The 288,033-nt window shown below is 37.5% G+C and overlaps 10 protein-coding genes across 16 annotated transcripts in view; 3 read left to right on the forward strand and 7 right to left on the reverse strand.

Annotated features, from left to right (window-relative positions):
* Window positions 1-22,188: 22,188 nt before the first annotated feature.
* Window positions 22,189-49,447, forward strand: st3gal2 (ST3 beta-galactoside alpha-2,3-sialyltransferase 2; the record flags this gene model as incomplete). The annotated part of the gene is made up of 7 exons (XM_028448314.1): window positions 22,189-22,586; window positions 37,515-37,575; window positions 37,800-37,933; window positions 44,778-44,957; window positions 46,701-46,746; window positions 47,389-47,508; window positions 47,971-49,447. Coding segments are annotated over 7 exons (1,113 nt in total), but the record flags the coding sequence as incomplete, so codon positions are not given.
* A 5,807-nt stretch (window positions 49,448-55,254) lies between these two features.
* aars1 (alanyl-tRNA synthetase 1) lies at window positions 55,255-77,652 on the reverse strand. The gene is made up of 21 exons (XM_028449788.1): window positions 77,502-77,652; window positions 73,335-73,492; window positions 73,064-73,252; window positions 72,170-72,315; window positions 71,775-71,966; window positions 71,402-71,546; window positions 70,516-70,661; window positions 70,243-70,351; window positions 68,364-68,514; window positions 67,156-67,280; window positions 66,205-66,349; window positions 65,950-66,128; window positions 64,500-64,613; window positions 64,213-64,419; window positions 63,535-63,719; window positions 62,107-62,215; window positions 60,846-60,959; window positions 59,837-60,043; window positions 58,386-58,499; window positions 58,112-58,299; window positions 55,255-55,932 (listed from the first exon to the last, which is right to left on the reverse strand). The coding sequence occupies exons 2-20, from the start codon at window positions 73,476-73,478 to the stop codon at window positions 58,120-58,122; spliced, it is 2,901 nt and encodes a 966-aa protein (XP_028305589.1). The 5' UTR covers window positions 73,479-73,492; window positions 77,502-77,652; the 3' UTR covers window positions 55,255-55,932; window positions 58,112-58,119.
* A 25-nt stretch (window positions 77,653-77,677) lies between these two features.
* Window positions 77,678-80,801, forward strand: exosc6 (exosome component 6). The gene is made up of 2 exons (XM_028449789.1): window positions 77,678-78,804; window positions 80,162-80,801. The coding sequence occupies exons 1-2, from the start codon at window positions 78,527-78,529 to the stop codon at window positions 80,706-80,708; spliced, it is 825 nt and encodes a 274-aa protein (XP_028305590.1). The 5' UTR covers window positions 77,678-78,526; the 3' UTR covers window positions 80,709-80,801.
* Window positions 80,802-85,125: 4,324 nt separating this feature from the next.
* psme3ip1 (proteasome activator subunit 3 interacting protein 1) lies at window positions 85,126-96,279 on the reverse strand. Of its 4 annotated transcripts, XM_028451788.1 has the most exons (8): window positions 96,162-96,279; window positions 92,641-92,768; window positions 92,441-92,539; window positions 89,845-89,966; window positions 89,023-89,162; window positions 88,320-88,399; window positions 86,746-86,955; window positions 85,126-85,528 (listed from the first exon to the last, which is right to left on the reverse strand). In XM_028451788.1, the coding sequence occupies exons 2-8, from the start codon at window positions 92,756-92,758 to the stop codon at window positions 85,524-85,526; spliced, it is 774 nt and encodes a 257-aa protein (XP_028307589.1). In that variant the 5' UTR covers window positions 92,759-92,768; window positions 96,162-96,279; the 3' UTR covers window positions 85,126-85,523. The 4 variants fall into 4 exon arrangements, with proteins under 4 accessions (XP_028307589.1, XP_028307587.1, XP_028307588.1 ...); XM_028451786.1 differs by lacking the exon at window positions 85,126-85,528 and having other exon boundaries at window positions 86,466-86,955; window positions 92,641-92,763; window positions 96,162-96,268; XM_028451787.1 differs by lacking the exons at window positions 85,126-85,528; window positions 96,162-96,279 and adding an exon at window positions 95,261-95,321 and having other exon boundaries at window positions 86,466-86,955.
* Window positions 96,280-102,314: 6,035 nt separating this feature from the next.
* On the reverse strand, window positions 102,315-173,654 carry cpne2 (copine II). 2 transcript variants are annotated; one of them, XM_028449574.1, is made up of 16 exons: window positions 173,269-173,654; window positions 163,402-163,603; window positions 149,453-149,632; window positions 148,292-148,366; window positions 147,019-147,090; window positions 144,610-144,693; window positions 144,360-144,449; window positions 144,033-144,131; window positions 139,631-139,717; window positions 131,124-131,183; window positions 119,000-119,133; window positions 117,753-117,807; window positions 117,251-117,302; window positions 113,783-113,916; window positions 107,005-107,241; window positions 102,315-103,487 (listed from the first exon to the last, which is right to left on the reverse strand). In XM_028449574.1, exons 2-16 carry the CDS (start codon window positions 163,576-163,578, stop codon window positions 103,380-103,382), a joined length of 1,644 nt encoding a protein of 547 aa, XP_028305375.1. In that variant the 5' UTR covers window positions 163,579-163,603; window positions 173,269-173,654; the 3' UTR covers window positions 102,315-103,379. The 2 variants fall into 2 exon arrangements, with proteins under 2 accessions (XP_028305375.1, XP_028305376.1); XM_028449575.1 differs by lacking the exon at window positions 139,631-139,717.
* Window positions 173,655-176,957: 3,303 nt separating this feature from the next.
* Window positions 176,958-225,926, reverse strand: nlrc5 (NLR family, CARD domain containing 5). 3 transcript variants are annotated; one of them, XM_028449187.1, is made up of 54 exons: window positions 225,802-225,926; window positions 221,085-221,434; window positions 220,254-220,343; window positions 218,909-219,094; window positions 218,596-218,750; window positions 217,799-217,930; window positions 216,025-216,340; window positions 214,485-214,896; window positions 214,158-214,320; window positions 212,239-212,369; window positions 206,134-206,365; window positions 205,797-206,038; window positions 203,698-203,781; window positions 203,492-203,575; window positions 202,104-202,187; window positions 201,858-201,947; window positions 200,329-200,373; window positions 200,219-200,245; window positions 199,817-199,900; window positions 199,294-199,377; window positions 199,051-199,140; window positions 198,329-198,403; window positions 198,161-198,244; window positions 197,058-197,141; window positions 196,772-196,864; window positions 195,499-195,546; window positions 195,380-195,409; window positions 195,201-195,284; window positions 195,036-195,119; window positions 194,864-194,953; window positions 194,672-194,731; window positions 193,062-193,145; window positions 192,878-192,961; window positions 192,167-192,256; window positions 191,970-192,035; window positions 191,223-191,306; window positions 190,769-190,852; window positions 189,870-189,956; window positions 189,706-189,765; window positions 189,525-189,566; window positions 188,316-188,399; window positions 187,344-187,427; window positions 187,171-187,254; window positions 187,012-187,086; window positions 186,842-186,925; window positions 186,678-186,761; window positions 183,618-183,701; window positions 180,483-180,566; window positions 180,289-180,372; window positions 180,107-180,190; window positions 179,939-180,016; window positions 178,294-178,377; window positions 178,124-178,207; window positions 176,958-177,467 (listed from the first exon to the last, which is right to left on the reverse strand). In XM_028449187.1, the coding sequence occupies exons 2-54, from the start codon at window positions 221,416-221,418 to the stop codon at window positions 177,386-177,388; spliced, it is 5,637 nt and encodes a 1,878-aa protein (XP_028304988.1). In that variant the 5' UTR covers window positions 221,419-221,434; window positions 225,802-225,926; the 3' UTR covers window positions 176,958-177,385. The 3 variants fall into 3 exon arrangements, with proteins under 3 accessions (XP_028304988.1, XP_028304987.1, XP_028304989.1); XM_028449186.1 differs by having other exon boundaries at window positions 214,485-214,899; XM_028449188.1 differs by lacking the exons at window positions 176,958-177,467; window positions 178,124-178,207; window positions 178,294-178,377; window positions 179,939-180,016; window positions 180,107-180,190 and adding an exon at window positions 180,019-180,076 and having other exon boundaries at window positions 214,485-214,899.
* A 7,415-nt stretch (window positions 225,927-233,341) lies between these two features.
* LOC114464706 (myosin heavy chain, fast skeletal muscle-like) lies at window positions 233,342-243,457 on the forward strand. Its single transcript, XM_028449189.1, has 41 exons — window positions 233,342-233,386; window positions 233,784-233,825; window positions 234,049-234,270; window positions 234,351-234,494; window positions 234,577-234,733; window positions 234,832-234,859; window positions 234,943-235,048; window positions 235,129-235,221; window positions 235,305-235,368; window positions 235,456-235,554; window positions 235,642-235,745; window positions 235,835-235,973; window positions 236,078-236,196; window positions 236,307-236,456; window positions 236,545-236,715; window positions 236,813-237,113; window positions 237,189-237,259; window positions 237,349-237,436; window positions 237,513-237,630; window positions 237,710-237,833; window positions 237,997-238,133; window positions 238,219-238,474; window positions 238,559-238,801; window positions 238,885-239,061; window positions 239,147-239,292; window positions 239,382-239,472; window positions 239,563-239,952; window positions 240,031-240,157; window positions 240,243-240,361; window positions 240,448-240,644; window positions 240,782-240,965; window positions 241,047-241,212; window positions 241,305-241,429; window positions 241,565-241,873; window positions 241,944-242,147; window positions 242,250-242,375; window positions 242,457-242,627; window positions 242,726-242,830; window positions 242,929-243,024; window positions 243,112-243,243; window positions 243,349-243,457. Exons 3-41 carry the CDS (start codon window positions 234,064-234,066, stop codon window positions 243,367-243,369), a joined length of 5,805 nt encoding a protein of 1,934 aa, XP_028304990.1. The 5' UTR covers window positions 233,342-233,386; window positions 233,784-233,825; window positions 234,049-234,063; the 3' UTR covers window positions 243,370-243,457.
* Window positions 243,458-247,502: 4,045 nt separating this feature from the next.
* Window positions 247,503-255,460, reverse strand: syt19 (synaptotagmin XIX). Its single transcript, XM_028449190.1, has 9 exons — window positions 255,203-255,460; window positions 253,682-253,908; window positions 253,495-253,568; window positions 251,106-251,198; window positions 249,875-250,051; window positions 249,646-249,786; window positions 248,445-248,564; window positions 248,227-248,338; window positions 247,503-248,151 (listed from the first exon to the last, which is right to left on the reverse strand). Exons 2-9 carry the CDS (start codon window positions 253,872-253,874, stop codon window positions 247,844-247,846), a joined length of 1,218 nt encoding a protein of 405 aa, XP_028304991.1. The 5' UTR covers window positions 253,875-253,908; window positions 255,203-255,460; the 3' UTR covers window positions 247,503-247,843.
* A 2,820-nt stretch (window positions 255,461-258,280) lies between these two features.
* si:dkey-12e7.4 (C-factor) lies at window positions 258,281-264,492 on the reverse strand. The gene is made up of 6 exons (XM_028450190.1): window positions 264,029-264,492; window positions 263,753-263,804; window positions 262,184-262,371; window positions 259,455-259,607; window positions 259,255-259,365; window positions 258,281-258,552 (listed from the first exon to the last, which is right to left on the reverse strand). The coding sequence occupies exons 1-6, from the start codon at window positions 264,179-264,181 to the stop codon at window positions 258,439-258,441; spliced, it is 771 nt and encodes a 256-aa protein (XP_028305991.1). The 5' UTR covers window positions 264,182-264,492; the 3' UTR covers window positions 258,281-258,438.
* Window positions 264,493-271,308: 6,816 nt separating this feature from the next.
* calb2a (calbindin 2a) overlaps window positions 271,309-288,033 on the reverse strand; it is a 32,205-nt gene continuing 15,480 nt past the window's right edge. The window contains exons 6-11 of the mRNA XM_028449852.1: window positions 285,313-285,390; window positions 277,492-277,547; window positions 277,328-277,367; window positions 277,116-277,169; window positions 272,825-272,896; window positions 271,309-272,084 (exon numbers count right to left, since the gene is read on the reverse strand). Coding sequence (XP_028305653.1) covers window positions 271,968-272,084; window positions 272,825-272,896; window positions 277,116-277,169; window positions 277,328-277,367; window positions 277,492-277,547; window positions 285,313-285,390 — 417 coding nt within the window. The 3' untranslated portion in view covers window positions 271,309-271,967. The remainder of the gene's footprint in view (window positions 272,085-272,824; window positions 272,897-277,115; window positions 277,170-277,327; window positions 277,368-277,491; window positions 277,548-285,312; window positions 285,391-288,033) is intronic.

Genomic DNA, 288,033 nt, shown 5'->3' on the forward strand with positions numbered 1-288,033 from the left:
AAGATTTACCTTACTGACTGACATATCATTAGATAAATAGTTCTTTTGGCCCAATAAAGTAAAATGAGTTCAGTCAGGATCATTTTAGTCAAAATAAATGATTCGATAACAATAATAATGCATTGGATTTTATATAGTGCCTTCAAGCTCTTTACATTGACGCATGTAATCTTATATTTGGTGGTATGGGTCTGTTCCGGGACCTCCTTACCTTTTCCGCGTGCTTACTTAGAAAGCCGGAGGCTGGGAGCGCACTCATCCCTGACCTTCCATGAGCCCTAGCTAAAGGCTAAAGCAAGGAGAGCGGTTAGAAGAAACCCCCTGGAACAGATCAGAGCATATGTTAATGACAAAAATGACACCCAGTTAGTTGGATACATAGTGACCTGGATGAGTTGGGGTGGAGGTGGGTTGCGAGATGGTTACTGAGGAGGTATGAGGCAGCTGTCACGGATTAAGTAGTGCATCCTGTGGCCAATGGGGAGCCAATCTGGGCTGTTGGTTGATTGAAGGTGTGGCTGGTTTGACGTCCGCAGCCTCCCTGAACTAATTCTATGCTCAATTTAAATTACTGTGCCTCGCTGCTTGACGAGGCTATAATTGCTCTCAGCCTCTCTCCGGGGGACAAGCCTTTGAAAGCCATCCATTTGTTAGGCTTGTGCACCCGTCCCCACACTGTGGCATTAAAACACTCCTTTACTGGTCCCACAGCTGCTGTCTCACAGATCTTATCATTTATCCATTTTGTGCCTGTAGGCTAAAACTGCTTCTCTCCATTTGCACTGGCCTTTTAGTTCTAACCAGACTGAGGATGGAGGTTTTATTCTGTTTAAAAGCCCAACTTTTATTTTGTATTTGGTGTTTGAATGATTTAATAACAGCTTTGAAAAAAGGCTGGACTGCAGTCTGCAGCATTATTTCATGGTCATTTGGACAGGGACTGTACGTATTAGACATTATTATTATGCACACAGCATGGGCGTTATATCACATTTTATTGATTCTGACACAAGCAACAGATGTGCTGCTTACTCAAGTTGATCAAGTCTTTAGCTGAATGACAGGAATTCCTCACACTTTGTGTCCTGCTGTTCAAAGAATCTTATCGCACAGCTACTGACACAAAGACGTGCTGGCATCACAGCAGAAGCGTTTTATATTGTGGAGAAATCTTGAGTAAAAAAAGTCAGGATGTTTCAGTTCCTACATTTGTTGCTTTTATTTTGTGCAATTTGTTTTATGTTTTAGGCTTCCTGAGATTTGTGCTTTACGAGTTTGAAATTCAGAACTTTGGTTCATAAACGTGTCATTGTACTTAGAAGAAATCAACTATATTACAGCAATTGGTGATATCATGCCATATTTTATAAACACGTTGTATTTCTTCATCTTTATATCTTAGATCTGTCAAAAGTCCATTTAACCAGATGGCTATTGAGTAAAACAGAGAATGTCAGCCTGATTGGTCATGGTCACAGACAACTCCACAATTTTTTAAAATAAATTAGATTCTAAGGAGTCACAACAATATTGTGGAAAAATAATTAAATAAATAAAATCCTAAAGCTCGTAGATGACCAGCTGCCAGATTTGATCAGTTGACTTTGTATTCAGTGAAGCACCATATTGTAATAGAGTTTACAAGTGTAAGTTGTAAAATGAAATTAATTAGAACTAATTAATTTGCACATTTGCAATTTCGAGAGAAATACAATTATGATATTATGCTGCATAAATTAGGATACTGGGACATTACTTTCACTACACTTGTCATTTTAATTACAACTTTACATTGATGAAGTGTATTTTCAACTGTATCAACAATGTTGGTCCGTATTGCAATGGTCTGAGTATTCCTAGTATCATATTTTGAAGTCGTTTTTATATAAATACATACATACACATATATATATCTACTTTGTAAATCTAATGCTCTATACCTTTTACTTTCCTGGGAGACATCTACACTCGATAGTCAATGTCAAATGCCACACAGTTGCATTGGAAGGTAATGTTTTGCTGAAAACATGATGTATTATCATACCTTTTGGTACTTTATTGTTGTGTCTTGTATGATACTCTTAGAGCAGTGTTTCTCAAATGGGGGTACATGGATAGGGGTACACAATGGTACTACAGGGGGTACTTGAGAGAGAGAGAGAGAGAGAGTTTCAACCTTGAGGTTGGGACCCCATGTGGGGTTGCCTAGAGTTTAAATGGAGTCTTCTAATTTCTGACAAATTAGAGGTTTTAGAATTTTAAAAATGATTATTCCTTTTTTTTCCAAATTAAAACAACACAGTCTTTAACAACTGTATTTCTTAGGGGTGTCCCGATCCGATGATGATATCGGCTATCGGTCCAATATTAGCCAGAAAACGAATATCGGATTTTATCAGACTACATCTAAAATCTCCGATATATATTATGTTAAGCCTGATTTAAGGTTCAGCGTCAGGACCTACGCATGGGGCATGCGTAGGATCCCGACCCCGCCGTAGAGCGGAGAGGGAACAGCGAGGTAACCTTGTCAACGCGGTCCCGGGAGGCTGGGAGTTGGAGCGGGACAGCGCTGTAAAGATCACTTTAAACATAACGTCATGTCTGCTCCTTTGGCAGCCTCCACAGCATGTTGGTCATTGTTTACTGTTAATGAAACACACACACTGTAGGTATAGAGATGAGGCAGTGTAGTGATGATAACAGTAAACACACAGCTTTTGTCTGCGATTGACTCGATTTGGCGGTGTTTCGCATCTGCAGCTACGAAAGGAAATAATAAAACTCTGGCACTTTTAGTCTGTCTCTCTTTGACCCATTCCACTGTCGAAACAACTCTCATATCGCTCCGCAAAAAGCTGAAACATGGCGGTGTGACTGGAAAAGGAAGAGACCGGTTACGGGGGAGGGGGTCTACGTCTACGTGTGCCTACGTGCGTTTACAGTGGGGGATTTTACGCAGAACCTTAAATCAGGCTTTAGATTACCCAGTCTGCTCTGTTGTCCACTGAGACAAAGTTATTCAGAATTTGCATCAAAAGTTGCATTCTAAATCAGGGACACCTCCATCTGCCAGCGCTTGGATGCAGAGTCACTGCAGCAGTAGCAGCTGGCACTGGGCCTCAGGACGGAGGACATTCCCCCTGCCTTTTATTATTCCTCTCGCCTCCTTTAAGAGTCTTGGTGAAGGGAGGTGAAAATACAAGATTTCCATAGGGATGTCAGAACAAAGAGGATGGAGAGACAAAAGTCTTAAGTTCTGATGATGTGTGACGTTTCGATACAAATTCTGCTTTTTAAACACTGTATGGGCCTGATTTACTAAGATCCTGAAATTCTGAACCAAAGACGTATATAAATATAAGATCTCTTTTCTGTGATGTATCATTCTTTACAGATCTCCTCTTATTTTCCTGCTTCAGCAAACATCCTAAATAAAGAGCGCTACATTTGGTGCTCAAACCAATAGATTGCATTTTTGTCTATTGTGTGTGATTTACTAAGATGCCAACGCATTTCATAACAAGTGAGACTTCCCTATTTAAATGAAGGATTTGCACTCCCAAGCTCGAGTGGCAGAGGAGGGTGATTACCGTACATGTGCAATATGAAATTATGGAAATGTTAGTGGAAGAGGCAAATTGACACAATCTTTAATTACAGCAAATGTTGCAACCTGGAGATATTTCACAGTTTAGAGTTCATCTTACTTTTCTGACACAAATGAAAGAGGGCTTGGGAAAAAAATATGCCCTTTTGATTATATTTCTATTTAAAAAAAAAAAAAAAAAAGTTATTTTTATGCTGATTGAGACAAAGGTCACAGTACATTTTGAAATGTATTACCCTCTGACGGACACATTTTGTGAAGTAAAGGTGAAGTTTTTAAATCTTTGTTACTGCCTCACTTTGAAACCAAAAGTTACTTGTGGAATTGGTGAAGGATCATGATGGATGGTGTTAGAGAGTTACTCATGCTTAGAATCAGCTTTAAACTCACAGAGTTGGTCCCACTGGGAGAGTTTAGGGTCCTTTTACTGCACCTGGAAACCAAAACATCACCTTGTTCTTGTTTTGGCTAATTCATTTTTAACTATTTGATGGCTTTTATAGTTTTATTTTTCATAAGCTCGTGACTGTACTTTTTATTTTTTTTCATGTACTTGTCTTCTGTGCTATTTATTTCTTTTAAGAACATTTTAGTATTATTTTGAAACTGTAAACTTGTTTTATGTACTGCTGCCAGGACACGCTTGTAAAAGAGATTATTCATCTAAATGTGGTTCTCCTGACTAAATAAAGTCTAATGAAATGAAATTAATGGGACACGTCCTCATAAATAGTCAGGGACACTGTATAGACAATAAATAACATTTTATTCAAAAGACTAATTCCAAGACTGGCTTTTTTTATATTTTAAATGAGGTATTATGTGGGACCTGCAGTAATATTGGGACTGTTATGGACATGCCCCTCCCCCAACACACAATATCATTAACTTTGAGATTGTGAAGCACATTGTTTATAGAAAGTGTCTATTTGTACAGTTGCCGTACGGACAACCCCCGGTGCTATTGGTACGGTTACCGAAGTACAAGTACGTAGCGTCTTAGGGTTAGGGTTAGGTTATAACCCAGTATTGCAACAATTTTTAGGGTTAGGTTTAGGGTAAGGTTTAGTTCTAGTCCTGTGACCTAAACTGGCCAAATAGAGGCGCTGCGTACAGATAGAACGTCGGTATATTGATTCGGCAACCTTACGGATAGCCACTGCCTTGTTTCTATTGGACGGTGATTATGGGTTACAAAGTGGAGGATGCACACAGGAGCAATAAACATCTAATTTAATTATTTTTCAGACAGTGTTTGTCAGCCATACCGGAAGTCTCTTGATCTTGCAGATTTTTTTACAGAATTTTTTTCTGCCGAATCTCTGGGTTCATGTGTCACCAGTTACAATGATATCACTAAACGTTTCCTTGCACGCTTGTAATGTTAAATTACAAGGAAAGATTATAAAGATGATTCTCCATGAATTTCCTCACATTATAAATATATCATAATAATGTGTGAGAGACGCGAGGAAGCAGAGACTTCAATGTATACCAGTGTGCCGTCTTCAACAAGAGAGCGTCTGTGTGAGACAAAGTGTTGGCGTGAGACACACGTGTGACGCAGTGATAGTGGAGCGTGAATGTGAGCAGTGTTATAAGTAGGAACCAGAGGAAGTCTGGTGTCAGACGGGGAAACAGGAAAGAGCAGGCAGAAAATTCAGCTTTAACTGATTATACAACTAAAGTAAAAGCACTGTTTCAATGAAAAAGGAGCGAAAAAAAAAAGCATCAACATTTACTTGCTTTAAATGGATTGGATGTTTTCCCAAACAATTTCAAACCACCCATGATTTTTTATAATATACATACAGGTTAAGGGCAGATAAAAGGTTTCCATTCAGACTAAATTAGAATAAAAACATCATTTAAATTCAATCAAAAACTATGGATAGTGAGAAACAAAGCGTGAGACAGTCGAGAAGAGTATTTCGCATGTGAAACAAAGTGAAGATGTTGATTACATCTAAGACCGGATTTCCACTGGATCTGTAACTGCTCCAGTCCATCAATCCCCCACCACCTCCGTCTGTGCTGCATATCTGGGTTGAAATTCTCTCCGGGGCGGATCAAAAAACGTGTGCCGCTGTGTGTACAAATGTTTCTGTAGACTGGCAGTATTTCCTCCCTCTGATTAAATATTCACTTGTTTAGTGTGGCAAGTTGCCCTGTTGTCGATCTTTCTCGTGAAATGTTAAGGTTTAAGGTTAGGTTTAAGTTATAGGCTCAAAACATTCCTCTTTGGTAAAGCATTTAGTTAGGAACCAGCTCATAGCTCATAGTTAATATGCAATAGGCATAGACTGCCGGTGGGGGGGTCTGGCATGCTCGGTTGGAGAGAGGTTGGAGAGGGCGTTAAGAGAGAGGTCATTTAGGCTAGAGAGGGACCGGAGAGGGTCCCATTCCTCTCTCTAACAGTCCCTCTATGTCTGCTTCTTCCCTTGTGTGGTTGCTCCTGTACTCCTTCTGGCTTTTGTCTTGCAGGTCCGTGGGATCCTCAGTGTGGAGTTACAGAGTCTCAACAACTCTGTCTCCACCCTTTCCTCTGCACACACCCAACACAGCATAACGTGGATGGCTGTTCATCATAGGAATGGGATCCACACAAGGTTCCTGCTGCTTAACAGAAGGTTTTCCTTGCCGCCATGATGAATTCATGTTGGGTGTGGGATACATATGTATGTGTATATACGTATATATGCATATGTGTGTATCCATAAAATGAAGAGTCCGTCCTTAAGACTGCTCTACTGTAAAGTGTCTTGAGATACCATTGGTTATGATTTGGCGCTATACAAATAAAAGATTGATTGAGATTGAAATGTAACCAAACCTTTGAGCGTTTGCGCCACTGCCCTCATTTATCAACCTTGTGTGAAAATGGGCGCAGATCTGAGTGCACATTCTGTTGTACGACTGGACCAACGTGGGAGTTATGAAACATTCGTATTTGACCAATCCCGGTGTATAAATGATCAGGTGTTGATAAATGCGGCGGCTGAATTTGATTGTCAAATATTCCAGGCCCCGCCCACTGAGGTCAAACAAACACTGGCACGGAAATAAACGTTTCTGAGATGAAAATCAGCATCCTCCAAGCTGAGGTGAAGAAAAACAAAGATGTGCTTTTAGATAGAATTTAAGGAGTTCATTTTAAACGCTATGTGAAAGAGAATCATGTAGGCACTGAACAGTGTTTCTGTACTGGAGTGGACTTAGGCTAGGCTGAGGTTTGAATTAAATTCTTAATAACGGCAAATTATGGTTTAAATGAAATGTTACTCATCCACAGTCGAAAAGCGTAAATCCCTGCTATTTAATCAAGACAATTCTTCACATTTAAATGAGTGCACCCCACTCTATTGCTGTTGGTATGACACAAAGCATCACACTGTCACTGCTGCTTTGTCTTATTCCCATAATGCATTGTGGTTCTTCAATAACAAAACTTCAACTTTGAAATAAAATGGGACTCATCAGACTACACCACCTTCCTCAGTGTCCCCAGTTTCTATGTGCCAGTTGTTGGCACTTTCTGCATTAAAACAAACAGGTGCACACGTCCTATCTGATCCTGTAAAATATAAAACAATCTGTACAAAAACCAGCTTTTGCTCCCCATGTAATTCAGTGAATGTTTTGTATGGCCAGTATTTGAATGAAGCTGGTTTTTAAGATTCTTTTCAAGATAACAGGGGATTAAGCTGGTTTCAGAAGCCCTAGCAGAATTAACAATGGCTAAAAGTGGAATTAAATTTGGTTAAATTATACAGCTGTGTGCTATTAGTAATATATTCAGCACAGACGGGCTTAACATTTGTGCAGTTAAAATATTTGGTTTATTATAATTTGAAAAATGAAACTCAAATACAGTGTTAGACAACTGAGCAAATATTGAGTAAGTGTGTCACATCTTGTGTGTATGTTTTTCTGCACCTGAAACTAAAACACTAAAATACCAAAGCATTTCTACTTCAAAAAGAATTATTGATCTCTTTGTGTTGCAGTGCTGTTTTACCCGTTTTAGCACTTTGGTCAACGATTGCTGCATTTAATTAATCAATCAATCTTTATTTATATAGCGCAGATTACAACAAAGGTCATCTCATAGCACTATCAAAATATAAAATTCATAATAATAAGGAAAAAACCCAACAAAATCCTCATGACCTGTTTAGCGACAGTGGGAAGAAAAAACTTCCTTTTAACAGAACCAGGTTCTGAATAGAACTTTACTTACCGGCGGGTGGTTCCTACTGCATATTCACAAGTTTATAAATATAATTTTATTATTCTGCAGTAATAAAATAATAAAAGTCCAATAAAACTCTGTAAAACAATAACCAGGAATAACGATTTGCTCCATAGTAAAGTAATAGTAGCTTTAACAACCGGAGCAGAATTTACACCGTCTCCGTTAAGCGTCTGAAATGTTTCCGGATGTTTCCAGGTTTTAGTATCTCCCTGCATGTGGGTATAGTGGGCCAATCTCTTCCTAACCTCAAGAAGCCATAGGGTTCGCTTTCTAGCCTGAACATCTTTGACCTTTCTGTGTGGAGTTTGCATGTTTCCTCTCTTTTATATTGGGTTCCGTAGCTTTCTACCACAGTCAAAAAAAAACGTGTTGTTTTAAAAAAGTGTACTTGCCGCTAACTTGGGTTTCGCTAACGTGGGTTCGAGTCCCTCATTTGACATAATATTTTTAACACGGCAAATTCCACCTTTACAAATACATTTCCGACTAAAATAAACATTTTAGGGTTAGAGCTAAAATAAGAGGGTTAGCAGGGTAGCTAAAAATAAATATGAGCTAAAATACAAATTACAGTGGTGCACCTATCACATATCCATAGAGTGGCAGTCTATGGATACATTTAACGTACCCGTAGCCACGGCCTTGTTTTAATAGGTGTCTTTTGCATCTGGTGTGAGCTGGGATAGTCATTGGTTGACTCATGGAACTCTGTACAAGACAATGTGGGCACAGAAGATGAATGAATGACTACTACAATGGCAGTCAATCGAACTTGGTCACTTTCGGTAAGCAAGTGACCAGTTTGAAAGCCTTTGCAACAACTGTTCAAAACAAGGAGAACATGCAACCTCCTCACAGATCAGACCTTTTAGCAAGGCAGTGCCCAACATTAACATGCCTCCTCTCTATCTTGTTGCCCTTTAATGCTTTTCTTGGAAAATCACAGGCCGGCACACATTATTTGTTCCCATTACTCATTTTAATTCTTTTTTGGGATGTCTGAGGACTCTTTACTGTTTCATCTGTCTCCATCTTTGTTTCATTATTGTCTCAGCAGCTTCACCCATCACCTGACAAGTTATCAGGATCCCTTTGTTCTGTGTGCCTCTACGAGTGCAAAAAAACCCCTTCTGACTATTTATAAAGCTCACTCATTATACTAACATTTTGTTGGTGTCACAATCATTTAAATAAGAAATATTTCTTCAAACTAAACAGCAGTTGCTTTTAAATACTTCATTTAGTGCTATATTAGGGTAAACAAATTAGACACCAGAGGATGTGCACAGGAATGAAACAATAAAAAGTGTCATCTATTTATGAATTGCACTTAGATACAATCTGACTCCCTTTGAAAAGGGTTTCTATAATCTTAGGGGAACTCTTCCTGATTAAATACAGTTATAAATAACAAAAATAAACGACACATTTTAAAAGACTCTTGTCTTGCAAACATTATTTATTATTCACATGAAGGTAAATTTTTTTTTAAATCATGTGCAGCCACAAAAGCAAAGTAACGTACGTCAGTATTTTGATAAACATGCACGTGTCATTAACTTTGCAAAACAAATCAAAGCGAAAACTCCTTTGACCCCTGTTAAAAGATGTCAGTTTGAAGACAAACCACGATGACAATGCCTTTGCAGTTTGCCCGCAGCCTGTTTTAGTTTGCAAAGCTTGTAAAATGTTTCATATGTGTCACTTTTTTTTTTGTTGTTGTCCCAGAAAATGCAAATCTCCATCTGGTGGGAATATTTCTGTGCTTATTTTTCAGTTTCTGAATCCTCCAAGGAGTCAGAAAACTCCTGCCCTAAGTTTTTAGTGACTTAATTTACAAACGCGTCTTCTTAACAAATGCTAATTGTGTCATGGTGTGTTACTCTTAGATTCATTATAGGTCGTTAAAAAATAAATAAATAAATGGAGTTGACATCAAATGTTTTTTGTCAGACAGATGTTCATGAAGTTTGCAGAGCATTAAAAGTGGGAACGTTTATTGCCAGCGTCACACTTTATGTAACGATGATGGATTTGATTCTTTTAAAACATAAAACTGGGAACAATGCTACCCACAGATCACTGAAGTGTTTATTTATCAATGCCACCTGATAAAATCATTTCTATTGTGAATATACATTTTGAAAAGTGACGTTTTACTTCTAAATATGCAAGTCTGACATGACACATTTATTTTTTTGAGTGTGAATAAATATTACAGTTTGAGGAAACTTTAGGATGATCATTATAAAACACATTGATAGGCTTTAACAATAGGATTTAAAATTAGTCAAACTTTTTGGTAACACTTTACTAGAAGTTTTATACATAAGGCTCATATTACGCTAAATTATGATACCTTTAGAGCTATGTTGGCATTTTTTGAGTTAGGTGGAGGGATCAATTATAATTGTATTTTTTTTAAATCTGTTGCCGTCGCAATCATAATTAGATTGTAATTCAGTTTACATAATTGACTTTACAATTGTAATTGCCATGAAAATTCTATAAAAATAGTCAATGATAATTTAACACTAAACTGGAGAACCATGTTACAGTTCCACCGACTGTAACCTATGACAACGCCCCAAAGCATTATGGGACTTGTAGTTTACTCTAAAACGTTACGCTACAACCAACACAAAACTTTAATTTTAAGCACAGCGGCTCATTATTTTATAACGTGACATTACCATGACGATATTGAGGGACTTGTGATACAGCGGTATCGCGATACCTAGTGTCATGTCATGATAATGACAGCGTATTGTCAGCCTTTATGTATAAAACTTCTCATAAAGCGTTAGCAACTTTTTTTTAACTTCCGAAAAATGTCTCCATAATGACATCCACCTCTGCCGTGCGAATACAAACCAGGAATGGGATGAATAATGAGAATGTTGTTGTGTATAGTGAGTAATGTGTGATAGGTGACGCACGCCCTTAATCTTTCGTCGTTATGAAGATTTTCACACTTCAGCTGTAATTTGAACAGAATGGGAATACATGAGTGGGCTGAAAAATGCATGGTAATAAGAAACAAATGGTTCCAGAAAAGGAGAAAGAATTGTACTTAGGTGGGAGCCATTGTGATAGAATGCCAATGCTATGAAAACAGATGTTTAATGCAGAGTACTTCACCTCTGCATTAGAACTGGAGAGAAAGTGGACGAAGAGGAAGATGTTGCACATCGACTGAGGAAAGATTTTTCAGGCAGATTATTGGAGAGCTACCAACAACAGGCTTAGTGTCAGTTAAGTCAGGGAAAGTAATTAAATATGATAATAAAGCTGGAAAAGATGTCAGACTTATTTTTTTCACATATCCTCGCATATCTTATTTTATAAAATCCTGATTATATCAAGAAAGAAGCATCGGTCAAAAATGACACTGTGACTTTTCATAAATAAAGTAGCGGGAGTATTTTTACTGAAAAAATATTAAGTTGACTGTTATGGATGTAGGGGTATGAGTTGTCAATCAAAGCAAAAACGAATAAAAAAAAACAGCAGTTTATGAAACTGAATTGTTGACCATTTAGTTAGGGTGACCCTATTTTGGTTTCCAAAAAAAAGTACACTTTGGACGACCTCGACATACTCAAATTACTCTGTTTTTTTTTTTTTAGTCGACCTTGAAATGGCAAAATACAACATAGTAGATAAATAAATTGCTATTGTCCATAAGGTTTAAAAATTAATTTCTCTCTTTAAAACAAGACTTGACTGAAGTTAATCATCTTAATTTTTGTCCCCTGCCACAAAATGTAGAAAATAGGTTTGAGCTTCGTCTATCTGTCCGTACGAGTTAAAAGGGACAGCTTTTCTCAGAAACCGTTTAAGATAGAATAACCGAATTCGGTGTGTTGCTTCAGGGTATCAATACCTCGATGGAGCTCGAAAATGAGAAGTGCACAATTATTTTTTCCAGAGTTATTGCCCTTGTTCTTTTACTCTGAGGTTTCTTCAAAGGAGACAACTTTTCTTAGAAACCATTTAAGATAGAATAACCGAATTTGGTGTGTGGCTTCATGGTATCAATACCTTGGAGTTCAGAAATGAGAACTGTACAATTTTTCCTTCCGGAGTTATTGCCCTTGTGCCGTTTTTTTTTTTTTTTTTTTTAACTCTGTTCGGGGTATCTTCAAAGAGGACAGCTTTTCTTAGAAACCATTTAAGATAGTTAGTGTCAGGATTGTGTGTAGGTTTGGACCCAAATCAAGGAGAGATGGAGGCAGAATGTAGGCATAGCATTCCTTGAACCAGTCCATATTTATTTATCCAACAAAACCAAAATCCAAAAAGCCAGCACGAAGAAATCAGGGAGTAGGGAACAAAACGCAGCAGGACATGAGGAGGGTAGACATTGACATTAACAATGATCCAGCAAGCACACTGTGTCCAAGCACTCGACTAAATAGTGGAGGAGGCCTGATTGGGAATGGGCCACACCTGGGTGGAAACATGAGGGAGCTAATCAGTGACCAACCAAGCACACAGACGTCACTGGGGGGTGGAGCCACAAGCAGGAATAACTGAAACACAGACAAGAGTTGAACACAGGAGGCCAGACTCAAACAGAATAAACAAAGACACAGACTAACTTAAAAGGACCCCAAGGGCTAAATAACAAAACTGAACCTGACAGTTAATATTTTTATATTCTGATGTGATCATATTTTCTTATATATACATCTAAGTTAGATTTAGGACATTTAGGAAAAGGTTGCGAGTTATGACAACTCAATCTGGTGGGGGATGTTGATGACTGTCTTCTTGTTATGCATTATAACAATCTGTCCTTTAAAAAGTATGTGTAGCTTCTTAAAATCTCTCAATCACTGAAATGAGAAACATTTCCTCCTAGAAAAAAAAAAAACAACACCCACAAGGCTTACATAACATTAAATATACACTTCAATAAATAACTGTGAAAGTTTGCAGCAACATCATCCAAATAATTCCTCCAGTATTTGGTCTCTTTAAATTCATCTTGGACTTTAGTCTCTTTTCCTTGTGTGAGACGATTTTGTCAAAGCAAAGCGGTATCTTTAATGATTCCGTTATGTGTGAGTAAAACTCGATAGCTTTCAGAAACTGCTGGAATTTAGCGGAGTTACGGTGATTTAAATTACAGTGTTCACCTAGATGCGTTCAGGGCCCCTGGGAAACCCAGACATTTTGATGAGTTCGTAAAATCCGGCCGGACGGTCCAGACAAAACGTGAAAAGAGGACGTGTCTCCGGCGAAATCCGGACATATAGTAGTCATCCAAATTTAGTTTCATGGAAAGTTCAACACAGACCTAATTGCAGTGCCAGGGGGAAATAAACAGATTAATCTCAATTTTGGGTGGGGCAATAAAGACCAACTATCATGTCTCAATGTTTTTACTCAAAACAATGATATATGATATACAATCTTGATTAATTTTCGCATCAAAGTTGTCTGAAGGACGATGTCGGGGTAAAATGCCACACAGGCATTTTTCTTTTATAACAGCTAGCTCGAATGGTTCTGTCCTCGATATTACAACACTTTAGCAGGAAATATCCACATTAAACATGGGCAGAATGTGCAGGAAGCTGCAATTAGACAAATGTTACACAGAGTTCTGGATAGAGAAGAGTAATAGTGCATGCTGTAGTTTCTACCTGGAGAAATGTGATGTTGAAATGTCAAAATGAAATGAAGATAATGTTTTGAGCATGACGATTACAGATGTGCACGCGCGCTGTCAGTAGTGAAAGATGAAGGCTTCCTGTCAGAATGATCTGTTTCCTTCTAAAACCCACTTGATAAAACTGATATACAGGGAGATCAAGGACAAGTTGACAATTGAGAGTTGTATGTTTATTTGCTTTGTGCAAAAACAAAAAAAAAAAAAAGAGCTCAAAGGAAATTATTTTGTCCCATAATTCTTTTAGTTGCGGAATAAAATCAAGAAGTTTAAAACTGCAAACAGTGCAATTTCTGTTACCCGATTAATCGAAAATAATTTTAAATTAAAGGATTAGTTAATCAAGTTTACTAAAAATAATCCTACTATTGCAGCCCTAAAATAAGTATTATCTGTAAGTTTGTTCTTTAATGAAAGTACAGTGTGTTTCCCTTCTTTAGGATTGTGTAACTTTGATGAAGAAATATCATGCATTCAAATGACAGTTCTTTTTCAGATTGAATCTTATTATATTGCAGACAGTCTGATTTAGTGTTGTGGTTTTGAACTGATTGAAGTGTTTTTGTGTGCACTGGAGGGCAGGGGGATGGGGATCAAGACTAAAAGACGTAAAACAGTACTTGTATCATAGTTTATTCATCATCACTGCATCATGAATTTATGCATGCTGCAATCTATTCAAATAAAGATGAAAAGAAGTGTGTCTGAACACATTTGGACTCAGTTATTGCTTCTGAAATGTGCACAAACACCTAGTTCAGGACTCCAAGGGCAGGTTGTCTGCAACAATAATAACACAAAGGAATTCAAGTGCTTCTGCAGTGCATATGTTGAGACTTACTTCAGCAATACCATGAGAACAATCTGTAAAGGTTCCATCACAGCCTCTATGCATTAAATCAACTGAGTAAAGCATGTTGGGGCTTAGTCAGTCATACTTGTTCTTACATTCCAATTCACCTGAATGAGGTTGAAATGAGACCGAGGATGTCAAAGACCGAGGCACTCAACAGCATGCACGTCATGGGAAAATACTAAAATATTTCAGACAGCCATTGTTAGAAGAAAGGCTCTGGCAGGAATTTCAAAGTGATAATTGCTAGCTCGAAAAATTGATGACATTAAATTTGCAGTGATTCGACAGAACAATGGGCGTTCCTGAAGCAGGAAGTAGAGGAAAGTATAAAGTTGGTGAATATTTTTCCAGTGATTGACAGCACAAAGTGCAGCTCATTTTAACTAAAATGGATGCAGCAGGAATGTTAGAAAGAGCCCTGTATGAATGAAACGCTGAAGGGGATAAGTGAGCGTTAAGAAAAAACATGCATACTGTATGTGCCTAAACCAGGGATGGGCGACTCCATCACAGCGGGGGCCACAAACATGTATCTGATCTGAGGGCCAGATTATCTACATTCATGTCAGCATTCAGAATAATGTCCAAGGCAAGGCAAATTTATTTATATAGCGCATTTCATACTCAAGGCAACTCAATGTGCTTTACATGATAAAACATTCAATTGTTTAAAATCAATAAGAACATTTAAAATCATCAGTAAAATCAATTAAAATCATCAGTAAAATCATCATTACATCAACAACATGACAAAAAATCTCTCTCTCAATCATATGCAGTAGAGAAAAAAAGTGCCTTTAACAATCTGAGCATTAACACGGAGAAAGAACGGTTTTGTCTTTTTTTGGTTGTTTGTCATTATGTGTGAATAATGTTCAGTGGACGCATTTCTTAACACTAAAGGACCAAATCCTTTTTTTTTTTTCCTCAAATTGATCGTACATCATTGCTTCACTGGTAAACGCTAATGCTTCAAACTCCTAATTCTTAGAAAATATGAAAAAGGGAAGGAGAGCAGGTTAAAAAGACGTAAACTGCTGCTTTACAATGTTTTGAGTATTTTTCTGTGAATCCAAGAATTTAATGGCGCCACTCACACACACCTGTTTGTCTCACTAATCAACGGAATTTAATATTACTTACGTGATAAACAATGATTGTGTGGCTTTGTGAAAATCTTTGTTCACGCTGCGCTAGTTGAGCAACCATTTTATTCTTTGTTTTTGTCAGCGCTCAGTGGTAATAAAAAATGTAAACATGATTGGAAGCTTGGATATCATGGGTGGACTGTAGCACCTTTCACGCACAAGCTGAATTTACAGTACGAGTACAGTGCCCATCGGAAGTATGTATTCATGTGGGAGCTTAAGTACAGTTGCCAATTATGGCCAAATGAGTGTGTTTGAAGGTTGGATGTACAAAAAGGTGTACATACTGTACTCTGTAGTGTTATAAAGGGGTTTATTTGTGGGTGCAAAGTAAAATAGCCTGTGTGATTTCCCTAGTTTAATTCTATGGGACATGCGCACGATACATTGAGAAAGTTTACACCAATGCTGCAGTTTTGGTAGAATCTGATAACAGACACATACATTCGTACAAATAAAACTATTTATTTAGCATTTAACATTTCTTAGTGCAGGGGTGCTTATCAATCAAGGTTAGTAATTACTATACAAACAGATGCAACTTAGCGAACAGACTGAGAATAACTTTCTCTATAAATCATGGTGTGTGTGTGTCTCGCTACTTTTCCGTGGGCTCACACACTCGCACGCGCTTCAGCCGGGCACATGCACTCACTCAGTGACACACATCAGGTTGAAATGCGTGAGACTTGAGAGCTTTGCTAGTATATCAGTGTGAGTGTGGCTGCTCAGACAGCCCTCCCCCCCTCTCCGGTCTAACCCTCTGTCAGGTGCAACTTGCGTTGATTCCGTGGTCATTTTAAAATAAAAATGAAAATAAACGTTTTTGAAACGTAATCACCAAATAATGAACAGTCAAAAAGTGTTTCCTCAAAAGAGAAGTCCAGAGGAGCTCAAAACTTGTGAAAGAGCCTTATGCTGCGTTCACACCGAATCCATCACGAAATGTTCGTGCAACCAGATTACATACAAAGTCAATGGATAGATGTGTCCCAGATGCGAAATCCTTCCTGTGCGGCGGTGCGGACCGATCCGTGCGTCAAGTCCATTGGCTGTACGAGCGCGCTCCTGATTTTTCGTCATATTCGCACATTTGCCAGAGTTGAAAATATTGAACTCCTGCGACTGTTTCGCATGACGAAAGCCAATCAGAGTCTTTGTTGACAGTGACGTCAGGCCGTCAACACAGACACCGGTCTGTTCACCCATTCAACCATGGAGTAGAAGCTGTGTGTGACCACCTGGAGCTGTATGACACGGCCTTTATAACCGGGACCAGACAAGGAAGGATTTGGCGTGGAGGAGAATCAGCGAGGAGGTGGTAGTAGCAGGTTAAAGTTCTCTCTGTAGTTTTCATCTATGAAAGTCAGCACTGAGCTAGGATAGCATTAGCCGCTAATCACACTGCCTTTTTTCAGTTGTGGTTTATGTGAGGAGAAAAAGGAGCACTGCTCCTCGCTTCAGCAGGCAGTGAAACTCACCGAGATGGATGTGTCGCTGGTGGGCGGGGCTTTGCTTCAAACGCACATATGAAGCGAATAGGGACGTTTCTTGATCCTGCAAAACATGCAGAACTTTTCGTGCAGCAGTCCGGTGCCACAGAAGACGCAAACGGTGTCTGCGGTCCGTGTCTGCTTGGCTGTGTGTTCGCACGTCTGGTGCATGCTCACGTAGTTACTCAAGCTCTTCAGCGATTGGCTCTGCTTTGCTCGCGGTACACATTGTTATGAAATTATTCATTAACTGTAGCATTACAGTACAAACAAATGCAACGTCGGACAGCTTTGAACCAAGCTGCAGCTTTGTAGCAAGTATGAGCTAGATTATTATATATTTGTAAAGTTATATAATACATTTATACTATTTCGGTTTGTTTTTTATACCTTTAATCAACTATGATAATCAATTATTTCTAACATTTTCAAATGTTTGATTTGGCTTTGCAGTAAAGCAGTTGGCTAATAACTTTACAGGTTATTTTGAACCAACAATACAAACACTAATAAAATTGTATTTTTTATTTTACATCGGTCCAACATCGAAAACTTGCTGAGCTCATTTACTCTTTATACTGTATTCACCTTTGCAACAGTATTTTCCAGTATTTCTGTTATAAAACTAAGTTGTTCTGCGTGTTATCTGGCCCAGTCTGAGACACTGATTAAATGGGTCAAGGTTGTGGACTCGATGGTGTGTGTTGCTGTAACAACCCAGCATCCCTTTGCTGGCTGCCATGGCAATGCATCAAAAATAGAGTGGTGGAAAACATTTGCTCGTCGCTGGGTGGGTGTGTTGGTAAGTCAATAGCAAGAGGAACTGCAAAGTCATCGCAATAATGAACGGTGTATTACCTAAATAATAATATATTATTACCTGCTATCATACTATTTAGGTAGTTAAGGGCTCAATTCAGGTGTTTTTCTCTCCTACTTTTAACACAAGATACATGACACACATACAGACAAGGACTGATGTTAAAAAAAGATGGTAATAACCGCTCTAAAGATTTTATGACATTATTTACTCCCTTTGGTTTATATCCTCATACAACAAATTGCCACAACACTTATGGCTGGTTTTACTTTTTTGCTGCTTTACTTTTTCAAGTGTAAAAATGCAAATTTTTCTCATTACGTTCATTTTTAATGACACCATTTTTGGTGGGTTTTTTTTCTCCCCAGATTTTACAATTGATGTAAAGTCACACAGGGTATATAACATTTTATAACCTTTCAGCTATTATAAGAGCCATTATGCTTGTGCTGTGAAATTGTAATTTCTTTAAGGGCTTAACAGGGTACGAATATGAATTTCTCAAACTACTTACTGGTCTCATGATATTAAAAGGTCTTTTGCAATAATGTGATTTTATAATAATGGAAAAAAAATAATAAACTATGGAGAATATGTGCATGAAACTTTTAAAGTATTGAAGTGAAACCATGCTCAACATGTTGCACTGTGTGATGTCCGTTATTTTATTTTTTTAGGAACCTGAATTCTTAAAACAAAAACAGTTTAAACCAAATTGTGATGAGAAAAACACTGTTTTGTGTCCTGCTGAATTTCAAACAATGTCTCTTTTGCTCTTCATTCCTTCTCATTTTAAGCTGCTTTTGTCAGGTTGGAGGTTGAAAATGTCAGCTTGAAGGGCCAGTCCGTCTTACAAAAAAGCTTTTTCCATCGCAGCAGCCATTAGGTGTTTTTATAGTGATCTGCTTATTTGAACATCTACTCCTTTGTGTCTTTAACCTTGTAGTTTGTTTGTTTTTTCAGAGAACTTCTTCTCTTCTAGATTCTTGTGTTGAATTCTGTTGCTGCTAAGGGCATGTATAATTGGTGGATGATAATTAAAAACAATGATTTAAAAAGCAGAACAAACATTTAATTTTCATGTTACAAAGACCAGTGCTTTTTTGAAACCCTCGAGGGTAAATGTTCAATCTGTAATTATTTTGTTGAAGTGATGAAATTCTAAAAATAGGTGTTATGAGAACCAGCTTTACACAATAAAACTGGACGGTGTATATTTAGCTGCAATCAGGAAACACAGCAGTCCTTCACATCCCAATGAGGAGGATGTAATTAGTGTCCCTCCAGTTTGTACTGACACATCATTTTGCATCGTAACAGCGTATCATTATGAGCAGAGGCTTTTAAAAAAAAAAAAATAGTTTTGAGACATGTGACAGAGTAGAACAAGAGACAAACAGTGCAGATAGCAGCCATTACAGCAGTTCATGATCCTCTGTCTAATATTCTGCTCTGATGTTTTCATTCCGAATGTTGTCAGACAACTTCAGCGTCTCCAGTTCAACATAACGACATTTTGAAATGTATTAAAGGGGGAAACCAGCATGAGGGTAGAAGCTTTGCTTTCTGTCCTATTCAAAGTACACTTTGGTAGTTTTAAGATAGATGAGACAATACAAGAAAGCATGAAACAGGAAGCTATTGTATTGGAAACCACCTGGAACCAATGCAGGGTCTCAGATTTTCAGTGATCGCAGAAAACAAACCAAAAAGAAAAAGCAATCTGACCCATTTCTTTTAACTTATTATTTGAAATTCAATCACATCTCGGCACAGAAATGACTTACTTCCATGTTTTGGAACAATATCCTGTATTTAAACGCATTTACAAGTGACCGTGCCTCAGGTGGTAGAGCGGTCATCTTCTGATCTGAGAGGTTGGGAGTTCGATCCTAGTCTGTCTGTGTGTCGAAGTGTCCTTGTGCAAGACAGAACCTTAAGTTGCTCCCAGTGGTTGACTAGCACCTGCATGTCAATTCTGTCCCATTGGTGTCTGAATGTGTGTGTGAATGGGCTGATATTGTAAAGTAGGGGTGGGGGGGAGGAAAAAATAAATAAATAGATTCACATAAGAATCACAATTCTAATCCTCCACAATTCTGAATATTCATAAATTTCAAATATCGATTTTTTTTTTTAACTCAGGAAACACTGTAAACTGAACATACAAATACATATTAGTGTTCTTTTAAATAGAAAATACCACTATACAAAAAGTCCGCTAGCTTCATGCTAACGTCTATTCTAAACAAAACAGAAACAAAACTGAAAACTTGTAAAGTGAAGCAAAAACAGGTAAAGTCAGAAACAGAATTTGGAAAAATTGTGTAAAAAAGTGGCAGTCTGAGGCCCTCCCAATGATCCCAGCTGTCACTCATGTTAATGCTAGTAACTGAAACTATCTCTCGTCTTTTCCACAGAGCTGAGAGCCAAAGTTTTTCCTGGGCTTCAAAATCCAACATCGTAGAAAGACTGAAACTCACCACATGGATTGATGAATATTCATAAAGTCAACTCTTCCTTCCACTTCCTGGCAACATTATCATGAGCTCTTAGGATCCAGAGGAATAGACACATAAAACTGGTTTGCACTGGTGTAAAAACACGGACGTCTCACTGTTTATGGGGTATCAGATTACATAGGCCGGGCACACAGCTGGCATCATGTCAGCATCAAATGGGTCCTACCCGAGAATTACAATTTAGCAGATAAGAGCTAAGCAGCAATCACCTCAAGATCACCAGCCTTATGAAACATAAGCTGGCAGCCAAAAAGGAACACACACACACACACAAGGCTGGCACAGCTGCAGTACACAGTCAAACGAGTGCCTCTGGGAGACAGTGTGCAAACCTAGCCTGACACCATACACACATTAATTCCTCACATATCCAGTCACAGGCACACACACACATGGTTTCTTCAGGCCAGAGGACAGATGCTACCCCACCCGTTCCTTTTCATCCTCTCAAAGCCAGCTGGAAAGAAGATGAGTTCTGAGACTGATTGGTTTTATCTTTTTTGTCTGACTCACGCCATCCTGTGCATTCATCCATCTCTGGTGCACCCTTGTGGCTGGATGAACTATAAGCATGAAAGTTGTCAAAGGACAAATATCAACAGTTCTACGCAGGTGGCTTTAGCATGAAATGTTAACTTATCCATCATTGTTTTACCGCCACAATCAGTGGGAACACAACACAGGAAGAGGACTTGATAGCTGCTATAGACCACAACTGTGACACTCAATGATAAATATGATGAAAACTCCATCCTCAGTCTGAGATATGTAATGAAATTGAGGTTTCATCCTTACCCAAAAGGAATTAAAACTTTTGTTTTCAACTTTTCAAACTCTTGACGAAGAAACGGCATCACAAGTGTGCTTTAAAATCTGCCTCTTTACATCATTGTGAAATAGGCAGACAAAGACAATGGAGTGAAAAGATTGGCAAAGCAAATGGAATGCCTTTTAGCAGAGAGCTAAACCTCTAGAGAGACATAAAAGGGACATTTAAACCAGAAACAAAATAAAAGGAAAGCCAGCACGACGGAAAGAACAAGATGATTTTTTTTGTTCCATAATGATTGGAGCAACAATGAAATACCCTTCAGGCCAGACCTCCTCCTTTCTTGGGCTCCTCCTACCTTCCTCCCTCACTCGCTCTGCTGCTCTCCTCTAGTTCTCTTTCTTTAGCTACGCTGCCTCAGTGCAAAGACAGAACGCTGAGCTCAAGGTTTGCACAGATGGCTAAGGAAATGGATGAGACCTGCTGCATCTGTCCACAGGATTTTCCTGAAGATGTTCTTTGAAGTTAGAGAGGAAAGGAGTAGGGGAAACAGCCAAGGCTAAAGAGAAGTTATCAGAGGAATAAAAAAAGTGATATCTTTTAAAGCTGGAGAGAAATGTTCTCACTATTAAAGTGACTGGACTTCCGAAGCACTGTGGACGCATCATTGTAGAGAGGACAGGCATCCTGCTGGAGGAGGGAGTATAAGAGCATCATAGACTGTTAGGAAACAATGACACATTGACTTTAGTCTGTGTGGGGGAATCTTTTCTTTGCTGCTCAGAGAATTTCACTTGCATTCGGGCATTTGGGTTCTTTCCCGTCACGCTGCCCCGGCCTTTGTGGTTGTTGCCAGGAGGAGCTGGGCTGGGGACAGTGGCAGGCCCAGGAGTGGGGACATGGCCATGGGGGGGCCGCATTCTGTCCTCCAACCTGCAAAGGGATAGGCGGTGGGGCTGGGGGTCCTGGAGCGGGGGTCCGTTCAGGGGGGCACTCAGACCCTCAGAGCTCAGGCCCTGCTTGAATGGAGCAGCGACAGAGGGCGGAGGTAGTCCAGGAGGAGGGGCGGGGGTTGGGGAGAAAGGGGGCAGGGTGAGGTGCTCCTGTAAGGCCTGGGTTCTCCTCGGCTCACTGGTTCTAGTGTTCCTCACCTCCTTCTTCTTGTCCGTGTCCTTCCGCGGGGGCGTCGGCTTCAACTACCTGGATCCTCCGGGGTGGGAGGAGTCGAGGCGAGTGAAGCTGGTGCCCAACTATGCCGGGGCCCACCGACTGACACCCCCTGATGCCCCGCAGCAGAAGACGTGTGCCTGTCCACGCTGTGTGGGAGACCCTGGGGTTTCTGACTGGTTTGATGAGAACTATGACCCGGATATCTCTCCTGTTTGGACCAAGGAAAACATTCAGCTGCCTTCTGATGTCTACTACTGGTGGGTGGTAAGTAACCATTTCAGTTTGTTTTTCAAAAATGTCTGTTACAGAAATGCAACATTTGTGATAATTCATATTATTACACTGCAGTAACTCATAATTATAATATAATTACATGGCTGCAATTTGTTTAGTAAAATTTGACTTTCAGTTGGACTTCCTGCTAGGTTTCTTTCAAGCTTTTATAATTTGCCAAAGTGACAATGTTTCACAATTATCTGATATATTAGGTATTTTTCATAGTATCTGCTTTCTGTTCAAAAATCCAGCTTAGTTTAAATAAGCTAATAGGGCATGGCTACTCAATTACATTTTAAGTTGAGCCACAGTTCAATATCATCCATTTAAAATAGACTGAACCAAATGTCAAACAAACGCTAATATCCATAATGACAAACATGATTATATGTACTGTAATTCCTGGTCTATAAGCTGCTACTTTCTTCTCACGCTTTGAACTCTGCGACTTAAACAATGATGCGGCTGATTTGTGGATTTTTCCCAGTTTTCAAGCTTAGTGGAACAATGAAACTGTTAACATGAAATCGTTCGTGCTCCCACTGAATCATTCTGATCAGTCATTTTGTCACGATGCACACTCCCTCATCATGGCAACAACAACAAGAAACATTGTCAGAGAGAGAGAAAACTGGCTGTTCTGATCTCTGCTCCATCTACAGTAAAAGTCAGCTCGTTTGTATGAAGCATAAGTTGTTCAGAACTGATCATGTCCATATTCTAACTCAGAGTCCGACTCAGTAGTTCACGGTAAGAAGAGCGGACAAAGCAGTCTATCAGTCTGGATCTGGTAAAAAGTGAGCACTAAAAATATGTAAATGGACTGATATATAAACATGGGTCAGTGAGACAGAGACTTCATGTAGTAAAGGAAACTTACCAGTTGAAACCAAGGAAATCTCAGTGAAACCTAACTTGAGTACAGCAGCCAGCCCATTCTGATTGTGCCACGTGTAGGTGGAGGGACGAAGGCATGTTCAGGTAAGCAGGGATTCAGCACAGAGGTGGTCAGTCCAGGGAGGCAGAGGTATCCAAAAAAAACAAGAAGAACAATGTCCAAATGCAGAAACACTTGTTGTAGAAACCAATAATTACTGGCATGAGAACATAGTATTGTCCCAGCACCGAACTGAACTGAGGCAAAGCCTCCCATTTATACACAGAGCAGTTAGTTCATCGATTGCAGCTGGTGACCAATCACCAGCAGCTGGTGCCCAGCAGGAGAAAGCTGCTGGGAGGGAGGCCATGAGTTCCTGTCTGCCCTACAAAATAAAACCCCATCCTGACAGATTGGCTGAGTTGTCTGAAGGGCACCAATAGAGTGTGGCTTATGTTAGGCCGCGGCCTTTGTGTGCATTTTTATTACAAAATTACTAAATTATTGGAATGCGGCCAATATAACAGTGCGCTTTACGGTAATCGCAAATACTGCAGTAGAACAAAAATGAGCTGCTTTATTAGATAAGAACCCCCTGTCTACGGTTTTTCCATTTGAGAGGAGTTTATTAAAAGATGCCTTAAAGATTTGGAAAAAAAATATTTGAAATTCAAATTACGAGAATCCTATTTGCCAAAATAATGCAAGAAAGAATTTGGTCTTATCTTTTCCAGACGCTTCCATGTGTTCACGCGTATATAATCCATTGTATTTGTCTTTTTTAATCGTATCACTCTAAGATGAAAGATAAAATAATGTCCAGATTTATCTTAAGCAATGTGTTGGGAAGGTATGGGAGCAGGAATTACTGCTCTGATCCTAATCTTTGCTGCAGTTGTTTCAGGTCATTGTGGGATTTGTAGTATGAGCGATGTTTGAGGCTTTATCATCAATAACAGATACGTGAAGCTGTCAGCCAGGTGTTGAACCGGACATCTCTGCACTTCACTAGGAAATCTTACGTTAGTTGTGCTGAAACGTATTTGTATTTTCTTAGTTTTCAAGTATATTTCATAATCTCGATTAATTTAAATTGAGCAAATAATTCCCCCAATATTTGAATTGAAAAGAGCTGACAGAGTTATGTGTCCGCCCGTTTACGTGAAGCTGTAACCAGCAGCTGGTGAGCTTTGCACAGAGCAGGAAGCAGGTGAAGCGCCGAGCAAGACTCTGTCCAAAGATACCAAAATCTTCTTACCATTATCCCTAAATCCGACTGATTAGCAAGACTTTAGCTTGTTTGTTTGCTCCCTGCGACGCAGTGGCGCCTAATCCCATGTAAAACCATTACGGGCTAAACATGGAAATGTACAAAGTGCTAATTAGCGAGCCGCTAAAACATCATTTGGTGTAATTGTGAAACTGCCGATTCAAACAAAGGGTTTGCTTCTAGTCTTTCCTCCACAGCCTCAGCTTTACATCATTGTTTAGCACACAGGCGTTAAAAGTGCTTTTTCCTGCAGAAGGTTAGTGAATATTTCATCTGCTCCTGTGTAAGGCTGTGCAATTAATCGAAATTCCATAACGATTTTTATTGTTACACTCAACGATTACAAAAATAACATAATCGAGAAAAATTGATTATTTAAAAAAAGATATCGACAAAGAATAAAGCTTGGCACACACAAGATAAAAAACTATTATTAATATTAACTTGAGTTGTTTGACGTTCGTGTATGCAAGCCCCGCCCCGCCCCTCGCAAAGCTAAAGCTAGCTTAACCTGCAAAGCAATTCAAATTCTCTTATGTGGGAACACTTAGGGTTTGATGATGATGACACATCACGTGCAACAAGTGTTGTTTCTTGCAAAAGTGAACATACTTGATTTTAGTGTTTGAAGGATTTTATTCATGTATAAAGAATATTTTATTTAGGTGTTTATATTGGTCCGATATCAGCCAGAAAATGAATATGGGATTTTATCGGACTGCATCTAAAATCACCGATATAAGCTCTCCGATAAAATGTTCCGCTCCAGCACTTCTATCCATAGGTGACTGCGGTTCACACTCCAACACAGTAACCTACTGTTGTTGACTATTGTTCTCTGTTTGAATAACATCACTTGATGAAGCCTTTTCTAACATTCCACACTAAAAAAACAAGTAATAAAAGTATGTATGATTCGTGCTGATATTGCATTGAATCAATATTGGTATCGACCGATACGAAAGGCTGCAATATTGGTATCATATCAGAAGTGAAAAAATTGTATTGGGACATCCCTAGTATTTTACATTGTTTTGTACAAAAAAACTACTTTTTGCTTAACAAATAATCGTTTGAATAGTCGTGAGTATTGTTTTTTATTTCTATAATCGAGCAGGCCTGCTCCTGTGTCCACAACTCCAACTTTTTCAAGTCTTTCCATTTGTAATTTTAGTGAAAACTAATGTGTGCTCTATGAGTACAAAGCCTTTTGATTTCTGCTTTGGGGACGGAGGTCGTGGTTGTTGCTGAATGTCTTGCAATTAATTGGTTCTTTTTTGATGATAAAAATAAAATGTGTCCTTAAATTTGTTTTCATCCCTTGATTTGAATGAAATTCAAACATCATTTTAAGCTTTTTAATAAGCAAATGTAAAGAATGTTTCTTTTTTGACATCTACAATAAAATATGCTGTTTCAGGAGCTATGCATTCCCTTTGAATTATATTGATGTGGGAAAGGAGACGACGTTCATTTAGATCAATGACATCTACAGTAAGATAACAGCATAGTGGGAGTAATGCTTCATAATCGCATTCTCCTTATCCGTCCTCATCCCTCAGCCAGCCAATCCTCTTTTACCGGCATGTGTTAGGAGTAGTAAAGAGTTTAAACAGAAATAAAACTGTATTCTGAGCTTGTGGGGGAAAGAGAATAGGAGCATTAGCCCTCTTCTTCTTCTTCTTCTTCTTCTTCTTTGCATCAGTTCCCATTGGTTCCCTGCCTTAAACAGTTAATAGGTTTGTGCCTGCTGTAGGATGTCCTGTAATGACTGTCCTTAAGTTTATTTCCATATTATGTTCTCACTCCAACACCAAGAGTGCAGAAAAGTGCAACAAAAAAAAAACAGGCCAGCTTCCAAGACATTAGGTCACACTGCAACAGAGGAAAGGGACAGAGTAGGGATGTATAAACACTAGGGAGTAAAAGCAGGTGAAGGCGGAGCAAAAGATAAAAAGACTCACAGGTGATGAAAAAAAGTGGGCGGGGCCAGTCAAAAAGAAAGAAGGAAAATGCGACATTTTTTGACTTCATAAAAACTAGTTGCAGAGGAAGCACAAACCATTTATGTATATATATATACTATATATATATATTTTTTTTTAATTTAGTCTTTGATACATTTAGTTTTTACAATGAGCTAGAGAAACATGATGTGCTCCTTTATCCACTGGTCGTCCACCAGTTACCATGGACACCAGGATACTGACAAAGCAGGATTGAAATGTGCTTTTAAAAGCAGCTTTTTGTTTTCTGTCAACGTTGGATATTTGTGCTGCTTCATGATATAGTTCAGGGTTGCCAGGTTGAGAAATCTAGTCTATTTACCTATTAGTCTATTTTACAATTTACATGGGAACATGGGAGCTCATAAGGCCATGAACCTAAATGATAGAAGCTTTATATAAAATTATATAAATATATCAGTCACTGACTCATGCAGCTAGAGTTCTAGTGCTCAATGATGTTTCTGCTTTTCCAGTTTTGCAATTAAATGACAAAACATCAGGGTTGCCATCAATTATATTTGTAATCACGTAATTGGTAATTCATTACAATTATGATGTAATTTTAATTGAAATCGTAATTGAAAAAATATGTTGCCCTTCGAATTGTAATTGAGTTCAGATAATTTACTTTGTAATTGTAAATGGCATGAACATTTTATAAGAACTGTCATTTACAATGTAATTAAATGCAAAACTGGGGAAGCGTGTTATAGTTCTATGGTTCACACCCAGGCCTTTGTAGTAAACTATTATTAAAATATGTTTCATATCAAGTTTACCCATTAGTTCACTTGAGGATTATTGTACCGTTTAAAAACTGACATAAAAAACTCTCAGACGCCCACATCAAAAATATTAATATCAATATTTTCATGGATAAGGAAGCCTAACAAGGTAACAAAAAATTAAAAACAAATTGGATGATAGACAATGTTTTTTAGTTAATTTTACAGCTGATTTAAGACTTGGTTCAAAACTGACCCGTTATCATAAGAGATGCTTTTTTTTTTTTTAATTAAAGGCTCAATAATTGTGATTCATTGTAATTCAACCTTAGTAATTGGGAACAGAATTGTAGTTGATTTGATATGATAATTGAAGACGTAATTGTAATTTTAAAATGTAAATGACCCCAACCCTGTAAACCACTATATTCCACCTTATCTAGTGTGATCCACTCTTTGTCCACATTAGCCCTGAATATGTTTGTATTTTCCTACTCTGCAAGTTAAGATTTCATGCAGGCGACACTTGCTTTTACCCATAGGCTGCGTAAAAGACATTCACAACTTGGCAGAAAATGTAGAGCCTTTATAATGCACTATATGTCTTTTAGATTTTTGCATGCAAACTGGGGTTTTGCTTAGTATGCTGCACAGCAGACGTCACAAAGCTCTTAGCTCTTTTCTAAGTGCTAGGTTGGTGATCACAGAAATGTTCTGCAGGCAAACTTGTCTGAAAACACTCAGGATGGATTTTTGTTTTGGAGCCTGTAGTGATAAACACAGCAGCCGTAGACCTCTGGTGCCGCTCGGTGTCTGTGGGCTTTGAAAGCAATAAGTATGATGTAAATTATTTTCTCAGTCGGGCCTCTTTAGAAAAGATTTCCCTGCTCAACAATAAATTCAAACATGATATTTTACCTGATGGAGTAATAAATTCAGGATGGAGCCCATTTGCACAGCCCAGAATTGAACTGAATACTTTCACTAGAATTCATACAATAAAGTATCAGCACATTGAACGTCTGCTTTTGATAGTGAAGCTTTTATTATGGAGCAAACTCAATCATTATTAAAGTATTCTAACAGAAGTCATTCAATTCAATTTATTCATTTATATAGCGCAAATTACAACAAAGTCATTTAAAAAATAACAATTTGGAGAATTACACTACACAATTTACACACTGAGAAAAATAATCTTCTATATTTACTGAAATAAAAGTTAAGGCAACTTTTTGCATAATTGATTTATGTTAAGCAAGCAAGATTGTTCTTTGTTTGAGCTACTAACATAATTATTTGCATGAAAAAAAAATTCTAAGTAAACGGAACCTAATTTATTCAACTAGACTAAACATGACTAAGCTTTTTATGTGTTATACAAAGTTTTGTTTTATTAAGTAGATCAAACCAAACTAATCACTGTATGAATTACTTAATTTGTTGACCTATATAATGACATTTTCAAGTAAAATCAACAAATTTATATTATGTGCATTAAGCATTACTATTTGTTAGGATGTAACGATTAATCGTAAGGCAGTTAAAAATCGATTCATAGGTATCACGGTTGATATCGATTTTCTGACAATTGAATCGCAGTACTTTTTTAACCAGCAGAGGGCGCTATCTGGAAGTGTTCACGGCGGGCGGAGCCTGCTAATACTTTCTTTCTGGCTGCCTTCTACTCTTAAATATGTTAATAAATGATTCATTGCCCCTTTAGCACCGAAAGAATATCTGTAATATTACTTGAATATCTGTAAAAGTCACGTTATTCTATTAGCTCTGTCTGCTAGCATAGCTTCTCTTCTTCGACGTTTTGTTTTTTTTAAAGTCCAATTGTTAAGGCACAAAATACATTTTCAGTTGCACTTTTAAAAGAAAAACTATTATGCAGTTTTGCATTGTTTATTATAGAACCAGAATTTAAATTAATAGGCTTCATTTTCATTTGTATTATACCTTTATTTAATTCAAGATTAATTTTTAGTTAAATTGCATTGTTTTGAATAGTTTATCAAGGAATTCTTTTGACAATGAAAAATAAAAGGAAAATAATACAGTATTTTCTAATTTTTTCCCAAAAAAAAAATTTGTCTACAGTCCCATTTTGTAAATGAAAAAATCGTGAGAGAATCGTATCGTGAACCCAGTATCGTGAATCAAATCGTATCGGGAGTTGAGTGAATCGTTACATCCCTACTATTTGTTGTATTGATACAGGTTTTAGATATTAAAAAGTAACATTTATAAAACACATGAATGGTATTTATTCGTTTATTTAACAGGGACAGTGTACATTAATACCAATAATGAAAATATACCAGATTTAGACATTAGGCTATTTTTCATCTGCAGTCTCTGGACAGAATGTTCTTTTGTATGCATGATAATAACGATCAAACTTGATAAGGCATAACCTTAATGCTCCCTATAGTGCAGCTAATAGTGATATTGTGAGGGGAGAAAAACAAAAACATGGTCAGATTATTATTATTTAAAGCTCCTAATTTTATTAGATTTAATAATGACATTTTTTCTTTTTTCAATTCTTTATTTTTCTGTTTTTTTGTTTGAACAATCACACACAGTTTACAAAGGGTGGCATACAGCACACATTGAAAGATAAAATGATAAAGTAAGTAGATGTCTGTGAACTTTACAAGTGCTCTTTCTTAAAGCAAAACTCAGAGAAATAAAAACAATTAAATTAAATTAAATAAACCTGAGGGATATTTAATCAAACCCAGCTCAGGGTTAAGTCCAGGTTTAACCTGATAGTCCGGCTCCGTTAAGACGTTATTGGAACGGCAGTTTCATCAAAAAGAAAACACCTTCGTTACCATAGTAACACAGTCAGTCTGTGGCGCAGACCTGCTCCCGACCAGGTTTAAGCAGCAGGCTTGGCTTAAGCTGCAGACGCCATTTAGTGATTTTTTTTTTTTTAAATACCGCTTTAATATGGTATTTTAAAAGGAAATTAAACAGAATATCATGGTAATTGTTTAAATATTATTTTAAATCGAAATGACTATAAAGTCATTGTTATGTGTTTAATGTGTACTGTATTTTTAATTAGATGATCACAGTCTATGTGTTTAAATCATCAGTAATAATATATAAGGATATGTGCGTATCCATCGCCTGTGTTTACCACACGGTATAAATGTGTCCATTCATTGATCAGAGATTAATAATGAGAAATCTGTAAATACAGAGAGAAGGGGGCTGTTCAGGGACAGTTACAGGGCAGAGCACTATGGCTCCAAAATAACTAAAATACATTATTGCTTTATGGGATGTGCGTGCACAGCTGCTCAGTGCTCACCTGCACCTGAAGCGTCTGCAGTGTTGGACGTGACACCCAGCGGCGCACACAGCTCTGCTGAGCTGCTCCCTCTCTTCATTTGAGTTAGTGCTGAGTTTAACAGACACTATAGTCTCATGAATTACATATTATTTAATTGTAATTATTAAATGCTGACGGGTGTTAAAAACTTACCACATGATCAGTGTGACAACTTTTAAAATGTTCAAACCACAGAAACTTTTTTTTATTTTTACACGTGTTCGACCTTTTTTCTCACTGCTCAGTAACAGATGATGTCACGTCCTGTTGGTCTCAGTATTGGTTTCTATTGGCTGCTTATTCAGTGAAAGCTGCAGCGCATGCGCCCTCACTCGCTAATCATTAAATCTGTGATCGATCTCATGGGTCTTATGAAGACGAGCACTTAAGCTAAACACCGACCGCTGGCTTGGCTCAGCTGGGGAGCTCCAAATTAAACATAGATGGACTTACATTAGACAAGTGTTTCTCAAACGGGGGTACGTGTATCCCTAGGGGTGCACGATGGCACTACAGGGGGTACTTAAGAGAGACAGAGGGGGGGAAATGAATAAATGAAAGCATTAAAAATATTTATACCAGCAACTCGCAAAACGACAACAAAAACACACAAAATAAGAGAAAAATAAACTAAATAATAAAAAGAACAGACAAACAACAACAAAATGACACCAAAAACACACGCGCTAAGAGAGAAAAAATACTATTACCAGCAACATACAAAATGACAACAAAGACACACTAAATGAGAGAAAAACACACAAGATCACTACAAAATACACAAAAATAACGGAGAAACATGTAAAATGACATGGGAAACAACCAAAGGGCAGCAAAAACACACACACAGCGATAATAATTCAAATAATACCAACAACACACAAAACTAGAACAAAAACACATGCACAAAATAAGAGAAAAATATACTGAAAATTTAAAAGATAAGAAAAACAACAGCAAAATACACAAAATGACACCAAAAATACACAAAATGACACCAAAAACACACAAAATGAGGATAGAAATAATTTTGATTAGAACATGAACTGAAAATACAAGGGTCAGTCTTGGTCCCACATCAGGAGGGAGATGACCGGAAATGAAAGGAACTTTAGAAATAAATCTATTCAGATCATATATCTACTAATCATGATGCTCTACAGTTGTTTTTTCACAGAATTCTGAGCAAAATGTAATAGTCGGACATAAGGGGGTACCAGGATTCAAAAGTAAGAGAAAGAGGGTACTTGAGCCTCAAAACTTTGAGAGCCACTGCCTTAGACAACCTGAGCATCTTTTTTCTGCTTCTTTGCCATTAAAATTATTAATGACAATTTCATGTGTGAGAAGATGTTGGTCGACTGTGTGACCTGTGTTAACCACACCTCTACACCATCATTCTCTTCCTGCTTCATGGCGCCTGATGGGTTTCATTTTTTTTTTTACCAGAATTTATAGGAAATGATTTCCGAAAAAAAGCAACCCCGGTGTACACTTCCCAACGATTTGACATTGCATTCAGCAGATCTGGACCTCTCCAATCAATAAAGTCCATTTGATGTTAACATGAGGTAATGGCCGTCTGCCTGCAGGGTAACAGAGAACGTAGAGAGGACCAGCCAAAGGCCTCCAGAGGAAAAACAAATTGGCTTCTGGCTCGTCTTTCCGTTCTAAGATGAGTTGCAGCTTCTGCTTTGAAGAATGAGAGGACGTTATATGAGGTTGTTCTGTGGAAGAGAGGTTTAAGAGGCAGACAGACGGTGATTCACAAAGTAAAGTGTTTGTCCTCTAAAATGCTCCCCGGCCTGCTACCATTGGTTTAATTTGGAAAAAAATCAATTGGACCAAACCAAACATTGGAGGGAAGAGGAATTTAATATCAGACGGATCTTTTAGCCAAGATCTGATGTCAAGAAATGACAATAACAACGTGCTACCATAACTTGTATGCAGTCGAACCTTTAAACGTCTTTGGCTCTGCAGTTTCATCCTAGAAACACAACACAGACAAAAAGCAGCAAAAGATTGCAACCTTGACAGGTTGCCAGCATCTCAGATATAACTCAGATATACACAGACAATAACAAGGACACATATTTTCACACTCTAAGGCTCCAACGAACACAACAGAAAAGTTCCAAAATATTTTTTTTTCCAAAACTTTTGGTAAAGGCAGCCGAAGGTCAATGATTACAGTAAAAGTAAACGTAAAAAACTTTCATTGGAAAATAGTTTGTAGCAATAAAAGTAGATGTAGCCCAGTGGTTGTCAAACCCTAGGAGAGACTTGAGAATGTGCAAAAAAAAAAAAAAAAAAAAACACATAACTTTATTATTACTGTTCCAAATTATGTTTAAACATTTTGTGGTATTTTAATGAGTTTTACTCTTCAAAGGGGGGCGCAACAGAAAAAGAGAGAACCACTTGTGTAGCCAATAAATCACGTACAGTATGCCGCATACATCGAAAAAAAATAAATAAAAAGCGTAGATTTGAAAAAAAAATCTTTCGAAAGCAAAAAATTGGTAGAAAATAGTTTGTATTTGTTCTCATGTTAAAAATGATTGGCTCTACTCAGACATTTTTTAGAGCTTAAAGTCAGACAAAACTTAGCAAACAAATCAAAAGCTAAAGATTTAAACAATTGGAAACTGACAAAGAGACGCCCCGGATGAATCTTCATCTCTTTTCTTATATTGACTTCTATGTTTTATTAAAATAAGTCTCATTGTTCCGCTGAACCTGCATTCTATCCAGTACTATCACAATTCACTTTAATGTCAAGAAACTTCTGTTGGCTTCAGGAAAACGATCAACTATATTATACAATGGTGTTGGATCAATCTAATGTAAATGGAGAAATGGAGTGACATTTTACTGTGCCGAGTTTAGTGCTGTGTAATGTTTGTAAAGTTGGTGCCAGGAAGCCTTATGTTAGAAAAGAACAAGGATGGCTGAGATTAAAGAAGCATGAAAGCATTTTCCACAGCAAGCACATCATTAACCTAAACTGACTCATTGGACTCCTGCACAACAGTGGAGCCGGTATGCTGTTGTTTTTTCAGGCATCAGACGGTTGATCAGAGATAGGAAGGTAGTGGATGCAGGACTAATGATTAGCGAGAAAGGGAAAAACTAAAGGACGATTAGTGTGCTGTGATCAGCATGGATGAGCAGTGTGGGACATAGGAATAGCAGCAGTGAGGCCAAGAGATGGGAAAAAAAGATGACGACGAGGAGTAACAAAGCAAAGAGGGAGTGAGGGAAATGCGTGAAAGAAATGATCAGACACAAGGGCAAAGAGACCGTTTGAGATGAAGCGTGAAAAAAAAATGTCAGCGAATCAGATCTGTGTTGTTGGGTGAAGGGAATCAAGGCTGAGGACAAGAGTGTGAAAATGAAGATTGGTGTGAGTGAGAGAAAGTACGAGACGGTGTGTGCAGTGTCTGTCAGGGTTGGGGTCATTTCTAATTGTAATCATGTAATTGATAATTAATTACAATTATGGCATAATTATAAATGTACAGGGTTTCCGCGGATCCTTAAAATGTCTAAAAAGGCATTAAATTCATGAATTTAAGAAAGAGGCCTTAAAGGGGACATATTATGAAAAATCCACTTTTGCAGTGTTTTTGAACACATACAGTATGAGGTAACGAGTGTCCACCGGCACACAAAATGTGAAATAAACCCATTCAGTCCTTTGTTTGTGGTCTGTGTAAGTCTTACAACACAGAGAAAAGTGCTCCGTTTCAAGATCTCTCAGTTTGTGATGTCACAAGTTGAATCCCCTCCGCTGGTAACTCCACCCATGGACCCCATCCCCAACCTGATCAAAACTTTTGTGAAAGTCCGCCATTGTTGTGTGTGCCACCCCGCGGAAGAGAGGGGTGGGGGAAGGGGGAGGTCTTTGCAACTCCAGGGACACCGCTCCCCTAAAACGAAGTGCTCTGAAAGAGTTGTTTTATACAGGGTCATAAACCTCCCCTGTTGCTTGATTCATGTTATGTTTTGACCAAATCCCAGCACAGATATGTCATTTAGACCACAGGGAACTGTTTTAAAAGGTGAAAAATGGGTATAATATGTCCCCTTTAATTGTCATTAGAATGCCATCAATCAATGTTTCAATATATGTTTTTAGTGTATTTTACAGCTGATTTAGGACCTGTTATCAAAAGAGACGTTAACAGAAAGCTAACAGGCTCAATAATTCAACTTTAGTAATTGAGAACGTAATTGACTTCCTGAGGATACAAAATAATTGTAATTGAATTGTAATTGGAAAAAATGCTGGTAACTGTAATTATAATTGAATTGTAATTGAAAACGTAAATGTAACTGAGAAATGTAATTGACTCCAACTCTGGTGTATGTTCATAACCTGATTGAACTTTAGTGTTTTCACTGAGAGGATATCAGTGTTTTATACGTGCGTGGTGGGTTCTTGTAAATAAATGTGTGAAAACGTCTTTGTCGGCAGATTTTATTGCGCGCTATCATCATCCCACAATGATGTCGCTTCAATCAACAACAAAGTGGACTGGGACAGTGCACTGAGCTGAAAGTACTATAGTATATTTACAAATGGTCTGCAGAGGACTGCTTCATTTCCTCTGAACTGAAAAGTAAATCTGTGAAATGAATTGTGGCTCGAGCAGCGTTGAGATTTATCTGGGAACGAAAAAAGCCAGTCGTCCAAAATCTAATCCTAGTCAATACTGATGTGTGAGAATGCATACAAATCACTGCAAGTGTCCTAAATGATCACACCTACATGGTTAAGATGCAGACTTGTAAATTAAGGGTTGCAGGTTTGAATCCCACCCTGATCTCCTCCATGAGCAATGCCCTTAACCCTAAATATTAAGGCTGAACCATGAATTGCATTTGCAATATTATCGCGATATCGTAAAATGCAATTTTCAAATCGCAAAGGCTGCAATTTTTTTCTTTTTCTTTTTTTTCTTTGTCTGCACATTCTGTCAAAGGTTGTTGGGAGTTAGTTCTCCATTAGTAAGCTTTATTTTTTTATATAAATAAATATATATATATATATATATATATACAGTATATCTGTTTATTTTATTTATTTAAGTTCAGAGTGTGTTTAAGAAGTGCAGTCCACATGAAACGTGAAGTTAGTTAGATATGTTGAAGAGGTAAAGACACAGATTTGTTTGCTTTATTGTTGTAATCTGTGCTTTAAAATTTATATTATATACTTATTTAAAGTTTAAATAAATCTGACATTGTTTATTATGAAACAGATTGATGAAGCATTTCTTCAAGAGGCCCTTGAAGAAATGATGGCATATTAAATCGCAATTGCAATATTGAGGGAAAAAAAATCGCAATTAGATTTTCTTCCAAAATCGTTCAGCTCTACTAAATATGCATCTGTTCCCTGCATAAGATCGACTCTTATTGGTCGCACAGTGGAAACATATACAGTATAAAGGACAGTAGCACTTCACACAGTGTAACGTGAATAACAAAGGTTGATATATATAAACAATAACAGGGGTAAATATATATACAATATAAACATATCTGCAGAATATATTTTGTATTTGCAGAATATTTTGTATTAATATTACTATTGCCACAACACATCATCAGTAGGGTAAATCTAACCCAACACCAGCTCACATTATTATGCAATATAATTATAGACGCACAGAAAAAAAATAATGTACTTATATGGCATTTAAAAATTAAATAAATGAAAGATTCAGAACCGCCAATCGTTTTACTTTCGTAGTGTAATTTAATTTGAAAAATCAATCAACTAAAATGCTTGATCCATGAAGGTAAACATCTGCTTAAACACTTTTCTTTTTTTTTTTTGTTCTTCATGCTCTGTGTTGCATATATCTCTCACTATATTTTACTTTATGAATAGTCATCCCCTTTCTTTATGTGAGCCTATTTAACCTTAACAAAGTCAAAATCAGCTTTATTGTCAATTCTACTATAATGTACAAGTCGTGTAGAGAACTGAAATGACTTTTCTCTCAGCCCACAGCCTGGTAGATATATTGGCAACATATTCTCCTTCATTTTGACATCAAAGCATCGCTTTAACTTCCCAATATTATTATATATTCCCGTGTACCCCCTTTCCTAAATGTGTCTGGAACATTGATTCCCTAAGGCTTAATCTATAAATTCAAAACAATGAGTGGAATTAAAAAAAAAATACCAATGCATCTTTTACGTGATTATTTCAATAGTGAGTAAATACAATTTGGTGAAATGTAGCTAATTGTTGTTTCTTATTGAGAGGAGTGTGACAAAATTGGCCTCCACAGCATTAAATAATCCGGTTTCGATAAATTACAAAAAAATATAGGATTTATTGAGCAAGAATACTGTTAGTTTGTGGTGATTTTGTCAAAAAAATAGCCTAAAAAGGAACTGGGATTAAATATTCTTAAATGCATGCTTAAATCTTTCCGAGTACCCCTGCAGTGTGCTCCTGTACCCCAGTTTGGGAACCACTGCTTTAACTGAACTGCTGCTTATCCTTTGTGAGAGTACCATGTTTTACCGACCTCATAGTATTGTCAGTACAGGCTTCTACAAAATAAAAGCTCAGTATGAATTATGTCGGAGAAACTGCTTGTTCTAACCTCTCTCTCTCTCTCTCTCTCTCTCTCTCTCTCTCTCTCTCTCTCCCGATGTTGCAGCCACAGTTTAAACCCCACAGCATTCAACAGGTGCTGCTGAGGTTGTTCCAGGTATTTAATTCCATTCTTGTTCTTTGATAATGTGTCTCTCTGCAATATTATCCAACTCTCACAGGAGTTTGCCCATACAGCTCAGCCCTGTGTATATATAATACATAATGAACCCTGTGTAAAGCAGAGGTGGTCTGTGTCGCTCATAGAGAGTTACTTATTGTAGAGGAAGCAGGAAATGAGCCTAAAAGAGTGGGAATCTACTCTCTTCCTGTTTGTTTCAGGTGATTCCTGGAAGGTCCCCCTACGGCTCCTGGGATTCTGGGCGCTGCCTACGCTGCGCTGTCGTTGGAAACTCCGGTAACCTCAGAGGAGCCGGATACGGGGCCACCATAGATGGACACAGCTACATCATGAGGTCAGTTTAGATAAAGCACATGTGTCAAACTCAAGGCCCGAGGGCCAAATCCAGCCCTTTAGAGCAGGGTGTTTCTCAAATGGGGGTACGTATATCCCTAGGGGTACGCGATGGCATTGCAGGGGGGTATAAGAGACAGAGAGGGAGAGAGAGAGAAGGAGAGAGGAAAATTGACAAATGAAAGCATTAAAAACATGGAGTTTTATAAAGTTTGTTTTTAGTTAAAAATGATAATCACATTAAATATTACCAGCAATTCACAAAACAATAAGAAAACCACACAAAATAAGACAAAAATATACAATATATACATTATAAATATATAAAAAAAGACAAATGACAACAAAATACATACAATGACACCAAAAACACAGAATGACACAAAAGAACACAGACACAAAATAATGATCTTGATTAGAACATGAACTGAAAATACAGCCATGGTCCACAGTCACACCAGGAGGGAAATGAGCATAAATGATGAAAACGATAGAAATAAATCTATTCAGGAGGCACTAAATACCGTTTTATTCCAATCATTTACAAAATGAGATTCTTTAAAATGTGTGTTATCACTCATTCATTCCATCATTATGCTCTAATTATTTTTTCCACAGAATTATAGAAAGAGGGTACTAGGGCCAAAAAAGTTTGAGAACCACTGCTTTAGAGCATCCAATTCAGTCCACAGCAGAAAGCAAAAGAGTCCTTGTCATTGTGTAAAATTAACAACTAATTCAGTTGTAAATATTTCCAAAATAATGGACAAATTCAATGAAACTCCAAAATATTAGCAGGGCTCACATTTTCACCCATGCTTACATCACATGATGGAAGTTATTTTTAATCTGAAATCGTTAAAAGAACTTTTTTCCAAAATCCTGAAATTTGCTTCAAATTATTTCACAAAATTTCCCCCAAGTTACATAAATAAAAATCAAATAAATCCAAAGTAAAGTTCCTGTAGGGACAAAAATATGTCACTTATTGCTTTGATATAATAATAATAATAATGATGCATTGGATTTGTATAGCACCTTATTTGGGTGACTCAAAGCACTTTACATGGCATTATTCTTTCACTCCACACTTAGTGGTGGTAAGCTACTGTTGTAGCTAGGGATGTAACGATTAATCGTAAGGCAGTTAAAAATCGATTCATAGGTATCACGGTTGATATCGATTTTCTGACAATTGAATCGCAGTACTTTTTTAACCAGCAGAGGGCGCTATCCGGAAGTGTTGGCGGTGGGCGGAGTCTGCTAATACTTTCTTTCTGGCTGCCTTCTACTCTTAAACATGTTAATAAATGATTCATTACCCCTTTAGCACCGAAAGAATATCTGTAATATTACTTGAATATCTGTAAAAGTCACGTTTTTCTATTAGCTCTGTCTGCTAGCGTAGCTTCTCTTCTTCACTGCAAGATATCTGCATGCCAACCGACCACTGTGTTACCAGCGCCCTCTGCTGGTCCAAACAAATATGACGTAAATCAGTGCAATGACGTTTTTTTGTTTTTTTTTAAAGTCCAATTGTTAAGGCACAAAATACATTTTCAGTTGCACTTTTAAAAGAAAAACTATTATGCAGTTTTGCATTGTTTATTATAGAACCAGAATTTAAATTAATAGGCTTCATTTTCATTTGTATTATTCCTTTATTTAATTCAAGATTAATTTTTAGTTAAATTGCATTGTTTTGAATAGTTTATCAAGGAATTCTTTTGACAATGAAAAATAAAAGGAAAATAATACAGTATTTTCTAATTTTTTCCCAAAAAAAAAATTTGTCTACAGTCCCATTTTGTAAATGAAAAAATCGTGAGAGAATCGTATCGTGAACCCAGTATCGTGAATCAAATCGTATCAGGAGTTGAGTGAATCGTTACATCCCTAGTTGTAGCCACAGCTGCCCTGGGGCAGACTGACAGAAGCGAGGCTGCCATAGTGCACCATCGGTCCCTCCGACCACCACCAACACTCACTACATTTATACTAGGCAATGTGGGTGAAGGACACAATGACAGATACCACTGGGGTGACTGTCCCCCCTGTCTCCCATTCAACTACTAACCAGGCCCAGACCTGCTTAGCTTCTGAGGTCTAACGAGATCAGGCAATGACAGGCAGGAATGGCCATTATCTTATTTATTTATACGTGGAAGTGCAAACTAGAGCACAATAATGATTAAATTACTCATTTTACTACCTAAAATCTATGGCCCACTGCTCCGTATTCGGCCCCTGAACTAAAATGAGTTTGACACCCCTGAGATGAAGAAACAATGGACTGAAAGTTAGGAAGGACTAAGTTTGAGAAAGAAAAACCTGCAGAAGGGAGGTGATGTAAGGATTCCTGCTGCATGTGCTGTTTTAGCAATATCATCATCTAGTGTGCATCCGTGCACGTGTGTGTGTGTGTGTGTGTGTGCACATTGAAGGCAGAATAGCAGATAGCAGATGTGTGCGGGTGGTAGCAAATGGAATTGAACAAAGAGGTCACTAAGATGTCATCTCGTGCATGTACAGAGTGTATGTGTCACACGCACGGACACACACAGCCCCTCCTCTCTCTAGTAGTTGTGCTGCTGCAGTGATGGATTGCAGAGCCTTACTGTTGTCACCTGGCTTTAGCGCTAGATATACGTGGTGTTCCTCCTGTTTTTATTCTTTGTGTGTGTCCATCAGCAGACCTGTGTGTGGGTAGCCTCTCCTGTTTGTCTTTGCTGCGGTGCCTCATCCATCTGTTTTTATATAAATTGGCGTAGTCCAACGCCGCCGCCGCCGCCGCCGCCCACTCTGTCTGAATAGGTTTTCTCTCAAGTCATCAAAACAAGCATCTGTGTTGTTTAACAGCGTATACTGTTGTTAATGCATGCTCATGCATTTTCCGACTGTTTGCATACACACGATCACAAATAGATCTAACAGGCATAAACCACAGGTCATACAGAATTAAAGGGTACCTGTACTAGTCATTTCTGTATCAACAGTATTTTATGTATTTAAAATAAACTAAAGATGTGGAGATTTATTAGAAAAATATGTAAAAAAAAAAAAAAACACAACTTAAAATACTTTTCTGAACATTTTTATTCCTAGAAATACAACTCGGGAAATTTTTGACCGAATGTGACGAAACAAGGTATCTGACCTAGGGATGCACGATTATGGCCAAAATGATAATCACAATTATTTTGACCAATTATTTTGATCAATTTTTTAATCACGATTATTATGACAATCATGTATCATGCTTGGTATGTGTTTTTATTACTTTTGAACAAACAATGTGTACAGTTTACAGTGCAAAAGTATGCTTTAAAATGGAATACTAAACAAAACAAAATTGATAAAGAATTGAAAATCTACCCTGCACCTACCTATACACTATTACATACAGAGTGCTGAGCACCTATTTTAAATATAAATATTGCAGATGATCAGGTTAATTTCACCGTGGCAACCAAAATCGTGATCAGGATTAAAATTTGATTAATTGTGCTGCCCTAATCTGACCCAGTGTGAGTATTAGCTTTATTCAGGTTTTAGTAGTGCTTTTTTTTGTCTGGCCTAAAAGCTTTTAAACGTACTTTGATCTGTGCTTAAGAAGGTCCAGTATGATGCTATTGTTCACCCATCTCCATTTATTCTAAGAACCTCAACAACATACAGTAGTATTTGAGGTTTATTTTCCCAAAGTCATCTGATTTCTAGAGTAGCCTCTGAAAAGCCACTTTCAGGGCAATTCTCAAAATGGGCTGATTTGCGGCCTACTTATGCATATTCATGAGTAGCCATGTCTGTAGACGCTGACTCCACAGACACATCAATAAGCCTTTTCACACTCTCACTCTGGTTCATTTCTTCCTCATTAGGTCAAAGGTGGATGACGGTGTAGGAAGCGAGTCTGACAGAGATTTTGATAATTTTTTGTCGTTGATTCCTTAAAAGATTTTTTGCGCAAACGTGGCATCAGTTTTCAAGTTTTCGGAATCACGGAATCGACCAATGAAAACACAATCCACCCACGGTGACATCGTTTCATGCTCATTCTGTCCATTTCCTCGTTCAACAGTGGATTCTTTCTTCATTGGTCGATTCCGTCCACGATTCCGTTATTTATAATGTCCTAAATAATCATTCATGGTTGTCACAAAATCCCACCTGACACCTTGGACAAAGAGGATTATCATTTGGAGCTGCATAGCAACAGCTCTGGGTTTCACACCATGCACGTTTACATACTGACATCTAAGAAAACAAGTTTATAAAAGCAAGGAATCTCTGTCTGTTTGTTTGTGTGTGTGTGTGTGTGTGGCTCGGAATTCCGGCTTTTACCCAGACTCTGAGTTAGCTGCTAAAGCTAATGCTGCACACGAGCCGAAAATTCCGTTTTTCCCTGACGTTTCAACAGTGACCCAGGTTATAGTCAAATTTTACTATATTCAATATCTTATTTTGAAAAATCTGTGACAGGCGACAAAGATATTTCAATGGATTCTTGTTTCTCATGTCAATGGCTATTAAAATTCTTATAGTATAAGTCAGGGCCATGGGAAACAAGACACGCCCATTTTTTCGCAAAAAATTGCGATAAAATGCGCAATCCAGATCCGATCCGGATGAAACCAGGTTGGGTAATTGAGTAACCAACACGACATAATTGAGTCAAATTTCATAAAGATCAGTCAATGACATTTTAAAAACTGATCCAGAATCAGCGTATTGCTTGGACAAATACTACCAGACTAAACCTCTAGTATTATACAATATATTTTTAGAGATCATGTAGTTAAAGTTCACTACAGGTAACCATCATTTATTAAACAAACAAACAAATAAATAAATACAAAATGATGTTTCACATACAGATTTTTTGTACATTAAGAATCATAAAATGTAACTGAAAACAATTTCAGTCTTTTTGGCCAGATTTAAGAACCGTATTGCTGAGCACTTTTTTTTTTTGCACGAGATGATTTTTTTGTGTATAATAGGAGGAATCGAATAACATTGATTTTAAAACTTGGCAGCCAACTTTGTCACTTAACTTCTGCTTATCCGCACTTTCTGGGGTTTTCTTGCATACCTGTCAAGTATCCCGTTTTGGCCGGGAAACTCCCGTATTTTACCCCTCTATCCCGCCATCTTCCCGTATTAGTGTTTTCCCGTAAATATCCCGTATTTTAATGTAATAATAATTCAAAGATGACTTACTGAACTGAACGCCGTCACTAGCCTCGCGAGAACTGCAAATTGAAGACGTTCCGGTGAAAAAACAAAGACCTGGTGTAAATACGTTGTAAAATGAGACACAGAGTTTATCTTCCTATAGAGCAGCAGGATTGGACACAGTTACACGTTCTGTAAGATTAATAACTGAGATTTTAGCGTTTACCACGGGGGAAGGAACACGTAAGTCACCATGAAAAATCAGCCAATCACAAGCGCCACAAATATACACTGCTTTATAAAGTGTTAAAGAACGTAAAGTCTGTAATAAATGTGTCTAATAAGTCATTAGTGAAAACCAGAGAACCACATGAGTGAGCATGAGAAATTAAAAGAAAATATATAATGAAAATAAAATGTTAATGTCAAGCAATGTGAAATTAACAGTAAATATTCAATGTGTTGACTTGTATATTAAATAAACACATGTGCTTCATATACACATTTATATTTTTATTTAGGCTGTTTTATAATTTAGGAATTAGAGCTGGGCGATATATTGAGATTCAAGATATATCGAGTTTTCTATTTTGGCGATAAAGAAAACTATAATATTTCATATATATCTATATGTACTGTATAATAGCTTATTATGTATCAAAATACGAGTTTTAGGAGTCGCTGCTTTTACTTCTCAGAACAACATGTAAAGCTCAGTTAGATGGATTAATGAGTGGCACATATTGATCAGCTGTTTGTTAATAAATGTCCCTGTGTAGCATTTTGCATCAGCAAATTTAACCCAGAATTGTTTTTCTGGTCAGACTTTATTTGATAAAATTATCTAGATTTATATCGTATATCACCATTTTGAGAAAAAAATATTGAGATATGAGTTTTGGTCTATTTCCCAGCCCTAGTAGGAATGTTCACAGCATTTCAATGTTAATAAAGGTCGACCTACCAGATTCCAATCACATAATTGTATTTAGTAAGTGGGTATTTTAGATTTCTTGTACACTTGTCTTAAAATATAAGGGATACTGGATCTTGGTTGGGGGGGTGGGACGGCTCGTAGTGGACGGCAGAAAATTTCCCTTATTTTCAAATCCAAAACTTGACAGGTATGTTTTCTTGTCAAATGAAAATATTGATAGTACGGTAACTGTTGCAACGTTAAACTAGTGACAAAGCTCTATGTGTGACAGAAGATGTTTTTTTTTTTTGGTTTTTTTTGGGAGAAAGATGGATTAATGGGGAAGGGGTAATTGCAGGATCTGCAGCTTTACTCATTTGCTGATTAATTGTTTCAAACGTCCCTAAAAGTCAGAAATGTCACTAATAATTGATTATAGAATCACGCCTGCCCGTAGCTTTCTAGGTGCACTGGTGGAACAGTTCCCCACAGCGTTCCTTTGTTTTCTTCTACGACTTGTTTTTATTCTTGCATAGTTGAACGATAGCATTGTGAAATAATGTTTTTGGTGTTGATTTTTGTTATTTTTCCTGTAGCCGTGTCAAAATTGTATTTTGTAAGACTTAACTTAAATCCAAATCCCTAAAGCTATTTTTTGGTGTTTATTTTCTAAACTCCACCAATCACGCCCACAGCGAGACTTTAGGATGTACTTTTCTCACGCTGCTGCTTCCATCTGGTTCCTTCCCAGGATAAATCTGGCTCCCACAGTGGGCTACGAGGAGGACGCAGGCAGCCACACCACTCACCACTTCATGTACCCGGAGAGTGCCAAGAACCTGGCAGCCAATGTGAGCTTTGTGCTCGTTCCATTCAAAACGCTGGATCTGGTGTGGATCACCAGCGCTCTGTCCACCGGCCAGATTCGATTGTAAGACAACGCACACAGATATATTTATACATTAGCAGGGTTCTCACCAGGGCCCCGACGCTGTTGTTCTTTCCTTTTTTATTTGGTAATGTCTTAGTAATTGTTGCACACTTGGACACAAAAGGGACTCCCAGGTGTGCATGAGTTGTTTTAACTCTCAGAATAACAACATGAAGCACATTTAAAAGACATATTGTCACATACTATGATCTGTTTATAACTTCCACAGTTTTACTGCTAAAAAATAAGTTGTTGTTTATGGTATTAACTGCGTGTCAGTATACGCCTCACTTGTTTATATTTTAATAACATAATGAAGCGATGTTGAGCGTAGGGGCCCCCAACGTTGTAATTTTGATCCCCTACGATGTGATATCGGCGCCTACGGTGTGTTCTCACTAGCGTAGACGGGATTTTCTGTTGCTTTTTTAATTGGTACCGTTAGTTCTCCTTCGATCAGAATGCAGTTTAGCATGAATACTCTATGAATTAATATGATGAGACCCTCGGAGCCCTTTTTTTTTTTTAAATGGGGCCCATCCCAAATTACAGAGAAAAGGGCGTGGGCCCCCAGGCCCCTAATTTAATTGTGTGAGGCATATTCATAATCTACGTTGAATTACCTTTGAAACGATATATCACATGACTATGTTCTCAGAAATTTGTAAATGACCAGAAAGGGCCATTAAAGTCGTTTTCTCATTTAGTTGTGAGTCAAATATTGTGACAGCTGGTGGTACCGAATCATTGACACATATCAATTTATGAATGGGGCCCATTACTCCGTATGTGCCACGGAGCGCCAAGCCCCATTTTTTAAATGACTACTCCTCTGTTAATGCTCTTTGAATCGGGCTGTAATTTCACATTGATATTCTTTGAGCTAATCTCAACACCCTCTAGGAGATCTTTTTAAAAGGGGGTGGATGGGGGCCCGAGGGCCAACCCCCTTTTCTGGTCATTTCTAAATTTATTGGAACATAGTCGTGTGATATATCGTTTCAAAGGCAATTCATCATAGATTATGATTTAACATTGCACAAATGAATTTGTTTTACTCGGTGGAGCCGAGTCATTTCTCTGAATTCTCGGGAATGTGGTACGTGCTTGTTTTTACTCTGTTCGAGGTATCTTCGAAGGGGACAGCTTTTCTTAGAAACCGTTTAAGATAGTTAATAATTTTATATTTTGATGTATTTTCTTATGTATACATTTAAGTTCTTAGATTTAGGACATTTAGGAAAAGGTTGTGAGTTATAATGAGATACAATCTGGCGGGGGATGTTGATGAATATGTCTTGAATAAAAATGTCGATACAGTGTCTCTGAGTATTTATTAGTGAAGGACAAATACCAAACATGAGTAACTCTCATTCAAAAATAACTTTTGGCTTTAAAGTGAGGCAGTAACAACAACAACTTTAGCTTTACTTCACAAAATCTGGCCGTGAGAGGGTTAGACATTTAAACATTTTCAAGGGACGGGGATGGGGGGGGGGGCTCGGACCCCCTACAAGACCTGCGCCGCTTACGTACCTCGCGATCCCCCTTCGCTATGAAAAATTCCTGGTGAGAACCCTGTATAAGCATTACTTAATGATTTTGTCACATATTGAAAACTGTGAAGTTGTGGATGGTTTAGAGTTAATGTGTGAGATGTCAATCATTTAAGATGTAAAGCTGCAGTAATTAAATAAAGTGCTGATGGTTTTTAATTAATGTCTCTCTCTCTCTCTCTCTCAGTACTTACGCTCCAGTCAAGCAGTTCTTACGTGTTGATAAAGACAAGGTGTGTATTTTTTTTCCCATCATTCGTTGCATGTAATCTTTCACATTACACACACACTCCTGCAGCCACGCAGACTGTGACCTCGCTCTGCTGAAATTATCCCACCTCTTCCTCCCCATTGTTGATGAGGGATTACAGTTGGATTATAAACCCTCCCTTTGTTTCCAATAATCTTCTACTGTCTCTGTAATCCATAAAAAATGAATAAACTGCCACTAATCCCTGACACGTGAAGACTTTCAGATTGTCTTTGGGCGGTCAAAAGCGTAGTGTTTGAGAGGATGGATTGTCAGACTCTAAACCTGTATCACCTGATGGATCATTTAGAAAGTCATTACATGTTTTATTTTTACTTCAGTGAAAACGCTTTCTTTTCCATAGAACCAAGAGAATATGCAAAGGATATGATTTACATGACAAGTCTAGTCCTGGATAAAAGCTTTTATCCTAAAACCAGAGGGATTTAGTTTTTCAAGCTAAGAATATTTGAGAAATTAAAGCCAAATATGGCTGTGACGCAGAGATAAATCAAGTAATGCCTTTTTATTTGTAAAGCTAAGATGGAAAATGCATTTTTCACGCAGGTTGCTGGGTGTACAGCGCACAAGTTGAAGTTGTTCCCCATTTTTGTCCATCACACAGGTGCAGATTTTCAACCCAGCCTTCTTTAAATACATCCACGATCACTGGACCAGACACCATGGCCGCTACCCATCCACAGGCATGCTGGTCCTGTTCTTTGCCCTGCACGTCTGTGATGAGGTCAGTGTGTGTTTCACTGTTTGTCAGCGCAGAGGATATATCCTGTGAGCGTAAATACATATTATTTTTATGTGAATGATTATGAGTAAGGATGCAAGAGGCTTCCTCACGATTGTTATCTGTTTTTTCTTTCGTCGTCGTTAACTCCTCCTACACCGTTTGTCCGATTTTGACAGTTAAGCTATCAAAAAATTCAATTTCCAGAGATTTGTGCTTGTACTTTTAAAATGTGTGACTTTTAAACTATTAAAAGTGTATTCTTTCAGTGACAAACTTAACAAAACACTTTATACTTATTTTGTAGGAATAAACCACAGAATGTGTCACGGCTTTTGCAGTAATTATAAAATATGTAAATATTACATCGTTATAATAGATTAATAAGCCTTCAAAATATAAGAGAAGGTTGTGATTGTGTAGAATAGCAGGAAACGCTTTTATCACATGCCTTCTGTCCTTCAGGTGAACGTGTTTGGATTCGGAGCAGACAGTCGAGGAAATTGGCATCATTACTGGGAGCAAAACCGCTACTCGGGAGAGTTTAGGAAGACGGGCGTCCACGATGCAGACTTTGAGGCTAAGATCATTGAGCGGCTCGCCAAAGACGGAAAAATCACAGTTTTCCCAGGGAAATAACCCACAGATCGCTTTAATGCTTGAATGAATCATTTTTTTCCCCCGGCGGTCAAACTGGTCATGGCTGCTTCCTGGATTTTTGCAGAGCAGCACCAGGTTGTGGACGAATTACAACGTTGGAACAGAAATGCAAAAACAGATCACAGATGTGTGTGAGGACGTAGTGTTTGATGCGTCTGTCGGAAAAGAAGAAGAAGAAGAAGAAGAAGAAGAAGAAGAAGAAGAAGTCTCATCACTGATGAGGCGCGTTTAACAGGAAAGATTCTGATGTTCCAGACGAGAAAAATAAACTCAGAAACTAATATTTCTCCTTTTGGTTTATGTTGAGAGACGAGTTTAAATTCCTCCTGAAACACTAATATTTTCATTCATTTGCTGCTGCACTGACTGTAAAAACTCCAGAATGAGTCCGTCTCTGATTCTGAAGAGTTTTTATTGTCATTCTGGTGATTTCCAAGGTTTTGGCGCACATGGCTCGAGCTGCAGTGTCTTCTTAAAGCTACAGGACTGCATTACGAGAGGTGTTTCCCATCACTACAGTAGGCAGACAAACTGTGGGAGGCTAATGATGCCTAGACATTTCTATGCGTTCAGTCAGGGGCTCATATTGTAGAGGGAGAGCAAAGGCAATTTATTTAACGCACTTTTGCACAGTTTTTGGTTGCGCAGCTGCTTTCTTTCTGTTTCTGTGTCCGTCTCTCTGAGTAAAGCTTCCCACATCAGATTAAAGGCATGTGATGAGTTGGAAGACAATTCCAGGGAATCCAGGGATGAATTAACTCATTGGGAGATCAGCTCCATTAAGCACCAACCTTAGTCCCTGCTCAGCCAATTAAAACTCAAGCATGGACCGGAGGAGGTAAAGCCCCGCCTTACACTCAACATCTGTCCCTTTGGTTCTATAGAGCAGTGGTTCTCAACCTTCTCAGCCCGCGACCCCCAAAATGAAGGCGACAGAGACCGGGCCCCCCACTGTAGCTGAAGGTGGTTGAACACAGACATGAACATTAAAGAACAGTCATGTGGAGACAGGGCCATCTATAAGGGGGGATGAAGGGGGGAGATTTTTGGGGTCAGCAAAATGATGATTCATTGTTCTATGAATCTGTGAAAACCACATTATTTATTTATCTGAATAATATGCACTGTCATCCAAGAACTTTATTATGATTTGGGCCATAGAATGTAGTCATCTTAAAGATGTCAATCCTTGTTTTAATCAGAAATAAAATAGGTTAAAAGTGACCAAAAAATGGTAGTAAAATGGGATTTTAAAAACCACAGAAATTGGTTCAAAGTTCCAAATGAAATTGGCCAAAAACAGACAGAAAAGGTTCAATTTGTCAATATTGGAACAATTAGTTTAAACTGGCAAATAATGGGCGTGACAAATTGTGAATGTGGTTAAATTGGCAAAAAAAAAAAAAATAAGCATGAATGATGGTGAAAAGAGGTTAAAAGTGACGATAATGGCTCAACATACGTGACATTAGATGGGAAAAGTGGTGGAAAGGGTTTATAAGTGCAGAAAATGTGTTTAAAGTGGAAAAAAATTGCAGTAAATTTGATGGAGAAGTGTCAGAAATGGGGGTAATGTAGAAAAATACATTAAAAGGAGCAAAAAATGGCAAGAAAAAGTGATTAAACGGTGTAAGTTTGGTGTAGTTGCAGAAAAAAAAAATTGTTCTAAAAATATTGTTAGTTTCTTGAAGGCATCTGATGACGCCCTCCTCGTGTCCCCTGACCCCAAGGTTGAGAACCCCTGCTATAGATGACTACAGACAGATTTGATATTTGTGTGAGTTTTATTCATGGCTGAATTTACAGCATGGGTCCAGATGAAATCCTCTCCCACAGATGGAACGATAAGTGTCTCTTATCCTCAACTGAAAAACACACACAGACACTAAACTAATAAGAGCCATTGTGGAATAAAACACACGGACAGATGGCTGCTTTTATGAAAGGATTTTCACAATAAAGGTCCTTGGGGAGGTTTTTGCGCATTGAAGAGACACTTCTACAAGTTTATGAAGAAGTATGTTGCATTTCCTTTGACAAATACTGAAAAATAAAGAAAAATGTTTTTTTTTTTTTTTTGTTATTCAGGAAAATGTTAATAATTCTGAAAAAATTGATGGAAATTTGACAATGTAAATGTCTGTTAGCTCAAGTGAATAACTAATATTTTTAAGATGAAACATGAGCACAAACCTCCACCAACGTCCAAATCTCCTCAATCAGATATTAACATACAGTATTATAACATTCACACTTTAAAGGCTATTGAGTTAAAAAAGTCAATAAAATGTGTTTTCTGGAGTCAAACTTCATAAAGATCAGTCGACTGTGAACAAATTTTTACATTTTTAAATCCTCAAAATCTAATCACTTGTTCCTCTTCCCATTCCAGTTTTTCCAAAATCAATCTGTTCGTTTTCATGTCAGAATTTTCACGAACAAAAACATAAACCCTGGTAAGAACATGACGTCCATGGCAGAGATAATGACTGTGATGAATATAATAATTGTAATAAACGGTAAAGAAAGTATTTGCTCATTAATGATCTGACATAAACACAGTGTTTGATTTGAACTGTATTACAATAATTAATGCATAATAAACACCAGGTTTGGGGTCAATTACAGTTACGTTTTCAATTACCCATATTCAATTACAGTTGGATTATGATGACAGTTACCAGCATTTTTTCCAAATTACAATAAAATTACAATTGTTTTCATCCTCAGAAAGTCAATTAAACAATTACGTTCTCAATTACTCAAATTCAATTACAATTAATCTCTTCTGTGATGATAACGGGTCCTAAATCAGCTGTAAAATATACTAAAAATAAACATTTATCATCTAATTTCTCTCCTATCTATTGGTCACCTTGTAAGTCTTCCTAATCAATGAAAATATTAGTATTAATATTTTTGGTGTGGGCCTTTTTTGTGTCACTATACGCCACAATTAATTTTTTTTAATTTTAATAATTGGTAACTACATATGTGTAGAACTGTAACATGGTTCCACAGCTTTACGTTCAATTATAATTGACCATTTTTATAGAATTTGTATGGCAATTACAATTACAAAGTCAATTATCTAAACTCAAATACAATTTAATTACGATTACGACAGCTACAGCTACAGGTTTTTTAGATTACAATTACAATGATAATGATGCCATAATTGTAATTAATTATCAATTATGTGATTACAATTATAATTGACCCCAACCCTGATAAGCACACACGCACGCACACACACACACACACACACACACACACACACACACACACACACACACACACACACACACACACACACACACACACACACACACAGTTGTAAACTGCTGAGGCAGCATGTGTAGTGTGATGCATTCCTTTCGCTGACTGAGTGGCAGGTAGTGATAAATAGAGCATGTGAAGGTTTACACCACAGGTGTACAACTCATGGTCCGGGGGCCAATTCCGGCCCTTTGGAGCATCCGAATTTGGCCCACAGGAGAAAGTCAAAATGAAAGAAAAAACCTGAGTCAATGTGTAAGTGAAACTCAACAATATTTGCAGGGGGCTCACAGTTTTTCCCGGTGGTCATATCTCATGATTACAGTCATTTTTAGATTTTTTTGACCAATTTCTATTAAAAGAAGATAAATGTTATGTAATAATTTTGAGTTTTTCCAACTGTTTAATTGGAAAAACTCAAAAGTCTTACAAAGTACTTAAATTTTTCTCAAATTCTTACATAATATTTACCTTATTTTAATAGAAATTGGTCAAAAAAATCTAGGAAATTTAAAGTGGAGATCCTGTTGGGACTGATGTATGTCACTTATTGCTTGGATGTTGTCGGTTTCTGACATATTTTGTATTTTATGTATACGTAGGAGTGCAAACTTGGGCACAATATCATCGTAATGACTCATTTTCCTGCATTAAATCTGCGTCCGACTTAAGACTTGAGTTTGACGCCCCTGGTTTCTTCATATCACTGTAACTCTGCTGCAGACTCAGACATTTTGTCCTCATGTAGACGGAAATAACTCTTTCATTTGCCTGCGTGTGCGATCAGTGTCCACACGTTGTCATTGTTATAGACCAGAACATTGTGATCAGACTGAATGGATGAGTAGGTTGTCCTTTCTCTGCGTGTGTGCCCTGTAGCATTTCCAGCATAAAGCTGCTGATGACCCACTTTAAACGTTTTACAAATGATCCCTAAAATAACCTGTGAAACATCCTGGTACTGGTGTCTGAGAAATGCCAAAGTAAAAATAAATGTTTCACGGCAAGAGGATTTATGAGTAAAAACGTCCTGAAATATTCCAGCTTTGTTCATCACTTCCATGTCTGGTTCATATTCTAATTCTGTCCCAGACAATAAAACCCATTTACTGTCTGTAAGTGAGATATCAAGCTTAGCACTAACCGCTGCAGTAAAATGAACATAAAATAGAGACGCATTAAATTCACTGGGGTGTGAATTTTTTAGTGGATATTTAACGGAGCAGTGAGGAAATGAAACTCATTTGTTCCAAAAGAGGTTGAACACATTACATGATTCAATGTACTGTATCCTATAACATCATGATCTGAGGGTGAAAAGTCACTGTACTTTTAATTGACATTCTGGTAGATATATTTTAATCTTTATAGTTGAACTCCTCCATCCGTGAAATGGTTTTGTGCAGCGTTGGTGTATTTCAAAGCACAATCCTTATTGTATTTAAGAACAATCCTTATGGTACAGTATTTACACACGGAAACAGCTTTTATTGTGGTAAATCCCACCAGCCTCGGTCCCTTTGCCAGAGAATGACTGTGGCTAAGCTTTTATTAGGATGTGACTGAAACAATAAAGAAAATAAAAAAATAAAAATGATGCCAAATCAGACATGGGCAACTGGTGGCCCGGGGGCCACATGCGGCCGTGGGTCAAATTTTGTGCGTCACTCAAAGCAAACACACAAAATGACACAAACATGCAAAACTACACAAATGTACTGTAAAAACATTTAAAAAAAAATAAATAAAGAAAAATAGTAAATACTGAAAAGCACAATGATAAAAGGGAAACACAAAGGATGACTACAGATAATCAAAAGGACAAAAAAAAACTACAAAGAAAATGACAGAAAAATACACATTACAGAAAAAACTACAAGTCCAAAAAACGATAACAAAAAAATCACGTGAAAACCTGTGTTTTTTTCCTTTACTGATGATCAGATCAGTCATTTATTCTAAATACTGGCATAAATATGGACAATGTGGCCCTCGGATCAGACAATCACACTCATGTGGCCCCCGCTGTGATCAAAGTTGCTTATATCTGTGATGAATAATGCAAAAGTAATCCTTGTTTGGTTGCTTTACATATTGTTTTTCTTGTGCTGCAGTTTTTTTTTTTTATTACATTACTTATTTAAAAAACTGGGTCAGGAAAGGAAATAAGTTCTATAAATCAGGGGTGAAAAAAAAAACAACATATGTTCTTCTCCCTTATGTGTACAATTGTTATTTTCAGTTGCCCAGAAGTGCTTTGTAAGGACATAGAGTTTATCTAAAAAGTAAAAAGATCTGTTCATGCCAGGATTGGGGTCAATTATAATTGTAATCACGTAATTGATTATTAATTACAATTATGGCGTAGTTATAGTTGTAATTGTAGTTTTTTTAAAAAAATCTGTTGCTGTCATAATCGTAATTAAATTGTAATTGAGTTCAGATAATTTACTTTGTAATTGTAGTTGCCTTGAAAATTTTATAAAAATGGTCAATTAACTGAGGAGCCATATTACATGTAATTAACAATTATCTAAATATGTTTCATATCAAGTTTTCCCACATTTTGCCATTTAAAATAATATTAAAACCAATATTTTAATTGATTATGAAGCCTAAAAAGGAAACCAATAGATAATAAAGAAATCAGATGATAGATATTTGTTTGTAGTGTATTTTACGGCTGATTTAGGACTCGTTAGCATAAGAGATGCTAACAGACAGCTAACACAAGAGGAAGGTTAACTTTTATTAGTTTATTTATTTCAGGCTCAGTAATTGTGATTAATTGTAATTTAACTTCAGTAATTGAAAACTGTAGAACTGTAACACGGTTCCGCAGTTTTGCGTTAAATTATAATTCACAATTTTTATAGAATTTTCCTGGCAAATACAATTACAAAGTCAATTATCTGAACTCAATTACAATTTAATAACTTTATTTTGTAAAGCATTTTACATTTAGTCATCTCAAAGTGCTACAGAGACAATAGCAGAGGAAAAAATAATAATTCAACAGATAAAAGCAAAAAATAAAAGTGATTAAAATCAATAGAACATAATTTAGCAGAAAGCTTTTGTAAAAACATGACTAGTCTGTGGGCAGGGAGGGTGTACGACGACGATTACGACAGCCACAGATTTTTAAAATTACACCGTAATTGTAATTAATTATCAATTACAATTGACCGCAACCCCGGTTAGCACACATCAGTGCCAACATCTCTGTAGATTGTAATCAGAGTACTGCTATCAGCTGTTAAACCCTACAGTGATCAGGATGATATTTTGCTCATCCAGTAGAAATATAGGCAGTAGGTAAATAAACACTACATGTTTAATGTCTATACATTTATAATACACACCAGGCTTTACGTCTAACTATTCAGTGGTTTTTTTTTTATAAATGGCAGTTAATGAATGAAAACATCTGTACGGAATGTGATCACACCATGTGTATCTTATGCTATTGTACAAAATAAAAGCTTCATAACGCTAAAGCTTCAAAGCTCGTCTTTCATTGTGAGTCAGACTGTGTCCCAATAGTCCTTCCTATCTCCTTTCCTATCCACTTTTCCTTAACCCCGTGAAAGGTGATAGGAAAAGGTGATCACGTTTGTTTTGACAATCAGACGAACTTCCACTAGGTGATGTAATAATCCTACGGCCATGACTCCTTTTCACAGAAAATTCAGAAGCTCTTTTATCATGGCCACCACTTAAACACTTCCAGTAGTTAAAGAACAGTGGATAGGAAAGGAGATAGGAGGGACTATTCAGACGCAGGGTTAGTTTAATGATGACGGAGACTTTTGTCATTTATCAGTTTTATTTATTCCATATTTATAATATTTCATTTATTCTGACACAAAAGCAGCTTTGATGACAAAACATTCAACATTCAATCAATGTAAAATGTCAGCGATGTGAAGTTTGCTACAGAACACCTCCGTGATTATTCTATACAGTGAGATCAGTGATTAGTTCCTACATTAACCCATTCAAACTATTAGAGAACTGCTTGTTACAGGAGTAGTGGAGACTTGAATACAGCCCACAGCCAACCAATCACAGAGGAGAACCACAAGCTTTCCTGACACTGATCAGCAACCAATTACACACAACATATTACCTGGAGGTCCACTTTTAGAAAATCAGGTTAAGGTTGGGCCACAGTGGAAGACAATGACTAAGGAGCCTGTTCGTGTTTCTCAGGAGGCGGAGCTACACATGAATAACAGACTGCTGGGGTAAAAATGTGCTTGTACCAGATGAAACCACCATAAACAGCTTGTCCTTGTGTTTCTCTCTGTACACACACGTAAAACAAAGTGTTGGATCTTGTCTCAGTTCAAGTTCCCAGGATATTGAGTTTTTCGTGGTAGATTCTAGAATATTTCAGAGATTTATTTGTCTTGAAGCAACTCAATGAATAGACGTGGCTCATTTAATGCAGGCTGTCAACGTGGAGGGATGATGGTGGTGGATCTAAAACAACAAATCACAGCTGGATTTAGGAACATCTACAAATCATTTCATGTTTTCAGCCTCACCTTTGTACACTAACACACACTCAAGTCAATTACATTTTTTAGTTTCAATTATGTTTTCAATTACCCATGTTCAGTTACAATTACAGTGACCAGTATTTTTTTTCCCCAATTACAATTATTTTTATCCTCAGAAAGTCAATTACAATGACTGAGCCTGAAATAACCTAAATATTGTCTCTGTAGTACTTTGAGATGACTAAATGTAAAATGCTTTACAAATTAAAGTTATCATTATTAAATTGTAATCGAGTTCAGATAATTGACTTTGTAATTGTATTTGCCAGGAAAATCCTATAAAAATTGTGAATTATAATTTAACGCAAAACTGCGGAACCATGTTACAGTTTTCAATTACTAAAGTTAAATTACAATTACTGAGCCTGAAATAAATAACCTAATAAAAGTTAACCTTCCTCTTGTATTAGCTTTCTGTTAGCATCTCTTATGATAACGGGTGCTAAATCAGCTGTAAAATACACTAAAAACAAATATATATCATCTAATTTATCTTATTAAGCTTCCTAATCAATAAAAATATTGGTAATATTTTTGGTGTGGGTGTCTGAGCCTTTTTTGTGTCAGTTTACCCCTAGATTTATATATTTTTTAATGATAAAATGTGGGAAAGCTTGATATGAAACACATTTTAATAATTGGTAAATACATATGTGTAGAACTGCACAAAGACCTGTAACATTGTTCCTCAGTATTGTGTTAAAATGTAAAATTGACCATTTTTATAGAATTTTCACAGAAATTACAATTATAAAGTCAATTATCTGAACTCAATTACAATCAAATTAAGAATACTACAGCAATAGATTTTTTAAATTACAATACATAGTTGTAATTAGTTATCATTTACAATTATAATTGACTTCAACCATTATATATAATTAATTGATAATGAATTACAATTATGGCTGAATTATAAAATCTGTTGAAAATTCTATAAAAATTGTCAATTATAATTTGACGCACAATTGGTGAACCATGTTACAATTCTATGTACAGTTCTACACATGTAGTTACAATTATTTAAATGTTTAATATCAAACTTTTTCACATTTTACCATTTAAAAAAAATTATTTGAAGGTTATACTAACACAAAAAAGGCTCAGATATACACAAATTAGATGATAGATAATTGTTTTTAGTTTATTTCACAGCTGATTTAGGACCCGTTATCATAAGAGATGCTAACAGAAAGCTAACACGAGGAGAGCAAGAAAAAAGTTAACTTTTATTGGGTTATTTATTTCAGACTCCGTAATTGTAATTGAACTTTAGTAATTGAGAATGTAAATGTAATTGACTTTGAGGATAAAAAAAAAAAAAAAATTGTAATTTAACTCATTCAGTGCCAGCCATTTTAGAGCATTTTGACTGATTTTTAAAGACCCACAGAATATTGTGTACTACAACAATATGAAATCTGATTCTGAAAGATTAAAGTCTCTACTTTCATCAAAAATAAATTTGTTTGTAGCTTGTTTCATTTTTCTGTATTCAGCAGTTGAATAGAGCAGGTTTTACACAAATCGCCAGTTTCAGAGCAAAAAGCTGAGAAAACATCTTAAAAAAACAACACAAACAAGGCTTTTGATAGTAAAATATTATTTTTTTGCTATCTGGGTCACAGTTGAATGTTTTGCTGACTGTATTTTGTATCTGCCCCTCCCATCAATCACACAGACATAACTTCCTCTTCTTCCCGACACGCAGCGATGACCTGTTTAGCTCAGTTAGTTGATGGTTTTATCTCACGATCGCAACATGATCAATAATCCACTCAGGTCCACACATGTTCTGTGTTAGTATGTGGTGCTGTGAACTGCTGGATAATTCACAATATCACTTCATAGCGCCATATTCTCCCTCGTTCCTGCTTCTCCCTCCTTAGCTAATGGTAGCACCAGTGGCTAATCTCACATCTAAAGATGCACGTAATATGACGTCAATGGCACTGAGCGTTAGATTTTGAAATGACAAAATATGTCATCAATGGGACTGAGTGAAAAAAATGGCGGTCACTGTAATCGTAATTGGAAACGGATAACTGAAAACGTAATTGTAACTGAAAAATGTAATTAACCCCAACTCCGACACACACCTTTCCCTTTAATTATCTCCCAGTTTGAGTTGTGCAAACTGGTTGGCCATCTGTAGCGCCTCCTGAAGGCAGTGTGTGTTCTTTCCAGTGGCCTGTGCAGACACGTCTTTTCCGCCTCCTTTGGCGTCCATCAGCGAGCACAGCTCATTCACCCACTCGTTGGCCTTCAGGCCTCGGGTAGCCACGTCCTGGATGGAGGGAAGAGGGACAACGATCAGCTCCTCTCACTGAAAGGTAGCGTCTACAGGCTGGGGGAGGGGCGGAGACGCCTCACCTGGGGGACTTGACACAGGCAGGTGATCTTTCCAGCTTCAGGATCTACAGTGAAGAGCATGGCAGCAGTCTGAGGAGACTGAGACTTCAGCAGCTTTAACGACTCGTTCAGAGCCTGAGGAAAACCAAAGGGAAAGAGACTGAATGAATGAAAACAATTCCATATTAGAAGCAGGGATGGGGGGTCAATTACATTTTTTAATTACAATTACATCTTGAATTATCCATGCTAAATTACAACTCAATTATGATTACGGTGACTGGCATTTTTTCCAATTACAATTAATTTTTTTTATTATTTTTCTGCTGAAAGTCAATTACAATTACATTCTCAATTACTAAAATTAAATTAAACTAATCACAATTACTGAGTCTTTATAAAATAAGCCCATAAAACTTAACCTTCCTCATTTATTAGCATCACTACTGATAACGCAGGGGTGTCAAACTAATTTTACCTCAGGGCCACATGCAGCGCAATTTGAAGTCAGGCAGGACGCACCGTAAAAAAAAAAAAAATTAAAAAAACTCTAAATTTATATCCATTTTACTGCAGACATATTTATGCATTAAGTAAATTATATTTATTCATTTTAAAACATCTTATAAAAAACAATATTAAGCTTCAGTTCATTCACACATGTACATTCCAACCATTACAGAACCTGTTCACTGGTGATAACTTACAATGTTACACGCCTTTGATCAAAGCTGCTTAAAACTTATTTACCATAATTTGTTCGCAGTGATTTTTCAGGTTTTTTTCCCCCACAATTATTCAAGTTCTCACCTAGAAAATATGTGAAAACTTTTAAAAGTTAAGCTCATTTGATCATTAACTTTAAGCTTCAATCAGCAGTTAAAATGGTCACCACTTCAGCTAATACACCACTACAATGTTCCACTGTTACGAATCTGGTAAAATAATTAAACAGATTATGTTATGTTAACAAGTAAACATTGTAGTTCATTTCATTGATTTCTCAAATTCTCCTGATGGGCCGGATTTGGCTCTTTGGCGGGTCGGATGTGGCCTGCGGTCCATGAGTTTGACACGTGATAACAGGTTAGTTTTGACCCATGTCTTAAATCAGCTGTAAAATATGCTAAAAAATATTATATATCATCCAATTTGCTTCTCATCTCTGTTACCTTGTTAGGTGTCTTTATCCATGAAAATATTGATATTAATATTTTTGGTGTGGGCGTCTGAGCCTTTTTTCTGTCAGTATATCCTTAGATTGAATTATTTTTAAATGTTAAAATGATTTTTGAGAGAACTGACAGGCAGTGGGAAAAGTTGATATGAAACATATTTAAACAATTGTTAACTACGTATGTGTACGCCCTAGAACTGTAACATGGTTCCACAGTTTTGTGTTTAACTTGTAATTGACATTTCTTATATATTATATATGTTTGGGAGCTGATTATTGATTATTGTGATGCTACCTTTGCTGAGGCTCCCGCCTCCATCTCCATGACCAGCAGTGGTTGGTTGGGGCTGCTTTCGATCACTTCCTTAGTTTTCTCCAAAACTCTTTTCTGGATGTTGGCTTTATAGTTGCGGTCGAGGTCGTCCATGGTCTTCTTCAGACCCTTCAGTGTTTCCCTCATCTCATCCTTCTGCCACTGAGAGGTTAAGGCAGTGCCTATGGACTGTAGAAATATATATATTTTGAATAACTGTTTATTACTGGTACAGCATCTTAAAACTGCATTTGGGGGACTGAGCAGGGAGCCCTCAACGGGATTCAAACCATTGACTCTCAAGATAGAAGTCTACCTCTCTAACCATTCAATCTGATATTGAAACTCATACAAGCTGCCAAACTATAGAAAACCAAAAATAATAAAGTAACAAGTTTACAAATTGCCTTCACAGTGGATCTACGCTACAAACATGTTCTTTCTTTTATTTCTAAACTTTTAATTTTTCTGTATTTTTGCTTAAACAATCACAAAGTTTACAAAGGGTGGCATACAACACCATTGACAGATAAAATATAAGGTAAATAGATGTCTGTGCTGTGGTCTTTACGAGTCCTCTTTCTTAAAACATAACTAAAAAAGAAAAAACCTGGAAAAAAAGAGAATAAATATTTTTTCCGTTCAAAGGTTCAAATCACCCGATTTTCCATGTAGGTTTTAAAATTAAATACAAGAAAATATTTTTTAAAATGTACTATTATATATTATACTTAACACAATTACAAATTAAAATTAGATGACTTACAGAAATTCGTTAGACAAAATGAGCATCAGTTTTCTGCTTTATTTGCCAATAAAACCTTTTATCTTCATAATCAAAAGTTAAAAAAAATAAACAATTTGTCCCTTATCATAATAACAGTAACTATATAGAAAAAAAAACAAGGAGTCTGCTGAGGGGGGTGGGGTGTGTGTGGGGCAAAAATGTTCAAACCACATTACAGCATTGTGGTGTTTAGTTTAAGATTACCTCAGTCATGTCTGCGATCTCTTTCTGTACGTCCTTGTTTGGGGCGCTCTGCTGCTTCACTGTGTCTCCCAGCACCGACAGAGCCTGGCGCAGAGCATCAGCTTTCCTCTGGGCCTGGAGAAGAAGACACAATGGCATCATCATTGGGACAGGAGCGAGAAGAAGGTGGGACGGAGAGACGTGGGAAGGAAGAGAAAGATTGCAGAGGGATGGAGGGGGAGGATCAAACAGCAAAGCTCTAAAAATAAGAGATTGTCGTTTTGTTCCTCTGGGCCTGGAGAGAAGAGCTTAACTTGTTCTTTGGCTCCAGGCTCACCTGCAGCTTCATTAAATTTTCATAACTGAGGACCAGTGAGACATGTTGTCCTGTCTGAGACACTGCCTCATTAGCATTTGGTTTTTCAAAGTGTTCACAGAAGTATTGTGAAATAGAAATAGAGGTAAAATGTTATTCTCTTCAGCCCCAATGAGCGCATGGCACTCTTCGTAAAATAGCAGGTCCCTCTTTGATTCAGCTCTGATTGGCCAGGGATAAAGCCCGGTGCCATAGTATTTTATATCACCAATTTTTACAGACTGAGCTTTACAACGCTGTGTCAAGCATTGTGATTGGTCAAAGCATTGCTAAATAACACCAATGTGTAACGGCATCAAAAAGCGAAACAAAAAATAGCTTCACGCATGTCACAGCAGAAACCTGAATGAAAATTAATGTGTTTATTTCAAGCCAAATGTCAACACCTAGGGATCAAACATAAGACTAATAATGATTGGAATCAAATTGACTGAAAGATTACAGTTACACACTTGTCTTCCTGAATTTTTTTGTACAAAAACGTGTATCTTTTGCCTAATTTTTTATTATCACCACCAAACTTGCTGCAGTTGATGTCCATACATTAGTTATTATTATTAGTAATTATTTCTGCTTTTATAGCCTTCCCTATAGAGAATTGGCTTTATAATTGATTAAATCTCTAGGTTTTACTACAGATTTCTGTATTTAAAACATGATTTATTGTCACTCAGTATCATATATTTCCAAATTTTCACATTATCTGCCACCACTAAGGGTCCTAATTTAATCTGAACAAAAATGAGCCCTGTAGGTCATGTAGAAGCTTAGAAAAATTATGAAAAGTTATGTATGTTATGGTTATGTGATTTTTGGAGAAAAGTGGCTGGGGCTTAAGAGGTTAAAGTTAAAGGAGTGTTCCTTTGGCTGGAAACAACAGGTCGAGTATGTTGTGCGTTTCCGAACCTTATGGGCCTCTGTACCCGTCACAGCGACGATACGGCGGATGCCCTTAGCAATGGCCTCCTCTGAGACGATGACAAACGGTGCTGCGTGGCTGGAGTTCTGCAGATGGCTGTGGGTAACAGAGACCAACAGAGTTACACAACCACCAGGAGCAGATAAGGAGAAGAGACGTCAGGAGGTAAGTGTGAAAACAACAGCAGCTAAAAGAAAGAATCAATTGAACAAGATGCAGATAATAAAAAACTATGGAAAAAAAAACAGATTGAGGTCACGTTACAGTAAATAGATTTTAATTAAATAGTGTTGTTGGAACTAAAACAAAATACAGGCAGTGGAGCCAAGGAGGGGAAATGCCGTGAAGTCTATGAGCAGAAAGATCAGTCATTTGTTTTTAGTTTTCATTGGCCTGCCTCAGGAAATAAACTCATTTTTCTCTGAATCCATTATTTACAGACCATCGCTGCTGCTTCTTTAAACTGACACAGTCGGAAGTAACTGATCACAGTGTTCTGGGATATTGCCTTGCAGTAACAACGTGCGTATGTCTAACACGCCCCAGATGAACCAAAGAAGCCTTTTTCTTTTAGGGCAAACAAAGCTCAACAACTTGGGAAATATCTGCAATAAAAAGTGAACAGAAAATCGATGATAACTTAGAGGCTGACAGCAGGTGGACATATTTATGTCAGGTATACATAGCTCAGTCAGCTATAACTTTGAACCACCATGGTAGATGAACACTGACTTTTGCAGTGCAGCTAATGTGTTCATCGTGTGTTTAATCAGCCGACAACTCTCTGAATTTGCAACTAATGATGTGGGCACCGACAGATCCAAGTGGAACGTAAGATCAACAAGGTTGGATATTAGCTCTGTGACTTCACTGAGAATACTGGCTGAAAATACACAAAGACATTAAATATAATGCGATATTATGCTTCATGTATCTGATTGTATACGACAGGGATGGGCAACTGTTATCACAGAGGGGCCACAAAAATGTGATTGTCTGATACGAGGGCCACATTATCAACATTCATGCCAGTATTAAGAATAATGATCAATCTGAGCATTAACAGGAAAAAACAAAGGGTTTTTTGTCTTTTGTGTATTTATCTGTCATTTGGGGAATTTCTGCTGGTATTTTGTGTATTTTATGAGTCATGTGTTTTTGTTATTTCTTGTGTCATATTTGCATTTAGTGGATTGTCAAGATGTGCCTTTTTTAATTTTTTCAGTATTTTCGTCATTTTGGGAATTTTTTCTGTTATTTTGTGTAATTGTTGCTTTTCTGTTTTTGTGGCTCATACAAAGCAAAGAACTGGCTTGATTTGGCCTCTTTACTTCATCCGACGTCCACCTCATGGTAACTCTAGTCTGTTATAAGCAAGAACAACAAGGTGATGGGGAAGGAAAGCTTTTACTCACGTTCCTCCACAAAACTCGATGGAGGTGAGAGACCCTGCGATGCTGCTGGGGTCAACCAGCAAGTCTTCTACGGGGACACCAATGGACACGACTCGCACAGGGTCAGGGTAGGTCTCATCAAACACAGCACGCAGACCTTGGATGGCTTTGGCTGCTGCCAGAGGAGTCTCCATTGCGTACACTTCCTGAATTAGAGAGGAAATTATCTATCAGATTAACACCGGTTAAAACACTTCTCACACAAACTTTTTTTTTCTTCTATTTTTTTATACTTTAATGCATTAATTAACAAACAAAATACCATTTTTACAGACAACTGTCATCAAAAGTACACTGCACCAAAACAGAACAGAACAAAGAAAACAAAAGACATACACAATAAAAAGTTTAAGTATTTGTCACATCTTTTGTTGAAATTATGTAATTGTGTAGTCTACTTAATCTATGATGAGTACATTTTATTTATTTTTTTTGCAAGTTATGTCTACACTTTAATGTTATTTTTTCATCAGCTAAAGTTTGCTCTACCGTGCTCAACCAAAGATTTATTTTGGGTGAGATTTGTTGTTTCCATGTCCTTGTCACCTGCTTCATGGCAGGCTATTTTGTTTCTAGTCGAGCTTTGCTGATTCATTTCTTCTCATAATATTTGTCAATTTTCATGTCTTGACAACTGACCTTGGCATCTCTTATCATGGCGCAGGTGATTTCTTCTGTCCGGCGCACTTCCCCTGTGCTCAGCGCGCCTTTAGCGGTGAAGTCAAAACGAAGTCGGTCGGGAGCAACCAGGGATCCCCTCTGATCCGCTTCTCCCAACACTCCCCTCAGGGCAAAGTTTAACATGTGTGTAGCGGTGTGGTTGCTCATGATGGGCCGTCGCCGAGCCTAGACCACGAGTTGAATATATTGAATCAGACCTTTTATGAACTTTAATAAACTTTCAACAATCCTCTTCATTTGCTTACCTCATCTATGTGGAGTGTAACACGGTCCCCGACCTTCAGACTTCCATAGACGGTCCCAACGTGGAGCACATAGCCTCCTCGTACCTGTGTGTTCTTCACTGTGAACTCCATTCGCTGCAGAAGAGAAACAATAGTTGTTCTAATGAGGCAGGGAAAAGTTTGCAATGCGCTTTCATTTCTTTTTAATTACACTGAAAAGCTGACTCATCTTTGTGTGTTTCTCTTTCTTGTATTGGTAAAGATATAGAATGAATAAACTGATTTTTGATTAAGCAACAAAGACAAAAACATTTCTCCCTGCACACTTAGGGGCAGATTCATTAAAGGTTTAGTGGTATTACAGCATTACAGATGTACAAACCCCAGGGAATCAAGACTGCGCGTCACAATGCGCCCACAATCTATTTAGTGCGTATCCCTCTGATGAATATGTAAAGTAAGCGGATCTCATAAGGAGCGAAAAAAATGGGAGGGGGAAATGCAAATGAATTAATGCAGTAAGAGCAATGCAATTCATCAAATCTGGAACTGTTTGCGGTGATTGTTTTAGCACCAGAAAAATAGTACGACTGACAAGCAGGTGCAAACACACGCGCAGAGATCAGCTGCAGTAAATGTTGACACAAAACACAGCGGAGATGGAAAAAAAGACTCCAGTTAACCTTTCTAGTATAAGGAAATAATTTAAATAAAACAATAGTCAATATTAACAGCCACTGAATAAGACAAGGCAGAGTAAAGTGTTGAGTCTGGTGTGGCTGCAGTGAAGAATCTCTCCATGTCAGGGGCCTCCATGCATTGCTACAAATTACACATTAGCTGATGTAAGACTACCCATGGTCACAGATAATTATTATTTTTTTTAATTATTAGATATTATTCCTCAACAAGATACGTAAAATTCAGAGACTAATTGCACTGTAGTGTTGGTTCCCAACTTTTTTGGGTCGTGACCCCATTTTAATATTACAAATTTTTGGCGTCCCCATAGATTTTTTCTTTCTTTCTAGAATTAATTTTGTTTGTTGTTGCCAGGATCAGTGCACAAAGAGACAAGATGTGCCAGATCGGGAATTTTTATACTGCATTTTATTTGAACTACATTCATATTTGAGAAAGTGAAAGTATAAAATACAGTTGTTTAGGATTGTGTGTGTGGTGTTATAATTTAAAAGTATAATAACTGAAACTTTTTTAATCATTATTTTTTTATTATTATAAATTATTAGATATTTTAGGCGACCTCACATTGGATCACGACCCCATGGTTGAAAAACACGCATTACATGAATATGTTTGTTAAGTGTGCAGCGGTAGGGGTACGGGACTGTGAAAGGTTTGGGAACCACTGCCTTACACAAAGCATTGCAGTTACTTCTTCAGCTTAAAAATGTAATGAAAGACACTGTGTACAAGGGCAAACATTTCCTCATGTTTTTGTTGCACTCACATCCTCCCCACTGTCATCCTCTCGAAGCATGTACCCCTCGTCAAACGTCTGCCCGCCCTGCTCGGCGTAGAAGGAGGTCTGATCCAGCAGCACGCCGCACTCCTGACCAGTGGTCACTTCCTCACAAAAGGTGCGGTCCCGGCGCAGGGCCAGCACCTTGGCTGATACCGGCTCAAACTCTGCAGAAATCAGTAAGGGGAGCACTAAACATCTGTGCTCTAAATAAAGTCAGACGTTTTTGTGGCCAACACTGACCATAATTCCCGCTTTCACTGGATGTGTATTTGTATTTAGGAGAGTCATCTGTGGCTGGGACCTGCTTGTTTCTCAGTTCATCGATGGCGTAGATGTCCAACATGATGTGGTCCACATCTCCAGCACCTTTACCTTGGGACTTTAACTGAACAAAGGAGCAGACCAGCATTACAGATGTACTTATAGATATAAAAGTTAGAAACACATGCACTATAATAACCAGTCACAAGATATAAGCTTTTTAAGTACTAAGGAATAGGGATGTCCGGATACAACTTTTTCATTTCCGATACGATACCGACATTGCAGCCTTGCGTATCGGCCGATACCGATATTGATCCAATATCAGCATGAATCATACATACTATTATTCTATTCTCTCTCCCTTTTCTTTTGTTAAAAAGTAATGATGACTTATTTTGTAGTGTGGAATGTTAGAAAAGGCTTGATCAAATGATGTTACTCAAACAGAAAACAATAGTCAGCAACAGTAGGTATGAGGAAAAACTGAATTATTTATTATTAACCAATTGGTTACATCATTTTTAACCTTTAACATAATATCTACAATTGGAAAAAAAAAGAAAATTAATTAAGCGGGAAAAAAAATTAAAAAAAATAAAAAAAAAGGGAAAATTTGAATCCGACCGATATTGGATTGGGACACCCCTAGAAAGGAATCTGAATTCGAAGATAAACTTCCACATTAAACAAATAAGCCATGTAAAATGGATTCAATTATAGCCTGACATTTCAATACTGAACTTTGTTGCTGATGCAAGAGAATTATTTTGTGAGGCTGAAGAATTATAAATTAAACAATAACTAAACATTGACTTCTCGGTCGTTTACATAACTAAAAACAAAAGCCTTAAGCAGTTTGTTTAGACACGGGGTGTGCTCCTCCTGATTCAAACTAAAAGAACTTAACTTTCTGTCCAATCACCTCACCTGTGCTGCCTTCTTCTCCTCTTCGAAGGCGGCCATGTCCACCCCCATGCCTTTCTCCTCTGCGATGAGGGAGGTCAGGTCCAGAGGGAAGCCATATGTGTCATACAAAAGCCATGCTGTGTCACCTGGATGCAGAAAAGTAGAAGGATGAGGGGGAAAAAAATAAACTTGATATGCAGGAGAAGCATTTGTATGATGCAGTGAACACTTTTGTTCTCAAATGGGGGTACGTGATGGCACGACAGGGGGTATTTGAGGGAGAGAGAGAGAGAGAGAGAGGAAAATTAACAAATTAATTGTCTTGGGCCCACCCAGGCGTGAGATGACCAGAAATGATAAAATAAATAGATATAAATCTATTCAGGAGCCACTAAAAGTGTTTTTTTTCCAACCTTGGGGTCATAACCCCATCCCATGTGGGGCTGCCTGGAGTGTAAATGGGGTCACCTGAAATTTCTGAAAAATGAAAAGGTTTTTGAAATTTTGTAATTATTATTAAAAAAAAAAAAAAAAAAAGAATTAAAACACAATCTTAAACAACTGTATTGCTAGACTTTCACTTTGAAATATAAATATAGTTCAAATAAAATGCAGTAGGAAAAATAAAATCATAGCTCTCAAACACGATCAAAAACTAATTCTAGAAAAAAAAAGTTATTATAATTATATTAAGTTCTAAAAAAGGTTGTGAACCACTGCATTAAATACCGCTTCTTTCCACTTATTTACAAAATGAGGTTCTTTAAAATGTGTCCACTCGTCCATTACATCATTATACTCTTTAGTTGTTTTTAAATAGTTTTCTGGGCAAAAGGTTGTAATTCAGAAACAAGAGAACGTTTTTTATTTTAGAACAAATCATTATGGAACAAATAGGTAAAATGGGAAAAGTACTGTCAGAAAAACCAACACCAACAAATATTGAACGATCTTGCTAGTTTTAACCTGAGCCTTTTGTATAGCATCTCTACATTCATTAGAAGACATTTGCAGCAGTTAAAATAATAATTATTGAAAACCAAATGGAAGAAGCTGATCATTTGTGCAGAGGGAGTTTTAAACAAATAAAGGAAAAAAGCAAAGAAACACAGCAGCTGTCAGAAGGAGTAAAAGAGAAAGCAGTCCAGAGGGGAAACAACAGGGAGGATCAAAGGAAAAGAGAAATACAGGAAGTAGAAAAAGAAAGAACATTATGTTATGTCCCTGACCTGGGATAATCCTGCATTCTCCCAGACTGACTATCTTCCTATCAAGGATGCGGCGCCCCCTGCTGAGTGTTTTGAGGAACTGTGTCTCCTCCTCATTGATTATGTCCTTCACCATCTCCGGGTCTTTCTTTAACTCTGGGAAAGCTTCTCCCTGGAAAGATAAGGTTATTAAATTACAACAAACAAGACCTGAATGTACACATTTCTGAGATTAAGGGCAATGACACACAGTGAGAGCCAAGGCTAATGAGAATTAGATCATCTTATTTTGAAAGACATTTTATTCTTGTGTACAGCTGCTGGTCATATAATTAGAATGTCATGAAGAAGTTGATTTATTTTAGTAATTCCATTCAAAAAGTCAAACTTGAAATATGTCAGTCTGTGTGAAATGAATGTATACATTATTCAAGTGTTTATTTCTTTTAATGTTGTTGATTATAACTGACAACTAATGAAAACCCCAAATTGAGTATCTCAGAAAATTAGAATATTGTGGAGAGGTTCAATATTGAAGACACCTGGTGTCCTGCAAAGGCCTTTAAATGGTCTCCAGTCTAGTTCTGTAGGCTACACAATCATGGGGAAACTGCTGACCTGAAGAGGAAGATGTGAGATGCCAGATCCAACAATGCAGAAGAGCTGAAGGCCACTATCAGAACCTGGGCTCTCATAACACCTGAGCAGTGCCACAGACATATTGACTCCATGCCACGCTGCATTGCTGCAGTAATTCAGGCAGAAGGAGCCCAACTAAGTATTGAGTGATGTACATGCTCATACTTTTCATGTTCATACTTTTCAGTTGGTCAACATTTCTAGAAATCTTTTTTTTGTATCGGTCTTTAGTAATATTCTAATTTTCTGAGATAATGAATTTGGGATTTTCATTAGTTGTCAGTTATAATCATTAAAATTAAAAGAAATAAACATTTAAAATATATCAGTCTGTGTGTAATGAATGAATAAAATATACAAGTTTCATTTTTTGAATGGAATTACTGAAATAAATCAACTTTTTCATAATATTCTAATTATATGACCAGCACCTGTAAGCATTACAAACATTTAATTTAAACAAAAATATTAAATAATTAGTCTGCCAAGTTTACACTAACTGAGACAATATTACATTATTAAAAAAAATTTCAAGGACTTGCACACAGGCCTACTCTCAGCACCAAAATAAATAAAGAAAACAAATAACACTAATCACCATTTTCATATCCACTTATGAGTCTCTTTTTGTACGTTCTCTTAAACTAAAAAACATTCAAACAGCTCTTTATGTCACTATGTAAAGAATTCCACATTTTGGATTTTTTGGAATGTAAAATGGAAGCCTTCATGTGCTGCATGCTGCTGCTTACTAACAAAGGAACATTCTAAAAGCACTGAAATTAATAAGACAAAATAATGTTTTGATTGATAAAGATCTTTTTGATTATTTATGTGAAATTAAGTTGTGTTTAAGGGCAGAAATGATGTGGCCGAACATCTCTCATGGCATTAAAAGATTCTTCTAAACAAGGATGAAGTAAAACCTCAGGCTGCAGTGAAATACTCTTCCTCGCCTCAAATGTCAGTGAATAAGAACCAATAAGCATCATCGTCCTGTGACTATAACATTGCACCAAAGGTCTAAATCGTACAACATATTTGTTTAAATACCTTCCCCACTCAACAATTTTTACTTCACGTGTAGGAACATTGTTAATGTAGATTACAGTTGGACACTATATTAAATTCTAAAAACCAACCACTAACATTTTAGTTAAACACAAATGTCAAATTAATTGATACCAACAGTCAACACATTTTTCAATATTGTGCAACACCAGAGCCAAAAACAAAGTCAAAGAAGGCTGAAGAACCTCACCAGAGAATCCACCACCACATCCACCAGAGAGGCAAAGAAGCCCCTCTGAGCTCCAAGCTTCTCATGGGAATAACGGACGGCACGACGCAGGATCCTCCTCAGCACGTAGCTGTGGATAGATGAGAGAACCAAGCCTGTAATTCTATCGTTCCTGTATTAACCAGAGCTAAATAAATAAGTGTAGGTATGGCGGTAGTGGCTGTTCAATGACATGACATCACCAAGATCAAGTGTCATAATTATTTTCCCTGCTTTGTAACATCCATGTCTCACCCTCGTCCCGTGTTATCTGGTCGGCCTCCGTCAGACAAGGCAATGGTGATGGTTCGAGCATGATCAGCAAGTACACGATAGGCCATGTCGATACCGTCCACATCCTCAGCACCAACTTTTCCAGTATACTGTCGTGCACCTGTGCCCTAAAACAAAAACAGAACTATTTATATTTGCAATGCTAAACTAGCCCCCACTTAAGTATTATCCATAAATGAGTAAATCATTTCATTTTTCCTCCTGCACGCGCATCACAGTCTTGCATATTTCATTCATTTATCCGGTAAAACTCCTTGTTTTTAACACGACTTGTTTTTAACTTGTCAAGAACATAAATCAAAAATTTCAAGTGGAAATTATGAACACTAGGAAGAATTTGCTATAAAAGATGAGTGGCTTGGCCAAAAATTGAGAAAAAAGTGCCAATTGTATCCTGCTGACATCCTGTTGAATTTAGGTTATAGGTCCAAATTACAATTTTTCTAGTCATGGTCCAATTCATATACCTACTGAATGCGATCCAGCTAGTTCAAACATGCTAGATGGCGCTAACGAGTCCCAAAATTGCAACAATGTTACATTTTTCACCAAACTAGAAGAAGAATCTGTACAGAAACAAAAGTGCCTTCCCACTGCCCTTTGGTGTCATTTGTTAATAAATGTGCATATGTGGCATTTTGCAACAGCAAATTTAACCCAAACTTATCTTTCTGGTAAGACTTTGAGTTAAAAATATTGACATTTATATCATATATCGGTATTTTAACAACAAAAAAAAATTGAGATATGAGTTTTGGTGTATATCACCTAGCCCTATTCTATACACCATTGTACTGATTGAACTGAAGGCTAATATTAATTGCACACTTCTATTTGGCTACTTTACCCTTTGAATGGCCTCAAAATAAGGGATGAAGAGATCGGTGTCATAGTTGGACATCTTATTCTGCAGGACAGAGACCAGACGTTCCAGACCCATCCCAGTGTCGATGCTCTTCTTAGGCAGAGGCTTTAGCTCCGTCTCCGACTCTCTGAACACAGTGAGAAACGGCAGAAAACACTGCTGAAGAAACAAACTCAGCATCTTTCCCTCAGACTCATCAGCAGTAAATATTTATTCATAATAATTTAAAACAGATATAGTTTTAGCTAAAAGCACAATGTAATGCACTGCTTTTCAACAAAGTGCACTTTTGATAATGTGATTTCTGCTTTGTCATGTTTAAATCCACCAAATAGGGCCTTTATGAGGAAATCACCTGTTGAACTGGATGAACACAAGGTTCCAGATCTCCAGCACGTTTGGATCGTCCATGTTTACCAGGTGGGATGCGTCCCTTCCCCCGATGCGATCAAAGTGGATCTCACTGCAGGGACCGCAAGGACCAGTGTCTCCCATTTCCCAGAAGTTGTCCTTCATACTGCCAGGAAGAATGCGAGCTTCTTGCACCCTGAGGCACACACGGAGGACAGGTTTCACACATGTTACATTTATATTACAATCATTTACAAAAGGGTGGGAATTGATTGTTTATTAATTCACAAATAACTTATTGTTAAACCAAAAATTAAGCTGTAGAATCAGAACTCACAGTGAGAAGTGACTGATGGTGGTTTAGGATATTATACTGGTATCATAAGTACTCAGACTCACCCTAAATCCATCCAGATCTGTTTGCACTCCAGGTCGGGTTCGAGGCCTGCATCTTCATTGCCTCCAAAGTAAGTGACATACAGCCGATCAATGGCAATGCCAAACTCCTCAGTCAGCAGTTCTAGAGCCATCTTACAGGCCAGTTGCTGCAAATTGAGAGAAATAAAAGAACATGAGAAGAAAACATCCACAGGTAATAAAATATGTATACATATTAATATTATAGACAAAATGCAGTCTTTGGCAGGGTTAGGGTCAATTATAATTGTAATTGAAAAAACGTTTTGCTTTTGTAATTATGATTGAATTGTCATGAGCATTCTTTTAAAAATTGTCATTTACAATGAAATTAAATGCAAAACTGGGGAACTATGTTACAGTCCTATGGCTTACACATACGTAGTTAACAATTATCAAAATACGTTTTCATTTTAAGTCCCTTAGTTCTCTTGAGGATCATTTTACCATTTAAAGAAAGAAGTAAATTGAGGGGCATACAGACACAAAAAAGGCTCAGACACACACACCAAAAAAGACTAACTAGGTAAACAAGAGATTAAAAAGAAATTGGATGAAATATTGTTTTTTTGTGTATTTTAGATGGGTTTGATGATTTAAGACATGGGTTATAACCAACCCATTATCATATGACAGGGAGGAAGGTTTGATATTATGTGCTTATTTATAAAAGGCTCAGTAATTGTGATTAATTTTAATTGAATTTTAGCAATTGATTTCAGTCAGAAATAAGAATAGTAATTTAAATTGTATTCGGAAAAAACGCTGGTCAACATAATCGTAATTGAGTTGTAATTGAAGATGTAATTGTAATTTTAAAATGTAATTGACCCCAACCCTGCTCTTTGGATTCAACAAATGTAAAAATGAAAATACCTTAAAATAGTCCCCAAATGACCAGGACCCCAGCATCTCAAAGAAGGTGTGGTGGTACACATCTTTCCCTACATCATCCAGGTCGTTGTGTTTGCCTCCAGCACGAATGCACTTCTGAGTGTTGGCAGCACGACTCAGCTTGGCCATAGGGTGGGAGGGGTCGATGGTGTTGAGGAAGATGGGCTTAAACTACCGAAAATGCAAAGAAAAAATGTTACATATGCAGTGGAGTGTGAAAATATTAGTCTAGATATTTAGGAAAGATGTACACCTGGTTCATGCCAGCGTTGGCAAACAGCAGCGTGGGGTCGTCCAGTGGAATGGTGGCTGAGGAGTGGACATACTGGTGCTCATAGCGGCGAAAAAAGTCAATGAACTTCTCCCGGATTTGAGCTGCACTCAAGGAGGAGTCCATTCTGGATCAGCACTCTGAATCAAAACACAAACAAAACAATACTTGAAAAAAACAATTTAAGAGTGATGTCACTGTGACAAGAGCACAAAACCAATTAAATTAACTTTCCAACTGTGTGCTTTTGTAAAGCACTTTACCCACAGAGCTCAGAAGCAACCGGTCAAATCAGTTGATTGACCAGACAGGTACAAATTAAAACCACAGTTTAAAGTAGGGCTGGGCGATTTTGCCTTAAAAAGAAAATCTCCAATTTTTTAAAAATTCGATATATTGTCAAAAGTGCAACTTTATTGCTGTGATTGTCCTCTAGAGTTAAAATGCATAGAACAATCCCAAAATAAAAAGTAAATTAGGCTCTGTCATTCAACAATTTCAAGCTTTAAAAAGGTTTAAGCAAAAGTGCAACAATAACTTCACAGTAGCTTAAACTTTCTGATTAAGAAATCAGATAACTACATATTCTACAACGTTATAATAAAAAAATAGACTCTTCCCTTTGCATCTCAGCATAGTGTGAATAAAACATTAAACATGCCTGTGGCACACATATAGCCTACTCAAAGAGTAAACACATGTAAACAAAGCAGGGGCTGGCTCACATCGCGCTACGGTAACCCACAAGGACGGAACGCGGAAAAGTCCGAAAAAACTGTGGTGGAAAAAAAATAAAAAAATTTTTTTTTTTTTTTTTTAAACTCGGATTTGCAAAATAAAAATCGTTTTTATCTACAAATTTGATAAATCGATTTTGTAGATCAATTTTTGCCCAGCCCTAGTTCGAAGTGTATCATTCAGCAGCAGCCATGTCACTGAAGAGATGAACATCCTGCATTTATATTCCACTTCTACAAACTAAAGCTGCACTCACTTGGATGCCTTAAAACAAGTCCAGAGGCGAAGGGTTGAGACGTGACACCGTCTAACCAGTCATGCTTAACAAACAATAGATAAAACAGTGTACAAACTATAGTTAAACTCGTTATATTGATAAAGACAGCGTTAGAGAGGAAAAAAAACCCATTTCCTCCACGATTCATTTGGTCAGGGCTAAAGGAAACCTTACTTTAAAATAATAAATGGTTAATGTCTGCTTTTTCAATAAATCAGGAGGGAAATGAAAGTTCAAGAAGGCCATTCTTCACTTATTTGCATTTAAGCATAGGCAATACATATTTAGTGGAGGACAACAAATAGCTGCTTAGTTGTTTTTTTTTGACAAGTCGTGGACAAGCTTTGTCAACAACAACAAAAAAAACTAATCTATAAATGAATTTGCACTACTGTGTGTATAACCTGGCATCTGGCGATACGATTCGTATCTCGATACAATACAATATATCCCAATATTAAAGTATAAGGCGATTATTGCAATTTTCTTTTAAATATATGACATAATTAACCTGTAAGTTGTACACCTTCATGAGAACATTATGTACGAAATATATTTTATTGGCATATTTTACAATCAAAACATTGGCTTTAACATGCCATGTGCCAACAACTTAAAATAAAAAAAATAACGTGGCTTTTAAAATCAACTTTGACTTTAGTGCAACTTAACTGAGGTATATGCCTAGAACAACAAATACATGCAGAAAGTTACTATTTTCTTTTTAGATTTTATTGAAAAAACACAAGCTGGTCAACATGCCCAGGTTTCAGCACTTCTTTGTGTAGTTACAATGTCTCCTGCAGTGGAAAATACTTTCCTGGTTCAATAAAGGTTAAAAAAAAAAATTGATATGGATGCATTTTGAATTGAACCGAGAATCGCGCAACGTAACATTACGATATATCGCTGATCATTACATTAGAAATATATATTCTAACAAAAACGTAATTATCGTCAAAGAGAAATAAGCTGTCATACATGAGTGAATTTAATTCACCAAGCCATAATAGCGTCAGTTTACCTTGTGGTTTTGCAAAGTGTTATGAACATGGAGAGAGACCAATGTTAAAATGATCCAGTGCAATTAGATTTGATGATTTTTTTTTTTTTTTAAATGTATTATTCAGATTGAAAATGAATGGCCATCATCTTACAAATCAAATATACTGAATAAATTAGAAAACTGAGTGTTTCACGTTTGGGATGTAAGCACAGTCACATTTATTAAACAGCTGAACAAAATGTGCCACTTTTAGCTTATTCTCACAGCATATGTGAGTGAGTTCTGTAGTGAGGCTTGTTTAGGGGAAGGTCTAGGTTAAGACACACTCAGAAATCCATCTAACTGTGCTTTTCATGCTGTATTTTAATACAAAATAAGCTATAAAATATATATTTTAATGTAGGGCTGGGCAATATATCGAGATTCAAGAGATAAAGATTATTAATATAGAAAGTTACAATATAACAGTGAGAGAGAGAGAGCTTATTTTGTTATAGGAGTTGCTGCTTTCGCTACTTCTCAGAACAGCATACAAAAATTATTTTGAGTGGATCCTAACTCAGACCTTCCCATAAACATCCACCCTAAAGGACTCACTCACACGTGCTGTCTCTTATAGGATAAAAAAGCCAAATGTGCCACATTTTGTGCAACTGTTTGTTAATACATGTTCCAGTGTGGGATTTTGCATCAGTGAATTTAATCCTGAATTGTGTTTCTGGTCAGACTTCATTTGAATTAAAATCATCGAGATCTATATCATATATCACCATTTTGAGGAAGAATATCAAGATATGAGTTTTGGTCCATATCACCCAGCCCTATATATTAATCAGTGTTGGGTAAGTTACTCTAAACTTGTAATATATTTATATTACTAGTTACTGGGATAAAAAGCATATATTTGTATTACAATATTAAATGTAACTGAGTTACACTACTTTGAGTTACTATAAGTCCAGAACACTAATTATATCACACTGATAGTGTTCGAATAACATCGGTTTAAGTTTTATTTCAAATACTTCTGCTGTTTCAGGAGCAGAAAACTCTTTTTTTTTTGTTCCCCATAAGTTATATTTAACTATATTGATCATCTTTTTTTCCTCAAAAAATTGCAAACAGTGAGAAAACAAAGCAAATATGCACTTAAATTAAATATGCATGTAACTCGAGTTACTTTAATTGTAACTAGTAATATATTACCACATTTCACTTTTGTAATGAGTTACACTACACTCAAAAAGGAATATATTACTGTAATAACTGGTTACTCCCAACACTGATATTAATGTAGGGAATAATGTAATTTTCTATATCGCCAAAGTAGAAAACTCAATATATGTTGAGTCTCGATATATTGCCCAGCACTAACCACGTTATTAAAATAATGATTGTCCTGCTAAAAGGCATTAGAGTTGAACTCCCATTAGTGGGCCCAGATATGAAGGAGTTAGTTAAGAGAACCACAGCTGGTGCCTACAGATCTCTGGGGTTAGCAGGCGGACGGTAAACAGCATCTGTCCCCATCCTGGCTACGGAACCACTGAGCTGGCAACAGCAGAAAGTGGAAACACAGGGGGTGATAGGATGGAAACTTCACCCCAGTGTGTGGAGCAAAACAGCAGAAAGACATCACAAAGCACAAGAGTGAAGCCAAACAGAGAAATGCAACAACTAGCAACACCTGCAAGAGGAAAAACATTACAATTATAAACGTCAATTCAACGTTTTATTGTAAATATAAACTGTAAAAGGTTCAAAAGTCCAAATTCATCTGACACTTGGACATTTTCCTAAATCTGCTGTGATCAAGCATATGTAAATATGTCAAATAAAGCATCAACAGTCAAAACACGGAGAATTGTCTCCTAAAAGCCTTTGTAATCCGGGCTCGAGCATTGTTGAGATGACTTTGTTGTAAATTGCGATATACAAATAAAGTTGTATTGAATTGAATCTTGATCTGATTGTGAACTGTCTACCGGGTAGCTAACGTTAGCTCGAAAGCTAACCTGTCAAGTTGTCTCTCCGTGTTCTATCCGAAGAATAACTTTTACCACACACCTCTGATAATAGACCTTAACAGCTGAATGAACTAACCACTGGGTTTAATGGTAATACTCACAGAAGTCGCTGTTGTTGTAGAAGAATGAATGGTCTACTGCTTCCAGACGCAGCGCTTTAGTCCACGCTGTCCAACCTAATGAAAGGCGCAGGAGCTGCAGACACGCCCATGCTAGAAGGCCATTGGTCAGTGACGACACTGATTTAGAATTTCTGTGTTCTATTGGACCGTTTTACCGTCAATCTTTTTGTAAACCCGACAGAAGACGAAGGAACTTCGCCGCCCCGGCTGATGCAATTGAAAAGACAGTGGTGTCACATTTTCTTCAGTTTAACAATAAAAAAAATAGGAATAAAATAAAGATACTTTGACAGAACCCAAGCAAACACAGAGAACATGCAAACTAAAAAGCACCAGATCCAGTAAATTCCAGGACCTTTCTGTAGTGAGGCAGAATTGATCAGATGATAATAATTACTATCTATCATCTTAAGGTTAAAAATCTATTTTTAACATTCATTTTAATAGTAAAACTTGCTGATTATAACGGGCAGACATGAATACTTAATTTGATCTTTAAACACACACACGCACGCACGCACACACATATAGTTTTTTTCTACAGCAATGTGTGCACTTGTATTTCATCCTTATTTTTTGAACAGTCGTTTACTTAATTGTATACGTTTTCTTTTTTTTCTTCTTCTTTTTTTTTGTAATATTTCTCGAGCCTCTGTAACACAATTATTCTCCCCTGGAATAAGTAAAGTATTTGTGATTCTGATATTTTTATGGCTGATCATTGTTTTATTGCTTTTATTTAGTAGATTTCCTCGATAAAGTACCAATAGGTATTTATGTCTTATAAAATAATTTACATTATAGAAAACTAAAAAATGCATGTATGCTGGCGATTTTTTAATTTCTATTTACTCGTTTTTTGGGGGGGGGGATCAGGTGTTTCCCACCATAGACATGAATACCACCGCATCGACGGAATCATTTTGTTAGACTAGTTGGTTTCCAGGGAACAATATATCCTGTAACACCGCCTCACATGGCGCTTCACCTCACTTGACTTCAACATGCCGACTGACAACAAGCGTGTTCGCGGCCCTGAGCTGTCCCAGAGTCCGGCTTTGTTTGCGTGTAAAGCGGCTCCAGTAGCTCCGCAGCAGGGGCCCAGAGCGGACGGTCGCCAGCGGGATCAGGTGGACGTTCGGCCGGTGTTTGTCCGCTGCGGCCTCGTCAGTCAGGCTAAAGGCTCTGCTTACATCGAGGCTGGAGACACCAAGTTAATGTGCTGCGTTTACGGACCCAAAGAGACGGAGCGGAAAGACGAGACAGACATGAAGTGTGGAAGGTAAACTATACACATTCTGACACTTTTATTTCTACTTATTGATTTGGGTAACCATATTTAATTTCAAAATAAGAGGAAATTTAGCCCGACTTCGGTATACTGTACTAAAAAAGTACTTGAATTTTACGTTAATATACCTTGTAATTCAAATACACAATATCGGAGGTAAATAAGAACCTATTTTTCACTAAATAACATTTTTTAAACATTTTTTTTTTTTTTTTTTAACAACCGCAAACAAATCTGAATTGGATCAAATCAGCCTGCATCTAATATTTTTTTTATATATTATATTATATTGAGAGTGAGGAGTCACGTGGTGAGTTGGGTTGTTTTTTTTTTTGTTTTTTTTTTTGGGGGGGGGGGGGGAGATCACTTTTTAGGGTGTTTGAATTTATTGCATTTTATTTTAGAATATTCTAATGTTTAAGGTTAAAATGCATGTAAAATCATTGGTTATTAATCAATGGATCAGGTTTTGTCATACCTGTTGCTAACTATTGTTCTCTGAGTAACATCATTTAGTCAGGCTTTTTGTAATAATTCACACTACAAAATGAGTATTAAAAGTATGTATGGTAGGTGCTGATATCGGAAGTAAAAAAAAAATTGTATCAGAATTAGAATAGTCTTAAAATTGTCATTGATCATAAATGAACAACGGAATTATGATGGACTACTTAAGCCTTTTCTAACATTCCACACTACAAAATAAGTCACAAAACGTGGGTATGATTTGTGCTGATATCGGATCGATATTGGTATCAGCCAATACGCAAGGCTGCAATATCTGTACCGTATCAGAAGTGAAAAAGTTGTATCAGGACATCCCTAGTTAGCATCTCTTCTAAGAACGAGTCCTAAATCAGCTGTAAAATACAATAAAATCAAGTATCTAACATTTAATTTTTTTCCCATCTGTCGGTTATCTTGTTAGGTTTCCTAATCAATTAATATATAGGTTTTAAATTTTTTTCTGTGGGCGTCTGAGCCTTTTTTGTGTCGGTATACCCTTAGATTTATATTTTTTTAAATGGTAAAAAGTGGAAAACCTTGTCTTGGAACATATTTTAATAATTGTTAAATACATATGTGTAGAACTGTAACGTGGTTACCCAGTTTTGTGTTAGATTGTAATTGACAATTTTTAGTAAAATTTTGATGGCAATTACAATACAGTCAATTGTCTAAACTCAATTACAGTTTAATTACAATAGCTACAGATTTTGTAATTGTAGATAATTATCAATTACGCAAGTATAGTAATTGACCCTAACCCTGGTCTAAAGCTGACAGAACAATGTCTTTGTTACAACAGTGTTTAACTTAAAGCTTTTCTCTGTTTGTGTGTGACCAGGTTGACCACAGACATGCGTTTCGCTCCATTCTCGTGCCCAGAGAGAGGCTCCTGGGTACAGGGGAGCCAGGACAAAGACTTCTCCTTGATGCTGCACGAGAGTCTACAACCAGCTTTGTGCCTCCACAAGTACCCTCGCTCCCAGATCGACGTCAACGTGGTGGTCCTGGAGAACAGCGGCTCGGTGCTGGCCCACGCCGTCACGTGCGCCTCTCTCGCGCTCGCAGACGCAGGGATTGAGATGTACGACCTGGTGCTGGGTTGTTCCATCCGTCAGGACGGCGGCTCTTATGTAGCCGACCCTTCTTACGCTGAGGAAACCTACTGCAGCTCTGATGGAGCCAGTGATCAGGGACGTCTGACTGTGGCGTTCCTGCCCAGCTTGAACCAGATTTCTGGGCTGCAGTCGGATGGAGAGATGAGTGCAGAGACTCTGACCGCAGGGGTCCGAACTTGTATTGAAGGATGCTACAAACTGTACCCTGTTCTCCAACAAGCTCTGATCAAGGCCGTGCGCAAAGCAGGTCCACCGCCTTCAGAAAGCTGAAAGGCCCTTCAAACAGTAGCTGTCCTCTCCAATAATTCAACAATTTATCGATAAAACACATTTTTTACTTCTAATAAAGTAATGGTTACCAAATTGTGTTGTAATGTGCCTTAATAACAAGGGTGTCCCAATACAACTTTTTCACTTCTGATACAATATAATCATGATCTTGCAGCCTTGGGTGTTGGCAGAGGTGTAAAGAGTACTGATATATTCTACTCAAGTAGAAGTAAATAGTAGCTCAATTAAATAGTACTCAACGTAAAAGTGACGAATTATTTTCATCCCCCAAGTTTATTTTTGGTAATAAATCTTGCCACGGTTCCCTTTCATACAGTAAACATCTCATGCATAAATTTAAAAAGGAAAAAAAAAATTCCACAAAGGCATCTGTATAAAATAAAGTTTGTCAAAATGTACAATTATTTTTTTAAATAAAATAACACCAATGAATTCAATTACAAATTAAAAAAAAATAATGATCAGGCTCTACTTATAGCCACATTTATGAACTCTAAAACTGAGAAAATAACCTCCATTCAATGCTGTTTTAGTGCATTACGTTTAATCTGATTGGTCAGCTATGATTTTTTTTAATGTGAATGTTATAAAATACTTGAAGTGATATTAGTCAACACTATTTGGCAACATTAAATATGAGAAAAACTGACCAATGGTTTACATTATTTTAACCTGAAATATAAGAATATTCAACAATTGAATAAAATACATGTTTTGAAGACCCTGAAAATTTAACTCAGTTTATACAATAAAAAAAAAACGATATATATTATACCTGAGATGGAATTTATGGATATTGGAATAATATCATACTGAGATATCCTTACTTAATATTATTGTAACCAGTCTTTGATGCGATGTCCCCAATATAAGCTGCAATAAGCACCACCAGAACCCCATTATACAAAATACGTATGTAGGACTGGGCGATACGGACCAAAATTCATATTCCCATTTTTTTTCTCAAAATAAATAAACCAGAGAGAACATTCAGGGTTAATTTTGCTGATGCAAAATGACACGCGGGCTAAAATAACATCATGGTGCTATAGAACTAGCGTCCCCAAAAGTAAATGCATAAACTGACAGCAAAAAATACCCAAAGTGACTACAAAAACACAAATGGACAGAGAAATACACAAAAGAACAACACGAATACTTCATAGGACAACAAAATACACAAAAGGAGGAAAAAAATGCACAAAGGGACAACAACAAATGAATACAAATTTACAAATAACAGAGAATTACACAAGAACAACAAAATTACAAAAAATGACAAAAAGTGAAAAAAATGCACAAGAACATAAATAATCTCAAAAACATCCAAAATGTCCAAAAACTACACAAACACAGGACAACAAAATGAGGGTAAAAAAATACACAATGGGACTGGGACATTTATCAACAAACAACTGCACAATATCTACCACTTTTGCCTTTTTTTCTCCTGTAAGGGACAGCACATGTGAGTGAGTTCTGTAGTGTAGCTTGTTTAGGGGAACATCTGGGTTAGGACCCACTTAGTGATCATCTAACTGAGCTTTTCATGCTGTTCTGAGAAGTAGAGAGAACAGCACCACCTAAAACAAGTATTTTAATACAAAATAAGCTATAAAATAAAGATATATTGATATAGGCAATGTTGTAGTTTTCTCTATCTCCAAAATAGAAAACTTGATATATCTTAAATCTTGATAAGTTGCCCAAGCCTAAGTGTATGTATAGAATCAAGCAAGTATAAAATAAATACAAATAAATCCTAAATAAAGTATCAGTTGTTTCATAGCATAGATCAAGGCTCACCAACCTTTCTGAAACGAAGCGAGCTACTTTAAAGGTACTGAATAATCCAATGGGCTACAGGTTTGATATCCACTTCTTAAATACTCAATTTTTACGGTAAGATAATCAGGAAAAATAACAGTAACTGAAAAAGGTAAGACATTTTTCAATGTTCAACACTTTTTTTCTTAATGGATGCAATTGTTTCATTTTAATTAAGTTTAATAGGAAATCTTTATGTTCCTATTAATTAGCCACTAACTCACAACTTTTTGACTAACCGTAAAACATGTGAAATGTAATAATTTTGAAAATTTTTTGAAACATTCACAAAATCCTATCTGCAACACACAGTGAAAATAAACATTTAAAAATGGTTATTTTTATACAAAAACGTATCAAGTGCAGCATGTTTGAAGCCTAACAAGTAAATCAGATTTTAGACAAAGCTAATTGATTAATAGTGCTCTTGTTAGAAGATGCCTGAGGGCATGGATGTGCATCTACTCAGAAACTTCTACGCTGCGTAACTGCAGCGCAATCTTCAGTCCGTCAATCACCACCTCCTCCGGTTTTGCTCCGCATCTGTTGCACCAAGGACTCAGAAGATCCCGCTAATCCACGTGTCGTCACGCAATATACAGTATATATGTGATTCAACTATGGATGAATGCAATATTTATATGTGAAATACAATTTTAAAAGTGCTCAGATCAATCATCGTATCAGCGGTAAGGTCTGGTCCCCCCTGAGTCCAAAAATGTGCTTGGTTTTTGGCTAGAGTCCGTATTGGGGTCAACGATGGAATTACGATCCGCCTTAAACACAAATAATCTGCATACTTTATTCCAGGGGTCACCAACATGGTGCCCGCGGGCATTAGGTAGCCCGCATGGACCATAAAAGGGGCCCTCAGGCCTCTTCTAACAGGAGCACTATTAAAGGTATTAAACGATGTTTAAAAAAGAAACGCCCTCTCCACATTTTGAAAAAAAAACACGCATGCGCAACACGCCTACGTGTGCGGGAGAGCGTGCACGAGCCCCGTTTTCCTCGTGCACAGCTCTGTTTACAAGTTGGTGTGGACATCGGTCATACAAGCTTACCTTACAAAAGAAGATTTGCACTTTTCCCACTATGTCAGACTCGCCACCGGCAAGTGAAAATCCATTTTCAAAGGACCCGGTGCGCACCGGGCACGAGCACGTACGACGGCCTTTCGTAAACATGATTGACAATTAGGAGGACCAATAGTCTTGATGATCCATTCGGAAGCTAAACATCGTCTACAATACCTTTAATTTTATTTATTTATTTGATAGGGACATTGCACATTAATGAACGTCAGTGTAAAACAAATGTAAATATGCCGGATTATAGCTACAAAGCTAGTTTTCATGCGTAGTCCCTAGGCAGGCAAATACATAAGAAATGACAACATACTATAGAATACAATACAATACAACATAACACAACACAACACAATACAATACAGGCAGCACAGGGAAATGTTCAGAGTCTAGTGGTCACATGACTCGTTTCTTTTCAGCCGTAGTTTGATATGGGTTTTAAAGCTGACCACTGTAGGACTCTCCCGTATGTGCAGAGGGAGACTGTTCCAGATGTTAGTGGCCCTCACAGAGAGAGAGTTCTGTCCATGGGTAGTTCTTCTGAAGGGGACCTCACAGTCTCCTCTGGAGGAGGCCTTAGTTCTCAGACCACTTGAAGTCTTAGGTTTGAAAAAGGCAGACACAGGAGGTGGGGCTAGCGCTTTGTAAATGAAGCATACATACTTAAAGTTGATAAAACGTTCAAGTTACCAATGAGCTTTGTCTAAAATCTAAAATGATTTCCTTGCCAGACTTCAAACTCACAAAGATAAAAACAGGTGACAGAATACACACTGCACTTGATCATTTTTTTGTATTAAATTAACCATATTTAAATGTTTATTTAAGCGTTGCATATGGGATCTTATTAAAGAACTAGATTGTGGATTTTTGTAAAATGGTGCAAAATTGAAAATTAGTTTAAACAGTTGCTAGTTAGTGGCTACTAAAGTAGGAACACAAATGTAATGAAAATGAAACAATTGCATGAACTAAGACAAAAAAGTGTTGCATGTTGAAAGATTTTTTTATATTTTTAAACTGCTAGTTTTCCTTATGATCGTACCCTATAATTAAAGTGAAATTGTGAAAATGTGTAAATCAAACTAGTAGCCCTTCAGATTATTCAGTCCCTTTGAAGTAGCTCACTGTTTCAGAAAGGTTGGTGACCACTGCTTTATTCTGTGTCGATGCACTACTTCCTGTCCCGCACAGGCTTATTTTTGTTAAATTGCTGCAACTCAGCTCCGGCGTCCAACAAAAAAAGAAAGGCTGCGTATTTGCTGCAGAGGGCTCCAGCATGACTCAGCAGGAGTCGTGCTGGAGCAGATTCAGATGCAGTGGAAATTGACACATTGACTTTAATGGAAACCTATCAGCTGTGTTGCTGTTTCAGAGCAATTACGGATGTGGCAGAACTTGGGGGTCATGGTCCATGTGGGCTACCTGCCGCCCGTGGGCACCATGTTGGTGACCACTGGCATAGAGACAAGCAAACAAACGACAGAAGAAATGTTTTATTGCTTACTGCTTAAGATCACAACCAAACCCTCCCTCAGAGGAGACAGCAGCAAACAGTGCAGCTTCGTTCCATGAATGAGAAGTAGAAACAAACAATCACACCACCAATATTATCAATCCAAACAATCAGTCTCAGCAAATTTTCTCAGCAGAGAGCGGGAGGGCGACACCAGGAGTGCCCTGCTCTCCCTCCTCTGCTGCCGAGTGTTAAAGATCTGTGTCATGTGACCGTCTAGCCCAGTCTCTTCTTTGCTCCACAGCTGTCAATCACTCACTGTTCCCCCAGCCTAAAGCACAGCTTGCACTTGCTGTGGCTTGTGTAGGGAGGGGAGTAAAAGGGGAGGGGTGCGTGATGTCGTCGGGGCAGTAGGTGCTCTGCTTAAACTGCATGGGAACCAATGGTGGGAGGGAGGAAGGGAGGGAGGGGTGGAGGTGTGGTGTTTGAGTGCACCAATAGCAAAAAAAAAAAAAAAAAAAAAAAAAAAGGTACATTTAGTTTATGGAGAGTTTCAGAGAAATTCAGCTGTTGATTAGGAGAATAGAAGTGGACAGTAGAACTCACAGCTGTGAAGAAATGGTCAAATGTGTGATTCAAGTAAATATGACCAATACGACATGAAGTCAGCAGAGTTAGGGTCAATTATAACAGTGTAATTGTTCATTAATTACAATAATAGTGTAATTACAATTGAAATTGTAATTGGAAAAATGTATTGCCGTTGTAATCGTAACTGAATTTGGTTCAGATAATTTTAATTGGCATAGAAATTCAATAAAAACTATCATTACAATTTAATTTAACGCAAACCCCGGGAACCATGTTACAGTTCTGAGGCTTACGTGTACGTAATTATTAAAGTATGTTTTCTCACTACCTGTCACTTCTCTTGAGGATCATTTTACTATTTTTGACAGAAAACATACACCAAACATATTAATACCAATATTTTCATTTAATAAGAAGCATAACAAGGTAACCAATAGATGAAAAACAAATTGGATGATAGATATTTTTTAATGTATTTTACAACAGAAAGAGGAAGAGGAAGATTACAATTTATGAGGTTATTTATTTCAGGTTCAGTAATTGTGATTCATATTTAATTGAACTTTAATAATTGAGAATATAATTGTAATTGACTTTTAGGGGGAAAAGATCATTGTAATTTTAATTGTAATTGTCCTTTACCCTCTTTTTATCCTTTATCCTTGATTTTTATCATTATTATTTTTATTGTTTCATTTTTATTTATTTTTTGTTCTTTGCACCAACTACCAAGTCAAATTCCTTCTACTGTTTTAAACTGTACTTGGCAAATAAAAAGCTTTCTGATTCTGATTCTGATTTGGAAAAAATGTTGGTCACCATTATTGTAATTGAAGATAATTGAAGACGTAATTGTAACTGAAAAATGTAATTGACCCCAACCCTGGAAGTCAGTTAACGTCAGTATGACCTTACTTTCTTTATGAGTTTTGTCCCTTTGCTGAGGCATGGCTAACCTAAACTAGCGTCTATATGTCACTGTGCTGTAGTGGTGTTATTTATCTGTAGGCTCTGTTGTGCCGCGGGTATGGCAACAAAATAGCATCCACGCTACCTTCGCTGTCCGAACTGCTTTCAGAATCGCTGCTGCCGGAATACTCGCAGAGTCCCGGTAAGACGCCCACGCAGACGGCGGCTGATGGCAGGTGCACCAAGCCTTGACCGGAGCTTATTGGAGCAGTGGTGGTCTTTGATGTCAGGCTGGGGGGTCTCTGTTGAGCTTCAGCTCCCACTGCCCCTCCTCCTTCTGCCGCACCCTTCTGTTCTGAACAGCACAACACACTGTGAGCTTCACAAACTGTACAAGAAGCTTATTTTAACAGCCATGAACATTAGAGGTTGACCGATAAGGGATTTTCAACACCACTGTTTAACTCAATAACTGTAACAACCACATTCCTTCAGTTGTCATTTGCACCTTGTTAGGTTTTTTTATGCCGTTGTTTTGTTTTACATTTTATTTAATTTTAAAAAAAAATTATCTTTTTTTCTAATTTATGTCCATTCCACAGTTGTATATTTGCACTATTATCCTATGTTGGTATTTATTTTTGTTCTTACTGTTTACTTTTGCTATTCTATGGTGTTGCTGCAAAATGTGAATTTCCCCCTATGGGAATCAATAAAGATTTATTCTATTCTATTCTAAGAATGGAGCCAGAAAAGTTCCTACCAGTGCAGATAAATATAGGATCCACAAATACTTAATTATAACAATCTTATCAAAGGGAATATATAAAGATATAGAATACCCAGGTGGTTTTTAAAAGCAAAACATAATTAGGTGTGGATGTTATTCACATATACTGTATATCACCAATCAATCCACTTACAAATTAACTTGCTTTGTTTTAGTATTCACTTTTGCGGCCATGCCAAAAATATTTTTGGTTTAATCACTAGACTTAAAAAGCATTGTTTATTATTTCATACAAACGCTTATCTTGCTCCCTTTATATATAGAGTGGGGATTCTTCCTTCCTTGCAACGTTAGAACTAAGGGTGTCTCGATTCAATATTGATATTGGCCCAATATTAGTTAAAAAACTAAACGAGTCTCGGATTATATCGGCCTGCATCTAAAATCTCAGAAACAAGCACTCTGTTTCTTTTTTTTATTTATTCTATTAAATTGTAGAACATGCTTATGTTTAAGTTAAACTAGTGCTTACTTCACACTTAAAGACAAAACCAAAAAATTTTTTTCTATTGGATTTATTGAGGTTATTTTTTAAGGTATTCTAATTACACATATATTTTTATTTTGTTGTATTCAATTGTTGAATATTCTCATGTTTATGACTAAATTTTAGTTCAGTTTTCCTCATACCTACTGTTGCTGATTATTGTTCTCTAAGTTATGTCACTTAATCAACGCTTTTCTAACATTCAACACCACAAAAAAGGTCATAAAATCATGTATGATTCCTGCTGACATCGTATTGGATCGATACTAGTATTGGCCAATACTCAAGGAGACAACTAAACTAGTTGAAACTAACTATTGATATTCTTGTCAATATCATAAAAGCACTTTAACAAAATAAAACTGTAATGTGGAGCCCTGCATGAGCCCTGCATGAGTGAAAAAAGAGTCATTGGTTGAAAAGGCGTCAGACTGCAGCCCACCTGTATGTCTCTCTCCATTCCCTGTTGCTTCTGTGAGTTCCACCTTTAGTTTTTTACTGTTGTCTGATGACTGTGAGGAGCTGCACCACAGAACACACACACACATTTAAATCTGTTAGAAAGAGCATGAGTGAGAACTTGTGTGTGTCAGTAGCGGCTGGCCAATAGAGGGCGCTATGGCGCCGCCCCGCCACTCACCACGTTAGTTTGAGTAAAAAAATAAATTAATAATGAATTAAAAATACTACAAAACAAAAGTTTATCTGTATTTAAATAATCAGAATCAAAATTATACAGATAATGATGATGAGTAAAGTTGTTTGGTTCATCTGTGTTGTCTGATTGAAATTAGTGAAAGGAAAAATAAATTCTTAAAAAGTGTATTCCAACATGTGCTTTATTTTTATCCAAACACAATACATGTAATAATAAAAAACTGCATAGAATAAATTATAAAACATATATATTATACAAACAATGCTTTGACATTGAATTTTTAATCCCAGCATGGTGGAAGTAGCAAAACTCACAGCGCAACTAGCAAAAATTCATTTTCCGGTAGTGCGCATGCTCATAATCAATCTTAGTATGAGGTAAACTCAGACCGTGACACCGGTTTGGTGTTTGTCTATTTTAAAGTTGTAGCGAGAAAAATGCACCAGCCGCCACTGGTGTGTGTGTGTGTGTGTGTGTGCGTGTGTACCTGCGTCGCTTGACGGCTCCAGCTAATAGATGGGCCTGAGACAGAAGGCTGGTCCTTTGCTGTGACCCTGGCAGCTTAGGCCCCGCCTTCTTCTCGACTTCTCGTTGGCTCTCTTCAGATACCGTCTTTGCTAGAGCGCTGTGATGTTCCAGTTAAGGTGGAAAAGCAAAGAGGAAAAAGCAGGCCTAATGTAGACCCAGCGTTGTTGACTTTTATCCAGTTATTATCTCTTCTACTGACAAAATGTAACAAACACTTTGACTCCTCTAGTCTAGACTCCTTTAGTCAAATGAGATGCAAGACTTTAATATGTTTTAGTGCCATTTTAAATACAATTTAAGACCAACTTTACGGTAAACATAATTGGGGGGAAAAAACGTCAATTACATAAGGTTAGGGTCCCAAAGTAAACACACAAAAATACACAAAATGACAGTAAAATACGCAAAACCAAACAGATTAAAATAATCAAAATCACTCCAAAAAATGCAAAATGACCACACAAATAACCAGAAACCTATAAAACAAACAACAAAAATACAAAAAATAAAAACCATTAAGAAAAGTCTTTGTTGGACAGGCAATTTTGTTAAATATACATTGTTCCATGTTGTTTAGAATTGTTTTTTCAAAACGAATGTTACCATTTAGTAAAATCATACTTATGTGTTAAAACGTAAGACTTTTGAAACATCAATTTAGGACATTTTAATGACAATTAAGCCCACGTTTTTAGATCCATGAATTTAATGCCATTTAAGACTTTTTAAGGATCCGTGGGAACCCTGGTAAAAGAAACACGATCCTCATTTTAAAGGATATCCTGTACTCCAAGAGTTCCTGGTTCTCCTCGTCTCTGCGCTGCTTCTCCACTAGACTCTGTTGCCGAGAAACCTCCGCCAGGAAGGTGCTCTCGTCCTCGTCCAATCCCCTCACCATGTTTCCTGTCACCATGGAGATATCTTCTCAACAAATAACACTAGACTGACTGCTCCAGAGAAAAAAAAGCCCAGTGAGTCAGCGGAAAACTCAGCTTCTTCTGTAGTGTTGAACACTAACACAACAGAATAGAACAAGCAGCCACTGTAAATGAAAGCTTTAGCGTTCAGAGACAAAAAGAAGTCTGTCACTATATTCACAACGTCTATATTATTTACCAGGGTTGGGGTCAATTATAATTGTAATCAGGGGTGGACTGGGACCAGTACCACTACATAATCAGCATTTTACATATTTCCTTTTGCAATTTTGCCCCTTTTCAAAAAGTTCTGACACTTTTTTCTGACTTTATCTATCTTTTGCCAATAAATATCCCTTTTGTCCATTTTTGCGAGTTCTTTTTAACACTTTAATCTAATTTTTGTCCTTTCTTTCATTTTTTGGCCACTTTTCATCACAATAAGCTAACTTTGGCCTAATAAATATCACTCGTTTCCTTTTTCCCTATATTTTGCCTTTTTTGTTCCACATTTTTGTTCTTTTTCACAATTGTTTGCCACATTTTGCCCATTTAAGCTACCTTTAGCATTATATACCACCTGGTTCCTCTTTATTTGCCCCTTTTTGGCCACTCTTGACTACTTTTCGCACATTTTAGTCCCTTTTCACTCTTTTCTTGCCACTTTTGGACCATATTTGACCACCTGTTACCATGTCTGTCTCCACTCGATCTTCAAAAAAAGAAGCACATAGTGGACCAGACCGGCCCACTTCTGGTCGACGGCCCACCGGGACGATTATTAGTCCACTCCAGATTGTATTTGCGTAATTGGTAATTAATGACAATTATAATTGTAATCAAAATTTTAAGAAAAACTGTTGCTGTTGTAATCACAAATGAATTGTCATTGAATTCAGACGACTTTGTAATTGTTATAAAAATTCTAAAAAAAATTAATTTAAACACAAACCTAGAGAACCATGTTACAGTTCTATGGCTTATACATATGAAGGTAATAATGATTAAAATATGTTTCATATAAAATTTACCTGTCAGTTCTCTTGAGGATCATTGTACCGTTTAAAAAAATAAATATAAATCTAGGGATATACTGACAGAAAAAACAATATTTTCATGGATAAGGAAGCCTAACAAGGTAACAAAGAGATGAAAAACAAATAAGACGACACATAATATTTTTTAGTGTATTTTACAGCTGATTTAGGACATCAAAACTGACCCGTTATCATAATGGCTCAAACATACTCAGGCGGACACCTGCAAAACGGAGTCTGCGAGGCCAAATAAATGCAAAGCTCAGTTTTTACAATCGCGCTGACATCCACGCGTAGTTGGTGTCACACAAATCACTGCTCTGCATTGTATCGACCTGCAATAAATGTAACACCGACCTGTATTTCACCCTACTGGTGAAACAGAATCAGAATCAGAAACAGAGCAGGAGAGATGAACACGAGCTTAGAGGAGAGACTAACAGACGAGCTACAACATTAGCAACACCTTTAAAACACGTGCCAGGAGTACAAGGACTACAGAGAACCATTAAGAATCATAAGATGTGTAGGATTTTAATGGAAACTACTGTGCGGTGGTGCGCCCAAGTATGTTTGAGCCTTAAGAAATGCTGACAGGAAGCTAACAAGAGGAGAGTTAGGATTTATTGGGGTTTTTTTTAATTAAAGGCTCAGTAATTGTGATTAATTGTAACTGAACTTTAGTAATTGAGAGTGTAATTATAATTGAATTTCAGGGGAAAATGATGATTGTAATTGGAAAAAACGTTGGTCACCTTAATCAAAATTGAGTTGTAGCTGAACATGGATAATTGAAGGCGCAATTGTAATTGAAAAATGTAATTGACCCCAACCCTGCTATTTACTTTTACTTAAAAAATCATAATTTCTTTCATTATTATTTCAATTATGTTCCTATTTGTAGGTGACGTGTTTAGTGTTTATAATAAAATGCAGACTACTTAAATACAGCTCATGTCAGTAGGTGGCAGTATGTGAGAAAAGCTTATCACCACTGTGTGTGGAGTGAATGAATAATGCACATCAATGTAAAGCGCTTTGAGTGTCTATGAAAAGGCGCTATATAGAATCCTATGCATTATTAAAATAAGGCTGCTTAGTGCCACTTTGTAAATGTGTGTGATGGTGTGGAGCCTTGCCACACAAACAGCTGAACAACACTACACTCACTATTTCATTTTACATTTTTTCCCCAATATCTTACATTGAATTGAAAATTTACCTAAAATATCAGTGAAACTTAACCCTGGGTTTACATCAGCAGGAGCATTTTGTTAGTCTGATTGTGGCATTTATTACAGGTTAATGAAATGATTAACCTGGTTAATTAAATCATCCAATGCTTCATCTATCTTCAAAGCATAGATGATGAGTCATAACTGACTCGCTGACAAAATAAAGGAAAAGAAAAAGCAAAACCCACTGAATTTAAGCTGCTCCTCAAATTCCTCTTGTTTCTTGTCCTTCTGCTCCTTCAGTCGCTCAAAGAGAGAACGTGGGTCATACTCTTCCTCAGGAGCCTCTGAGTCATGAACAAACACACAATATGAACACAGATAGAAACGCATGGCTTGGTAGAATTAAGGGGTCAGGATTAGGGTTAGGTGAAGAGTTTGGTTTTACCCTCTGGATCCTCAGGTTTTCTGACTTTCTCCCATTCCTCCTGTCTCTTCTTTCTCCTCTCATCAAGCTGTGCTTCCGAAACAAACTTCCTGCTGAGGTCAGGCTCTCCCGCTGCCATGACGACTGTTCTGTACACAAACACACAAAACCTAATTTTTCACTAAAAGTCATTGATAGGGGTGCGACGATATAATACGATAGATAATAACGGGCTTGCAATATCAATACAACATTTTTGGAAAAAATACATCAAAAATCAAATTGCAGGTGGGAAAATCACCACTTTTATTTGACTGTAATTGTGGCATTACTTACTCTAAAAAAATCACAAACAATAACAATTTGGTATGTAGTAATTTGATTTTTTTTAAATCTGAGCCCACCCCCACGATACCACTTGTACCCTCAACAACATATCTTATGACATTTTAATAATGCAGCACCTCATTTGTTTGATCTGGTTAGTTACAGTTACACAGTAAAAATCACTGCAATTTGAATAATAATAATAATAATAATAATAATAATAATAATAATAATAATGGCTTCAATTTACATAGTACTTTTTTCACGGAGACTCAAAGCGCATACAGAAACCATTATTAATTTACACTGGTGGTGGTTGGCTACAATGTAGCCACAGCTGCCCTGGGGCATACCGACTGAAACGTGGCTGCTATTTCGTGCCTACGGCCCCTCTGACCACCACCAACATTCATGCACAATTCATACGAGGCAATGCAGGTAAAGTGCCTTGCCCAAGGACACAACGACAATGACTTGGATAGAGTGGGATTCGAACCACCAACCCAATGACACTATAATCATGTGTCACGGCAAATTTACGGTTGACCTCATTTAGAGACATGATTTATTGCTCTGGTTGAATGATGGAGTCCAGGAGAAGCATTGATGGTTTTATAAAAAGGTTTATTCTAAGGCTAAGTAAAAAAGGTACAAGATGGAACAAAGTGAAACAAAATTAGCGTCCGTCCAGGCGGACGTCCGAAGGAAGTGCCGCGCCCTCTAACAGTTTCAGCTCAAGGTTTTATACAGATAACAGCAGAGTTCCACTCTGGGGTAAGGAGGAGGGGAGAGTCAGATGCCCAATAGTGGAAAGATTTGAGGATGATGAAGACGTATATGTTATGAGGAAGATGTGGCGCCACTCTTATCTCCTTGAGTGTGTGTGTGTATCTGCATGTGAGCAGAGACTCTGGCCTTGGCTGTGCACTGAGTACGCTCTGTACTGTTTAATCATGATTCAGCTGTTCAAAAGTGTAAAGAGTAATGGAGTCGTCATGTATTAAAACATGACAAATTGTACACATGAACATACATTTGACGATATGATGATGAATATAAAAATGACCATAACACATGTAAATAAAAATACTACACACTTGTTTTTCATTTACTAGATTAAATGTGACAGAATAATTGTGTAGATGACATTCTGATAGATGTGATCGTGGTCCTGTTTATTTACATGGACAGAAGCTTTTTGCTATGTGTATTTAGTCCTGCCACAGTGGCAAAATATATATATACTGTATATACCAGTTATAAAATCAGTACCTAGCCCTGTTATCTGAAAGAGACTAAAATTAAAAGAAGAGGTGAAGATCAGTGAACAGCCATTCTGCTTCGTGCCCAAAAACAACACTACAGATGCAATATTTGCTTTGAGAATGCTAATATAGAAGTACACAGACGGTAAGACTGTATTTGTAAATTTTGGAGAGAGAAAAAAACAACATGAAAGAAAGTGTAAAGTCAGGGCTTTAGTTGGAAAAACAATGCTAAAGAATGAGGGGCCACTGGCAGGTGAGCTAGTCAGGAGAATTATGGACGCAGTGAAAGAGGACATGCAGTTAATGATGTGAGGACGTAGGGTAGGACGCAGGAGACAGAAGGAATTAAAGCAAGATGATCCACTGCGGCAACGCTAACAAGGAAAATGCAGGAAGAGAATGTAAAGAAACCTTTTGAATTTCCTAAAGCATTTAGTCATTTTTAAACTGGACGAGTCAAGTCTTCATACTGAAAACATCACGCTTGCTTATGGGTATTGTTTAAATACATCATTAATGAATAATAATCTAACATAGCTTTATTTAAATTACAGAACTATCAAAAGGATTAAATAAAACATAGCACCAACATAAACCACTTTAAAAAACATTTTTAAGACAAGTATAAGAAAGAAGAGCAACAATTTTACCTATGACAGCAATAATATATAATAGAGGTGTCCCGATCTGATATTGATATCGGTCCGATATCAGCCAGAAAATGATTATCGGATTTTATCTGACAGCATCTAAAATCTCCGATTCAAGCGCTCCAATAAGATTTTGTTGTTTTTGTCCCCGCCCTCAGTTGTTCCCACCATATAAGGACAGTAATTGTTCTCTGTTTGAGTAACATCACTTGATCAAGCCTTTTCTAACACTCCACATTCCACAAAATAAGTAATAAAAGTGTGTATGATTTGTGCTGGTATCGTATCAATATCAGTATTGACCAATAGGCTGCAATACCGGTATCGTATTGGAAGTGAAAAAGTTGCATCGGGACATCCCTAATATACAATTGTATACAATATATTAATACCGACCATGGCTCAGGTGGTAGTGGGTCGTCTTCTGATCGAGAGGTTGGGGGTTCGATCCCAGTACCTGACTATGTGTCGAAGTGTCCTTGGGCAAGACACTGAACCCTAAGTTGCTCCCAGTGGTCGACTAGCGCCTTGCATGGCAGTCCTGTCCCACTGGTGTGTGAATGTGAGAGTGATTGGGTGAATGAGCTGATATGTAAAGCGCTTTGAGACTGCTTCAGTGTGGTGATAAAGCGCTATATAAATCAAGTCCATTCTATTTACTTAATAAACACAATACAATGTATATACTGTGATAGAGAATATTATTAATTTATATACAGCCACACTAAATTGTATTGATGAAATGTGTGTTGTAGCTATGAAAAAGTATATTAATATTATGTACATGTCATGTACATTCATTTGTATGTATGTGTAAACTGTATTTATAAAACTTGTGCACAATATATATTGAGTGTGTGTTGTAAAATTAGTAATACAATTTATTTTATTTTTTTTTAAATTGTGTGTGTGATTTAAGCGTTTTTTGTTCTGTTTTTGTTTTTTTTTTAAACTGCCGAAATAAATGCATAGTCCATATAAATGACTGTATTGGCATGCAACACACTTAGTTACCTGACTGTGTATCTTTAAGGATTATATCACTGGGTCCAGACGCCCTTTGGAGTAGCAGACAAGCTGGTGATCTATTTTAAATTATTAACTAATATTCTCATGCATTTTATGTTGCAGTGGACGAGCTGCAGCTTGTTAGCATTAGCATCGCCGTTTACGATACAAGCCATTGCTTGTCTGTGCAACACGGCTAGGTGTCACGTCAGAAACGAAATAAATGTGCAACCAAACGCACACTAACTGCACTACACATCAGATTATGTTCAAAGACTTGTTTACTTACACAACCTACTGAGCTACAGGCGGTGAGCTGTAGTTTACAGCAGCGAATCAACGATACTTGGTGTTACTGTAAATATGGCTCGTCATAATGCAAAATGTCATGATAACAGTTCCGGTTTGTTGTGCTACAGCGGGGACGGGTACAACGGAACAACCAATCACGTGTGAGAACACTACACCGCGCAGGGCCGTCTGACCAATGAGGTGCTTCTGAAGGTGCTACCATTGTTTTGACTTCCGGTCAGTGCAAAACATTTACTCAGGCTGTTGCTGTAAGCAAGACCTGCTACGTTTTTTTCTTCCTTCCTTCATCCTCCACCGTTTGTCCGATTTTGACAAATAGGCTATCAAAAAATTCAGAAAGTTCCCGAGATTTATGCTATTGCTTTTATCATTTGTAACCTTTAAACTTTTTTGACTTAATAATTTATTTTCTTTCCCATTCCTTTCTATTGGAAATTTCAACCACTTCATCCCCAGCCATTCATAATAGCGATTTTGGCCATTTAACCTTTAACATGTTCAGCTAGTGTCTTCAACCCATTTCAACCTTTTCCGAGTTATTAGCTCTAATAGATTCACATCAATTACTGCAACAAGTCTGTTTTTTCTGTGTTGCTAGGAACGCTGGATACATAACATTGATGGTTCTGTCGGCGTTTATATATCACTATAGCTATAACAACCTGCTAACAATTTATTATTGCTTACATATCCATGCACCGCTGCCTCCACCAGCACTGTTCCAAGATGGCGGCACTGTAGACGCATCCCTCCAGTTGATGCGGCGTCTACGTATATAATTTCTGTGCTAATGATAGGTTGGTGTTAATGCTAGATTAATGCCAATGCTAGGCTAATGCTAAGGCTAGGTTAATGCTAGCATTAACGTTACCTTAATGCTCATGCTAGGTTAATGCTAATGATAGGTAAATGCCAACACTAAGTTAATGTCATTGCTAGGTTAGTGCTAATGCTATCTTAATGCTAATGCTAGGTTAATGCTATTGTTAGGCTATGCTAATGCTAATCAATGCTAATGTTCATGCTAGCTGATGCTAATGCTAATACAAATTTATGCTAATGCTAATGATAAGCTATTGTAGTGCGACACGGGTCATCACCTGCATCCTCACTTGCATTTTCTTCAGGGAATGCAAATTCTGTAGTTAATATTGTCGTTTGATTATATTATGGATGATGAAACTACGATTTACTTGCTATGCGGTTGGTTGCATGAATAGAGGCAGCAGTGTCACTACTCAATCCTTTCACGGACTGGATCCTTTCCGATCCTTTCAATGCATGCACGCAACGCGTCTACACTCGGGCCCGATCGTTTCGGATCCTTCCAACGCATGTGCGAAATGCTTCTCGATCCGGTCGGCTTATTTTACGGCAGTTTGTGTACTATTTAAAAGGTTGAAATCCTGCTATTTAAAAATTATTAGAAATGTATGTTTTGAGGGAATTCCAATTTATTTTGGTTTTTCTCTTATTTTCTGTTTGGTTTTTGATTGTCAATGTTGTGTATTGTGTTTTTATCCATTTGTTTTTTTTTTTTAAATAAATAACTAAAAATGCAATAAAACAATCACATATTTAAATATGCACTATTAAAATATTTAACAAACGTTGTATGGTCGGGTTCATGGGATCAGGTGGTCGTGGGTCGTCTTCTGATCGAGAGGTTGGGGGTTCGATCCCAGTACCTGACTATGTGTCGAAGTGTCCTTGGGCAAGACACTGAGCCCTAAGTTGCTCCCAGTGGTCGACTAGCGCCTTGTATGGCAGTCCTGTCCCATTGGTGTGTGAATGTGAGAGTGAATGAGCTGATGTTGTAAAGTGCTTTGAGACTGCTTCAGTGTGGTGATCAAGCGCTATATAAATCAAGTTCATTTATTATTTATTTATGATTTTTTTTATTACTTTATCGCTCTAGAAATATTTATGTTGTTTTATATTACTTTACTGTAATATTAATGATCCATTTACCTCCAATGTTTTTGTTGATTTTGAAGTAGTTTGTTCTGCCACTAGATGGCAGCATCTCTACAGAAACAATGATACTGAGTTACTTTACACACAGCTGTGGTGACCAGGGGAGATATTCTAACACATGCAGGAAAGGAGCTCAGACCTGATCATAATAAGTGTCATCATAATAATGTGATAACAATAACAGCAATATTATATATAATAATACTGATAATGATTAATAAATTATAATGATAAATGCAATGTGATAATACCTAATTTAACATGTTTTCTGGGTTATTTTTATTTTATTTCTTGATGTCTATCCGTCTATCATGTCTGACGTATGTAACAAATAACCCATTGACCACTGAGCAAGTTTATAATCACTTAGATAGTTCAAACACATCATTCCTAATGCGCTGTATTAGCAGGTGGGACTGTACCAAGATGGCTGCCACGCAGGCACAGTAGCAGTCGAGGAAGCGTCTACAACCAAGACTATAGAATAGAATAGAACGTAGAAGTACGCTATTAATCTCCAAAGGGGGAAGTCACTTTTGCAGCAACACAATAAAGACAGTTTGAAGAAGAAAAAAAAACATAATAGTGCAAATGGAAGAACTGTAGGTCAGACATGAATAAGAAAAAAGAACAAAATAAAACAAACAAAACCAAAAAATAATTTTTAAAAATTTTTTTTAATGTACTTTTAAAGGCTCAGGTTGCAGCACTTTTAACTATAAGTTAAATATAAACTGGAAGAATAATCGTACATATTGTACCTGACACTTTTAGTCATGGTATAATATGTCAGTCGCCACCAGGTGGATTTGATGACTATTAATTGAGCTGCATTAGCTGAGCTCAGGTAAACATTGGGTTCCTTCTCTGAGAACAATGAGTTCTGCTTATATTAAAAAGCCAGTGCAGTCTATAATTGTTTCTGACATAAAGTTTAAACATTACACACTTCAAGATTTGTATCTGACGAATTGAATTACATTACATTACTAACATTGCTGTGATAAGCTTTAGAGAGGTAAATAATAGCAGTTTGTTTAAGCAGATCACTATTGATTAGCAGCAGTCTCCCAGGTGTGTGTAATGAACTGTCTGTCAGCATTAACATTTTCAATACATGTTGTTGATATGAGCTTTGTACCTACTAATCAGTTCATATTATCCATAAATTCTCAGATTAATAAATCTCCCTCTTTGTTTTTAACCTTGTATCATGTACCATACATTCATTATTGCTCCTTTGATTTATGGTTAGCCTTTTTAAACACCATGTGGAGCAAATCTTACAGATTTTAGGCATTTCCAATAAGTAGCCTACGACATAATAGTAAATTACTATGGATTATCCTTTCCTCAAAGTGATTTATTTTTTTGTAAATGTAATAAATACCCTCAAAAATTGCTTTTGAAATAGCAGAGTAGTTAAAGCCAACATTCACGACCTATAATTATATTTTGTGTATGGAAAATGTGAACGATTTTCTCTAAATCCAGCTTTTGTGCGAAGAAATTTTTCACGTCAGTTGAGAATTTTGGATGTCTTTAGACTGGGGTTGATTCTATGCAAATGTTGATGTAAAATGGCTCATATTTTATGGATGTTCTGTTTGGCAACCTGGTTCAAATAAAAGTAAAGTGACACATTTTGAGTCACACCATTTAACTTATTAAGAAATCCCTCGTATGATCCTAAAACACACTTGCATATGGTTCTGTTGATCCAGCACATTTCAGCTTCTCCTCCTGTGTCTCTTTGTTTTGTCTTTGCAGACAGACATGTTTGTCTGCGGATGGAGAATAGGTTGTCGTGGAAACTGCATCTGTGCTTGGTAGCTACCATGGCAATCTCAAACGCAAAAGGTACAAGCCTTAGTTACAGTCAGCGTGAGCTACAAAAATACACTTTTTATGTTCAATCCCTGTTAGAGTGGGTTTTTTTTTTTTTTTTTTTGCACATAATGGAAATTTGTTCACACACAAACCTGTTCACATGGACTATATGTTTCCAAGCACTCATTCTGCACAGGGACAGCATGGGTGTCATTTTAAAATGTCAGTGAAGGATCAAATCAACAAGTGCAGGACTATAGGAGTTTCTGCTCTGCTATCTGAACTCCATCAGGTGATGTCTTCTTCTTCTGTAGCTTAAAACTTTCCCTACATCTTAAAGGTGCAGTCTGCAACTCTTATAAAAGTAACTTTTTGTCATATTTGCTAAAACAGTCACTATGTAAGGACAGCTTTACATCAAACTAGTAGTTTGTGTGAAAAAAAAACAAACTCATTGAGTCCCCCCTGCTGCTCCTGCAGTCTTTGGCAGATTGCCAGAATGCACCACGACCGAGCAAAATGAACCAATCAGAGCCAGGATTGTGTTTGATGGACTGTCTGACAGCTGTTGCCCACAGAACCCGCCCCTTTACCGGAGCTTTTTTACAGTGTATAGTGTGGAGGAGGAAAAGATGGAATTGGTGACTTTTCTGCTTGAAAGGTAATTACTGCTGCTTGATTTACGCTATATTTGATTTGTAATTGTTACACTAGAACTCTGTGGTGCATGCGTTGGTTTTTTTGTGTGTGCAGCAGCCTCCTTGTGAGCTGCTGTAAGTGACACTGTGTTGTTGCTGCTGCTGTGGTGTGTGCACATAGAGAGAGAGAAGGGCTGCAGTAATATGCTTTTAACAGAGCATGTTATATTACTGTGATGTTGCTGTTGGACTGACGTTAGCTTGTTAGCTCCTCTGAGGGAGGGCCTTTGGAAAGTTTGGAGGCAGGGTAAGAGAGCAGCGGGGAGGGAGGGCGAGAGAGGGATCTGAGAGTTACGGACTGCACCTTTAACCCGGTTTAATTTGTCATGAGCCCTGACTGTCCTCGGTTCTTGTTTTAGGCTTCTTTTATCTGTGACATCCCATTTCCAGTGAGACTTTAGGAATCAAATCCTCCATTGCTTTCATGGAAAGATGTTTTATCTTCCCCAGCTGTAGAATGAGCTTCTTGTTTTCCCCTCTTTTTTTGTTATCTTTCAGTCAGTCTTTTGCTTTCCTCACAGTGAGATTTAAAGAATAAATCCATTTATTTAATGCTTTGGTCTGACCTGGTTCTGCTTCTCATATCCATCCATGTATAATTACAGTTACAATTACTATTTCTACTTCTATTATCCTTGTTCAATTACTACTCAGTTATGATTACAGTGACCAGCATTTTTTCCAATTACAATTATTATAATTTTTTTAATTAAAGTTCAATAATCAGAATTACTGAGCCTTTAATAATTAAGCCCATAAAACATGAATTTCCTCTTGTGTTAGCATCTCTTATAATAACGGGTCTTAATCAGCTGTAAAATACACTAAAAACAAATATCTATCATGTAATTTCTTTCCTATCTATTGGTTCCCTTGTAATCAATGAAAATATAGTTTTTAATATTTTTGGTGTGGGCGTCTGAGCCTTTTTTGTGTCAGTATACCCCTCAATTAAATTTTGTATAAAATGCAAAACTGTGGGTAAGCTTGATATGAAACATACTGTATTCTAAATATTGTTATATTCTAATATTGTTATGTGTAGAACTGTACATGGAACAATAACCTGGTTCCCCAGTTTTATCTTAAAATACAATTAACAATTTTTTATAGAATTTTCACGGCAATTCCAATTCCAAAACTTGATTTGAAACATATTTTAATAATTGTTAACTACATATGTGTAGAACTGTACATAGAACTGTAACATGGTTTCCTAGTTTTATGTTAAATTATAATTAACAATTTTCATAGAATTTTCACGGCAATTACAATTACAGAGTCAATTATCTGAACTCAATTGCAATTTAATTACGATAGCAACAGATGTTTAAAATTACAATTACATTAATAATTACGACATAATTGTAATTAATCATCAATTACGCAATTACAATTAGAATTGACCCCAATCCTCGTATTTAATGACGATTTATTATTTATTTCAAGCCTGAATAAAATGAAGACACAAAACCAACAAATTAAACCTCTACAGTAGGACTACTGAAAATATTGTGAGTGGATTATTAGAATAAACAAATTTGTTGTGTTGAGATTTTGAAACATTTACAATATATATATATATCCACCTGTGGTGCTCTTCTGTCCCCCAGAGACACAGAAAGTGATTTTTCTTGCAGTTTATTCACCTGAGCGTAGACATAGACACGCCTTTAAAAAATTAAATGCAACACGCTTGGTACAAAGATGCACGGCAATATTCATTTTAGTTAGATTACACCATTCGGCACTGACTGCATAAAATTTGACATTTAAAACATGGAAGAAATATACATTCAAAATCTGCATATCAGTAATTTAACCGCTCTCTTCTTCCTCATCTTTGTTTTTTTCTTGTTTTTTTTTTCCATCAGTCAAATCACATTTCTCTCCTTTTAATAGAATCACATGAAATATCTACAATACTTAGTAAATGCATCACTTAGGAAAAGATCCATGCATTTGTCGTCATGTAAACAGTGAGTGCGATATTGGCATCATGCAGGATGAACTAAAGTCATAGAAAAGACGAGATTTTGGCAAAAGCTAACCAAAAAAAAAAGTCTCACAGTTAGCAACTTTATGTTCACACACTCCTACATTAATCATGTGTAGGTGCTTTGGCTACCGACTCACCCTCTTCCCTCTGGTTTTTGTCCTTTTCAATGAATAGGCAGGGCGTTTAACTCCCCTCTCTAATGAAAGGTGACCAAACATTTCCCTGACAAGGGCGCAGAAGTTACTCAACCAATCAGCGCTCAGCGTCTCTGCTACCACACAACAACAGGAGAGGGACTGATTACACAAAGGTGTTGTACTGCATGTATCACATGATATCAATCACAAGACACACACATGCAGAAAGCCAAAATTAATCATCGCATCCTGCCATCCAAAATATTTATCATCCTTTTGAAAGACCAGCATTTACTTACATATCATTTGGACACTTAGACATGCAAAGTCTCATTACGGGTCTTTGTGCAGGAAAGCTTTACAAAATTAGGATTATTGATCACCTTGGTCCGAGTCATTTAAGATACTGACCATGCTTTCTTTTCCCAGTCAAAACAATATAGATTGGCAGGATGAATGCTTTGTTCTTTTGTCCAAACCCATTTACACTTTCATTCTGGATCGTTCTCCATTAACAAAAAGAGAGGTTTTGTTGAAGCTTGTAGTGGCTCCTCTCACTCTGGTGCTGCTTTGATGGGGGGTACATTCCGATGTTTAAAGTACTGGGTCACCTGCTGAGGCAGCTCGGCCAGGACGGACTTGGCGAGGGTCTCTTTGGGTGCCTGAAGAGAAGAAAAAAAAGGGAGAAATGAATCCTGAGAAACCTGCAACCAAGCCTGATGCATGATTCTGATTTTATCACCTGAGGTTTAATTAAACAAACATAATGTAATTAAAAAAAAGGAAGTGAAATATAAAATTGTGCCTCCTGAATAGATTTATTTCTATAGTTTTTATCATTTACGGTCATTTCCTGCATGTTGTGGAAGCAAGACTGACCTTCGTATTTTCAGTTCATGTTCTAATCAAATTAATTACTATCATCATTTTGTGTGTTTTTGTGTCATTTTATTGTTGTTTGTCTGTACTTGTTATAATTCAGTATATTGTTCTCTTATTTTGTGTGTTTTCGTGAGTTGCTGATAATATTCAGTGTGATTATCATTTTTAACTAAAAATAAACACTATAAAACCCCATATTTATAATGCTTTCATTTGTTAATGTTCCTCTCTATCGCTCTCTCTAAAGCACTGTACCCCCTGTAGTACCATCGCGTACCCACAATTGAAAAACACTGAAGAGAATTTTTTTTTTAATGAAATGGTGTTTTTCAGGAGGACACTGCAATAATTTAAAGAATTTTTTTTTTTTCTTAAATCCCTCTAACATTCAACACTGTCACTAGGGTTTTATTCACATAAACTGCCATCCAAAAAAATCTAACTACACAACTTGAAATTTAAAAAACAGTGATTATCTGTACATTGTGTATATTAAAAACCATTCCCTAATGAAAACATTGCACCTACTGTATATGGATAAAACTTTCAGTATTTCAAAACTGATCCAGTTTTGCTCCAATGTGTAAAACTTAAATTAAAATCAGTATGAGGTTCCAATCAGCCTCATGACTGTGATTGTTTGTTACTGTTATCCTGCCAGCTCAGGCTTCATTTTGACATTTTCTCCTCGATTCAGCATAAATATTTTTTCCTCTATTCAGTCCACCCCCCTACTACCCCCCCACCCCTCCACCACATCTTGAAACAAAGCCAGACAGAAGTTCCTGCAGATACAGAGGAAGTCAGCTCAGACAGAACACACACACACACACACACACACACACACACAAAACACCAGTACATTATAAAGGAAAAGGATTAGTTTTTCAATTATCTGTGTTACACACTTCACTGTTGCTTGATTACGTGAAAAATGTGCAAAAACATTTTCTGATAACACAAAAACGACACTGATCTGCAGCTTTATAACGCCTGTGATGCACTAGCTCAGCTACCGTCTATCGATTAGTCCTTTTGTTCCACTATTTTGGGGATAAATTCTCATTTATCTTTCCATGAATTGTATCTACCAAATCTTCTATCCCTTGTCTTTAATTTGTTTTCTGTTTTTACTGTAGGTATGGTAGGTAAGTGAGGTTGGATTGTGGCGTTCTCATTGTTCCTAGCCTTAAATGTAATCCTACCTGAAGTGAGTCAGCGTGCTTCCAATCTTAGTCTTTGTAAATATACAGTATGTTATTATTATTTATTTATTTTTTTTTTATCTTCGTCACATAATTCTGCAGTGACAATCTGTTATTGTGGCCATGGATCAATGCCTGTGGGAGCCTCCTTTCATTAGCTTGCTGGTCAATGGTAATACAATTCTGTGTGATTTATCTATTAGATATTCAATATTGTAAATAATTAGAATAAAATTAAAATTATAATAACCATAAAAAACGTTTATTTGTTTGCTCCAGGCTTTACAGGGCTTTTTACGTCCATTTAAATTTTGACTTTGTTTTTTTGGTGAGATTAGTTTTAGAAATGTTAAAATTCAGCATCGCGTTAGATCAGACAGCCATGGAAGTCAAGCTAGTCCCGCCCCCTTCATCTGTCAGTAGCTGTTAACAACTGACAACATCCATCCCCTAATTCAGTTAATCATCCAGCTGCTCATGTCCCATGCTTCCCATTGGTTAGAGTTAATCTCAGTGCTGCATTTAATCCATCGCAACACGCATACTTCCGCACACTTCGTCCGGAAACACCTCGCAACCCACCCCCACCCCAGCTCCTCCTCTTCTGTCTAATTAAACAGTGGCCACGGTTACATGATGTTTTTTTAATTCGGAATTAGTTATTCCGAAATAAATCAATTGGAATGAAAGTGTTCTACTTCGTGTTTACATGGAAATAGTAATTCTCAAATTGACGTTTACATGGAAAAAAGGTTCGGCTTTATTTAATTCCACTTTATGTCTGGGGGTTGGGAAGGCTCTGATTGGACAGGGGGAGAACGTGACGTGTCACGTCTATTGAGAAATACACACAACAAACCTTTTATTGTCGGCTATAACACAGAACACCACAAATGAGAACTGTTTTCACTTTTACTTTGATTGTAGTTTTGAAGCAGCAGCTCCACAATAACACACGGTTTCAGTTTAGAACGTGGAGCAGAAGGGAGATAGGAAGTAATCACTGGTAAAAAGCTCAGTAAAACTCTGGAAAACAATCCCAGGAATAAATATTTGCTCCCTGGCAAAGATAGTAGCTCTAACAACAGGTAAAATGATAAACTGGTCATATTACAGCCTGTACATGCAATACAGGGCCGTATTTACTCTGCCTCTGGGTCCTAGTGCCAGCCATCCGGTAAAGCCTATTCCGTTTACTGAGGTCCGTGTGTGTTTAATAAGTCTGTGTGTGTCCGTGTGAAAGTCTGCATGTTTATGCCTCTGTCCATCCACTCTTTTCATTATATCAATGTATTTTAAAGCTCTTATAAATAAATAGTCTCGGTTCTAGTCCGGACGGCCATCTTGGATTATGTATTGTCATCGCGTTAAATCGCGCATGCGCAGAATGACCCGAATTAACTTAAAGCAGATTTAAGCAAGTTAAGTGTTTACAAGAAAGAGGAATTATCTAATTCAAATGGAATAAACCCGCCACTTAACTTGAATTTAAGTTTAATTCGGAATTAAATTAGCATTAGGAGTTTAGTGTTTACATGGTCAGTTTAAAGAGGAATTAACTTTTATTCTGCTTTAAAGAGGAATTACAGCTCCCATGTAAACGTGGCCAGTGTCTGCTATTGGTATCTAACGACTGTGCTTCTGTTCTAGGGGGTCCTGCTGACCGCTCTCTCTGCTTATGCCTCTCCGTGTAGCTCATGGAAGAGCGAGGGGGATCTTCTATCGCTTCGGCCTTTCCATGCAGCTGCTGGAACGGCAGAGAGGTCCCAGAACAGAGCCTTACCGCTGAAACTAAACTGCATGCTAAATAAAACAATTTGACTGAAGTGATCCTGACTGAACTATAAATTATAGAGGTTTGAGACCATTTACAGCCTACTGGTGTACATTCATGTGTTGTTGGTAAAGTCAGAGCCAGATCAATAGAAATTGAAACCAAGCTCTGCATTGTGCATTCCTGTAAAAGTAGAATATGAAATTTTCTTTGTGTAGATGTTTTTGTTGTTTTAAAAATAATTACAATAATATAATCTATGAATAGAATCTAGCCGAGTACAAAGTTTCCAGATGAACAAGACAGTCTATAACTCACATTACGGAAATCCCTGAAAGGGACGAACTGGACGATGTCCCGGACGGCTTCCTCTCCTGTGCTGGACCTTAAAACACTGGCATCTCCATCCAGGAACTCCATGGCAGCAAAATCTGCATTTCCCACACCAATGATGATGATAGACATTGGCAGCTTGGACGCCTGAACTATGGCGTCGCGCGTCTCATCCATGTCGCTGATGACTCCGTCTGTTATAATGAGGAGGTTGAAGTACTGCTGCAGAGGTAAAGAGAGGTGATGGGAGAGACAGAGTGACAGAGACAAAATAATGGAGGATGAAGGAAAAGAGTGTTGTTCAAATTATAAAGATTATTATCATGTAATAAAATAGAGGAGGCCACATTTGAACAAAAGGCTTAAACCCACAACAAACACATTTGTGATTGCTGCTCATGATGTGGCAAAGGGTTGAGAAGATCCTTGAAAAAGGAAAAAATTAAACTATTTCTTAAAAGTTGGAAAATCTAAATATACATCTAAACCAGAGAGCTTTTGTTTGTCTTTTGTTGAAAAATACATCTAGTGAAAAGAACAGTCTATGAGGGTGATTTTTACAGTTTTAGATAAAAAAAAACCCCATTCCTAAGCTTGCATTTAAATGTGACATATGTTTATATACAGTATATACCATATTTTTCGGACTACAAGGCACACCGGATTATAAGGCGCACCAGTTTGTTATTATTATCATTATTATTATTAAGACGCATTAAGCGAAATAAAATAGTCAGATAAGTCAAACTTTATTCAACTCATTAAAAATAATTCTCAACATTGTTCAGGTTTAACACATAAAATACAGAACAATACACTCACTTTTTCAGTTCAGTATGTTGAAGCACAGTAGTTAATTTCATATATAAGGAGCACCTGATTATAAGGCGCACTGACGATTTTTGAGAAAATTAAAGGATTTTAAGTGTGCCTTATAGTCCGAAAAATACGGTATATGCATATTTGCCAGTAATCATTCTAAGGGCCACACAATGTACTCAGTCAACTAAGCAAAATGACCAAAAATCTCTGTAAAAAACAAAAAGACAACAAAAGTACCCAAAAAGAGAACAAAAATACAAAACTCTAATTAAAAACACATAAGACGACTAAAAAATACATTATAGGACTCCAAAAATACACAAAAAGATTTTAAAAACACACAAAATACCAACAAAAGCACAGAAAATGAGAGAAAAAATACTATGTGACAACAAAAACCCTAAAATCCTGTCTCCTTTCCTTTCCTACAATCACTTTTTTGTGGCCCATCTTTGGAAAAGAAACTGTTGTTCCAGCAAACTTTCACACATAGGACTTCATCAACTCCAAACAAAATTGTTTTTTCTACCTTGTTATCCTTTGCAATGCATAACACATGCCACCTACGTATCTACAGTATGTACTTTTTAATCTATTAGACTCTATTGGAAAATTAAAAAAAAAAAAGTGTATTGAGTTACAGATGCTGGACTGGTTGGTTTCTACGACAAAAAGATGAAATGTGAGAAACAGACACTGGACCTGGAAAATAATCACACCTTATGTAAGAAACCAAAAAGACTCACAAATACTGGCATACACGGACACGCACACGCACGCACGCACACACACACACACACACACACACACACACACACACACACACACACACACACACACACACACACACACACACACACACACACACACACACACACACACACACATCTGTAGCCTGTTCTTTTAAGGTGTTAACAGTAATGCTCATTAGAGAATAATTATCACACAGATAGACAGGGTCACTCACACACCGGATTTGCACACACTGCATTAGATTGTTTTTGATGTGTGTGTGTGCGTGTGTGTTTGTGCACAGCGGCTACAGTAGCTTGTTCTCTCATTATTATCTGAGGCATAGCAGCAGCCTGTTTGTGCAGCCTACAACCTCCCCACTCACTGCCCCCCCCCCACACACACACACACTCAGCATGAGGGCCACACACATGTGCAGCAGCTGTCACATTGTATTGTCTGTTACTCCTTTGCCTATGTTTGAACTTACTTTAAAATGAGAAATAAAAGCAATCCCCAATTACTTTCTTACAGAAACAAAAAGGTATGAAGCACAGAGGCACGCTCTTTTGTGTGTTTTGTGCATGTTTTTGACAGGGTACAATTATGGACAAAGAGTGCTGTGGGAGCAAAATAACACGGAGCTGCTGCACTAGCCTCAGATACAGGCAGGAGTCAAGCTGCAGGATATGAGTGGGGGGTGCATGGGAACTCCACAATCGCTCAAAGGTAAAAAAAAAAAAACAAATGAAACTAACACAAGTTGTCTCTGATGTCACCAACTACTGTGAATCCACTGCTTTTTACAAATCCTATAAAGAGAACTAGTATATTTATTTACTTCTGGTGGACCATCACTGGAAGACACTGAGGCAGGCGGATCTCGTCTCACCAGTGGGGGATGCGGGGGATGCAACATCTGCACTTTCATAAAAATAAAAATGAATCCCCCTCACTTTTTACAGAGGGATTTATTGTTGAAAACATATTGGTCAAGTTAGATTGATTGAACGGTGATAAAGCCAATCACAGCCAGCCATTTGACGAAGCCATCGTACCGAGAAGGTAAACAAAGAGTTAACAGCGATGAGTAAAGTGCAAGTAATGTGACCAAAAATGAGTAACAGGTGGCAAAAAAGGTCCAAAAGTGGTCGAATTGTGGCAAGAAAAGAGTGAAAAGTGACTAAAATGGGCACAAAACCAGTCAAGAGTGGATAAAAAAAATTGACAAAAAGAGGAAATAGCGAGCTGAAATGAGCAAAATGTGCCAAACAACAGTGAAAAAGGGCAAAAATGTGTAACAAAGGCAATATTTAGGGAAGAAAAAATAAAAAGTGTTATTTATTGGGCAAAAGGTAGCTTATTTGGATGAAAAGAGGCAAAAAATGGTTAAAGAATTGACAAAAATTGGACGAAAGTGTAAAAAATGAGGAAAAAGGGATTTCGCAAAAGAAAGAAACTGAAAAAACTAAAAAAGTGTAATTTTTTGAAAAAGGGTGAAAATGGCACAAAGGAAGTTGCAAAATGGCCAAAGAAAAAGGTAAAAAGGGGTAAAAAGTTTCCCCATTTTATGGTTTTATGGGGAAATAATTAAAATTAAGACATAATTTAAATAAACTAAATTGGAAGTCGAAGGTTGCCCATACGCTTAGAACACCCTCACTTTTAAAATGGCTGCTCCACCCCTGCACTGAGGCCCTGGTAGTATTCTGGAGTCTAAATATAAAATAAACACATTCCAATGGGACATTTAAACACTACCTGCACACAAAATGTGCTCAATTGTTTAGTCATTAGCAACTTTTGTTTTAGAAATGGCAACATCGTCAACAAATGTATATTATGCTTATAGTTGTTTTAATGAAAGGAATTTGTTAAAATTTTATTTTTCATTGTTTTGTTTTTTTTGTCCCAAAAATACAGAGCTTCTAAAGTGACAATAATTTTTTTTTTTTTTTTTTTATTAAACATGTTTTACATGATGATGGAAAACAGGGGTGTCAAAGCCATTTTAATTCAAGGGCCAAATACGGACCAGTTCCATCACAAGTGGGCCACAGGTTTTAGGCTGGAAAACAAACAATTTCAACAATATTGTGCCAACGTTTGCACTTTCAGTTAAAAATCAGATTTAAAGTATGAAAGGCATCAGAAATATCCAAACAATACGTGTCAGATATTTACTTTTCCCAAATCCTTGAAACAATAGTGTCCTTTTAAGGTCGTAAATTCTGAAAAACAAGGTCAATGCTCACTATCGGCTTCAGGACTTTGAGTTTGAAGTGTTTTTTCAAGTTTGGGTCTTTAGTCTTTTATTTGAAACTTGAGCTTCGTCCAAGGACAAGCGCAAGTACAAAAAAAAGAGAAAACTTCTGTTTGGGGACGACAGATTATGGAGGATGGCACTGTAATTGAAAGAAGTTACAGTTGTGTTTCTGACTTTTAAAGGCACCACAACATCATTTAAATCATTTCTGTGGCTCACACTCAACGTTTCTGTTCTACCTCTCTTGCATTAAGGACAGAAGCACATTTTTAGGGATTTATAGTATAATCTCAGTACTAATTCCTGTGTTCCCATTGGTTTAGTTTTTATCTAAATGGTTATTGAATGCACCCACATACACAATTTGCATATAGAAATTACTTGCTGTGTTCTCATTTCTTTCTATTTTTTTTTTTTTTTTTTGCTTTTGAAAAACAAGATTGTTAGGTAGATTAATATCCAACACTATATCGTGTGGAACAACCCCTAAATGTTCCTGTTTCCAAGCAAAACAAATCTTCTAACCAAAGAAGAAGCCTATACAGTAACTTCTCCATCTTCTACTGCAAGCATTGAGTCCATAAGACCAGGATCGTGTAGTTGTGCCTTTTGTGGTTTTCTCATCTGAGTTCAGGTGCACTGGTCCTTACATTACATCGTGTCTAAAAATACTTCAACTCCCTGATTAAAAAACCAGGTGTAAAAATAAAATCCCTTTTCTTATGTAAATCTCATGTAACCCTATGATGTGTGTGATGAGTTAAGTCAAACTGATCACGACCAAAGCCTCCAGTTCATCCCACTGATGAGACAAAAACTGTAGTGGAGTGTCAGAACCTAAAAACAATTCGTCTGTGTGTGTGTGTGTGTATCACACAAACAGACTATGTGAAATGTTGGGTATCATTGCTGCAAAATAAAACCACAGTGCACTCAACAACAAAACACAACAGATTTCATTAAAAAAGGTACAAAAAGTAACATTTCTGATTGTGAAAAAGCCTCTTTTTACCAATTGTCATGATTGTGGGTGCGGCTCTGCTAAAAGACTTAAAATAATCGTGATAGAATTTCTAATATAGAATTAATAATCACTTTCTTTCTTACTATGAACTTTTTTTTTTTTTTTGTTAAGCGCTTTGAGATGACTTGTTGTAAGTTTCGCTGTATAAATAAAGTTGAATTGAATTAATCAAGTCTGAAGCATTATGATAAGAACATGATGGGCATTTGTGCATCAGATGTGTTTAGCATTTACAGGATTTTCCTTTAAATCTCCATTAAATGTAAATTTACCAAAAACAAAAGTCGTTTTTGAGTGAGAAATAAAGCTTCAGGTGTTTTCCTGCCTGTGAAATACTGTATAATCCAGTGATTAAACTGTGACAGGAAAAATAAGCTATCATTCATTATTTTTGACTGAAAATGGAGTCGGATCAAACAAGCTAAAATGGGATTAGGTTCTCTATGCGTGATAAATTCTACTTTGTAACTTCTGATGAAGTTCCAGAGAAGCCGAGCCCAAACAAAAAGGTGATGTGAAAACACTCCAGGCTCCTGGTTAGTCACAGAGAGGCGTCACATTGGGTTTTGTTCTCACTGTGGCAGTGTGCAGTGTTGCTATGATGACCTGGACTCGATGTGTCTGCAGCAGGAAACAACTCCTACTGGGGTGTACGGAGCACATCAGGACTGATGTTGGTCTGAAATCTGAAGGCTCCAACACAAATTTTGAGTGAGAGCTTTTGGGGTCACGTCACTGATCCATTTGTGATTTTTTATTAAAAAAAAATAAAAATGTTGGGCATTTGTTTGTGTGTGTGTAAAGCAGCTACACCTTTTGAAGTGGAATTTATATATATATATATATATAATTGTGTGTTAACCAGCAGGGTTGGGGTCAATTACATTTTTCATTTACAATTACGATTTCAATTATCCATGTTCAATTACGATTACGGTGACCTGCAATTTTTCCAATTACAATTACGTTCTCAATTATGGTACTAAAGATCAATTACAATTAATCACAATTACTGAGGCTGAAATAAATAACCTAATAAAAGTTAACCTTCCTCTTGTGTTAGCTTTCTGTTAGCATCTCTTATGATAACGGGACCTAAATCAGCTGTAAAATACACTAAAAACTAATATCTATCATCTAATTTCTTTCCTATCTGTTGGTTTCCTTATTAGGCTTCCTAATCAATTAATATATAGGTTTTAATGTTTTTGTTGTGGGCGTCTGAGCCTTTTTTGTGTCACTATACTCCTCAATTTAAATTTTTTTGATGGTAAAATGTGGGGAAGCTTGATATGAAACATTTTAATAATTGTTAACTACATATGTGTAGAACTGTCCATAGAGCTGTAACATGGTTCCCCAGTTCAGCGTTAAATTATAATTGACAATTTTTATAGAATTTTCATGGCAATTACAATTTCAAAGTCAATCATCTAAACTCATTTACAATTTAATTATGATTACCGCAGCAACAGATTTTTTAAAATGACAATGACAATTGTTATGACATCATTATTATTAATGATCATTTCTACAATTAAAATTATAATTGACCCCAACCTTCTTAACTACTATAAAAAAAATAAAATAAAATTAGGGTCAGACTAACAATCACATTGCTGATATACAGTATACTGTATCATATATGATACATTTATTTTATTACACCATCTCTTCTCTCAACAACTGAATATAAAGCACAAACCTTAAAAAGGGTGGTGAGTGTGTCCCTTTTTCCGAGAATAACCTGATTACAGTTATCATCTGTGTTAATGTATGGGATTGAGTTGAATATAGGAAAAAGGCTTCGTCCACATCACAAGATTCAGCCTTTGCGATGAATGACAGACTAATGGAGTTGAGTCATCAGCAGGATTTATCGTTCCACACGATTGCACACATCAGCTACTGGCACCTACCGCTGCTTTCTCTTGTTGAAGGGCCTGGGCAGCAAAACGCGCCACATGGCTGATGATCGGCGCAAAGTTGGTCGGGCCATAAAAACGGATGTGAGGGAGACAGGCGGAGTAGGCCTGAGCAATGCCCTCCACACCTGCACATGGACACAGGACAAGAAAATATGTTTTAATCATAGGTGGAGATTCTAGAAGCATTACAGTACATTTAGGTGATGCATTGTTTGTCTTTGTGTTCTTGCTTTATGAGCATCAGTATTGTCTTTTATCATAGTGTAAGAGTTTATCTATAGCATATGTGTCATACTCATGTCAAATCTGGCCCTTTGGAACATCAAATTCAGATAGAAAAAAACATGAATCATTGTGTAAATGAAACTTTGCAATATTTGAAGTGACTCACAGTTTACCCGGTGCTTATAGCGCACAATTGCAGTTATTTTTTATGTTAAACTGTTGGAAAAAGAAAAATCCTTCAATTTTACTGAAATTATTACATAATATTTCCCTGAATTGAATAGAAATTAGTCACAAAATCAAGGAAATTTAAAGTGAAGACCCTGTTGGGACTGGTATCTGTCTCTTATTACTTGGATATTGTCGATTTCTTCCATATTTAGTATTTTTTTATGTATTTGTAAAAGTACAAACTAGGGCACAATAATGTTGGAATGACTCATTTTCCCCACATAAAATCTGTGGCTCACTTAAGATCAACTTGCTCCTTATTTGGCCCCTGAACTAAAATGAGTTTGATGCCCCTGATCTATAGTGGAACCAAGACATTTTCTCGTCTGTCCATCTTGTCATTAACCATCTTGTCTATATAAGTTAGAGGGAGTGAATGCTAGGCTGGTTGTTCAAAGCTTATGCTCACAGCACTGGCAGTCGTTCTGGTCAGAGCTGGTCCATAGCATAGGCAGTCCAGGAAAAACAACCTCTCTGACAATATCAAAAGTTTGCATTTACTTCATTTCAGAGAAATATATACAAAGTGTTGTTAGTGCATGTTCAGGACTCCAATAATTATGAGGTGGCCTTTCTTCAGAGGAAAAATATAAGAAGGTAAAAAACGATCTTTCATGGCTTAGGAATGGAACAATGAAGAAACGTTGTATTTTCAATGGCAGCTTCAGCAGCAGAATGTGCATACCATATGTCAGAGAAAGTCCCACTAGAGAACTTTGCTTCGTTCACAACAGGGGAGATGTTTCTTTGTTGGTTATTGCAACAATGGTGTTTCACTAGAAACCCTCTGTCAGGGATGAGGAAGGCATGATCCAGGCTAGAATAGTGTTCACTTAAAAAGTCAATGTTTTCAATTAAATTCACAAAAAGTCAAAGTACTAAAAATAACAGTAATGTACTTAAACTGAAAAATCTACAAAGTGCAAATCAAAACTGGGAACAAAGACCAGAGTGTGAGGAAAATAGGACAGATTGAAAGACATCCGTTATGAAGACAATGCACCAACAAGTGCTTATTAGGCCAGGCTACCAGACTGAAAACGCCACTTACTTTGTTCTTGTTGTTGATCTTGTTGTTGTTGTTGTGTACACTAGTTAAAATCACTACTCCTCTGTTATTCGTGAATGGATCGGGCTGAAACTTGGTAGGTATAATCTATGGATGTGTACGCATCGACGCTCGGAGCCCATCTTTCGATTTGGGGTCCAAGGGGGCCCCAAAACAAAAAGAAAAAAACGAAAGTTGGTTTCTCATTTATTTGCGAGTCAAATATTACGACGGTTGGTGGTACCAAATCATTGGCACATACCAATATATAAATGGGGTCCATGACTCCGTACGTGTCACGGGGGCTCCCGGGGACCCCATTTTTCAAATGACTATTCCTTCGTTAGTTCTCGTTAGATTGGAATGTAGTCTGGAATGAATACTCTATGAATGAATATGATGAGCCGCTCGGAGCCCTTTTTTTGAAATAGGGTAGGGGGCCCAGGGCCCCAAATTTATGGGAACGTAGTCGTGTGATATATCGTTTCAAAGGTAATTCAATGTAGATTAGGATTATGCTTCGCGCAATTTTAGGCATTTTCCATTAAAGTTGTTTTGTCATTTATTTGTGAGTCAAATATTGTGACAGTTGTTTCAATGACACATACCAATATATGATTGGGGCCCATTACTCCGTATGTGCCACGGGGGCACCAGGCGGATGTCAAGAGCCTCTCGAATTCCTTTTTGAAAGGGGGGAGACTAAATTTATCGGAACATAGTCGTGTGATATATTGTTTCAAAGGCAATTCAACATAGATTACATGTTCACGTCTCACAATTTAATTTGTTTTACTCGGTGGAACCAAGTCATTTCACTGAATTCTCGGGAAGGTGGTACGTGCTATTCGGTGCAAAGACATTCCGTGGGCCCTGCCGTAGTTCATCAGAACTTGTTCAGATGGAGCACAGCGGAGTGAAAACAGGAGGCAACCTAATAATCTCACAGCACACACGATATACTGAAAAGAAAGGGTGTGAAGACACCAGTAGGAGAACCTGGAACCAAAGACAGAATAACAAAACAAAACTATAAGAGCTAACGAAGAAATCATAAGAAGTTAATCAGACATGGGCAACTGGTGGCCCGCCAAATACATGTAATGACCCTAGAAACACACAATAAAAATATTCAAATTCACATATATTACACAAAATAACTTCAAAAGCATACAGAAAGATAGCAAAAGTACACAAAATGACAAATTTGACTTCAGACATATGAAACGAGAATAAAAATACACCAAATGACTCAAAAACACACAACAATACACAAAAAAACTGAAGAAATACACAAAACAACAACAAAACCATACAAAAGGACATGAAAAATACACAAAAGGAAAACAAAAATATATGAAACAACAATACAAAAAATGCACAATGACTCCAAAAACCAACAAAAATGGCTACAAAACACAAAAAATGAAAAAATAGTAATAAAAAAAGTAGTTATAATATTTTGATTTGGATCATTTTTTTCCGGTATTATTGCTTGCACCAGTCATTATTCTAGAAGCTGAATGTAAACATGAATGTTGATAATATGGCCTTCGGATCAATCACATTTGATACATAATCGCTGTGATCAAAGTTGAGCATTTCTGCATTACACAGAAGCTCGATTTTTCAATTGATTTAAAAAAGTGCAGATTCTATGTTTTTCATTTCTGAGGGTGAAGATGTTAAAGAAAGTATCTGTAATCAATTCTGAATTTGTGAGTTCATTGCAGTAATGGCCAAACCAGGATAAAACTCTGGTGCTGGTGTTGAATGTCAGAAAAGGGTTTTGACGCCTCCGTTTATTAGAGAATCATGTGGTCAAGTTCAGTTTCCTCACATAAGCTACCAGTATAACCATGACTGACTGACTGGGATCCTTCTCAGAAAAGAAATAAAAGTTAAGGAGCCTTTAATTGTAATTATTTCATCTTATTTACACTTCATTCACTCACCTGAACAGAAGGGGTTTGTGGGGTTAAAGTTGATGGCAAATTCATGCGACACCTTAGGAGACATGAAAAGCAAACAGAAATGTAATTCCTGTTCTCTTCCACACTTTGACATACACTTCACCAATACCCTGGGTTTCTCCCACCCTCTCTCCATCACTCTGTGTACCGCTCTCTCTTCTTTGTCCTTTTCATCAGCCCAGTGCCATGGCAACACAGATGGGTTGACAGTTGCGTAATCGCCTGAATATTCATGTGTAATGCTTACAGTTAATCTGTATGTGTGCATGGGAGTAGAATGCAAGGATAACGCAGGCGCGCCTTAAATGCATATTTGCAAAAGTGAACCCACCCTTCTTCTCTATCACTCTCTCTCTTTCTATGTATACACGTGTAGATGTACTTCACAAGTAGGTGTGTAAAAAAAAAAAAACAACACCACACACATACAGATACAGATACACCCCAATAACAACACAATAATAATGATTAAAAACAACCTTACCTTCCAGTCTGGTGGGAGTTGGGCTCCAAATCCCAGAGCGGGAAACCTTTTATCTCTGAGAAGGAAATAGTAAAAGATATATATATATATATATATATATATATATATACATGCATATTAAAATCCCGTTACCTTGCTAACACACACACATGCACAATCACACAAAAAAATATACAACATTCAGAAGCATCTACAGAAAAAAAAGGCAAAAAGTCTGCATGGTTTATTCTAAAAGAAAAGCAACACCCCTTTCTTAACAATCACAACATAAAAACATGTATAAATCTACGTTTATCTGTTTACATCTGAGATAATGGATATAAATCAATCCTGGTCTATCTCATCATTTTTCATAAATAATGTTTAACACCTACAGAGATGTTTCTGTGTGTTTAGTTTGAAGCTTTACGTTGGGATGCTGGAGTTGATGATGGGATTATGGAGGCTATTCTGAAAGCTTTTAAACCAGTTTAGTTATTCCTCCAAAGTCCACAAGTGTAATATTTCAAGTGTCATGCCTGTTTGAGAAAACCCTCTGAAGTCAGCTTTGGCTGAGCCAAACTTAAAATGTACAGTAACTTGAATTGACCAGTGTTAGACACAAAAAATAAGAACAGGTTGTTACATACTTAAACTCTGATCCTTGGTTTAATCCCACAGTCCAAAACACGTATGTTGAAATACCTCAAGTTCCTTAATAAGAAGTTTTGAATGAATATGAATTAATTTTGTTAGTCTTCAGACAAAACGGAACAAACAACACTCAATTGTCTAAATCTTATACACACCTACCCCATCACAGCAAAATAAAACAAGGTTGTCATGTTTATTAAGTATTGATACATTTTATACCATTATATAAATATTATATATTATTGCTGTCCTAGGTAAAATGGTTGCTCTTCTTTCTTATACTTACTAATGATATATAGCTTAAAAAGCTGGTTTATGTTGGTGCATTGTTTTATTTCATCCTTTAGGCAGTTCCATAATTTAACACCTGCTTTGGTTGTACTCTTTTCAGTGTTGTTCTAGCATATTGTGTCGTAAAATGTAGTTTCCCTCTTAAATGATATTCCCCTTCTCTCTCTAAAAAAGGTAGCTAGCTATAAGCAGTGCCTCGCAACACTTAACACAACTTTAAATATTGGATGAATTTATGCTTTGGTACTTTTACATAATATTCCATAAAGTCAGCTGTGTAGCAGTAGTTTTTTCTCTGCAATGCAGCAGCTGTAAATACTCACGTGTCGTAGTCTTGTATGATTTGTCCTACAGCTAAAATGGCAGCCAGGTATTCATTGCTGCCCAGCGGGTTAATGTAATGGAGGGAGGATGGTTCACGAGGGTTTCCGTTAGACGCCGTGAAGTCGATGCCAACCTAGTGAAAATACAGAGAAGTACCAAATTGGTGCTCGTGTTGTTTTCATTGGGCTCAGAATGCTGTGACCTTTAAGAGGAAGCACAGGTTTATAGAGGAGCACAGTCACTTCCAACCTTTAATCAAAAAATGTTGTTGTTGTTAAACAAAAATGCTATGAACACGGTAACAGGGCAAGGAGATTACTGTTTTTCTGCCTGAGGATACAACCATCATCAAACATCGTGCAGGTAAAATCAATGAATCAGACTACATTTCTTACAAAACAAGATGAAATCTTCATTATTTTGCTGAATTCTGTAAATCCCTCAACCAAAACACAAAAATGTGCTCCAACGATGAACAAATCACGAACAATCGACTTGGAGTAAGTTCTAAAGCAGTGTTTCTCAAATGGGGGTACGCGATGGCACTACAGGGGGTACTTGAGAGAAAGAAAGTGTAAAAATAGAAATGATCTTGATTGGAACATGAACTGAGAATACAATTGGTCAGTCTAGGTCCAACACCAGGGGGAAAATAACCAAAAATTATAAAAACTATGGAAATAAATGTATTCAGGAGCCACTAAATACAGTTTTTCCACCGACAGTATTTACAAAATGAGATTCTTTAAAATGTGTGTAATCTCTCGTTTATTCCATCATTATGCTCAATAGATGTCTTTTCATTGACAAAGGGGAGTACTTGGATTCAGAAAAAAGAGAAAGGGGGTGCTTGAGCCAAAAACGTTTGAGAACCACTGCTCTAAAAGAAATAGAGATACGGGAAATAATCAAAAGTAAAAAGTAATAAAAGCTCAGGTCCTGAGGGTTATGTTAATGTCTAAAGATTTAACTTCCCCCCTATTACTAAAGGCCTACCATTATGCATTAAAACCTGGAAATATTGCTCCCAGCTGGTACAACACAACAATTGTAGTAATACACAAAGAGGACAAGAATCCTAGAGAAAGTCAGTCATAGAGACCCAACCTACGCACAACCATCCTAGTTACAAGGGACTAAACAAGATTAGCATTCATATCATACATCCTGACCAGTCAATGGAAGGTACCATGTTGACAATTTTCGCAGACTAGTAAAGCCGATGACACATTCACAATTCCATAAACTGACAGCACTGATCTTATCACTAGATGCATAGAAGGAAATCAACCGAGCCTGGCCGTTTCTAATTTAAACCTTAAACCTAAATTCTTACATTGTACACACACCCACAGGCTTATCTTGAAGTAAAATGGCTACAAATCAAAAGCCTTCATTTTACAGAATGGATGCAGACAGAGATGCTCTCTATCCCCTTTACTACTTACTATCTGTATAGAACCAGTGGCTCGACTCATTAGAGAAAACAGTACAATTAAAAAGGGGGTCATTCTGTGGTGCATTGATGAGCATTGCTGCTTCTCAGTGCAGAAATCATAGGTTCAAGTCCCATTGGTGGCCACCAAATTTGGTTCTGTCATACCCTGTGATAGATTGGCATCCAATCCAGGAGGGTTTACACTGCCTTACACCCCATGTTCACTGGGATAGGCTCCAGTATCCCCTGTAACCCAGTACAGGAAAACATGTATAGATCACAAGAAAAGACTAAAGCTAAAGGCCTCTAAAGGGGAAGAGCAAAAAATATTACATCTATGCCCCATTGCCCATTCATGTCTATTAGATACTTCATTAGTCATACCTCAAACATCATTATGACTATAGGCAGAATGAAAAGTAAAGATTTCTAAAATGTCTTGTTGCATAGTCAAAGCTTCACTTTACGGTGTATTTAACTCCCCTTAAGATATCTACAGTGTTGGTTTTAGATATCATATCTTACTTTTTGACAAGGCAAAATGACTTTATGCATATCAGGACTTCTGTGATTCAAATGGGAATGGCAATATCATTTCACCTCGGCAGGATGATGTTTGCAATATCTTTAACTGTGACTTGGACATAAGGGGGGGGGAGTATCGTGTTTTTTTCAGGCACATAGTACCATTCTATAGCACACTCAATTTTTGAAAAATGCAGCAAATATAAAAAACAACTTTAAAGAAATGTAGTATTATTATTATTATACATCAATTTTATATAGCGCTTTTCTGGGTACTTCTGGGTCGCTTTACAATGAAGGGATCAGTGTTGGGGGTCAGTGCCTTGCTCAAGGGCACATCGGCAGTGCTTGAGAAGTGCCCTGGCACCTCTCCAGCTACCAGAACAACTTCTGTTTTTTTTTTTTTTTTTTTTTTTTTGGTCCATACTGGGACTCTAACTGGTGACCCTCCGGTTCCCAACCCATGACGCTACGATTTTGCCTTTGTCAACTCCTTCGCTTTCTGACATGCCCATGAACACTTCCCCTTTAAACACAGAATATTGTATTAATAGCATTCATCACTTTGATAACCATTCTAATGTATTGTAGCGAGCTTACACTATACCGTTCAACACAATGCTTGAATTCCCTCACTTCATCGCTCCAGTGAGTGACACGATGATCAGGGAACAGTGTGTGTTCAGCCGAGGGGAGAGAGAGAGAGAGAGAGAGAGAGAGAGCACTTCTCCTCAGGCCGCAACACTTATAGATGGTTTAACTGATCATCTTACGGGGTTACTAAAGGATGAGTTCACACAGAATGTAGGCTTATTCAATAATTTAACCGCTTTATTTTTGCCCCGGTAGAAAGTGTCAACCACAGCACTCCACTGCAGCCGTCCCTCTGTAGCTCCTTAGTGTGAGGGAGAGGCTGCTGCCTTGGCTTTACAGACAGTGACAAGGAGGGGAACAAGTTTTTAAAAAATGTTTTTATTTTTTTATTATTATTATTAATGTGAACATAAATGAGTAGAGACAACATAAGCCAGAGGTTTCTTAGAAAAGTATTTAAAATAAGTAAATTAAAAGCTAAATCTGCCAAGGTGTGTGCTGTGGGCTGAACTAAAAAGAAAGAGAACATAGGAGGGGGAGGAGCCTCGTCCCCTCGAGCAAAACAGCTGGAAAATGGCTGCTGGCAGGAGATTTAAAGATTACTAAAAAATATGTGAGTCAATCTGAGAAATATTAGAGCTTTGTTTTTCAGGAGGGAATGACACACTAACATGATATAAATCTTGAAAAAGTGATTTTTACATGATACCCCCCATTTAAATGTTATCAAGCTTTGTCAAAATGATGTTATAGATATCTGTGATGTAAGTTCTGGACAGGCATATTGAGACATTACACATTAAAATGGCTTGCCATATTGTCCCGCATGTTTAAGATTTCTTGCTGCTTCAAATTAATGACTGTGTCATTATGCAGAAACCCGGATAAAAACATCCAAAACAGGAGAGGACTGGAGTTTCTAAACTGAGTTAAAGAGTAAATTGTTATGTGCTAATTTGTCTCTATGTGTCTAGGTGGTAAAAAAAAAAAATCCATAGACAAGGAGTCAAAATGGCAAAGGTGAAAGACAAATACCAGCATAAGTAGGGTACAACCCAAAGCAATGGACAAGGCACAACACCAACAAGTAACAGGAATGATAAAGATGGCATTTAGGCTTAAAGTGTAAATACACCCTAATTTCTGCTCAATACATATGATGGGGTAATGTAATTTATTGATCCTAGTCCCACTCTTTACATTTTAATCTAAGTTTTAAAATTTAGACTTTTTAGTTGTAAAATGACAGAAGGACTGTCCTCTATGGGTTGAACGCTGGCTATTGCAATTGAATTTTGCTATTGGCTGAGATTAGATCAATGAAGTCTTTTTCGATTAGTGATGTCACTGTTGGCCCCGCCCCTCCTATAAAAGATGGGAGGAGGGGCTAGGTTTCCTCCTCTAACAGCCCTCTGTGAGCATTAATTGACAGATCCATGCAAAACTGTGCAGCACTGTGGGGGTGGGGCTGCTGTGACTGGAAATGTCTTAACTACTGTAGGAGCAAGGGCCATTATCAAGGCATTTATTTTTTAAATTCCCCCCTAGTGGCAGATCAGCAAAAACCTTGGGGTGTACTTTCACTTTGAAGCAAGGTTAAAAAAAACAGTATTGGATTCGATTACTAGACAGTGGCTGCTCTAACTAGACAGAAGCCTGAGAAAGTGGAGGTGAAAAGGGAGATGTTGAAATCTGTTTGAACAATGACTATTGTTGTAATTTATGCTATATAAATAAAGTTGAATTGAAAATAATTCAATTGAATTGAATTGAATGAGCAGGATAAACAAGATTAGAATTGCGGAACTTGAATGTTTGAACAGAGATGCCTGATTGAGACAGCTTGGATGTGTGCAGAAGAAGGCTAGTTATTATAGTTGACTAAGGATGTTGGAAATGGTTCGAGGAAGAGCAAAAAAAAAAAGACCAAAGAGAAGATTTATTGTTTTATTCGCTGGGTTTCCATTACCCTTGGGAATCAAAAATAGCTCAATAAAATGAATAATGGAAACACCTGAATTTTTAAAAAACACTCAAATATCATTTCATTAAAAAGTTTTCACGCTTTCATGAGGCGGAATTTCAGAAGATTTAATATTGTTGTTTCAAATATATTCATTGAAGGTATTACAAAAGGCTGTAAGCCATTGAAGACAAAATTTGGCTTTTTTTAATACATGTACAGAAAAAGTACATGATCTTTAGCTTTCACTAGAAATACTTGTGTCCTTATTGCAAAATAATAAACTAAAAAAATAAAATAAATACCCACCCCTCCCATACCCCACCCACACCCTCCCATAGACTGCACATATCAGCTATCTCTAAGACAGAATATCAAGGGTTGCCAGATTGTTTCAAATTCAATCATATTTATGTCATACCTTATTTTTTCAAAATGAAATGTGTCAATGAGTTCTGTGACCCACATTTTTAAAGAAGGGGTGTCTTTTCCTTTCCACAGTTGAAGAATACGTTTCGTTGCAGTAATTAATGCATATGATATGAGGCTTCGTGCTGCATGACCAAGAGTTTCTGTCTTTTGAAATATTCCAAAAATTACGAGGAGTGGGTTTGGAGTTATTTTCACCTTCAGTACATTGGATAAATAATAAACAATATTTTTCCGAAAACCTTGAAGATTAGGACAAAGTGCGTAACTATGTAACAACGTACCTCATTCTACCGTACATTTCCCACAAGTTTGAACTATCAGGATACATTTGATTGATTTTCTCTTTTGAGTAATGTAATCTATGTACAATTTTGTATTGGATTAGGCAATAACGTGCATTTATGGAGGTGGTCTTTATTTTGTGTAAAGCTTGTTGCCAGACATCATCATGTAAAGGGGTACCAAGTTTTTTTCCCCCCAATCTCCTTTAATTTGAGCAGTAGATGGAGTGGTTCTCGGCATTCACTCAAACACTGATCCAATAGATCAGGTTTAGTCCTCTGATATTGTGGCAAATAGGAATGGACATTTGCCACAACGATTCAATATTGTACGATTTGATATTGTACGTGTGGACAAAAGAGGAGACCAAGGGAGTTACGAGGCTCTTTTAAAAATATAGCTTTTCTTTTGCTAAAAATCTTTAACAGAAACACAGCGAGAGAAGAGGGTTCAGGGAGGAAAGAAGAAAAGAAGAACAATGGGAACATTGAGGAGGTACACAATGAGTTTTGATGAGTAATACTGAAGAAATAACCACTGGATTATTGTCTACATCAAGAAAACACCCAAAATAGAAACAAAAGCTCTGAAATGCACAATGTGGTTTAATTTTATGTCATCAACCAAGTGACACTGTGTAGACATGTGGTGTGTATAAACATAGGCTTTCAGCACTTTCAGCTAACATACACACAAACACAACAGATGAACATACATGGGTTGACTCACAATGTATTGTTGCATGAGATTATCAGTGACAAGATCCTCCTCAGGCGATATATCCAGGTCTGTGCACTGACAGGAACCAACCCACAATCACTGCCTTCCACTCTTATCGTCTCAAACACATAGCCAAAACCACTGCATATTCTTCCCTGCTATGTTTGAGGCCAGTGTTAGAGCTAGAAAACAACAAATACTGTGGTTCAACATGGACAATGACTGACAAAAGGAGAGTTATGGATAGGCATGGATGGAAAAAAAAGAACACCCATATAGATTAGCAGAAACAGAGAAGGGTGAGATAAGAAATAAGCAGGACTGACAGATTTGGGATGCTGCTGTGTGTGTGTGTGTGTGTGTGTTTTTTTTTGTGTGGAACGTGTCGGCTGAAGTTTCCAGTCCTGCTGCACACTGACCAGATTATACATTTCTTTCACCATGCACTACAACCAACCTCTCTGCTGCTGCTGTCTATTTACAAGGCTGCACACTTATTTATGCGCTGAATGTATTTTTATTTATTTTAAAAAAGGTTGCGTTTTAATAGTTTAAACTTTCTGCAAAGTGTAGGTCTGGTAACACTCTCACAGCTCAGACTTCTTGATGTTGATAAAGACTGACATATGATACCTTAACATTGGCTACTTTTTATTAAAACAATCTGCCTTTAAGACAGTCTTTTCGACAGACTTTCCATAACATTCAAATATGGATTTTTTTTGCCAGAAAAAAAATAATAAAATGTATTCTATGCAGCAATAAATAATACTGAAAAAGACACAAATGATGGTATAATTCTGTTAAAATGAGCCATAAACAGCCCTTCAGTAGAGGCAGGCTGTCTGTTTGTGTTGAAGTGTGCAACAGAGAAATGTTCCTCTCGACTCCAGCTCCCACAGCCCTGAGGAGAGACTTTCCCTTCTTGGAGATTAGGATTAGAGCTACATAAGTATGAGTGAACACTGCAGAACAGCTCTTTTGGCATGAACGTGTTTCTCTCTCTTTGAGTGTGTGTGTGTGTGTGTGTGTGTGTGTGTGTGTGTGTGTGTGTGTGTGTGTGTGTGTGTGTGTGTGTGCGTGTGTGTGTGTGTGTGTGTTATAAAACACCACTATTTCTGTCTGCATGTGAGTAAAAATGAGAGTAAAGTAGTGCCTACATAAGATGTGGTTGAACGTCTGTGTGAGATTATATTTGGTGAAACCAAGTCAGTGTGCATAATCAGAGGATGTGTTTGTGTGTGTGTGTGTGTGTGTGTGTGTGTGTGTGTGTGTGTACGCTTCGGATATCAAGCATGTTCAGAAGACAGTACCGTACATGTTTAGTATGTTTTATAAACGATGTCAAAGAATGTTTGTACGAGGATAATTTCAGCTCGGATTTGTGTGCACACGAGTGTCTGTGCATGCTGATGCCATGGTTTGGGAGTATGTATGTATGTATGTCAATTATAACTGTAATCGCACAATTGATAATTAATTACAATTATGGCTTAATTATAATTGTAATTTCAAAAATCTATTTCTGTCGTAATTGCAAACAAGAAAAAACTGAGTTCAGATAATTGACTTTGTAATTGTATTTGTCATGAAAATTCTATAAAAATGGTCAATTAAAATTTAATGCAAAACACATACAGTATGTAGTTAACAATTATTAAATTATGTTTCAGATCAAGCTTTCCCACATTTTACCATTTAAAAAATATTATTCTACAGGTATAATGACAGAAAAAAGTCATGGGTATACTAACACCTAAAATGTTAAAAACCTATATTTCCATTGATTAGGAAGCCTAACAAGAGCTGAGAAACAAATTACATAATAGATATCAGTTTTTGGTGTATTTTACAGCTGATTTAAGACCTGTTTTCATGCTAACAGAACGCTAACACAAGAGGAAGGTTAACTTTTATTTCAAGCTAAGTAATTGAGAACGTATATGTGATTGTTCTTCTGAGGATTAAGAATAATTGTAATTAAATTGTAATTGGAAAAATGCACTGTCACTGTAATCGTAATTGAATTGAACATTGGTAATTGGAAACATAATTTTAACTGAAAAATGAAATGTAATTCACCCCAACCCTGATGTATGTATGTATGTATGTACATTGATTAGACAGTGGAAGTGTATAAGCAAAGAAATGAGAGACCACCGTGAATGCTTTATGTCCTTCTGTGTGTGCGTGCATGTATTGAAATGACTTTACGTGTGTGCACATGTTCATGTCGGTGTGAATGCACAAGCGGTAACTGTAAGGATTTAGGATTCCCTTTTTTTCTTTTTTCTTTCCTCCACAAGCACAGGCTAATATTTCATCAACACTCTGCTCAAAAATGTTCCCATTACATCCACATGGAAAAAAAAATAAATCATATTCACAAAATGATCTAATTCTGGATGTTTGCAGTTTTAGCGACAGTAAAGAGTTAGTGCTGTGGCTGAGAGCTGCCCAACCTTTAGCTGAGACACTTGACTGCTGGCAGATAATACGGACAAGAATTTCCTCTTTCATCTCACTAATCTAAAATAGAGCTGGATGGATATGGAGAAAAACATTAGCTGTAAAATTGATCACAGCCAGACAAGACTAACAGTGTAAGTATTTAGTCAGCCACCAATTGTGCAAGTTCTCCCACTTAAAGAGATGAGAGAGGCCTGTAATTTTCATCATAGGTATACCTCAACTATGAGAGGCAAAATGAAATCACATTATAGGATTTTCAATGAATTTATTTGCAAATCATGCTGGAAAATATGTATTTGGTCAATAACAAAAGTTCATCTCAATACTTTTCACACGCTGTTGCTGGTATTTTGGCCCATTCCTCCATGCAGATCTCCTCGAGAGCAGTGATGTTTTGGGGTTGTCGCTGGGCAACACGGACTTTCAACTCCCTCCTAAGAGTTTCTATGGGGTTGAGATCTGGAGACTGGCTAGGCCACTCCAGGACCTTGAAATGTTTCTTAAAAAGCCACTCCTTCATTCCCCGAGCGGTGTGTTTGGGATCATTGTTGTGCTGAAAGACCCAGCCACGTTTCATCTTCAATACCCTTGCTGAGGTTTTCACTCAAAATCTCACGATACATGACCCCATTCATTCTTTCCTTTATACGGATCAGTCGTCCTGGTCCCTTTGCATGATGTTCCCACCCCCATGCTTTACAGTAGGTATGTTGTTCTTTCTCCTCCAAACAAGTTGAGTTTTTACCAAAAAGTTCTATTTTGGTTTCATCTGACCACATGACAGTCGCCCAATCCTCTTCTGGATCATCCAAATACTCTCAGGCAAACTTCAGACAGGCCCGTACATGTACTGGCTTATGCAAGGGGACACGTCTGGCACTGCAGTATTTGAGTCCCTGGCGGCGTAGTGTGTTACTGATGGTAGTCATGCACTAGGTCCCCCCGTGTGGTTCTGGGATTTTTGCTCATTGTTCTTGTGATCATTTTGACCCCACAGGGTGAGATCCTTCATGGAGCCCCAGATCAAGGGAGATTATCAGTGGTCTTGTTTGTCTTCCATTTTCTAATAATTGCTCCCACAGTTGATTTCTTCACACCAAGCTGCTTACCTGTTGCAAATTCAGTCTGCCCAGCCTGGTGCAGGTCTACAATTTTGTTTCTGGTGTCCTTTGACAGCTCTTTGGTCTTGGCCATAGTGGAGTTTGGAGTGTGACTGTTTGAGGTTGTGGACAGGTGTCTTTGAACTCGTTATCAGTATAAAACAGGTGCTATTAAAATACAGGTAACAAGTGGAGGACAAAGGAGCCTCTTAATGAAGAAGTTACAGGTCTGTGAGAGCCAGAAATATTGCTTGTTTGTAGGTGACCAAATATTTATTTTACAGAGGGATTTACCAATTAATTCATTAAAAATCCTACAATTTGATTTTCTGGATTTTTTTTTCTCATTTTGTCTCTCATAGCTGAGGTATACCTATGATGAAAATTACAGGCCTCTCATCTTTTTAAGTGGGAGAACTTGCACAATTGGTGGCTGACTAAATACTTTTTTGCCCCACTGTAACTCCAAACTTTCTTTCTAACGCATCGAAAGCGGCAGGTGTACATTCACAATATATGGTGGACACGCTTCTAGGGAGCATCAGAGGTCACGCTGCGTGTTCCGCACCTCCTGTGCGGCGCATTTTGAAGCTTTTCGTGCGGCGGACGCTTTTGACGTGCGTCCAACACGGCCGACGCTGGAGTTGGGATATTTGAACTTTTGGGGCAATCAGGAGCATTCCCCAACCGTGACGTATTCAAAATAATGAAAAAAAAAATCACTAATCGGAGGCGGAGACAGATGGACAGGCATTGTTGGAATAGAGTGCCTGTAGTTGGTGTCCTGGTAGGAGATGTGAGCGCCGGGAGAGACGGAAGTAGTGCAGCTCTGGTGAATCCAGAAATGGCGCCGAGGAGCAAATAAAGCCAAGCCACTTTCTCGATAATGTAGAGCCGATGAACGGGAGTCACAGGCGGCGTGTTCAGCAAGAAACTCCAAACTTTATTCTCCATTCACCCACACTTCTCTATAGCCCTTTAACATTACAGTGCACACGCTGAGTCACACCAAAATACATCCGACCGGAAACACAGCCTTCTCAACACAATGTTCCCCACCACTTTATAGTCACTGGGTGAATTATGAACATAACTGATCGCCACAATATCATCCATTGTATGAACACCACCGGGAACAGAGAAGCGCCCCCCCTCGATGCGCATCCCGAGCATCTTTGACGGCTGGCGACAAGCGTCTGTGTTCAATGAGCACAAGCATCTAACTACGTGCGTGAGACACGATTTTGACACCCGAAGCGCGTTTGGTGTGAACACAGCATTACACCTCGGTGAGGGGGAAGGGAACAGGAAAGAGGGAGTCAGGGTAGGAAAATGGAAGGGGTGGGGAAGAGTCAAATGTTTTAAGGGGAGAGTGCAATGTGATGTTATAGTTGTGCATATTGTGTTGTGTAATCAGTTGTTGTTAACTAATAATTGTATGTAACAAAAAGCTAAGTTTATTATGAAGAGGACTTGATCAAGAAACCTCCTGTTTAAGAAGCAAAGTAGCCCACGCTGCAAAGAGATTTCTGCATTTGTGCTGTTATGATTCCTTGATACAGGTCAGGTCAAAAAACTGTTTTTGACAAAATTTTGTTTGTATTATATATTGTAGTTTATATGCTGGAAAAAAATAAAAAAATAAAAAATCATCCACATTGACACTTGCCTGCTGACTGTGGATTCTCTCATTGAACTCCTGCATTAAAAACATGTCAGGTTAACATTCAAAATAAAGCTCATGCTAATTGCAGATCAGATTGATTTTTCAAAAACTGGAAATGATGGCAGAAGGTTCTTAAGAATTAAATGACTTTGTGTTTTCTTCTCTAGCACATTTCAAATATACACTTCCAGTAGAAACCTGCGCATTCACGCATGTATGAGTACATCATCTGTCACATCTGGGGGCTGGTTCTAGTTCACAAAGCTAAGAAATTGTTGGAGAGATGAAGATGGAAATGCACAGTGGTGTGTAGAGTATATGTGTATATGACTGAGTGTGTGTGTGTGTTTTCTCACACTTGGACCAATCCTAAACCAGTTCATGTGAGTGATTTTTGAGGACTTTTCTGAAAAAGGGCTCATTTCATTTCTGTCTTACTTTCAGTCGCTGAGTTACACAAAGAAGGTGTGACATCATCGGGGAGGCACTAGAGTTTCTTCACACAGGAGACTGAAATAGACGCTGACGCTTCCCCCTCTCTGTCCCTCCCTCTTGTAAATTACCAGTTTCTGACAATTCTTGTTTACCAGTTTCTTCTTCTACCTTCTCACCTAAATCTCACAGTCATTTGCTATTTTCAGAGCTTTTATTTTGGTAAACACTAATTCTGCCACATTTCGCAATACGCCGACACTCCTCAAGACTTAATGTTTTTTGTGTTTTGCATCTTATCACTGTCCCCTCGTGTGATTTTTTTTTTTATCTCTGAATAATGTAAATATCCGTGACTGACCTAAAACACTGGGAGATGAAAACAGAAAACACAATTGTATTTCCTAAAGCTTTCAGGAGCAGAGTGGACAACTCTGTGTATCTTATTATCACATTCTCGCAGGGGGCAGAAAAACAGATATGACAATACTGTACTCACTGTAAACATAAGCTGGCATCCTCCCAAAATGTAATCCAGAAAAGTGTAGTCTCTTATGATCTGGAGACACAGAAGAAAAAATGGGAAAGGGTCATTTAAAGTGTTTAATTGCACATAACACATAACTATATACAACGTTGAATTTATTTTGTATGTACATTATATATATATATATATATATATATATATATATATATATATATATATATTATTAGTGAGGATAAATAGCATCCATTGAAATTTTCCCTTTGAAACCTAATGGAACAGTGACAATAAACTGGTTTACACTGACTCCAAAAGGTAATTGACCTTTCGCAATAGCCCCGCCTCCATTATTTACTTTTGGGACATATGTCATGTTCCTGAGTTCGTCTCGTCTGTAATGGCTGGGAGAAGTCTACCGGTGCGTGTTAGTGATTCTTTTTGGAGCAATACCTGTGCGATATCCTCCAGATCCAGGCAAAAGTGGTTACAATATGCTGTGGAGGGATATATTTCAAATATCAAAATAACCAACGAATAGGACATCACAAGTATCGAAGTGAAAACATACCGGTCAATGGCTACGAGAGAAAAACCCCATGATCTCTACCTGCTTCTGTGATACTGGGTAAGTTTTCTTATATTATAAGAGTGTTATCACAGCTATTGGGGATCTTAATAAAACTAACGGTTACATTAGCTAGCTAGCTAAACTTATTATTATTATTTTATTTATTCATTATTTTACAGCAAAGGGCGCTATCTATTTAGAATTTGAAATTCAGGACGCACTACCGTGTTTTAAATCAGAAGCGTGGAAGCATTTTGGCTTCCCCGAGAAAAAATGAAAGATTTGAGAAAGAAAGAACATGTGAAATCCAAGGTAAGAGGAAGACAGAGAGGAAAGTGAGAAACAAGAGAGAATGAAAGTAATAGTTTGTTTATTTATATTATTTCTTTGATATGGGATTTGTTTTAAAGTCCAATTGTTAAGGCACAAATAAAAGCACTTTCAAAAAGAAAAGAAACTATGCAGTTTTGCATAGTTTATTGTAGAGCCAGATTTGAAATTAATAGCCTTCTTCTTCACGTGTACTATTTCTTTATTTATTTCATTCAGGATTTATTTTTATTTAAATTGCATTGTTTTGCAATAATTTATCAAGGGATTATTTTGACAATGAAAGATAAAAAAATTGTACAGTGTTTTTATTTTTATTTTGAGGAAAAAAAATGAATATTTTTCAGTCATCATTTGTCTACTGTCTCATTTTGTAAAATAAATTGTGAGAGAATCGTATCGTGAGTTGAGTGAATCGTTACATCCCTAATGTAGAGATCACTCCAGTTGTGTTTTCAGCTTTGAGAACAGAAAGAACACGACCCCCCCAGCCAAACTCTTGGGGTACCTGGCATCCGACTTGCACAAGCCATGAGCACACCTGCTTCACCATTGTGCCTGCTCTGCATGTCGGACCTTGTTTACTTAGTAACGGGTCTGCAGCCGCCTGTGGGCTTGCGTGCACACTCGACTCGGGGTTTAGCCCTGTTCAGAGGAGTGTCTGTCTGGACATTTGTGCTGCGGCAAGCTGGTCATCGCCCCTCACTTTTGTCCAGTTCTATTGGCTGGATTACTCCGCCCCGTGCATAGCACGGGCGGTTCCCCTGTCCTGATCGGAACAGTGCTAGTGTACACGTGATAAACTTGTCTGCAATACAGGAGCTACCACATCCCATAGTGAGATATGGAAACAAATATTATGAAAGAGAACTATAGATTATTTACATAACCCCGGTTCTCTGAGTAATATGAGTGAGATGTCTCACCAGACAACCCTTCTTGCTGGGCGTTAGAGAAGAGGTTTGCTTATTTGAATTGCGTAGTATCATCCGCCCACTCTACTTATAGTAGGTGGGACTACCTACCGCGAATGATTACATTTCACCAGCCAATCAGGATTGGCGTAATGAGATTGGGCTTCTGAGGAATGGCGTGGAGGCATACAGTATATCCCATAGTAAGACATCTAACTCATATTACTCAGAGAACCGGGGTTATGTAATAGCCTATAGTTTTATTTGGAAGTAGAAGTGGAGTTTCATTAATTTGATCACATATTCAATAAAACGCAGTTTTCCCATGGTTGTATAACACGATGGAATCATTGATACTCTCAAATTGTATAGTCCCACCAATAGGTAACATGAGCTGGGTTCAGACCGTCATGAGACAGGGTAGTTTTAAACTACTGATGATGTCTTGTTGCAATAGTAATCTATTAACATTTATTTAGGAGTCATTTGAACTTAATGAACATGTTCTTTCAATAAGTATTCAGTCGAAAAAAAATCTAAGACATACTATATATACATATATATATATATAGATATATGATTTTGATTGTACAAAAAAGGCATAAATTAAATTATGAAAACTTGTCATGAGCAAATGGTTTTAGTGCCATTCCAACAAGCATCTAAAGTGCTTCAGCTTAATGTGTCCTCAGCGGGGCTCCGAGCTGCAGCACTAATTAGCTTTTGGAAAGGAGTTAGAAAGTGTGCCAGCTGATCAACACATCAATACATTGTGTGATATGCCAACAGAGACGACAGAGATGTTGCAGCTCGCCAATGGCTGTGAAGTTAACAGCTCCGCATCAAGATCTGCCTTGTCACCATCATTTGTGACCGCTCTCCCGCTATTTGTGATGTCATTGGAAAAGCGACAGAGGACCGCCCTCCCGCTATTTGTGATGTAATTGTAAGGGCGACGGAGGACCGCTCTCCCGCTATTTAAGGCTGCGTCCGAATATTCCCTCCTATCTCCTTTCCTATCCACTGTTCCTTCACCCCCAGAAGTGTTTAAGTGGTGGCCATGATAAAGAGCGTCCAAGTTCTCTTTAAGCTCAGAAAAAGAAGCTCAATGATTCCTTTATAACCTCATTTAGCCTAGGAAACACTGATGCAACCTTTACCAAAGGAGACAAGATAATACTGACCCACAATTCTTTGCGGCGACAACATTTAAAGGGACACGCACACCTGAGCGCTGACAAGAGATCATTTAAATTACCAATGCAATAATATGTCTTGAACAACTTTAAATAATCTAAATCTTATTATCTGTAAGACATATCAAATTATAACTGACATAAAACAGACACTATATGGTTCCAGAAAAAGAGACATTTTTAGCCACATTACGTTTTATTCAACATAATTCATATTAGTGAGTGTGAGCAATCATTCTCAATGTGACGTTCCTTTAGTTTCACTTTTGTTCCTCATAGCCTGGTAGCCTTTCTTTCTTTGATTTATATTCAAACCATGTGATCTTTGAGATTATATCGGCAGAAAGTGTTATAAATGTGCTTTTAGTCCATTTTCAGAAATGTGTAGTTTTTACACCACAGCAGACGTCACTAACCTTCGCAGCCATCAGATTATGGCCGTGGATATGTCATGGATGCACGTCTGCTAGGGGTCATGATCTTTGGCCTGCTAATGATGGGGGTATGTGTATGTGCATGTGCCTTTCTGATGGATCGTAAGCTGAGGCGACTTTCAGAGGATATGAAGGTACTCCGAAAGAAGAAGAACTATTCGTTTGGAGAGTTGGAGGAACGTAAACAACGACTGGAAAAGAAAGCTCGAGGAGATACGGGAAAAAAGGACAGTGAGGAGGAGTAACAACAGGAACAATGACTGTAGACGAGAACGCATCACACAAAAAAGGACAAAAAAAAAAACCGTTAATGATGAAATTATGAAGAAGATGAGAATGCTTGACAAGGGAAGAAATGAGGTTTGATGTAAAATTATCTGTGTTCAAATCAGGGGACGGATCTGGATAAGCATAATGCTTTTTTCCGTCGCCCTTTCCGGCATGCAAAAGGACAAAAAAAACAAAAAAAAAAAAACAATGATGTGATTTTGCTCTGAATGTCAAAATGAATTTCTGTGATTGCAACCATGTCGGAAATGAACTGAATAAATAAAAAAAAAAAAATTATTACATCACCTAGTGGAAGTGCGTCTGATTGTCAAAGCAAACCTGATGGCCTTTTCTTAACTCCTCTCCTAACACCTTTCCTTAACCCCGTGACGTCATCCACGGGGTTATGGAAAAGGGGATAGGAAAGGAGATAGGAGGGAATATTCGGACGCAGCCTAAGTGTTTGTTGTGTGAGACTGCCTCTTTTTCTGTTGCATGTGAGGCAGGGGGCCGCAGCTGTGACCTGAACTAAACCATCCTGTATCCAAACTGGTAATAACTATTTCAACTCCATTAAACAGACTCTGGTTAAAATTTTAATATGTTTGTCAGGTGCTTTCTGAATAACAGTTATAGGCAGGAGAACTGAAATTACGATACAAAGAGGGAAGAAGGGCTTCTTGGAGATATACTTGTTCCTCTTAATAGGAGGAAACTATTTACTAGGATTTTATCAAAAGAAAGTTTTAATCATTTTTAAAAAACTGAAACCTAAAATGTATTGCTGCAAATATTTAAAAGACAACATCCTTGCTCACAGAGCAGTATTTCACTGCTTGCTTTTATTATTGAAGCTTATTGGTGTGATTTTTTTTTTTTTTTAAAGCTGCAAAATTTTAAATAGATGGTTAGGACTCATGTTCACAGCCAAGGATTATTTCTGGCAAAGCAGTCTTATATAACCCAGGAGTGGACATGCTGCCTGGTACAGAGAGACCTGAAGTCATTTCAATTGAAGCTTGTAAAGTTGATTCAACTTTAAACCCAACAGATAAGAAAAGCCTTATGTTGATCTCACAAGCTATTCGACTATCTTAAAGCTGCTATCCGGGGTTTCTGAGAAACGTCTCGATGTCCCGCCCCAAAGAGCCTCACTTCCTTCCACTGCCTCTCCCAATCTTCCAGAAGCCACGCCTCTACTTTTCTGCATGCGCATCGCGGAACATAACAAGGTCGCATCGGGTCACATTGAAATAGGTCTATGGGTCAGATAAGAGCCAAGATCATATTGACCTGTTTGCTGTTGTGACACACAGCCTTGTTTTCGTGCACAGTTCCTCATTCACTTTGATTGACAGTCTCAAAAACAGGATGTCGAAACCTATTGGCTGGGCGCACTCTGCGATCGTTTCCATTTGTATAGGGGTCTAAAGGACGAAGGCGGGACTTATATACATTAATGTATATGAATGACCACCGATAGTAGACCGTAGTAAAAGACTAGTATATTTTCGCGTTTCAAAAGAATTATACATAAACATAGATTTCTCAGAAACTCCGGATATCTGCTTTAAACAAGACCAAAGAAAATGTAATAGGCGCTTGCCAAGTGTAATTTGTTATTGCCTATTTGCTATCCATTTAGCAACTCCAGCTTAGCACTGCACGGCACATTGATGAGTTTGAGAGCATTCAGGCAAAGCTGGCTGCAGCTGTTCTTTAATGCTCCAGAAGCACCGACACAGGTGCTGCTAATCATCAATTAGGCCATTCCCTCATTACCTGCAGGAGAAGGAAAACAGGACCAACACAAACACAGGCCTCACATTAGCTGCACTTCCATTAGTCTTGGAAATGAACAAAATCTAAATAGCACAACAAAAACTGGTCATGGAAATGCCAGAATTTCGAAAAAAAACACTCAAATATCGTAAAAAAGTTTCATAATTTCAGGGAGGAATTTCAGACGTTTCGATAATGAAATGTGTCGCAAAAGTGCTCTGGAAACACACAGAACGTGATGTACATGGTCACATGACGTGATGTACTTGGTCACATGGTCACATGATCACTGCTCTCCCAGTGTAAACAGAAGAGGAGACCGGGACATTTCTTGGCATTATACTTTAAAATTTTTAGTGCCACATTAGACGTGAAACAACAAAGGAACACAGTGTTATAAGGAGGTTCGTCCATCTTTTTGCAGGGAAGTCTCGCAGGATGAGATTTCACGGGAGTTATGAGGCTCGTGCCCAAAACAACGTTCAATGGAAACACGTTCAAAGCACAATTATACTTTTAGAAATGTCGCTTTTATTTGGCACTGGAATCATATATACTGCATTCAAAAAAATAATAATTATATATGATTGAAGCTACTGAGAATATGAACTGCTGTGGTGTGACATCAGGGCTGCGTCCGAACAGTCCCTCCTATCTCCTTTCCTATCCACTTTTCCTTAACCCCGTGGATGACGTCACAGGGTTAAGGAAAAGTGTTAGGAAACTTCCTAAAGAAGTTAGAAAAAGGCATTCACGTTGTTTTGACAACCTGACACACTTCCACTAGGTGACGTAATAATCCGACGGCGGCAAAGGTGGCAAAAGTGACGTCTGCTGTGGTGAAAAAACTACACATTTCTAAAAATGGACTACTAAAAGCACATTTATAAAACCTTCCCCTGTGACTCGAAATGCTGATATAATCTCAAATATCACAAGGTTTGAATGTAAATCAAAGGAAAAGAGGCTACCAGGCTACGAGGAACAAAAAAGAAACTTAAAAAACATAGTTGAGAATGGTTGCTCACACTCACCTTCCACTCAGAAATCAACAAAATAATCAAAATTGATCCAAAACAAGTATGATGATGTATGAAATTGAAATTGTTACATTTAAGCAAGATATTGGTCTACATAAAGTTGTAGGCAAACAAATGTACAACTGCACAAAGTATTCCTAGGTGAATTAAAGATGTTGAATAAAAATAATGTGGCCAAAAATGTCTCTGATCCCTTTTTCTTGAATGACAAAGTGCTCTGTTTTATGTCATCATGAATTTCTCTCAACGCTCGGATGAACGGGTCCCTTTAACTGTTGTCACCGCAATGAATTGTATTTTCTGGTCTCCTTAGGTAAAGGATGCATCAATGTTTCCTAGGCTAAAGGAGGTTATAAATGAAGCATTGAGCCTCCTTTGCTTAGCTTATAAAGAATTGAAATGCTCCTTATCATGGCCGCCACTTAAACATTTCAAAGAGTTAAGGAAAAGTGGATAGGAAAGGAGATGTGTATTTATTTATTTGATTGGGACAGTGCATGTTAATGAACAAACATGGAATGCATGCATGTAAACATGCCGGATTGTAGCCAAAGGGTAATTTCCATCCGTAGTCCCACGGGCTATGGTCACACAGGGGTCACAAAACACTGCAGAATAAAATGTACATCTACAGTAAGGACATCGTTATCTATAAATTTTCAAAAGCCCTATATACAATAATCAAATTAGACTTGCAAATTCATTCAGCTCCACAACCACTCATCCATGTTCACTTATCTTACATAATGTACATATTACAGAATAAAGAACTTTATAACAAAATACAACATACCCATTAATGTGTTCAACTTAGCTTTGCCCACAGCCATTTTTTCAACTGGGCTTTAAACAAACTATATGTAGGGCATTCTCTCAGTGTTAGAGCAAGACTATTCCAAAAGTTCCCACCTTGGACAGACAGGAGCGTCTGACCGAAGGTGGTGCGTCTTTAGTGGTGGAGGAACAAGGGAGTGTAGAACCTTGTATATCAAACAGGTCATTTTCAAATTGATCATATTTTGAAAATCCAAGAGTCTATGTTTTCTTTAGAACATGACAGCAGGGGTAAGATAGTGTTTTTTTATCAAGTGTTTTTAATGCCTTTTTATAGAGACTTTCCATGGTTGTAAGTGTTGTGGGGCAAGCACGAGACCAGGTAGTCAAGTAATCATCAATATGAGAAATAATCATTGAATAAAAGTATGTTTTAGCAGCACCTACGGTTAAATTATTTTGAAGATTAAATTTGACTACCTGTGCCACTTTTTTGACATGACTTTTGAACCAAAGTGTTGGATCACGGACTACCCTTAGGTATTTAAATTCTGAGTCCCGGTCAAGTTCCACTCCATTCAGAAAGACATTTGATGTGGTTACTTCAACATGGCGTTTTGAGAAGTACATGCACACGGTTTTTCTGGTGTTCAACATGAGGCATGAATCCTTGAGCCAGTTCTGCACAGAGGATAGAGCAGCTGTGAGAGCAGCAGCTGCTTGTTCAATGGTCGGCTGGTTTTTGCTTGAGTGTAGATTAGTGCGTCATCCGCGTACATCTGCGAGAAGACGTTTGGACAGGAATTTGCTCGGTTATTGATGAGAGAATAAAACCGGCCCAAGGATAGACCCCTGTGGAACACCAACTCCAGAATCTACACTGGGACATATGACATCATCTACTACCACATACTGTTTCTTGTGGGCCAGATAAGATTTAAACCACAAAAGTGCTTGATCTGAGATGTTAAATTGAATCAATCTGGATATCAAAATCTGATGGTTTACAGAGTCAAAAGCTTTCTTCAAGTCTAAGAAGACTTTTCTGTTTTCTGTTAACATGCACAGGGTACTGTCGGTGGAGTGATGGGTCCGAAAACCAAATTGTAGTGGATGTAATGAAGGTTGGTCATATTCCAGTGTGCTGCACCTTAGTGGTTGGAAATGAACATGAACGTTAATTTCAGGATGTTAATTAGCATTTCCATCCTCACCTTACAGGACTTCAATATTATGACTCCGGAGTTTTTATAGTTTTTCTTCTTTTTCTGTTTCTTTGGGTTGATACAGTCAAACTCCACCTAAAGTGGGACAAAAACATGACGATTACATTTGAGCTGTAACACTGGGTAAAGAAAAACAGAAGTGACAGAAGTGATATTAGAATAATACAGACTTCTACGTTTATCAAACTACAATAATAGAAAAAAGGGCAACACTTGACAATAGGGCTCCCTTAATTAGAATAAGTCAAGGCATTGTTTAACATTAATTAACAGTTAATTAATTAGTAACTCAAAGAATCATCAATAAATGTTATATAATGTAATTAGCTATTCTTATATAACATTTATTAACAGTTTAATAATATTATAATAATTATTATAATGTATTAGCTAATATTAACTAGCATATCAGTTAATGCATTAATAAGCCGTTAATGAATGCTTAGTAACTCAAACATTACTAAGCATTAATAATTGTTATATAATGTAATTGGCTATCCGTATATAACATTAATTAACAGTTTAATAATATTATTATAATGTATTAGCTAATATTAACTAGCATAGCAGTTAATGTATTAATAAGCCATTAATGAATGCTTAGTAACTTAAATATTACTTTTTTTTTTTTTTCACCTTGTCTGCACATGCTGTTGAAGGTTAACACTACAAGAAGTGCAATCTTTTAACAGCAATGCATATTTTATTATTGCAATTAAATAAATGAATTTATTTCATTGCATAATTGTGACCATCACCAGCCCTCCCTAGGGAAGGGTAAATACTTTATTAAAGGGAGGATGTAAAAAAGAGAGGGCAGTGTTACACCAGGGTGAGGGGGGTGGGGGGGGAGTTAACAGGGAGGAGGGATACAAGATAGGAAAACGAATGGGTGGGGAATAATCAATAAGTTTCAAGTGATGTGATGTGAAATTGTGGTTGTGTATATTGTGCTTATTGTTGTGTTATCAAGCCAGTCTGGTGACCAGTGTGCGGCTTAGGAATAATGGTGGTGGCTGTGAGCAGAGGAGGAAGTGAGTGGAAGTTACATAAAACAGGTATTTGGGAACAACGTGTCTATGGTTGAGCCCAGTATGAGTGTTATCCCACAGCCCGAGGCCAGTGCGTCCATGACAAATGTGATTCCAAGAGCCGCTACTGCAAAACCCATGAGCCGCCCCCGGGCCCGAAGAAGCAGTCGGGCCAGCAGAAAGAGCGAGAGATCTAGGGGCCCCCGGCGACCACCCCACGGCCAAGCAGTCCCCCGAACGCCCCCAAGGTCCCAAGCCGAGAGGCTGCCATTGCCCCCCCCAATAAACACACCCGAAAAGCCCCCAAGGAGCCAAGGACCCAGCGCACAACGCCACCGACTCCAACCCCCAACCCCCAGGCTGGGGGTCCCCCCGCCGGTCCCCAGGCACCCCAACCTAGCCCCCCCGGGCGCCCCAGATGCTGATGCCGCCCGCGCCACAAGCTTCAGTTCTTTAAAGCCAGGGCCCCCTCCAGAGGCCAAGCCAGACCGCCCCGCCGGGATGTGGCCCCCTAGTCTGGCCCCGACACCCTGCCTCACGGGGGATTGCCCAAGCAGGGGCCGCACCAGAAGGTATGCAAGGGCGCGGCACGCGCCACCCGCCCCAGAAGACCCCAGAAGACCCCCGCCAGGACTTAAATAACTTAAATATTACTAAATGTTATATAATGTAATTAGCTATCCTTATGGATGCATCTCTTATTACTATAACAGTAAAATGTAATGTCCCTCATAATAATTTACTTACAGTGTTTATTTGGAGTGTGTATGTCAATGTCATCACCATAAAGCCCTTACTACCTAACCTTAAGTAAGGTTAATTAAGGGACCCTTATTGTAAAGTGTTACCAAAAAAAAGAGTATTGATTTAATGTGATGAGGACATAAAGATAAAAGAAAAATGAAGGGTAGGAGTGTGTTGGGTTCTGTCAGTCCCGTACTGTACTTTAGGAGGTAACGTGTTGGATCAAAAAGACATGTGAGGCATGCACATGTAAAGACTGCACAGGACAGCTTTAAGTCAGTGGCTGAGTCACATGACAGGTATCTCAAAACGCTGTGTCGCATTACCACAGCTCAGCTAAAGGCTGCTTTACATCTCAAAAGCACCTCTCATTTCCTCATCCTTCCCTATTCCTGCCGACTGTACCATCTCTCTGTCTTTATTTGCCTGTTTTTCAGCCCCCTCCCCTTCCTCACATCATTATCACATTAAAAAGATTTCTCAGTGGGAAAAGTCATGAGGCTGTACCACGCACGCACGCACACACACACACACAGTAGCGTACATTTGAACTGTGTTCAGATTCTTACATTTTTAGAAAAACTTACAAAGATGAAATGATCAATCGAATAGTATTGAGTTTTGATAATGGGATAATGTGCACAAATCGTCGCTATTTCAAGAAAAAAAAAAAAGGATGTTCAGATGACGCTGACAGCATATGGTTTTCCTCACAACTAATAACATTTGCTTTTGCCTCAAAACTAACTTGACTTATTGAGTTTTTATGCTGACCTTTGACATGCATTGTCAATACACACATACACACATGCACAATGAAAATTGGGAAAACATTATGAGATATACGTGTTACAGCTGGAAATATCAATTATTATAATTAAGATCTAAGGAGAGTGAATAAAGATGATTAAATAGCCTCAGAGGTGGATTCACTAAAGGTTTAGTGGTATTAAAACGTGTGTAAACCTCACTCCACGCACTAATAAGGAGTACAAAGTACAGGGAATCAGAAGTGCGCCGCCGCTGCGCTTCCCAATGTGACCTCAATCCATTTAGCGCGTTTCCCCCTAATGAATATGCATAGTAGGCGGATCTCCCAGGGGGAGCAAAAACATGGGATGAAGAAATGCAAATACATTTACGCAGGGACAGCAATACAATTCATGAAATCCGGAACTGTTTGCGGTGATAGTTTTAGTATCAGAAAATAGTACAACTGAAAAGCAGTTGCAAACACACACGCAGAGATCATCGCTGCAGGAAATGTGGACATAAAACACCACAGATATGAAAAAAAGGCTCCAGTTGTGTGTGTGTGTGAGAGAGAGAGAGAGAGAGAGAGAGAGAGAAAAATAAAAAAACTGGACGTGCATCCATCTCTCCTCAGCGGATCACTGTCTCACACACACGCAGGCGATAAGCCACGCGCATGCACCCATCCGTCACATCCACATACATTTCTCCACTGCAGGATGAATAAAGAATATCTATCTATCTATCTATCAATCTATCTATCTATCCATCCATCTATCTAACTGCCGTAATTCATCCATTTATTTATTTGTTTCCTCTACTAACACCTCCAATTCTGCTGCTATACATTTTTATTTTCACTTCCGCGTACTCATGTTCACCCTCCATGTTCAACACAACACGTACAAAACGCTAATTTAAATAAGAGCGGTCTGCACCAGTTCCGCACGTGCACTAACCATCGCCGCAATCTTAGTAAATTCCGCGCAGCAGGTGAGGAAACTGCATCACTAAAGGATTTAGGGAAGCAACTGATTTACCACCCTTGATTTCAGATCTCAGTGAATCCGCCCCTCAGTGTAATAAACATATTTGTACTTTAGCTGGAATCCTAATGTTAGCATTAAAGGTATATCAGTATAACACAATATCTTTTTGGTGACAACATAGAAAATCAATATTTCGGCCCAGTTTTTTTTTTTAACCATGTCTGCAAATTAGTTAGGCTAACACTTAGTAGTGTAGTGGAGTAAAAATGTGAAAAGTTATTATTGGAACTATGACTCAAATATTAAATTTAGTGTATGATTCAACTTTTGTTTTTGGATAAGGACAATAAAGACGTTAAAATAGTGATAATTGTTAGTATCAAATCGAAATACTTAGTGAATCAGAATCGCAATATTAATGAAATTTGCACCCAAGACTAAAATCTAATCGGGATAAAAGCATATCATGCGAGCCCTAGTTAGCATGTTAGCCTAATGGTCATTCTCAAGGCCTGGGGGCCAAATCCGGCCCTTTAGAGCATCCATTTTGGCCTGCAGGAGAAAGTAAAAATGACAGAGAAAACATGAATTATTGTGTAAATTACCAAATAATTCAGTTGTGAATATCTCAAATTCACCAATTTAATGAAACTTTTTAGGGGCTTGCATTTTTCCTTTGTTTATATCACATGAATGCAGACATTTTTAATTGCAAATTGTGGAAAAAAGGTATCATATGATCAAAGGGTGACCTTATTTACATACATTATATACAAACAGTTAATGCCATCCAAAGAACATCCTAACTAATGATGGTTGGGTTGGTAAAGTGATCAACTTTTACAAAAACACCCACACATTCAAGTGATTTACCTCCACTGAATTCTGGGCTTCACTCATTTTGGCAACTGTGGTTTGAAACTCTCCGATGAAGTCGTGTCCACCATCGTTGTCGTAGTCATAGCACAGGACCTGTGTATTATTAACCATCAGACGTCACTTTTCTAATCATGTGTGTGCTCGTGACTGTTTCCTTCTGTAAGTGCTCATTGTGGTTTTTGTGTGTTTGCTCAAACAATGGAAATGTTTCAGTTTTTTTCAGAGAACAAAACCACCCAACAGATCCATCTACCTGTACTGGAACATCTCAGTGAACATCTAATAATAAACATGCAAACCAGACCATAGTTTCATACTGACCTTAATGTTTCTGTCGATGTCTCCATTACAAAGAGAAATAAGAGGCACGGTAAAAGGTTTCCATGATGGGTCCAAAGTGTTCTTAATGACCTGATGGCACAGAAATAGGCATGCTATCATTATGTTACACAGCAGCAGAGCTGGGTAATGACACCTTTGTGTGTTTCACCAGTTGTTTCTGCCAATGACAGGTCACACTGGGCAATGACAGTGGGATCAGCGTGTGTTCCTAATCCCACCGTTGACTCACCTCCGTCCTGTGCACCAGCATCCATTTACTATCCTCTCCCTGTTTGTGAAACTCCAGGTAGGGATCGGATTTGCCAAAAAAGTCCTGCACAAAATATTGAAAAACGGAAAACAACATATTTGTGTGACTTGTTCAACAGGACTCAGAGTTTCTGAAATGATTAGTGTTTGTAATGCAATGTCATCAAGTCGGCAACAAATACATTCAGTATTAAAATAATCTTATCTTAACAGCCATGACCAGAGGCATAAAGAGTACTGATAAATCCTACTCAAGTAGATATACTGTTACTTGATTGAAATTGTACTTAAGTACAAGAACAAGTAAGTCATATTTATATAATATTCAAAATACAACTCAATTAAATAGTACTCAAAGTACTAGTTACTAGTTATTTTCACCCTCCACGTATATTTTTGGTAATAAATCTTGTCACGGTTCCCTTGCGTACAGTAAACATCTCATGTATAAACTTAAAAAGAAAAGACCAAATCTTGCACAATTGGAACTTCATTTATTTTGCACAAAGGCATCTGTATGAAATAATAGGTTTGTCAATATGGACAATTCTTTTTAAAACAAATCAACACCAATTAATTCAATTCAAGATTTAAAAAAAATCCCAGGCTCTAAGTATAGCTACATTTATGAACTCAAAAACTGAGAAAACAACCTTCATTCAATGCTGTTTAAGCGCGGTGCATATTATTTAATCTGATTGGTCTGCTATGATGTGATGCATTTGATTGTTGTCTGGTCATTTCATTTTTTGTAGTTTCACAATGTCCGTTGATCATTTTAAAACCAAAAATAATGACTTACTCAGTAACCATTGAGTGTAGAAATGTAACAAAAAACTTTACTTCTTTTAAAACATACTTAAGTACAAGTAAAAACACTGATTTAGAAATACACTCAAAAAAGTACAAGTACCCATAAAAATCACCTCTTGTAATCAGTTACTTTCACCTCTGGCCGTGACTTGGTTATCTGTACTACCACATGATGGATTGTTGCTCAAATGTTTCTTGCAAAAAAACACAAAATTTGTTAAAAAGGTTATCATTATCATAATTATTTTGAAAAACTCAATCCTATAAAATACCTCACAGTGATAGAGGTGATTCGTAAATGGCTAGGACTGAACGATGAATTGCATTTGCGATATTACCGCGATATCATAAAACGCAATTTTCTAATCGCAAAGGCTGCAATTTTTAATTTTTTCTTGTCCCGTCTTCTCCTGTCCTGTCAAGTTCAGAGAGTGTTTAAAAAGTGCAGTGCACATGTTTAAATGTTTCATGAAACGTGACGTTAGATATGTGGAAGAGGTAAAGCCACAGATATGTTTGCTTTATTGTTGTAATCTGTGCTTTCAAATGTATATTTTCTATTTATTTAAAGTTTAAATAAATCTGAAATTGTTTATTATGAAACAGATTGATTTGTTGCTTGTGTTCATTGAAAAATACATGACAAGAGGCCCCCCTTGAAAAAAATAATCACATATTGAATCGCAATCGCAATATTGAGTAAAAAAAAAAAATCGCAATTAGATTATTTTCCAAAATCATCCAGCCCTAGTTTGTGTTGTTATCACCACCCACTTTGGGTCTAAACTCATGTGAGAAGGATGATGGAGTTAGGGTTGATTCTGGGGATGTGTGTGGCGGGGAAATGATTGGACTTGTTTTACTGTAAAGCACTGCTATAAGAGTTCTATACAAATAGTGTTTTAATTGATTGACTGATTTAATTCCAGGAATATCCGTTTTAAGATGTCTCTGGGCCAGTAAACATATAATAAGGACCTTATATAGACGAAAGAAGCTGTATTTGTGTTGTTTGAATTTGTAGAGCTCAAATCTTTATAATCTGACCTTTGATGAAAGTAATGTTATTTCGTTTTTTTAGTGCCATTTGTGGTTTAATATTTCCTGATGTTTGTTATGTGATGACCAAATCCATGTAAATAGCCATCTGAGTATGTTTTATTTAGGTACGAAGACGTAAGGTGGGGTTGAACATAAGCGTTGTATCCTTGGTCCTTTTTCTTTTACATATATCGCCAGTTTTCATGCTTGTTCTTGTTTGAGATGAATACATGAATAAACGAATGGGAAAAAAAAAGAGTACTAACAAAGTGGAGAGAGCGTTGGCACAGTGTACGCATCTGCAGTAAATGTTGCTTAGAGACTGCTGGTCTATTCAAATGAGTGTGCGTCTCCAAGGGAGGGCTGTGAAATGTTGCTCATTGCCCTTAAAAGAGCTGGAAAAGCAACAAAATCAGCCAAGACAGATAGGATCAAGTCCCTTTTTCTATTCAACACTGAAATCAAATTAATAAAGCTGGCGTGAAGATTGCTAACAATGTGTATCTGTGAATAGTGAAAACGGTGGATTGCATACCTTCTTGTCCAGTTTACGCCCACTCAGAGTCAAAGTGATGATTCTGTTGTCAGACAGCTCCTGAGCTGTTATCTGTAACAATATGACAGCACAACAATAACTCTTCCATAACCATGGCAGCAGATACATCCTCTATGATTTCTATGTCAGTAACTGGGATTTGTAAAAACCATTAGTCAACGATTGCAAACAGATCAACACATTAAGATACCTTTAAGTGAGTGGGTAATAATGGACAGTGAAATCATATGATGTGCACGAAACTGATGCATTAGATGAATGAAAAATGGATAGATAAACATCCACTTGGCAGAATATACAGGTAATCTGCTCTGATTGATCACATTTTTCTTTATTGGACATCATGTCCATTACATGTGCAGGGGACGAGGGGAACACATGGCAGTGTGCAAAATGGATTTTTAAAGCTGCAGTATGCACGTTTTTTTTTTGGCGTCACTTGGTCAAAAATCCATGATCATCAATGAGCATATTGTAATCAATAATTGGCTTTATATTTAGACTTTAGAAATCCAGGAGTGTGATGCTGGATTTCAGCCAATTAGAGATCTTTCTACAGCCGACATAGGCAACTGGAGGCGCGGGGGCAACATGTGGCCGGTCAGTCTAATTTTGTGTGACCCCCAAAACAAATCAACAAAAATTGTATTTCAAGAAGTTGGAAAAAATATAAAGCCCAATATAAAAAACAAAATAACGCCCAAAAAACACACAAATTGACACTAAATTACACAAAGTACACAGACACAACAACCACTTAAACAAACAAAATTACAATGAAAACACAAAAAACAACACATTACAGAATATCTCCAAAGGCAAGACAAGGAAAACTTATTTGTATAGCGCATTTCATACACAAGGCAACTCTATGTGCTTTACATGATCAGAAAACATTAAACAACCTAAAAATCTACAGGCAATAGACACACAAACTGTCTACAAAATTACACAAAATGACAGAAAAATACAGAAACAACAAAAAAACTGAAAGTCACCCTAAAAATGCACAAATCGACAGAATAAATGTCAAAAATGACAAAATTACAAGAACAGAAAAAATAACAAAAACACATAATGACCAAAAACCCTTCCCTTTATTAATGCTCAGGTCAATCATTATTCTAATGCTGAAACAAATGTTGATAACATGGCCCTCAGATCAGATACAATCACATTTTTGAAGGTCATACTGTTATGTTTGATCAACTATTATAATCATTAGATTTCATTGGTAAAGATTAATACTTACTGTAATCGATCCTTTCCCTGCTGGCTTCCCATTGGCTAAAATCAACGGTCTGTGCAGCTTCTTATTGGACACAATCTAGTGGACGAATGCAGAGACAAAAAGAGAGTCAACAAGTGCATCATTAAATAAAGACCTATAGCTTCAATACATATGATATTTACACAAACTCTGGCTTTATATGAGTCTCATCAAGCACTTTTAAACATGTCCAGGCCATACATACAAAAACAACACTTCGATTTTACCATAAAAGTTCAAAAGTTGTTTTTTAAACAGCTAGGATAATAATAATAAAAAAAAAAAATAAATAAATATATATATATATATATATATATTTTTTTTTTATTATTTTTTTTTTTAAATATCCAGATGAATGTGTTTAGACTGATTATGGTATATTTCTTATTCTGTACAAAAATAAGGTGTTTAAATAATAAACAAAAGTAGTATTGTCTAAAGTCTATATACCAACAATAGAGATATTTATGATGTTAACCCGTACATTTATGTATTTTTTATTGATTAACTACTAATGAAATTCTAAGCTTATTTTAGAAATGACAGAATAATTGGTTTGATTTCAATTTGCTATGACTAAATGTGTTGTTCAGTCCACTGTATCCATTCTGTATGTAGTTTTTCACCTCATTTTTTTTTTTTTTTTACACCACAGGAAGTGCAATCATTATGAGACAGCAATGCATATTTTGTTATTGCAATAAAATACATTGATTTATTTTATTGCTTGATTGTGACAATCACCAGCCCTCCCTAAGGAAGGGTAAGAAATCTTTTATAATAGGGAGGATACAAAAAGGGAGAGCAGTGTTACACCTAAGTGGAGGGGGAGGGGGAAGGGGAGGGGAAAGGGAGCAGGAAGGAGAGACTCAAGACAGGAAATAGAAAAGGTGGGGAAGAATAGAAGAATAGCATATGTGCAAAAAAAAAAAAAAAACCTCTACTGCAAGCCCAGGAATTGCCCTGGGCCCGCAGATGCAGCCAGGCCAGCAGAAAGAGCGGAGGCCAGGGAGCCCCAGGCAACCCCCCCTGCGGCCGAGCAACCCCCCAGATGCCCCCAAGATCCCCCCAATAGTTTTTCACCTCATAAAACTATAAATATGCACAACATTGAATTGATAACATTGCTAAATTATCCAGTACCACTCCGAGGTTGCAGACAAACTCTCCCAGGAAGTCGTGCTCGTAGAGCTGCGTGGCACATTTGTCCTCATCAAACAAGGCAAAGCGAAGTTTTTGGATCTCCTCAAAGTGGTAGTCCACCTGAAACTTCTTTCCAAACACCGGGTTCAAGTTGTTCACGGCTGTTTCAGTGCGTCCCAGCTATAAGTGAGACAGAGAAAAAGAAGAAATAAATGTGCTTTGCTATTATATAATCAACAAAATAATGACCGAAAAATAAACTGGGACAATCCGTGCACCCTTTGTTCTTTGGTTATTTTGTTTTAAAACAAAATCAAACTAACAAATAAACGGTGTAGTTATTTTGTTTTATTGTCTTAAAACCAAAACCAAAATACAGATACAAAAAAATCAAAAACCAGAAATTTGTATCATTACGGGGAAATTAGAGTGAGAACAGTCCACTGCACCCTTTCTTCCCTCCACAGCTCTTGGACCAGGTCTCCTCACACAATAGGACTGTGTAGGATTTATTTCAGCAGTTTTCTGGTCCTGCTCATGTTTTCATGCAGTCTGTGGATGTTTCAGCTTGTAAAGTTTTGTTTTATGGTGTTTCGCAGGGGTGGCAAAAGTACTAGCCTTCAGTACTTAAGTAAAAGTATAGATTCTTTGGTAAAAGTAAAAGTATTGAAGTTGCTCCCTTACTTGAGTGAAAGTCCAAAGCTACATGCTACTAAATGTACTTAATTAAGAAAGTAAAACAAATGTCCCTTCAATAATAAAACAGGGGTTTTAAACCAGCAAATAACATATCTTTCTTTCTTTCTTTCTTTTTTTTTTTTAAGAACTAGTAGAATACTGGTACATATTTGTAAATAAAATACATCAAGAAAAAAAATAAGTGCAAATGCTCAATAAAAGCCAGAGCAGCTTTGATTTAACATTTTTAAGAGGGACCTGCCTAACAAAAAAAAAAAGCTCAAACTACCAAAATTAGATTTTTTTTTACGTCATGGCGTCATCTTCGATGGTCCTAAAAGAAACGAGCTCAGTTTTAAAATGTAAGGAGTAGAAAGTACAGAAATTTGTTTATTAAGTAAGTAAGAAATAAAACTAAAAAGTCGCCAAAAAAAGTAAATACTCAATTAAAGTACAGATACCAGAAAAAAACACCTCTGGTGTTACGGTCCAAATAGTATCCAAATAAACAGGTGACTGACTATCAACTGTGAGGCTGGTGTGAGGAACAATAGATGTTAGAACTTCTACAATTTGATACTGTTGCAAAAATAATTACACAGCTATTTTGAGGGCAGTAAAAATATTGACTTTGCTAGCCACAGACAGCAGCCGTCAACACACATGGAAGTTGATCACAAGAAACGAGGAGCACCAGTAGATCATTACACCATCTCTGGTTCCTTTAATCACATATCATGTGTATTTTTCCATACATCCATTTTTTTTTTTACGTTTTATTTATATATTAATAAGGTTTTTATTCCACAGTTTGTTAGTAATGTGATTTATGCGTTGCTCCTTTTTTTTGTCAGAGAATAAAAGTTCAGCCCCATCTGTGGGTCCCCTCTGTGTGGTGAGATTAAAACATGAAGCTCATGTCCTAGTTTGCCTTAAATATCCAAATATCACACAAACAGAACAAAATTTAATTTTAAAACAGAAAAACACTGCTTGTCTGGTTTTAAAATTTTCTGTCAGTAAACCAAAATAACCACACTGTTTATTTCTTATTTTGATCTGGTTTTAAAAACGGAATAACCGAAGAACAAAAGGTAAACAGATTTTTATACACCAATCTTATATCAAATCTAGGGATGTAACAATTCACTTAACTCCCGATACGATTCGATTCACGATACTGGGTTCACGATACGATTCTCTCACGATTTATTTTACAAAATGAGACTGCAGACAAATTTTTTTTTTTGGGAAAAAAACTAGAAAATACGGTACTATTTTCCTTTTATTTTTCATTGTCAAAAGAATTCCTTGATAAACAATTCAAAACAATGCAATTTAACTAAAAATAAATATTGAATGAAATAAATAAAGGAATAATACAAATGAAAATGAAGCCTATTAATTTAAATTCTGGTTCTAAAATAAACAATGCAAAACTGCATAATAGTTATTTTTCTTTTAAAAGTGCAACTGAAAATGTATTTTGTGCCTTAACAATTGGACTTTAAAAAAAAAAGACCGTGATTGCACTGATTTACGTCATATTTGTTTGGACCAGCAGAGGGCGCTGGTAACACAGTGGTCGGTTGGCATGCAGATATCTTGCAGTGAAGAAGAGAAGCTATGCTAGCAGACAGAGCTAATAGAAAAACGTGACTTTTACAGATATTCAAGTAATATTACAGATATTCTTTCGGTGCTTAAGGGGTAAGGAATCATTTATTAACATATTTATAAGTAGAAGGCAGCTAGAAAGAAACTATTAGCAGACTCCGCCCGCCGCCCACACTTGTGGATAGCGCCCTCTGCTGGTTAAAAAAGTACTGCGATTCAATTTTCAGAAAATCGATATCAACCGTGATACCTATGAATCGATTTTTAACTGCCTTACGATTAATCGTTACATCCCTAATCAAATCAGATTTATAAGACTAGTGTTAATGAAATTTATGTCAACAAACCCCAAAAATGTACCCAGCTTCATCAATGCTGATGTACAGTTTTGCAGTTCGGTGTTAAAAACCATACGTTTCCAACATTTGAGTAAAAATCATGTTCAAAATGTTCACATCATTGATCAAAATATTAGCACACAGACAGATCTGTGTGTAGGTTTGTAAGAGCACGAGTGTCATGTTCTTTGCTCCAACTCACCTCCAAAGGTTGGATGACTAATGTTATTCAATCTCTGTGTAACTTCTCTGTCTGACTCATCCACGACTGACACTGTATTAATGTACTGTTAGGGGGTGGGGTCAGACAGAAGCGGTACACGTTTGAGCCAATCATCACTGAGTTTACTGAAGTGTGAATGGCTACCCCTCAGTGAGATCATTTCTAATGATGTAATGAAGATGGGAAACGACATCTGTGGGACTTCTTCTACTAATTAATCACGCTGAAATGAATAAATCTGATTTGTATAATTGTGTTAATCGTGTTTTGTGATCATGGGTCTCAGTCTCAGGGGAAATCAAGAATAATCAGAACAAACAGGTTTGAATCCAGAGAATCGCAGAGAAACTATAGTTAACACCTGGTTCACCATCACTGTGGGCCCATGAGCAAGGCATTTAACTGTAAATGCTCTCTTATCGCTTCATGGTGGCTGTGTAACTATTACACTGGCTCCAAACAGACTTATCTTTGCATTTTGGAAAAGTTTATTTTTCCATTTTCTAGGAATTAAGCCTGTGCATAATAATTATGTTAATAGCGTACAAAAGATTTGGCTTGGACATAAATATTACTACAAAATTGTAGATGCACAAACTTTAGCAGAGATTTATAGGATTCAATATATATTTTAAATAGCACTTCTTTGGTGGACATTGCACAGTTTTATCCATGATGACTAAAGAGAGAAGCTAATACAGTAATACAGTCTTTCAAATTCAATTACAATTTCAACATTACCAAGAGAAAAACACAGTAACGGCAAAACTATGCAATTTACAACAAGAAGACACAGTCATCAACATCCCCGCCAGATTGGTTGTCATTATAACTCACAGCTCCTAAATCTAAGAACTTAGATGTACACATAAGGCAATTTTATCACATCAGAATATAAAACGACTAACTATCTGAAACGTTTTCTAAGAAAAGCCGTCCCCCTTAAAGATACCTCGAACAGAGTCCAAAAAACGGAACAAGGGCAATAACTCCGGAAAAAATATTTGTGCATTTCTCATTTTCAAACTCCATCAAGGTATTGATACCCTGAAGCCACACACCGAATTTGGTTATCCTATCTTAAACGGTTTCTAAGAAAAGCTGTCCCCTTTGAAGATACCTCGAACAGAGTCCAAAAAACAAAACAAGGGCAATAACTCCGGAAGAAATAATTGCGCGCTTCTCACTTTCGAACTCCATCAAGGTATTGATACCCTGAAGCCACACATGACAAGTTGGTTATCCTATCTTAAACAGTTTCTGAGAAAAGCTTCCACACTTTGTGGCGGGGGATAATAACACAACCAAAATGAATGTAAAAATAAACCAGAACTCATCCCATTCAAACCAAGCAGGAAGCGGTTGGTAAATAGATAAAAGGGGATATTTCCACATATTCTATTCCTTATCTTCACACATTAGTCAACAGCAGTTTTTGTGCAAAGTAGGTTTTTTTTTTCTTAGGAGAGCGAGAGAGATATGAAGATAGTAGCTTGAAATGTCACATTTGTGGGTTATCGGGAGAGGCCTGTGGGCTCATATTTGTGTCGCTGTGAATTTCAACCTGGCTCACTAGGCTTTCAGAATGAATCACACCCTTGCGGCACTCGAACTCCATTTTTATCTGTTGAGTATCAAATAAACAAAGTCAAAATATTCACCAAAACAAACCCTGGAAGATCCGGATAGATGGTAAACGTATGATTAACTGAATGTAATTTTAGAAATACACCAGGACAAAAGCCTGCTCTGTGTCTTGGGACTGTTTTGGCTATTTTTTGTCATTTTATGTCACTTGTTCCATAAACTAATGCGCAAGGATAGAGAGATTATGTTAGAAAATGTGCAGCTTTGAACAACACAAAGGCTATTACTATTTCAGGTCAGTGTGTGTTTTGTAGATTAGAGCATAGTCTTGAGAATCTAAAATTAGAAAACAATGATGATTTGTAAAGATTTTTGCTCAATGGGGTTTTGAACATTTTGGGAGAATGAAAAGGAACCCTCTCAAGTAAACCTCTCTTGTTCAATCAATGAGACCTGTTTTTTAAAAGACCTGTAGTCGTGAAGGACACTGTCAACAACACCAAAATTAACCAAGAAAAACTACTTGTTTTTAAGATATATTTTTCAATATTAGAGCAGCACATTGTAGACAGAGTAGACATTGGACATTTGTGTTAGCAGTTACCGAATATCATTTTTTCACTTCCGATAAAATAACGATATTGCTGCCTTGCGCATTGGCTGACAATGAAATTGATCTGATACGACGTTACTTATTTTGTAGTGTGGAATGCTAGAAAAGACTTAATCAACTGATATTATCCAAACAGAGAACAATAGTCAGCAACAGTTAAGTATGAAAAAAAACTGATAAATGATAAATAACCTCAATAAATCCAATAAAAACAAATGATTATGTTTCTAAAGTGCAAAAAAAAAATTAGCAGTTTATCTTAAATATAAAAAGATTTTACAATTGAAAAGAATGAATAAAATAAATAAATCAGAAGACCCTGAAAATTGACCTCAATAAATCCAATAAAAACAACTTCAGTTATTTAATTTTTTTTTCTGTCAGTACTGTATATGGTGGGAACAATTGAGGGCAGGAGGAAAAAAATACCAAATGTTCACGCATGTATCAGAGCGCTTTTATTGGAGATTTTAAATGCAGGCTGATATAATTCGCTGTTTTTATTTTTGCTAATATTGGACCAATATTCCTATCGGACCAGGACACTCTTAATGTGTGTATTTGCATGTTCTCCTTCTCCCTATCTTTGAGTGTATTTATTCTCAACAGGCTAAATTAGCTATACATTATGAATAAATGTACATCACATATACATAATACAATCAAGCAAAGCAGCAAAATAAGTACATTTCATTCTTGTTTTAATATTACTTCAAGCATTAAAGCTACCCTTCTATTTTTTGTCAGTTTCCCCTGTGACAAACGTCTGTTTCCTTGGCTAGATTTCCCAATCTGTTCACTAGCTACCTGCTGATGATATTGTTTGGAGGCCAGCAGGTAGTCATACCACCAGCCAGGGATGGATTAGCCAGAAATAGCAATAGGCTGAGATGCACCAGACATGAGGAAGTCATGCAACTTATCACCATGACGTGAACACTCTTGTTGAAAAAAAAAAAAAAACCCAACACATTTTCATTACGCAAATCTTAACAAAAGCTTTGCAACATCAAACCCTTGCTGGAAGGTCGGAGTTTAAACTCATCCAAGCGTCTTTGTTGGGTTGGCATGGTAACCTCCGTTTCCAAGAGCACAGAAAAAAGATTGCTATGAAGTAGGTGATTGGAAACAAGTAACACTTTAACATTGCAGAACGTCAGACTAAAAATGGGACGGAAAGTGCTACGAAAGATAGAGTGAGACCAGGATTTCTCCCTAGAGGTGAGAAATATTGTGTAGTCGTGCGTGTGCGTCTCTTCTGAGGTGACGTGGATCAACTTTTGGGATGCTGTGTGTATTTGGGTCAGTGACGTATACGGATTTTCAATGCATAACATCTTGTAAAATGGACAACATCAGACAAAGTTTGCATAAATATTGTGATGGGAATAAAAACGGATTAAAATTTTTTAAACACAACCACAAAACACTTAGTTGATCAAACCAAATAGGGCAGAAAATAAAGTTTTAAAAAATGTTTCCTCGTACCCCCTTTGTCCGACTACAACATTTAGCTCAGAACTCTGTGAAGTTAAAATCGCTACTCTATGAATGAATATGATGAGACGCTGGGAGCCCTTTTTTTTTTTTAAATGCGACCCGGGGGCCCACCCCCATTTCCGGTCATTTCCAAATTTATGGGCACATAGTCGTGTGATGTATCGTTAAAAAAGGTAATTCAACGTAGATTACGATTATGCCTCACACAATTCAATTAGGGGCCTTCTTTTTTAGGCAATATCCATTTTCTATTAAAGTTGTTTTGTCATTTATTTGTGAGTCAAATATTGCAACAGTTAGTGGTACCAAATCATTGACACATACCAATATATGAATGTGGCCCAATACTGCGTATGTGCCACGGGAGCGCCAGGGGGCCCCATTTTTCATTTTTCCATTTTTTTTACTCTGCTAATGCACATTGAATCGGGCTGTAATTTGACATGGATATTTTATGAGCGGATGTCAAGAGCCTCTCGGAGACCATTTTAAAAATGGGGCCAAGGGGCCCACCCCCTTTTTCTGTAATTTCTAAATTTATCCGAATAGTCGTGTGATATATCATTTCCAAGGCAATTCAACGTAGATTTACCAATTTCATTTGTTTTACTCAGTGGAACCGAGTCATTTCACTGAATTCTCGTGAGTGTGGTACGTGCTATTCAGTGCGGAGACGTTCCACGGGCCTGGCCGTAGTTCATCAGAACTTGTTTTTTTTCTTCACCGTAACAGGCTTCAGAATCATCGCTTCAGATTTAAGAGAGCTCAACATTTTGACAGCATGATGAATGAATCTGCGAGGATGAGGAAATCTTCATTCACAGCTGCTGAAACCAATGACCAAACCTCAAACAGTCAGAGTTTCATTCTTTATGTTACATTGCACCACAGCCTATTTCTTTCTGTACTCCTGCAGGTAAGGTCAGATTGAAAACAGACTTCACATAATCTATTTTTATTACATAATAGTGAAATACACCCAATCTACGTTACATTCTGATGAACTGACTCGTAATTGACCCTTATAAGCTTCTTCTACTTATTCACATTCATAGATTAAGGCCGGGGAACTGATAGACGGCAAAGATAAAGTGTTACTTGTGAGCTACCTTTAGTATCGTAACAGGTATTTATAGTCAATGCAAGATTATATCTGCCAGAATATGGGGCGCTGCATGTGAAGTTGCGCATGCTAAAATAAGCAGCAACTTTTGGCAACATTTAGCAACAAACCATGTTTAAAAACATATGTGAATTTTTTTAATGTTATTTTTGACCAGATTTACAGCAATATTAGATACATTTGTAATTGTTTTTTCTCAAAAAATATAATGTTAAACCTAAATTTTTAATCTAAATGTTAAATGCTAAATCTAAATGTTGAATGTAAATTTTAAATGTTAAACATTAGATTTATATTTAACATTTAGATTTAAATCTAAATCTAAATAATAAATCTAAATCTAAATGTTTAATATTATATCTAAATCTAAATGTTAAATATCATATCTAAACCTAAATCTAAATGTAAATTTAAATGTTAAATTTAAATCTAAATGTTAAAACTAAATTCTAAATGTTAAATCTAAATCTAAATGTTAAATGTCAATCGTAATTGGTAAACATTTAGAATTAGCATTGACATTATATGTTTTAAGAGAGAAAAAAAATCCCTAATTGCTGTAAATCTGCTCACAAGCAACATAAAAAAATTCACAAATGTATTTTTCCTTTATTTAAGGAATGAAGGAATTTAGTCCCTGGGTTTGACTTTTGAGGTGGACATCAGACACTTCCAAGTTGCTTGCATTCATTTTTACCCCATTGATCTGTTTTCATCTTAGTTTGTTATTAGCTTCATCACACGTTCACTCCTGTTTCTGCATAGGACAAGATGAGTATGAAAGATAAAGGAACAGATCTTATATATCATATACTGTCTACACATAATATTACATAACATATGTTAATGATGTTGCACGACTGCAGCTCACATGTGAACCAAGAGAGAACAGTGTTTAATGTGTGATTTAAGCTCAAAGCATGTAAATTCTCGCTCAAAGTGTTACAAGCTTAAACTGCATATGTAATATGTTGAGATTAGCATTAGGATTTGAGTTGGAGAGGAAAAAATATCTCAGGGTGTGAAAAATAGCCTCTCGAGTCTGAGTGTCACGTTCCCGTCCCTCCAAGCCTCCCTAACGCCAGCTTTAGCTCCTCTCGTACTCTTTCATGATGGCTCATTGATTTCCTTTTCTTTTTTTTTTTACTTTTCTCTTCTTCTGTCGCTCTTTCACGTCATCACTTCTGTTTTTTCCTTCTCTCCTAATCACCCTCTTCTTTCCCATCATGCCCTCTCCTTCACCCTTTTTCTCATCTCCCTCTTTCACACCTCCCTGCTCTCTCACTCTTATCCCTCCTTCCAATCCCTTCTTCCCTTTCTCTTTTCCCACTAGTGGATTCAGCTGCTTCTCACACCTTCAGCTCACAAGACAGATGAAGATCGACAGTAATTGAGACGGAAAAAGACAAGAGAAGGTAGCGTTTGTGACGTAAATAAAAACAAAGCTTGGGAGAGGGACCAGACAGGTGAAAGTCATGTTTGTGAGTGAAACAGAAAGCTGTTGACGATATCCAAAGACAAAAAAAGAAATAAAAACAGGGGCCTCATTTTGCCGCCTCTCCGTCGTTGCCTCACTCCAGGAGCGTTGAGCTTTTGTTTCCCTTCCTGTTGTCATGGTAACTGTTGGCAATTTCACATCGGAGCCACATGCCCTGCTGACCGACGGCGAGCTACAACCCAATGCACACGCCTACACAACGCAAACACACACACACACACAAACACACAGACTAGAGTTGCCCTGTTGACCTGCTGTTTCGAAGCAACAGCCTACACACACACACACACACACACACACACACAACAACTTCCATATCCTTATTCCATATTCTACTGAGACCATGTTTTTCTCTTTGCTGCACCTGAAATTACCATCACCTCACGTCACCTTGTTCACTAGATTAAAGTAGGAGTCGCAGGAAATCTGATGCTACAGTACAATATACACAATGCATGGTTCTCGAGACCGATGTGATCACGTTGCAACAATTCTACGATAATTGATAAATTCCAAGAAAATCGCATAATACATTGCATTGTACAAGAGTTCGTGATTTGATTGGACGACAGACCAAGTGCTTTGATTGGGCGACAAACATTCCAAGAGTGCTGGTATAGAGCAACAACGCACCGGGACTTCTTACAGAACATATCACTCCACTGTACAGTTTATCTAAATACCGTTAATTACCGTTACATCTTAGGCTACACACCTTAGTATGTTGTCACTACACTTACACTGCACGTCTTTATGAACAATTAGGATTTTTTTTAACTCAACAATTTTTGTGATTGTTCATGTTACATATTAAAAGCGTCTTAAATCAGTTTGGAGTATGAACAGAATGTGACCCTGATGTGACGCGCATGTGCATAAGAGATCCTATGGTAACCCTTGACCCCACGGTGTTTACAGAAGTAAACATGGAGGCGGTACAGTGTAGGACTGTGTGTAGCGCTGAAAGAAAGTTTCTTTCCAACAGAAGTCTGAGCTTCATACCTTTAAAAAGAGAGAAATAGAATAGAGCAATGTTTATCACTAGCCGTTAGCTGTGATGCTGCTACACCTTTACAACGGACTGTTTGGAGGTGGAGTCAGAGTCAACAGTGGTGGGATAGGGATGTCAGCGGCTTCGACAATACGGTGTTCAGTAAAATACTAATTGTGTTGTTCAGACTGTATTTAACAGATCAGATACAGGTCACATATGGGCAAAAAGATCAGATTTGGGTCGCGTTTACCTGCAGTGTGAACATAGAGTGTGTGTTCTCCACTTGTGCAGCTATTTTTTTTGGCGGAGCCACATTTTTAAATAAACAAATGTCAAATATTACTGTTAACTAATAAAATTCACTTGTAGAACTGTTGTATAAAAGCAACATTACACTCGAGGTCGTACTGTTGTGTGAAATATCAGCACTGGTGTGATTATCTACGACCAAATCACGCCAGTGCTGATATTTCATCACAACCGCACTCCCTCCTGTGTGATATTGCTTAAATATCTGTCTAAAAGATATAGAAAATTCTGCGATTTAATGTCAGTTTTACAGAATTTAACACAGACGGAGATAATACACCAAACAAAGTGCAAAAAGTCAATGTTTAGTGCCTCATATTTAATTACATTTATCAATGTGATATGGCAGAAGGAAGCTTAAAGGGCCCATGTTAAGTCAAATGAACTTTTCTGTGCTTTAAACATCATAAAGTTCTATTAGGGCTTCATACACATGCTCAAAGTGTTTTTTTCATTGATTCCCTCAATTGTTAGTTAGAGGGAGATTTACTCCTTTTTTACCGCAGGGTGAGCCCAAACACCTCGCTCCACTTTGATGACGAATTTGACACGGCACTGAGCTGGAGAAGCCGCGCCTCCAGGAAGCTCTCTGCCGTGTTTGACATGTAAACAGACACGCCCATGAAGGTGAGCATTTCAGCATCCTCCGCACAGTGCTATGTATGTACCAGCGAACGCCCCGCCCCCACGCTCTGCCTCGTGTTTATAAAGCAGCATGAGCTCGGCTACGGAGTGGGTGGGAGGAGGGCGGGCTGTCCTCTGGCCCTACGTCCCCGTGTGGAGAGGAGGAAGTCAGTGTCCCGTCTATAGACACGCCCACTCATGAATATGCATAAGTAGGTCACAAATCACCCTGTTTGTGTAGAGTTGCTCAGAAAGTGACTTTTCAGAGGCTAAAACTCTGGGACTTTGGGAAAATAAACCTCAAATACTATGTTTTTAGAGTTCTTAGAACAAATAGAGATGGGTGAAAAACGGCGTGACATGGGACCTTTAACGTTTATATAGTCTTTAGTCTATAGTCTATATTCCTTTGAGCTATTTCACAAAAAAGAAGAAGAAAAGAAATCTGACATTTGAGCAAATACAGTACATGTACATATAAAAATAAACAACAAAATTCACACACGTATGAACAAACACAAGCATTCATATGCCTACCTACTTACATAACATGGGATGGTATTAATGTTTGTAAATAAACACAGACAGATTTGATGTGATCAATGTGTAAGACCACATGTTAACATGAGTTCTGATTGGATTTTGTCCCATGTGACAAAATTATAGTTTAGTTTTTATTAGTCGACATATATGTATTTTGATATAGTTTTCGTCAACAAGTGATTTTTAAAATTAGTCATAGTCTTGTTATTGTCACTTAAAAAATTCAGTCGACAAAACTATGTAGAAAACTTTAAGTCGACAGAATTAACACTGCAACGATTGCACTAAAGGTAGTATCAACCTAAAATGACAAATGCAGACAGAAAAATAAAATACTTAAAAAATAAAATAAATAAATAAAGGTATTTATTTCAGCCATTTCGATTACCTTATCACACATGTCAGGAGGACAATTATCGCTATATGGATTTTTCGTCACACCTCTAAATCAAAATAAACCAAATCATTGTGAGTCCAATGACCGTATTTACACACTGAGAGTTGGTGTCATTATTTTCACCAGTTGAGAACTCCCGTTCTAAAGGAGGAGAATGACATTTCCTTTTCTTTATCTCTAATGTACTGAAAAAAAATGTAAAAAAAATAAAACAAACAATAATAAAAAAGCTGTGATTGACAGTTTTTATGAAAATAATTGACAGGTACCAACGATTCCAGTTTGAGAGGATACACATGAAAAATTGTGTATTGTCATTTATAAGTTGGAAAAATGGAAAAAAGAATGAAACTGAAGCAGATAAAGATAAAAGTAAGGTGTTTTGGGGATTTGGTGCAAGAGAAGGTGTAATGCAGAGCTGTCCTGCTAGCTAGCTCAGCTAGCCTCCTACATATGCTAAGTTGACTTGCTCATTTACCCAGCATTTATGAAACAACGCCATCCCCAAGGAAATGATCCTGCCTAATGATGCCTATATGTGTCAGATCAGTATGTATGACCATTATTGCTGAGATGCACAATTAGGAGTCATAAAGTAATAACTGCATCATTATTAAAGCAAAACCAAGGAAGCTTTGCACCTTTTTATTCTGTTTATGTTTTTACTTATTGGGGCGACTGGGGCTCAGTGGTAGAGTGGGTTGTCCAATAACCGGAGGGTTGAGGGTTCAAATCCCGTTCTATCCAAGTTATTTTCATTGTGTCCTTGGGCAAGGCACTTTTCCCATAAATTGTGCATGAATGTTGGTGGTGGTCAGAGGGGCCGTAGGTGCAAAATGGCAGCCACGCCTCTGTCAGTATGCCCCAGGGCAGCTGTGGCTACAATGTAGCTTACCACCGATGGTATGATTGGTATGAGTCAATAATTGTTTCGGTAACGTCCTTTGACTCTCATTGAAAATGGCGCTATATAAATCCAATCATTATTATGATGTTTATTATGAACACAGAGTCTGAATATTTATGGTTGAATGTTCTGGTTAACTATAGAGCAAACATTTCTATCCCACCTGTAAAAACAAGAAATTATTCTATTTTGTGTTTCTGTTGAGTAGTTTTGTAATTCATACTGCTAAAAATCCTCAAATTTCCCCCCTGAAATAGTTATAAACATTTCACTAATGTGTGTTGATTTTTGCACAAAATTGCAGAATCTGACCCAAAACGAACATTTTTTAAATAAAAATTGAAGTTTTTTTTTTTCTTTTTTTATGGTACTCTAATTGTAGGTGGTTAATATTCACTCTATGCAATGATGAATGGTGTTGATCCTTTCATATTTGTTGAATTTGATTACCGGAAAATTTCTGAAATTGCAAAATCAATTTTATTTGGAGAAAATACAATCAAAATAATGATGCTTGATTGAATATTAGCTAAAAAAAAATTCACACTGTAATTCTACTCATTAAATGTTGAATCCTCCTATTGGGCTCAGCGTGCCATTGCTGATGCCAGATGGTGGAGCTATCATGGGTTTAGATCTCGCTACTGCCTGTAGAGCAACACTGACAACAAACAAACCCCTTTTGGTCTGTTTCAGAGCTGAACAAACAACAACAAAAAAAAACCCAGCATGGCCAATGACGAAAGTACCCACAACATGTATCCAAATCTACTCACTCATCCCTCTATTCTGCTGCCTCCTGAGGCTTAAACACAAGAGAGACCAAAAAATAAAAAAGGTTTTGACGATCCTCACTCCAATAAATATTTGCCCATCTCTTCCCCTTCAATCTGTCATTTAATTCTCCACTGATTCTCCACCATCTTCTACAAAATATGCTTCCTCTCCACTCTTGCTATTTTATCTCCATCCATCTCATCGCCCATGTATTACTCTACCTCCACCCAGTTTCCATCCACTTCATGGAAGAGAACGCAGAACGGATCCGACTTGGAGGCTACATCTCTGTCCAGCAGGTTGGATGCGATGACCGACAGCTCCACCCGAGTCACGCAGTGCTGAGGTCTGACGCTGTGGGCCTGACCATCAGTGGCTGAACCCAGTGTGTAGGCCATTGTCTGAGGTCAGCACTTTATAACCCTGGAGGAAAGAGAACATAGAGAGGAATTATAGGAGTCAACTTTAGCTGCTCACACACATCTACAGACCATCCCATGATGACATTTTCTTGGCTTACCATGAGACTTTGAAATATTAAATTAAATTTATTTTATAACACGTGGACATAAAAGATCATTTCTCAAAGGAAACACAAAGTGCTGTAACCATCTGGACAGGATCCATGCAAAATCATATATATTCTTTTAAATAAATATTGCATTAAATATTTGTAGATTTTAATCTATTAGAGCAACATTTGGCTGTATTATGAAATCCTAATTTAAAAAGTAACTAAAACCCTGCTTTCTGCTGACCTGCCACTAGGGGGGATATTCTGAAAAATGCCTTGATTATGGGAGTTACTTCTGAAGCAGTAAGACACGCCCAGTCAGGCAGCTGGTCAGGGCTGCAGTGAGTTCACAGCTGAGATGTGTCACTATAATCACATGCACACACACAATAACGTTGTGACGCTCACACAAAGCCCCACAGACACTATAGCACTCAGGGGCAAACATCCCCCGAGCGCTATAGTGCAGTGGTTCCCAAACTTTTTGTGCCCAAGGCACATCAAAGGAAAGTCAAAATCTGAAGGCACACCTATTGTTGTCACTCATATCATGTACAATATCACCTGAGCCACGGGTGACGTATTTTCCCTTTTGCTTTATCTCTGTTTTAATGTTGTCCTACAGCCTTTGTCACAGTCAGCGAAATACTGTGTTTTCTCTGTTTTTTTAAGAATTGTTTTTAAAATTAAAATATAATTATTTTTGTGTAGTATATGGCAATAATAATACATGTGTCAAGTGTCTTTATAACGTCATGGCTTCCCTCAGGATTTCACTCGTTCTGAATTTTTACACGTCTACTTTTATAACCTGAAACCATTTTCCTTATGTTTATATCAATTATAGATATTACAATTTCAATCTTAATTTAACAATTTCCCAACAGAAATACTTTTATATTATACTATATTTCAATTTTATTAAAGAGAAATTTGCTCTATTTTAAATACTAACTTATTTTAGCCCTTAAATACATAAACAAGGTTTTTCCTCTTCTTATATAAACAAATGAATTTACTTAGCAAATGAATTACAAAATGAAGAATTCACATTTTAACAGTCGAGTCATTATAAGCTCACCAGTAGCAGTATTTTATAACTAAATACGCAAAATTAAAATACGGTACTTTTACTAAAATGTTAAAAGTTGGACCAGAATCAATCCACACACCTAATACCCAAATATGTATTCAGCAGAAAAAAGTGGGTTTGAGGTTTAGTTACTCTTTAAGTGTAACCTGGACGAATGCCAGTTAGCACTACTGCCTTGCAACAGAAAGGTTACTGGTTTGAATACAATGACCCTCCCTCAGGTTTTCTATGCTCTCCCTAAACGTGTGTAGGTGTCACTTTCAAAGCCACAGACCATGGGAAAGGTGTCACGTAATCAATGGGTAGAATAAGTGTGTGTGTGTGTGTGCGTGTGTGTGTGAACAGCAAGCCTGCAGAAATGATCCGAGAGATGGATTCCCTCTTCCTTTTACATTAAACAATTAATACATCAGAACAATATTACAGTGTTGGTTACAATGTTATAATCAGGAATATGTGAATTAACAAAAAGTAATAACAGCTGCAATAAAGAATCTGTTTTGCTCAGATTGACTCTATTTCCTTTAGTGAGTCCAGAAAATGCTAAAAGTAATCACATGGTCCTGACTTTAACAATAACTAAGGCTGGCAACATTGATGAAGGGTGATCTGGGACACTCTGGAGTGCTTGGCCAGTGCGCCTGGGGGCCGGTGGGGCAACTATCAGCGTCCTTCTTGGTGCCCCATGCAGGCTGCTGCCGGTGCTGCTTCTGTTCCGGTTCCTTCTGGCCTGCGGTCCGGTCTGGCTGCCGGTGCAACGCGGTCCTGGCCGTCTGCTGGGCGTGGGCCTTTGCTCCTCAGCTGGGATCTCGGGCGGGGGGTTATCTGGGCCCTCCCCTCGGGGGGTTGGGTGCTGGGGCGTGGGTAGGTGGGCGTTGGCGGGGGGCCTTGGGGTTGGGGGTTGGGGTCGGTGGTGGGGTGCACTGGGTCCTCGGCTCCTTGGGGCTTTCTCTGGTGTGTGTGGGGGTGGGGGGTCAGTGGCTGCCTCTCAGCCTGGGATCTCTTGGGCGTCTGGGGGTGCTGCTCGGTTGGAGGGTGGCCTGGGGCTCCTTGGCTCCCGTTGTTTCTGCCAGCCTGGCTGCATCTTTGGGCCCAGGGCGGCGCTTGGGTTCGCAGAAGCGGTTCTTGCAGAAACATTGGTCATGGATGCACTGGCCTTGGGCTGTGGGATAAGCTCGTACTGGGCTTAACCTTAGATACATTGATCCCAAATACCAGTTTTAGGTACAGTATAAGCACTCACTGCTTCCCTCTGTTCATGGCCACCACCATTATACTTCAGCTGGGTGCTGTGTCACCCGCTTCAATTTCTCCACATTTGTTACCAGACTGGCTGAACTGATTACACAACACAATAAGCACAATATGCACAACTACTGTATAACATCACATCTCTCTCTCACCTTAAAACAGTCAACTCTTCCCCACCTCTTCCATTTCCTACCCTGACTCCCTCTTCCCAGTTCCCTTCCCCCTGTGTAACACTGCCCTCTCGTTTTATCATCTCTTCTTAATAAAGTATTTCTTACCCTTCCTTAGAGAGCGCTGGTGATTGTCACAATTATGCAATAAAATAAATTCATTTATTTAACTGCAATAACAAAACATGCATTGCTGTCTTAAAAAGATTACACTTCTTGTAGTGTTGACCTTTGACAGCATGTGCAGACAAAGGAGAAAAAAAAGTAAACACATGGAGCAATTTTCAACAGTGAGGAAAATGATTGTATTGTGAACTCTGTCTATTGTCCCACCCCTAAAAACTAGTGCTGACTTGATGATTAGATAACTGCTGAACAATATGAGTTTAAACATAAATCTGCTATAAGTATACCCATGAGTGCATTAGGCGCCACATCAGCCTCTTTAAAATATATACTGCATCCTTTCAGTAAAATCCTCCAGCTTTTTTGATATAGTAGTGACTAAATGAAGTACTGAAACCTCCCTCCCTCGACCTATAGTTTGTTGTTGTGTCCACACAGATGGTGGGTAACGTACAGCTTCCCATTAGAGGTCTTGTAGTTCTCAATGCTTTACAGGCACAAGTGTGTGTTGTGCTCGTCTTCTTCTGACAGCTGCCAAAATCCTAAGTGAGTGAAAATGTTGCTGCGCAGAGAAAATAAGAGGCTTTCAAACACGTTGGGTGTCTGCAAGTGTTGCCAGGCAGTGTACACTGTACACTTATCAGAGGTTTACTGGGACACACAAATCAACAAATAATGTCTTTAATGCTCATTTCTGCTCAAACTTTAGAGCTAAACATGCCTCAATAGATTTGGTAGTGTATTATATATCCATACTTTGTTTACCATTGTCAAAATTCATTTAACAGACCAAAAAAAAAAAAAACAAAAAAAAACACAAGATCAAATATCTATTTATGTGGTAATTTTATATTTATTTCTTTTTAGTCATAGTCTTTTGACCAAAATGCAACTTAGTTTTAATCCAAATTTAGTCATCAGGATGATTTCAGTTAGTCTTTTTTTAGTCATCTAAATCTGTTACAGATATAGTCAACTAAAATATATAGCATAAAAGTTTGTGCATTTTTAGAGATTAAATTCTCATTTATCAACCTGATATAAGATGGCATTAATGTTTGTAAATACACAGACAAATTTGATGTGATCAATGCATTAGACCGCATGGTCACATGAGTTCTGACGAAATTATAGTTTTCAAAACAAAAATATCAATATATTTTGATTAGGGATGCAGCTAAATGAAAATTTGAGGCTGAAGCCGAAGCCAAATAAAATATAAAAGCTTGGCCGAATACCGAATACCGAATATCAAATACGGTTGTTAAGTTTTGTACTATTTTTTTTAAATAGTGCATAAATAGCCTAGAATACATTTTTAGACATGTTTTTTTAAAAGAAAGTAAAAATGTATTGAATATTCTGACATTTTTTAAATATTCAAGGCAAGGCAAATTTATTTGTATTGTGCATTTCATACACAAGGCAACTCAATGTGCTTTACATGATAAAACATTCAGTTGTTTAAAATCAATAAGAACATTTAAAATCATCAGTAAAATCAATTAAAATCATCATGACATCAACAACATGACCAAAAATCTCTCTCTCAATCATACGCAGTAGAGAAAAAAAGTGCCTTTAACTTTGATTTAAAAATGTTCACATTAGATGCTGACTTCAGCTCTGCTGCAGTTTGTTCCACTTCTTTGCAGCATAACAACTAAAAGCATCATCACCATGTTTACTGTGAGCTCTGGGCTCCACTATCTGACCTGTGTCCATAGATCTGAGAGACCTGCTGGGTTCATACCTGACTAACATGTCACTGATGTATTCTGGACCAAACCCATTCACAGATTTATACACCAGCAGCAGAACTTTAAAGTCTATTCTGAGGCTGACTGGGAGCCAGTGTAAAAACTATAAAATTGGAGTAATGTGTTCTGACCTCTTTGTTCTGGTTAAGACCCGAGCTGCAGCGTTCTGAACCAGCTGTAGCTGTTTGATGCTATTTTGGGGGATTCCTGTCAGAAGACCATTACAATAGTCCAGTCTGCTGGAGATAAAAGCATGGACCAGTTTCTCCTGATCTTTCTGAGTCATTAAACCTTTCACTCTGGAGATGTTCTTTAGGTGGTAGAAGCTGTTTTTGTGATAGATTTGATCTGACTGCTGAATGTAAGATCTGAGTCAATCAGAACACTAAGGTTTTTGACTTGGTCTTTAGCTTTTAAAGCTCGAGACTCGGCATAATTGCTGACAGCAGTCCTCTTTTCCTTGTTACCAAAGACAATCACCTCCATCTTGTCATGGTTTAGTTGAAGGAAGTTTTCACTCATCCAGCAGTTTACTTTTTCTAAACAGTCACACAACACCTCAATGGGACCATAGTCATCTGGGTTCAGTGATAGATATAGTTGTGTGTCATCTACGTAGCTCTGATAATCAACCTTACAGTTCTGTAAAATTTGTCCTAAAGGAAGCATATAAAGGCTAAACAGAAGGGGTCCAGGAACAGATCCCTGAGGAACCCCACAGGACATTGGTAATCTGTCAGATTCAAAGTTTCCAATGCTTACAAAATAACTTCGCTCCTCCAAGTATGACTTAAACCATTGCATTACTTTTCCATTTAGTTCAACCCATGTTTACAATCTGTGCAACAAAATTGTATGATCAACAGTGTCAAATGCAGCACTTAGATCCAATAGAATGAGAACAGATACTTTTCCTGAATCAGTGTTCAACCTTATGTCATTGATCACTTTGATAAGAGCAGTTTCAGTGCTGTGATGAGAACGAAAACCTGACTGAAATTTATCAAATATTTTGTTGAATGTTAAGAATTCAAGTGGTCTTTGCTTTTCAAAAAAAGCACAACAATGTTTTTCATTTATATTTGCCCTTCAAATAAAACAAAACATGTATTCCAAAAAAAAGCTTAAGTGCATCCAAGGGGATGTTTGATAACATAAATCACTTTATAATGGTTTTCTCCCTCCCTTTTTATTCCACATTTAGTAAAAAGTCAGCTTTAAACGAGACAGTTGGATTTTGCCCACGTTGGTAGGTGACGTCACCTAACACACCTCCTAGAATGTGAGCTCCTCCCTCTCCAAATATCTAACAGCTAAAACAACACTGCGGTTTAATATAGAACATATACTATACTTTATTGTCATATATGTAAATGCAAACTGCACTACTGGACGCCCAAACTGCACTACTTTTTCTGCTGCCGATCATTGTGGGAGTCAGTGCTTGGAACCACAGCCATTGTTTACACACATCAGCTGTTAGCACTCCGTGCTAATGCTACACAAGTCTATGCAGCGAGACCCAGTGTAGTGTAAGGAGGAAAGGATGGGGATGTTTACGGATTCGTGGCTCACAGCGCTAACAACGGACTTGGTTGTGGAATTGGACGGGTGACGGATGACGGACGACGGAGAGCGGTAAGGAGAGAGTCTGGCTGTGTTTGTGTGTGAAAAGGAGCAGCTGTGCTCCTGCTGCTGGTTCTGCAGCAACGCGCACACTTTTCCGTCTCAAAATCACTGCACGTTGTTTGATTGTGTCATTGCGTTACATGCTACTATTCGGACTTGCTTTTAACTCATAAAATCAAAGGCAGAATGTGGCTTTTTTTTGCAATTTACGGCCGAATATATTCAGTGGCCGAAAATTCAGTGCATCCCTAATTTTGATACAGTTTTCATTAGTGTGTATTATTTTATTAGTCATAGTCTGGTTATTGTGACTTCAAAAATGTAGTCGTCGAAAACTATGACAAAAAATCTTAAGTGATAAAATTAACCATGATGGTGATTTATTGGTAAAGAATAGCTTGTTAACAGGAAGTGGGTGGTTTGCTTTCTCCATCAAACTATTCATGTCCTGGCTTGGACACACACGCACACACACACACACGCACGCACGCACACACACACACACAAGATCAAAGCAGTTACAAACCCTCAGATATGACATAAAAACACATACAAGCGACTCATGTTGTCAGGATTTCTGCGTATTCAAATGTTGGTCCTTTGTGGCACAGCACCATGACTTCATTAAGGTGGTTTTTTTTAATGTTTTTTTATTTTTTTTCTCCTTGTGAAAGGATGATGTCTGTTGCTAAGATACTAATGTGTCATAACCAGCGTCCTCCTCCCGCTCAGCTCCTGTGATGTCACAGTGGAAGTGTTTTTTTTTTTCATTGACTGACTTTGTCAATCATGTGAAAGCATTGCTTCGACTATGACTGAAATTCTTAAAGTCACTCTCATATTGTTCACGGACACTTTAGCTGCCACTAAGTCCTGTATTTCATGGATTAAATGTGATCATAGCACATCCATCATGGGGATGGCTTTCACAGAATCCCTGAACAGACAGGAAGATACACCCTACTGCTGATGGAGGAGCCCTAGTGTTATTTAAATGGGTATGAAAACACGCAAACTGTGGATTAACAAATGAAAAGTGAACATGTGTTTCATAAACTTAGTAAAGTTGTGAATTCTCAGACCTGATTTATATTCTCATAGTTCAAGAAATAAATAGTAATTTGTAGGATTTGTCAGATGTACAAATGATGATCTAAGGCGTGTGTTAGAGCCTGAATGAGTAGCTGAACAATCTGGCTGATTTTAGCCCATTAATCAACATCAATCATGGCTGATTGATCGGTCAGGCTATAATATATAACAGATATATTTGGAATTATTGGGGGTTTTTTTTCTTAAAAGTTTTATATTTTCTAATGAGTGCTATGAGATGACTTATTGTTGTAATTGATGCTTTATAAATAAAGTTGAATTGAATTGAATTTCGCTGCGTGTTTGTTTTTTCAGTTACATTTTGCCATTTTTAATTTTGAATATTCTTTTTTACATTGTATTCTGGATATACAGTTTGTACAAGTTTGCCTTTTCTTATTTATCAGTGGCTTTACAGTTTATGTTGACAGTGATTCTAATTAAACTTCTACATTATAGGCACAGCTGCCCTGGGGCATACTGACAGAAGCGTGGCTCTACAACATTTTACTATTCAAAAACAACTACAGAGCATAATGATGGAATGAACGAGTGAAAACACACATGCTAAAGAATCACATTTTGTAAATAAGTAGAAAGAAACAGTATTTATTGCAGTGGCTCACAACCTTTTCTGGATCTTGACCCCATTTTGATATCAAGAATTTATGGCGACCCCAAAGGCATTTTAGTTTAACTAGATTTATATTTCACAAAGTGAAAAAAATGTTGTTTAAGATTTCAAAAATCTATTTTAATTTATCAGGAATTTCAGGCGACCCCATTTAAACTCCAGGTGAGCCACATGGGGTCCTGACCCCAAGGTTGAAAAACCCTGATTTAGTGGCTCCTGAATAGATTGATTTCAATAGTTTTTATCATTTAGACTGACTAGGGCTGGGCAATGTAGCCGGAAAAAAAAATCTCAGATTTTTAAAGAAAAATTCGAGTTTCGATACGATTTTCAATTTTTTTTTTCAATGCACTTAAAATGACTGCAGACATCAGATATATTATCGAAACTGCAACTTTAATGCTGTGATTGTCCTCTAGAGTTAAAATGCATAAAACAATCCCAAAATAAAAAGTATATGATTCTCTGTCATTCAACAATTTCAAACTTTAACCAGGTTTAAGCAAAAGTGTAAAAGCAACTTCACAGTAGCTTCAATTTTCTGATTAAGAAATCATATAACTACATATTATATAACATTAATACAGTGCCCGTCAGAGGTATGTATTCATATAGTGGGAGCTTAAGTAGAGGTGTCAATTATGGCCAAATGAGTATGTGTTTGTAGGTTGGATGTTGTATTTGCAACACTGATGACATCATCAGTGTTCTAAAACAATGTTTTAACCGAAGTTCCACAGTGTGGATGGGAAAAGAAATGGGATATATATATATATATATATATATATATATATATATATATATATATATATATATTTGGTAACCAGAACATTGCCAAAATTTGCCACCTGTTCCTTGTCCCATTTATCAGTTTTCCCAAAAATGTTGATGAAATCATCCGTGTTCTAATTGGAATTGATGACATTGCTTGACAAACACACACGTGCGCGCACACACACACACACACACACACCTCTTGTATTATAGATAGATATAACATTACAATTTAATAAATAATAAACTGTTCCCTTAACATCTCAGCATAGTGAGAATAAAACATTAAACATGCCTGTGGCACACACACACACACACACACACACACACACACACACACACACACACACACACACACAAAGGGTAAACACATGTAAACAAAGAGGGGACTGGATCACATCGCACTACGGTAACTCACAAGGGCGGAACATGAAAAAGTCCCAAAAAACTGTGGTGGAAAAAAAATACCTAAAAAAAATAAAATATATACATATACATATATATATTATACTCCAATTTGCAAAATAAAAATTGTTTTTATCTACAAATTCGATAAATCGATTAAATTGCTCTCAGACTGACATTTTATTTGTTAATTTACCACCGTCTTTCTCTCAAGTAGTATGGAAAAACAAATCTACAGTATATATATCCTGTGTATATCAATGCTATCATTTCATATATTGACCGATATATCGCTTATTGAACAATAGCTTTTTTTTAAAATCTCTAATATATCTATATTGGTGTCTGCTCTAAAAACCCTGAATCATCTTCTGTAATGAAATAATGATGCACTTCCACACCTCAGTCACACTTTATGAAGACATCATCAGTCAAAGAAAACCTTGACTGACAAAATGAACTTCTGTGGTGAGGCCATTTGATCAAAGCTTGTAAAACGCGCACAACTAATGAATGAATGAATGAATGAATGAATGAATGAATGAATGAATGAATGAACCCTGAGTATTACATTCTCTCCTCTAAAGCACGTGTCCATCTCCAGATGTGCGCTCCGAGCATCACAGTGAGGGAAACTCACCTCAGCAGTAGATGATCAACTTCTGGAACCGTTTCACACAGTCACACAGACAGACTGTCAGTGGTCTGTCAGTGTCTGTCAGTGACTGCTCCTCAGGGTAAAGGAAACACACACTTCTGAAGTTGTGCTGCTGGTTAAACGGACAAAGCTGAGAGGAGCAACAGGAGAACCATGTGCACCATCCTCACAGCCTGGACGGAACGACGCGATCTCCCCGCAGCGCCGCGCGCACACACCGACCGACAACCCGAGCTCACTCACACGAGGGCTTTCAAAATAAAAGCGCAAAGTGATTCAGAAGTAGTTTTTTTTAATTAATTAACTATTTAGCAGCTATTCATAAAATGGTACTTTTGTTCCAGAGCGTCTACATAGTATCATGTCCTGATGATACACATTGGCTTAACCACAGTGTTCTCAAAATAGGGGGCGCGCCCCCTGAGGGGAGGCGTGACGTCATCCAATCATATCCAACCCAATCCAACTTTATTCATAAAGCACTTTAAAAACCCAGAAAGAGGGGGACAAAGGGCTGTACAAAAGTGCATGCACTATCTATCTATCTATCTATCCATCTATCTATCTATCTATCTATCTATCTATCTATCTATCTATCTATCTATCCATCCATGCACTCAAATAACTTTACTATTATGGTTTGAAATATGTGAATGCACACTGTTAGTTAAGAGAGCTAAGAAGTCATAATTACATTTACCCATTTTTTTTTGAAATTGTTCAAATCTCACCCCGAACCCACTGAGATGTAAAAGGATCAATAACAGAACATGGGTAACTGGCGGCCCCGGGACCATGTATTGACCACAATCTAAATGAATAGTTTTCAAATAATTTCTATTCAAATTACAATTACAAAGCCAATTATCTGAACTCAATTACAAGTACAACAGCAACACAACTTTTTGATTATAATTACAATTGACCCATTAACCCATACTTGTAATTTATTACCAACAGTGTTGGGTAAGTTATTCTGTAATATATTTATATTACTAGTTACTGGGATAAAAATGTAATATATTTGTATCACAATATTACTGTTTTTGAAATGTAACTGAGTTAAACTACATGGAGTTACTATAAGTCCAGTACACTACCTATATCACACTGATAGTGTTCAAATAACATTGGTCTAAGTTTTGTTTCTAATACTTCTGCTGTTTCAGGAGCAGAAAACTCTTTTTTTTGTTCCCCATAAGTTATATTTAACTATATTAATCATCGTTTTTTCCTCAAATAATTGCAAACAATGAGAAAAAAAAGCAAATATGCACTTAAATTAAATATGCATGTAACTTGAGTTACTTTAATTGTAACTAGTAATATATTACCACTTTTCACTTTTGTAATGAGTTACTTATAAAAGGAATATATTACTGTATAAATACCTAGTTACTCCCAACAATGATGAGCAATTACATGATTACAATTATAATTGACGCCCACACTGAGGACCACTCACTGCTGGAGGTAGAGCGCCCCCTGCTGGGCGTCATGTCAAAGCTGTCTGCAGCTGTAACTGATCATTGAGCATGAAATTAGAAATTAAAAAAATCTTTTTTTCTTTGCACTTTATTATTCCTGTTTTATTTTCTATGTGCTTTGAAGAAGAATTCTTCAGATGCTTGAACGATTCATCCAACATGTGCTCGTGTTGCTCAAATATTTGTGTTAGACTGAAGCACATTTTACTGCTAAATCACCATTAGTGAGGAAACACAAGGTGTGAACCTCAGCTTGTACATTGTATTACTTAAGTGTCATATTCCTGAATAAGTAGATAAACAGTGTTTGTCTTGGACTATTTGTAATTACTGTACTTATTAAGTTTATTCTTTCTCACTAAGTAAATAAATAGTGTTTGTTTTGTAATATTTGTTAATTTACTCTTATTCAGTGAGAATTCGGGATAAGTAACTGCACCGTTTTTCTTGTAATATCTTTAAATGTAATTGATTATTTATTTTGAAGAAATGAATAAAAAAATAGATGAAAATGAATATAATTTGCAACAGAAATCTCTATAAAATAAATACAATTCACCTTAGACTCGTTCGACAAGGGACAGGAAGATATATATATATATATATATATATATCAAGTCCTATAAAATAAATTAAATGAACAATACAAATAAATACTCAATCGAGTTCTTGAGAAAAACAGGACAAAAAACAAACAAGCGGAATAAAGATGAAAATAAAAAATTAACATGCACTATCAGAGACGGTACATTACCTCATTTCTGTACTTTTGACAAACATATTTTGTAAAAAAAAAATTAAAAAAATGAAATAAATTGCATTATATTCATACTTACATAACATGAGTTGTCATTAGGATAAAATCACCATTTAAATTAATAATCCCAAAAAACTGACACCTCTACAATATTTATATTTGACAGTGCATTCTGACATCTCAATAAATATGCACGTCTAGTTTTACTTTCATGAGCTTTGTTTGTGTTTTAACTGAACAATTTCACAATGGCATTTTTTGTGTAAATGTTGCTTCTTTTTTTTTAAACTTATCTGAATATTCTATCAAAGATTAACTCTATGAGTAGGGCAATCTGGTTTTGTGACAGCTATGCCCGTTTTATTCTTGCAACAAAAAAAAAAAAAAAAAAATCAACAAATACATTTACAGTATTTTGTTGCTTAGTTTTGACCATCACCAGCCCTCCCTAAAAAAGGATAAGCTAAACTTTATCTGAGGGAAATATATAAAAAGAGAGGGCAGTGTTAGACTCTAGTGGGGAAAGGAGAACAAGGAAGAGGGAGTTAGGGTGGGACATTTAAAGGAACACCCAGCCCCTCAGGGACCTTATTTAATTAAAAGTAATTAACTATAATCGATAGGTTGATCACAGCTAATAAAAATGTGAAAGTTGGGTTTCACTGGTTTCTGGTTTTGTTTACAAATGACACCCGGCAAATTTTAACTCAAATATTTGTTCCCTTTAACGTCTACAAATGCACACGTTCACTCCTCCCTGTGCACACATCAAAGCCAAATCATAATACAGTAATAGAAAAATACAAAACTAAAGTGATTAGCAATAGGAACTGGAATGTTCTTTTTTAATGTAAATGTAGCAATTAAAGACAAATCAGATTAAAACATCAAGGCACAGATTTTAGCGTACCAGAATTTTATTTTTAAAAAAAAAAAGGAAAAAAAAAAACATTACAATAAATAAATACATGGACTCAGCATTTTACAAACTGACAACATTCACAAATAGCCTTAAAACAAATAGTGCACTTCTTTGCGTCGTACCTGAAATATCATTAAAAGTTACAGTGCAAAACAAACCAATTTTACTTTTGTGTGCAAACGCAGGTTAAAACTCGTTATAATCCTTATTTTATGAAAAGGTTTCTGATTCAAAAGAGGCTGTGGCTAAGAAATCTTTTCTTATTCAAATTTAGAACAAAAAAACTTTACAAAATCGTTCACACACACACGGGCGCACGCGCGCGCGCACACACACAACATCAGAAAAAAATAAATAGATAATAAAAATACACAAAATAACATCAAAAGCGAAAAAAAAATTACGTAAAAACATCCCAAATCTAAAATCCAAAAATACACAAAAATGTGTCAAATAACAAAAACACACACACAAAAGAAATAAAAAATTAAATATTAAATGCCAGGAAAAATTTTAAAAAACTCATTTGTTTTGGTCATTATTCTAAAAGCTGACATGAATGTTGACAATGTGGCCCTTGGATCAGACAATCACATTGTTGTGGCCCCCACTGTGATAAAAGCTGCCCATCTCTGGTTAAAGTGTAGCATGTTGATTCTAATTATCTGTCTTTTCCCCCGACACAACTTAGTAAACAGCATAATAACTTAAGTTACAATTGTTACATTCACGTTCAGTTATGTGGTAATTATTCATACTTTTGTACCAAAATAGAGTTTGACTCGTACAACGTTGGGCATTTACACACTTACAGTTCATACATGCATTTTATGTGCATATACTTCAAAGTGTATTTTGTTTAAAATAAATTAAAATAAAGATTCAAAATAAGGCTCCAGATGCAAAAACCCAAAAATGTTCCACTTCAACACATTAAATGGATGAGAAATTCAGTCTTTTGTCCCTCAGATGGAGCCTCTGAGCATCAATCTTGGAGATTTCATTCTTCCATAGTCTGAAAACACAGAATAAGATTTCAAAGACGTCAAAATGTGCGGCTCCTTCTTACAACCCCCATATGCATTGTTTGCGGGGGGGCATTGCCCCCCACTAGTGATCAAAAGTTTTCATTTACTGTAAGTTTTCCCAAATTCATTCGAAAAAATACATAGACACAAAGACAATCAACAAAGGTGGAGTTACGTTGTTCAAGACTTTTAATGCCATAATCTACGTTGTTGGACTTTTAAATGTTTTTAATCCATATTAGTGATTTACAACTGACAGCAACTTGTCTCTCCCTCCATGTTAAAGTGAATCTCCCATATTAAAGGACATGTATTGAGTGTATAATATATCATGTAGAACATTATAAATAATAACACTGCTTAATTTGAGCAACATAACTCTCTCATTCTTTAAGTTACAGTGGGTGCTGAACATTTCAAGCTGCATTTTGGATTTATTTTGGCAAGTCCATAATACAGCTTTCAAAACTTATGTTAAAGGATTTGTTTTCATTCCTTATTTGTGAAGCGAAACTATTTTTTTTTTTTTTTTTTTGCTGCCCCCCCCCGGTAAGAATCTCAAACTCCACCTATGACAACCCCTGCATTTGCCTATGATTATAGTTTAGAGTTGTTTTGATGATCAAAACCAAAACAAGCTTACCTGATAATTTGCAGAGCAGGATGGCACTTTAACGCTCTGAGCAGAGCCTCTGCTCCACTAACAGTCACCATGTTGTTCTCCAAACTACAGCCAAACACAAAGTAAGTCAATAATCATCCATATTGGACTTAAACTGGTAAAATGTAACGCTGAGATAAGACCAGACTCACTCTATCCGGGTCAGCCTGTGACACAAAGGCAGAACTCTAGACAGCTCGAGGGCCACTTCATCGCCACAAGAATTCCAACCCAGACTAAAGAAATATAGATATAGATACAATAGACCTTCAATCCACAAGCTCAATGCAATTGTCTGTTTTTTAGACTGGAGACCTGTGCTGGGTGAACTGGAATAAGCTCCAGTGCCTTGCAACTCTGACCAGGAAGCATGTCTTGAATCATTGATTTTGACTTGAAACCTGGGTGCGTCCGAACAGTCTCTCCTATCTCCTTACACTACCCACCTTTCCTTAACCCCGTGAATGACATCACGGGGTTAAGGAAAGGTGTTAGGGGACTTCCTAAAGGAGTTAGGGAAAGGCCATCACGTTGTTTTGACAATAAGACACACTTCCACTTGGTGACGTAATAATCCAACGGCTTTGAAGGTTAGTGACGTCTGCTGTGGTGAAAAAAACAACACATTTCCGAAAAATGGACTACGAAAAACACGTTTACAACACTTTCCCCTGTAACTCTAACTGCTGATATAATATCAAATATCACAAGGTTTGAATGTAAATCAAAGGAAAAGAGGCTACCAGGCCATGAGGAACAAAAGTGACACTAAAAGAACATCACATTGACAATGGTTCAACATCAACATTAATCAAAAATAGGTATAATAGGCCAAAAATGTCTATAGATGTGTTTCCAATTCCGATTTCTGCAAAATAAAAGCGATATTTCTAAATGTCGACAAAGTATAATTGCGCCTGGGATGGACTGGTCCAGGGTGTACCCCCGTCTAGCCCCAGTGTGAGCCGGAGATGGGCACCGGGAGACCACGGTGACCCTGAAAACAGGAACAAGCGGGTCTGAAAATGAATTGATGATTGCACTTTGAAAGCATTTCTGTTGAAGGTTGTTTTGTGCAGGAGCCTCGTAACTTCCGTGAAATCTCCTCTTGCAAGACTTCGCATCAGGAAAATGAATGCTCCAAACCTCCTTATAGCACTCCGTATTCCTTTGTTGTTTCACGTCTAATGTGTCAGTAATCCTTTTTAAGTATAACATTAAAAAATGCTCCTGCCATGTTTTCTCGGAGAAAAGTGGTAATGTGACCAGGTACTTCACGTCATGTGATCAAAAAAGGTGTTTCCATAGAACTTTTGTGACACATTTCAACATCAAAACGTCTGCAATTCCTCGTCATGAAAGCGTAAAAACTTTTTAGTGATATTAGAATGTTTTCTCGAAATTCAGGTGTTTCCATTACCAGTTTTTATTGCACTATTTAGATTTTGCGCATTTCCAAGAGTAATGTAAACAGCTTCTGATAGCTTTTTCTTGAATGACAAAGTGCTCCTTTTTCAGTCATTGTGAGTTTCCGTGAACGCTCAGATGAGTGGGTCCCTTAAAATGTTGTCGCTGCAAGGAATTGTGGGACATGATTACCTTGTCTCCTTTAATAAAGGATGCATCAGAATTTCCTCAAGTAGGTTATAATAGAAGCATTGAGCCTCCTTTTATTAGCTTTTAGAAAATTGGAACGCTCCTTATCATGGCAACCACTTAAACACTTCCGGGGGTTAAGAAAAAGTGGATAGGAAAGAAGAGAGGAGGGGCTATTCGGACGCACCCCTTCAATCTTACCTGAGCTCCTGTATTAGCGGACAACGGGCTAGGCTAGCAGTGATAGCACGCAGCTCAGAAGTTCCCACAGAAGTCAGACTGCACCAGCAAATAAAAGAACACACATTAAGACTCAGTCAATCCAGGCTGAGTGGGAATCTGAAGACAAACAGAACAAGAGAGGCTTACTAAAGTTTGCTGAGGTTCTTTGACTTCGCGATTCCTTTGGCGAGGCTAACAGAACCTTTGTCTCCAATGGGATTCTCTGACATGCTACAGTATATTAATGACAAACATTCATGATTACCACCGACACAAAATACCTTGGAATGTATTTGTAAATGAAAAAAGTGGAGTCGTGTGTGACGTACTCTAACACTGACAGGTGAGTCACTGATGGTAGAACAACGGCCATCTGAGCTGCAGTGCCGTTCCCAAGCTGATTCCTGGACAAGCTGAAAGAAAGCATGGAATACAACAACATTTAATCTTAACGTGTCATGGAACAAGCCACTTTAGCCGTTAGCGTTTAGCTCCTCCATAAGGAGAATGACTGTGTGCTTACTTGAGCTCCTCCAGGTGAACACAGCTTTGCAAAGCCTTGAGTAGCTGCACCCCTGATTGGTCACTGATAAGGTTTTCTGACAGCCTTGAAAACAAACACACACATAACTTAACATAACAAAACCTACTATGTCATACCATAGCACAGCATCACAACAGCTGTATCATAAAGTCCAGAAGAAATACTCACCTTATGTTATTCATCTACAAAGCACTGCTCAAGAAACTTCTGAATTCTCTCACTCTCTTCTCTCAATAAAACCGAACAACTAGAGATTAAATCTCTATAAGATTAATATTCTGATTCTTGTTACTGTCTTGTAACAGACCCAAAAATAAACTGCCATGACAAATTATTCAACTCCTTGTTTTGTTTGTATTTACTCTAATTTAAGTTAATTTATACATTTTGATATTTTGAAACCTGACAATCTAAGTACGCCATTTTAAACAAATTTGAAGCTCATAAATTGAAAACACCTCTACGATGTGCGTTTGATATTTTTACATTTTAGCTAATTGACAAATCTATATTTCTATATAAACTCTACAATAACTACTACAAAACTTATGCAAATATTTCCATAGTATTGATCCCCAAGAATATTAATAATAAAAACAATATTTTTAAAATAACCAGCAGGTGGCAGCAAACACAAACGTTGCTCTAAGGCTGAACTCACCTTTTATACTTCACACAGAACCCTGATTTATGTAAAGTTTCATTCCCACTATATATGTATATTTTTTTGTCTATATAATCATGAACATTTTCAATGGAATCAGGGTTTTTACAAAAACTTTTTAATTATTTATTTTAAGAGAAACAATCTACATTTAGCTAATATACAGTACACAGTAATCTTAGCTCAGATAAAAAGTCATCCATCCATCCATCCATTACATCATGATCCCAATCCTATATTCACTCCCAGAGCCCTAAGTTAGAGGTTTAGTTTGAAAGTGGGAGCGGTTGGATTTTTAAATTATCAAAGACATTTTAAAAATCATTCAAAACTGTTAGAATAACCAAAGCCATCAAGCAAAAATATGCATTACATGTATCTAAAACATACGCAATAATATAATTTTTTTAATATGTGCAAATATGTTGCTTGTTTCCACTATTTCTTCTCTTTCCATATGCTGAGTATTCGCATATGAAAACTTGAGTCTATGACTGAAGCTTTGTCACTCAGAGAAAGTCCTTGGACCAAAGTCACTGCCAAAGACTGGCAGTGACAACACGACACCACAGCAACTAATGCATTCAATTAATCAAAGAATGATGAGCAGGCTCACAAATCTTCTACGATACATGATATTTCGTTGGTATCAGAGCCCTGTTATAAGAAGTTTGAACCACTTCCAAATGAGAGCAGCTGCCGACCATAAATAGGGTGATGATAGTCTAATAAAATGACTGGTATGCTGGCAATGACTTTCACTCTCTAGTCGTTTTACTTCCAGGCAGGTTGACAATTTTTTGTAACAGCTTAATTCAATATGGAAAACGATTAATAAAATCACAAAGTGATACACAATAGAAAACCAAACAATGTCAAAATACAGAAATGTTGAATTTTGGAATAGTCTGTTATTTATATCCAAGGGGCTGGGGTAGTTTATGTGTATAAAGGGATTTTGTCTTGTGCTGTCGTTTAAATCTCATGTTCTGGGTATTACGTGTCCTTTTCTTTTAAATAAGATGTGTTTTATATGTTGCTATATTTATTGTAAAAGCACTTTTGTAGGAAAGGTGCCATACAAATAAAGTTTGATTTTAATAAAGCTGGTATAATCAAATAGGTATTAGATATAGTTAAACCTTTCTGTATGGTGTGAGGGTGTGACCATTAAACTGTGGAACACTAGTTGTCATTAATCCTATCAAATGCTAATGGGTGATCTTCTAAATTAAAATGGGATTTCCATATAAATCATTGCAGGTACAGGATGGGGCTGGCAGGCGATGTTGAACCAGCCAATCAGAGCGCATGCAGAGTGTGACAAGAAGGAAAGTTCACCCTCCGTTCCAATTAGAAACTCTCTTGGGCCATCTAGTTTTTTTTAATATTTATTAAATGATGATGATTTTTTTTTGTAGTATATTCAAATAAATAATTTTTAAATAGTCCATTCAATTTTGGAGGTGATGCGGATCATTATACTGATGCTGGATCAGTGTGAAAAATCAAAAAATCCCTATCAATGGCAAAAACTTAAAATTTAATATCTCGAATCATAATTGAATCTTGAATCTTTATGAAATTTGACTCAGTTATGACAGGTTGGTTCCTCGATTACCCCACTGGGTTTCATCTAGATCAGATTCAGATTCAGCATTTTATCGGAATTGTCCAAAAAAACATTGGGGGATGCCCATACATTTGGACCTATTGTATTGTTATTGATGGTTGTAGAAGTTTCTTCCAAGCCTTTAAAATGTGAATGATCCTGGTAGAATGATGAGGATCACTGATCCAGATAAGGGGATATTTGGTGCTTAGTGGAGGTTTTGCGCTCTCTGACGGCTCTTTTACTTATTTTCACATTTATTTGGGCCAAGGAGGTTCTCTGGAATAACATTATTAGGAGTAGAGCTTGTATTTATTTGGATCATCATCCTTTAATTTACGTTTAAGATTCGTGACCATATCTGAGATTCTTGTTTTAGTTTGAATGCGCACCACAAAGTTGAACGTTCTACTTCCTCTGGATATTCAGTCGAACATGAGTTCTGAATCTCTTGTCTTCTTTTTTGTATCATATTTAATTATTTCCATAACGTATCATGTGGTGGGATGCATTCAGCAACACATTCCCAAAATGATCAATTTACAATAAAATCCAACTTTAAAAAAAAGTATTAGTCAGAAAGATAGCCTAGATATTAATACAATACAAATATCATATTCCTGGCTTTATCGGAAATTAATCAAGAGAAATGAACCCACTTCCTCCAGAAAAGCTCTGACAGAAGGAACTGATCCATGATGTCAAATTGGATAAAAACACCTCCATCAATCTAATTAGTGTTGACGCGTTCCGTAACTTGAGGTTTAATTTTCAGTTGTGAAAAAAGGGATTCCCGGGAGAGCCTGAGATTCCTGCTGGTCATTCATTGGTTACTTACATGATCTTCCTGAGCTCCCTCCACCTTTGAAGTTGTGTAATCAGCTCTTCTGCTCCTCTATCTGCCATCCTCCATCCATCCAACCTGTAGGACAAGACATTCAACCCAGAGGATTTCCCTTTACATGGAAAAACTATTTCAATCTTATATATTTGTGTAAATGCTTTCACAGTTGCTGGAAACTGAACCAAATCCCAGTTTTAGACTGTTTCCCATGTCCTTAAGACTGCTCTACTGTAAAGTGCCTTGAGATACCATTGGTTATGATTTGGCGCTATACAAATAAAGATTGATTGATTGATTGATTGATTGACAGCCATTATAGAATCAGATGCTTTCAATTTGGCAGAGGTGTAAAGACTACTGATATATCCTACTCAACTTACTTGATTGAAATTGTACAAGTACAAGTCATACATAAACTACTCAAGCAAAAGTAAAAAGTAGCTTAAATTAAATTAAATTAAATTAAAAAGTACTCAAAGTAAAAGTTACTATATACTTTCACCTCTCTTGTTTATTTTTCGTAATTAATCTTGCAAAGGTTCCCTTGCATACAGTAAACATCTCATGTATAAACTATATAAACAATAAAACTGATTGTTGTCTGGTCATTTAATTATTTGTAGTTTCACAATGTCCGTTGATCTTTTTAAAATGCATTCAGTAATGGTTGGGTGTAAAATGTAATGGATTACTTTGCTTCTTTTAAAAAGTACTTAAAGGTGCAGTCTGCAACTCTTATAAAAGTGACTTTTTGTCATATTTGCTAAAGCTATGTAAGGACAGCTTTACATCAAACTAGTAGTTTGTGTGAAAAAAACAAACTCATTGAGTCCCCCCTGCTGCTCCTGCTACCTTTGGCAGATTGCCAGAATGTACCGCGACCGAACAAAAAGAACTAATCAGAGCCAGGATTGTGTTTGATGGGCTGTCTGACAGCTGTTGCTCACAGGCCCCGCCCCTTTCCCGGAGCTAGAACGCCGTCTTTTTTACAGTGTATGGTCTGGCGGAGTAGAAGATGGAATTGGTGTCTTTTCTGCTTGAAAGGTAATTACTGCTGCTTGATTTACATTATGTTTGATATGTAATTGTTACACTAGAACTCTGTGGTGCATGTGTTGTTCGTGTGTGCGCAGCAGCCTCTGTGTGGGCTGCTGTAAGTGACACTGTGTTGTTGCTGCTGCTGAGGTTTGTGCACATAGAGAGAGAGAAGCGTTGCAGTAATATGCTTTTAACAGAGCATGTTATATTACTGTGATGTTGCTGTCGGACTGACGTTAGCTTGTTAGCTCCTTTGAGGGAGGGACTTTGGAAAGTTTGGAGGCAGGGCAAGAGAGCAGCGGGGAGGGAAGGGGAGAGAGGGATCTGAGAGTTGCGGATTGCAACTTTAAATACAAGTAAAATTACTGATTTAGAAATCTACTCAATAAAGTACAAGTACCCATAAAGGCAACTCAATTACTTTAACGTGAGTACTTGTAATCCATTACTTTCACCTCTGCTAATTGGACATAAGAGTAAACAATATTCCATTTATTAGTTTTTATTAGTAAGGTATTTCAAATGGCGAGGATTAATTCTCACATACTATCTGCATCTTAAGACTATGAAAACTGTACTGATATTTTTGTTCTCGCACATTTATTCACAATTAACGGCTTATCACCACGTCGGTGTGGACTGATGATGGATTAGTATCTCTCTTGGGGGGCAGGGGGGGAATCAAAATATCAGAGCCTACAATCTCATGGTGAGTAATTAATATGACTGGTATGATGAGCTGCAGTTACGACGTTTTGCAATGTGAGTGGCCAACCATGCAGTGGCTTTGGCACCGGCAGCGTGAGCAAATATACAACATCGTGAGTGGACTGAATCGTTACAGCATCACAGGATACTTATGACTTCAGTGTTTTATTTGAGGCAGAGCCAAGGAAAACAAACACGTCTGCCTGGAATCATTTCAGCAGATTAAGTGTCATCATATTAAAATCCTAGAAGGCTCGTAATGAAAAGCAACAGGAATATTTGATATCACTTAAACACATGTCAAACTCAAGAACTGCGGGCTAAATGCGGCCCATTAGAGCAGGGGTTCTTAACTGGTCTCACCCTGGGACCCACATTTTGCCACAGTCATTAAATTGTGACCCAGTTTTTCAAAAATAGCTGTTGAAAACACACATATAATCCTTTTAAAAACATAAATCCAACATGAGATAAGCAAGAATTCTTCTTCTTTTTTTTTTTTTGACCAGCTGTCTGCGACCGACCTAGTACAGGTCTACAACCCACTTTTGGGTCCTGACCAGCCAGTTGAGAATTGCAGCATTAGAGCAACCAATTCGACTCACAGGAGAAAGCAAAAACAATAATAATAATAATGGCTCGGATTTACAGTATATAGTGCTTTCTTCAAGGAGACTCAAAGCGCGTTACAGAAACCATTATTCATTCACACCAGTCACTCACAGTCATACTGGTGGTGGTAAGCTACAATGTAGCCACAGCTGCCCTAGGGGGACTGACAGAGGCGTTCATGCACAATTCATACTCACTCATAAAAGGCAATGTGGGTAAAGTGCCTTGCCCAAGGACACAGCGACAATGACTCGGTTAGAGCGGGATTTGAACCCCCAACCCTTCGGTTACTGGACAACCCACTCTACCACTGAGCCATGCTCGCCCCACGACAGAACAAATATGAAATTACTCACAGTTTTCAGTGGCTTATATCTGAATCTGAATCTGAAATTGTTGAAAGAACTCTCAATTTTTCCTGAATCCTGCAATTTTTTCTCAAATTGTTCCCCAAATTTCTTCAAACTAAATAAAACATGGTCATAAAATCAAGGACATTTAAATATGATCCTGCAGGGACTCATATTTGTCACTTATTGCTTGGATATTTGGCAGTACCCAGTGCAAAGGACACAATAATGTTGAAATTGTAAATTTTTCTGTCTAAAATATGTGGCCCACTTGAGATCAAACTGGTCTGAACTGATTTCCAGACTTAGAGGAATCAGCCTTTTAAAAAAAAACAGCTTCTCTCACCTGAGGCAGCGTATGGAGTTGATATTCTGTAGTTTTTGTATCAGGTGCACTTTGCTTTCCTCATTCAAGTGGACAAATTCCATACTTGTAAGCACAAAAAAAACTCCATAAATACAGTGAACACAGCTTTTAATTGTGTATATACACACAAACGGATGCTTTACCAAAGGGTTTCCAGTCTTACACACTGCCCGAGTGCTTTGATGAACTGCTGCACAGCGGCCTCTGACCATGTGCAACGGGACAGACTGGAACAAAAATGAGGTGAGTTGTTATTGTAATTGATATTATAACAAAACAATACATTTTCCTACAGGGAATCTCCAAAACTTACTTGAGTGATTGAAGTCGAGGCAACAAAGCGGTCAAACTCGGAGCTGCAGGGTCATTAAACTCATGACCTGATAAACTAGGAGAGAGTACAATGGAAGAGTGACTTCACTTAAGCATTAAAGTATGCAGAAATGATTAGTAGTAGAGGAAACACACTCACTTGATGCACTGAACTGATGGTGATGTCTGAAGAGTCTGTAAAAGCATGTCAACCACAGTCGCAGCGTGTTCTTTAGAGGCAATGCTACAGACGATAAAAAGGACATCGGTGATGAGAAATATTTAAAATGTGTTACCGTCAGAATTATGAGCCTATATCAAAAATAAACCAACCTGAGAGTGGTGAGCTTTGGCAAGAAGGGAAGGAATGAGCAAATAGTTTCCACCCCATTTATACACAAGCCGTTGTCGGAAAACCTGAAAATGAACAGAGCAGAAATTACCAGAGCAGAAATTATTTTCACAGTTAGATCATTTACTAACTACGACGGTGTATTAGAAATCTGGGCACTACTAAATTAAAGTCATAATATTTCAAGAATAAAATCGTAATTTTATGAGAATACGTCGTATTTTAGTAAAATTGTAATTTTATGAGATTAAAGTCGTAATATTTCAAGTTTAAAGTAATAATATTTTGAGAATAAAGTCATAATTCTATGAGAATAAAGTCATATCATAGTAAAATCGTAATTTTATGAGAATAAAGTCGTAACATTGCAAGATTAAAGTCATAATATTTCGAGATTAAAGAGGTAAAATTTTGAGAATAAAGTTGTAATTTTATGAGAAAACTGAAATACAAACAGGATCTTGTGTGTGCTGTCATCACTCGTGCGTTATGGAGGAGAATGTGGAGCATTTAGTGAGATTATATTGCTATTTAAGCTTCACACATGATGAAATACTGAGCCTACTGACCCATCAACACCACACTGTTGACAGTTTAAGGACTTTAAAGCGACTTTGCAGACGTGCGTTTGTTCCGACAAATTAACCAGACTGGTTTGGAGTAAATAGCCTCTTTCATCATGGAGGAGGAACTGATTGAAAGTGGTCGACTTCAGGACTATCGGTGTTAGTTGTGTTCACTTCAAAAGAGAATTCTGAGAGCCAGCCTATACTATTATGAGTTGTTAAAGATACGGCTTTATTCACATAAAATGACGACTCTATTGTCAAAATATTACAATTTTAAAAAAAATTATTCTGGCCCTCATAACTAACAAAATGGGTTTCGGTTACTGTTTGCGGAGTATAAAACAAATTCAATGATGAAGTAAATATGAAATAAATGTGACTAACTCAAACTCTGTCAGTGAGGAACAATGTTGGATGATGTTTTTCATTGAAGCAAGCTGATGAACATCGACTCCACAATCCACAAGGCTAAACGGGAAATGAGGAAGGAAAGAGAAGAGTTTACCATCACAGGCAAACTGTAAGAAAATGTACATTTATCTACAAACACACTGCCCAGGATGAGTATTTGAATACATCACGGCTGGACATGAGCAGGCACAATGATGCAATATTTCCCTACTTTATTCATTGTGATCTTTGAATTGCATTGATGAACTATGATTGATTTATTGATTGATTGAATTTTATTTCAAACATGAACACAACAGCAGTGTATCTACCACAATGAAAAAAAAACATAATAATACTATAATCTTCTTATAATATACACCTATTTACACTATATATATATATCCATTGATATATATCTATATAATTATACAATTCATGTAATCCACTATACATTCATCTGGCCACACATACAGTATATAAGTATATACACACCTATGTATAATTTCTTCCCTTTAACACTTATGCTTTGAGAATATAAAATTCAGATATTGTATTTATTTCAGATATTGTATTTATTTCAACACACGTGTAGTGACTGAAAGTTAATTTCATCTCATAAGTTCTAAGTCTCAGCTTTTTAAATAAATACTTTCTGAATATTTTTAGAGAGTGATGCTCTAATTCTTCTACCAGAGAGTAACATGTAACCTATACTTTAAAAGTCAGCTTGGTGCTCATGCTAAATGCATAGTTTTGTTGTACTCGGGTTTTTCAACTTCTACAGTTTTTATTTTCTTAACCTAATGTGTTTTATTCTAGATATGAATACATTGTGCTTTACTGTATATTTTGTACAACTTGTATAATCATATCCGAATTATTGCAGTAACAGTAATCTCATAAGTAATATTTTGAATGTGGACAGTTTATGTACTGTATACATTTAGTTATGCCTTCTGAGAATAAACTTAAAAAGATGAAGCTTTTTTCACTCGATACCAACACCGTACTTGACTCACAGTTTCAAACTACCATTTTTCACCGCTATTACCTGTGTGTAGTTGTGTGTGTGTTTCTCTCGTTACTTCTTGTTTGAAATATTACATGCACATGACTGTGGACGTGATCTTTACCAAGCTGTCCTGCAGAGCATGTTTTACATAAATGTCCAAAAACAAATGATAATATAAACAAAGTTACCCTATTTTCTCTATGGCCAGAGACTGAGCTGAATCTGTAAATCTGCACAAGACAAAAGAAAACAACGAGTAATGCATATGTTGGTGTTGATGTCTTAATATTTCAGTTTCACAAAAAAGTCAGGCTTATTTGTTTGTCATAATGTATTTGAGGTAATGTTTTTTGCCATCGTGTCAATCACCTGTCAGCAATCACTGCCGATGGACTCTTCAGTGTCAAATGTAAAGTAGTTTGGTAAATCCTGCAAAATGTAAGCAGCTGTTAGCAGGTTAAACAGCCAGTGCTAAGAATCAGCACACTCATTGGCATGTGTGTGCTGGTTTGCATGCATTTGAGTGTTTTCACCTGATGGTTTGAATGCTGCTGTTTACAACCAAGCAGCTACACAATAAACCAGCAGCTTTCTCAGCTCTGATCCAGCCCTCCTCAATGCTAGTGGGAAACACAGTAACACATTTAATAGTTTAATAAAAGAACAAAAAAAAATGTGTTCTTCCATTGAAGCAAAGCAATAATGGTGACATTCAGGGTTGGGGTCAATTACAATTGTAATTTCGTGACTGGTAATTAATTAGAAATATGATGTAATAATCATAACTGAATTGTAATTTAGTTCAGATAATTGACTTTGCATTTGGAATTGGAAATGAAAATGTATTCAACACAAAAACAGGGAACCGTGTTACAGTCCTATGGCTCACACATAATTAGTTAACATATAATAAAATGTGTTTCATATCAGGTTTACCTGTCAGTTCCCTTGAAGATCATTTTACCATTTAAAAAAATTTGAAATCGAGAGGTATGCGCCCACACCAAAAACATTAATACCAATATTTTTCATGGATAAGGAAGACTAACAAGGAAACCAAGAGATTAAAAACAAATTGGATGATAGATAATATATTTTTATAAATATATTTATATAAGATCTGATATAAGACATGGGTCAAAAGTGACCTGTTATCATTAGAGATGCTAACAGAAAGCTAACACAAGAGAAAGGTTAAGTTTAATCAGTTATTTATTAAAGGATCAGTAATTGTGATCAATTGTAATTAAACTTTAGTAATTGAGAACATAATTGTAATTGACTTTCAAGAGGAAAACAATAATCATAATTTAATTGTAAATGGCAAATATTCTGGTCGGCATAATCATAACTGAAGATGGAAAATTGAAAACGCAATTGTAATTGAAAAAAATGTAATTGACCCCAACCCTGGACATCCATTTTCTCTGACCTGACACAGAGTTCTCTTCGACTGCAGTTCAGCAGTTTCACAAAATCTTGAATCCACTCAAACTGCAGGGAATTGTTTATCAACCTGAGGACAAACTAAACTGGTAAAGACTTGGGGGGCAGCACAAAGTCAAAAATAACACAGAAATAATGACTTGGTAAGGAAATAGAGCTAAAAAAAAACCCCTCAAAAAACCCAACAACCTGAAGTTAAAAAGAAGGACTTATATTTTTTGGTTTCAAAGAGAAAAATCAAGTTTTCAATATTAAAATTATTGACAGTTTTTTGTTTACACTGTGTACGTGAGTGTCTTCCCAAAATATCTATCAGGATATGTGTCCACATCCACCTTTGAATATACATTGAAAGGTACAGATGTTACATCTTATCTATAAAACCATTAGAGGTAAAATGTGTGTGTAAGTTTTCTAATGTTTTTAAGCGCTGTACTCACACCACTCTGGTCAAAGTGGGGCAGTCAGACACAATTCTGGACAACGTGAGCAGATGGTCGAGTTGCAAACGGCTTCCTCTGATACTGGCAGAACATACAGAGAACCATTAACAGGTGCAGACTGTACTGTAGTTTTTAAAGGTAAGATCTGATCCAGACTTGTTGTCTATTTATTCATGTATTTATTGTTAATTCAAACCGTTTCAATCACAACAGCAAAAATATACTGTACCTAGTTAACCCTGTAACCCTAATCACACCCTGCTTTACAATTAATGCAGAACTGTAGCTCAGGCTGTTCTGCAAAAGCAGCAGAAATTGCTCCAAATCATTGTGGTAAAAACCTGACATGAACATTTAAAGAACATTTGTCAAAATAGTTTAATGTTCAAATATGCCGTAACACTTTACTTCAAGTTCTATACATAAGGCTGACATTACGCTGTCATTAGCATGAATAAGGTGTCATGACGGCTGTCATTAAGTGTCGTTCGTTACCCTAAAGATACACCTAACCATTAACCCTAACCCTATCTAACCCCACTAGATCCCTCCACCTAACCCAAAAAAAATCCAACATAGCGCCAAAGGTATCATAATTTAATGAACGACATTTAATGACGTGTCGTCAAATACCAAATATGCTAACTGCGGATATACAATTTGAGCACATGTTGCTTTGAAAGCTTGTTGTGATATTAATTTGCTGTAACTAAAAAATGTAAAATGCAAACATCTAATAGTTACCTCAGGGTATTTTCAAAGTCAGGATTTGGTCGGAACCAGATGAGACACTTCCCGTCTTCTTCCAAGCTAAAGGCAAACAAAGAAGAAGAAAAAAAAGAGGAGCAATCATATGATAACTTTGATTCGATTCGGAAGTTAGCTTTGGTTTGATTTTTCTGGGTTCTTTGTTCGCTCATTTCTTCAATCCTCTGACTTACCTGACGTCCACATCAGAGACACCTGTGCAGGAACACAGAGTGTTGGCCACGTCCATCACACCTTGCTGAGTCAGCATATTGTCTCCAACGCTGTAGACGGTAATACTTTTAAGATCACTTTCTTAATAATCATAACTGCCATGCCTACTTCATATTGTACAGTTTATGGTCAATATATTATCATAGCTTCAGTTTCTATTAATTAAAGGTAGGGTAGGCGATTTTCAAAAGCTAGGATGATTTTGAATCTAGCCTCCCTGATGGCTCCGCCCCTCCCGATCCCCCCCCGTCCCCCCGTGCTCCGTCTCACTCACATGCACGGGCACAGCTGCTGCAGAAGGAGACCTAAGCTCATCGCTTGTATTGTGTAGAAATGTCATTATCTCATGACTCATTCAGCAGTAAGTAAACACTAAACTTTACCATCATATGTGAGTTCGTGCATGCAAGGGGTCGAGAACAAGCAGGGAGACGTGATTGGTTAAAAAAAGATGATTCGTTTTTTTTCATTGGTCGAAGTTATTACAGATTTACAGCTGCTACAGATGACAGATTTTCTTCGTTCTTTTTTCAGAGCACATAAGATCTCAATTTCTGTCAAGACATAAAGAAAATTTCAACCAAAAACTTAAAAAGTATATCTGGGGAAAATCGACTACCCTAGCTTTAATGTTAAAAGTCAACCTATAGATCTGTCTATGGTCATCTTACTCCACATAGCTGCTGATTTGAAGCTTTGGCAGGGATTTCACCACAGTTTTCACTCCTTCATCTCCCAATTGGTTACTCGACAAACTGAAAACATACAAATAATGTAGCATATCATCTATGGGCGCATGTGCAAAGTGTGGGAAAGTTGACTTTTAATCAGGAGATATTCGGAAAAGACACATACTTGAGAGCAGACAGTCGTGGGCCCTCATGCAGGATGTTTAGCAGTATCGCCAAGTTGTCGCCATTCAAAATAAAATGTGTCATCCTGCACACAACAGTTCAAATGAACATCAGTGGTGGGTTAAATATTCAGGGCTTACACTTCTTTTTAAATACTCCATGTGGCTTTTTTGTTTTTTTTTAAACTTTGTCTGCACATGCTATCGAAGGTCAACATTACAAGAACTGCAATCTTTTTAAGACAGTAATGCATGTTTTGTTATTGCAATTTAATAAATGTTTTTTTAAATGTTTATTGCATATTTGTGACCATCACCAGCCCTCCCTAAGGAAGGATAAGAAACACTTTATTAAAGGGAGGATATAAAAAGAGAGGGCAGTGTTACATGTAGGTGAGGGGGAAGGGAACGGGGAAGAGGGAGTCAGGGTAGGAAATGGAAGGGGTGGGGGGAGAAGGGTTGACTGTTTTAAGGTGAGAGAGATGTGATGTTATACAGTAGTTGTGCATATTGTGCTTATTGTGTTCTGTAATCAGTTCAGCCAGTCTGGTGTGGAGAATTTCAAGTATAATGTTCGTGGCCATGAACAGAGGGGAAGGAGTGAGTGGTTATACCTAAAACTGGTATTTGCGATCAACGTGTCTAAGGTTAAGCCCAGTATGAGCTTATCCCACTGCCCAAGGCCAGTGCATTCATGACCAATGTTTGTGGAAGAGCCGCTTCTACAAACCCATGCGCCACCCCGGGCCCGAAGATGCAGCCAGGCTGGCAGAAACAACAGGAGCCAAGGAGCCCCAGGCCACCCCTCCACGACCGAGCAGCCCCCACAGACGCCCTAGAGATCCCAGGCCCAGAGGCAACCACACATACACCCGAGAAAGCCCCAACTCAGCGCACCCCGCCACCGACCCCAACCCTTAACCCCAAGGCCCCCCGCTAAACACCAACCCACCCACCCCCCAGCCCTCCAAGGGGAGGGCCCAGAGAGCCCCCCGCTCGAGATTCGAGCGAAGGAGCAAAGACCCACGTCCAGGACTCCACTAGATAAGCAGCCAGTGGGCGCCCACCGGCGGGCCCAGAGTCAGCATAAACCGGACCCTAGGCCAGAAGGAACCGGAACAGAAGCAGTACCAGCAGCAGCCTGCCGAAGGATGACGGATGCATCTCTGGTCACTTGGGGCACCAAGGGGAAGCTGCAAGTTACCCCAGCGGCCCCCCGGACGAGCCCCCCAGATCACCCTTCATCGATGTCGCCAGCACATAAGCCTTAGTTATTGTCAAAGTCAGGCCTCCCCCCAAGGGTCCAAGTCAGACCGTCATAACGGTATGCAGCGCGCACAGCCCCGAGGAGGCAGAGCTGCAGACCCCGGCCCAGTAGGGCACCGCCCTAGGGTGACTTTTAATAGCAGATGAAAAATAGTCATTAGGCTAACTCTGGTACATTTACTGTAAAGTTGATAAATGTACATTATCCCTGTCAAATACAAAACAAAACAAAAATTAAATGTACTGTATGTGTTCTGGGTACTTTATTTTGAAAAATTGCTACTTTTTGAAAACATTATTTATTTCTTCACTTGACTGCACTTGAATAGACCAACAGGCTGCGTACCTGAAAAAAAGCGGTTCCGACTTTATTTTGCTAAAATTGATGATGGACTCAATCTGAGATCTGAGGAAGAAAAAAAAAATCACTCATCAACAATTAACGAAAGCGTAAACAATTACTGATTCACACAGATGTTAAAGGCTTGTATTTTTCACAGCCACAAATAAGCAACAATTAAAGTGTCATGTTATTTACCCGAGCTCCACAGATGTGACTTTGGGATTTTTTGTGAAAAAATTGAGCAATTTCAGCGCATCAGCAGTGGAGTTGATACTGCGGCTTATGCTGGAAATAAAAATAAACATAAAACAAGACATTGAACGGGAACTCTTCTGCATAACAACACACTTAAACGCATGTTTCTTACTCAAGCCTTTGCAGTGATGTCATCTTTGGCAGCTGTTTGAGTAGATGCTCGATGGCGATGTGGTTCAGTGAGCACTGGCTAAGCCTGTATGAGTGTATAAAAGTTTACCTGGTCAGTCCAAACATAGAACATTATAGTGTATAACTATAGAGGAAATGTGCTTACTCTAATGCCAATGATTGGTGACAGGGGGTCAGTTTTCTGCAAACAGTGGCTACATCTGCTGGTTGGAGATTGCTGCTGTTTATTCTATGAACAAAAAAAAAATTACCCATTTTTTTCATAGGTATTATTTGGAATGAAGCTAAAAGTATTTAGATTTAAAGGTGTACAGATAACTGCACCTGAACATCTTTAGATCCTCTTTGTCATGGCTGGAAAACAAAAACAGGGAATGAGATTTTAGGGATTGTATATTGCAATTGCAGAAATCAGAATGTTCAGGGTTTATTTTTTAAAATACCTTTTGTCAGCACCAAACTTGAGGATCACTTGGTCTTGTCCACCGCCACTTAAATCCACAAGCAAATGTAAGTCAAATGTATTTGTTTAGCACATTTCATACACAAGGCAACTCAATGTGTATGCAGATGAATACTTTGAGCCAAATTAAAATCAAATAAGAAAATGTGTCACAAATCCTACTATGCAAAATTTGCTATGTGAGTATGAGCACAACTTTCTGTCCAAGTACAGTAAGTAAATACAGTATATGTATTCAGTTGAAAACATCTGTCCAATGACAGTTTTTTCAGATACATTGTAAGCTTTTGTTCTGAATGTCAAGAAATTGTCAACAATAAATGAACATAAGTTTATTTCTTAACCTGTTACTCTACTTTATACTTTTTACTATAACTTATTCATCTGTCAAACGGGAAGTTTCACCCCTAATGAATTACATTTTTCAGTTACAATTATGTTTTCAACTACCCATGTTCAATTACAATTCAAATATGATTACAGTGACAAGCATTTTTCCAATTACTATTAAATTACACATATTTATATCCCTCAGAAAGTCAATTACAATTACCTTCTCAATTACTAAATTGCAATTACAATTAATCACATCTACTGAGCCTGTAATAAATTACCTAATCAAAGTTAACCTTCCTCTTGTGTTAGCTTCCTGTTAGCATTTCTTATGATAACGGGTCCTAAATCAGCTGTAAAATACACTAAAAATAAATATCTATCATCTGATTTCTCTCATATCTATTGATTACCTTGTTAGGCTTTCTAATCAATGAAAATATAGGTTCTAATATTTTTGGTGTGGGCATCCGAGCCTTTTTTGTGTCAGTATACCCCTCGATTTCAATGTTTTTAAAATGGTAAAATGTGGGAAAGCTTGATATGAAACATATTTTAATAATTGTTAAATAAATATGTGTAGAACTGTACATAGAACTGTAACATGGTTAAACTGTTTTGCATTAAATTATAAATGATCATTTCTATAGAATATTTATGGGAATTACAGTTACAAAGTCAATTATCTGAACTCAATTAAAATTTAATTATGATTACGACAGCAACAGATTTTTAAAAATTACAATTAGGCCATATTTTTCATTAATTGCACCATAATTGTATTTAATTACGCAATTACAATTACAATTGGCTCCAACCCTGCCCCTAAACCATAGATAGTGTAGTGTGGAATAAAGAGTATAACAACAGCAAGCAGATTAAAATCAGCTACTGTATATGAAAGGTAAAGGTTATTTTACCTGATGTAGATTTGTGTTAGATTTGTGTCATTGGAACACAAAATACCAGCAAGCATCACCACGCCCTCCATTGTGATCTCATTATTACTGGCACTAAAGCACAAACAAAACATGACGATGACACTAGGAAACCCAAGTAGTGTTAAATAATAATCATTTCCTTTAGAAAATATAAAGCACAAGCTTCTGTGAGTCTATCTTTAATACATAATTCTAAATAACATACTACGCTGCTGTGTAAATGAAGCTGCTTTGGGTTTAAATTCAAGAAGACATTCTGTCTTACTTAATTTCTTGTATAATGCAGAGATGAGGCAAGATGTCCAGCACATTCTTCAGGCCTTTGTTACCTAAAGAGTTATGAGACAAACTGAGGAGAAAAGGAATAATTAGTCATTATTATTATCCACAATGCTTGTTCTTTCAAAGCCTACTGAAATTGGCACTTTGGGACAAACGGAGATCGTTAGTCCATTTTAAGTCAAACACATTACCACCCAAACCTCAACTTTTACACTACAAAACAATTAAGTTGTCAATTGTGGGTTACAGTCTCAATTGCTGTTTATTAGTGATTAATAATTGCTTTTATACATGTGTATTCCAGAGGTGAATAAGGTCACCTTGAAAGTACAGATACTCCTTGTCAAAAACGACTCCAATGCAAGTAAAAGTAGCTCAGTCAAAATATTACTTAAGTGAAAATACTCAAGTATTTGGATAAAAATAAGTACGGAAGTAATCAAAAATATCCAATATAATTTTCATCATCATAATCTCAAAGAAGAATGTTTTAAATAGTAAACTCAATAGTTCACAAATAGAGTTAAGACATCTATGTTTACTAACTCATCTTCATTAATACAACGGTTTATTTGAAAAAAAAAAAAAAAAAAAAAAAACCCTAATGCTGACAGGAGAGAAAAAGTACTTAGTAACGATTGCATCCATAGAAATGTAGTGGAGTAAAAAATGCAGCACAAAATTTGTCTTTACAATATTTGAAGGGAAAGTAAGAAGTTTCTCCTAAAAATAGTATAGCTACTCAAAAATATAAGTACAGTACTTTGTACTAAATTCACTTTGTGACTGTCCACCACTGGTGTATTCCTGCCTTAATCCGTCAAAACATTTGATACTTGACATCTGATCATAGATTTACTGTAACTTGTGGAAAAAGAAAAATACAAAGTCTGATGCAAGTTTAGAAATATAAAAATCTTAAATATTCCAGAATTAGACGTAGTTTGACAGTGTTTTTCTACTGATTTAGCATCAGAATAAGCTATATGTGACAAAAGTATTAGATAATGTCCAAATATTAGTAATAATATACCATATATGTGTTGTTTATAAATGTGTGTGCACTTCACATTCGTGTGATCTTACTCAAGCACAGTCAGAGCTGGAGAGGGTCCTAAACTGTTCCACACACTTCTCAGGTTAGCAGGCTTTAGATTACAGTTACTGAGGCTGACAGGATAGAAATGCATAATGGTTATAGTTAAACATCCATCATCCATCCATCCATCCATCCATCCATCCATGCATACGTACCAAAGAACCTGAGAGTTTTTCTTTTTCTGTATTTTCATCTCTCCAGAAAACCGAATACAAACCTGAGCAGGACTTCTGAAATAGAAAATATTATGTATTCACACAGCATGTACATATTTTATATAAAGTTTAAAGTAAAACACGTGGAAGTAATGATAAAAAAACATGTTGATTATTGGTTGTTATTTATTAATACATTTTGGTTTGGAAAAAAATCACCCCCCATTTCTGCTTTTTTGTCTTAGATTGACACTACATGTAGTGCAGTTTTTTTCTTATAAATATGGGTATTTTTCTTGCAAAAGCCACTAAACTAAACCACCATCACCAGACCCTCTTAAGGAAGGGTATGAAAAACATTTTTTTCCAACAATATTAAAATACTGACGTGCTGTTGTTTAAGACAACATGTTAAAAATAAATATGGCATTTTTTTTTTCCATGACCAAAGTTGAATTAGTGTTCTTATTTTGTGGAATACATCTAAGGGGGCATCACATTAAAGTAGGCTTAATGTGTAATTCTGTGGAGTTATATTTAGGACCTTTAATTAGTGTTGGAGAGGTTTATGTATATTCAGTTAATATTGGAAATTAGGTGTTGGACAATATCGTCATATTGCTAAAAGCTAATATTGAACATTTCTAGCATTTGGTGTTAGTCTGTACACTTTGTCGCCTAAGGTATGCAATGACAGTGGTGTGAAAGTGTATGTTTTGGACCTGACTAAAAGCTCTGTCACTTGTGAACATCCAGGCAGCAAAGCAGTCAGGATTACCAGATGTTGCACCGATAAACAGCTGTCATTCATGCTAAGGAACAACAAAAAAAAAAAATCACTTGGTTGATTAACAGCGCTGCTAACATTGCAAAGATCACATGAATGTAAATGGGTAATAATTAAGTTGTTTCAGGATTTAAAGATGATATCAAAATGGCCATTATGAATGACAATCCACACTTACACAATCTTTTCAGTGATGTTGAATTTCGGCAAAAACTGAACCAGTGTTTTCAAAGTGTCATTATTCCATGTGGCTCCAGACAGACTGAGGGGCAAACACACACGCACACACACGCACGCGCACACACACACACACACACACACACACACACACACACACACACAAAAAAGAAAGGAATGTAAAAGTAATTTTTTTATAGATGGTTCTTCAAATAAGTTCAAATCATATAAAAACATATGGTTTATACTGTATATACATTATGTATGTATATAAAACAGGGTTAACTGTTAACTGACAGCCAGTGACATTGTCCACTGTGAAGTGACATCATACTGTCAGTGCAAAAGTAAATGCGTGCTGGCAAAAATTGTTGGGTTGGGAGAAAAAAAGAAAACAAAAGTTTAACATTTAGTATCTAGTTAAAACCAACCTCAGAGAATGGTGTAAAAGTTAAATTAATTTCCAATACTGCATCTTACAAAAAAAAAAAATTAAATGTTCATACAGTATGTATATTACTTACTTTAAAGTAGACAGAGCAGGACAGCCAACCAATGATCTTGCAAGTTGTACCATTTCCATCTTACGCCATGTTTGGTTCAATAAGCTGAAAGTAATTTCAAAATCAATAGAAATCAAAAAGCACTAAACCTACACAGAAACAGATCAAATATTTAACTAACATAAAATATTAAAAGTGTATGTACAACTGCAGAGACAATGCAACAGAAAAACCTGTTGAGTTGCAAGTTTAGATCAAAGGTCAAACTAAGAAAATATAAACTAATCTGTTGGATTTATTTATTTTTTGCCTTGTTTCTGATTTTCCTTTGTGATCATTTCAACTATTTGTTTGGTCGGTGTGAGTGGTTGGGTAGAACTAAGGAAAGTTTTAAAATGCACATTAAAACGTTTCATATCCCACCTGATTGTTGGTGCTGGTTGTTCATAGCTGCAAAGTGAATAAAAATATTAGGTATAATCTGGAGACTTTACTCAGTCATTGATAATTTCATATAAAGCCATAATTTTTACCTGGCAGAGACTTGTAAGAATGTTACTGTAACTTCGTTCATCTCACTGCAAAGGCAACAACATTGAATGACACATTACGATACAATCAAGCCTTTGTTGTGTTTTTGAGACGCAACAATTTCGGTTGAAAGTGATACTGTACATCAAATTGATATAATTAATGTATTTTCATTCCATATCCATTTATTTCTGACCCGTTTGCTCCTTTTTCAGAGTCACTGATGTCCAGGGTTTGAGTCAATTACATTCTTCAGTTACATTTACGTTTTTTAATTACCCATGTTCAATTACAACTCAGTAATGATTACAGTAACCTGCATTTTTTTCACAATTACAATTAAATTACAATTATTTTTTATCCTCAGAGATCAATTACAATTAAGTTCTCAATTACTAAAGTTCAACTACACTTAATCACAATTACTGAGCCTGAAATAATAATCTGATAAAAGTTAACTTTCCTTTTAGGGATGTCCCGATACAACTTTTTCACTTCCGATACAATGCCGATATTGCATTTTTGAGTATTGGCCAAACTAATATCGATACGATCCAATATTAATATTACTTATTTATTTATTAATTTATCCTTTATATTTATCATTATTATTATTATTGTTGCTGGGTTGTTCTTTTTTTTTTTTTTTTTGTTTTGTGCACCAACTACCAAGACAAATTCCTTGTACTGTCCTTAAAACTGTACATGGCCATTAAAACATTTCTGATTCTGATATCAGCATGAATCATACATTCTTTTATGACTTATTTTATAATGTGGAATGTTAGAAAAGGCTTGATCAAGTGATGTTACTCAAACAGAGCAACAGTGGGTATGAGAAAAACTGACCCATTTATTATTAACCCATTGGTTACATAATTTTTAACCTTCAACATAATATCTACAGTCTTCTACAATTGAATAAATATAATATAATATATCGGAGATTTTAGATGCAGTCCGATAAAATTCGATATTCCTTTTCTGGCTGATATCGGACCGATATCCGATATAAATATCGCATCGGGACACCCCTACTTCCTTTGGTGTTGGATTTCTGCTAGAATCTTTTATGGTAACGGGTTCTAAATTAGCTGTAAATTACACACATTTCTTTCCTATCTATTGGTTACCTTGCTAGGCTTCCTGATCAATGAAAATATAGGTTTTGGTATTTTTGGCATGAGCCTTTTTTGTGTCAGTTTATAAAATTTTAAAAAAGCAAAATGTGGGAAAGCTTGATATGAAACATATTTTAATAATTGTTAACTACATATGTGTAGAACTGTAACATGGTTCCCCATTTATGCATTAAATTACAACAAAGTCAATTATCTAAACTCAATTACAATTTAATTACAATTACGACAGCAACAGATTTTTTTAAATTACAATTAAAATGATTATTACGCCATAATTGTGAATAATTATCAATTACGCAATCACAATTATAATTGACCCCAACCCTGCTGACGTCTGCTGGTGCCTATATAATATAATAGTGCACTATGGATTTTGCGTGTGGTCATACTCTGCCTGCACATGTTGGATGTTCTTGCACAAAGATACATTGTCGATGAGGTTGTTGATAGCTTTGAAAGAAGTGCTGTTTTGCCCCAGTCTACACACACACACACACAGACATACACACACGTCAACACAAACACACCACAGGGACCTTCTGTGCAGACAGTTGGACTAAAAAAAAGCAAATATATATTTGTATGGTGAGGAGAGGATTATTAGATTTAATTGACTTATAGAACGACTGACTTACTTAACAGATGTCAGATTTTGTAGCTTGGTAAAAACAGTAGTTATGTGTTTGACTCCTTCATCTCCTAGATTGTTGTCACTCAAACTGAAACACAAAGGCAGAGACTGTATTGGCAGAGTCCTGGTTTGATATATTTCATCACATTAAATACTTGGCCTTGGCTGTTGGACTTTAGTAGCTGTTTATTGCTGTAACTCACTGTGACAATGTGAAAGCATGGATCCGTTTCACAGTGTGGGTGTTACTACTGAACAATCTTTCTATTTACTCAGTTCAGGGTAGAGTTTAGTTTCATTTTCACATTCATTTTTTAATCTCTATTACATTAATATTATTAACTAATAAACACAAAAACACTTCTATATTGTTGTGGTATCATTTCTAAAGTGATTTCTGTTAGTAGGGGGACGGGATGTTGACGGTGTTGTGTCGCGTTCACATTCACTGAATATTATTTGCTGATTTTGCTCATTTCTCACTTGTTGCTGGGGCACAGGGAACAAATATGATTGCGTGCTTCAGTCAGGTCTGCGCTCCACAACTTCACATACTGAGTCTTATTGGTTGATTATTGATTACACTAAATTTGAGCAAAAAAAAGCAACTTTGTGTACGAATGGTAACACTTTACAATAAGGGTTCCTTAACATTAGTTAAGGCATTATTAAACATTAATAAACAGTTTTATTATATATGTTATAATAATAATAATTATAATGTATTAACTAACTTCAACTAATATACCAGTTAATGCATTAATAAGCAGTAACTTAATCCTTAGTATTTCAAATATTACTAAATGTTATATAATATAATTAGGTATTCTTATGGATGCATCACTTATTACTACAATTGTTAAATGTAATGTCCCTCATAATCATACTTTACTTATAGTGTTTATTTGGAGTGTGTATGTCAATGTCATCACCAGCAAGCCCTTACCTAACAGTAGTAACCTGACATAAATCTTAATAAATGTATAGGAGTTCCTCAAAAGCATTACTTAACCATAGTTAACCATTAGTTAAGCCTTTCTGGATCCTTATTGTAAGGTGTTACCCATTGTGTACCCTGCCTTGTGTTGTTTAGGGCCCTTAGTTTTGATAAAGTACATTAAAAGCATGGATAAATTGTTGGGAGCATAATAATAATAATAATAATAATAATAATAATAATAATAATAAAGCTATCTAATTGTATTGTAGCAATAACCTAATTGTTGTTACAAACCTATGTTTAAAGTGAAATGAAATTAAAAAAAATCCAGAAATAAAATGTCAATCACATTAAGGTTGCGGTAGGACAACTGTGTTTCAAAGGGATTGAGAAGCAAAAATCAAAAACTTCATTTTGATATAGTTTAATATAGAGAAATATGAAAAACAAACTTGATTTCTCTGATGAGTGGACACTTCTGTAAAGCGGACGCTAAACTTGCCGCTCCTTCTGCTGTCAGACTTGTGCCGCGAAACCTTAAAAAGACAAAGTCACTGATCAGTCAAACAAACTAAACTGCATTGTAATAATTCAGAATCTATAGTTTATTTTGTCAAGGTTCAAAGGGGGAAAAAAAGCAGATTAAAATAAAACTTACTCAAGTTTCTTTAAAGTCCTAAAAGCAGGCAAAACCGACGACAGCTTCTCAGCAAACTTGTCTTCGTACTTGCGACTGTGAAAACTAAAGAATTCACAAAAACTGTAACATTGATCTATAGTAACAGCAGTAAAAATACATTTAACGCTATATGGACAGAAAACAGACACTTTGTAATAGGGTTATCTGTAAACACCATAAAACACACCCCAAGTATGTGGCTATGCTGGGAAGCCTTGGGTCTGCCATAGTTGAAATGTAAAATCAATCTACTGTAGCAAACCATACAAATCCTTACACGGAACCAATATTTCCTCTTTTAACAGGATATTCAGATTAAAGTCAAAAATGGACCAGGCACAGTTTAAGGAATAAAAAAAATTGAGGAACTGAAATCACACACAACAAACCTCAGGTCTTTATCAAAGAGCACATGTTTCAAACTCAAGGCCCGGGGAGCCAAATCTGGTCCTTCTGAGCATCTAATTCGGCCCGCATGATAAAGTAAAGATGACAGGAAAAAACACGTCTTGTTGTGTAAATTACAAAATAATTCAGTCGTAGATATCTCTGCCCCTCCAAATACACATGGATACAAATTTATAATATTCCCATGCTTATATCACATGACACAAGCATGATACAAGCACCCCAGTCATTTCTAATCTCAAATTGATGAAAAAAACAAAGTTTTTTCAAAATCATGCAAATTTCCTCAAATCATTCTGCTAAATTAAATAACAATTGTTCATAATATTGAGCAAATGCAAGTGAATTTAAAGCTGATATTTGGTGTTTCTGAGAAGTCTATGTTATGTATAATTCTTTCGAAATGCGAAAAAATACCTAACTAGTCTTTTACTATGTCTACTGCCGGTGGTCATTCATATACATTAATGTATATAAGTCCCTCCTTCGCCCTATAGACCCCTATACAAATGGAAACAATTGTCGAGTGCGCCCAGCCAATAGGCTTCGACTTCCTGTTTTTGAGACTGTCAATCAAAGTGAATGCGGAACTGTGCACAGAAACCAGGCCGCGCTTCACAACAGCAAACAGGTAAATATGATTTTGGCTCTTATCTGACCCATAGACCTATATCAATGTGACCTGATGTGACCTTCTTATGTTCCGCGATGCATGTGCAGAAAAGTAGAGGCGTGGCTTCTGGTAGATTGGAAGAAGAAGTGGGAGGAAGTGAGGCTGTTTAGGGCGGGATATCGAAACGTTTCTCAGAAACTCCAGATATCAGCTTTAAGTTTAAGGTCACGTCGTTTTGACAATATCATCTGACCAGCAACCCTAAAACTTGACTCCGTCTCATTTCATGCAAAACAGCCACAACAGGTTTACTATACTTTATATTTAAGTTATACCTGGAAGTGCAAACGAGGGCACCTTATTGTTGAAGTTTCTCTTTATCCTGCTAAAATCTGTGGCCCACTTGAGATCCAACTGGTCTGTATGCGGCCCCTGAACTAAAATGCGTTTGACACCCCTGAAATAGAGCATCTTTTAAAAAGTGCTGAACCTGAAATCTGTTTGAGGACAGGATTTGAAGAATCGGTTTCTGACAACTTTGCATCGGATACTAATTATCCATTAAATGAGCTGATGGGTATCGTTATCAACCTAACCTAATTACATATACCGGTAACTGGGAGATTATCAGTCAAATAAGCCACAATCACAAAGCTGGTCACAAAGCACAGAAAGCCTTCCCTACGCTGACAGGTGGTAGGACAGCTGAGGAATCTCAAAGGCAAAGGAGCAATGCTATATTCACTGTGGTGTTACAGCCCAATCTATCTTTTAACATCTCAGGGCTTAACACCAGTTTGAAAATTCCTCATGGCTAAACACCATCCATCACAACATCCCCCTGTGTGACAATAGCAACTTTCAACAACTCTTATAGCTTAAACATCACCATGTCATATAACGTCTTAGCTTTGAGCTCTTAGTTAGGTCAATGAAAGTTAAGAAATGTATACAATGCAGAATTAACCAAAAGAATGCCTTTAAGCCAACATTTCCAGAATTTTGATTTCATATATATTTAGTTGTACAACCTATGTGAGTGTCTCCATCTACCCACCTTAGGTGATTGATGTACTGACACTTGGACAGGACATCCAAACACTCCAGATCCATGGAGCATGCTCCAAAATCCAAACTGATCCCATTCTCACCTCCTGAGTTTACCACGAATACCAGTGCATCAATGTCTTTTGGTAAAATCCTGATTTTACGAAATTCCAGAGTTGGCCTTGTGTTCATAAACACCGTTGCCAGCTCCTTATCCTGGCTCTCCTGGACACAGTGGCAAATCTCCAACATCTACGAATAGAAACCCAAGAACAATCAGTCAGAAAGACACATTAAAGAAATGTGCTATTGTTACAGATTTTTTCTCTGGCTTTTCATTTCTCTACCTTTGGTCCAGTGAGATTGTTTTGTTGACAAAAGGTTCTGAGCAGTTTCAGAATAAAGGCTTGTCGTTTCTGGACCCAACCTTCAACTCCTTGGACATCTAAATCCCAGGTTATTTGTACAAGGGCTGAAGTGCATTGTGAGGAAGCCAGGCCACACATATACAGATATAAAGAGCCAGCAAACTTTGTCTTTTGGTCTGATTTGGTCATCCAACGACTTTTCAGATTGAACCTGAAAAAAAAAGAAAAAAGAATTGTATCTTTTACTTTTTATTTATTGGCTGAGTAAGACCTTTTGTTTCATTTTAAAACAATGTATGTCAAATGGCAAACATCTAGAGGCAGATCCATCTCAGAGACATTGCAGAGTGCTAAAACCACATGGCTACAGGCCCTCCAAGTGTAAAGATGAGCAATTACAAGGTTGAACTCAACATAAACGAGGGATCCGGAAGGTAAACTCAGAATTATGCAGAGCAAAAACACTTCTCATGTCATGTTGAAGGACATATGATATTGTCTCCTGATGTCTATGGCAAATAAATGCTTTCAAAGTAAATGGAAGGCTTCACACAGTAAACCTTTTAGATTCAAGCCTACAAGGCTCAACATGCACCAGGGGAGTTTTTGTGAATGGAAAACCCTGACAATAAACTAACAAGAGACCACTGCACCAGTGCCACTCCTCTGCTCCATGATTTGTACTATAGGAGAGTCCCCCGATACAGCTTTTTCACTTCCAATTTTGCCCCTTGGGTTTTGTTCGATACCACTATCATTACCATACGATATCTGCACAAATCATACATATTTTTATTACTTTTTTTTTTAGTGTGGAATGTTAGAAAAGCCTTGACCAAGTAATATTTCTCCTACAAAGAACATTAGTCAGCAACAGTACGTATGAGAAATGCTGACCCATTTATAATTAATCAATTGTGGCTTACATAATTTTAACCATAAGAATATTCTACAACTGAATACAAATAAATGAACAAATAAATAAATAAATTAGATGCCCCTAAAAAATAACCTAATTTAAGCCAATAAAAACAATAATTTTTTATACAGGCCGATATAATGTAATAGTCGGTTTTTGATGTTATTAGGGAAGTGCCTTGCAAGTAATGATAATTAATGGACTGATGTAAGCTTAAGTTGGACATACTACGGTAACTTGACCATTACCCCAGTTGCTGCCTGTGAGCATGTCTGCCTCCTGCGAATGACAGCTGCCCCATGCCTGTGATTAGTGAGCAGTGTGTGATTACTTGGAGAGGTCTGTTTTTGTTGTTCTCTAACGCTGTCTTTATCTAGAAACACTGCAATTCAGGCTCACGGTCTATTCAATGCACTCCATGTATTACATCTGTGTCTTACTTACGTTCAGGTTTTTAATCCATACTTTTGCTCCACTGAGGACTTACTCGTCCTGCACTACATCGCCATCTGTGATCCTGCTTCTGCTACTCTTTCTCGTCATGAACAACTTCTAGGATTATGAATCACAAATATTAAACTGTATCTAATTGTGTATCTCTTGTCTTCTCAATAAACTTCATTACAAGCATAAACACTTGCAACTTGATCAAAGCAGTACCAGCTGTACATTTGTCAATAAAATAATTAGTGCAATTAAAGTAAAATTCATAAAGTAGATTGAGCCACATAGTATAAGATGAGAGACTGCCCTTGGCGAACCTAACGCAGACCTCAAAGGTCTCCATTCCTGTGATTGGACGCTTGTGCTTTGTGCCGACATCAGGGATTTTTCTGACTTCCTTTTAAAGCTAAAGGTCAAACAGGTTTTCCATAGAAGTGTGATCAACTTACACTGCTCACGTTGGCTTCATGGAAAAGTTATTCCGAGGGTAGAGTGTTACTTTATACTGTCTAAACTCTTTTGCATTTTAGGTCTTTACCCAGAGGCTAGAAATAAGATACAAGTATATTGTTTAATCCAACCTCTTGGTTATTCTTTCACCTTTACATTAAATAATGAGGCCAGAGGTGTTAACAAAGACTTTCTCGGGGAAAAAAGGAGATCAAAAGTACCAAGTTCAATACACTAGTGTGCACCAGAGACAACAACAACATAACACCAAAATATACAACTATAAATAACACAGTAAAAGTACAAAGGGAAAAATTTGACACTATGATAAAAAGCACATATAGCCTACTTAAAACAATAGAACAATAAAGCAATAAAACAATAAAGTGCAAGAACAGCCTTCAAAGTGCTTTGTTCAGCCTAATAACAGCTTGTGGGAAGAAGCTGTTAACGTGGCGAGATGTCCTGCATCTCAATGAACGAGCCAAACAGGAACTGGGTCCTAACGTCCAGTTCTGGAACCGTTACAAAGATGTTTGATTTTCGATTTGTTTTTTCGATTCCTAAATGCCCGCACTAGTTTGTTTCCGAGGCTGGCTCTGTTCGTTTACACAGGGTTTGTATAAGATGTGTTCAGAACGTGACTGCAGTCTGTGTTTACTTCTTCTCCAGCTGTATCATAGACAGCGCCACTTCTACGATTTTAATTATCAACTTAGGGAGTTACTACAGGATGAGTTCACCCAGAAAGTAGACTTATTCAAAAACTTAACAGCTGACGGCCAGGGGAGTTGTTGCTTTTAAAAAAAAATGTATTTGTTGACACTTGCACTTCATACAACTATTACAATATAAACAATCCACAAATTTACCCGTTTATATAAAACATAAATCATTTACAGTCATATACAATTTGCATATGTACATTAAAAAAAATACTTGGGGTACTTTTACTTTAATCAACAGATTTAAGGATTCAAAAGTGTCCAACGTTTCCACTGCTCTTTTGTCTTATACTCCATGTAAAGAGGTCTTATATTAGTCTATTTTCTTTTTAAAGTGGTGCAATTTTTGAAGCTTTAGACTCCAATTACATTTATGTATATAATATCTTCCCTACAATATAAACAAGTTCAAAATACAACTTTTTTATAGTTTCTATTTCCACTGTATCCATAATAATAATAATATTTCTCATCAACAACTGTTGATCGATTTGTCACATGACTGCTCCAGGGTTTGAGTTTGTTTTATTTAGTTTCACATCTACCTGGGCAACAGCTATTTGTTTTTTAGACTGCTGATAACTGGTTTGTAGTGGTATTTCAGCAAGTTTCAGTTTTATGGTTACAGTTGGGGACCTTTGTAATTGAACACCCTAGTTACAGTACAGCAACCAAATTACACTGTATCAACTAAGTGAATTAATAAAAATGGCCTGTGTAAAGGCTTTTTCAAATGAAAAAAATATCCTGTGAAATCTGTGACCTGTTTACCTGCACAAGTCAAAGAATCGGAATCGAGAATTGTTTAGAACAGGAATCGAAATCAGAATCGTTAAAATCCAAACGATGCCCAACCCTAACGAATGATACAATATCTTCTCCTGGAGGGAAGGAGCTGGAACATGGCTTTTCCAGGGTGGCCAGTACCACAAGAGTCCTTGATGATTTAAGAGTCTGCAATCATAAAGAGCCTCCAGAACAGGCAGCTCACAGCTCACAATCCTTTTTGCAGAGCTCTCCTTTCTTTGGCTGTGATGTTACTGAACCACACAGTCATAGAGCTAACAAGCAGACTTTTTATGGTGCAGCGATAAAAGTTAAGCAGAACCTTAGAGTTATTTGAATATTCCCTAAGTTTCCGCAGAAAGAAGAGACGCTGACGAGCTTTCTTGACAATGCGATTAGTGTTTTTGTCCCATCTCAAGTCATCAGACCAAGTTAAACTCAGGAACTAGCTTTCCTCAACAATTTGTACTTGGGAGTTATCAATGACAACAGGCGTGTGAGAGTTACCATGAGGAGGTTGTTTTCTTCACTCCACTGAAGAAATTTTTCAATTTCTGCTCTGTAAAATGATTCATCATTCTCACTGATGAAACCAATAATGGTGGTATCATCAGCATATATGATGATGAAATTGGAGTCAGAATAAGCCGCACAATCATGAGTGTACAAATTAAAAAGCAAAGGACTGAGAATGCACCCGTGAGGAGATCAGTGCTCACAAACACTCACAGACACTCACAGACAGTCATAGATTTTTACCCTCTGTGATATGCCAGTTAGAAAGTTAAAAATCGACTTACACATAGCATCACTCAGACCAAGATACATGAGTTTGTCAACCGGTTAATCTGGGACAAGAGAATTAAATGCAGAGCTGTAATCAATGAACAACATTCTCGCAAGAGATTTACGTAGCATTGTCCAGATGTTGGTATGCAAAGTTCAAAGCAAAGGTGATAGCATCCTCAACGCTATTGTTTTCTCTATACGCAAACTGGAGCGGATCAACACACGCAGGGATCTGGCTCCTAATGAAGTCCAGTACAAGCCGCTCAAAAGTCTTCATCAGAACAGACGTGAGGGCCACGGAACGATAGCCATTTAGACAAGTCACTGGAGGTTTCTTAGGAACCTGTATAATGGTAGACTTTTTAAAGCTGTCTGGCACAATACAGTTCCGCAGTGACAAGTTGTTAAAAAAGGGGTAAGTTGCTTGGAGCACAGTTTCAGTACAAAAGGAGGAATGCCGTCCGGATCTGGGGCTTTCAGGACTGAGGTACTGGACAAGACACGCTGAACTTCCTGCTGCGTCACCGTAAAAGCACCCTGCTCAACGCATTCAAAGAAGACCACAGGCGAGGGATCAATAGAATTAAAGCGATAGTAAAAGTTGTTGAGCTCATTCGGCAGAGCTTTGTCAACAGGAACAGTTCTCCCTGCACTTGGTTTCCAGGACATAATGGTTTTTATTCCTTTCCACATGCACCAAGGGTCGTCCTCTTCAAAGTAGCCCTCTAACCGGTCCCCAAAGGAACATTTTGCGTCTTTTATTGAGCGTTCTACAGTATAACTAGACAGCTTGTAAACAACTGCATCATCAGATTGAAAAGCCAATGCACATATTTTTCAATTTTACATCAGAGTTCATCCATGGATTCTGACTGCAGTGTTCTTTCATTACTTTCCGTGAGACACAGCAGTCAATGCCAAAAGTGTATATATCCTGTAACAGCATCACATAATTTGTCCACAGTATCAGACTGGAAAACAGACCAGTCAATGGCATCAAAGCCACTGATATTGACCTCTTTAGACCAGCATTGTATCTTGAGAGAAGTTTGTTTATGTTGTCTGCTCCTCTGTGTATAAGAAGGGAGTGGGAGAACAGAGAAGTGATCAGACTTCCCAAAAGCAGGTCTGAGACAGGACGTATGCCGCCTTTAAGTTTCTGTAACAGTGATCCAGGATAGGGAGTGGTGGCCTAGTGGATAAGGATGCTGACCTTGTAATCAGAGGGTTCCCGGTTCAAGCATCACCTGGGCCATCAATGTGGGATGTTGAGCAAGTCCCTTAACCCAGAGCAGTCGACTGCTCCCCAGGGATGGGTTAAATTGCAGAGGACAAATTTCAATATATATGTGTAACAACATATATACGTGACGAATAAAGACTTAAAGCCCAGTTTAATTAATTCATTAATTAGGTGCACCTCTAGTTGGCTCAGTAACATACTGATAGTAGTCCTAAGTTACATTTATTGAAGTCACCAGCTACTATGATCACAGCGTTGGGATGACCACTCTCACATTTGTGCAGGATGTCACTTAAGTCATTGAGGGCGTCATTTAAATCCGCCCGCGGGTGAATGTAAACGGCACATAATATTATTACAGAGAACTCCCGGGGAAGATAAAAGGGACGACTTATGCTAAACTATCAAGTTATATTATTGTCACAACTTTTAATTCTAGGCAATCAAAATATTTATTTTCCTTTATTAGAATCAAGTGTGTGCGTGTGTGTTCACTGCCATGTGTCAAAGACAAACATCCATCATTCATTCATCCATTTTCCGACCCACTTGCTCTTTTTCAGGGTCTGTTGATGCTTATCTACAGCTTCCTTGGGGTGCTAGGTGGGGGTACACCCTGGACAGGGTGCCAGTCCATCACAGTCAAAAACAAACCTGATCAAGTCTATTTGGAAATCATATCACAATTTTTCAGGCAAGAAAACAACCTGCTCTTTTTGGTCTCTTACCTTTTCCTAAGTTGTGCTTCACTAACATCATCACTGATCATGTTTTTAAGAGAAGCCAAAAACTCCTGCACTGACCGATGGATGAAGCAGTAGGCATTCACAAGATTTCCCTCTTGATCTCTGAGCTCCACCTACAAAAAAGATGAGATTTCTCAGTAAAATACACAGTAAAATAAACTCTCAAAGCCCTAAACTCCCACATTTTCCATTAATTCATCTTCGACAGATGCTTATTCCTGCTGGTGCCAATCCCAGCTCACATTGAGTACAAAGACGAGTGTATAGTACATCCTGGACTTGAACCCAATCTTTCACAGGGCCAACAACACACTGAAACCAGTGGGTGTGCACTGTAGCTGTTCCAACTCAACGTTCTTGAAGCCAGAATACGGCGCTTAGGGGCGCTTCCATCTTGACGTCATTTTGAGCCAGAGTCTGCGCAGTAGGGTCTGGCGGGAGCAGCCCTGGTAATACGCCCATTTAGCGTACTGCCCTGATGACTTACACAAGCCCAGCTACGCTAAGAACTTAAGTATCTCTCCCGCTGGAAACTGTGCCAACGCCTTGTTCAAATCATAGAGGTTAGTACAAAACCACAATATTTTTCAACTCAAGTATCGAGTTAAATGGCGTCTCGGCTTTCCTTCACGACGTAATTGCTATTCACAAAAAGAGCTACGCAAGATCCGCGGCTGTCAATCATCATCATATATGAAGTAAAATCCCGTTTTTCAACCTCAAATAACTTATTTAAAACAAATTTCAAAGAAAAATGAGCACTAACACAACGTAGGGTGATAACTAATGATCACAGCAGAGTCTAGGTTTGGAAAAAATTTATGTGACGAATATTTTAACTTTACAGTTTGACCCACATCCCATCTGTTATCATTGAAGAGGTGGGGTTTATGACCTATAATGCAGCCAGTCAGCAGGGGGAGCTCTAAAAATAAAAGCTTCACTCGACCGGGGAGCTCGTCCTGTCCATTCTTTTTCTATGATCGAGACAGACAATCATTCACTCCAACAAGCAACTTGAACACACTGATAAACCTAGAGTACAAACTCCAAACAGAAGGGTCCCAGCTCTCTATCCTGGTAATCAAACCCAGCACCCAGGGCTTTGTTGCTCTAGGGCGGAAACGCTGAATGCTACCACGATGCTAACCACACATTTGTGATGAACGTACAACACGAATGCAAAATGGCCACAACGGAAGTGTTTCCGACAGACCGGTATTACAGACGGACACGTTTCTGGCGGATGTTTTTAACCTGCCAGAACAGAGACGAACAAGAAGAAGACATCAAAACATGTATGAAAGTAAGTGAAAATTGATTAGGATACTCCTATATCTTTCATATCAGGCTATCATATCATAATATCGGTCCGTCAGAAACACTTCCGTTGCGGAAACACTTCCGTTGTGGCCATCTTGCATTCGTGTTGTGACCTTTTTGCATTTGTGTTCGTTTCTGTAAATGCATTCACCTTATACTTCCCAGCCACCGTATGAACAGGCATAAGCTCCAGAATACTGACAAAGTCAGGATTAAGGTTTTCACCAGTTATTGTTGATTTATTTCAATATTAATACTATGTTGTATTCTTATTTCTTTCACTTCCTAAAAAAGTGAGACCGGTTTCTCTTTATTTTCATTTAAATGAAAACATTCAAATGTTTATGTTCCAACTTATCTTAAGCAGCCATTTGATAAATAAGACCTACTTAGCGATTGTCTTTTTTCCCCTTTTAAAAATGTGAAAACTGGCTGTAAATCAACAGAAATTCCAAGTCACCTACCGCATTCTGGTACATAAAAACCAAAGAAAAATGGGATACTTTTTCATGTAAGATATGCTGATATTGTGAATAACAATGTACAAATAAAGTGGAGGATTTGAAATCATATCCCACCTGTAAGAGGAGCCCTGTCCTGATTGAAAACTCAAGAACACCCTTTGGAATCTCTTCTTCCATAAGTAGGATCTTGTTGTCCTCTACGCCTCTCCAGGCCAGATGACTGAGCTCATGCAGCTCAAATCGATACTGACTAAGAATGGCTGATGTACAAACATTGCTACAGAAACAAATAGAAAAACATTTGTTTTATACTGTAAAGCTTGCAGTTTTTGGTGTAAAACTAATAATAAAAAACAACACTAGATTTTTCTTTATTTTCCTTAGCAATATTAGATATGCAATGCCTAATTAGGATTGATGCTTGCAGAATTTAGTATTTACCTGTGAGGAAATGTGATGGTCTTTGTCTGTGCATAACTTTTTCTTTGGTCACGTGACAGATATGAACCAAGAAAAGTGAGGTAAACCTGTGTGAGGGTGGTGGGGACCTGAGCAATTGTGGGAGGCGTGGGTGACTCCATCATTCTCTCCTCATTCCCTTGTCTTAGATGGGAGGATCTGCTTTCTACCAAGATTGAGACTTCTTCCTCTTCTTCTATTTCACCAAAAGCAGTTTTCCTCGGCAAACTTTGTTCTTCTTTTTGTGAACGCATTTCCTCAGCAACTTTTTGCCCCAACAGAAACTGCTCCAGACAGATGCAGCAGATGTTACAGAGAACTGGGAGTGAAGACAAGGTGAGAAGGTGTTGATTGGAAAAAAGGAGATCCAAGGCCTGCGTGCCTAGATCACTGTCTGCTGAAACAGAGAAGTAAAAGAGGAAGAGAGTTGTTATTCATTCAGTTTGAAAATTCGGTAACATTTTACTTGAAGTTTTATACATAGCATGAATAAGGTGTCATGAAGGCAGTCATTAAGCTGTCATTAAAGCTACGGTATGCAGAATCCTCTCTCCACTCCATTTTGAAACCAAAACCAAAACTCAACCTCCAACATCAGTGTCTTTTGTGAACGCTCTTAGCGACTATTTTCTCAATATAGACTAGTGACAAGACAAGTGTATTGACTTTATTTTGTGTTATTGGAGATTTTTCTGGTGTTTTAGAGACTAACATGAATGCACGTACCACTCCGTAGTTACTGTCCTGAGCAGTGGCTGCTGCCGTCAGCTTGTTCGCGCTACAAGTACACACAGAGGGGGCTGTGATCCCAGCTGATTACGGATTTCTGACCAAATGATGCCAAAAATGTTACATATTGCAGCTTTAAGTGTAATTTGCTAAATTATGACACATTTGGGCTATGTTGGCATTTTTGGGTTCGGTGGAGGGATCTAGTGGGGTTAGGGTTAGGGTTAGGGTTCGGAGTTAGGGTTAGGGGTTGCGGTCAATTACAATTGTATATGTGTAATTGATAATTAATTACAATTGTAATCGTAATTGAAAAAATCTGTTGCTGTTGTAATCATAATTGAATTGTAATTGATTACTTTGTAATTGTAATTGGAAATGAAAATTCTATTAAAAAACTACGTTACTAACTACTAAATAAACAAAACTGAGAAACTGGAAATTTTGTAAGTGAGAATGTAATTGTAACTGAATGTCAGGGTAAAATTATAATTATAATGAATGCCGGTCACTGCAATCATAATTGAGTTGTAAATAAACATGGATAATTAAAGACGTAATTATAATTGAAAAATGTAATTGACCCCAACCCTGGTTAGGGGTTAGGGTAACGAAGTGCTAGGGTTGGGGTAACAAATGACACTTAATGACAGCCTTCGTGACACCTTATTCATGCTTGTGACAGGTGTCATGTCATAATAATAACAGCGTAATGTCAGCCTTTATGTATCAAACTTCAAGTAAAATGTTCCCAAAAATTCTTCACAAGACTTTTCACTTCATAAGTCTTCACCTCTTGCATTAAAAAATGTCTCCACATAGTCCTTGATTTCATGGCGGTCCCACTCAAGCAACTGCCCCACTTTATCTGACACACCATCTAAATCCACAACATCTTGCAGCCGGCATGTGACTAACACTGTGCTTCCTGGAAGGAGCCGACGATGCAACAACCCTGAGATGAGGTCAGCCACAGGCAGACGGTTATGTAAGAGCACTGGCTCTCTCCGCACAGCTTTACAGTGAAGTTTCTCATCAAACTCGTCATAGCCATCCAGCACCCAACAGCTTTGTTCTGGATTACTGATGAGGTAGTCCAATATAGCAACCTGCTCAGAAACAAAAAACATCCATGACAGATTGTGCAAGATGAGATAATCACAATTGTTCATCAAGAACAAGAAACTTCAAGAGATAAATAATTAGCAATGAAAATGAGTGAAAACATGTATGGTTGCCTAGTTTATGTTGGATAACTTAAGGCCAGCTTCATTCACGGTAAAAATGTTGAGATCGTTCAATCATGCAGTTTGATCTGAACACTGAAAGTATCGTCAAAAAAAAAATGAAGAAATTGAAATCTTTCAATGTCTGTGTATTTTTTTCACAAGTCCTTTATTGAAAGTCTTTTGACATTTTCCTTTGTTTGTTGGTTTGATGATCTGTCTGTCAAAAACAAAAATAGTCTGTACAGCATTGTTAACATGCAGGACTGAATCATAACATAATCTAAACACTAGAGCGGACATGGGCTCATCTGGAAATGGTCGCATTACTGGTTTAATAAAAAGGGAAGAAATTTGAATTTTGATGTAGCTGGTTATGATTTACAATCCGCATAAACAGGACTGAATCATAACATAATCTAACCACTAGAGCGGACATGGGCTCGTCTGTAAACGATCACACTTACAGACCTTGGAGTCGCTGTTAGCTTACCAATAAACGGGAAGAGATTCGTCGTCTTTATAATAAGTGCTGACGAGGCCACTGGGAGTGAGGCCCAAGGCCAAGACAGGCTGACTTGATAATAATGTATCATGTTTTTCTGCAGTCAGTGTCTTCTCCTCTTCCTTCTCTCTCTGCTCTGTTTCAGGTGTCATGAAGCTGATGTTGACAGTTCCTGATCTGTGGTTCACGGCTCAACTAGTCTGGGACACTCTGATGGTCTATCTCTCCATCTTGTTCTGTTCCCCCTGTCCACTAAACCCAACCAGTCAAAGCAGATGGCTGCCACCTCTGAACCTGGTTCTGCTGGAGATGTCTTCCTGTTAAAAAGGAGTTGTTTCTTCCCACTGTTGCTAAATGCTTGTTCATGTGGATCTTGTTGGGTTTTTTCTTTCTTATTATGAATTTTATATTTTGATAGCGCTATGGGATTACCTTTGTTGTAATCTGCGCTATACAAATAAAGATTGATTAAAGATTGAAGATCTGCATTCTTTTTGGGAGAACAAATTGAGTCTTTTATTCCTTCTGCCATCAGGCTGTTAAACCTGCACAGGAGTCTCATGGACTAATGGATTTGTATTGTTTATTTATGCTGAACTACATGGTGGTTTAAAACTGATGTGAAAATAACCATCTCTGTCAATGTACTGACTTTTATTATTGTCTTTGTCTGCTGTTTTAAATGTATGTATGGCCTGGTGGATTGCAAAACTTCTAAATATTTAATTTCAGTTGAAAATAGTAACTAGAACAGACCATATGATGAATTCACATCAAACAGTTATCCTCTGTATTATACTGTAGCTAAACACTGCTTACTAGTACTAACTCTGTACCTGTGCACTGTCCCCGCCCTCGGGACGCAGGTAATGTTGAAACAGCAGGTCAGACAAAGAAACAGGGCTGGACAGTAAATTGAGCTGTCGAAACTCAAGCAGGACAAACAGGTAAGATGGAGCGACAGGGCCCTAAAGGAAAAGAAGGTAATGATAGCTATGTTTAGTGAATCACATTAAAAAAAAAATGCAATCAAAAAATAAAACATTTGCAAATGTCATATCTTCTTTTCTGACACTTTGATTATCTAGACCAGTGGTCCTCAAACTTTTTTGGCCCAAGTACCCCTTTGTATTATTTCTGAATCCATGTACTCCCTTTCACCGACTACAACATTTTGCTTAGAATTCTCTGAAAAAAAAAACCCTATAGAGCAAAATAATGAAATGAGTGATAACACATTTAAAGAATCACATTGTAAATAAGTGTAATGAAACAGTATTTAGTGCCCCTGAATAGATTTATTTCCATAGCTTTTGTGGAACCAAGACTGACCCTGGTTTTTTCAGTTCATGTTGTAATGAAGATTGTTTCCATCGTCATTACTATTATTATCATTTTTAATTAAAAATAAACATAAAACCCCATATTTTTTAATGCTTTCATTTGTTAAATTTCCACTTTCTCTATCTTAAGTACCCTCATAGTGCCTCGCGTACCCTCATTTGATCTAGACTTGAGAGTACATATACTTCCAATGTTTTAGAGCAAAACCCCTCATAAAGAAAAGTATAATATGAGTTTATCTACAACTTTTTTATTCATTATAACAAAGTGATGACAAGAAATAACTCACAAGTCCATTTGCCCACTGCTGCCCCAGACGGGACATTAGTAGAGTTTTTCCTGAGCCGGCCGGCCCTGTGAGAATGGTCACCTTCCCTGCTAACCCCTGCAGGAACGTCTCCAAAGTCATTGTGGATTCAAAGCTCCCATATTCCACATCAGACTCTGAAGGTGGAGAAAGTCCAAAGCCAACACAGCTGCTGTTATTCACTTCACATAACTCATTAAACTGTGGGTGCTCTTTATTAATGACTTGAATAACAACACTAGCTTTAAATTAACTGTGCAAACTTTTGTCTAAACAGAAGAATGGAGCGTCTAACCGGGTGTCCTGCTCCCTCTATCTGCTGCTCGAGGGGTTTGATCTGCTCTTTCCTTGCTTTTGTTTGTAGTTCTTTGACTGACCCACACATCCTCTAGTTGGACCTTCTTCACCACATGTTCACTGATTCGCTCCCACCTCCTCGACAGCAAACACACTGCGGCAGCAACGTAATACCCCCAGTGATCTGTGGGAGGAAAAACAAAAGAAAACACAACAACAAAGGCCTAAGAAAACAGTGGCATCTTTATTACGCAGCACCAAATCATGATAAAGTATTTCATCCAGGAAAGTAGTTGTAATTTTATGAATCTGTTGTTGTTGTAATCGTAATGAAATTGTAAATTAGTTTACATAATTACATTTTTAAATAAAATTGCCATTAAAATTCGATAAAAATGGTCAATTGTAATTTAACGCAAAACTGTGGAACCATGTTACAGTTCTAGATATATGTAGTTAACAATTATAAAAATGTTTCATATCAAGCTTTCCCACATTTTACCAATTTAAAAAAATGAAATCCATGGGTATACTGACGCAAAAAAGGCTCAGATGCACACACTAAAAATATTAAAACCTATATTTTCATTGATTAGGAAGCCTAACAAGGTAACCAAGAGATTGGAAGAAATTATTATTAGTATTATACAGCTGATTTATACTAACAGAAAGAATACACAATTTTTTATTTATTGGTTATTTATTTCAGGCTCAGTAATTGTGATTGAACTTTAGTTATTGAAAAAAGAATTGTAATCGACTTTGAGGATAAAAAAAAAAATTAAATTGTAATTGGATAAAATGCTGGTAACTGTAATCATAATTGAACATAGGCAATTGAAAACGTAACTGTAACTGAAATAATAACTGACCCCAAACCTGATTTCATCAAATACCAAAATATAGATAGTATTTATCATTATTGTTGTTATTAATATTTACCTCTTCAAATGACAATAACCTTTAGCAGTTCATAAGTAAAAGTGACAAATTATTTGTCTCTATTGAAGTAATCTGGATTAATTGTTCACAAGACCAGTTTTAAATGAAATGACTACTTTGTCAAATTTATAATTTGGTGGTTTGATGACGCTAGTAAAAAACCTGATTCATCTCATTGGGTTTTTCATTTTTATGTCTGTCCATTTAAAAGAAGCACTCGAAAACAGCTACAAGTTTAGTTGAATTGTAGTTTTAAAAAACATGTAACTAGATTATCATTGCTTTATTTTCTTTAATTTGAAATTATTTACAATAAACAATAATTAACCTATTGTTTAGTTTCACTGTAGGCTGCAATTAAGTAAAAACAACACAATGATGGATTTATTCATTTTTTTTACCAATCCGTCGACGTTTGGTGAGCTGCAGTTCGGCCTGTGGTGATAGTGAACTCTGATCCACAGCAAAGGCACAAGTATTCTCACTAACACCTACAGCAGAGACACAAAAAAAAACAAAAAAAAACTGCATTAACAATTCAAAGAACCCTATCCCTTAGTTTATAAACCTACGTTTTGCAATGAAATTCAATTTCAGTTCAATTCAACGTTATTTATATAGTGCAAATTACTATTTGCACTATATGCAAATAGTAATTTGCATATAGTTAATTGTAATTAACGGAAATGGACGGCTTCCAACTTTTACGTGGTGACGGACGACGGAGCGCGGTAAGCGGAAAGGAGAGAGTCTGGCTGTGTTTGTGTGCGGAAAGGAGGAGCTGTTGATGCTCCTTCTGCTCTGCTTCTGCAGCAAAGGACAAACTTTTCTGACTCTAAATCAGTGCAAGTTGTTGCGTCACACTCTACTATTCAGCCTTGCTTTTAACTCACTCCACCGAAGGCCAAATGTGGCTTTTTTTTGCAATATTCGGTGGAATATATTTGGTGCATCCCTAATTTATAGAATGAGTGTTTCAATTGTCTTTCATAATCAATGTGCTTTAAAAAAAAGTATATCGGCCTCAAAAATCGGCTTCCAAAATCGTCTTTAGATATCGGTCATCAGCTGAAATTAAAAAAACAAACAAAAAAAAAAAAATCGGCATCTGCATCGGCCTTTGAAATTCCCATATTGGTCGACATCTAGTATTAAGTAAATTGTGTTGGTATAATAAGAAAAGAAACCTTAGCACTAATTTATTAAATCACATTACTCTCTGCCACACCCACCATGTGCCGACCCAGCAACAGACATAAGCCTGGTTTCCAGATGCAAGGGAATGTTCTGACATAACAAACACACACTCTGAATGAAACTGCAGCATTCTGCAGGACTGGCCAAACTAAAGTACTCCAACACAGCTTTGATGCGGTCCTGGTCTACCAGTGTGGAGGAAGGAGTTGGGACGTTGGTGTTGTGCTGGCCTACTTCCCCGGGCATCATGTGGCAAAGCTGGGCGATGACGGCAGGAGACTCCCTAAGAAGGATGTGCAACAGCTCAGAAGATTCCTGAACCAAGACAGTATTCACGTCATCATTCTCAGGCACAAACTCTTCATCCATGGTCGGACTCCATCAGCTGATTTAAAAAATATACAAAAGACAAGCACAAATTGTTCACTTACAACCCAAAGACAGATATGATTATAGAAGAGAAAGAATGCAACATTAACAAATCAAATCACAGGCAAAATTCTGATTTCTCTTTCTTAGGACAGGACAACGCAACATTCTGTAACCTCTGGATTAGGATGTTGTGAAGACTTCATGCATCCCATGTGGCTGTTACACTGCATACATTTTAAAATCATTGTAAAAACTATAAAACACTGTTGGAGCAGGGGCACATCTAAAAGTCATAGGAATCCGGCCCTCGAGGACTGGAGTTTCCCACCCCTGCGCTATACCAGCTTCAAGCAGTTCAGATAACTTCTTGGGTTTTTCACCCCTGAACCCCAGCATGTTGCTGGCGATTGGCTGGCTGATGTTCACATTTGCCCTTTGGCTTACCATCATGTAAACAGGGTGTTGATACAGCAACCCCCAAAGCAACACAAAGGAACAATGTTACATTTCTCATGTGATACAGTCATGTCTCAGAACTGGGAATTAATATATAAGTAAATATCCTTCAATTTCCCTCGTTGGGGTGGCTTTTAAGTCACCCCACAAAACTGGAGTAGACACTTCATGTGATACAATCATGTCAACCCAAAGACACAAATCTGGCCACAGATTTACATGAGTAGGAATAGGTGGAGCTCTTCTTTTTAGAGTTGGCCTTGATTTCACTTTCAACCCAATCTCATCAAGAACCAGTTCTCCTTTCTGGTCAACAAAATCCAAGGTTTTAGATTCAGCTGAGAGTATACCTGTCAAGTATCCCGTTTTGGGATTATTATTATTATTTTCCCGTAAATATCCCGTATTTTAATGTAATAATAATTCAAAGATGCCTTACTGAACTGACCGGCGTCACTAGCCTCGCGAAAACTGCAAATTGAAATGGCCTGGGTGGCAGCTCTCGCGAGATTAGTGCCGACAGTGGCAAAAAACCGGGAAACAACTCAGAAGAGAGGTGATGAATGAAGACGTTCCGGTGAAAAAACAAAGACCTGGTGTAAATACGTTGTAAAATGAGACACAGAGTTTATCTTCCTATAGAGCAGCAGGATTGGACACAGTTACACGTTCTGTAAGATTAATAACTAAGATTTTAGCGTTTACCACGGGGGAAGGAACACGTAAGTCACCATGAAAAATCAGCCAATCACAAGCGCCACAAATATACACTGCTTTATAAAGTGTTAAAGAACGTAAAGTCTGTAATAAATGTGTCTAATAAGTCATTAGTGAATACCAGAGAACCACATGAGTGAGCATGAGAAATTAAAAGAAAATATATAATGAAAATAAAATGTTAATGTCTAACTTAAAGACAAGCAATGTGAAATTAATAGGGATGTAACGATTCACTCAACACCCGATACGATACGATTCTCTTTTGATTTATTTTACAAAATGGGACTGTAGACAAATTTTTTTTAGAAAATACGGTACTATTTTCCTTTTATTTTTCATTGTCAAAAGAATTCCTTGATAAACTATTCAAAACAATGCAATTTAACTAAAAATAAACCTTGAATGAAATAAACAAAGGAATAATACAAATGAAAATGAAGCCTATTAATTTAAATTCTGGTTCTATAATAAACAATGCAAAACTGCATAATAGTTCTTTTTCTTTTTAAAAGTGCAACTGAAAATGTATTTTGTGCCTTAACAATTGGACTTTTAAAAAAAAATTTACGTCATATTTGTTTGAACCAGCAGAGGGCGCTGGTAACACAGTGGTCGGCTGGCATGCAGATATCTTGCAGTGAAGAAGAGAAGCTATGCTAGCAGACAGAGCTAATAGAAAAATGTGACTTTTACAGATATTCAAGTAATATTACAGATATTCTTTCGGTGTTAAAGGGGTAATGAATCATTTATTAACATATTTAAGAGTAGAAGGCGGCCAGAAAGAAAGTATTAGCAGACTCCGCCCGCCGCTTACACTTGTGCTACACTCTGCTGGTAAAAAAAAGTACTGCGATTAAATTTTCAGAAAATCGATATCAACTGTGATACCTATGAATCGATTTTTAACTGCCTTACGATTAATCGTTACATCCCTAGAAATTAACAGTAAATATTCAATGTGTTGACTTGTATATAAACTGTAAGTATATTAAATAAACACATGTGCTTCATATACACATTTATATTTTTATTTAGGCTGTTTTATAATTTAGGAATTAGGCTGGGCAATATACGAGTTTTAGGAGTCGCAGCATTTACTTCTCAGAACAGCATGTAAAGCTCAGTTAGTGCACATATTGATCAGCTGGTCAGACTTTATTTGATAAAATTATCTAGATTTATATCGTATATCACCATTTTGAGAAAAAATATTGAGATATGAGTTTTGGTCTATTGCTCAACCCTAGTAGGGAATGTTCACAGCATTTCAATGTTAATAAAGGTCGACCTACCAGATTCCAATCACATAATTGTATTTAGTAAGTGGTTAACAAGTGGGTATTTTAGATTTCTTGTACACTTGTCTTAAAATATAAGGGATACTGGAGCTTGGGTGGGCGGGTGGGACGGCCCGTAGTGGGCGCCAGAAAATTTCCCTTATTTTCAAATCCAAAACTTGACAGGTATGGCTGAGCGTGAGACACAGAGTAGTTTCATGTTTGTCCTCCATCTTTGTAGTTTCATGTTTGTCCTCCTGTGTTGCATGCTCTCCTTTGTCTTCGTCAGCATTCACAAAGCCATTTGTGAAGTAGAACAGGTTGGATATGAAAAGTTTCACTCCCACAGCCCATCTGCTTTAAAAAGGTGTCTGCGACTCCAGAAAACATTCAAGTTTTCTACAAAACTCAGTGAATGTTCAGCACATGCAGCAGACAAAAACTTATTCAGAGAATAAATCCTTGAGAATATCAGGTCTCCTTGGCGGACTAGAGGAATTGGAACAATTTTCAACAAACGCATGAAATTCTGCTTCAACACTTCTGACTGCTCATTGCTGTCATCATTTATTCCAAAATGAATCAAAACATTCTTCATATATGGGAAAAAACTCTCGTGCATTCACCAGTGGAGCAAATCTATTCGCCAATTCTACATGGAACTGGGCTTGTGGTTCGGTGCGTCTTCTTCCTTTCACAGAACTCCACTCCTGAGTCTGTGCAGAAAAGTCCGTTGAATCAGAAGCTCTTCAGCCACTAATGATCTCAGCACGATGTGGTCTCTCTGTAAGTCTCCCAACTGTCCTTGGTACAGATCTACGAGTGTTCCAAGCAGGTCTCTCCTCTCGTAGCCTCTCATCATGAACACAATTACCATTTTCCTCACTGCTTCCAAACTGTGGCACAGTAGTTTCAGTTCCATGAAATCCAGAAAGTCCAGTTACCTATTCTTCACACTATTGTCTCAAGTTCAGTCTTTTCTGCAAGTTGGCCAACGTTAATCGAGCATGAAAATAAAAAGTGGCGTTAAAGGGAATTTGCGTTAATAACGCATCAATTTTGACAGCCTCATTAAATATATATATATATATATATATATATATATATATATATATATATATATATATATATATATATATACATATATTAATAAAAAAATATTAAATATATAAATTTGAAAGTTTAAATGTACATATGAAAGTCTGAATATAAACAAGAAAAGTTTAAAAATATATATGAGAGTCTAAATATATATAAAATTCAAAAATCTCAAAATTTTTGCTACGTTTAAGATTTAATTTCAATTGTACTATAGCTTTTATTTTTACCTTTTTTTGGTCTGATTTGTGGATTATTATGATTGCATATTAATTCATATTTCCTTCTTTATTTCCATCTATTACAATCTGTCAGTTTTAAAATTGTGTAGCTAGCAAGCTAGCTAGCATCTGATAGCTTGTTCTGGAAGTTAGCTGTTAAATTAAATTAATCAAATGCAATTATCCATTTATCTCCATAATATATGTTTTTAGGTAAAAAATACATACAACACGGTTGCTTTCTAGTTTTTATATTAATATTCCTTATTAAATTAATAACACAACACACTCACAACCATATTCTCCCGCCTGTACATCAGACGCTGTGTTTATGTGACAGACTGGTCTACAGGTGAGGCTCGAAGCTATAGAAGCTGGTGTAATGTTTGCCAAAGGGCATTATCTAACATTACATTACATCCGTTACTGTAATGTTGCCCTGGAGCTCGTCCAACATAATATGCCATAATATTACAGTGACGCATTCAGGGTCATTTCAGGTGAAAGTGAAGCCAGGGGTTCTCACAGAGACAGAGAGAGAGAAATGGCTCTCACACACGTGTTTACAGGTCAAGCTTGTTACAAATACTCAGTCAAATACTCACCAACGTGTCCCGTTTGGACCTCACTCCTCCACAGAATGTTCATTTATGCCAAAATGAAACTAAGGCTTTCTAACGTGCTTTTGGTTTCGTTTTCAGTCAAAGTGCCGCGGGGAAAACTGTCAGCGCGAGGGTGCACGTGCACACACACACACACACACACACACGCACACGCACGCAAACACACACACACGCACACATACACACACACACACAGAGAGAGATAGATAGATAGATAGATAGATAGATAGATAGATAGATAGATAGATAGAATTATCTAGTGTATGTGAAACTACACTTGTATAGTTTATAAGATTATGTATTGTTTATCCATATAGATGTGTGTGTGTGTATGTGTGTGTGTGTGCGTGTGCGTGTGTGTGTGTGTGTGTGTGCGTGTACAGGTAGCTTTTAGATACATTTGTCATACTGGTTATAAGACTGGATTAAATAAGTCAGACTTCTTCCTTCTCCTTTTTAGAAAGTGTCAATGATTTATTGAAATCTTACTTTGTGTTTTTTACTTGTTTTGTGACAATCCTTTTTTATATAAATGTATTGTATTTGTTTTTTCATATTTTCAAGAAATAATAAATCAAATCAAACAAAAAATGTATAGAGAATTATTTTTTGAAGAATGTGTTGGAGTATGTTCTCAATCAGTCTTGTCTGTGTGATGTTAAATTTTCCTTTCTGCACTTTATTTTGATTGGCACGGAACGTGGTTCTAGATCCTGCTGAGTGTGTTTTAACTTCCTTTTGTTTGTAAGTGTTTCCGTTTCCGTTTGAGCGGGAGAGCAAGAGTGAACTTCCGGTAATGTGTTGCAGTGATGTTCTGATGAGGATGCCACAACTAAGCTAAGAATAAAAACCACTCAAACAAGGAACGTGTGGTTCATTGAGAGATTGAGCAACGAGGCTGATTGCACAACAGGTTATGGGCCCAGGCACAGCACAGGAGGCCGATGGCACGGACAGGTTTTCAACGGAGACGAAAACCACTACGAAATATGGGAGGTAAAATTCCTTGCTTACTTGAGAACGCTGGGATTAAAAGACACCATCCTATCGGCTGATAACCCAGACCGAGAGAAAAACGAGGAGTGCTATGCAGAGCTAATACAGTTCCTCGAAGATAAAAGCCTGTCGTTGGTGATGAGAGATGCTGCAGACGACGGCAAGAAAGTGCTCCATATACTGCGCGGCCATTAAGCCAGCCACGGTAAGCCGAGAATCATCGCTCTTTGCACAGAGCTCACCTCCCTGTTAAAAGATCCTGGGGAAACAGTGACAGACTATATTTTACGTGCTGAAAAAGCAGCAACGTCTCTGAGAAATGCAAATGAGGTGATAAATGACGGACTGATCATAGCAATGATCCTAAAGGGGCTTCCAGAGTCATACAAGCCTTTTGCTATTCACACAACTCAGAGCAGTGAAGAGTTAACATTTATCCAGTTTAAAAGCAGACTGCGACGCTACGAAGAGACAGAAAAGTTTGAAAACAAACTGAAGTCAGACAATATAATGAAAGTAGACATGACAGCTGTAACCTGCTACAATTGTGGAAATCGTGGGCATATGGCGAGAGACTGCCGCCAAAAGAGTACACCAAAATGGTGTAACTACCACAGAAGCACAACGCACAGTGATGAGACATGCAGAAGAAGAGCCAAAACGGAAGGACGACGTCAAGCAGACTTCAGAGAAGCAGGACAACTACGAGGAGGATCAGACAATGGTATTCAAAGCCAGCCAGGATCTTCTACCTGATAACATCAAACTTAATGGCATCATGGTGGACTGTGGAGCCACATCACACATCATTACAGATGAGGAGCAGTTCACACAGTTTGACAAGACCTTCGACCCAAATAAACACTTTATGGAGTTGGAGGATGGAAGCAAGATGAACAATGTTGCACTGAAGCGGGGTGATGCATAGATTAAGCTGCTGAACTCTGAGGGGAAGTATGTTAGAGTCACTCTTAAAAATGCTTTGCTAATCCCATCCTATCCACAAAGCATTTTTTCAGTGCAAGCAGCTACAGCCCATGGAGCCAGTGTGACCTTCATGGAAGGACAAAATGCACTCCTGTGTAAGGATGGAACGTGTTCCCAATCGAGGTACATGAGAGACTGTATTATCTAAAAAATAACAATGAAAAATGCATTGAGAGCCATTTTACTGATATGATCTGTGATGATAAAGTTAAACTAGCCTGTGATGTCAAAACATGGCATCAAATATTAGGACACTGTAATGTAAGTGATGTTCTGAACTTACAAAATGTCGTTGAGGGCATGAATGTCACTGACAACAGTAAAATAGAGTGTGACATATGCACAGAAGGAAAATTCATTAACAGCAGAAACAAAGAGTCAGATGTTAAAGCTGGAGGACTTATCAGGCCCCATTGATCCTGCAGGCTTAGAGGGACACAGATATGCAATTTGTTTTACTGATGATTTCTCTGGGTTAGTGGCTGTGTATTTTCTGAAAAACAAGAGTGATACAACTAAAGCAACACAGAAGTTTCTAGCTGACTGTGCACCTTATGGCAATGTTAAGTGCATTAGATCAGACAACGGTACTGAATACACAAATGTTTCTTTTCAAACACTGCTCAGAGCAAGGGGTATCAGACACGAGACCTCATCACCATACTCCCCACATCAAAACGGAACAGCAGAAAGACAGTGGAGGATGCTATTTGAAATAGGTAGGTAGGTGCATGTTGTTAGAAAAGGGCTTGCCAAAAGAACTATGGCCATACGCCGTACAGCGCGCTGCCCACATTCGCAACAGGTGCTACAATAACCAAACTAAAAACACCCCATATTACATGATGACTGGAAGAAAACCTAATCTGTCTAAAATGTGGATTTTTGGATCAAACTGTTACTCATACAATAATAATCCCAAGAAATTAGACCCAAAAGGGGAAAAAGGAGTGTTTGTAGGATACAGCAAAAACAGCCCAGCCTACTTAGTGTATCATCCACAGACGGGAAAAGTGTCCAGACACAGACTAGTGAAGTTCATTAAAGAAAATGGTGTTAATCAACAAGCACAGACAAATGAGTGGGAATTAGAAACCCAGGAAAAACAGACAGACAAAAGACACGTTGAGACTCTGTTAATCCAAGGCATCACTGAAAACATCAATGCAGGCGAAAAAGAGGAAAATACTCTTGATGAAACACAAAATGAGGATTTTTCTGATAACATGATAGGCAATAAAAATGAAGATGAGGAAAACAAAGCAAAACAAAATGACCGGTATCCGAAAAGAGAGAAAAGACCACCAAAATACCTTGAGGATTACGTACCAGATTCCAAAATCAAAGATGTAACTCAAATAACTGCTGATTTTTGTTACAGGGCTGTGTGCGGTATCCCTCACACATTCAGTGAGGCTCAGAAGTCACCACAGTCAGAAAGATGGAAACAAGCAATGACAGAAGAACTAAACTCACTTAAAGAAAATGATACATTTGAACTGAGCATTTTACCAAAGGGTAGAAACACAGTGGGAGGAAAGTGGGTTTATACCATCAAGGAAAATGAAGAGAAAGGAATGATCTTCAAAGCTAGATATGTAGCAAAGGGCTACAGCCAAACAGGTATAGATTACCACGAAACCTTTGCACCAACAGCAAACATCACATCTGTGAGAGCGTTAATGCAGTTAGCAGTTCAAAACAACCTTAAAGTACATCAGATGGATGTCAAAACAGCATTCTTGCATGCTCCAATTGATGAAGAAATTTACATAGAACAGCCAGAGGGCTATGAAGAACATGCAGGAACAGGAGAGAAGAATGTGTACAAATTAAAGAAATCCCCGTATGGGTTGAAACAACCAGGAAGAAACTGGTACAAACTTTTAAATGACCATCTCGAACAAAAAGATTTTGAAAGGAATCCATCTGATCATTGTGTGTACAGAAAACAAACAGAAAATGCCAGTGTTATTGTTCTCATTTGGGTGGATGATTTGATCATTGCTGCTAGCAGCATTGATATTTTGAACAATTTCAAAGAAATGATGAAATCCAAATTTAACATGAAAGATTTGGGCAAAATATTTTTTTTTCTAGGTATACATTTTAAGCAAGAAGAAGATGAAATTAAAATGAGCCAAAAGAAATACGTCCTGAAAGTGTTGGAAAAATACAGAATGTCAGATTTCAAACCGAGATCCACCCCATGTGAGCAAAGTGTTAATTTGAATGAAAATAATGGGGATGACAAAACAAACACTGTAAATCCTACACACTATCGTGAGATAGTAGGTAGTCTGATTTATGCAATGACCTGCACCAGACCAGACATTAGTTGGATAGTGAGTAAACTGTCCCAAACATTAGCTAAACCTGCGACAGAAGACTTGGTGAATGCTAAACATGTTTTAAGATACCTCAAAGGTACATGTGACTATGAGCTAACATTCAAGTAAAACAACGAAGACTTGAACCTCATTGCATACAGTGACTCGGACTGGGCATCCTCAGTTGAGGACAGACGCAGCACCACAGGCTATTGTTTTAGCCTAACATCACGAGGTCCAGCTATTTCTTGGAAATCCAGGAAACAGTCAACTGTTGCTCTTTCCACATGTGAGGCTGAGTACATTGCCTTGACAGCCACTACTCAAGAAAGCATGTATCTAACCCAACTATTAAATGGCATTGACAACAATAAGTACAGCTGTACAAAAATCCATGGTGATAATCAAGGAGCAATCGCATTGTGTAAAAATCCTGTAAACAGACAGAGATCTAAACATATTGATGTAAAGTACCATTTCATACGTGATGCGTTGAAAGAAGGGAAAATCAATGTGATGTACTGTCCATCTGAAACCATGGTTGCCGACATCCTTACCAAACCTGCACCCAAAGCTAAGTTTGTTAAATTCAAAGAATGGTTCTTTGGACACTAAAATGCTGTGAAGCAAGGATGATGAGAACAAGGGGGAGTGTTGGAGTATGTTCTCAATCAGTCTTGTCTGTGTGATGTTAAATTTTCCTTTCTGCACTTTATTTTGATAGCCACGGAACGTGGTTCTAGATCCTGCTGAGTGTGTTTTTACTTCCTTTTGTTTGTAAGTGTTTCCGATTCCGTTTGAGCGGGAGAGCAAGAGTGAACTTCCTGTAATGTGTTGCAGTGATGTTCTGATGAGGATGCCAGAACTAAGCTAAGAATAAAAACCACTCAAACAAGGAACGTGTGGTTCATTGAGAGAATGAGCAACGAGGCTGAATGCACAACAGAATGTAATCTTTATTATTATTTTTTAGAAAACAGAACAAAAACATTGACCAACAAAAGGATACAGGTTCATTACACCATCATCCTGTGTTTCATGTTTCCAATTCAAGGCACACCGTGTAACTTTTGGCCACTAGGGGCGCTAGACCTGCAACTTTTACGTCAAGCGCCCCTAGTGGCCACAAGCGCTGTAGCACTGTCTCAAAATTCAACAAACACTCAGTCGGGCCAGCCTCCCTTGTCTTTTGATTGTGTATGCAGACAGTCGTTGACCTGTAACTTCGGGATAAGGATTGCCTCTAAGGGCTGGGTCGGTCGGGATGGGGTGCGAAGCGGGGCTGGGCTTGCGCCTCGGCTTTGCTGGTTGGCCCCCTTCGCATATAGGCTCAGTCAACAGCTCAATGTTGACAGGTAGTCATGGTAATCCTGAGTTTACCATGTTACTGTGACCGGAGCATGTTAGCTGAGCTTGAGCTGCTTGGCAGAAGTCTGTGCTCTCCAAGTGCTTTTGTCGTTAGTTACTGTGATGTAGACAAAAAAAAGCATCCTCATAAGATGTGTCATTGTCACATTTAAGTGCACATAAACCAAAGCTATTATGACAACTATTTCAAGTCCAATATATTTCTAATCTCGTCTGTTTTAATGGAAATTGTTTGTTTGAGGTGTTAAATTACATCCATGTATATGAGGAACAATTGCTTACATGAATGGTGGACTCCGTTACCATTGGCTACATATTGGCTCCGCCCTAATTACACACACTACAGTTTGTTCATCTAATCATAAAATGTTGCAGTTATCATATTTTTTGTTTCCTATACTATTTTAACGGATTGTCCTTTTTCTTTTATTATTTCAATATGCCAGCAGAACAAAATTTAAATGTCTCAATCACTCATAAACATAATATTTGGTTATTATCTAAAGCAGTGGTTCGTGGTTCCCAACATTGTTTGGATCGTGACCCCATTTTCAAGAATTTCTAGCGACCCTAAAGACATTTTTTTCTCGAATAAGATTTTGATCATGTTTAAGCTCAGATATAATTTTTTACTGCACTTCTGAACTAGATTTATATTTCACAGTATAGCAATACAGTTCTTAAAGATTTTGTGTTGTTTTAATTTAAAATAAATAATAATATTGAAAAAAAAAATAAAAAATCATTAAAACATTTTCACAATATTCAGGCGACCTCATATGGGGTCCCAACACCATGGTTGAAAACAACTGACTTAGTTGCTCCTGAATAGATTTGTTTCTATAGTTTTTATAATTTTTGTTAATTTCACGCCTGGGGTTGGACAAAGACTGACACTTTTTTGTTAATTTTCCAGTCTTTTGCTCTCTCTAGTACCCCCTGCAGCACCATCGTGTGTACCCCTAGGGGTACACGTACCCCCATTTGTGAAACACTCATCTAAACAAACCTATTCCAAACAAGTGCCTGTGCGCTCTCTCTCTCTCTCTCTTTCTCTCGCTCTGCTCTCTCGGCCCGCTCAGTTTTTAACACCATCACTGTAGCCTTTAAATCTTCTCACATTACCTGAAAGAGAGCCCCCACCCAAGGCTGTACAGGGATTTGCAACATATGTTTCTCACAGTGTCCAAACTTATCAAGCATGTCTTCCAGTCTTATTACCAAATTAAAGTCATTCAAAAATGTCATTTAGACAAACATTAAGTTTCTTCTCGCAATGTCTGCTAATTTACATAGTGATATTTTATAGAATATAAAGATTTTATAGTTTTTTTATACTTAGTTAGGAAAATTATACTGTATATTAACTGCACTCCCCCAATTTCCTTCTCAATTTTAGTATATATCAATTTAAAAAGTGCCATTCATTACCCAAATCAGTAAATTGTTTTATCAAGGTTTCTTTAATAGCACACTCCTCTCAGTACTTTTGAATGAGCCATAAATAAACTATAGGGCTTGACAGCATTCCCAGGATATATTTTGAAGGTGTTTATGTCTTAAAATGTGAGTATTAACATGAATATTCCTATAAGACGTGGAATAATGATGTTGTTTTATAATCTAAATGAGTCAACTGAAAAATAATTAGAAGGCTGCCCTTATGTGTAAAAGCAGTTGAAAAATACAAAGTTAAGAATGGGAATACCCTAAATTTAGCGCAAGAAAAGAGTCATGAATGCTTCAAGACTCAGCTGTCCTCCATGCCAAATTTGGCATGATCGCCTGCTTTAGTCTTTGCTTGGTAAGCAAGAAAGATCATATATAAGGACTCTGGGAGATGCTACACAGTGTGTGGTGGAAGAACAGTGAAGTTCCTGCTTGTGGTGAGACTGTTTCCTATTAAACCTCCTGTTATTCAGACATTATTGTTTTAAAAAGATGTAAGATTTGCAGTAAACTATCATAATTTACATAAACTTTTTTTTGCACAAATTTAATTGATAAAAGCATTTTAGATTTACATTGAGTATTAGAGTTTATGTTAACTTTGAAAATATGTTATGGTTTCATTTATTCAGACATCTTTTTGAAATCTACTTTGAATTGTACTCTTTGTCAGGAGATCAAAGTACATTCCAAAGTAAATTTAATGAAAAAAAGTTGTCCGAATAGATGAAACCTTAACATATTATTTCAAAAAAGAATACAAACTGAACTGGCTGGAATTAAATAGCACTTTGGTTGTTTTCTTTGGTTTCTAAAATGTAATGTTTTCCACAGGCTTTTGAAATATACCAATCTTTTCATTGAGGGCAGGGTCAGGTATGTCCATTTTAAAACCTACCCATGTTCATTTCATGTGTTTTCAATGTGTTTACAATTCTTGTTTGTTTATTCACAAAATAATTACATCAGTTAGAAATGTCCTGATAAGTCAGCAGTGATTGTAACTTGTTACTTTTTAGTAACCATCGACTTATCATGCGGTTGATTAACGTAAAGAAATAAACCTACATTGTTGGTAACAACTGCTTGGATTTTACAGACAAAAACCGCCACCATGAGCACAGACGCAGAAATGGCCCTTTATGGGAAAGCTGCCATTTACCTTCGTAAGCCAGAGAAAGAGAGAATTGAGGCTCAGAATGCACCCTTTGATGCCAAGAGTGCCTGCTACGTGGCTGATGCCAAAGAGCTCTACCTGAAGGGAACAATCATCAAGAAGGATGGTGGCAAAATCACTGTCAAAGTCTTGGACACCCAGGAGGTAGGTGACAAGCAGTCAGATTGTGTCAGAAGTGTGTATTAAAGGTGAACTGTCCTCACTGTGTACCTGTCTTGCTGCAGGAGAGGACAGTCAAGGAAGATGACGTCACACCAATGAATCCTCCCAAGTTCGACAAGATTGAGGACATGGCCATGATGACCCACCTCAATGAAGCCTCTGTGTTGTACAATCTCAAAGAGCGTTATGCAGCATGGATGATCTACGTAAGACAAATACCGAGCAAAGACCGTTATCAAGAATTACTGGCTGAAGGAAATTAAAAGTTATTCTTCTGTTTACCTTCAGACCTACTCTGGCTTGTTCTGTGCCACTGTTAACCCCTACAAGTGGTTGCCAGTGTACGACTCAGAGGTAGTAGCTGCCTACAGAGGAAAGAAGCGCATGGAGGCTCCACCCCACATCTTCTCCGTCTCTGACAACGCTTATCAGTTCATGTTGACTGGTATGTACATTTCCAAAAAAAGGCATCTTTAACATAAGAACCAACTCTTGTGGGAAACTATAATGGATGTGTTTTTTGTTTTTTTTTTATGCTAACAGATAGGGAGAACCAGTCTGTTTTGATCACGTAAGTTTCACATTCATGGATGTTAATTTATACATTTATACTCAATGATAGAACTAGAAGGTAAACTCTCTTTCTTTACCCAGTGGAGAATCTGGTGCTGGAAAGACTGTGAACACCAAGCGTGTCATCCAGTACTTCGCAACCATTTCAGTTGGAGGAGATGCTAAGAAAAAGGAGACTTCCAACAAGGTATGTCAAGATAAGATTCTTGAAAAAATAACACAAAAGGACTTTCATTCTCTAATATTTCCTATAAACTAAATCTATAGGGCTCATTGGAGGATCAGATTATTGCTGCCAACCCTCTGCTGGAGGCCTATGGTAATGCCAAGACTGTGAGGAATGACAACTCTTCCCGTTTCGTAAGTTTAGAGAGCTCTCTGGAGGGCATGTTACAAAAATACCATTGTTGAGGTATACTTATCTAAGATATTGTGCCAAACAGGGTAAATTCATCAGAATCCACTTTGGCACAACTGGCAAACTGGCTAGTGCTGATATTGAGACATGTAAGTAACACCGTTTTAATTCATGCTTATTTATGTGAAAATGTAGTTAAATTGCAGCAAAGTATAATTTCTGAAACAAACTTACAGATCTGCTGGAGAAGTCAAGAGTCACCTTCCAGCTTCCCGATGAAAGAGGCTACCACATCTTCTACCAGATGATGACAAACCATAAGCCTGAGCTGATTGGTAGGGTAGCAGTTCTGATGCACACAATGTGGGACAATGTTCCCAGAATGAATTAGCTGCTAAATGTTTTATCTTCTTGTTCTCCAGAAATGGCCCTCATCACCACCAATCCCTATGACTTCCCCATGTGCAGTATGGGTCAAATCACTGTGGCTAGCATTGATGACAAAGTTGAACTGGAAGCCACTGATGTGAGTAATGTCACTTCAAGAATAATCAGCTTGAGACATTACATTTTGGGGATCCTCTGATAAAAGATTTTTTCACGTCTTTCTTACAGAACGCTATTGACATCCTGGGCTTCACCAATGAAGAAAAGATGAGCATCTACAAAATGACCGGTGCTGTGCTTCACCATGGTAACATGAAGTTCAAGCAAAAGCAGCGTGAGGAGCAGGCTGAACCAGATGGCACTGAAGGTCAGTGTGTTTGTACTCCCCCTGAACACACCAGTTTTTGTTGTTTCAAAATGTACAATGAAATCTAATATTGCTGATGCTGATTCAAATGACATGGTTTACAGATGCTGACAAGGTTGCCTACCTGCTGGGTCTGAACTCTGCTGACATGCTGAAGGCTTTGTGCTATCCCAGAGTGAAGGTTGGAAATGAGTATGTCACCAAGGGACAAACAGTGCCTCAGGTATTTATCACATACTATATGAACATGAAAACATCAGATCATTGTGTTTTCCATTTAGATTCATAGTACAAGAAAAAAATCTTAAGTTTTTATGTTCTTCTGTATTTTAGGTGTCAAACTCGGTACCAGCTTTGGCCAAGTCTATCTATGAGAGGATGTTCTTGTGGATGGTCATCCGTATCAACCAGATGTTGGACACCAAGCAGCAGAGAAACTACTTCATTGGTGTGCTGGATATTGCTGGATTTGAGATCTTTGATGTAAGCTCTGATCCTAATCATAAGCAATACTATTGTTTACAGATGTCTGTTTTTGCCTCCATTAAAGTATTCTGATGTCTATTTACAGTTCAACAGCATGGAGCAGCTGTGCATCAACTTCACAAATGAGAAACTGCAACAGTTCTTCAACCACCACATGTTTGTTCTGGAGCAAGAGGAGTACAAGAAGGAGGGCATTATCTGGGAGTTCATTGACTTCGGTATGGACTTGGCTGCCTGTATTGAGCTGATTGAGAAGGTACATATATTTTTTATACCATTAATATAACATTATAACTGTTGTGATTCGTGAATTACTTTTTACTCTTTACCTATATCTCTCCTCTCCTCTTAAGCCCATGGGTATCTTCTCCATCCTGGAAGAGGAGTGCATGTTCCCCAAGGCTACTGACACTTCCTTCAAGAACAAGCTGTATGACCAGCATCTTGGCAAGAACAGAGCATTTGAAAAGCCCAAACCTGCAAAGGGCAAGGCTGAGGCCCACTTCTCCCTGGTGCACTATGCTGGTACCGTGGACTACAACATCTCTGGCTGGCTGGACAAAAACAAGGACCCGCTGAACGAGTCTGTAATTCAGCTGTACCAGAAGTCCTCAGTGAAGCTGCTGGGTCTCCTGTATCCCCCAGTTGTTGAGGGTATGTTTAAGAATAATGAAAACAGTATTGTAAACATTTAGAATTTTACTCATTTATTCTGCTTTAATCCTTCAGAGACCGGTGGCGGAAAGAAGGGTGGAAAGAAGAAGGGTGGCTCTATGCAGACTGTGTCCTCACAGTTCAGGGTATGATCTAGATATTTATTTAGATGCCAGTTATCTGATTACATATTTGTTATATTTACTGACTATACATATCAATTTTCTACCTCCAGGAGAACTTGGGCAAGCTCATGACCAACTTGAGGAGCACCCACCCTCACTTTGTGCGTTGCCTGATTCCCAATGAATCCAAGACTCCAGGTGCGGACTTGGTTTGGTAATTTTCTACAAATGCGTTTGTGTGCACACCTATAAATGACAAATGTTTTCTGTTCAGGTCTGATGGAGAACTTCTTGGTCATCCACCAGCTCAGGTGTAATGGTGTGCTGGAGGGTATTAGGATCTGCAGAAAAGGTTTCCCCAGCAGAATCCTCTATGGTGACTTCAAGCAGAGGTGACAGTGAATTTATACTTAAGCCTACTTCAAATATTCCTGGAAAAAACCTCATTACAATTCATCTTCCTCTGAACAGATACAAGGTGCTGAATGCCAGTGTTATCCCAGAGGGTCAGTTCATTGACAACAAGAAGGCTGCTGAGAAGCTGCTTGGCTCTATTGATATTGATCATGATGAGTACAGATTTGGACACACCAAGGTGAGCAATATAAGTTGTTTGCCAGCATTGCAGCTCCACTGTGATTCAAACTCTGAATAAATGTTTGAATACATATTTACTAAGACAGTTCTTCAAAAAAACGTTTTTGTTTAAGTTAAATTGTTACCAACAGAGAGTAACTCTTGGTTTTCTTTTCTTTAAGGTGTTCTTCAAGGCCGGTCTGTTGGGTACCCTTGAGGAGATGAGAGATGAGAAACTTGCTAGTCTTGTCAGAATTACTCAGGCTCTCTGCCGCGGATACCTCATGAGGAAGGAGTTTGTCAAGATGATGGAGAGGAGGCATGTTGCAAAAAAACAAGAGGATTCTTACACTATAGACAATAGTTTAAACTTTGTTTTGTTGACATACGATTATTTTCCACAGAGAGGCCATCTTCACCATCCAGTACAATGTCCGCTCATTCATGAATGTCAAACATTGGCCATGGATGAAGGTCTACTACAAGATCAAGCCTCTGCTGAAGAGTGCTGAAACTGAGAAGGAGCTGCAACAAATGAAGGAGAACTATGAGAAGATGCAGTCAGACTTGGCTACTGCCCTGGCCAAGAAGAAGGAACTAGAGGAAAAGATGGTCTCTCTTCTGCAGGAGAAGAATGACCTGCAGCTCCAAGTTGCATCAGTGAGTGGAAGTATAGATATAGTTGCAGTTTTCAGTGCTCAAAAAATGATAACAAGCTAACACCCTGTTTCAAATGTAAATCAGGAATCTGAAAATCTGAATGATGCTGAGGAGAGATGTGAGGGACTCATCAAGAGCAAAATTCAGCTGGAGGCCAAGCTCAAGGAGACAACCGAGAGGCTTGAAGATGAGGAGGAAATCAATAGTGAGTTGACTGCCAAGAAAAGGAAGCTTGAAGATGAATGCTCTGAACTCAAGAAAGACATTGATGACTTGGAGCTTACCTTGGCCAAAGTGGAGAAGGAAAAACATGCCACTGAGAACAAGGTTTGTGAGTCCTAACATACTTACACCTCACGCTTAGGGGCTATGCATGCATTGCAATAACATAATATTTTCTGCTAATATAGGTGAAGAACCTGACTGAGGAGATGGCCTCTCAAGATGAGAGCATTGCCAAGCTGACCAAGGAGAAGAAAGCCCTCCAGGAGGCTCATCAGCAGACTCTTGATGACCTGCAGGCTGAGGAAGACAAAGTCAACACTTTGACCAAATCCAAGACCAAGCTTGAACAGCAAGTCGATGATGTAAGTTAAAAAGCTTGAGATTTGTCCTGCAACAGCATTTAACGTCAATGTAACTAATAACTCATTCATTGACAATAATATGCAGCTTGAGGGATCTCTGGAGCAAGAGAAGAAGCTTCGTATGGACCTTGAAAGAGCCAAGAGAAAGCTTGAGGGTGACCTGAAATTGGCCCAGGAATCCATCATGGATCTTGAGAATGACAAGCAGCAGTCTGAGGAGAAAATTAAGAAGTAATGTATTTTAATTCAGTTTCAATTGTGAAAAACTACAGTGCTAACCATTGTCTGAACACTGGCTTTTGACTTTGTTCATTTTAAAGGAAGGACTTCGAAACCAGCCAGCTGCTTAGCAAGATTGAGGATGAGCAGTCACTGGGTGCCCAGCTTCAGAAGAAGATCAAGGAACTTCAGGTGAACAACAGACCATATAACCTCAAACTCACCTTTGCATAACTCCTGCTGTGAAAAAATACTTAAACACATTTAATCTCAAATAAACAGGCCCGTATTGAGGAGCTGGAAGAGGAAATTGAGGCTGAGCGTGCTGCTCGTGCAAAGGTTGAGAAGCAGAGGGCTGACCTGTCCAGGGAACTGGAGGAGATCAGTGAGAGGCTAGAGGAAGCCGGTGGTGCCACTGCTGCTCAGATTGAGATGAACAAGAAGCGTGAGGCTGAGTTCCAGAAACTCCGTCGTGATCTGGAGGAATCAACTCTGCAGCATGAAGCCACTGCTGCTGCCCTCCGTAAGAAGCAGGCCGACAGCGTTGCTGAGCTGGGAGAGCAGATTGACAATCTTCAGCGTGTCAAGCAGAAGCTTGAGAAGGAGAAGAGCGAGTACAAGATGGAAATTGATGACCTCTCCAGCAACATGGAGGCTGTTGCCAAAGCAAAGGTACAGTGTTCTACATCGATCAAAACAGTGCACTGAATAGCATTTAAATATTACCATGGCCATTCTTTCTCCCAACAGGGAAATCTTGAAAAAATGTGCCGTACTCTTGAGGACCAATTGAGTGAACTGAAGACCAAGAATGATGAGAACCTGCGTCAGATCAATGACCTGGGTGCACAGAGGGCCCGTCTCCTCACAGAAAATGGTAAAAACACCTTTCACCCTAATCTCCAGTGTAACAGTGGAAACAATGAATGTAAACTAAAAGTTGATGGCCATGTATACAAAAGGTGAATTCAGCCGTCAGATGGAGGAGAAGGAGGCACTTGTGTCTCAGCTGACCAGAGGCAAACAGGCCTACACCCAGCAGATTGAGGAGCTAAAGAGGCAGATTGAGGAGGAGGTTAAGGTAGGAAACATGGAGTATGCATGCATTATTGTTCCCTTGCAAATATAGATGTTTGTCTAAACCCTCAATCTATTTCCCTGCACTAGGCCAAGAACGCCCTTGCCCATGGACTTCAGTCCGCCCGCCATGACTGTGACCTGCTGAGGGAGCAGTTTGAGGAGGAGCAGGAAGCCAAGGCTGAGCTTCAGCGTGGCATGTCCAAGGCCAACAGCGAGGTGGCTCAGTGGAGAACCAAATATGAAACTGATGCTATCCAGCGTACTGAGGAGCTTGAGGAATCCAAGTGAGCAGCACAAATTAGCAATGACAATTTATTCTATAAAAGGCTTAGCCGGTGAAAGAATTCCTACAAACATTGAATATTTTACTTGAAAATCACACGTGTGCAGGGTTTTCATTGAGAGTCTTGTTTTTTAACAGGAAAAAGCTGGCTCAGCGCCTCCAGGAGGCTGAGGAACAGATTGAGGCTGTGAACTCCAAGTGCGCTTCTCTGGAGAAGACCAAGCAGAGGCTCCAGAGTGAAGTGGAGGACCTCATGATTGATGTGGAGAGAGCTAATGGACTGGCAGCCAATCTGGACAAGAAGCAGAGGAACTTTGACAAGGTAACAATTCATTTTCACCACAAAATTGTATTAGTTGTTTAACACAACTACCAATCAAACCTTGTAATTTCCTGTTTTCAGGTGTTGGCAGAGTGGAAGCAGAAGTTTGAGGAGGGTCAGGCCGAGCTTGAGGGCGCTCAGAAGGAGGCCCGTTCCCTTGGCACTGAACTGTTCAAGATGAAGAACTCTTATGAGGAGTCTCTTGATCAGCTGGAGACCATGAAGCGTGAAAACAAGAACCTGCAGCGTGAGTTTCAAGCATTTGTAAAAAATCTGCATAAAACTTTACATTGCATATTTCAAGGTTTCACAACTATGGATATCTGCATCTCTCTGCAGAGGAGATTTCTGACCTGACTGAACAGATTGGTGAGTCTGGCAAGAGCATCCATGAGCTGGAGAAGTCCAAGAAGCAGGTGGAGACTGAGAAGTCTGAAATCCAGACAGCTCTTGAAGAAGCTGAGGTACGATTATCCTTTAAACAAACATCCCATAGCAACTAGTTTTGTAGCGATTTTTCATTACTTGTCCTGGGTGTTTGATTCTGGGCGAGCAAAGATGGACAACATATTTAAAATGTCACTATTTGATGTCTTTAGGGAAGCCTTGAGCATGAGGAATCAAAGATCTTGCGTGTTCAGCTTGAGCTCAACCAGATCAAGGGTGAGGTTGACAGGAAGATTGCAGAGAAGGATGAAGAGATGGAGCAGATCAAGAGGAACAGCCAGAGGGTGATTGATTCCATGCAAGGCACTCTGGATTCTGAGGTCAGGAGCAGGAATGATGCCCTTAGGATCAAGAAGAAGATGGAGGGTGATCTCAATGAGATGGAGATTCAGCTGAGCCATGCCAATCGCCAGGCTGCTGAGTCCCAGAAGCAGCTGAGGAACGTGCAGGCACAGCTGAAGGTACTGATGGTGTCTTTTTCTCTCAAAGATAATGCACGCAACAGTATTTCACACTGGTTTTGTCCATTAGGATGCCCAACTGCACCTTGATGATGCTGTCAGAGCTCAGGATGACCTCAAAGAACAGGCTGCAATGGTGGATCGTAGGAACGGTCTCATGCAGGCTGAAATTGAGGAGCTCAGAGCTGCTCTTGAACAGACAGAGAGAAGCCGCAAAGTCGCTGAGCAGGAGCTGGTTGATGCCAGTGAGCGCGTTGGCCTTCTGCACTCTCAGGTATGATACTTGAATATCAAACTTTAGGATACAGATGTATGATGTACTTAATCTATTTTCCATAGAAATACAAATTTCCCTAAACTGCCAATTTTCTTTTAGAACACAAGTCTTCTGAACACCAAGAAGAAGCTTGAATCTGACCTGGTTCAGATCCAGAGTGAGGTGGATGACACTGTTCAGGAAGCCAGGAACGCAGAGGAGAAAGCCAAGAAGGCCATTACTGATGTAGGTTTGAATTTCTCAAAGATACTTTAAGGAAAACATCATGTTTAAAGAGAATTGAACTGTAATGTAATTATTTTCAAGGCTGCAATGATGGCTGAGGAGCTGAAGAAGGAGCAGGACACCAGTGCTCACCTGGAGAGGATGAAGAAGAACCTTGAGGTTGCTGTTAAGGACCTGCAGCATCGTCTGGATGAGGCTGAGAATCTGGCCATGAAGGGTGGCAAGAAACAGCTTCAGAAACTCGAGTCTCGGGTAAGACACGTTAAAGAATTCAGAAGTTGAACAAATAACTGGAAAATGATAAAAGACAAAAATCCTGAGGAATCAATCACTTATCTGCTTATTTAAAGGTACGCGAGCTTGAGGGTGAGGTTGAAGGAGAGCAGAGGCGCGGAGCCGATGCTGTTAAGGGAGTTCGCAAATACGAGAGGAGAGTGAAGGAGCTCACTTATCAGGTATAGTGATTGATGTCCAAAAGACAAAAAAAGTGTTACATTTTTTTTTTTATTTAAAAACTTTAAAAAATTTTATTGTTTTAACTTTTTGGTGACAGACTGAGGAGGACAAGAAGAACATCAACAGGCTACAGGATCTGGTCGACAAACTCCAGCTCAAGGTCAAGGCCTACAAGAGGCAGTCTGAGGAAGCAGTAAGTATAAAAATGACCTTTTTTTTAGGTTCAGTATGTTAATCTAGTAATAAAACTTTAACCATTTCAATCATCTTTGTAATCCAGGAGGAGCAGGCAAATGTTCACCTGTCCAAGTGCAGAAAGGTCCAGCACGAGCTGGAGGAGGCCGAGGAGCGCGCTGACATTGCTGAGTCTCAGGTCAACAAGCTGAGGGCAAAGAGCCGTGACTCTGGCAAGGTGAGTCATTTTACAGTAGATTAGCAGTGGGTGGTATCAACATATGATTCTAACTTTATTAATACATGTTAAAATCCTACAAATCTTTATTGTCTTTTTTTGCAGGGCAAGGAAGCTGCTGAGTAATGCTCGGACTGAGTGTTTCGCTAGGCTGTATCATATAATATGATGTTGCTTCTTCTGGAACAATAAAGATCATGCTGCTAATATTTAATGATAGCCTGCTGTTTTTTTTCATGAAAAAAAAACACTTTATTCAAAACAAATCACTTTTCACAAGCCCATTTAAAAGATTTCCTTGCCAAAGATGTGAATAATCTATAGATAAATAAAATATGAGGACAAAGAACAGAAAAATCCCTGATTGTCTGAATCACACATTCCGAAAGTGAGGCGTGTAAAGACGCAGCACAGCACGGAAAAAGTTCAAATATGCAACAGCTGAAAATAGTCAGGCATGGGGTTAATTTAACAGCTGAGTGTTCACCAGTCAGGGTGGTGACAGCCACTGAGAAAGAACTTCCCAGATATGTAATTTCCCCATAAGAATCCCCTCAGCAATGCTCATGTCTTTCAAAGCTCTTGTCTCATAAAATGGGTTTCTCTTCAGACATGTTAAACATCCACTAAGTACCAGGCTCCACCATCCTCAAACCAGCTTTTAATTGATGCATCAGGTTAAAACACTGTGGTGATTAAACTCTCACAGTTGTTGCACCATGACTTAGAAACAAATTGAAATAAAAGTACTCAGAGACGTTAGTGATCCTGATCATGGTACCATGATCATTCACACTCTGAAGGCTTAAGAAATGTCTCTTATTATTAATAACAATATAGTAGACTCAAATGTACGGACACCCTCATTTTTTGACAAATGGCGATGAAATGCACAATCCGGAACTGATTCAGATGAAAGTCGCTGGGGTCATTGAGTAACCCATCAGACATAACTGAGTCAGTTACATAAAGATCAGTCAGCTTCGAACGGAGATATGAAATTTAAAGATTTCCCAATGATGAGAGATAGGGATTTTTTTAATATTTTATACGGATCCAGAATCAGTGCATTGATCCGGAACCCCTCCATGATTTAATGGAATCTTCCATGGCATAAGGCTTTTGAAGTAATCCTTACAGACAAAAGAACAAAAAATATAAACACAGGTGAAAAAATTACCTGGGCCTGAAAAAACACTCTTCATATCAACCTTAGAATTGACAAAGCACTTTTTGCTATATTGTGATCTTTCATCTCACACTTGGTGAAGAGTTTTCCAATATAACTGGCAGTAAAATTAGGCTGAAATTTGAAAATGCCACTTTGTTAGTATTGATGCCTTTTTTATTAATTATCATTGATCTTCCCAGTCAACTAATTTTGATCACCAATGGTGACAGACCGTTTCTTTCTTCCCATGCATCCAAACTTGAAATGTGGAAAGAAAAGCAACTTGTAGTTCCACTTTAACTGTATTTACATTTTTTTTCATTTGAAAAGTCAACTAACTAATTAATTTATTAAAATTCATTAAAATCATGCTCACAATGATTTATAGTTTCTAAGTTGGGGAACCACACGGAAAAATATGTAGTAAAGTAACTAACCTGACGGTAGGAATCATATAGCATTTGGGTGTCCCATTGCTTCATCTATGCATGTTGTATATCTATGAAGTGTCTTAGAAACCACAGCAAATATCTCAGCGTCAGATTACACTTACTTGCTTCCACTGAGGGACAAATAAATGTGTGCATTTTAAGGTGTTAATTGCTCTGTTGCCTTTAAAACTTTTAAAAGTCAAATTGCTCGACAGCCAAAAAGGGATTGTGCGTGTGTGTGTCTACAATGAAGGAGAAATTTAAAAGTGTTAATCACTCGACCTTTGTGTGAGAATGCCAAATACCAAATTAGTTTTTATTTTGGCACGCTTCGTTTTCTTTAGTGCCTCTGACATACATGTGTTTCCTCCTACACCTTAAACAGCTTTTGAAGGCTGTAGTTAAATTATTTGATTCAAATCAGGACAATAATCAATAAGCTTAAATTAAAGTTTCCTTTCGGAGTTGTTCTAATACCCAGGACAAGAGGTGCATAAGCTAATGGTAACATGAAACATGAGATATTTGTGCCAAGTGACAAATACTAACCTAAAGCCACATATCAGCTGTCTCTGACCACCCTTATTTGGCAAAGGTCCCACAAATAGGTGCTGCTTAGTCAGCAAAACAGTAACATGGGGTTCTTTCAGGTGTTTTTCAGTCATTTATCTTAATATAATAATATATTTATATAAACATAATTACATAATATTATAATAGTGAGGACATCATTTATATTTAATATTAAAAATCTATTTATTTAATTGTAATGCTTTAAAGTCTTACATCCCAGAGGTTAAAGAAAAGAGTAAGTGAATTGTTTCATTAATTAAACCTTTTATTTACTATAATTAAACTTTTTTTTTTTTTTTTTAACCATATAATCAGAAAATATTAGTAAAAGACAGCCTCAAAATGTGTGTCATTATCACATGAGTCTCTTTTTTTCATCTTGTTTGGCATCATTACACTTTTTGTATTTGTTTAATCTGATGTAGCATGAGTAGAGACAAGTGATCCTTCACTGAGAGAGTGATCTGTCAGCAGGTGGAGGAAATAATTCCTGTGCTGCATGTTCTGAAATAGACTGGGCAAACTGGAACAGCTGGGGATACAGGCATTAGATCCATGATGGATATTAAATTAAAATATCACTTCACTTTGTTACATCTCTAACTGTTGACATATTATTATTACTCATTGTAATGAAACTCTTTTTATATTCTCTCTTTAATATAAGTTTTTCTATACCCTTCCTTAGAGAGGGCTGGTGATGGTCACAATTACGCATTAAATAAATTCATGTATATAATTGTAATAACAAAACATGCTTATTATTAATAATAATAATAATAATCATAATAATAATAATAATAATAATAATAAGAAGAAGAAGAAGAAGAAGAAGAAGAAGAAGAAGAAGAAGGAGTTCGTGGATACAGAATGATAATAATAACATATAATAATAATAAATAAATAAATAAATGCATGCATAAATAAATACATAAAAATGAAAATATACCATGTCGGAAATAAACTGAATAAATAAATAAATAAATAAAATAAATAAAATATAGAATGAGGAAGAGGGTTTCTAATGGAGATGTACAGTGAACCAAACAAATAAGCAAACAAGCAAACAAAAAACAAATCTTAGCTGAAAGATGAAAAGATTTAATTTGTCTTACCACTAAATTTAAAAAAAAAAAAAAAAAAAAAAAACATGTTTCCGTTTTGTTCAAATACGTCTACAAATGTAGCAGAAATCATTAATTAAAATCAAACGCAAAGGAGATAAATTCCATCGTTTGGAAAAATGTAATTTGTAAGACCAACTCTTTTTGAAGGCCTTTTTTTTTTTGCTTATCAAATGTGACTTGAAAAAGTCAATATTAGAGCAGATTCGTCCCACTGAAACAAATGTCTTTAACCAAAGAGTCCCGTTGAGTGACATTATTTATATTGAACTACAAAATCATGTTGTGTGCTCTGCCTCCTACCAGACTAGTCTTCTGTTGTAATATTTGCCAACGAGCGCCCCCCAGTGTTGATAATGGGAAACACAATCTGAGAAAACGTCATTGAATATGACATAAACTGTTGCTAATTCTCAATAAGCAAAGATAAGTTATTTTGGCCTTAAGTCATTTCTCCTTAAAGTATCATGAAATCAAACCAATTATAAGGTGATAGAGGAGATCTGAAAAACACCTGGTATGTCACATGACCCATTATTTACAAACAGTGTTCAAGTTGAAGGTAACTACGGAAGCCCGTTTCCGCCACTAAAAAAAATAAACGGCAAATCATAATTATGAGTTTGTAAAGTCACAATTATGAGATAGAAAGTCATGATTATGAGTTAGTAAAGTCAATCATCTAATTTCTTTCCTTTCTATTGGTTGCCTTATTAGGCTTCCTAATCAATAAAAATATAGGTTTTAATAATTATGATGTGGACGTCTGAGCTTTTTTGTGTCAGTATACCCCTAGATTTAAAAATAAAATGTAAAAAAATTAAATGGTAAAATGTGGGAAAGCTTGACATGAAACATATTTTAATAACTGTTGATTACATATGTGTAAAACTGCACATAGAACTATAACATGGTTACCCAGTTTTGTTTTGTTTTTAAATAGAATTTTCATAAAGATTACAATTACAAAGTCAATTATCTGAACTCAATTACAATTTGATTACAATTACGACAGCAACCGATTTTTAAAATTACAATTACAACTATAATTGTCATAATTATAATTAATTATCGATAACAATTCTAATTGAGGCCAACCCTGCTTAGCACTGCTCATGGTGATGTAAAGGTAAACTGGTAAACTGCACAGCAGGTGGTACATACAATAGTAGTGAATATATTTGGCTGACAGGAAGGTCTCATTTTCAATGTGATATTTAAATACTCCCAACAGCGGTGCTGGCGTAAATGGCTCAGGGTAATAATAGTTAGGGTTTGGATGAATATGCATGAGCAGGGGGTCAGAGCAACAGGCCATGCCACTTTGCTACAGGTTGTCGTACTGAGAGCATCATTGAAGTCCAGTGTTTGTCTTCGAAACTCTTCTCCTTCCCCACGCTCAACTGTCCAATCAGACGCTTGGCTGATTTCCCCCCTGTACGAGTCTCATACACAAGGACCAGGATTTTACACCTTTCCACGGGGAACTCAGGCAGGGAGAACACGAGGACCTCGTTGAAGACAGTGAGCGTGCTGCGAGACACTGCAGAGGTTTTCTGGTATCTCAGCTTGGACTGATTGCACTGTACGTTGATCTTGGCATAGAGGGCTGCACGTAAAGATATCATGATTATTCATTGTATGTTATTCATGCTTTGGATTGTCAAAGTTACTCTGGATTTACCTGCGTTAGGGCAAACCTGGGCCAGGACTGTTCGGACCTTTAGGAGGCCAACCTCAAGCCTCTGGGAAGTGGGAAGACATTTCAGTGATAGCAGAACTTCTCCAACAAGATCCTGTGCAAACAGCAAGAGGGTAAATGCAAAAGCATAACTCACTCTGTATGTAAACAGCAGCTAGTAAAACAACTTCATTTATTAGGCACGTGACGGCCCGCAGCACCTTCTGGGGTAATTGCAGATCCTCTTCAAGCTCCAGAGGGTAGGAGATGTTAAGCTGCCCCAAGGGAACCCTCACCTCTCCCAACACTATGTGTCTGGAGAATTTATCAAAGTCTCCCACCTGGTTTAGAGCCAAACACGTGGAAACGTTACACAACAAACTAAATGTGTTCATATTTCTGTTAGAAGGGCTGTAAAATGCTCCTATACAGAGGTAGAAATTAACAAATAATACAGATTTTTTTTTTGTGTACTTTTATTTTTATTTGGAAGTGTAGTATTACTTACTGAGAAAAAATGTTGGCATGAAAAAAAAATATTCATTTGAAATTATTTTACGGAATGGGAGGCAACAGACGCCTTTGTCGAAAATAATTTAAGTTCCAACTGTGCAAGATTTGGTCTCTTCCTTTATAAGTTCATACATGAGATGTTTACTGTATGCAAGGAAACCGTGGCAAGATTTATTACCAAAAATAAACGTGGGGGTGAAAATAACTAGTAACTTTTACTGTGAGTACTATTTAATTACTTTTTACTTGTACTTGAGTATTTTATGTACTTGAGTATATTATGTATGACTTAGTTGTACTTTAATTCAACTGTATTTATATAGCGCTAATTACAACAAAAGTCATCTCAAAGCGCTATCAAAATATAAAATAGAAAGTGTTTATTTGTACGGTTGCCGTACAGACAACCCGCAGTGCTAGTGGTACGTTTACTGAAGTACAAGCATGTAGCATCTTAGGGTTAGGGTTAGGGTATAACCCTATATCGCAACACGTTTAGGGTTAGGGTTAGGTTTAGTCTTAGTCATGTGACCTAAACTGGCCAATGAGGGGCGCTGCGCATAGAATGCCAGTATATTGATGTGGCGACCGCACTGATAGCCATTGACTATAAAATTTGTAATAAAAAGGAAGAACCCAACAAATCCACATGAACAAGCATTTAGCGACAGTGGGAAGAAACAACTCCCTTTGAACAGGAAGAAATATCCAGCAGAACCAGGTTCAGAGGTGGCAGCCATCTGCTTCGACTACATATATCAGTACTCTTGTCTGCTTGTTACTCACACACACACACACACGCACACACACACACACACACTTTTGTTTCCTCCAGCCGAGAAAAACAACTGATAACCCTTGAACCTGACTCATCCAACACCAACATGCCAGTGATCAATGCGTCTGGACCTCCATTCTCAGGTTGAGGTGATGAAGCTTGTCCTTTTCCATCAGAATGCAGCTGAACTGCTCTCCGAATAAAGGGTTACAGCTGCCTTTTACAGTGCGGGTCTGCCACTCATGCAGCACCGTCCACAGCATCCCGTCACCCTAATACAGTAGCAGAGGACAGACCCAAATCTGTAACTGAAAAACTGTCAAAGACGAGCAGACACCTAACATGAGACTTTTGAACCACCTCTCCGTCTCTGAATCCCTCCTCTTCTGATACCACCCTCATTAGACGCAGCCGGACAAATGGCTTTGGGCTTTGTGTTTGTCTGTTGGCCAAAAGTCCCTCCACCTGCAACACAGTGACCACCAGGCTGGACTGCTGCTGGTCGTAGTAGAGGGAATACCTCAGAGAACCGTGAACCTAATGCAAGAAAATAAGAGTTCAGTATACAAAGTTGAAATGAAATTAGCATACATCATCAATTCAGGATTTCATCATCCTCATACCAACAGGTACCTTTAAAGAAGACGAAAGGATTCAAGCTTTTGTTTCTCTGTATTTCACAATAAATCATCCATCTTTCGTTATTCTGAATCATACATAACTTTAATCATAATTTGGTGCCACTAGCACTATGTAGTTACTTTGGTTATCATCAGTGTTCATTTTGTTGACAAAAAATTTGAATCAGAGCATGCATCGATTACATTTTTACAATTTTTTAAAGTGGAAATAACAAGATTATGACTAATTAAAAATAGACATGTGAACAAAAACCATATCAAAAAGTCTGGACATTTTTGGCGACTAACAAAAATTCAACTATAATTTTGTCACAATTTTGCAATGATCACATCAAATGTGTGTATTTACAAACGTTAATATCATTCCATATCAGGTTGATAAATGGTAATTGAATCTTTAAGAAGCACAAACTCTTGTGCTGTATATTTCAGTCAACTATATATTTAAGAAAGTGTCTATACGTAAGGTTGCCATACAGACAATCCCCGGTGCTATTGGTACACGTACGTAGCGTGTTAGGGTTAGGTTTAGGGTTAGGTTTAGGTGATAACCCTATATCGCAACAATTTTTAGGGTTAAGATTAGTCTTAGTCACGTGATCTAAACTGGCCAATGAGAGGCGCTACATACGAATAGAATGTCGGTATATTGATACGGCAACAGTACGGATAGCCACTGCCTATATTTAACAGATTCAGTTGACTAAAATCTTAATATAATTTAGTTAACTAAAACTAGATTAAAGCTGAAATAGTCCCGATGACGACATTTGAACTAAAGCTAAGTTGCATTTTAGTCAGAAGACTATGACTAAAACTAAATCAAACCTTGCAGTTGAAATTAACACCTAGTTATACTGTATGTTTGGTAGGTAAAAAGGGGATAAAGTTTCCCCCTTTTAAGGTTTTCTGGGGTAATAATAATTTCTGTCTGCTGCTTTTTCTCCCACCTCTCTGTCAACCTGGCTGGATCCTGAGGACGTGTTGGAATCCTGAGACAAACAGCGACTTCGTCCACTGGCCCCACAGTGGGAAAAGTCCTCCTGCAAAGCACAAACACGGTTTAGAATCACATTTACAATACTGCCAGGCAGGGGCGGATCTAGAAAAAATTCAATGGGGTGGCAAGAGGGGGGCAGGAATTTTTTAGAGGTGGCAAAACATAGCAGACGTACATAAAGCATACTGAATTACAGGGCTGGGTATCGCCAGGTACCTCGCGATGCGATATATCGCAATATTTATTTTTTTGCCCGCGATAACGATATTATCACGATAATTAATATATCGCAGTAAAATTAATCCACAATACATCACGATAACTGTCACTGAAGAAATTCAGAATTTATCTACTGCACTGAATCCATTTCACAGGAATTACAAAACATTGTCAATCAATTTCACATGAATAACAGCCACGTGTATACTGCATTTGCCACCCTATGCCACCCCGGTAGATCCGCCCCTGCTGCCAGGCTTTTTCTGCTTTTGGTTCAGTTGCCTTGGCCTTTCTGACATGACTCTGTGTGCTGACAGAAAGAAATAGCAGCGGGCGTACAAAGTTTCAACATACAACCAGTCAGACTGGACTGCAACTGGACAGGTCTGACTGTCACACACTGTTGAGCTGACTATTAAATAAAAGCCAAACTTAATTCGAAATAATCATCCGATTAGAAAAAAGTTGCATGACAACTTAGGCAAGCACACCTTGTTTGAATTTGAAGTTTTTTTGTTTTTTTTTTTCTCATAAAAACAATCTGTGAAACAATTTTTCTGCATTTCTTCATATGTCACGTGTTGCATTTCAACAAATGTTGAATAAGCTGAATGGAATAATTTACAGAGCAAATTAAAAACTGGTATCAGCAATATTTATTGACTCTTATAAACATAAAGGAAACCCAGTAAACTGATCAGAGCCTCAAGGATATGTGAGACGTGATAACAGGCAAATAGAAAAAGCAAACACACACACACACACACACACACACACACACACACACTAGAATCAAATCTAAATACTAGACTTGTTTGTGATGAGGCAAACAGCAACTCAACCCAGCTAATATATATATATATGGCAAACCGTTCAGGAAATTATATATATATATGAGACTTAATATATATATATATATATATATATATATATATATATATATATATATATATATATATGAAAGACTTAATATATACTGTATATATATATATATATATATATATATATATATATATATATATATATATATATATATATATATATATATAATAGTAATTTGTGTGTCGATTTATAAAAGATTTTATAACGTGCAAAATAAACTGCCCGTAAAAATGTTTTTGTAAAAGTGTCTAATGGTAGAAGTTCTAACATCTATTGTTCCTCACACCAGCCTCACAGTCAATAGTCAGTCACCAGATTTTCTGGATACTATTTGGACCGTAACACCGCGAAACAAAACAGATTTTTACGAGCTAATACATCCACAGACTGAATGAAAACATGAGCGGGACCAGAAAACTGCTGAAATAAATCCTAAACATTCATATCGTGTGAGGAGACGTCCTGGATCTCTAGAAAGTTTCCTAACAGCCTCTGTTTACAACTTTTGCCCATTTACTCAGTCATTCGACACAGAAGAGATGTGAGAACATGAGTTTGAGCTGGAGCTGATACAACGATTAAAAACACAGTGTCTGCCTGTCTTTACTCTTCTGTCTCGAACGATATAAATGACTACAAAGATGGCGTCCGGGTTTTTCATATATATATATTAAGTCTTTCTTATATATACATAAATACACTTTCATATGTATATTAAGTCTCATACATATATATATATATATATATATATATATATATATATATATATATATATATATATATATATATAGATATAGACCCTATCTAACAGCACCACACTGTCACTTTAGCAACACTTAAACATAACTGTAGTTATGGAGAAGAAGAGGCTTCACTTGTCCCATTCTTCAAATTGTCTCCAATTGTTTCTTTAACATGAACATGAATTATCTGCAAATCTGTTCCAAATATTCAGACCATTTATTTGTGAGTTTTTGGGTCAAAGGGAATGATACATTCACTGTATTCACAAATTACAAGTGAGTGATGCTTTCACCTTGGATGCTTTCAAACCAGGAACTTTTAGAATCAATGCAACAAGAAATGATGTACAGTACGTTCTGATACTTAGTGAGTCGTAAGATAAGTAGCCAGTGAGCATGTGTACATAAAGAAAGATTAGTTTCTCTTGCCGCAGTCATAACTTAAAATATCTAATTAGCTTGTGCAAGTCTTCTCTGATTATATAATCTTCTTACCTTAGACTTTGGAGATTCTGCATAGCTTCCTACAGGGCCTGACTTTTCCTCTGAGTACAGCTGGTTACAGTTACCTGTGTTTAAAAATACAAGATACACATCAGAGTATTTCATTTTTTCTTCTTTTCATTTTTGAAAAGTACATTTTCGCAGATGTCTTGGTGTGATGGGTGACTATTACACTCACTTGAGTTTTGCTGGTTGTATCTGACACGTGTACAGTATCTGATGATCTGTGTGGTCAAAATGCCTAAGGCCAGCAACAGCAGAGAGACGGAGACGGACAGGATGATGTACTTGGTCACGTCTGAGAATGGCATCATCACCTCATCGGCTGAAAGCAGCTCGTCTGAGGCCGTGGGGTCTGATACGGTCGCCATGGCTCTCTACGCGATGTGTTTTTATAGCAAACTCCTGCATCACAAGAACAAAGATGTGGCTTTAACAAAGAAAATTCTATATATAAGGCTGACTATACGCTGTCAATATTATGACATGACACCTAACATTAGCATGAATAAGGTGCCATAAAGGCTGTCATGAAGTGTTGTTTGTAACCCTAACTCTAACCCCATCTAACCCCACTAGATCCCTCCACCCAGGGGTGGACTGGGACAAAAAAATCAGCTCTGGCATTTTCTGTCCAGACCACCCCACTACATTATCAGCGACACCATGTAGAATCTGTTATTAAGTCAGTAATGCTCAACATGTTGCTTTTTATGTCTTCATTTTAATTATTTTTCCCCCGGAAAACCTTAAAAAGGGAAAACTTTTTAACACATTTTTACCTATTTCCTTTGGCCATTTTGCAACTTTCTTTGTCCTATTTTTGTCCCTTTTCAAAAATTTCTGACACTTTTTTCAGACTTAAGCCAATTTTTGTCCTTTCTTGAATTTTTTTGGGCACTTTTCATTCAAAATAAGATAACTTTTGCCCAATAAATACCACTTGTTTCCTTTTTTTTTCCTACATATTGCCTATTTTTGTTCCACATTTTTGCCCTTTTTCACTATTGTTTGCCACATTTTGCTCATTACAGCTACCCTTTGCATGGTTCCTCTTTATTTGCCCATTTTTTGGCCACTCTTGGCTGCTTTTGGTCCATTTTAGTCACTTTACACTCTTGTCTTGACTCATTTGGACCATTTTTGGCCACCAGTTACCATGTCTGCCTTCACTCACTCCTAATCTTAAAAAAAAACCAAAAAAAAAAAAACGTAGTGGACCAGCCGAATGGGACGATGCCCGATATGTCAGATGGCCAGTCCACCCCTGCCTCCACCTAACCCAACGTAGCTCCAAATGTGTCATAATTTAGCAAACAACACTTAATGACAGCCTTAATGGCAGCGTATTCATGCTAATGACACATGACAGCATAATGTCAGCCTTATGTATAAAACTTCAAGTAAAGTGTGACCAAAAATTCTATTGCAACATCATCATCCTTCAACAAATAAGTCATGGGCTCATGTGTGAATAGTGCGTACAGTATGCAACGCATGTACTGTAGCGTCAGTCTGCAAGCATGAATCATTTTCAAAAGGTGGAAAAGCCTATTTCACTTTCTGGAAGTCAGATTTGCATCTCTTGATAAAGAACTATTCTACTAGCTTTTATGGGGTGATATTTATAAGATTATTGTACGCGTTCCTATTGATGTAATCATTTCTACACAAGTAAGAGAAAAAAACAGACATGTACCTGTAGTTGGAAATAAAAACTCTCTTCATTTTCCACAGGAGTTCAACATCTTCTTGTTAATATGAATCCACAGAATGAGTTCTTTATTCTTTCATTCGTCAAAGCACAGCCTGCAGAAACACTAGTGCTTCGTCATTTGACTGCTCTATTGCCATTGGCTCCCTGGCTTCTTTCTCCCTAAACACACATCCGACACATGATGTATCATGTCTGCCAAACATTTCCAGGCAGACAGGTTTGATAAGATTTAAGAATCAGTGAGAAAAGAGCAAAGTCAAGGCCTATAAAGGATTTCCTGGAAAGCTGCTGGCTTTCTGTGGCCACCTGCTCATATTAATAGTTAATATGTTTTCTCAATGTTAGTGACAACCTGTCGCAAAGTATCCTCAGTAACTCAGGAGCAGGGTTCAATTTTATTGTTTTGCTTCTGAAATCTCCCAACATATTGATTTAGAATTGCTTTTTTTTTTCTGTTTTCTAGTCTGATCTACCTTGTTTATATAATTTACTCAAACACCAAGTTTAAGCTACAGATGCTTTAGTGATTCAGAACAACTTAACAAAATGATTGCCTGTGGGATATCTTCTGCACATCACACTTGTCACCAATGGTTTTGCATGACTGCACTCGGACATGGAAGCTGAGGTAAAAGAAACAAAAAAAAAAAACAAAAAAAAAAAACAATTACAATAAGATACCCTTAGTTTAAGATCACTGAACCAAATAGCTGACACTCAGAGAATGAGGAAAAAAAAAGTTCTCCACCGACTAAACTTCCTCATTTCACCACAATATGACAGAGGCAATCCTCAAGTAAGATTACATTTTTTTTTTTTTCATGCCGAGATGTAAAAATTACACCAATAGCAGAAAAATACATTTTGAAGACATAATCAAGGAATCATTGTGTCTGATTTAGACGACTGTGAAAATTCAATAACATATTCGGAGGCCGATTTAAAGAGAAAAAGACAGTCTGAATTGAATAAATGTATGCATTGCAACAAACCAAGATCAGAAATCTCTCCAACTTGTTGCATTTTATAGTCCAGATTAGATTAGATTACATTGGTTTAAAGGGGACAGTGCAATTTCATATAACACATGAACAAACATGGTTAAAAAAAAGCCAGAATTAGCCAGAAGGCTATTTTTCATCTGTAGTCCCCCGGCCAAGATGTAGAAAGGCATTAAAATACAAGCATGACAATACATTTACAAGTCAATAACAACAATAACAGTACCTGTTACAATATTAAAACACACAAATCACGTGTTCAAAAGGCTACGTTATCTAATACAATACAATGCAGCGCAACATGCTCGACTTTTAATGTTGGTAGACGTACATGTTAATGAGACAAATTAAAAAAAATTTTTTTTGTAAAGGCCTTGTAAGTGGTTAGCTGTGTAACCTCCTCAGGTATTGAGTTCCACTCAGCAGCGCCCCTAACTGGCCAGGCCGAGCGACTGAATGCACTACTGCGCATACGGATGACACAATGGCCTCTTACAGAGCCTCGAGTGACGCGCTTAGAGCTGTTTCTTTGGCTGATGAACTCTGCCAGAGGAGCTGAGGCCAAATCATGTGTTACTTTGTATATGAGACTCAGATCTGCAAATCTATGGAGACTGTCCCAATTTAAAAGGTTGTACTTTTTTAGGATTGCACAGTGATGATAGTGCCTTGGTTTTCTATCCAAGACTTTAATGGCTTGTTTGTATAATGTTTCCAAAGGTCTTTTTGCACTCTGACTTGCCTGAGACCAACTTGTTAGGCAGTAGCTAAAGTGGCTGAAAATCATGGAATGTAGAAAAATTATTGCAGCTTCGGTTGACATTTCATTTCGGATTGAGTGGAAATTTGCTAGATTAAACTTGATATTTTTACATAATTTGTCAATATGGGCTTTAAAGGAGAAGTGAGAATCTATTACTAACCCAAGGTATTTGTATTGATTTACAATTTGTAATGTAAAAAAGCATACCTACAGTTTTCGAAGTATTTAGCTCTATTATTTATCTCTATTTAAAGAGCAAGGTCTTGTCATCCAATAAGTATTTCTCAAATAGTTTTTAGGAAACAATTAAAGCTGGCTAACTTGCCAAAAAGATTTCTTGGAATGTTTTTTAAAAACAACTTCGACCAAATAATTCACGATTATAGCCCAAATTCTATCCTCATCAAACTACAATAAAAGCATCAACCTCAACCTGACCAAACAATGGGTTTTAATATAGTTTATCAAGAGTGTAGACAAGTGGCAGTAATGTTTGAATATATAATATAAAATATCTGGTTTAGAGCAATATATAATTGTGTCATCCGCATAAAGACGAATATCACATTTTGAACAGCAGAGTGGCAAGTCATTAATAAGAATGGAAAATAACAAAGTGAAGTGAAGAACCTTGGGGAATGCCCTTTTTTTAAACCTGTAAAATTCGACTGACTGTCCCTGAAGGACACGCTGGTGGCGGTGATGGAGATAAGAGTTAAACCAGAAAAGATTTTAATGAAAAGGGCCAATTGAATATAATTTATCTAGGAAGAGGTAAAGATCAATTAAATCAAATGCTTTTGTAAGATCTAAGAAGATGACACCAGTACACATATTGGTATCAAAACGAGAAAAAACATCATTTGTAAATTTGTAAAGAGCAGTGGTAGTTGAGAAGTGTTTCCTGAAACCTGACTGGCATTGAGACAGTACATTGTTATTAGAAAGATAGCAAGATAACTGATGAAGATAATTTTCTCGAAGATTTTCACAATACAATACTAGCGATGTCCCGATACAACTTTTTCACTTCCGATACAATACCAATATTTCAGCCTTGAGTATTGACCGATACCGATACGATACGATATCAGCACAAATCATACATGCCTTTATTACTCATTTTGTAGTGCGGAATGTTAGAAAAGGTTTAATCAAGTGATGTTACTCAAACAGAGAACAATAGTCAGCAACAGTAGGTATGAGAAAAATTACCCATTTATTATTAACCAATTGGTTACATACATTTTAACTTTCAACATAATATCTACAGTATACTACAATTGAATAAAAATAATATATAACGGAGATTTTAGATGCAGTTCGATAAAATCTGATATTCGTTTTCTGGCTGATATGGGATCAGAACACCACTACTCATCCATAGTAAATGGTTAAGCATTATGTCATTTAATACTTTTCTCTGAGTTGATTCATTTCTGGCATGGATGATATCACCATGGCAATGGCTCTCCTGTCAAGTTCAAAAATGATCCATGATCCTTTTCAGTCAGCCCACCAATCACAGACAACAAAGAAGCAACGCTATCCTCCGGGGTAAGTGGAGCCTGAGAAAAGAAGAAAAACAGAGAAACCATCAATTTTAATAATTATAATATTGGATTGGATTTGTATAGCGCCTTATTTCAGTCACTCAAAGTGCTTTACATGGCATCAGTCTTTCACTCCACACTTTAGTTGATGTTTGATGTTATACCATTTTAGCTGTGAAAACAGAAAAGTGCACAACATTTTCCTTTTTCTTTGCTGATACAGTATATGACACTGTGCTACTGATGGTGAATTGGACATTGCACAGTAATATGCCCGAGTATGACCTTTTCATAGAGCGCAAGATCATGACTGTACGCCAAAGCATTCAAAAGTTAGAGCTGTTTTAGCTGTTCGTGGTGACAATTGTGCCATTTGAAGACTCCAAATGGCACATTTGGAAATGCCTGGACATTGCCAGTTAAAAACAGCAACATCATTCCAATTTGGGAATGTCAAGGACAGGCGTGTTTCCAAAATCTGGGTGGACCTTAAAGCAAAAGATACCGGTAAGGGAAGCTAAGTTTGGGTTTCAAAACGGACCGCAGAGAGGACTCTACAAACTGCAGCTTTAAGGGGTTAAAGTCAAAACAGTCATCAGACACAAACGCACATTCTGGAATCTTCCAGAAAACATTATTAGTGAAAACTAACTTTGATTTACTTTCTTTGAAGCTTTTAGGAAATCACACACTCAGTTAATCAAAGGAGGCTCGTACCTGGACTCCACCCATGTCAGTGCGCACCCAGCCTGGGTGCACGGCCATGCAGAGGATGCCGTCAGCCTCCAGATCGACAGCCATGCAGCGACTGACCATGTTGAGGGCACTCTGAGGAGGAACAGCCCAGTGTGTTTCTATTCACAGGCTTTCCTGCTTTGCTAATCAAAGCAAATATTTGTGTTTTACAGTAATGCTACCTTGGATACCCTGTACGGGTACCATCTGAAGCTGCTGTCCATGGCCAGCTCTACAGAGCCCAGTAGAGAACCAATGTTAATGACCGCTGCCTTCTGGATTCCCATTCCAGCTCCTCCTCTGGATGCCGCTGCTTTCAGCAGAGGTAGAAATGTCTGCCACGGGCAAATAATACAGAAAGAAAGGAAATACACCTTAATTTGGGATGGTGGAATATTTTTTTTTTTTTGATGATTATGAATAGATTCTTAAATAATCTATTATACTTTTGTGGTTAAGATTTAGTTGGTGTTGCTGCCATCTGGTGGTTAGCTAAATTAAAAATGTATATGTACGTCGCTTTATGAGTCGACCTGTCCAATAATAAAAGAACAACGTTCAAATCCAAATACCTTTGTATACATTATATTAGAGCAAAGGTACTTTATGACCTCAATACAAAAACATATTCTCCATAGAGTATGAAGTCCTTACAAACCCCTTGCTTGCATCGTTTGTTTTAATAAGGATAACTTGGATACACAGTTCTCGCCAATGAAATAGCAAACATTAGCAAATGTTTGAATCTACCTCGCTTTATTAAGTCATGTAAAGGCTACTTTGTAAATCAAAATTTGATTAGTTACAGTGTAAAAATGGTTTTCTCTGTTACTTATTGTTTCACTTATTTTAATAGAAATACTTAAGTTGTTTATTTAAAACAATTATTTAGTACAGAGGTTCTCGACTGGTCTCACCCTGGGACCCACATTTTGCCACGGACATTAAATCGCGACCCACTTTTTTTTTTTTTTTTTAGAATTCAACCGACAAAATTTTGTTTATCAAAAATAGCTGTTGAAAACACACATATATAATCTTTTTTAAAACATAAATCTATATATTTTCCTGTGCAACATGCATTTCACAGCATGCCTGTCAAAAGAAAAGTTTCTTTCAACATAAAATACAAGTCCAACATGAGAGACAATAAGCATTTATTTATTTTTGACCAGCTGTCGGCGACCCACCCAGTACAGGTCCGCGACCCACTTTTGGGTCCCGACCCACTAGTTGAGAACCACTGCTTTAGTAATTATGCAGATAACCCTGAATACGTGGAGCACTCATGATAGCATAAGGACCGCAATAGCACATGTGCTAATGCATCCGGGCCTTTGTGTAACATAGTGCTAAAAAACTGTTTTAAAGCAGTGGTTCTTAACCTAATTGGAGGTGCATTCACACGTGTGTGAATTGGCCAATTATTACATTTTTATGAATGTACATATATTTATATATATAAATTTTTTATTTATTTATTTATTTTTATTTTTTATGTATGCTATCACAATTGATCTTTTAATAAACTAGATAATCATGGAAATTAAATTAAACTTCTGGCCCTGAAACTGGTTTGAATGAACCACTGGTTTAACGCAATGACTTCATCAAGACACAAACATCAGAACGGATCCCCATCCAACAACCAAATTTGGTCATTTTCATCACTTTCCTAAGTGGCTAGCTAATGTTTTTATCATTTTTTTTTTCTTGGGTTCGTTGTCGAGTGAGGTTTATGACATGCTGATCTTCTTGCAATCCTTTGCCATAGACATTATAGCCTACCCACAGAGACATTTTTTAGTCATTACATTTATGATTTTCACAGCATTGTTGCCTTACAGTCAGAGAAACCGTCCTTCAATGGGAACAGACGGTGAGTCAACACAAATCCACCCAGCTTACATCCTTTTGATCAGTGCCTCAATTTCTCCTCACACATGGTGCAGCGCTGAAGTTTGTCCTGAACTCTGAGGACGACTGAAAGCAGTCTCTGTAATAATATTCATGAAATGCAATATGCTGTGAGCCCAGTGAACCTCTACAGTACACTACTGTGCATCAACAACCCCAAACCCCTGAAACAGATGTGTCTGTTTCCGGGTCCATTACATTTCTCAGTTTAATTACATTTTAAATTACCCATGTTCAATTGCGATTACAGTGACAAGCATGATTTCCCAATTAAAATTAAATTACAATCATGTTTTTATCCTCAGAAAGTCAATTACAATTAATCACAATTACTGAGCCTGAAATAAATAACTTATCAAAAGTGAACCTTCCTCTTGAGTTAGCTTTCTGTTAGCATCTCTTATGATAATGGGTCCTAAATCAGCTGTAAAATACACTAAAAGCAGATATCTATCATGGCATTTCTTTATTATCCATTGATTACCTTATTAGGCTTCCTAATCAATGAAAATATAGGTTTTATTACTTTTAGTGTGGGAGTCTGAGACTTTTTTGTGTCATATTTATTTTAAATAGTAAAATGTGGGAAAGCTTGATATAAAACACATTTTAATAATTGTTAACTACATATGTGTAGAATTGTACATAAAACTGTAACATGGTTAAACTGTTTTGCGTCAAATTATAATTGACAATTTTTATAGAATTTTCATGGAAATTACAATTACAAAGTCAATTATCTAAACTCAATTACAATTTCATTACGATTACAAAAGTAACAGATTTTTTAAATTAAAATAATAATTATGCCATAATTGTAATTAATAATCAATTACGCAATTACAGTCATAATTGACACAAACCCTGGTCTGTTTTCAAGCAACTGGGAATTTCTTTTCTAAAGACGTCTCTGACTGAAAGCTCCATTAAAGGTGAAATGGACAAAGAACTGTTGAGTTAGCAGAAAGTAAGAGAGATCTGGTTTGAATATTACCTTAGTGATCATGAGAGGAGACACAGCATTGGTGTGAAAATTCTCTATCATCTTCTCGGCAGTAACAGACTGAAAATCAGCCGACACGTTGATCCCAGCATTGTTGATCAGACAGTTGAGACCTTTGTCTTGCACCAGCAGACCCACCTCCTCTGCAGACTTCTCTATGCTGTCCTGGTTTACCACATCTATAGTCAGGGGACAGGTCCAATCAGGGGTGTTAAAGTCCTTTAGTTCAGGGGCCACATTAGGCCCACGAAAATACTGGAATACTGTGCCCTGATTTTAACACTTCCACGTTTAAACGACTATACATTTGAAAGGTTTAATGCAGTGTTTCTCAAACCTTTTTGGCTCAAGCACCCCTTTTTTCTTATTTCTGAATCCAAGTACCCCCTTTATTCAACGACAACATTTTGCTTATAGAAAACTATTTTAACTATAGAACATAATGATAGAGCGAACGAGTGATAACACACATTTGAAAGAATCTCATTTTGTAAATAAGTGGAAAGAAACAGTATTTAGTGCAGTGGTTCCCAATCTTTTTTGGATTGTGACCCTATTTTCATATCAAGAATTTCTGGTGACCCAGAAAGTATAAAAAAAATACAGTATTTTAAGATTGTGTTGTTTTCATAAAAAAAGAAGAAAAAAAAGAAAAATAATTTTAAAAATGTCAAATTTTCAGGCGACCCCACATGGAGTCCTGACTCCAAGGTTGAAAAACACTGATTTAGTGACTCCTGAAAAGATTGATATCTATATATTTGATCATTTAAACTGACACTTTATTTGTTAATTTTCTACTCTCTCTCAAGTACCCCCTGTAGTGCCATCACGTACCCCCATTTCAGAAATGCATGCAGTTAAAGATATTTGGAACTGAGTTATGTGTTATGTTAAAATCAAGGCCTGTTGTGAATTTTTGGCCAATCACAACATCTTATTTTGTTATTTAAGTGTGGAAATTACTGTCAAAACCGGAAATTAAATAAAACCCACATATGGTCATGTTTCAGATGTTTATCTGACAGTTAAAAATCGAAATGTGTGATTACACGTGACAACAGAGATAAATATATAAAGTACAGACTGTCAAAGCATTATTTTGTTTCAATGACAGAGTTAACTTTCACCGAGTAAATGTGTGAATGTTACATATTGTTTGTATAGTCAGAACATATTCAATCAAAAAACATAAAAAAATAAATAAATAAAACTTATAATAAAACACATTTTCAAACAAAAAAGTTTACTTCAATAGAAAAAAAACAACTTTTCTATTAAAAAAAATAACCTTTTAAATTAAAAAAAAGTTCACTTCATAAAAAAAAAAAAAAAAAACAACGTTTCAATCAAAGAAAAAAAGTTTTCAAATGCAATTTTTTGGGTTTCATATATATATATTTTTTACATTCAATCATTTTTTTTCTTTGAGTGAACATATTTTTTTATTAAAGTGATTTTTTTTTTTTTTTTTTTTAATTATAATTATTATTAAATAACAAACACACAGATCCACCTCCATTAGAACACAGCTGTGGGGGGTTTGTGGGTGTTTCTTACCCAGGGTGATGATGTGAATGTTGGGATACTTCTCTGCAAGTTTCTGAAGTTTCTGCAGGTTTAAATAAACATACATTATGAGACAACAGCGGCCACTAGCGGCTGAGAACTATTACTGACCGTAAACGTGTCATTTTCACACCGTGTTTTAAAGGTCGTGTTATTAATAAAGTCCCTCTCTGTCAGTCACATTATATTATATATTATGGTTAACAGCTGTGTCCACATTATATTATATATTATGGTTACCAGCTGTGTATCTTTGTGCTGGTTTACCTGGGCGCTGGAGGGGTTTCGGGTCGTGGCGATAATCTTCCCCGGGGAGAAAGCTCCACTGGCCAGGCTGTCTACCAACTGGAGGCCGATGCCTCTGCTGGCCCCCGTCACCAGCACAGAGCCACACTTCCTGAAGTTCATCGCTCCGCTCATTGTTGGTTCTCCGTTTAAAACCCGTAACAGACGTGGCTCGGTGCTTTCACGCACTTTCTGGGGATTATTAACCTCTAAACAACACGAGTATAATAACGGAATGGCTATCCGTACGTAGCCGTACGGATAGCCCCCGGTACTATTTTAGGGTTAGTTAGTCCGTAACGTAGTTTAGGGTTAAGGTTACGGTTAGTCCGTAACGTAGCTTTAGGGTTAGGGTTAGGATTACGGTTAGTTAATCCGTAACGTTGTTTAAGATTAGGGTTAGTTTGTCCGTAACGTGGTTTAGTTATCTACGTATTAATAGCAAACAAAAGTACTGGCCAATGAGAGGCGCTCACGTGACCTAAACTGGCCAATGAGGGGCGCTACGTATGATACAGCTACGTACGCATAGTCACTGCCTTTATAATATGTGACTGCTTTCTTCCAGCAGGAGGCAGCATTTCTCTACCATAGAATCCCGGGAGCAGAGGATGGAAACTATGGGTAAACAAATGACCGAGTACTGTAGGCTAGTGTTGTCTTTATATGCAAATTGAATTGAATGGAATTTATCACTAATGTTGGTATTTCGCATTGTATTTTTTAAAAAAAATATATTTTAAGGTACTGATTGTTAATTTATCAGTTTTTTTTCTCCTTATTCTGTTTTGTGCTTATATTGTGTATTTCTTGAAGTCCAAACAGACAGAAGATGTTATTGCCAGAGGTGGCAAAAGTACTAGTCTTCAGTACTCAAGTAAAAGTATAGATACAGTATTGAAGTTGCTCCCTTACTTGAGTAAAAATAAAAAAGTACATGTTACTAAATGTACTTAAGTAAAAAAAAAAAATAAATAAATAAATGTCCCTTCAATAATACGAACTCGCAAATTCCATATATTTTCATTTTAAGAACTTGTACAATACTGGTAGGTACATGGAAACAAGTCAAATCTGTTACCTTTGAAAACCTGGAGAATTTAGCAGTCATAATAAATAAAATTTGTTATTAAAATGCAAATGCTCAATAAACCCAGAGCAGCTTTGACTTTAACATTTTTAAGAACTTGTAGAAAACTGGTACATGGAAATAAATTAAATCTGTTACCCTTTCTGAACACTTAGAGAAATTAGCACTCATTTAATTTGTAAATAAAAATGTTTAAGGGGAAAAAAAAATGCAAATACTAAATGACAACCAGGCCAGCTTTGAGTTTAACATTTTTAAAAACTTGAACATGTTAACCATAAAACTAAGGGACCTACATAACAGAAAAAAGCTCAAAATTGTCCTGCAGAATAATTTGGATGAAAATTGAATTACAGAGAAATCATTAACTATTTGGTATTAGCATATAGCAGTTGCAGGTAAAACACCTTTGGAAATCCTCAGTGAGTTGTTTACATGTAGAAGTTGAAAGTAGGGTTGTAGTATCGTATATAGCCCCCAAACTACCACTGGTTTACACATTTTGTGTTTGGGGTTTCTACATACCAAAATCCTACACACAAACGTCATTGTTTTTGGATTAAAGGGAGAAGCTGTAAATACTATATATATTTTAAATGATTTGACCTTTTTTTTATTTTGTGATTTACTATCAATGGGGGAAAACTGACCATTTAAAAAATGACTGGGAAGTTTGTAATATTATCTTGGAAATGATTTATTAAATGCTTTCATTTACCCCCATGCAGAGATTGGCTCACATCACATGGAGAACACTATGCTTCCCTGCCAATTCACCCAGAACAACAAAGCTTAGCAGAGTTGAAACTGCAGCCATTTTTTTACTTCCTTGTTAAAGAATATTTTATTGTGTTACATAAAACACACACACAAAAAAAAAAAAACGGAATGTCACCATAAGCAAAAGTACACAATTTACAAAATGGGCCAATACACTGAATTCACGATACGATAAATAATAATGAATTGAAAATGAAACATTACTTTTGGAAAATAAAAACATGTTTTTTTTTTTTTAAATTGCAGTTGAAAAATACCGCTTTTATCTGACTAACTCTAGGCATACAGAATGCTACTTTACCATAGATGGTTTAATATCGCGATATCTTGTCGCATGATATGTTGTCCCATCTTTAGTAACAAACTATCCAGATGATTTCATTTATAATGCACTTTTATTTAAACAATCCTTGTCAAAGATTTTTAAAAATTACGCTACAAATCTAATTTATTTTATAATTTGTTCATCTCTCAGGGCTTATTCGGTGTCCTAGGCAAGAGTGAACTTTGAATTTAGAATAATGCATTATAATACAATATAACACCTATAAGTACGGTGGAAATGTCTCGAGGGAACAACAACATCATTGATGCAAAATCCAAAAGCAATGCAAAACAGTGCAAACAAAAGTTAAAATAAAGTACAAAAGTTTCAGTAGAAAGAAAATTCTACTTCCCTGTTTGGTTTTAATAGTCAGTAACACAGATCTTAAAACCAAAGAACACAATGTGCAAACAACACAATAGAATTACATAGAATAGAACAAGAATTAAAATAAATATGAACATAAATATGAGCAGAAGATTAGCTGGTATAGTTACAGATTTTTATTATTAATATTTAATTAAGAGAAAACATGTACAGTGATTGTAAAGGGTGTGTTTCACGTTTATTATACCTTTTTAAATTATTATAAAAAAAAAAAAAATTAAAAAAAATGAGGGGAAGTACAATTTGGTGTCCCTCCAGCAGATGGCGCCCTTGGGTGCCGCCTGTGTTGCCTGTAGAAAGGCCGGCCCTGATCGCTTACTTTTGACCTCATTGAGCTTGTTTGAGTTATTTGACGCTAATTAACAGCACACAATTGTTCTCACAATTCAGTAACTGTCACACACTGAACATCACTGTATTGATTGCCTAACTGGTCACTTAAGGATCCTCTTTCATATGCACTTCCGAGCTGTGCAGTATTACCTAACAGGAAATAAACATTATTAGACCACTGGGACTTTGTATGTCAAAGGACAGTAGAGATCTCCAACATTTATACCAGGAACTAGTTTCATGTTTCTAATTTCCTGTGGGTTGGTAGAAATGTGACAGATGTTAGCAAGGTACACTATTCTATCCTTATTAAAATGATAATGTATATTTTTCACACGTGTTTACCAAAATAAAAAGTTGATGCATTTGTGTGTAAACTAAGGGTAAGTGCGGCAATCCATGTTTTTTTGATACTATTATCAACTTTTGTCAACTTTTTACTATTAACACTAAAAATGTTCATAGCCATAATTTTCCAACTGTGATAAAGTTGCATTTTTTAACTAAATCTTGGCATCACAACCTGTAAGTAAACTAAAACTTATAAACATATCGATTGTTTGAGTACATATGGATGGTTTTTACAAATCCTGAGAAGTGCCTGTGGTCATTAACATCACTTCTATGGAAAACTGCTCCTTGAGGGAGTATCCACTTTGAATTACTTGATTTAAAGAAATATTTAATTTAAAAAAACAACATTTCTTTCATAGATTAATAAATCATGCTCCTTATCGTCTTGCATCCTTTCTCTTTCTTTGCTTCATTGCTTTATTGGCATCTTTAATGAAGTGTGCATCACTTAGTTTTGCTCACAGTTACTTTCTCCCTTTTGGTCATTAATTAATGAATTAACTAAATAATCAACCCCAATCGTGACGTAAGATGGAACAATATGACGCCTATTTTAAAGAATAAATGTGCAGATTTGCCTTTTGCTGCAGCTATTATGTATAAGTTGTTGAGCCACATTTGACTTTAAGTTTTGGTTAAAGTAGGAGGTGGAGCTCAGTGAGCAGAAGTATTCTTCCAAATTCGTGTATCATCCGTTCATTTGTTTTTCATTATGTAAAAAAACCATTAAAAAAACAAAAAACAAAACACTCATTATTTGATATTTGTTTCCAGAACCAAAATTTAAAAAAAAAAACGGAAAACGCCATGTTTTTCAAATTCAAGCTCGTTTGCTTCCGTACAGAAAACAAAAAACAAACACCTTTATCCATTTTTGTGAATCTGTAGTATTTTTTTTAATTTTATTTTTGTTGGTATTTTGTCTGTTTTTGTAGTCATTTTGTGTATTTTTCTTGTTGTTTTATTTGTTTTTGGAGACATTTTGTGTATTTTTGCTCATGTTCTGTAAGTCTGGAATCATTTTGTGTATTTTGTTTTAGGAGCCAAACAAATTGAGAATGAGGGCTACATGTGCCCATATGTGATCCAAAGCCACAATCGAGGTGAGATAGTGAAGAATGGTTATACGGTTCATTTACAATCATGGATGGTAGCCTCTGTCAAACAGACAGGAGGCTGGGCTGAGGTTTCCTTTACGATTGACCAGAATTGACAAGATTAGAAATAAGTTTGTCAGAGGAACAGCAAGAGATCCGATTAGGACATGTGCAGAGAAGCGATAATGGATATATCGGACAAAGGATGGTAGCAAATGAATCTGCCAAGTTGGAAAAAAAGAAGTTCCACATTTATGGATGTTGTGAAGAAAGAGAAGTAGATGGTGGGTTTCTGGATTGATTGCAAAACAATGAAGGGGAAAAGGAAGGCAATTGGCCTGGAAATGTAAAAAAAACTAATCAAGGTCCACTTCTATTCAGTTTTTAAAAAAAGAACTTTGTAAAGATTCAAACTTCTGTCAATGGCTGTGTTTGTGCATTGCAGTATTGTAAAAGGGACACAGAAGCGCCACATTATTATTGATCACAGGTATTATTACTGATTGCATCTTCATCCTCCCATCATGTTTAAGGAGTCTTTTCCACAACTGTGCTCCATTAACATCAAGTTCCCCATTTCAACACACCTTCCCATTCATTTCTACCTGACACTCTGATGACAGAATTCTGCTTGAATCTTGTAAAAAAGCCCTTTTTAGCCCTCAAATACAAAATGTAAGTAGGTAAATAGGTAGTAACTGTTTTAAGCAGGATAGACAGCAAGTATCTTCATTGTTTTGTCTAAAAAATGGTCATGAACAAACATGACATGTTTTACGTAATGTAAGTTAAAGTATTTTTTGTCTTATGTCTGCATTTGCCAGCAATGATAGAGTATGCAGAATTATTCTGTATGTTAATTTCACTACAGAAAATTGAGCATCGCGTTAGTTCAGGCAGGCATAGAAGTCAAGCTAGTCCCGCCCCCTTCATCTGTCAGTAGCTGTTAACAACTGACAACATCCATCCCCTAATCAATTAATCATCCAACTGATCATATTCTATGCTTCCTATTGGTTAGAGTTGGTCGAGGCGCTGCATTTAAACCACGGCCACACGCCTACTTCCTCATGCTTCATCTGCAAATGCCTCGCAACCCACCCCCACCCTAGCTCCTCCTCTTCTGTCTAATTAAACACTGTCTTTTGTTGCCATCTAAACATCTGTGCTTCTGTTTCAGGGTGTCTTGCTGACCGCTCTCTCTGTTTATGCCTCTCCATGTAGCTCATGGAAAAGCGAATGGGAGCTACTTTCGCTTCGGGCTTTCCACGCAGCTGCTGGAATGTACAGAGAGGTCCCAGAACAGAGCCTTACCTCCAAATCTAAATGCATGCTATATAAAGCTATATGACTAAAGTGATCCAGACTGAACTAGATGATATCTGCAAATACATGCAAGACATTATGGTATGTGCTATGCTATTTTCTATGCTACATCCCGTTAGATCTCGGAAGCTAAGCAGGTCTGGGCCTGGTTAGTAGTTGGATGGGAGACCACTGAGAATTCCAGGTGCCACAGTGGGGGACAGTCACCCCAGTGGTATCTGTCATTGTGTCCTTGGGCAAGGCACTTAACCCACATTGCCTTGTATGAATGTAGTGAGTGAGTAAGTGTTGGTGGTGGAGGGGCCGATGGCAGCCTCGCTTCCGTCAGTCTGCCCCAGGGCAGCTGTGGCTACATCAGTAGCTTACCACCACTAAGTGTGGAGTGAAAGCATAATCCCTTAATTCTGTAAAGCAACTTTGAGTGTCCAAAAAAGCGCTATAAAATTGATGCATTATTATTATTATTTTAAGGACATATAATTCTATATGAATATCTATATTTATCAACAGAACATATTCTTTTGAGCTCAAATGAGCACCCTTTTGGCACGGCAATGTGTCTATAAAGATTTAAATGCGTCTGATTAATTGATGCAAGTTTCCACTGGCCCCTCAGTGCGATGGTTGCTGTATTATTAAGAAAGTGTTAAAAGCATGTCAACTCAAGTGCAAAGGCTTTACTTGAAATTTCATGTTTGTGCTCCTTCTCTGACAGTAACAGCTAAGAATCCACCCCCCGACTGAAGTCAGCTGGAGTGGGGGAAGATTTTAAGAGCCCAATTCTAACCCAATGAAAAAGGAGGGGTTGTCAGTTTAAATTACTGCTCAAGTTTTGTTTTGTCCTAATGTTTTATTGCTGACTTTATGTAACGGGCTCTGCACCGTGTTTTTTTTTTTTCCATCTGACTTCTGTCAAATCAGGTAAGAGCTTATTGTACCTAATGACCTGTTAGAATTTTTAAAAACCAAATATCAGGCCACTGTTGCCGTATCCCATCTTTAAATTAATTCAACCAAATTCACATCCCGAGGAAAACAAACAAACAAACAAACAAACGACTTGAACGGCTTCATAACCTCAAATGGGAGGTGTTTAGTTATGCTGTATCTTCTTATTCATGCAGACAAAAAAAAAAAAAAACACAGACAGTGCTGGCAAAATGCTGATTCAGCAAATTCACTTCAGTCATCGCTAAAGGCATTTTAATCATGCTACAGTGAGTAAGGCTTTATGCCGTGAATAAACGTTTGAATCTATGGTGGAGCTAAACCTGCTACATTCTTTATCTGCTTCTCAATTCTTTTACAAGCCGAGCAATACATTTAAGCGTGTTAGATAAGATGCAGCTACTCAGCACTTCCTATCACCATCTTTTTAAGCCTTGTAACAAAAGCTTTAGTTTAAACTGCAGCACATGTGCAGCATTTGTTCATTATTTTAATGATGGGGCTGCCGAACTGTAGTTTAGGAGTTTGTTCAAATCAGCAGAGAATGTGAAGAGTTGTTACACAACACTGAAAAAATCACAGCAAAACATGAAGAATCAGACTCAAAACGAAACAGACATGATTTTATCTTAAGATATTTTTATTATTATTTCCAGTTGACAGCATCAGCCAAAGACAAAAATGTAAAATGAAAACTATACCCAGGCAGAAACACACAAGGGCTTCATGGATTTAGGAGAAATAGAGGTGTGTGAAACCAATGCCAGGTCCATCATTTCAAACATATTTTGCCGTATCCATTGACTACACATCTTATCTATTGCAAAAAAAAATCGGGGGGGGGGGGGGGGGGGGGAAGGCTCTTAAAGCTCGGGTCATGATTTTTCTTGCTTTTCTGCATGAATATTAGGTCAAACATCTGTGGAATTTTGGTGTTTTGACTTTTAATCAGTAATTGCAAGTCAGGCACAGCACAGGTGAGAGAAGGGTGTAGTGGGAATCACTGGGAGTACAGACTGAGAATGAGAAAGTCTAGTGTTGGAGGATCAGGTTGAAGACAAAAGAATGAAAAGATGAAGAACTGTGCAGCTGACAGTGGTATCTATTCTGCCATATTGCCTCAGGAAGTGGGAGGGGGTGAGATCTGGCACATGCACCTGATAAATGTTGCCACTTACATGTAGGGGAGCGGGGGGGGGGGGGGGGGTGTTTTGGAAAGGAACAGGACAGGACAAAGAGAGAACTTGATGGTATGCGAGAGAAAAAAGAAGCAGAAAAAAGTCACACAAGTGGGTCCTTGCAGAGGACAATTTCCAACTCGCCGCGGTAAAGCTTCCCTCCATCAGAGAGGCTCATGATGCTCTTTTTGTACCCGGTGAGGCTCTCTGGATCCACATCCTAAATAACACATGGGTATGAATTGTGTGCACTGGAAAAACAGTTACTTATGTTATACTGCAATTATATTATTGTTGAGGGCTATTGATGCCTTTAACCAAAATTATAATACTCTAAAGGTAAGTAGCACAATAAAGCAATAACTTTGTGTTTTTTTCTTTTTATATCTCATTTACATACGCATAAATTTAGTTTTTAATGCATGGTATTATGCCCCTAGCATTATATCAACTATATGCAGATGACACACAGGTCTATTTATCTATTAAATAAAACACAGCAGCAGCTAAAACTCCAATTCTGTCATGGGAACATAAAACCCTTGAAAAGCAGTCATTTATTTATTCTTAGAATACAACAAAGATTATTCACTTTGGTTCACAACACATCAAATATAAGAGAAATCCTCTATTTTTGTTTATGAATGGATATTGGGCATCAAGTCAGATTGGACTGACACACTTGACCACATAAGACCTAATAAACATATTCAAATCTCTTGCAAAAGTCAAAATAAAACTATACTGATAGAAATGATTGAGTTTAAATAGCTCAAAAATGAATGGGGCTTTCTAACGTACTGTATACATCGAGGCCGGGTGTACGGTCCAAGAAGTACAATTGAATGCTAACTGAAACAAAGCACAAAGCTAAGGCTAAATAAATAAATAAAAAAATATAGCCAAGCTCAATAGATTTTAAACTTTATAGTTTAAGTCAACACAGCATCTCCCTCTTACCTTCTTGTTTTTCTGGTAAAGATCACGTAGCAGAGCTTCCAACTCCTGCTCATCGATGTAGCCATTCCCATCCTGGAAGAAACAAGTGTAAAAAATGTTGCTTTTATTTAGCATATACTTAGATCTAGAGGATACACAAAAACACTTTTAAATGGATTTGGTGTCAAACCATATGCTGGCAAGTTAGAAGAATCAAATTATACTATATTTGTACCTAAAGCTCCAACATTGATTTACTGTATTAGATGGTACATTTTCATTTTGTTGTACTTATTGTGGCATTAATGTAATTATTTGTCAGTGATCCAAAATACGTTATTTTTGTTGAGAAAACATATAAATACATGCTAAAACAACATGTAAGGTATAGCACAGGGGTCCCCAACCACTGGGCTGCGGACCCGTAACGCACCGCAGTGAAAGAATACAGTTTTAAAAATTATATGTTCTTTATTTCTGTGAGAAAAATGTTCCACTTTATCGCTGACCATTCTGACACTTTCCTCATACTGGCTAGACACACACACACACGCATATACACACACAACCAGTGAGTGGACAGCCAGCCCAACAAAGGTTGGGAACCACATCATTTCATGTTGCCTTGCATGCAAAATCATTTCTCATAATAAATAAGCTTCTTCTAACTACCAATGTTTTTTTTCTCCTGATAATATAAACACTATGGTGATAACAGTATGACAATTTTGAAAGTGTGTACTGTAATTTCTTTTGTGTGTGTGTGTGTATATTTAATCAAAGTCATATAAAGATATGACAAAATGAATTTATTAAGAGCCCCAATGGCTGGAAAACAGGATGCTGAAAATTGATTATTTGTAACTGTAATGTATTATTATTATTATTATTATTATTATTATTATTATTATTATTATTATTATTATTATTATGATTTTATTTTGGGCATGTGACATTTAATACATGCTGTGCAATCACATACATACCCAAAAATATATACACCATTTGATGTTAATAAATAAAATAAATTATATCTTGTGAAAATATAGTTATATAAAAAAAATATGACTATTAATTTAATTAGACCCACACATACTTATCAACATACATACATACATATACACACACACACATACATAGCTCATATATCTGATTAGCATGATTGAAAAGGGGCAGGAAGAAGTAAACGTATCAAATCCTACCCCTTCTCCAATATTTAATAGTCATATAATTGTCTTTCTGAATTAAAAATAGTATTATATGCAAATATAACAGTAAGACTGTTATCTAATATAGAAGACTGTATATACATATATGTATTTAAAGGAAAAGGGGTGAGACTAATATGTTTATACTTCCACCCACTCCTTTTTGAACACAAAAAGTATGCAAATATGTAATATATGTAATTGTTTTGTTTTGAATTTTTTTTTCTGGAGTGAAGCCATCTGCATCAAATCTTTTGTTTATTGTAATATTGTTTTTTTTTTGGAATTATTGCATTTGTTGTTCGAAAATAAAAACAGTACGTATATATTATTCTGATTGTGCTCAGAATAATATAAACGCAGAAGCCTTTACGTTTTCCATAGCCTTAACAAAAATGTTGCATGAACTCGTCTCTTTTAATATGAAAGCGGTGAAGTTCTCATTGGATCTGTTTCCGTCCCACGTCCTCATGCTATTCATGGGTTCAGGTCCTGACTCTTTCATGAGAGCCATGTTAGTGTTGGGCTCACTGCTCACCGTCTCTTAGCACCAGCGACAGCAGCTGCCTGTGCAGTGGCTGCAGGGTCTGAGGCTCAACACCAAATGAGGAAACTAATTAGACTCATAAATGATGGAGCTCCGTTTGCAGAGGGTGTAACATGGTTGTACCTCAGCGGCTCATGATTAACAATCAACCCTGTGCTCCTCTATGGAGCCTCAGAGGGAATGTAAACCAAGAGATGTCACGCCAACAACGCTGGCCTGCAGGGTTGGGGTCAATTATAATTGTAATCGCGTAATTGATAATTCATTGCAATCATCACGTCATCATAATTGAAAAAATCTGTTGCTGTCGTAATCGTAATTGAGTTCAGATAGTTGACTTTGTAATTGTAATTGTTATGGAAATTCTATTAAAAACTGTCATTTATAATTTCATTAAATGCAAACCTGTGGATCCACGTTACAGTTCTATGGCTTAAACATACATAGTTAATAATCATTAGAATATGTTTCATATCAACATTTCCCACTACCTGTCAGTTCTCTTTCGGATAATTTTATTATTTACAAAAAAAAAAAAAAGAAAGAAAATCAAGGGGTATACTGCCCACGTCAACAATATTGAAAACGATATTTTTATTGATTAGAAAACCTTACAAAATAACAAAGAGTTGAAAAACTAATTGGACTATAGATAATACTTTTTAGTGTATTTTACAGTTTATTTAAGACATGGGTCAAAACTGAACCGTTATCATAAGAGATGCTAACAGAAAGCTAGCACAATAGAAAGGTTACGGCTTATTTATTAAAAGCTCAGTAACTGTCATTAATTCTAATTGAATATTAGTAATTGGGAACGAAATTGTGATTGACTTACAGAGGGAGAATGATAACTGAAATTTTAATTGTAATTGGAAGACGTAATTGTAATGGGAAATAGTAATTGCTGGCCTGACATCTTGTGTGAATGACACAACAAAGGTGTGGTCAGAGGCAAGGAGTTACGTTTGCCTCATTCTGATACATGTTTTGTTCCTTTTTATCTTCCAAACCAAGAGGAAAAGATAAAATAAAAAAAATCAAACAAACATTCAACTACTGTATATTCAAAAAGGTATTATTAACCATATAACACAGTGCTAGGAGGCAAGCTAACAGCCCACTGGCTGTGTCCCTGTATTATCTGAAGAATTCGAGTCAGCCTTCTTATGCGATAACAAGATTACAGCTCATCCCAAAGGCAGAGAAAACTCACAAGATATCATAAACATGAAAAATGATCCAGCAGACGCAGCGTGCTGCACTATCCCCTGCCGCCGCTGCTCTGTTCCCCTTTGGTCAGATTTCTTGTTGCTCCTTCATGTCGATCCCCACAAGTCTGCTGCTAATGTGGAAAATATGGCCATTAACTGAATCGCTGTTCAACCTCTCTGAGCTGTTTACAAAGGAGAGCAGGTGTGCCAAGATTCACTCATTTCCCTCGAGACAGTTGGTGAGCGACTGGGTTTGATCTCCCCACCCCTAAAAAAGTGCATTTGCTTGATTCCGATATGGGAAAGTCACCAAAAACAGACAAAGAAGAATCTGTTTTTACTGCAAAAGTGTTATAATTTTAAACACAATCTTCTGTTTCTAGCCTTTCAGAATAAGAGCCCTTAAAGTAGGCTATATACTTGTGATTAATCAATAACCTCCATTTGATGTTATAACGCTATAAAAAACGATTATAGCCATGAACAGCGCTATTGTTATATTGACCAATTTGCTAGCTTCTACCTGATCACACAATTGTGCCCATTCTACTTTTACAGTAGCACTCCTAAGACAAATCATTGGAACTGGTTTGAAATTTCCTTGAAATTTAACATTTTAAATTACATGCTATGACATTGTTGCATTTGAGTGAACATAATGTAATTTAATTTAAACACAAGTTCATTAACACATATCCATAATAAATAATATTTTTCTACAAGACCTACATGGCTAAAAAAAAATTTCAGATTGAAGTATGAGCTTTAGTGGTTACAGTTGATGTGACATTTTGGAAATATATGACAATAAATAATAATAATAAGTGACAATAAATCACGTTTTAAATACAGAAATCTGTAGTCTGCCTAAAAAACCAACAACAAAGATTTACATCAAATATAAAGCCAATTCTCATTAGAGAAGGCTATAAAGCCAAGTATTATTGAACTAATGTATAGACATCAACTGCAGCAAGTTTGGTGATGGTTTTTGTGTTTTAATTTGTACCACAAATACAGTAACGGATTAAATGAATGCGTAGATTCAACTTAATTATTTTACTGAATGCTTTCATGATGTGTAGGTCAGTGGTACCCAACCACTGGGAAGTGGACCATTTGGTACCGGGTCGTAAAGAAAGAATAGAGTTTCAAAATAAAATATATTTTGTTTTCGTTTTGGGTACTTTATTTTATCACTTTGCTACTTCTGCCTGTGAGCGCAGAACTCAGGCGTGAGGCGCTCACACAGACAACTATAGAACTAACATAATGAGGCTAGGAGAGCATGAATTACATTTGGTCACTGAATTGGTTTATATTTTGAATAAAATATCACCTACCTTGTCATAGTATGTGAAGATGGCATTGAATTGCTCAGAGTTCAACTTGACACCCTGCAATGAGGTTCAAATCATTACCTCATGGCTACGTTTTGCCAAATGTATATCAAGTCAAAACAGAGGCTGTACGACAAATATGGTCATAATTCAAAAAAATTGTGATTTTTTTTTATTTTTATTTTTGTACAAGCAGCTTAATGTTATTTTCATACCTGGAATCTGAGTAGGAAATTTTCCTGAACTGGCAGAAGCCTGAAGGAAAGGAAGGGATTCATTAACACAATAGTTTGTAAATTATTCACATTTGTTGACTTTGAATGAAAAGCAGTCTTAAGTCTTTACAATGGCAACTGATAAAAGAGAAACTGCACATTACCTCGCCATCTCTGACAGGCCCAGCTTCCCATCGCCATTCAGATCAAACATCCTGAGCTACAAAGCAGAGGCAAAAAAGTGTCGGAAGAGACAGATGAGAGGTGTTTTTTTTATACAGGGCTAAGCTGTCAAACCAAAGAAGAATGTAAAGAATCGCAATAACTGAGAGATTAGGTACGCTACAACAAAACATGCCTTTATTAGATATCATTGTTTTTTTTTTTTGTGGTAATATCAGTTCAGTTCAGTTTATTAGCCATTTGCAGTATGGAAACCACATTGGAAAAAATGTGCAAGGAGCTCAAATATATACAGCAGGACCTAATGAGGTAATAACGTTTGCTTCAAACAGCTCACCTAGCTAAACATGAGCTGAATATTAAAGCTGCCACCCATGATATTTTTTTTGTAAACAGTAGAACTAAAATTCCACATCCCACAATGCAATGCATGAAAATGTCAATGTTTACAGTGGAGAGCACAACAACATTTTTCCTTTCTATAGATATAATAATTTCTGCCTTTGGCCATAAAACTCTATACCTCCTTATTTTAAGAGCTTTCTTGGATTGTAGTTTGTGTAGTTAGTAGACTATACTTGTGTATTTGTATTATATGTGCATACAATCCTTATTTAATATTTAATCATTATTCTTGTTTTGATATGCAGTAATCATTGTCTTGGTCTCTATGTTTACTTTTTGACTTTTTGTATGTATGTATCTTTTGTTAATGTTTCTTTTAATTTCTACTTGCAGCCACTGTAACAAAAGTAATTTCCCCCAGAGACTATTAAAGTAAATTGTGATTCTGATTTATGATTTTATCTCACAAAAAGTTATCGTGGGTATAGCAGCTTTAAGTTATACATCTATCTGAAATATGTCCCCGCATGCAGTTGTGTTAGAATCGGAGTTTTTCTTTTTTACGTTGGTACGAACAGTATTATTGAAGTCAATTTTTGTTTTCATTAGAAAGCTTGGTTTTTCCTGTTAAAGTTTTTTTTTGTGGTTTTTTTTAACCAAACATAACTGTAAATGTACGACCGTGAATGATATTAAGATATTGGAAGCTGTTTTAATTTCACTCCAGAATATATGATATATGCATTTCTGAAAACGAAACGAGCTACTGTAAATCTACCATTTGTCAGGCCCTCTTAGGCTGCAGGCTCTCTCTCACTGTGTGTGTGTGCTTAATTACAGGAGTGACTTCAGCTGTGCAGGAGCTGAGCTGCAGCTACTACCAATCACCACTCTCCACAGCTATAAGAACCGGTCGTCAGCTCCACCTCCTTGCCAGATCGTAGACTCAGTTTCAACTAGCTCAGTCAGATCCTGCCTTCCCTCCACTCCTGAACAAGCCTGGTCTCAGCCACACGGACTACCTGCCTTGCCTGCCTCTTTGTCAGCTCACCGACCTGCCCTGGATCCCCTGTTCTCTCCACGCACCAGCCTGCCTCTGTCAGCTCTCATCCGGACTCTTCACCTGCAACTTACTAATAAGTACTGGAAATAAACATCGTCATTGCATTCGTCATCAGTCTCAGTCTCCGTCTCTGCAATTGGGTTCTTTACGGGATACAAGCCTAACAGTACGATCTGGCCAGGAACGTGAACCCAGCAGACATGGACCCTGAGGATTTTTCGACTATTAGAAAAGCCCTTTCCAGCCAAGGCAGTCTTCTAGGACAGCATGAAGACCTTTTGAAAACCCTCACAGACAATAATCAGGCCATCCTCAATCAAATTAGTATCTTGACCAACCAAGTCACCTCGTTAACAGCCCAGCTCTCTCAGGCAGCATTCATTCAGCCTGCCCCTCCCCCACCTTCTCCAGCAGCTGCTCCTCCAGTGTCAGTCATGACTCCTGCGCTTCGTGAGCCTTATGTGCCTGCACCTGAGAAATATGATGGAGATCTGGGTTCCTGCACAGCATTTCTGACCCAATGTTCTTTAGTGTTTGAACAACAGCAACTCTCCTACGCAACTGATCGCTCTCGCATTGCATACCTAATAAATTCTTTAACCGGATCTGCTCGTGCCTGGGGATCTGCAGTGTGGGAGAGCCAGTCAGCCCTGTGTTTTTCTTATGACGCATTTGTGTTGGAGATGCAAAAGGTTTTCGACCACCCTGTTCGAGGTAAAGAAGCTGCTAAACGTCTGCTATCACTACGACAGGGATCTCGCAGCGTTGCTGAACTGGCCATTGATTTCCGGACTCTGGCAGCGGTGAGTGGGTGGAATGATGAGGCTCTGCAGGGGGCCTTTCAGAATGCTTTGACTGACTCTATTAAAGATGAACTTGTTTCCCGGGATGAACCTGAATCCCTTGATCACCTGATTTCCCTAGCAATTAAAATAGACAACCGTCTCAGAGAGCGTCGCAGAGAGAAGGCGGTGAAGACTCCACCTACCACTACGGCTCCCCAGCACTTTCCGATTGAAGTCCTGGAACATCCCCGAACCCCCACGGCTAACCCTGAGCCCATGCAGTTAGGCAGAGCCCAACTGACATCAGAGGAGAGAGCCCGTCGAATTAATTCCAGGTCCTGCCTCTATTGTGGTCAATCAGGCCATTACATTTCCACCTGCCCAACTCGCCCGGTAAAAGGACCGGCTCACCAATAATGGGAGAGATATTGGTGAGCCGAGCAGACAGCTCCTCTCCCTGCCGCCTGCAGCTCCATTCCTCCCTCTGGTGGCAGTCCCAGTCGTTACCCCTCATGGCATTCGTTGATTCTGGAGCTGACGAGAGTTTTATTGACCGTTCAGTGGTACGACAGATGGCAATATCAACAAAGCCTTTGGATTCCCCAATTGATGCCAAAGCTCTCAATGGTAAACTCCTAGCACGGATCACTCACCAAACTATGCCCGTTACACTCCGTCTGTCTGGGAATCATGAAGAAAAGATTCAACTCCACATTATTGACTGCCCTCAAACTCCTCTGGTCCTTGGAATCCCCTGGCTTAGACAACACAATCCCCAAATAGACTGGACTGCAGGTAAAATCATTTCCTGGAGCAATTTCTGTCATTCTCATTGTTTGCAATCTGCTCTTGTCCCTGCCTTCACTGTGCCACAGACTCAACCCGATGCCCCTGACCTGTCCCTGGTCCCAGAGGAATATCATGACCTCGCCCCAGTTTTCAGTAAGCATCATGCCTTGTCCCTACCGCCTCATCGCCCTTATGATTGCGCCATAGACCTTCAGCAAGGTGCTCCTCTTCCCAACAGCCGGCTCTACAACCTCTCCAGACCTGAAAATGAAGCCATGGAGAGGTACATTCAGGACTCCCTTGCGGCTGGAATCATTCGTCCCTCCTCCGCTCCGGTAGGCGCAGGTTTCTTTTTTGTTGGGAAGAAGGATGGGACCCTTAGGCCCTGCATTGACTTCAGAGGTCTCAACAACATAACAATTAAAAATAAATATCCATTGCCGTTAATAAATTCTGCATTTGTCCCTCTCCACGGAGCCACCATTTTCACAAAGCTGGATCTCCGCAACGCATATCATCTGGTTCGCATCCGAGAAGGAGATGAATGGAAGACAGCATTTAACACCCCACTTGGACACTTCGAGTACCTGGTAATGCCTTTTGGGCTAACAAATGCTCCTGCTGTTTTTCAGGCCCTAGTTAATGATGTCCTCCGAGACATGCTTAACAGGTTTGTTTTTGTGTACTTGGATGACATCTTGATTTTTTCCAAGACCCCCTCTGAGCATCAGCTACATGTGCGCATGGTCCTGCAACGTCTCCTGGAAAATAAGTTGTTTGTGAAATCTGAGAAATGTGAATTTCATGTCCCTAAGATCTCCTTTCTTGGTTATATTGTCGCCCAGGGAGAGATGCAAATGGACCCGGCAAAGGTGTCTGCCGTGACGGAGTGGCCAACACCCACCAACCGTAAGCAGCTGCAGCGCTTTTTGGGTTTTGCGAACTTTTACCGGAGGTTCATCCGGAATTATAGCAGCATCGCTGTTCCCCTCACGGCCCTCACCTCCACTTCGATCCCCTTCTGCTGGACCTCAGAGGCAGAAGCAGCATTCAAGGAGCTGAAGTGCCGTTTCACCTCCGCTCCCGTTCTGGTTCAGCCTGATTCAGACCGTCAATTTATTGTGGAGGTGGACGCTTCGGATACTGGGGTTGGAGCAGTGTTGTCTCAGAGAGCTGTGGCTGACAATAAGCTTCACCCCTGTGCCTTTTTCTCTCGCAGACTCTCCCCTGCAGAGAGAAACTACGACATCGGTAACAGGGAGCTACTGGCTGTCAAACTAGCGCTGGAGGAGTGGCGCCACTGGCTGGAGGGGGCGGAGCAACCATTTGTGGTATGGACTGATCACAAGAACCTTTCATACATCCAATCCGCTAAGCGTCTTAACTCCAGGCAAGCAAGGTGGGCTTTGTACTTTGGCAGGTTTAACTTTACATTAACCTATCGCCCAGGTTCCCGCAACACAAAACCAGACGCTCTGTCTCGCCAGTTCTCAGAAGAGCCAGTTTCAGACCCAGAACCCATCCTGTCTCCATCCCGTGTCATTGCAGCCGTTACCTGGGATATTGAGTCCTTGGTCAAACAGGCCCAGAACCAGCGGGCCGCCCCAGGCAACTGTCCTACTAACTGTCTGTTTGTTCCTGATTCCGTCCGTTCTAAGGTTCTTCAGTGGGCTCACTCCTCCCGTCTTACCTGTCATCCTGGCATAAACCGGACCCTGGCTTTCCTGAGACGCCGTTTCTGGTGGCCCACCATGGAGGCAGACACCCGGTCATTCATCGCCGCCTGTTCTGTTTGTGCACAAAACAAGACTTCCAATAAACCCAGCTCTGGTTTCCTTCGTCCCCTGCCTATCCCGGGCCGTCCTTGGTCACATATCGCTTTGGACTTCGTCACTGGTCTCCCCCCTTCTAACGGTAACACTGTTATCCTCACAATTATTGACCGTTTTTCTAAGGCTGCTCATTTTTTGGCCCTGCCAAAACTTCCCTCAGCTAGGGAGACTGCTGACCATCTGGTTAATCATGTTTTTCGTGTGCATGGACTACCCTCTGACATCGTCTCAGACAGGGGACCCCAGTTTACCTCCCAGGTCTGGAAAGCCTTTTGTTCTGCCCTCGGAGCTACAACCAGCCTCTCATCTGGATACCACCCACAGACCAATGGCCAAGCTGAGAGGACAAATCAGGAGATGGAGACTGCGCTCCGTTGCATCACCTCCTCCAACCCATCCTCCTGGAGCTCTGTACTTCCTTGGGTTGAATATGCCCATAATACCCTTCCCAACGCCTCCTCTGGTATGTCCCCCTTTCTGTGTTCCCTTGGATATCAACCTCCCTTGTTCCCCTCACAGGAGCAAGAGTTAGCGGTTCCCTCCGTCCAGACCCATATGCGGCGCTGCTTTAAGGTTTGGCGACAGGCCAGGACAGCTCTGCTTCATTCTTCCACTCAAATGCAGAAACAGGCCAATCGTCATCGGACCCCTGCACCCAACTACACTCCTGGACAGAGGGTATGGCTCAACTCAAAGAATCTCCCTCTCAAGGTTGAATCAAAAAAACTTTCTCCTCGGTTTATCGGTCCATTTGAAATCATGTCCATTGTCAACCCCTGTGCTGTTCGTCTCAAGCTCCCGGCTTCACTCCGCATTCACCCCACCTTCCATGTCTCTCAAATCAAGCCTGTCTCCTCTAGCCCTCTTAGCCCCTCCGCTCCTCCCCCTCCTCCTCCCAGAATGGTGGACAACCAGGAGATCTTTACTGTTAAGCGGCTGCTGGGTGTGCGCCGTCGGGGCCGTGGCTTACAGTACTTGGTCGACTGGGAAGGATACGGTCCCGAGGAGCGCTGTTGGGTTCCTCGCCGCCAGATCATGGACTCTACTCTGGTTCGCGATTTCAATCGCCAACATCCTGACATGCTCAGGAGTGCGCCAGGTGGCGCCCTTAGAGGGGGGGGTACTGTCAGGCCCTCTTAGGCTGCAGGCTCTCTCTCACTGTGTGTGTGTGCTTAATTACAGGAGTGACTTCAGCTGTGCAGGAGCTGAGCTGCAGCTACTACCAATCACCACTCTCCACAGCTATAAGAACCGGTCGTCAGCTCCACCTCCTTGCCAGATCGTAGACTCAGTTTCAACTAGCTCAGTCAGATCCTGCCTTCCCTCCACTCCTGAACAAGCCTGGTCTCAGCCACACGGACTACCTGCCTTGCCTGCCTCTTTGTCAGCTCACCGACCTGCCCTGGATCCCCTGTTCTCTCCACGCACCAGCCTGCCTCTGTCAGCTCTCATCCGGACTCTTCACCTGCAACTTACTAATAAGTACTGGAAATAAACATCGTCATTGCATTCGTCATCAGTCTCAGTCTCCGTCTCTGCAATTGGGTTCTTTACGGGATACAAGCCTAACACCATTAAAATAAAAAGTAATGGTGTACCGATCCGATATAAGCCTGAAAACGAATATCGGATATCGGATTAAAATTTCGGGTTTTATTTCACCTTTTTTTTTTTACAATTCATTTTTTATTTATTTTATTCAATTTTAGAACACTGTAAATATTATGTTGAAGGTTAAAATGATGTAACCAATTGGTTAATAATAAATGGGTCAGTTTTTCTCATCCCTACTGTTTTTGATTATTGTTCTCTGTTTGAGTAACATCACTTGATCAAGCCTTTTCTAACATTCCACACTACAAAATAGGTAAGTATTATTTTTTCATAAAAAAAAAAAAAGTAATAACTATTTATGATTCATGCTCATATCGTATCGGATCAATATAGGTATCGGATAACACGCAAGGCTGCAATATCGGTATCAAATCGGAAAGCTGTATAGGGACATCCCTAATAAAAAGCTAATTAATCAACATTGCTGTAAAAAATTAAAAATTAAATTAGAAAGAACCCTCTTTATACATTATACTTAAGCTCGGTGCTGTGTCACCCTCTTCAATTTCTCCTTACTTGTCACCAGACTGGCATAACTGATTACACCGCACAATACGCACAACTATAACATCACATTGCACTGCCACCTTAAAATAGTCGACTCTTCCTCACCCCTTCCATCGTCCCACCCTGACTCCCTCTTCCCTGTTCCCTTCCTCCTCACCTAGGTGTAACACTGCCCTCTCTTTTTATATCCTCCCTCTAATAAAGTTGTTCTTACCCTTTCTTAGGAAGGGATGGTGATGGTCACAATTATGCAATAAAATAAATTCATTTATTTCATTGCAATAATAAAACATGCATTGCACAACATACTGTATATAGTGTTGACCTTTGACAGCATGTGCAGACAAGGTGTAAATAAATAAATAAAAGAAAAAGAAAGAAAGAAACCTCTTTTGAAATTTAGGTCAACTATGCCCTGGGGCTTAAAGGAAGGACCAGATGTGAGCACATTTGAGTAGCAAACCTTCTGGACATGGTATCCACTCTGTTACACTGTACTGCCACTACCAGCAAGAAAGGCCAGCTGTACGCTGAGGTCTTGCATTGTTTTGAAGAGATTCACTCTTGCTCCCAATAAGTTGTAGAAAAATCCCTTTAGCAAGTCATTTGGATCATAAGAATAAATTAAAGCACAATTCAGTTTTTATGCAGATTTTCATCCAAAATCTGACGATTCCGTTGAGATTTAACACTTTGACAACACTGTATTCGTCAAAGTGTTGATAGTAGACATTTTTTTTTTGTTGAATTGCTCATTTCAGCAATTTAGTTAACCGTTTGCTTTCTAAGTCACTGAATAAGCTCATCGTGGCTGTGCACACATGAATGCTTGAGCGTGTCTGTAACGTGTGAAACAGCTGCACCTACTATAGTCTGCGTGTACTCGTGAAGCTTCTGATCGTCGTAGTGTCTGTTAGCTTTCTCCAGCAGGTCTGACAGAAAGCCCTGAGGACAGAGAGACACACTGAGCAAGGAGAAAAAGGAGGAGACTCTACGAGATTATTAATTTTGCATAAGACAGATCGCGCACGGTTCAGTGCGTGACATATGCATTGGGGGAAACGTGAAGTTCAATCTGCACTTAAACGCCATAGGCCACCAATTTATCAGTTGTAATTACATTTTAGCCTTCTTACATACCAATCCGGTTCATTTTAGAAGAAATCCCTGAAATATATATGAATGTTTGATAGCCTGTACACTACACCCTGAGTGATGGTGAAGGTTTTAAGAAGAAATGGAAATGGAGTGAAGTTTACTGTAGTTAATAAAGAAAGGTCCAGTGGGTTCACACCTGAATAATAATTCACTATGAATGAAATCCCCAATTGAAAAAATTATTGAAAATGGCAATATGTAAAGTTCTCAGGTTTGAGTGGATTTTGTGTTTATTTCTGATAAAGGGGTAAACCACCTGCTTGTGGTTTCATTCTTTAAAGCTGCAGTCTGCAACTCTTAAAAAGGTGATTTTTTTTGTCATATTGACATATTTCACATGTGTGGAAAAAACAGGAAGAGAGCAGCGTGGAGGGAGGGGGAGAAAGGGATCTGAGAGTTGCGGACTGCACCTTTAAGACAGAAGATTATGAGTTAAAATCCTGGAAGGGTTTTTTTTTTCAGTTAGACTTCTAGTTGATTAGTTGGTCTTGTTTTGTTGTTTTTAGCTTTAAGTTGTCATGTTTCCAGTTCCTCCCAGTTCTTGTGAGTGTGTTGAGTGGATAAATCCCTCTACCCTTCCTGTCCTGTCTACACACAGGTGTTACTAATCTCCTAATTACCTTCCCTCACTATTTAAATGAAGGTTTGGACACTAAGCTGTTGGTGGATCATTGTCTCTCTGATGCATCTCTTCACCTGGTCAGTATCCTCCAGTCAGTTTGTTAGACTTTAATTAGTATCTTTGATGATCTATATTTTTGACTTAGTTTTGACCAATAAATTGACTTTTATTTGAATCTCCTCCTTCCTCTTCTTTTCCCTGCAACTAGCGATTTTAAACAAGGCCAGAATCTGTGACCAGTGTTGGAGCAGTGATTTTAAAAGTGAGGGTAACTAAGCTTAATAAATTAATTTACAAAGCTGTTATTAAGTTGGTGATTCTGTCTTTAGGTTTTAATTTTAACTATTATTTGCACAGAAAACCTCAAAAGGAGGACAGTTTTTAACCCCTTTTTACCTTTTTCTTTGACCATTGTGCAACTCAACTTCCTTTATTCCATTTATGCCCCTTATACAAAAAAATTGAAATTTTTCTCGTTTGTAATATTTTTGCCAATACATTTCCCTTTTTCCTTATTTTTTGTTCATTTATGCAAGTTTTTTTTTAGACATTTATCAAATTTTTGTCAATTCTTTAACTATTTTTTTTTTTTTTTTTTTTTTTGCCACTTTTCTTCCAAATAAGCCACATTTTGCTCATTGAAGCTACCTTTTGCCAGTATCACCTGATTCCTCTTTTTTGTTACATTTTGTTTGCTACTCTTGACTGCTTTTGCCCATTTTTTCACTCTTTTCTTGCTACTTTTAGACCTTTTTTTTACCACCTGTTACTCATTTTTTGTCACTTTACTTACACTTTACTCATGGCTGCTAACTCTTTGTTTACCTTCTTGGAACGGCAACTTCGTCAAATGGCTGGCTGTGATTGGCTTGATCACCATTCAGTCAATCTCACTGAACCAATATGTTTTCAACAATGAATCCCTCTGTAAAAAGTGAGGGGGATACATTTTTGTTTTTATGAAAGTGCGGGTGTCGCATCCCCCACGGGTGAGATGCGCCTGCTTGTGACCACTATGGCACCCGGAAAAGAATCTCTCTTGAAGCCATTGCTGTAGCCGTCAAACCCACTGTTATCTTTAAGCAAGTTGCTGCAGCTAGGCGCGCCACATGTGACAGAGGGCGAGTATATAAACATATGAACACAGGGACGTAATCTGTCCTAATCCTGTCAAAATGTCATTTACAGTAAAGGGACTTAAGTCCTTTAGATGCCAACTTAATTTCAGAAGATGAGTTCATACTTCTCTATGATGTGGACATATCCAAAAAGTCTGGATGTACCTTACAACTTCCAACCTATCGTTAATGTATTTCAGATATTTACTGTATATGCGTACATATTAATACATATGTTGAATATTGATATATAATTAGATGAAACCATTCTTTTTAAAGCCCAACAATATTCAAAGCTGTGCTTTAGGTTTGTCACTTACATCTTATTATTTTAGTTTTTTTAAATATATGTTGTTATTTATTTGTTGCAAAACTTGCAAAGCTGTTATTTACAATAGCTTTAAAGAGATACAAGTATGTAACTCACTTTAAAATTAAAATTAAAAAAGACTTTCTGCATTGGTTTTATAACCTGGTAAGGGGACACAATATTACAAAATATGACATGATATTTGGAAAACCTTCACTTGGTGACCAGTAAAATATAGAAAGTGTTTATTTGTACGGTTGTCGTACGGACAACCCCCCGTGCTATTGGCACGGTTACCGAAGTACAAGTATGTAGCGTCTTAGGGTTAGGGTTAGAGTCAAGTTTAGGTTCAGGGTATAGCCCTATATCGCAACAATTTT

This window comes from Gouania willdenowi, chromosome 6 (genome assembly GCF_900634775.1).
Source record: "Gouania willdenowi chromosome 6, fGouWil2.1, whole genome shotgun sequence".
Lineage (NCBI taxonomy): Eukaryota > Metazoa > Chordata > Actinopteri > Blenniiformes > Gobiesocidae > Gouania > Gouania willdenowi.

What these genes read in the sequence shown, in the direction of transcription:
- si:dkey-12e7.4 (XM_028450190.1), bottom strand. Translation starts at nt 264,181, where the DNA reads ATGAGCGGAGCGATGAACTTCAGGAAGTGTGGCTCTGTGCTGGTGACG. An exon ending in GAAACCCCTCCAGCGCCCAG is followed by an intron (nt 263,805 to 264,028) that starts GTAAACCAGCAC and finishes TTAAACCTGCAG; the next exon opens with AAACTTCAGAAACTTGCAGA. An exon ending in ACCCGTACAGGGTATCCAAG is followed by an intron (nt 259,366 to 259,454) that starts GTAGCATTACTG and finishes GTTCCTCCTCAG; the next exon opens with AGTGCCCTCAACATGGTCAG.
- cpne2 (XM_028449574.1), bottom strand. Translation starts at nt 163,578, where the DNA reads ATGGCCTACACACTGGGTTCAGCCACTGATGGTCAGGCCCACAGCGTC. An exon ending in AAGCCCAGAATTCAGTGGAG is followed by an intron (nt 139,718 to 144,032) that starts GTAAATCACTTG and finishes GTCCCACTTTAG; the next exon opens with GTGGAGTTTGACTGTATCAA. An exon ending in AACTCCCACCAGACTGGAAG is followed by an intron (nt 117,303 to 117,752) that starts GTAAGGTTGTTT and finishes ATGTCTCCTAAG; the next exon opens with GTGTCGCATGAATTTGCCAT.
- psme3ip1 (XM_028451786.1), bottom strand. Translation starts at nt 92,758, where the DNA reads ATGGCAGCGGGAGAGCCTGACCTCAGCAGGAAGTTTGTTTCGGAAGCA. An exon ending in TGAGGAGCAGCTTAAATTCA is followed by an intron (nt 89,967 to 92,440) that starts GTGGGTTTTGCT and finishes CCATGGTGACAG; the next exon opens with GAAACATGGTGAGGGGATTG. An exon ending in GGAGCCGTCAAGCGACGCAG is followed by an intron (nt 88,400 to 89,022) that starts GTACACACGCAC and finishes TCTGTGGTGCAG; the next exon opens with CTCCTCACAGTCATCAGACA.
- syt19 (XM_028449190.1), bottom strand. Translation starts at nt 253,874, where the DNA reads ATGGCGACCGTATCAGACCCCACGGCCTCAGACGAGCTGCTTTCAGCC. An exon ending in CAGAATCTCCAAAGTCTAAG is followed by an intron (nt 251,199 to 253,494) that starts GTAAGAAGATTA and finishes TGTGCTTTGCAG; the next exon opens with GAGGACTTTTCCCACTGTGG. An exon ending in ATCTGCAATTACCCCAGAAG is followed by an intron (nt 248,339 to 248,444) that starts GTGCTGCGGGCC and finishes CTGTTTGCACAG; the next exon opens with GATCTTGTTGGAGAAGTTCT.
- LOC114464706 (XM_028449189.1), top strand. Translation starts at nt 234,064, where the DNA reads ATGAGCACAGACGCAGAAATGGCCCTTTATGGGAAAGCTGCCATTTAC. An exon ending in TTATCAGTTCATGTTGACTG is followed by an intron (nt 234,734 to 234,831) that starts GTATGTACATTT and finishes TTATGCTAACAG; the next exon opens with ATAGGGAGAACCAGTCTGTT. An exon ending in AACATGCCACTGAGAACAAG is followed by an intron (nt 238,802 to 238,884) that starts GTTTGTGAGTCC and finishes CTGCTAATATAG; the next exon opens with GTGAAGAACCTGACTGAGGA.
- nlrc5 (XM_028449186.1), bottom strand. Translation starts at nt 221,418, where the DNA reads ATGGATGAAGAGTTTGTGCCTGAGAATGATGACGTGAATACTGTCTTG. An exon ending in TCCTCACTGACAGAGTTTGA is followed by an intron (nt 187,428 to 188,315) that starts GTTAGTCACATT and finishes GTTCATTTTCAG; the next exon opens with GTTTTCCGACAACGGCTTGT. An exon ending in ACTCACCTGTCAGTGTTAGA is followed by an intron (nt 180,191 to 180,288) that starts GTACGTCACACA and finishes AATATACTGTAG; the next exon opens with CATGTCAGAGAATCCCATTG.
- aars1 (XM_028449788.1), bottom strand. Translation starts at nt 73,478, where the DNA reads ATGGACTCCTCCTTGAGTGCAGCTCAAATCCGGGAGAAGTTCATTGAC. An exon ending in CCAGATAACACGGGACGAGG is followed by an intron (nt 70,352 to 70,515) that starts GTGAGACATGGA and finishes ATCTATCCACAG; the next exon opens with CTACGTGCTGAGGAGGATCC. An exon ending in AGGCGGGAGCCTCAGCAAAG is followed by an intron (nt 58,500 to 59,836) that starts GTAGCATCACAA and finishes GGTTTTCCTCAG; the next exon opens with GCTCTGAACGAGTCGTTAAA.
- exosc6 (XM_028449789.1), top strand. Translation starts at nt 78,527, where the DNA reads ATGCCGACTGACAACAAGCGTGTTCGCGGCCCTGAGCTGTCCCAGAGT. An exon ending in ACAGACATGAAGTGTGGAAG is followed by an intron (nt 78,805 to 80,161) that starts GTAAACTATACA and finishes GTGTGTGACCAG; the next exon opens with GTTGACCACAGACATGCGTT.